The sequence below is a fragment of the Nilaparvata lugens genome, chromosome 5 (genome assembly GCF_014356525.2).
Source record: "Nilaparvata lugens isolate BPH chromosome 5, ASM1435652v1, whole genome shotgun sequence".
In the NCBI taxonomy this organism is placed as follows: domain Eukaryota; kingdom Metazoa; phylum Arthropoda; class Insecta; order Hemiptera; family Delphacidae; genus Nilaparvata; species Nilaparvata lugens.
This window is the reverse complement of record NC_052508.1, coordinates 26,357,643-26,636,789: the sequence shown is the minus strand read 5'-3', so window position 1 is coordinate 26,636,789 and position 279,147 is coordinate 26,357,643. Positions and strand designations below refer to the sequence as shown.

General features: G+C 33.9%; 12 protein-coding genes across 23 annotated transcripts; 5 read left to right on the top strand and 7 right to left on the bottom strand.

The window, feature by feature from the left end:
• Positions 1-48,277: 48,277 nt before the first annotated feature.
• On the bottom strand, positions 48,278-57,340 carry LOC111060023 (thioredoxin, mitochondrial). The gene is made up of 3 exons (XM_022347659.2): positions 56,855-57,340; positions 54,729-54,852; positions 48,278-48,636 (listed from the first exon to the last, which is right to left on the bottom strand). Exons 1-3 carry the CDS (start codon positions 57,046-57,048, stop codon positions 48,517-48,519), a joined length of 438 nt encoding a protein of 145 aa, XP_022203351.2. The 5' UTR covers positions 57,049-57,340; the 3' UTR covers positions 48,278-48,516.
• A 68-nt stretch (positions 57,341-57,408) lies between these two features.
• Positions 57,409-77,202, top strand: LOC111059915 (ethanolamine-phosphate cytidylyltransferase). Of its 2 annotated transcripts, XM_022347543.2 has the most exons (9): positions 57,420-57,658; positions 58,877-59,014; positions 64,394-64,506; positions 68,623-68,689; positions 70,898-71,123; positions 72,053-72,148; positions 73,165-73,365; positions 74,466-74,686; positions 75,506-77,202. In XM_022347543.2, exons 1-9 carry the CDS (start codon positions 57,615-57,617, stop codon positions 75,597-75,599), a joined length of 1,200 nt encoding a protein of 399 aa, XP_022203235.1. In that variant the 5' UTR covers positions 57,420-57,614; the 3' UTR covers positions 75,600-77,202. The 2 variants fall into 2 exon arrangements, with proteins under 2 accessions (XP_022203242.1, XP_022203235.1); XM_022347550.2 differs by lacking the exon at positions 72,053-72,148 and having other exon boundaries at positions 57,409-57,658.
• A 3,944-nt stretch (positions 77,203-81,146) lies between these two features.
• Positions 81,147-103,030, bottom strand: LOC111059929 (malate dehydrogenase, cytoplasmic). Its single transcript, XM_022347557.2, has 6 exons — positions 102,871-103,030; positions 102,477-102,672; positions 97,051-97,187; positions 93,603-93,941; positions 83,517-83,741; positions 81,147-82,246 (listed from the first exon to the last, which is right to left on the bottom strand). The coding sequence occupies exons 1-6, from the start codon at positions 102,871-102,873 to the stop codon at positions 82,148-82,150; spliced, it is 999 nt and encodes a 332-aa protein (XP_022203249.2). The 5' UTR covers positions 102,874-103,030; the 3' UTR covers positions 81,147-82,147.
• On the top strand, positions 100,767-167,928 carry LOC111059918. Of its 7 annotated transcripts, none has more exons than XR_005571300.1 (9): positions 100,767-100,802; positions 115,243-115,290; positions 132,730-133,358; positions 141,985-142,137; positions 154,135-154,318; positions 157,271-157,437; positions 159,742-159,925; positions 162,953-163,839; positions 166,365-167,928. XR_005571300.1 is itself a non-coding variant. In XM_039428052.1 (9 exons), exons 3-8 carry the CDS (start codon positions 116,766-116,768, stop codon positions 159,913-159,915), a joined length of 1,344 nt encoding a protein of 447 aa, XP_039283986.1. In that variant the 5' UTR covers positions 112,196-112,215; positions 115,243-115,290; positions 116,707-116,765; the 3' UTR covers positions 159,916-159,925; positions 162,953-164,151. The 7 variants fall into 7 exon arrangements, 6 of the variants coding, with proteins under 6 accessions (XP_039283988.1, XP_039283990.1, XP_039283986.1 ...); XM_039428052.1 differs by lacking the exons at positions 100,767-100,802; positions 166,365-167,928 and adding exons at positions 112,196-112,215; positions 116,707-116,802 and having other exon boundaries at positions 162,953-164,151; XM_039428051.1 differs by lacking the exons at positions 100,767-100,802; positions 166,365-167,928 and adding exons at positions 112,207-112,775; positions 116,707-116,802 and having other exon boundaries at positions 162,953-164,151.
• On the bottom strand, positions 144,173-173,968 carry LOC111059919. Its single transcript, XM_039428050.1, has 3 exons — positions 173,779-173,968; positions 155,135-155,277; positions 144,173-146,412 (listed from the first exon to the last, which is right to left on the bottom strand). The coding sequence occupies exon 3, from the start codon at positions 146,388-146,390 to the stop codon at positions 144,801-144,803; it is 1,590 nt and encodes a 529-aa protein (XP_039283984.1). The 5' UTR covers positions 146,391-146,412; positions 155,135-155,277; positions 173,779-173,968; the 3' UTR covers positions 144,173-144,800.
• On the top strand, positions 169,468-181,513 carry LOC111059908 (acylphosphatase-2). The gene is made up of 3 exons (XM_022347535.2): positions 169,468-169,664; positions 176,364-176,490; positions 179,058-181,513. The coding sequence occupies exons 1-3, from the start codon at positions 169,571-169,573 to the stop codon at positions 179,170-179,172; spliced, it is 336 nt and encodes a 111-aa protein (XP_022203227.1). The 5' UTR covers positions 169,468-169,570; the 3' UTR covers positions 179,173-181,513.
• Positions 181,514-183,402: 1,889 nt separating this feature from the next.
• Positions 183,403-184,793, bottom strand: LOC111059955 (nardilysin-like). Its single transcript, XM_039429432.1, is given in 3 exon segments — positions 183,403-184,180; positions 184,331-184,372; positions 184,375-184,793. Coding segments are annotated over 3 exon segments (438 nt in total). The 5' UTR covers positions 184,589-184,793; the 3' UTR covers positions 183,403-183,998.
• Positions 184,794-185,695: 902 nt separating this feature from the next.
• Positions 185,696-219,600, bottom strand: LOC111059880 (menin). Its single transcript, XM_039428048.1, has 6 exons — positions 218,958-219,600; positions 215,973-216,125; positions 211,193-211,435; positions 207,451-207,658; positions 203,055-203,310; positions 185,696-189,098 (listed from the first exon to the last, which is right to left on the bottom strand). The coding sequence occupies exons 1-6, from the start codon at positions 219,379-219,381 to the stop codon at positions 188,604-188,606; spliced, it is 1,779 nt and encodes a 592-aa protein (XP_039283982.1). The 5' UTR covers positions 219,382-219,600; the 3' UTR covers positions 185,696-188,603.
• Positions 219,601-219,912: 312 nt separating this feature from the next.
• LOC111049664 (serine/threonine-protein kinase RIO1) lies at positions 219,913-234,592 on the top strand. Its single transcript, XM_022335797.2, has 10 exons — positions 219,913-220,165; positions 225,327-225,493; positions 226,233-226,443; positions 227,910-228,167; positions 228,591-228,777; positions 229,178-229,296; positions 231,046-231,149; positions 231,604-231,809; positions 233,379-233,612; positions 234,428-234,592. The coding sequence occupies exons 1-10, from the start codon at positions 220,125-220,127 to the stop codon at positions 234,530-234,532; spliced, it is 1,632 nt and encodes a 543-aa protein (XP_022191489.2). The 5' UTR covers positions 219,913-220,124; the 3' UTR covers positions 234,533-234,592.
• On the bottom strand, positions 234,536-252,852 carry LOC111049660 (dynein regulatory complex protein 11). Its single transcript, XM_039428040.1, has 8 exons — positions 251,519-252,852; positions 242,455-242,585; positions 241,715-241,916; positions 240,399-240,646; positions 239,687-240,013; positions 238,347-238,585; positions 236,322-236,463; positions 234,536-235,519 (listed from the first exon to the last, which is right to left on the bottom strand). The coding sequence occupies exons 1-8, from the start codon at positions 252,228-252,230 to the stop codon at positions 235,064-235,066; spliced, it is 2,457 nt and encodes an 818-aa protein (XP_039283974.1). The 5' UTR covers positions 252,231-252,852; the 3' UTR covers positions 234,536-235,063.
• Positions 245,322-265,129, bottom strand: LOC120348848 (cytosolic Fe-S cluster assembly factor nubp1-like). Of its 3 annotated transcripts, none has more exons than XM_039428047.1 (9): positions 265,049-265,126; positions 264,852-264,956; positions 261,679-261,815; positions 258,978-259,046; positions 258,611-258,643; positions 258,099-258,189; positions 256,976-257,244; positions 247,386-247,572; positions 245,322-245,722 (listed from the first exon to the last, which is right to left on the bottom strand). In XM_039428047.1, the coding sequence occupies exons 1-9, from the start codon at positions 265,077-265,079 to the stop codon at positions 245,691-245,693; spliced, it is 954 nt and encodes a 317-aa protein (XP_039283981.1). In that variant the 5' UTR covers positions 265,080-265,126; the 3' UTR covers positions 245,322-245,690. The 3 variants fall into 3 exon arrangements, with proteins under 3 accessions (XP_039283981.1, XP_039283980.1, XP_039283979.1); XM_039428046.1 differs by lacking the exon at positions 247,386-247,572 and adding an exon at positions 255,153-255,339 and having other exon boundaries at positions 245,568-245,722; XM_039428045.1 differs by lacking the exons at positions 245,322-245,722; positions 247,386-247,572 and adding exons at positions 253,139-253,546; positions 255,153-255,339 and having other exon boundaries at positions 265,049-265,129.
• Positions 261,702-278,088, top strand: LOC111049661 (tektin-3-like). 3 transcript variants are annotated; one of them, XM_039428043.1, is made up of 9 exons: positions 261,702-261,839; positions 266,440-266,594; positions 267,645-267,896; positions 269,946-270,178; positions 272,223-272,332; positions 273,540-273,688; positions 276,188-276,410; positions 277,371-277,525; positions 277,724-278,088. In XM_039428043.1, the coding sequence occupies exons 2-9, from the start codon at positions 266,479-266,481 to the stop codon at positions 277,932-277,934; spliced, it is 1,449 nt and encodes a 482-aa protein (XP_039283977.1). In that variant the 5' UTR covers positions 261,702-261,839; positions 266,440-266,478; the 3' UTR covers positions 277,935-278,088. The 3 variants fall into 3 exon arrangements, with proteins under 3 accessions (XP_039283977.1, XP_039283976.1, XP_039283978.1); XM_039428042.1 differs by lacking the exon at positions 261,702-261,839 and adding an exon at positions 265,182-265,276; XM_039428044.1 differs by lacking the exon at positions 261,702-261,839 and adding an exon at positions 265,213-265,289.
• The last annotated feature ends 1,059 nt before the right edge of the window (positions 278,089-279,147 follow it).

Below are 279,147 nucleotides of genomic sequence, written 5' to 3'. Positions count from 1 at the left end.
GAGTTGAAATTTCATCCACTCGAGGGCATTCATTCTTCCAATAAACAGTATAGTTCTGGGTGGCTGAACGGAATACCCCTAACCACCCCCCACCACCCCATCAGTCCTGCACCATGGTAGAATATCGTCGCCGTCGTTGCGTTGTCCTACCTCCATGTGTAGCATTACCTTCGTCGGTGTAGCATTACAACCACTTACAAGCAGCAAGCAGCTCAACAGTTGGCTTGGCCTGACAACTTTCAAGTGCTGATGCACACGATCCGGCAATCATTCGTGAAGGGTGCAAACCAGCCAACCAGTTCATTCAACAACTGCTTTTCTCTCATTACTAGATTGAATTATAAGGGTTTTTAATTAATTCATTTTGGGAAGAATCCTTAAAAGGAGGGGGCCTCATAGGGATTACACAGCTTATACTCTTGGTCAATTCAATTATGCGATTAGAAGATGCATTAAAAGTGATGGAAATATAGAAATATTGAAATAGGGAAAAGATAGTAGAAACTAGATGAGATAGTTTCACTTTACGGAACATTTCTGTTAGTATTCAAGTGTATTGTAATCGTCTGCTTCTCTGTCATTACTACGAATGCTTGGTCAGTTAAGTCAGTTCAATAATGTGATAAGAAGTTGAACCAATTCTGGTGGAACTAAAATAAAAAGCAAAACTTGAAATCGAGAGAGAATGATTTACAGAGGTGCGATTTGTTAAGGTCAACATTATCATCCTTATAATGTTCTAACAATAATATTTTGACTTTTCTTGAATCGAACTGGAAAGAGAGTGGGAAATGACATGTATACAACAAATCCTCAAACTAACAGATTACCTATCCAGGTATATTGCGGGATATTAAAGAAAGAGCACATGAACATGAGCAGAAGTCAAAGTGGGAGTATGGTTTTAACAGATGAATTAAGTACGAATAAATCTCAGAAAAATGTCATTCATATCATTTCCTAATAATCTAATCCTATTCTTATCATTGCTTCACTGTATACCCTCCTTATCCTCATCTCTATATTCGTTATATATCCTATTCTCACCCTCTTCAGACAAATACTGCAGAATTCTCGTATTTTCTTCAAAGTATCTATTATGTGGGCGATGAAACAATATTCAATTTACAATATTATGATGGGGATGGTCAGGCTCCTCATTTTAATCTAAACTTATAAAATTCTTATCTCACTGATCTGGAAAACTTCTGGATGGATTGCAACAAAACTTGGAATATAGCTTCCTTATGAGTCCTAGGTGCTCACTAAGAAATGTTTTGGCGATATTTCAACTCTAAGGGTGGTTTTTAAGGGTTTAAATTTCGTCTTTTAGCATGTGTATATTCTTATTCTCCCAATCTCTTAATTATTATTGGAATGTCCATAATATCATATGTTACTATAGAACTATAATCTAGAGAGAGTACCTCTTAGAAACAGTTGTTAACTGGCAACTAAATTAATAATTTTATCAGGTTGGCATTAAGTTGAGTTGACTTTATTAGGTTGGCACCAAGTTGAAGAACTAATTAAAATACTTTTATCGAGAACAAATTGAGCTTCAATCAGAGCTAATGTAAGAGCCTGGGAGTAAAGATAATTTCAATTTTTCATAAAACAAACTTTTATGACGGGAGTTGCTTTTATCAATTGATCCTATTCTATTAAGACTAATTTTGTTTGTATATCCGACAGATCGCGAAAACTGCTTAAAAAATTTCGATGAAATTTTAATAATTCAATACGATATATAGAAGGTATTTTTAAAACTTCAGAAGTGTCCGTTGTGGAAAATGTTTGCAAAGAATGAGGAAATTCGGCCAAAATTTAACTTGGGCGAAAGAAAGGGGTTATTTATTAAAGCGGCCAAATAGCTGTTGTTGCTTTTGCTAATGTAAAAATATATTCCATAGAAGTAAGGCGCTTTTCCCATGAATCAATTATTCCCAAACATTGATTGTTTTACCTAAGAAAAAAGAAGGTAGCTTTCGATAAAAATATTGGAGAACATGGATTGCATATTCGTTGATATTCACTTGAAACTGCAGTATTCCTCATTAATAGCATCAATGCTCCCCATTCAAACAATGCTGACACATTGATGTGAGTCTTACTATAATTTGGTTACTTCAGATCAGATGAAGATAATGATGACCCAATGATGATGATCGCTTCAGTTTCAATTTCATGTTTGACATTTTTGCTTTTCATGCCAGCTGTTATCCTATACTATTAAACGAGCAATTTCTGTTAATATGTTTAGATGTTTAAATAAATAAAAATCTCAGTACCCTTTTTTTAAAATATTTTATCACGACATGTTTCGGTCACTTAATGGCATAAATGACCGAAACATGTCGTGATAAAATATTTTAAAAAAAGGGTACTGAGATTTTTATTTATTTTCTTTATATTTATATTACAAGTAGCCCTATACAGGAAAGAGATAAATAAGTTTAGATGTTTGTTTATATGTTTATATATCTGTATGTGACCGGATCTCGAAAACGGCTCTAACGATTCTCACGAAATTTGGAACAAAGTAGGTTTATGATATGAAAATTCGATTGCACTAGGTCTCAACCCTGGGATAACTCGCTGAAGGACATTAAAAAGATAAATACGTCCTTGGAAAAACAGCTGGAAATTTTGTCGTCTGTCGATACCGTAATGGAAGTGAGTGAGCGAGTGCATGGTTATTCCTCAGCTGATCTCACGAGAAAAATAATCCAGCAAGAGAAACTTATTTTTGTTTATTTCTCTTTTTTTTAGAAAACATGTTTACTTCAGAGACCTTATTTTGAAACATTGCAGTATTCATGGAACATCTGGAAGAATAGGTTCAGAAAGTGACCGGATGATAGCAAAAGAAATTTAAAATCGATCTCTCCAAACATATGTTAGTTGAATGTAATGTTCATTGTGAGTTGATAGAAATGCGACTAATTTCTTCAGCTTCTGTTGTATTGGTTCCTCTGTTGCTCTATGTTTGTACGCAGCCATAGCCTTGAGAGAGCCAGTTGCACTGTCTGTTAATTCCTAATCCGGACTAAATACCATGAGAGCCAATCAGAGAAGCCTTCTATTGGAAAAACCCCTTCTCTGATTTATTGTCGTGGAATTTGATCATGATTGAAATTGAACAGGCTTTTGTGCTACTGGGCCTGATATTTTCATGTTTCAAAATCAGCTAAAAACTAAATCGAAATAAAAACATAATATTCCATCAGCTGCTTCTATTTCCTTTCATGATGTCATTACATGACACAAGACAAACCTATTGATATTGATAGATCACAAGTATATACTAAAGTTGTCAATTTTGATAGAAATTAAATTGAGTTACATATTAATTTACATACAAATTCTCATCACTAAGCTTTTGGTTTCAAGCGAAGATCAAAGAAAGAAATCATAGAATGGTAGTCAATAATCGAAGTGATTGAATAAACTCTATTCATATTTCTGCAATTTCACATTAAAATGATCCCACTTTAAAATTTATAATAGTAGGCTAAAGTTTAGGACATGAGAAAACAGCCACAATAAATGTTTTTCTAACTATTATGAATGGACTTTATGGAGGAAAGAATCAGTGGATTGGCTGCTTTGACACTTTTGGATAAGTGAGACGAAAAGTAAGTGATAGGCTATGCCAAAAATTCCAGAATAAGCAAGAGATCCATGGATACCAGAGTCAACTAATTCAGATGAACTCAATTTGGAATTTAATTTTCAATTGCATCAAACGAAAGCAAATATAACCTGATAACTGTCAACGGGAAATATTAATTGCCAATGAATAAAGTCAATGTCGACTCTTGAGCCCCGCCCAATATTCTACAAAATTTGCTTCAATCAGTCTACTATTCTACAGAGCACTTCCTACACATCAATTAATTATTCAAATGATTTGACTTGATAATTTTCATGCCAAGTTGTGGCCTAATCTCAAAAACGATTATAACAATTTTAGTAGAATATTTAGATTATAAATATTTCACAAAAATAATCTTATCTATCAATTCCCGTAGCGAAGCACGGGTGCCCTGCTAGTTAATAAATGTAAATAATAACAGACATTTAAATAATAACTAAATTTACATATTTAAAATTTCAATAGAGTTTACCAATGGTGTTATGAATTGCCGGTAAGTGAAGACTTGCATAGCTGTTGAAGGAGGCCCTCTCCCCAACTAAACTTTCATTACCTTTCCCCTTTATAAAGTGGGTCTCTAGACAAAGGGGTGAGCAACTCGTTTTTGAATCAGCTGACATCGCTTATCGATTTGTTAGTTGTGAGGGTGATAGTAATGATGATGATGATGATGATGATGATGATGGTGTTTTTGTAAATTAGTTTTAGCGTAGCAAAACATGAGAGCGCATTCATTGTTGTGATGCAGGAGCAAAGGAGAGATGCGAGTAGGAACGACCGCGCTATCTAGCGAATGATACAGTAACTAAGTCATCGTCACAGTAGCTTTGAAGTTCCAACGCACAGAATAGCAGCTAAGTAGCTATAGGGAGATTCACTTATGACTGTCAGCATTCCATATCTACATTTGGCAAATTTTCCCACTTGCCCAAATCTGGAATATTGAAGTGAATCTCTCTATAAAACAAATCTATTTCGCTTATCTTTCATCTCTGCTGAAGAATCAATTCCGGAAGTCGGAATGCCTAGAGAGTGTTGAACTACCTGCTGATGAACTAGTTAGTAAATAAAATTGTTTAATCCACTACCTAGTCAATTACAATTTTATCAAATTCATATAAACCCTACTTTAGAAATAATTGATGTTTGATGATAATTGATTTGGAACTAGTACTTTGAAACGGTATTCCTGCGTTGGGATTGCTATCCCTTTTACCGCAATATATTTCTTCCATGCTATCATAATAATAAGACTTTTTTGCAAATGTTGCGTATTTAAAATATTTAATATTCAGAATTTGAGGTTCATAGGAATCTAAATAATTAATACCTTCCATGAAGAAAAGATAGCATAAGAAGATAAATTCAATCTAATAAATGTAGATGGGTCTATTGATATAGGTTCCAAATTTCAACCCGACTTTTGTTGAATCGAGCCGATTAATGTCGACTTACAGTCTATTATCACTGTTTTGGGTGAGAGTGTATAACAGCTTCACAAAACACTATAGGACTATCGGCGTAAGTTGATATTGAAATTTAGAACATGAACGCCCTATACCATGGGATATTATTATCTTCTTACGCTATTTTTTTCTATGTTGATACTATACTAAGTCAAGATGAAAGAATGGAAAATCTGGATTTGAAGGAGATCAAATTGATATTTGGGAAGCTTTCTAACTGCATTCAAGCATTCAAGCCAAACATGTCGCATTAAAAACGCATTCAAACACACCTACTATGAAGTAATGTATTGAATTTGATTACCTTATTTGAGCGCAGTTGTATACGAGGTGGAGGTGGAGGTGTAGAGTGCTCGGTGTATGTTTCCCGAACTGCCTACTGTATGGTATAATAAGATATACTGGCCGGTTTGATTCTTCATCCACTCAATGTTATGTTAAAGAGCCTGCAAAAATGTCCAGTAGTGATTACATTACTACTCATAAATTTTAAATGGCTTATAATGGGGTGGTACAAGAAAAAGATTGACTCAATTTGTGCAGTGTATCTATCCTTCAATTGGATGTTTTGACACATATATTTTAATAAAAAAAAAATAATAAAGAACATTTCAAGTTTAGTCTCATATATTTGAATGAGAAAATCTAAAGTTGTTTCTTGGTTGAATTCTGTCTCGTTTAGTCTATCTATATAATCAATATGCCTTAGTTAAAAGGGAATTATGTTTTCTTGATTGTACCATATTGCCATTGCCTTTCTAGCTCTATCATGAAATACTTTGGTAGAGTTTGAATTCCAATGACAGAACAGTAATCATTCCCTCGTCAATGAATGGCTAGATAGTTGAGAGGATGTACATCTTTTCATATGAAAAAAATATAAAGGTACACATCACATCAAGCTCGAAGTATTTGAGCCTAAGCTTATATGGTTCAATTTCCGTTGAAATTATAAGTTCCCATATTTTGCTATTTTAGGAGTAGATATATATATATGCATATGCATACATAGGCCAAAATTAGCAAAAAAAAAAACATAATTTTAAACTTAATATTTCAAATACTAATAGAATTTAGAACGTTCTGGAGCCACTGACACGCATCTTCTCCAGCATCATGGAGGGCCGACAGCCCTCCATGATAGGAGTATTGTGGACACTCAGATATAAGGTGGTTCATTGATTGGATTTGTCCACATTGGCACAGAGGATCAGATGTGTATCCCCATGCTGTCATCAGCTCAGCACACCTTCCCACCTGCGTCCTGAACCGGTTGAGGCCACACCACTCTCTACGTCTCAGCTGGGTGCCAGGAACAATGTCATTAGGGTCATCCACAAGGCCTTTGTTCCTGACCTCTCCCTGCAACCATCTCAGTCTCCATAACTCCCTTGCACTTCTAATTTCCTCTTGCTCGTCAAGTCTCAAGTATCTTCTTGACTTGAGGCGCCTTGGTGGAGGGTTAGCCAAATCTCTTGAAACTGGGAGATCCTCATGAATGTGTTGTAACTGGGAAATGAACTTGTTCTTCTTCTCCAACCTTCTGAGATCTGGAGGCATGATGTTACTAAGCACAGGCAACCACTCAGTCTCTGTTGGTCTCAATGTCCCACTAATCTTCCTCATAGTTTCATTGAAAACTGTATCAATTTTCTCAACATGTCTGCTGCGAGCCCAGACAGAAGAGCAGTACTCCCCTGTGCTGTACAGAAGTGCAAGACTTGATGTTCGAAGGGCATTCATGTCACAACCCCAGGTTGTTCCCGCAAGTTTGCTGATGATATTTAGCCTTGTCTTCAGTTTATCTCTCAACCCTGCAGATGTTGTCGATATGTGAGGATCTATCAAGTCTGACTCCTAGGTAACGGGGAGCTTCCTGATGAGATATTCTTTTGCCACATAACCTGAGATCAATTGTCTTTTTTGCATGCTGGTTACTGAGATGGAATATTATTGAGACAGTTTTGGACGGGTTTGGCTTCAAGAACCACTGCTGGAAGTATTCTGCCATTAACTCTAAGTCCTCATTCAACACAATTTGGAGCTGATCAAAATTTCGACCTTGAGTAACAAGCCCAATGTCATCGGCATAAATAAACTTGCGTGATTGAGTAACAGGCAGGTCTGCAGTGTAAACATTGAACAAAATTGGTGAAAGAACCGATCCTTGAGGTAAACCATTTTGTAATCTTCTTATAGTGCTGAGTTACCATAAAGAGACACTCTGCATGTACGGTCTCTCAAAATAGCTCCAAAGAGATTGACGGTTGCCTTGCATTTCAGGATCCTTGCTAACTTCAGAAGAAGACCAGATCTCCACACTGTGTCATATGCTGCACTAAGGTCCAGAAATACGGCTCCTGATTTGAGGTTTCTCTCAAACCCATGCTCAATGTAAGTTGTGAGCCCCAATACTTGTTCCTCACAACTCCTACCTTCCCTGAAACCAGCCTGCTCCTCTGGCAAACACTCATCCATTCTGCTCCCTACTCTTGTCAGTAGGACTCGTTCAAAAAGTTTGTACACAACTGACAACAGGGCTATTGGTCTATAGCTTTTTGGGTCTCTTTGATCTTTTCCTGGCTTCAATACTGCTACGACCTTTGTTTGTTTCCAGGATTTGGGGAGCTCAGCTCTAGCCATTACTTCAGAAAAATACTTTGAGAGCCACATTATAGCTTTTGGTCCCAAATTCTTGATAAATTCAGGCAGAACTCCATCAACTCCTGGTGCTCTATTGCCTTTCATCTTTTTAATGGCAGCTATAATCTCTTCAGAACTTACCAACTCAGCCAAAAAGGATTGTTGCATGCAGTTTTTCAGCTCCTTCTGTAGTTTCCGCTTCATTTGAGCTTTCAGCTTTGGGGACACATCTATATCACCATTTTCCTGGAAGATGTCAGCTATTTGATCAGGAGTCACATCCGCTCTTTTTATGGATCTAGTGTTCCCACTCTAGAGTAGATAATAACACAACAATATTGATTTATTATTAATAATTCCGACTCACATTTTGTTCAATATATCTTGCATGTGTTGATACAGTAGATTAGCCTATTGAGATTTCTTTTATATTATTTTCGCTTTAAAATTGTTATACCTGTCTGTTATGTTATTTATTTATGTTTGATTTGTTTGTATATGTTTAACTCCTCTTCGATAAATTAAAATCGCAACTCGAGCGGACGGCGAGGTCCAAGCTTAAGATTTGTATTTTTGTATATCATTGAGTTGTTGAAAAAAAAAAATTATTATTATTATCTATTATAATAATTCGCCCCTTTGAATGCATGCAACCACACGTATTAACTTCGATGATAAGAAAACAATACCTCCAGGAGACTTAAAAAAATCCATAATTTACCATTTGACTAAGGTCTTCTACAGATATTCATCTTACAAATTAACCGAAATCTACAAATATAATGGATAATAAAAATGCATGTGTAGCTCATATTGTGGCATGGGAGTTTGTACTTTGTAGGTTTGAATAACATTGCATTTTTGTGTTCTGACTGAATGCAAGCAAGACTGAGTGATGATTCAGCGTCACCTGCAGCTTTTGTCTGAGCATTACGTGATCACGGGCTGAGTCGTGCTGAACTATATGTGCACCAAGTATGCTGCCTCATAACTCATTTACTCTGGTTGTATACTAGTTTTAGCTATATGTATCGTGTTTTCTAAGTTGACATTCAATCCTCATACTATAAGTTATACTAAAAAACCTATGCTATGAATCCAACTTCACACCCAACTGGGTCCTCTGTTTTTCTAGAATTCTCTAAAATCCCTATTGCTCAAATGCTTTCAAATGAAATTGCAAATAATCACGTGGGATGAAATGAAGATTTGCAGCACTCTAATGCTTTTAATATTTTCCTGGGGATTGAAACTCTTTCAACCGTATTGACATGCTTTGAAAATAACGTTGTAGAAAGTGCGAATTTCCTCTACAAAGTAAAACTACACTTATGAGTCATTATTGTTTTATTAGCCTGATATAAAGTGTTTGAAAGTTCTGCCGAATCATAACCTCTTTTGGACCAATTTTCAAAATTGAAATCAAAATTTGAGAATCGGATAGTAAAGGCTAAAAGCCTGTTTTTTCGTTTCTAATCATTTACGACCATGTGTTTTGTCTTTCTTGGATAATGAATAATAATATAATGATATAATTAATTTTTACTCATCTGGTATTGATCAATGTTACTAATTTTGAAAACTCAACAAATGTCTTGAAAAAAGGTGGCATTAATTAATTATGTATATTATTTGGAGATGATAGCGATCATAACTCTGTATTCCATCGTAGCCAATAATGTCCGAGCGAGAATTTTTTAACGAGTCGCCAACTTCCGAGTGCAAATAATTGGGTAACTGGATACGAAGGAAAGCTGTGGCTTGAATCAATGACTTGATGGGGTCAATTAGTGGCCACCAGCCACCAGCCACCAGCCACCAATAGCATTTGCTCATTCACAGTCACGAATTCAACCCTAATACAACAAACTGATCCTGATTAATATGCGGCTTTCGTCCCCCTGGCCGCCCCTGGCCACCACTAGTCGTCTGCTAATTACAAGTTTAGAAATTGGCTCCAAGGCTACAGTTCATTTGTCATAATGTCCCTTCCCTACCCTCCAATTACATTTACGTTTCATCAGGCTATTTTTCAACGTCACTTTAGCGCCTATCACTCTAGGCCTACTCAGTGAACATTGACAAATACAACAGGCTGCTCTTCTCGATTCCACAACCCCCTCACCGCTAAAGCACCCCCCCCCCCCACAACACCACTTACAGCATTCGACGTAACTTGACACGACCGTTGTAATAATATACTAGGCCTACACACCAATCAGTTGCTACATATTCCTAAATTATTATAGTAACTGGTAACATGGAAACTTTCGAGAATCGCAAAATGGATCACATCATGATTTTTTTACTTCAGAAACTGAATTATTCATTTATTTTATTTATTCACGATACAAATGACACTTCAAATTTAAATTTATTTCAACTAATTTAAAAAAATACAACGGATACAATGTGTGAATTATAAATAAATATCGGGGAACCGAGCTTCGCTCTGGAGTACAAAACCATAGAAAATTTATAACAAATAAGGAAATTATAATATATTTATAGTTTATATTTAGAATGATATACTAAGTTTGCTACAAATTTGTTAATATACTATGCACCATTCTACATTAAATAACATCAAGTTACTATTCTGGACTTTTTAGAGTAAACATGCAGCCCAACATTCACAACTATATATTGTGACGGAATGGTTTTATTTAAGCAGAATTTCAAACTTCTCTGCCGTTTACAATCATTTTGAGCATTTGAATAGTTTGCGCTCACTAGCCTTGTCTGACGTCACAACAATATCTTGCTATTTACCGGTCCAGCTGATTGCCATCTGTACAACTAACCTAAACTTTTAGGTTACTTGAAGAAACAATAATAAAAATAAAAATAAATTAGAAATAAAGTAAGACCAAAAACCATATTTGTATTATTTATTGAAAGTACCTGAGTTCAATTAAATTTAGCCATAAGATTGCTCTCTATCCTATAACATTGTCTTCATCGTTACTTGAAGCCATTGATAACGGTGCAGAAATCGATAGTCCGTGTTATAAATAGAAAGGGTAGATATGAACATTCTTTTCCTCTATTTCAGTGCCTTGGATGTTTGCCTCTTAGATATATGTATGTGTTTAAGGTCCTGTATATGTTCATTGTAATGTCTGGAAACGGTGGTCATACGTTGCTCAGGGATGTTCCCAGCTATCAAACTAGGAGAGTGACAGCTGATTTACTGAGACTTCCCAAATCGTATACCACTTGTTTCCAGAAATCGTTTGTATTTCTTGGCCCCAAGTTTTTTGAAAACATCCCAATTGAAATCAAGAGGGTTCAAAATCAACTTGTTTTCAAAAAAAGAATTCTTAGATGGCTCAGAGGTCTTATGCCTGACCATTTAGAATCCTTATTTAATGTTATTTCGTAGTTTAAATATAATTTTGGTGGCTGGCAATAAGCATTAGTAAGATGAGCTGTTATTGGAAAGTGTGCAAGGTGAGTGAATGTGAGAGTGAATGGTTGCTAGTCTTTTCTTTCTCTTTTCTTTTTCTTTCTCCTTTTATTCATGCATTTAAAATTAGTTGAAGTGATATTCATTCCTGCTTGCAAACGTGGAGTATTGTATACTTCCAGCAGGTAGTAGTTTTTATTCCAATTCACAAATTTACCGTATTTCTAATAAAACATACCAGTATTTATTTTATTAATCTTCCATTATTTATTTTTTATCTTACTGAGTGTTTTGTTTTTCTTATTGATTCTGAATGTGAATATTGTGAGTTTGAATAAATAAAATTTGAATTTGTCCAGGTATTTTTATTTTTTATTCTGATTTGTCTAAATAACCTAAAAGATGATGTTCAATTATGTGGGAGGTTGAGTTTATACTTTTTTATTCTTTCAAATGACAATAAGATGATATTATTTAAAAATGTTTTAATTATTGAATAATGAAAATTTTTTTGATCAGCTGTTTTTTGATCACCTTTCTTAGTTCCATGTTAATGGCTGGAAAGGGTACTCTTTCTGACCTAGGCCGGAAAGAACCCTGTTCTGACGTCAGACGAGAGTCGTCTGCAAACAATGTCCAATTTTGTCCTCTGCGAACTGAAAGCAGCTGTTTTCCAGTCCCTACGTAGATCTGAAAGACCTTGTTTGCAGATGACTCTCTTGTCTGATGTAAAAAAACAGCTTTCTTTTCCGGTCTAGGCCGGAAAGTGTACTCTTTCCAGTCGCTAACATGGAAGTCCATAGTTAATAAGTCATCCACTAGATCGGGCGAGTGTCCACTTTCTTCATCTGAAGTCTCCATTATTTCAGTTCGAATTTCGAATCAAACTAATTCAGCATTCGCTTCGCAACCATTTTTATTCAATTATTTATTGTTGATTAGCGCATTCCAAATTTTAAAAAAATGCTTGTAGATGATGACGCCCGTGATATTCCAAGTAAAATTTTAAAAGAATCTGAAATCCTGACTGCAAATCTTCTACCACTAAAATCAAGAGATAAGTCTGATACCGAGTATTCTTTATTTATTTTGTCAGCAATACCACCTGTAGTGAAAAATATCGTTCGCAATATGGGCAAAAATGTTTTTCCGGCTCTGAATCTTCTCTAGTCCTCTAGGCCTCTAGTCCTCTAGGCCTCGGACTTGAAAACCGATTTCGAGCCGGAAAAATCTAATTTTCTGCTCTAGGTGCGAAATATACTATTATAGTTTATATTTGGAATGATATACTATGTTTGCTACAAATTTGTTAATATACTATGTACCATTCTACATTAATAGTATCAAGTTACTATTCTGGACTTTTTAGAGTAAACATGCAGCCCAACATTCACAACTATATATTGTGACGGAATGGTTTTATTTAAGCAGAATTTCAAGCTCCTCTGCCGTTTACAATCATTTTGAGCATTTGAATAGTTCGCGCTCACTAGCCTTGTCTTACGTCACAACATATTTTGATATTTACCGGTCCAGCTTGTGCCTGTACTTTTTTAAAGATGATAAAGAAGACAATTTTGAATAAAATTTAGAATTTAGAAATAGGCCGACACATCTAGAAAATACCTGAGTCTATACCTAATTCATGCAGGTGAACGGGCTAGAGTCAAGAAAACTTCAATTAATCTTGCCATGCCTGATTTAATAGGTTTATACTATAGAATAACACTACAATTTGAAATAATAGAAAAATACAAACAGCTTCAATAAACATTGGCAGCTAAAATGAACAACAGAAACAACAATATCATGTTACTTGTTGACTTTCTTCATCTGATTCGGGGGCGCATTACTATCCCCGTTTAGATAGCAATACGTCACAAAACCAAACAAGATCATCATAAAATAACCAATCAATTTCAACATGAAATCACTCAAGAAAGAAAAAACCCGTTGAACCCAAATTTCGTCGATAGTAACCCATATAACCCATTTCATAATAATTTTGAATCCCCACTTTTTATTGACATTCTCGAATGAACCTTTGTTTCACTACACTGCACTTTCGTTGGTTTGTACGTTGCTTTATCGTCGGGGTTACAGTACCTTGTTTTTGGCGGTGAGCTTTTACCGGTTGAATTTGGCTTGACGGCGACGTCCTCTTACGTCCCTAGACCTGTCGTCTGAACGGGTGTCTTGAAGCGGTTTTACATAAAGTTGCGGAACCAAAGGGGTGGTAGTACAAGAAGTTGGTTTGGGGACACACATGAACCGCTGTAAATAAATGTATTACAGCATTAATTTCTAACTCTTCCTACAATTCATCAAAAGCTAAAACAGGAGTTTATTTGTTATTCAATTTAGATTTTATCTTGACGTTCTGATTTCATTCTCAAAATTTAACAGATTTAAAACAAATTTACTTGCCAGAGTGTCATTAATATACAAAACAACTTTATGAAAACACTCGTAATAAATTAATATAATGCTTTTAGAAAAATGAATACTTCATTAATTATGATGTAACTTTTATGATATTTTTCGTTTGGTTTGCAAAATCAAATATAATTTTTCATATAGTAGTTCGACTAGTATTATTGGAAACTTGTGCGCTAGCCAACATTTTTAATATTAATTTCATGGAAAAGAAAACTTTCTTCTTTGTCTATTAAGATTTCTATCTTAAAAATTTACTAATTATTCGAAAGCCTTAATGACATAAGAAAACAAAGTCTGAAAAATATAAATTAAAAATGTCATAAACTCAATATGAACAATTCTTAAAAGTTTCATTTCAATTAAAGGCTATCTTCCTGACTTTCAGCATACTCTACGATAATATCTCTCCAGGAACAATAACTCAAACGTAACGTAACTGAAAACTTTCTATACTTCTGTAGAAAAAAATTATAAGTATCTTCCATCACTAATAAAATCAAAAGGATTATTCTCAATCAATATTATTAACTTGAAAATAACAGGCTTTGTTGATAAAATCTTTTGATTGAAGTTTCACTTAATTAATTTCCCTAACTTATATTTTAACCTTAGTTACGTACCTTAGCGGTTATTTGAAGAAACAATTATTCGTACATGATGAAGAAACACAATTAAACCTTTCAGGACATGGCACTACTAGTAATTTAAACATTAATAAAAAATAAAACTAGCTCCTACATTAACTACTGAAATAAACTTATAAACCTGCCCAAAAAGGGGAAACATAGTGACTACATCTTTACTCTCGTAGTGCTCCTAGCAAAGTGTCCTCCGAACGTAATCTGGTCTCTCGACTAGGGAATCCCCACTACTGTATTTAGAAACAGGTCTCCTATTGGGCGAATGGAATCAATTTGACCAATCGTCGCGTGGCTTCTACAGCCTTTGGACCAATAGTAACTGCAAAATCGGTAGTTTGTTATAATTTCAATGCTTGCTGTTTTCCAACTTATCGCATTTTATGTCGCGACAAGAAGGCTAAGTTTTAGAGATAATTCCATAATCTACATTCCTCGACGACTCGGAGCCACAATTTTTAAATATCTATCATGGGAAACTCGAAGTCATGGCCGTTCATAATAGAGAGAGAAAATAATTTATTTCGCTAACTCACTTACAATAATGGCTCTAGTCTATTGCGTATTAAATTTACTATTATAACTTGGGAAAAGGCCTGAATTAAAGACAGTGCCCGGCACAAGCTGACTGCCATCTGTACAACTAATCTAATCTTTGAGGTTAGTTGTAGAAACGATCATGAAAATAAAAACAAATTAGAAATAATGTAAGTAAGACCAAAAACCATTTGTATTATTTATTGAAAGTACCTGAATTCAATTAAATTTAGCCATAAGATTGGCTCTCTATCCAATAACATAGTCTTCATCGTTACTTAGGTTAGCTTATTTATGTGAATTTTTGATACTTGCATCACATAATAAAATGCTATCTAGTCTACATGCTTGCAGCTCATTACTGATAAGGACAACACAAACAAAATTGGTTTTGAGTGATTTCAAGGCCTTGATTAAATATTTCTTATTTTTATGTCAACGTGGTTGGGTGTTTGTGTATTTTTCCCCCGCCATGCAACAGTCAGTCGAGCTGTCGAATTAATTTGAAATATCTCCTGATAATCTCAAGGAGAAAGGAGACCTTCAGCCAATTCTCCCTATTAAATTAAATGTAATTTATGTAGCACAATGTAAAGTTCCTAATTATTATTATTTGAATCTTGAACTCAAGTTCCTATTGTTTTGAACGTTCTACTGAGAGTGTATTGCCTACAATTCTATATTATGATGTCCACCAGCAGCCTCACAGGACGATCACCATACGTACGCGTGAGTGAATAATAATATATTATAAAGTCCTGATCAGGCACAAGTGCCATAATATTGCGCGAAAAGGCCAAAATCAATAGTGCATTATCAAATATTTCGACGATTCATCAAAAATCTATTAAAAATTGTAAAGATCGTTCAAAAATCATCACATGAACTCAAATACTTTTCATGCAGAAATTGCTAATAGTATTAATAATAAAGACTTTATTTCATTATTCCAAATAAATGATCAATATTATCATTAATTTGATTGTGTTTCTTTGCATCATCTTTTCAAGTGTTAATTCATTAATAAAATTCCAATTATTGTTTAAAATCAGTCGTTCTAAATTTCAATTCCTTGCTTGGAACGGTTCTACAGCTTGCAAATCAAGCTTAATTTATTATAATATAAATCACATACGGAGGAACCTGACCTCCCCTATCGCCCTCACAGATCACAGAAAATTCTGGGTTCATGTGAACGAAGGTGGATGTGCTTCTCCTGTTGAGATCCTCTCAAGTCAACAAAAGCTAACATATTCCGGAGCAAGAAAGGGATGGATCATGACAATATGAAGTTTTCACTTGAGAATTACTTCTAATTCTTCTAAGCAAAATTAGGAACACGCTAACGCTCGTTAATAAATCTATGGATGAGATATATATTTCCCAGAGTCCTAGAGATGTTGAAAAATGAGAACATAATACGAGTAATGTCAGTTCTTCTAAATAAAATGCAATAGCATCGAAAAATTTGCGGTAACGGATCGTACTAGGATGTCAATTAGAATTCTCGCTCAATTATCTATAATTAATATAAGAAACAATATCCCCCAAGAAATCATACTAGAATTCTCTCAAACATATTAACCCAATAATACGTCTCATCATACAAGCCAGCCTATGGTAGTTTTATCACCACTTCAATTCGAATAAGGTGTATCCTTTCAAATTATAAACCTTCAACATTATTATTTCTAGCTGTAACCCCAGGCATGATAAACCGAACATCTAATTCGTGATAAGTGTGATGGTATACTCATCTTTTTGTCCCATTATTCTTTTCCATGAGTTTATCTCAGTTATGAGAAAAATGGAGTTTCGTGTTAGGAAGAGGACGCCTCCATTGGAATAAGATGTTTGGCGAAAAATAAATAATAAATAAGTGTGATGTGAGTTATGAGTAAAATAGTCAGTACAGACTGTTCGCTTTAGCATCCTTTGCTCGCAACCGATAATAATCATGTGATTTCTGAGTAATAGGAATAAGAAAGGGAAGGGAGTCTGTCAGACCCCCCTGATTTACGCCCCCTGGACACACGAGCTGCCTCTGCACGCAACCACTGACGGCCAGTTCTCACCTTATTTACCCCACCAAATGACTAAATCCAATTTTTTACCCTCAATTTGTGCTTCGATTTATTGCGCTATTGTCTCACCTCGGAATCACCGGCTACCGCTTGCCGCTCTCCCAATGCTATTACTTCAACACACCCCTCCCTGGCTGCAGACGCCAAGCAAATTGAAGAAAAACACTACAGATGCGGAGCAGTGTCCAGTACCAAGCAATGCCCAAGACTAATATGAAATTCAATGGAAATACAGATTTATATTACATATTCGAAGGTTAAAAAGCAAAATTTGAAAATACAGAATTATTTGCGATGAGATAATCTGGATGTAAATTAATGAATAGGCGAAATTGCACTGAATAGAACGCAATTCACAATAATTCACGAACTCTATGATTCGTACATTGTAGAACAAAACGTTCAAGATATCCAGACTTTTTTTCTGAGGATTATGCACACATGATCTGGCTTCTGCGTGAATAATGAGGCGAATGATAATGAATGATCAATGGAAATTTAGTTTTAGGTGGGTTCCGAACCACCGGGAAGCGATTTTATAACTCACGAATCATATTCAGAGGAGTTGGCTGAAGCGGTCACCCTTCCAACGGCAGTAGCAAGCGCATAATTTAAGTGCACATCGATTAAATTCTATTAAGGGGTAGTGAAACCTTATTGGTCGAAAGCTTTTTCAATCGGAAACTCGAAAGTAGAATTGAGATAAATTCCCCAACCAAGCCTGATCTAGGATATGAAAAGCTCTCAAGAATATTTCCAAGAGAATAGAATAACTTTTTGTTTGATGAAGTGGCGAAGGTTGGACAGTATAATGTCTACTACTTGGCCAAGAAATGAAAATTTCAGGATTAAAGGCACTACATGGAGTTTTAAAACGGAATAAATAGTGCTAATTATGGATGACTAAATATAAAAATGAGTTCAGATCACAATAATTTAGTTGGAGTTAAATCATAAAGAAAAATAAAATGACTAATTTGAAAACTCCACCTTAAAGAACTTCAAGAGTCTTTAATTATAATTATAATAATCATAATTAAAGACTACAGCATTAAATAGGTAGTAGATATTGTAGATCTTTTTTCTATTGTCAATCTTTTATTGATTCATACAATAAGTACATCATCAAAAATGATAAGGAGAGGAAAAAAAGTAAGGTAGCCTTGTGCTATTCCTCTCCAAAATTTAGATAAGGTTACACATATTCCGAAATAGGTTAAGTCTTGTAGTTGTTCACTTCACAAAATTTTCAGTTCTTAATTATTTTAACAAAGTAGATTTTTAAATTTGGATGCTTCAATACCAAACATAGAAGAAAATTTTCACATTATTATCACTAAAATGATAAAAAAAACTCTATTCACCTTCTCCCGTACATTTCCATACATGCTTAAATCACTTTTGAAGATCGAAAAAAATTGATTGAGATTAAGCTGTTCTTTTTGAGCCATGCTGGATCCATGCTCATCTTTACAATGAAAATTTTCCCTCGATTCAAATCCCATTAGGACCGTCTAATCAGTTTAATATTGCTCATACTATGAAGGCTACAGCAATTCATATTTTTCAACAGTGATAATGAACAAACTATATTAACTCATCCAGAGCGGGAACAACCAATTCAACCTAATTAAAATTCACGTGAGGTAGGATTAATGGAATAGTGTTTTGTTGTTCGGAGGTGCTATGACCTACCATGCTTAAATATGATACAGCACTATGTTTAACACTGATAATATAGCACAACAAACATGCAGAATAGTAGTAGAGTAGGCTACATTGATGAGTGGCGACATGATATCGGAAACTGTTTTATCGGAAAAGCATCATGGCAAGCAATAATCAGTCGGGGTTGTCTCATCGGTGTCACCATTCGCCGATGATAATGATGTGTATATTTTTAGTGACACCCTGCCCTGCCCCTGGCCTGCCGATATCAGTTATTATGGTTCTATCAAACGTAACAATCCCATTTTGAAGGCGAACGCATTGTTGGCATCAGCGCGCTATCACCGGCTCGTATAATAGGCTGCACCCATTGTTGGCTGGCCCTCCTATCTATGCAGCCACGGTGCAGTTTTTGGTAATTGACCAACATTAATCAAATATAATTGTTCATAAACAGAGCTGCCGAGCCGGGCATTGTCCTTGCTCCGATCCTATCAGACCAGTCACCACCTGAATCCTGCGCCGCGCGCACATATCGCTAATTATTACACATTTGCAGCCAATATTCCCGGCTGCAACAATGAAATGCAAAAACACCCTTTTTTGCCACCGCTCCGACATGCATTCGATATCTGGCTCAGATCAGAGAATGCGATTTCACATTGTTTATTTCATCGAATGGATTGACTCCCTTTTACTCATACTCTACACACTTATACATATATATAGGACAATCTTTGTGGTGTATTGATCTGTTTTCTCCACACAATATTTTCTGATAATACCTAATCATCAATCATATAACATTCTACCTGTTTGAGACAGTTCATTTGAGAGACCTCATCCTCGACAAAGAACTTTAGTTCTTTAGATAATTAATAGTATTTGTTATTATTATTCCTTCAATACCCACGGAAAGGGTATTTGAATGTGCCGATAATTTAGTCAAATCTAGTCCTATCTCAATTGAATCCGATAACAAAAATACATAAAATATAAACAGAATAGTACTGAGCAACGTATCTCATCTCGTAATGTGTTTTAAATTCATCAATTTAGTATACACAAATACACTTAGAAGTCGCTACTTCATCAATATTCTAAATTTACGTCCTGTATTTTCTCTTGGTAGCTGGTAAATATTGTTGTACAGTCGAATCCCAGTACTCCTCTCACATACATAGTGGTCCTGTGGGTATCATCTCGCAACTCTCCCCTATGTTCCATAATTATTGTGAAAATATGAGATTATCCATCAAATATTTGAATGGAGATTAAGAATATCATTGCGGTTGTGATAACTGATATTGAAAGAGCCAGATATTTCAGGCATAAGTGGAACCTGTCTCATACCTACTCTAGAATGATTCAATAATTAAATATGACTCCTAAGTAATGATTATTCAATCCAAATTCAATGTTTCATTTATTTTTTTAGTCATGTACAATTGTTACACTTATGTGAGAAGGCACAACACTTACGCAAAACACTTGAAAAAAGTATTATCTTCACTATGTGAATCAATACCATACGATGTTGTCACTTTCATATTATGACATTGGGTGATTGACCTAGAACCACTTCAGCTCTATGCGAATGCAAAATCATTGACATCCTTGTGTGGGTGATGTCAAAATCATTGACATCACCCGATCAATGGGTTCAAAATACTAGCCGATATGAGCCAACCCACGCGTAACGGAAAACCATGGTCATTAGCATGCCACTTTTGTAAAATTGTTTGTAACCTGAACGAGTGTCGCTGTGGAAGAGCAGAAAATTTGCAAAAAGGGAGAAGCGAGCTGATATTGTATGGCGCATTCATTTCCATTACCGCTCACAATCATAAAAGCCATAAAATTTGAATAAACTGCGAACCCAATTGTTATTCAACCCGGATGAAAACGGCAACATTCTACCGGAGCCACCAAAGTATGGAAATAGCTGTTTCCATTCAGCACATCAAGCCCATTGCTCCAATTTCGAGTTATCAACTAGGCTGAATCACCCCGATCGCAGTACAATTTCTCCATAAAACATCGCACACCATTCATTGTTGTATAGCATTTAAATAACAGAGAAAAACAGAATTCATAGTGACATATGAAATTATTATGAAACCAGAATAATTCTAGTTTGTAGTCCTCAATGGAAAATGAGACAGAAAGTTCTCTATATTTGAATATTTAAATTGTACATTTCTTCTAGAGGTCTCTTCTTGACACCATTTTTTAATATTAGTAGTCTAATGTTTTTGTGTGTATGATGACCTACAGGTGAGCTCGTCCAGGATCTTGCTTACACTTGGTGTCTGATGAGGTGTAAGCTGTTTTCATAGTGAGAGTTTACGTGTTGATACTCGTACCCTTAACAAACCTCAAATCATGGAGCAAGTGCTTTAACCTGAAGGGTTTACTTGAACTCTTGGTTAATTGGTTCCTTGCAGATCACCTATGCTATTAGAACATACAAGCCTTGAAGGGCAGCATAATTGGTTGCTAAGCTACTTAGGTTAAGATAATGCAGCTTATGGCCATCTAATCCTATAATAATTATCTTATTGCTATTATTCAATTTGGTAAGTCTGTTCAAAGAAATGACTGTTCTCGGTTAGTTGAGTATCTAAGATCCTGGTATTTGTTCCTGGCATAGTTCCTACTATAGTTGGTGTTCTGCTTCTATGATTCTTTAAAATTAGATTTGTGAGCTAACCGACCTGGCCCTATATCAACATAAAAAGCCATAAAAACTAGTGACAGCACAAAATTTCAATCTGATTTTGGTTGAATTTTGATATTCTTTACCACTTAGATTCACTACAACTACAACTGAATTTTATTCAGTTGATCCAAGCCTGCAATCTTAATTAACTAATCTAAATCTAGAATCTGCACAGTTCTTAGTTGTTACAATAAGTTATATTCTTAACATTTCTTGGAGACTAGAACCTAGTTAGTACTATTACAAATTATTGTCAATTGATATAATAAGATTCATGTATACAAAATAAATTTATCAAGATTCAAACTAATTTCACGAGGAATATTACTATTATTTTAATATTTGAAGAGGCATTACAATATTTAGGGATATAATCAAATATTTTGATGATAATCGTTTCGTATTTACATCGAGTTAACTCATGAGAAGAATCTTTCTCTTCAAATTTCACATAATGATAATTTACAAGATCCGTATTTAAACTCTTGAACAATTTTAATTTGATGATGTACGGATGAGAAACTTCTCTGAGTGATATAGACTCAGTCATCCATGAGATCTCAATCACAGTGATCCAATGCATTGGTGCTGCTGCAAAATCCCCACTTTTCTCAAATGGATCAAAAAAATGAAGTGAGGGGGGGGAGTCTTGTGCGAATCACGTCAATCCTTCCGCACTTCGGAAAAGCACAGCACCCTTCTTTCTTCAGTCACATTTACCCTTTTTATTCAGCACTTTCAGCGGAAAGGAACACAGACGCGAAGGGTGGAATGATAATGCGACTAGGAGAGGATAAAGGTAGAAGAAAAGTAGCTGAAGAAGACGAAGAATGCAAGCGAAAAAGAAAGAAGTAAAAGAAGAGAGAGCAAGCTTGATGTGTGAATTAATTTGTGTTATTTTGAACGGGAACGGACCTAACACCGTGGAACAGCTAATGTAGGGGTAGCCAAATAAATCATTCTTTGACAACCCCAGACAAAACCAACTCCTTCATCCATCTTTCTGATATTGCTTTGTCACATAGCAATACCGTATGTAATACAAGCCTGATGCCACTCTCAAAAAAGGGCTTCAAATATCGATTTTTTGAACAACTCTCTCACTCTAATGATTTTCGGCGAAACAGATGTTACACAATGGAGAAGATAATAAGTTGGAGGATAGTGCTTGTGGAATCGAGTCAATAAAAACGGGTATACAGAAGAATATTGCCTTGATATTAAGTAATATTGGTAGAGCTCTCTAGTGGTGATGATGAACGTAGGATATGTGGTTCAACTTATAACTCTACATTATTTGTCAGATGAATAGATTGTTTTTCGCTGCTATTTACTCCAGTTCATATCATTTTGCAGATAAAACAGTTTCCTTCGGAATTGGAGAGCTTTTCTCAATATAATTGAAATACAATTCTCCTAAAATTTTCATTTTGAAAATTCTGATGGATGAATAAGTTAGAATCTATGAATGTAGGAGCAATGACCTACATTGATAGTGAGCTTTCATTGAAAATACGATTTGAAAATGAGCTCCTATAAATATATAATTGGAAATAGTATTTGAATAAAATTGGAATAATTTTATTTGTGATTCAGTAATTGTATTAATCAAAAAGATTTGCTCATCGTCCAATCATAGGATGAATTAATGTGAATCCAGTCTGCAGATGATGTGGAACAATATATTTATGAAAAGCACATCAATATGTATTTAGTGTACAAATGATGGAACAATATATGAGAATCAGAGGAGCTAAGTGCTCAACTTAGCTTCGAATGTAGTAGTTGGTGAAACAACAGAGAAAAGCCAATGGTGCAGTGCATTTTACCCTTGTCCTGCTCCCTCCCACACATTATATTCTTCTCTCTCAGTTTGCTACTTTTCTTCTCCGTCGCAGGGTCGGGAACTTCATTCTTGGGTGACTCAGAATACATCTGTGTCACTTTGATAACATTCTACTCATGAAAAATGGTTGTTTACTTGGAAAAAGAGCGAGGAAAAATCGCAGGACTCTTATGCGCGCGGTCCTATCTTTACATTGTCGGCTTCTTTGTTATTTTTCTCTTTTTATGAACCATTCTTTCTTGTGTGTCACATCACACACGACGTGACAGAGGAGGGCAAACAGTGACCTGTGATGACACCTTCCACTGCCATCACACGTTACTTGCTGACCGCTACTCAACAAACATTAGAATAATGATGAGAATCCATTTCCATCGTTAAATGCAGTTCAGCACAATGCACTGTTTCATGTACGCTTCTTATAAAGGTACAATCTTAATGCAATTTTTATAACTTGTGTATGTTAATGCTCCACATTCATTTACTGAATAAATATTTATATTGTTTTAAATAAGTTCAATAAAATTTGCCAATTCTTATACCTTATGTTAGCTGTATCCGTGAGTGGGTGCACTTCCACAATAAATTCTTAAACAAGGACAATAATTCTGAATAAAATCATAGTAAATCGAAAAGTATTGATTACAATTAGAATAGGAAAAATCCGTTGAGTATAGAACAGTTTACTGTTCCAATCAATGTTTTGATCTGATTTCCAGGACACAACAATAATTATTCTCTTCAAAATATGAAGAAGTTATTTTTCAGGGTGTTTGATAATTATTTTGGATTGTATATTAGATTGTCACTAAAGGTACTGTAATGGTTATCTATTTGTATAATTGTTTTGAGATTCATAGCTATTTCACAATATTAATAGATGTTGTGAATTTGAACAAAAATGTGTTGAGATGTGGCTTGAGAGATGAAAAGACTGGAACCGTATATATATGTATATTCTCAGGATCAATTATACTTTTACCTATAGGAAGAAGTTCTTTTTCAGGGTGTTTGATAATTATTTTGGTTTGTCATATAACGTTTGATTGTATATTAGATTGTCACTAAAGGTAATGTTTATCTATTTGTATAATTGTTTTGAGATTCATAGCACTTTCACAATATTAATAGATGTTGTGAATTTGAACAAAAATGTGTTGAGATGTGGCTTGAGAGATGAAAATACTGGAACCGTATATATATGTATATTCTCAGGATCAATTATACTTTTACCTATAGGACATGAATGGGAGAATCAGAAATGAATGTGATTAATTGGATTTTTATATCTATTTTACCTGAAATTTAACGCTGTCTTGCTTATTTTATGAATTTCAAGGCAATAAATCAGTGTTGAATTTTAAAATGAATTGAAACAGCTAATTCAAAATTGGAAAAGATTGATCGTATTATATTCAGTGCATCGTTATAATAGAAAATTTCAGTTGAGAAAACATGTACTAGTTGGTGGAACCTGGTATGGATACGAAGACCTGCACATTACAGTGGATAATTTCGAATATCGGTTTCAACTGTGTGTATGAGGCGTGCTGGCATATATGAAAGAGAACCTGTCAACTGAGATATTGCTTCATATTGGATGCCATGTCAGATTTTGCTCGTTCTCTGAATTGATCAATCTTTTCCTTTCAAGCGTCAATCGTTCGCTCCTCAAACTTCTCCGGCACTTATTTTATCAATCATCTCTCTCTACATTCATCTTCACACAACTCAGATGTTTGGCATGTCTGCCTTCCTTGTACTAGTGTGCCCCTCTGTACCACAGCTTTTCATTGATAGAACGAAATTTTTGAGCCACTTTCCACTCAGGGAGCATTCTCAATCACATAAAGATGAGTTGTCCTATTTTTAAATACTATACAGAGCATATCACTGTTCAACACCCTCCTCTTACCACTGTGTCGTTACTACTTGATAATTCAGGGATGCTTCATTCGTGATTTTGTAGAAGAAATATGGGCTTGTTGAATTTTATTTGCGGTATCATGGTGGATCTAGAATCCGTTTTTTGGCAAATATAGGTATCACGGAAGATGATTTTCCTATCATATTCTAGTCGAGTGGAATTATTATACAGTATTATCATCATTCCTATTTACTCGATACTTTCTTCTTCAATTAATTTTACCCAACATCATCATATCAATAGAGCATTATTATTTTCTTAAACTGATACGATACTGTACGATGTAGTAGTATCTTACATGCATACATACAAACTCGTACTTGGAATCTGGAATCGCAATTATTGCGGCAATAATCGTTAGTTTAGACCGTGCCGCTGCTCCATCCAATTGTTATGTGGTTGTTACACGAGTAGATCCTCCCTCCCTCCATCACTCATTACGATTATAGTTATAACACAAAGAATGTAAACACCGTAGTACAGGATTATAGGGGTTATTATTATAATCATAAGTATCAATAACATTGTATTGTGCCCAGAATAATAATTATAACAGGAAAATTATTGTTTGGATGAAGAAAATTGCGGCATGTTACCAACCAGATCGCTGAGAGAGATCCAGTAATATAAAAATATGATAAGCAAGTTGAAATCGTGTAACATTACTTTTACAACTGTTCTATTCATGATTCATCGTCCATTCAAGTCAAATGCTCGAGCGTTATCGGAATAATTCCCAAGATGGTTCAGAAAACTTATCTTTATCCAGAACATGGTTGAATGTTTGAACCAATCATGTTGCATGTAATCATCAGAATCGTTAATGATAATGCGAATCAATTTTCTCGATTTAGGTTCCATGATATGAATAAAACCTCAATCATAACTATGATGGAAGATAATTTTGTTTATTTACAAGATATATTCCATGATCAGGTAACTTTCCCCAATTAGAATTATTCAACATTGATGGTAATTCGACTTGTTTTACCGATGTATTCCTGATCCCATGCCAATCATCACATAAATTTGATAATATTCATAGTGTACCAAAATGAATGACCCAATTTCCATTGGATTCATTTATTCATCATGAAAGAAGATGATTTAACATCAACAAATCATCGGATCAATTACTAAAAAGAATACTAAAGTTCATGAAAACGCAACATAAATTTATTTACTCCATTGCTCCATCGGGTAAACAGACGAAATCTTGCAATTCATCCTAAAATGTGTCAAAGATAATCAAAGTACAAGTGAATGTGATAAAAGTATCTGCTCAATCTATCTATCTCCTTTATTTATCTATCAACCTGCCTTGGTATCTGCTGTCAAAGAAACTACATTCACAGAAGCTGATATTCTGTTTTCAATGTCACTTGGAAAGGGAGGATCATGAACATCATTCAATTTTGCTCCCTTCATTCTTTAAGAGATATTAAAAAACATATATCAGTTGTGATATCTTATAACTTGTAACTGCTGACACTTAATCAACAAAGCATTGTAGCAAGAAATCTTCAAGTGAAGTGACAACAATTACTGAATAATTTATATGATAGTATGGAAGTGTAATTTGATCAATTATCAATATATTTTTAATGCTCATCAATTATTATTCAAATTGAATACTCTCGGAATGATAAAGCGAATTAGAAACTATCATATAAACGTCTCTAGCAAAAATGGTAGAATATTCAACTCGAGTGAGACATGTTGAAAAAAGTCAAGTGACGTCAGCGAAAGAAGATGGCACACGTCTTGAGCGGCACGAACGCGTTTTTGTATCTCATTTCCGGATTTTGTGAGCACACCGCGATGCGACTCTGTGACGTGGCCTATCATCGTCATCGTCTCCAAAAGAGATCGGCCTACTATTAATCTTTGATGTCAAATAAAGATCATCGTCTGCTCTCTGCTTCGATACTTCACACTTCTTCGTGACCCCCACCCAACACGGCGAGAAAGAAACTGAACGATCCCCCACCTACTTTCCTGCAATGGATTTTAGGGTTTGGAAAAATCACAAGTCCCTTTGTCATTTTTATGAGTTTAAACCGCTATCTGGGGTGACAAACGAAACCGATAACTGGCTTCTTTTTAACAGTTTTATGGAAATGAAAGCTACAGACCCCACATGTCCTATAAGCCGTCGTTTCATCATTTCGACCATTTCAAGCTGTCCCATTCCGTGGGCACGATAAGCGAGCTCCCTCTCCCTCTTCCACCACCGTGACGAATCCCCGCTCAAGTCTCTCTCAATATTACCTTTCCTATTCTTCTTTCAATTCGCTTCCACACCCCCATCCTCGTTCCTGATCAAATATTGTTTTTTATCCCAATCCGATGCGGTAATGATTGAGCTTATCGTCTAACACACCCTCTACATCTTCTCAGTTTTTGTGCCTTTTCACACCCACATCTCTCCCCACAATCTCCCTCAACGAAACTAATCGTTCTGATAGTAATCTATAACAAACACTATTAGAATTATCCCCACAAAAAGACCTTTATTGCTCCTCGATCCACTAACTAAATCAATGAGTGACTTTCCGTCACATGCTCATCAACACACAACATGGAAATAGAGAATATTGATTGAGTGAATTGAAGAACTACAAGACTTAACCTACTTCGGACTATGTGGTATCTAAATTTGGGAGAGGAATAGTACAAGGTTACCTTATTTTTCCTCTCCCTATTATTTTGATAATGTACTTAATGTATAAATGAATATTTCAGCCTATTTGTAAGAATAGAGATGAGAAGTTTCTAATGAATTTTATAAAGTGGAGAAAACAAACCCTGTTTTCTGGACTTTTTTAATGAATTGAAATTAGGAGGAGGAACAGTTTTGGGCTGTGCCTGTTGATCCTCCACCAAATTATTTAAAAAATAATTGTGTATCTTCAAATGATGAAAATCATTAAATCAATGATTGTTTGAAGGAATAGGTTTAAAGATTTCAGTACATGTAATGAAGAGAATATCTTTTATACTAAAAAATAAGGATTCTGAAATAGCTATTTTATTTTATTTAGTTCAAAAAACACACGTCAGTGAGGAACTACTCATGAAGTTTTGCTCGTTGTTAACTAATTTGATAGTGGCAAATACAGCAGTGTATACATTGCTTTTTAATTAATCATAATCTCCAATTTGATAAAATTAAAAATATATATTATATATTTTTTATTAAGTTTTGTAGATGAAACTTGATATATACTGTAACTTCGGGTATTGCTTCTCTAGTAATATTTAATTTCAATCACAATTTCAAGGCAAGGAAAGAGTGGAAGCTTTTGGGAAGTGCGGGTTTTGGCGGAATAAATTCTTTACATGAAAATGAATGAGGGGAAGATGAGAAGCATCTTAGTCAATCAGGAAAAATGACCAATTTTTCAAATATTATCACATCAAAATAACTTTCATCATTATTCTGTTCATACACTTACACTTTGACTATTTTATAATATTATAGGCTTTAATTTGTATGAGAGGAAATCTCTACAAAAAATATGTGATGATAAAAGTGAAACAGACTTGTTTGTTTCCAATCTGATGACACAAGAAAATCGTCGAGAGCTCTACTGGTGAAGGACGATATTAATAACAATAACCACAGCCGCAGCCGCAGCCAAATAATTTGATGTTGTGTCATGCAAAATGTTACCCCTCGGTTACAACCCCTCCCCCCACACTGTTTGGGGGATGCCTTTCATCCCCTCTCACCATCCCATAAGACACATCCATCATATCTGTCAACGCCTTTCTCTTACCCTTCTCTTCCTTATCGTCCTTCTTCGTCGATCGTCCTTGCCCTAGGAAATCCATCCGCATTACGTCATTGCTAATTAAACAAAACCGCACTGAAAAACATCGTTGCCAACATTCGGCCCAAGAACTCATCCCCATTTCGATGTCACGTTCGTCTTTTCGAAAAATCTTTCGCGCAAAAAGCAGTCGACAGCCTCTTGCCTTTTCTTCATCCCTTGTGTGGACAGAGAGTCACACAAGTTGGAGATTAGCATCCGAAGGGTAGCATAAGTTTCTAACGTTTCTTATTGGATCCTTATTATTTTGTAACTGTAATTCACATTTAATGAGCAGCACAGCTTTTGAGATGATGACAAAATGATATATCTGGATGATGACATGCGTTATGTATCCAATCCAGTTCCAGATCGTATAATCATACATAGTTCCAGATTATTGTAAGTACAATACATGATATCCAAGTGTAGTTTGTTCCGCTTTTTGAAATTCAAATATCCTCATTGCAAAATCGATCATACAGAATAAGGACTTCACAGTCTTCAATGTAAATTTGATGAAATAAGCCATTACAAAAAAATTAAAGAGAATACTTCAATTTGCTCAATGCTATTGTGCTCGAACGAAGTAGTTTCTATAACTCTTGTTGAATCATCCTCAGTCTAGCCAACTTTATTTTCTTAATATGATGTGACCACGCAGTAGTCACGAGTTAGTCATAATGAACAGTTCAAATCATGACTTATCGAAATTATAGTTGTCAAGTCATCGTGATTCCAACAAACATAACTATTTCATAAGTATTTCACTGAAAAAAAAAACAATCTCATTATAAAAATAAGATATTAGAAATATGGTTCCAGCTCAAGTAATAAGTACAGAGCAAGAAAGTGCCCAAACTAATTCAATTAATGTTCTCCCCAGGGAATAATGCAGATCAATATAACCTTTCTTAGTATTTGGGCAAACTTGATATAGATGCCCTAGGTTACACAAGAATACAAGATCTTTATTTGCCATCAAATGAAACAAGTACACAATTGGCATCGTTAATTACAGAATATGATTAACTCAAATCAAATCAAAGTATATTCATCAAAACAAATAACAATACAAATTTAGATACTATAACATTTAATACAAATAAAACAAGGAAGTTTTATGCATCGAATAATTTCTTAATAGGCATTGATAATTTAATGAATTATACACCCCACTAAATAAAAATTATATGTATGATATGTGTTGTGTCATATGTGATATATAATGTATAATCTCAGGTTTGTAGTGGTTTGCAAGAAAGCAAGAAATTGTTCAAATCAATTCAATTACTGTTCTCCCCAGCGAATAATGCAGATCAACATACCCTTCCTTAGTATTTGGGCAAACTTGACATAGCTGCCTCAGGTTACAATGTATAATCTGAGGTTTGTGGTGGTTCACAGAGAGTGTGTGTGGTAGGTGAGAGGAGGGGGGGCCGGTCCCCGTAAATATATACAAACGGTTTAGTCTTGTTGTTGAAGTCTGATTAGTTGCTAATTAAAGGTAACATAGCCACAGCGATGCACCGAACAATGCAACGCCTCGTATGGGGCAACATGCCGCCAGCCAAGTCAATATAATGACAATGGGCCACCCTCACACAAACCAACTGCATTCTGCATTCAGATGGAATGGCCGGCCATTCGATCGCATCTAGAAATAACAGCGCAATCGAACAATACGCACGTGTGCACTGCACTGCTCTCCCATTACCCATTACCTCTCATTTAATTGAGTCATCGTCATTTCAATGCAAGCCCATAAGCTGATCAACAGTAATTGAACTTGTGGTGGTGATCTGGTGATGCACAGCAGAGAGCAGACCTCTGATTTCTCCCGCTTGTTGGTCGACATTCGCCACAAACATTCGACTGGCCATTATAATTTCCAGCTTACAATTCCAAACTCTATTAACAGCAACGAACCTCGCTCTACTTCTGATTTATTCTATTGAATGTATTTATGAATTTTGCCTCTGTATCCTATGAAACGTCAAGGTAATTTGTTTCAAAATTTGTTCATAAAATTACTTCCAAATTGTAGCGGGGTAAAGAAACTATATAGAATATTGTTTTGGTGGTTATAAGATAGAACAAAAGGTGAACAATCTACTATATTATAATTTAATAAATCTTTAACATAATTATATTTACATTTAAACAATCAAGATTACTTTATTTTAAGAAAACAATATTAAAATGAAATTAATGGGGAAGCTATTTGCTTGCTGCTGAAGATACAATCTTTGCAGTTATGAAAAATTAAAAAAGAAAACTAAAAAAGGATAACACCTACCTTTTGAAGATGGCTTTTCCCTTTACATTCACTGTTTGAACCACGACGTTAATTATTAGTTAAAAATCAGAATAACTGATCTAGTGGAATGGGTTCAGATCCCGTCTTAATCAATAATACAATATTTAAACTGCCCGAACTACGACAGGAAAACTGTATTATAAAACCAGAGCAAAATCTATCCTTTTCACCAGAACAGCCGGACTCTACTCACAGTCCTAACGAACGAACTCTGCCCCAAAAGCTAAATTTGGGTATTAATATAAACTCAGTCAATGCCAAAAATGAAAGCCATGTCAAGTACATATTTCTATCTGTCGCACAAGCGCACGTTTGTTATTAAAAACAGAGAGAAGCTATCGTTAATATTGACAACAAAATAAACAATCTTTCTGTCGATGACAAAAGATTGTTCAAAGACAAAATACTGTTCATTGAACTTTAAATTTAAAAACTCTAAAATCCTGATCAATATGAGATAAATATATGTTTCATATTATGTATGTCCCATATAACCAGGTGACAACATTTTCTAGAACCACAAACGACGTCATTGAAGCTAATCCATTTATCATGTCGGATGATTGAAGTTCAAACTTTTTCTACTTTCTATCAACTCTAATGAGAAATTCTCTATAGACAAAACGTTGTCATACTGTTGAAAAGATTCTACAGTGTGTAAATTTCACTCAAGTGCTAGCTGAAAGTTGTTTGATGTATTATGGCTTGGACTGAATTATCAGTTAGCCTCTACAATCTTTGTGAATTTGATGTCTATCTACACACACACACACATACACACACACACACACACACACACACACACACACACACACACACACACACACACACACACACACACACACACACACACACACACACACACACACACTTTGGCTTTGTGGCTTTGAAATAGTTTCCAAAGTGATGAGAGTTTGATGGAAGGAGACTCATGTTTCATTGGATGACAAAATTCTTGCGACGTTTTCAATGGAGAAATGATGAGAGCATTTTCATCGCAGCTCCAGACTAAATTGACTTTTCTTTCAGTTAGTTCTAGCCAAGCCATATAATAACGACGTGATCAAAAGATGCAGAAGCAAACAGTGGTAGAAGCAAAACAATGACTAGATTGGTGTCTATTGTGTTGTTTGCTGGCCGGAATGTAAAGGCACCTTTCAGAAGAGGATGGATATAAGAAGAAGTTTGACATATAATTCAGGCGGCTTTGTAATCGCGCCAGTTTTACATGGAAATGGAACTGAGCAATCTAGCACGTTGTCGGCTGGGCGCTCGAGCAAAGAAAAGATGGAGCTCGGGTATGAGCGTGCATATTTCAATACAGAATAGAAGCGCTAACGGTGTAGTAAAGAGTGCGCGCCGCATTCACTGATGCCAAACTTTTCTTCTATAGCGGCAACGCCTCAGGGCTCAAGACAAAAACTCGAAAATGATCGATTGAATTTCGAGAAGAAAGCGAGCGCAGCGCTGGAATTGGGTGATTTCCTAGTGGCAAGCTGGCTCAATAACTGGATTATACAGCATCAATAACTCAGAGATTCATAAATTCCAACCCAACAAATTTGAAAATAATGAGGAATGAAGATACGTAACTATTTGAGAGAATTATTAGACCTGAATACTATTTTCACCAATACTGTAGTTACGTACCTTCAGCCCACATCTAAATAAGCGATTATTATTGTTTGAGGAAAAAGAAAATTGAATGTTGAAAATTCACAGCATATAGGCCTGTTTCTAGAACGTGATATTGATCGGATGGGATTATACACGGTGTTTGATCTACTACACTTGAAAAAAATTATGTAATCTTTCACGGATTTCAGTGCTCTACATGATTTTCTAATTTTGAGCCTAAATTTACTGATACGAATTTTGTTTGGAAATACAGTGGAATTTGGATTCTGAAATACAATCAATTACTGTTTAGTATTGAGAAAAAATGTGAGGTTCATTGTATCTTTCAAAATTTTAAAGAGCCACATGAATCGTACACTCGTACTAAAGAGATTCAGCATACAGAAACATACTGCAGAGATACAGACATACTCAAGAAAAAGTAGGCTATGAATCTATGGCTCAGCACTTTAGAAGGTGGCAACACAGAGGATTTGCATAATGAAGAAGAAAGCGAATATGATGATAAGCTGAACTGGAAAGAAGTGGGTGGAATGGAATGGATAAATATACAAGTGGGGACGACCTACTGTACACAGAATAGGGGTTGAAATCGAAGAGTGTGAAATAGACTGAACCCGTGTGCCATACAAAGAAGAAGCCGTGTGTGACAATACATGCATATGCTGGAGAGTGAAGGGGGGGTGGCATGACAATCGGTGGAATATCATTGGCAGCCACGTTATCTTGGCCGTGCACGCTTCAAGGAAGCATCCAGGTGGATGGCTATGCAATAACGCCAGTTGCATTGCTATTTCCCCTCTTGGACACCACATTTACTCCGTCAACTAGTTTTCCGCTATAAAAAATGCGTTCACGCAAGAATGCTGCTTGCAGTAATCGAATTGCACCTGAAAGCTCTCTGTGCAACTCAACTGGATTGCAGTTTCTCTTCTATTCAGGGGTGGAAATTATCAGAGAGGAAACTTCTCCTTTGTTTATTTCTTAGGAGATATTGATGTGCAACATAAAATTAATAGAAGTTTCCAGTACGATATGCATTGCTCATACTTTACTCTACAGCTTATACGATTTCTTGAAGTTCTATATTTCAAGTGAAAATGACACACAGATAAAAAAATCTGGTGTGGCGCAATCACACAGCTTTTCTTGCCATTATGAAGGTTTCCATTATACTCGAAGGTATTTTATAATAATAATAATATATTATTATAATAATGATCTGTGAAATTCTCATGAACGTTCAAATTCAGTACCTATGAATTGCCTGGAATATAACATGATAAACAGTAATCAGAAAATAACATTCCATCAGTGGTCTCCAGCGCAAGAGTCGAGTTTTCGGAAATATAATTTAAAACTGATCAGCTAACGAGACCAATTCTGCTATCTCTTCCAGTGAATGATTTAATAGAAATTTGTGAAACTTTTTTACTTTCCTTGCCCTATTACCATAGGTGAGGAAAGTATTGCTTTCCGAAAAAAATTAAGGTACCCCAATTTCTAAATCTCTATAAGTTTCGAGGTCCCCTGAGTCCAAAAAAGTGGTTTTTGGGTATTGTTCTGTATGTGGGTGTGTGTGTTTATGAGTGTATGTGTGTCTGTGTACACAATATCTCATCTTGAAATTCACGGAATGACTTGAAATTTGGAACTTAAGGTCCTTCCCCTTTAAGGATCTGACACGAACAATTTCGATCAAATGCAATTCAAGATACCCCTGTGGGCCGGGGAGCTTTGAGTTGAACATCGGACTCAATAATTTGTTAAACACCAGAATAAACCCACAGTATCCCTGCTTGTCGTAGGAGGCGACTAAAAGGGACCCCCTATTCCAAAGCCCTTCTCCCAAAATCCCTCTTCTTCTTCTTATGCTTTGGTACTTTTCATTTCTAGAATGGCACTTTTTCGATTGACTCAGCTATGTGCCATTCTTTTTTTCTCTGCTATCTTTCGGCCTCCCTTGGCCATTTTCTTAAGCCGGTTGCATGCGCGTTGATTTTGGGCATTCGATTTTTTGCCGTACTTGTGGATTCGGTCGGGTTGGACGGAGCTCGACAAACAGCATCTGTTGGTCCGGTGGAGTTTATGGGGGCGGCGGGGGGTCGTGTGTCCGGGGATCTGCGTGTGTGTAGGCGGCTTTACTTCTTCTTTCTAATTTCTTTTTTCACTTGTGAAATCTGATTTCAAAAACGGTTGTTAGGACCCCATGAGGAGGCGGCCCCTCCACCTAACTAGTTCATGGAGGGCTAATAACCCACATTGAATGAGCAAAATTTAATGAGAGTCAAATAAGAAAGAGAAACGGACCGGAACTCAGGAAAGCAACTTGGGGAAGCATGGAGCTGAGTCGGTTTTGAACGGCAGTGGCAAGAGAATGCTGCAATTTTGTGTAGACAATGATCTTCTGGTTGGCAATTCCTTCTACCCTCACAGAAATATTCACGAAATCACATTTGAGTCACACAGCAGAGGAGTCAAGAGTGCTATAGATTACTTTGTATATACAAGGCATTTTAGATATGCAGTGACTGATGTTAGAAGTGCCAAACTTAGTACAGAGCACAAACTTGTTATCATGGGAACAAGAATAAAATCCCCAAAGAAGTGTAAGTCACCGAAGTATAGGAAAATCAAAGTGATGGAGTTGAGGAAGACAGAGAAAAGAAGAGAATATCAAAGAGCAATAACGGAGGAGCTTAGAAGGAAGGAAGAGCAAATTCATGGAGAATCAGAAGAGAATATTGAAAGAAGATGGTACCTATTAAAGAATACATTGTTAAAAGTGGCAGAAAATGTTTGTGGAATGACAATGGTCGGAGAACATGTTAAAAGAACCAAGTGGTGGAATGATTCTGTGAAAGAGAAGATTAGGCTGAAAAAAGAAGCTTGGAAAAAGTTTATAATAATAATAATAATAAAGTTTATTCCTTTAAGTATACAGAATATACAATTGGAAACGTAGAAGCAAGAGTGCAGAGGATTGGAATGAATATGTACAGAAACGGAATGAGTCCAAACAAGAGTTGAGAAAGGCCAAGTTGAAGTCATGGGAAGAATTTGAAAAGGAAATTGAGGAAAATTATCAAACAAGGAGTAATAAGTTTTGGCATACAGTTCGAGCTCTACGAGGAAAGTATGGAAAGCGAGTGAGAAGTGTAGTTGACGAAGAAGGAAGGATAAAATCTGATTTGAATTAGGTGCTACAAGTATGGAGGAGTTTCTATGAGAAGACATTCAAGGAAGAGGAAAGACCCACTGAGAGTGATAATGATCATAATGAGGAAGAACAACAACAAAATGAGGTGCAGATATCCCTCCAGGAAGTTCAAAGCGCGATTTCTGGTCTGAAATTAGGTAAGGCAGCTGGATATGATGATGTTACCCCAGAACTAATAAAATTTGGTGGACAGGATGTGGCTAAATGGATATGGCATCTTTGTAATGATATCTGGCACTATGCAAAAATTCCCTCAGAATGGGAGAAGAACGTTATTATCCCCATACACAAGAAAGGAAGCACAGTAAAATGTGAAAATTACAGAGCCATCTGCCTGTCTTCAGTATTGCTTAAAATCTACTCTAGAATTCTAGAAAGAAGACTGAGAGTGGAGGTGGAGGAAGGGCTGGAAGAGGAACAGGAAACCTTTAGAAGGGATCATCAGAATAGTGATCATATGTTTACAATAAGACAAGTCATGGATAAGAGATTGAGCCGAGCTGGTCAAACATATATTGCCTTCTTAGATTTGAAAACAGCTTTCGACACCGTATCTAGACAGTGCCTTTGGGATGCCCTCAGTGAAGCAGGTGTGTCACCTGAACTTACCAAAAGAATTAAAAGCCTATACAGTAATGTCAGAGGGGTTGTGAGAATAGGAGGTGCTGCATCTAGAGAATTCAAAATAGATAAAGGTGTCAAACAAGGAGACAGTCTAAGCCCACTTCTATTCATAGTACTGATGGATCGAATAATAAAAATGTGCAAGAGAAGAACAACTCGAAGCAAGATTGGAAACCGCAACCTCCGCCCAGTATACATTCAAGCACTGATATATGCAGACGATATTCTGCTAATAGCTAATACTCAAAGAGATCTACAAAATGCTGTAACAGAATGGTGTAGTGTGATAAGAGATAAGGGAATGATTGTCAACATTGAGAAGAGTAAAGTGATGATAGTATCAAAGAATCAAGAGAATGTGGAGTTGGATATAACATGGGATGGTGAAATATTGGAAAGGGTGAACAACTATGAATATCTTGGAACATTAATCTCTGCAGATGGAAAAGTTGATGAAGAGATAAACAACAGAGTAAGGAAAGCCAACCAAGTGTATTACCAGCTTAGCAGAACCATCCTGGGTAAAAGAGAAATAAGCCAGGGAACTAAAATAAGGATATTCGAGTCAATATTTAAGCCAGTTCTACTCTATGGAACAGAATGCCTCACAATGATAGAAAAGCACAAGAGTAGAATTACCTCCTCAGAAATGAGATACCTGAGGAGGGTGGTTGGAAAAACCAAAAGAGACAGAGTGAGAAATAGTGTGATCAGAGAACCATTAAAACAGAAGGAACTGATTACCACTGTTCAGCGAAAAACCCTTGGATGGTATGGCCATGTTGCTCGGATGAGTGATGAACGAAAGGCAAGGCTGGTTATGGAGGCAAGACCAGAAGGAAAACGAGGCAGGGGACGACCACCACTGCAATGGAATCAGTATGTAGAGAGTATAGCTGCTGGAAGAGGTAAGACATTGGATGAAGTAAAGAGAATGGCACAGGATCGTATAAAGTTTAGAGAATAGTTGAAGGAGCCCGACGCTTAACGGCAAAAGGGTAGAAAAAAGAAGAAGAAGAAGCGATTCAAGATGGCGGCTGAAATGTTTTAAAAAAACCGGGTTTTTCGCGATTTTCTCGAAAACGGCTCCAACGATTTCGATCAAACTTATACCTAGAACTGGCATTGATAAGCTCTATCAACTGCCACAAGTCCCATATCTGTAAAAATTTCAAGAGCTCCACCCCATGTATGCAAAGTTTGATTTTAGATTCCCAATTATCAGGGTTCAGATACAAATTAAATAAAGAAATTCAAATGGAAACGATTGAGCATGAAAATCTCTACAATTGATCAGTTCAGTAACATTTTCAGCTAAAATTGAAAATTGAAAAATTGAAAATAAGATCGAAATTTAAGAAAATGTGATTATTCAATTGCAAACTGTTCGCAACTGTTGATTCTATTAAATCATTCAGTATTAAGAGATATCAGACCTCGTGTGTCTCCAGCGTTATTGTCCTGTCACCATCTGGCTCAGATCTTTGACTAGTAGACTTGACATGCGTCAAACTAGCGTCAGGTGATGAATTTTCATAACGGCAAGGAAAGTTGTGTGAGTGCGCCACACCAGATTTTTGACTCAGAGGACATTGAAACGTATTGAAATATTTAGATATTCGGGTTCCTTAATTTTTTTGGATAGCAATACTTTCCTTACCTATGGTAATAGAGGGTAAGAAAAGTAAAAAATCTGGTGTGGCACACTCATACAACTTTCCTTGCAGTTATCCATTATAATTTGAAATCAATCAGCTAACGAGATCGATTATGCTATCGAATTTCGAGCTTATTTTCAATATTAGTTGAAAATGTTACTGGACATCAATAGTAGAGATTTCCATGCTCAATCTTTTCCACTTGAAACTTTTCGTTTAAATTGAATCTGAAGCCTGATAATCGGAAAATCTAAAATCAAACTTTGCATAGATCGGGCGGAGCTCCTGAAATTTTCACAGACTTGTAGCAGTTTATAGAGCTTATCAATGACTATTCTAGGTATCAATTTGATCAAAATCGTTGGAGCCGTTTTTGAGAAAATCGCGAAAACCCCTGTTTTTGACATCATTTTTGCAATTTTAGCCGCCATCTTGAATTGCATTTGATCGAAATTGCTCGTGTCAGATCCTTATAGTGTAAGGACCTCAAGTTTCAAATTTCAATACACCAATACCAAAAAAAAAAACACTTTTTTGGACTCAGGGACTTCGAAGCGTATAGAAATTTAGAAATTTGGATACCTTAATCTTTTTCGGAAAGCAATACTTTCCTTATCTATGGTATTAGGGCAAGGAATGTAGAATTATTGGGAATAGGTTAGTGCCCATTCATACCAGCAGCCTTCATACACTAATTAAGAAAAATATAGACTATATTAATATACTGAAAGAATTATATTTTGGCATCCAGCCCCTATATTACATGGGTGATTCATTACCAAATCAAATAACCAACTCATAGGCCACTATTTCTATATCAAGATAAAAAGTGTCCAGTGCTTTAATGATGTCCAAATTCTTGATCACATCACCCCACCCCTCACCACAAATAGCCATGAAAATCTATCACTTTCCGCAACTAATGGCCAGTGCTACTTTATCAATACACATTGACTCCCCATCGCTAGATAGTGTCACACTATCGGTGTACTTTTGTCAACATTGGCTAAAAAAGAAGACAAGCACATCCCCACCCCCAAGCTGATGCGTAATACACGAGGGACAGCAAAGAGCATCGAGGGAATTGGTTGTATTTTACCCCAAAACGCTCTCGCTTTCTTATTATTTCAGGCAAGGTTTTAGCAAATGTTTTTCGTATTTTAGGGAAAGAGAAAGAAGCGCACATGCAGAGCTCTCAGCGCGATAAGGCATTACGCGCAATCTATCCATCCTCCATCGGACATTCCTATAAAAAGTGTTCGGCCCCCTCTGTTATCCATCCCCTGCTCCGTTCCGCGTCTCCGATAATTCGCAAGTCGTGTCGCCAGAAAGACTGGCCGTATTTTCTCTATAAAATTCCATAAAGATTCGACACTAGGTCCAACCCCAACTGAATATACATACGGGATCCATTATTTCTCACATAAATCGCTGTAGCAACACGTTTTTCTCTTTGCTTCACCCCGTTCAAACTCTATAAAACCTTGGAAGGGTAAATGAAGAAAATGGAATGATGGCCTCTCTCACAAAATATTATGTTTCTTCGGTAATTCTTCCTATCCAGGAATCAGTTTCAAAACGATTATGAAAAGTTTCTAGTTTTGAAAATAAACTTACGTGTATTCTCGCATTCAGCAAAAACTGTACGGTTAATTTACTAATACGTTACAGATACGTTGAGAATTTTTTAGATCCGGAAACATCCAAAAAAATGAAATGGGCCAACATTCAAATATTGTATAGATATTTATGGCAGGTTGAAAAAATATTTCGAAGGGATGATACATAGTTATAAATCTGTTTCATTTGCAACATCTTAGTCAATAGAAATAATAGAGCCTCTATACGTAGCACATGTTCGCCTCATCCTCAACAAATTGGATGTGTACCAAAATATCAATCACCTCAGTTACAACGAAGAAAGTGAGCTTTCCACTTTCAGCTCAAACTGTGACCCGCAAATTGTATTGTGATAAGGCGACAGAGTTTGGCAGCAGCAATGAATAATATTGGCTGAGAATGCGATGTACGGAGGAATCGAAGGCGGTTAGTGCAATGCTTAGCGAGCTATAAACCGTTTGTTTACGAACAGAGAGTAGTTGCGACTCTGGCCTTATCTCAGTCACACACGCCGCGTATTAAAAAGGCATTAAGTTTTCTCCAGAAACCAAATGTTATGTGAAAGAATGATACCGACGCCGACGCCGCCGCCGCCGCAATAAGCAGACAGCAAACTGACAGTATTAGTTGAATGGGAAACATCGATAATATCTACAAGTAATGCTGACAATATGAATAAGGTGGATCTCACTAAATCGCGTTGTTTGCCTTTCTGGTTGCGTTCCACCCCTCACCCTGCACCGCCCCTCACCCTGCACCAACCCTCACCCTGCACCAACCCTCTCCAAGTTGACACAACCAACAAGATCTATCCATACTTTTATCAATTCAACTAGAAATCATAACTTCATATTCTCATGTTGCTACAAGAAGAACCCGCTCAAATAAAATGCAAAGCCATACTACAGTAGTAGAATATTAAATTTCAAAAAAGGAAAAATGTAGAATAATTGTTTTTGTGTATATCAATTAATTAAATACCGGTATATAAGATGTTGCAAAAAGATATGGTGTGCAGTAGAGTAAGGGGTGCACTTCTCAAGCTAGTACAATAGTATCAGACATAATATTCTGCTATTGTATTTAAGGAGAAAAAGTTGATCGTAAACACTATCCTGTAAACAGAGTGTTTCCGAACTCCCTACCAATATTCTAGGGCAATGTTCCTGGGTACGAAACATACCTTAATATCATTTTCAAACTAGATAATCGTATAATATTCACTTGTTAGATTTATTTATATTTTATCAATAAAAATTTAATTTTTATTTAGAAAAGTTGATCGATTTCAAACCATGTAAATTGTAAAATTTAAAATGTTATTAGACTGTTCTAACAAAAGGCTACCGTATTGTAATTCATTCCAGAGCTCATAGATTCAACTGAGTATACCGTAAATGTTTCTGTAAACTATCATGTATTGAAAGGATGAAACACACAGATCAACAGATGCAGCTGAAACTATATAAGGGAGTTATCTAGGCCACCAAAAGATGCTCGAAGTAGGCGAGTCACCATTTTTGTAATAAGGAACTGTTTATTCGCACGCCAAAGCCCCAACACACCACTAAATATTGATAATTGAATGAGAACCACTGCTTGTTGCATAGTGGACGCAAGTGAGATGGTATCAATTGCCGCGCTTTCGAATTAATGGACTTTTGGCGAGAGCAGAGGTCGTTTTTCAAGAGCCGAACCACGTGACCTGATCTCCAAAACGAAGCTTTCATCACATCAATCAAGTCCAGACACAGTTTTCTAACAACATATAATACCCACCTGGAATTTCGGATTTTCTCTTTGAACAAGAGACGTCAGCTATGAGTAAACCCACTGATATCTCATCGCTGTTATCTAAATACAACAGTAGAGGAAATCCGGCTAGATATGGATTTAACACAAATAAACCTACGGAGTTTTCAAAGACATGATCCCCTACTTCACATAAGAACATGATACAATAATTATTATAATCTGGCAATAAATTAAAATCACGTAATTAATATAAACTTTGTTTTCATCTCCTATTATTATTATTTAATCCACTTCATTTCAGCTCCGGAAATAGGAGTAGAAGGTGAGAATAGCCTAAGTACCTTTCTAAGCTTTTGAAACAAGAAAAATTAAGCCTTATAGGAATAATACACATAGAAAAATAAACTGTCCTACACTAGAGATCTCTGCGTTGAATAACTCGCTCATGAACTGTTGTATTCATCTCTGAGATCCGCAACTTGTAATTATAGAGTAGGTGAGAATTATTATGGAAACAGCTAAATACATATTTACAAGTATGATATTACAATAGTTGGCCGAGCGAAGTGAGGTCTAAGATTCAAGTCGACGGTTTGGCATTTCTCTTTATGTTTAAATGTTAGAATGTATATATGTTGCGCATTTACAGCGAAACGCGGTAATAGATTTTCATGAAATTTGACAGGTATGTTCCTTTTTTAATTGCGCGTCGACGTATATACAAGGTTTTTGGAAATTTTGCATTTCAAGGATAATATAAAAGGAAAAAGGAGCCTCCTTCATACGCCAATATGAGAGTGAAAATCAGACTATAGAATTATTCATCATAAATCAGCTGACAAGTGATTACACAGATGTGTGGAGAAGCCAGTCTATTGCTGTATTTCCATAAGGTCTATAGTTTCAATCAGGTACTTGTGGATGAAAATACTGCGTGAGGTCTACTGTTCACAGAACTACTATAAGGTTCCATGGGAATCCTATTCCAAATGAGAAAAAACTTTTGTCTGCCATCTTGGATCCGTCATATGGATCCAACTACATTTTGAATCCAACTTCATTTTTTTCAAATGGGAAGGTGGTCATGTGATACATGATTTCGATACAGAATTTCAAAGGACAATTAATGATGAAACCCACACATCGATATCTCAAACCGTTTCAATGATATCAACATTTGAAGGTAATAATAAATTATACAAAAATGAAATGAATGAGTACGGTACCTGTACATTGAATAATCAAGTGTTGGTGAACACTAATAGAAGCTTCTACTCACATTTTACTTTCCTTGCCCTATTACCGTAGGTAAGGAAAGTATTGCTTTCTGAAAAAAAATAAGGTACCCCAATTTCCAAATTCCTATACGTTTTAAGGTCCCCTGAGTCCAAAAAAGTGGTTTTTGGATATTGGTCTGTAGGGTATGTGTGTGTATAAGTGTATGTGCGTCTGTGTACACGATATCTCATCTCCCAATTAACGGAATGACTTGAAATCTGGAACTAAAGGTCCTTCCCCCTTAAGGATCCGACACGAACAATTTTGATCAAATGCAATTCAAGATGGCGGTTAAAATGGCGAAAATGTTGTCAAAAGCAGGGTTTTTCACGATTTTCTCGAAAACGGCTTCAACGATTTTGATCAAATTGATACTTAAAAAAGTCATTGATAAGCTCTAACAACTGCCACAAGTCCCATATCTGGTAAAATTTCAGAAGCTCCGCCCCATCTATGTAAAATTTGATTCTAGATTCCCAATTATCAAGCTTCAGGAACAAATTAAACAGAAAATTTAAAGTGGAAAAGATTGAGCATGAAAATCTCTACAATTAATGTTCAGTAAGATTTCCACCTAAAATTGAAAATAAGCTCGAAGTTTGAGAAAATAAGATTATTCAATTTGCAAACTGTTGGCAAGTGTTGATTCTATTAAATCATTCACTATGAAGACTTCATGTGTCTGCAGCGTTGTTGTCCTGTCACCAGCTGGCTTAGTTCTTTGAATAGTAGACTCGAGATGCGCGTTATCACTAGCGTCAGTTGATCAATTTTCATAACGGCAAGGAGAGTTGTGTGAGTGCGCCACACCAGATTTTAACACTTTGAACAAAGTAAAATTGTCATAGCAACTGCTATCACAAGTAGTATTAATTACGTGTTTACGTGTATGTTAAGACAGGCAGACAGACGTTATCGGAAGCGAGCTAATATTATAGAACTTATAAATTAATGTTGTGTATTATTCAGCTGAAATCATGTTTCGGCGCATAAAGTCTGTCTGTCTGTCAGTCTCTGTGACAACTGCCAAATAATAACATCAGCTTCTTTATATTAAATGGAAAAATCACAGAAATAGCATGCAAATAATTCCAGTTGACTGATAAATCAAAACAATTTTTTTCTCACACACTTTCAATGTTTTTTTATACCCTGAAAAATGAGTGAGTCAATTTTGTTGTCCAACGAACTTGACCAGTAAAAAGGTTCAAAAGAATTCGGGGTCAAAATTTGAAGCTGATTGATCAAGTCTCTCCAAAGTTCTTGTCGAACATACAGACAGAAAACGACTTTGGGCTCTAGTAAGTTTAAAGTGAGAACTTCGCTAACGCTCGTTCAATTATTTATAGGAGAAAATCTAAGTTTGTAATTTTTTTATTAGATGGAAGATATTGGTGAAAAATTATGACGTAGAACCGTAGATCTACATAATTTTATGAATTGGTATAAATTATCATTTTTTTACTACTTGACAGACACGGACAACTGAGTACCGTCAAACCGGCTAACTTGAGACAGTAGTCTAACTTTTGGGACAGTTTAACCCCTACCCTCCAATTCCAACTTACCAGCTGTCTGTGCAATTCATTCCGAGTTCTGGCATTGTGGATTTGTTGGAACACATCATTGAAAATATTATTTAATAACGTTTTGAACATCTAATTAACAGCCAAGATACTTTTTTAACAGTCATAACAATCTACTATCACTAACCTAGAAATTGAACCTTTAATAACTTCAATTGTGAACACTCAATTATTTTATCTATTATTCAATTATTTTACAGTTAAAGTATTGTTATTATGAATATGAATATCAAAATCTAATGTCACAAGTTAGCCTTCAACCACTCAATTGTCTTATTTCAGGCAAATTATATTGGTGTCCGAAGTTACCCAACTTCTGCGTATGACTTGGGACACCATTTTTTTTTTTAAACAGGTTGGAATAATAATGAAATTAAATGTATATATTTGAAGTATTATTAAAGACCTAAGTTTTGAGCACAAGAGAAATAAACTATTAAAATAATAATGGAACTGAATTTCAAGTCAAAGTTGAAAACTCTCCCAAGTTAGCCGGTTTGACGGTAATAACATTTATGCTCTTGATATAAATTTTAACGTTCCCAGCCACATCACTTTAGGTTAGAAAGAATATTGCTGTATATAAAATTCGATGCAAAGGTATCCCTATATTTGTGAATAGAAATAGGATACCGGTACCTTTAAATTTATATTTTTACCCAAAACATCAATAAATCATTTTTGTACAAAGTTACACAAGAAATATTATGCGCTTAAAAAGCCTTTAACTAGAATTACTAAATAATTGGAATGTAGACTGCTATTGATAACATTAATACCAAACGACAATAGCATTATCAACATTATCCTTACCACCAGTTCATGAGCTCAATTCAAGCTCCAGCGATATCAGCTCAATTCAAATCAGTCCGTTGTCAGTCGATCAAACTGGAATCAATGATAAATATTGATAAATTAAATGCTAATGTGAATTGCTAATTATGTACTGTACCAGTTTGTTTGTGAATTAATATTGAACTTTGTCTGTGTTGATTTTGTATGAAATTTGAGTTGATATAGATTTCGAGATTATGGTATGTATCATATTCTCAGTGATGAAACTACAAAAATCTCAAGCTCTTGATCATCAGAAAATGTATAGATGTGGTTTAATAAGAAGATCCCTAGTTTTTCAGTGCGGGGCGGGCGGAAGATGACATAAGCCAACTGCGCATGCTGCTGCATTCATCATTTAGAATAATTACGGCATGATAGGTTGTTGTCACAAACAGCTGTCAAATCTCAGCTGGTTGATCAAATGTTATTGCTATGCATATTAGCGTATTGATGCTGTGGAAGGAGAAATCGGTCCAGGGATCAAGTTGTGAGACCATGACTGCGTGGTCATGAAGTTAAGGGAAAGAAGTGAATCATACCGATCGGGGCAAAAGTTTTTGACCACAGCACAACCACATAGATACTGCCACCTCGTCTTTCGGAGTAGATGATAACCCGTCGGTCACGTCTACCTAAAAAGTAGTCATCTCTCATCATCATCCGCCCTCTCACTCATTACCCATGCACAAGCCTAAGAGCTTATGTGGGCATCACTCTCAGTATTATTATATACCAGGAATATTGTACCTTCACCAAACAGACTTTGAAAATTAAAGTTTATTCATCCATAGTAATTATTCGAAATGGGCAATGGGCTCAAGTGTTCCGTTAAATAATAATATCAAAGCCCATCAAAAGCAATAATTACCGTACGAGATCTCAGAGTCGACATCCCTCGCAGAATCCTATTAGTCCAGTCAAGGAAAGGTTATAGAGGGAAAAGTTGGGAAGACAATTTTTGACCCCACAGTTCTGTTAAGGGTAGTAAGGAGGTAAACATATCACAATTCCCCACCCCTACCCCCTGTGCTAAGCGGGTGGGGGTGGTTTTAAGGTACCATTTTTTTGTTTCTCGCATGAAACTTGAAAACTATGTATCCTAAGGACTTGAATGTAATATAACAAATTGAAGCTTACAAAATTTCCTACTATATCTACAACTTTATATCTCCTCTAGTTTTCGAGATATCTGCTCTTGAAAGTGTGACATTTTTGAAAAAGACACGTTTGACATCAATTGTTTTTTATTTTTGCTATCATAACTTTTTGAAAATCGATGGGAAAAATCAATGTTGATTGTGAGCTTATAGAGCATTAAATTCTCTTCAATTTGATGTGTTATTTCACACTTTTATAAATTCCCTACACCTTTTGCAGCAGCTTTAGTGTTGAGTGTGAAATATCCATTATTGCAACAATAGACCAATATTGACAAAGGAATTTGGAGTGGATGTTTTAAAAAAAAATTTTGACTTTGCAGCTTTGTTGAGACTAGTTAGGAGGAGAACATATCAAAAGTCCCCATTCCTAACTCATGTGCTAAGTGGATGAGGGTGGTTTATAAGTTGCATTTTTCAGCGTTTTACTTCGACGCTCATATCTTGAGAACAATGCGTTCAACCGACTGAAATAACTATTCAAAAATGAAGCTTGATAGATTCTCTACACTTTTTGTCCAGTGGAATTTTGTGATATTCCCAACAGTTCCTGAGATATTCGCTCATGAAGGTGTGTAATTGTTAAAATAACAGGTTTTTATCCAATGCTTTGCTCTTTCAGGGCTTATACCTCTCCAACAATGCATCATGAAAACTGATGCTTATCGTAGGTTTGTCGAGCATTGAATTCTCTTTGAAATGATGTATTATTTTACTATTCCAAGTTTTCCTCTCATTGTTATAGCAGCTTCAATGTAGAGGGTTCCACACCTTCAATAGAGGGGATGAAGATGCGCATTTCTGCTATGTTTACCTGCTAACTAGTCCAAATCAAGCTGCAAAGCCAAAAATTGGCTCACAGACACCCCCTTCAAATGTCATTGTCATTGTTAAGCATCAGTTTTCATAGTTTTTTAGTTTTATGCGAGAAACCAAAAATTTGACTTGGAATAGTAAAATAATACATCATTTCAAAGAGAATTCAATGCTCGACAGACCTACGTTAAGCATCAGTTTTCATAGTTTTTTAGTTTTATGCGACAAACCAAAAAAATGTACCTTTAAACCACCCCCACCCCCTTAGCACAGGGGGTAGGGATGGGGACTTTTGATATGTTTATCTCCTTACTACCCTTAACAGAACTGTGGGGTCAAAAATTGTCTTCCAAACATTTCCCTCTATACCCTTTTTTGAGCATTCATTGCCTGGTCTATAAAAGGAAATTTTTCCTAGTGATTCAACTACCGTAGAAACGACTCCTCGAATTTTCTTAAGAGCTGAGCTGGAGTTATCGAATGTTAGGCAAACTTTTTCAATAACCTTAACTTAACGTTAAGGTTAACTTAACTTAACTTAACCTTAACTTAACTTAACATCAAATAAACTTAACGTTTATTATTGATCGTCTGAAGAGTTTCACTTTCACTTAAAAAAATTTCGTTCATTTGCTTATAACTGTCTATGAGTAATTTCTTCCCATAGTTTCAATCCAATTTTATAAAATCAGTTCACATGACAAGCAAACAAAATTGACTCTTCTACCAAAAACGTTTGTATCAACTCTCTTGTCGCATAAAGCTTGATACAAAATACAATTATTCTGAGCAGATCCAATACTAACTGAGCAAGACATTTTACAAATAAGAACCATAGTTTAAATTGATTTTCTCTGACTGGTTTGGATCCATAACAATAACAAGATGGTTTTGTAGGATGGAAAGCACTAACACGTTGAGTTAGAGATTTTTTCAACTATATACACAACAACATTTTTGCATTACATCATACCCAACATGGCGAATATACAGAATGGTACTTGGAATTTTAAATATAATTTTGAAAGCCAAATTAGTAATAATATTACATTGCAGATTTCTTATATTCTTGTATGTTATTATATTTCTATCAATTCAAGGCCTGTGATCACAATAATAATTATAATTGAAAATACTAATCATAATTGGATTGTTCTAGTTTGCAGCCACAGCCTTATCAATGAACTTTCGGAGTTTGTCGGTGTCCTGAAGACCCACAAGTCGTTCCTCGACTTTGCCATTGCGTATTACAAGTAGGACAGGTACAGAGCCAACCTGTGGAAATAATTCACTTTTATAATCCGAAAATCTTCCATCGATTGAAGCGCATACATGAAATAAATAGCCACCAAAAAGCCTATGACTAACAAATAGAATGAGATCCTATACTTTGATTTTTACTGATGATGATTCCCACTGAAGCCCTAGGCTTGTACCTGTGTACTGGGAAGTATGATGGTGATACATGCAGACTTGGGTGGATTCCAAACAACAAAAACGTGAGTTTGTAACCCATAACTGACTATTAGCTAAGATGGCCCCAAGCAGACATCGTTCCAACGGCGCTTATCTCAATCTGTGAGATAAAACGGAACACTCCCCCCCCTTCTCCCACTTGCTTTTGAAATTGAAATATATTAAAATAACCATTTTCAGTATAAATAAAAGAAATTAATAGATTATAAAATACAAAATTATACAAGTACAAAATACAGTAAATAGAAACATACATATACACACAAAACTAGCAACCTAACTTTCCTTCTGCACTGCCAACTTAAGAAACACCTTGTATGTTGGCAGTGGGTCAAAAGATGACACTTTCTTCTCACAATATGAACCATGGTTTCAAAATATAAATAACAACAAAAAGAAGATAACTTGAAAAATAAAATAACACGGATCAATGATAAAAAATCAGAAAGCAGCAAAGGGGATGTTTTAATTTCTTATGAAATGAATTTCATATATAAAAAAATAATTTATTCAATTGAAATAAATTGTTTTTTTTGGAAATAACAATTTTGATACTCTTTAACAAGTGGATTATTCAAGGATCTACCTATTGCACTACTTGTGAGACTGTAGAAAAAGCACTTTTTTATCACAGATTCCTCTGAAATATCCATGCAACCTCAACACTAAATTTTTCAAGCAGTGGTTTCACAAAGTCATTCATATACCTTAAAGCTAGAGGCAAACGTGATTATTCTGACGCTTGGCTCTGTCAAAAATATAATAATAATGAAGGGAAAACTACAATGTTGGGTTTCATATTATTGAATTAAGATTTATTTCTACAGAGTATATTTTAATAGCCTATTACTGTGAATTGGTTGGGATCTCCTGTAGCAACAAATTCAAAATTCAAACAATTAAAGAGAACCTGTCGTCAAGTTTGTGCATTAGGCTTTTGGAAACTTTTTTAATGTTTTTTTTCACTGAATATTTGGATACTATTAAGTGAACAAAATGGAACAAATTTCTAAGAAAAAAACTTTTTTATCACTTTCATTTTATGAGTATGAGCGCCTGAAGTCGAAATCATTAGGGTGAGTAATTTCAGTTCTGTTAGCAAATGAATTCATGAAAATCGGATTGGAGGATACATTCTCCAATATATTGCTTGTCGTATGACATACTTGATTCCCTAGAATATTATTTCTAGGATTTTTTTCCATTTTGGAGAGAAAACCCCAAATTGAGTTACTTATATTATTTAAAACTAGAATAAATTCTTCAGATTAATAATGATAGGCCTAATTAATAATTCAAGAAAATTAATAAATAATTGATATACAGAGTGATTCATAATCATAGTAAAATAATTTAATACGTGATAGTAGAGATAAAAATAAGAAAAAAGTTCTTATAAACATATATCCATAAACGCTTCATTAGCGAGCTATACAGGTGAAAGATTTCGCCCGGAATTCGGTTCCTCTGGTGAAATACACCGATGCTGAATTGTTTGGGGACTAGTTTTTGTAAAACTTATGCTGGATTCCTATGGGAAAATATCTCAAAAATTTAATAAAACTAGTCTGGAAGCTGTAGTGTAAGTAGTTTTTGAGAAAAAAGTTGAAATATGCAAAAAATCTGAGTAGAAAAACACAGACTTCTACGTTTGATGCCCAATAACTTTCTTTAATCACCAGTAAACAAATAATTTTTCGCAATAAAAATTGTAGAAAATTCAACTCATAGGTTGTAGCTAATTGCAAATAAGCAATCAGCTACAACCTATGAGTTATTAGTTCTTCATAAAACAGCAATTTTTTGTGGTGTAATGTACAACATAAAGCTGCGTACACATATACGCGCTTCCAACCCGCACCGAGCACGCTCCGCCCTCATACCGCCCTCGTTCCTCCATCGAACCACAGTCGCTCCGCCCACGCACCCATCATGAACGTTACGGAAGATGTTAGATCTTCTCGCGTTCCCCGGTCGAACCACTGTTGCTCCCCGGTCGATCAACAATCGCTCTGCTGGAGTAACGTTCGGTTGCGGAGCAGCGCGAAAGTCTGTATGCACCTTTAGAATACATTTTATTCAACTTTCATTTAAATTTAGTTTACACAGCTTACATGATTCTTTTCAGAATTGAATTCTCCACAATTTTTATTGCGAAAAATTATTTGTTTACTGGTGATTAGAGAAAGTTATTGGGCATCAAACGTAGAAGTCTGTGTTTTTCTACTTGAATTTTTTGCATATTTAAACTTTTTTCTCAAAAACTACTCACACTACAGCTTTCAGACTAGTTTTATTCAATTTTTGAGATATTTTTCCATAGGAATCCAGCATAAGTTTTTCAAAAACTAGTCCCCAAACAATTCAGCATCGGTGTATTTCACCAGAGGAACTGAATTCCGGACGAAAACTTTCACTCTGTATAGCTCGCTAATAAAGCGTTTATGGATATATGTTTATAAGATTTTTTTCTTATTTTCACCTCTACTATCACGTATTAAATTATTTTACTATAATTTAGAATCACCCTGTATATTAAAATAAATTATTCAATTCAAAAAATCTTCATTGACATCAAAAACAAAATAAATATAATCACTTGATGCATTTTCTACAGCAATCTGCTAGGAGTTGACTACTATTACAAAATTTGTGGTAGTATTCATTATTTGTGGTTTAATAATGATTAATGAAATAAAGTTAAGAGAAAAATGCATTATTTAAACCAGTTCATGAAAACCACAAAGATTCCTAGACACATTTACTCTAAGTGTTGAACATCTCAATCAGCTGAGATCGGTCAAGGATAGTGTATAGCAGGTTGCCTCGATCGCGTTAACATACGCGCATGAACTGGCATGAGCCTACGTCAAACTCCGACCTCACGGCCGGCAAACGCCGGCTTCCCATAAGAATTACATACAAAACACTGCGTCAAATATCAATTCCTCACATAAAAACCGCTGTATTGATAAAAAATATGAATATGTGATTCAATTCAGAAAGAAACAAGCTTCACATCAATGTGCATTTTAAAAAGTGTAGAAAGTCCTTGAATCTATCACTTTATTCAATCGGTAAAACCGATTCATATTTGTGAAAAGGCTGGTAACTTATTTGTTTTTGACTTATTTTAAACAATAATATAACAAAATAAAGCGATCATATTTAATTTTATGCTGATCGACCAATTATATTTAAAGATTATTGTTTCTTATTTGACAATCTTTTGTGAAAATTGATAGTATCGTCGCCCGGAATGCTAGTTACAAGCATTTGTATTTATGACTATTTGTTTAAGACTTTATTAATTGACAAATACCTAGAACCAATTTAGCGAATTCATGGAACTGTTCACCATGATTACAAGTTATTCTCAGAACGTTGAACTGTCTGGTTACTAATAATTATTTCAGTTGTCTACTGGAAAGCGTAGTGCCAACAAGTTGCTCTTGTATTGTGTTTTAGTTTCTGCTCAGTGCAGTATTATTATTATTGACGATTATTAGTATATTCTATTGATTATTTTCATGTATGTTATTTTTTATTTCAATGTGTCCATGGGATACTTATGAATGCAAAGAACACTTGTGTAAAGCAAGAATAGATCTTAATTATAATTTAAATACTTCAACTAATTATAACTTTAAATAATATAACATTAATTATTCATGAAATGTTTCAACTACCTTACAGTACAGTAGTGTGATGCGCTTTATTTATTGATAAAATAACAGCATTAAAGTCACTAAAAGTCGTGATTATCTATTTTTGTATCATAATTAGGATAAATAAAAATCTTTATAATAATTGAATGATGTTCATACATTCTTAGGGCTTATCTAGACTGTTTATTTTTGTGATAAAGCTGGGCAACCGTTGATGGGTTCGCATTTTTTCAGGAGTTGTTGATAGAATGACGTTAATATCCTGAAATTCCTGAAGAAGCTGTTAGTTCTTTCCATAGACCTTCATAAGGATAAAATGTCTGAATGAGAATAGAATCTGTTTAAGAGAAAGAACTAAAACGATGCAGAAAAAACTAAGAGAAAGTACAAAAACGTATTTGAAATGGTATTATCAAATCAAATCGTGTGATCAAACGATTTGTTTTAGACTCACCAGTATCATTTATAGGATTTTTACTGAAAATTGGTTTTGATATTGTTTCATAGGGGATATAAAATGCTGAACATTTTGACGTCAATCACTTCTATGTAGTGTTGATGGTTAATTTATTTAAAATTGTTTGTTTTATTCTAATTTATATTTTAAATTGTGATTTGGTGTAGAAATTTGAATGAACATAACCGATAATATTTGGACAATTTAAAACTAAATTAGGAAATTGAAGAAGTTTTAGGCAATAGCCTGTTTTTCCTTTTCCGATTCTTGTATTTTTTTGCTAACCTTATAAATAAATAAATAAATAAATTTGCTATGAGGGCTCAAAGTTTGGTATTTTTACATTTGAATTCATGTTAAGCCGGGCCGAGAGGTCGCAGCATGACGTCACACCATAGCAGGCTGCGTTCTCCACGCGTCTTATGTAATCAAGGCAACCTACTATATACTATTCTTGGAGATCGGTACCTCCAGGCTATTCTACAGTAACAATATTACCCACAGTATGGCCATTGGAATTTTTTCCCCGCCTTGATGACAACTTGATGAATTTAATAAAAATGTAAGCAATTGAAAAATAACACACATACCATTATTGTTTATATTTATTGATATTTCTAATCTGCTAAAAAACCACTGCTCGTTGTAATGCAACTCGAAATTCATATGAATTTTCGACCTAGGTCCTTAGGTACTTAAGCTATTGACCAATTGAACATGTTATTGGTAGGGTACTCAGTACTGAAGAGAATCAATCAGAGAAGTCAAGACGTCTTCAATCAGCACTTAATCATGGTTAAATATTTCATAAAATATTATATTCAATTGAGTCACAAAAAATATTTTGAAATTGGATTATTTGAAGTTCGATCATTTGAAATTGGATGAGGAAATACACAAAATTGAAATTTATCTTTCTGCATATTTATATACATCACTGGTTCCCAATAAAGCTGCGTTTACACCAAAGTTATTAACAAAATGTTAACTTAATCATTATAGATTCTATTAGATTGAACGGAACTTGACAAACACATATGTTCATCATATGTATGATAAATTATGTTTAATCTAATATAATCTGTAAGGATTAAGTTATTAACATTTTGCTAATAGCGTTGGTGTAAACGCAGCTTAAGTTGTCCGCGAAAGCTCTAGAAGTGGTCTGCGAGGAGTCCGAGGGAAGGAAAATTGATGTTTTAAGCTTTATTAGGTTTTTTAAAGTAACCTTTTTTGTCTATATTAAAGTATAATAAATTTCTCTTCAAAAATGATAAATGAAACTCATCTTAAGTTCATAATATGCTTCCAATCGGTAAAATAAGTGATAAGTTCCAAATGTCTAATGCTATAATATAGGAAAGTTTGCTTGGAATCTTAATGGCGGATTTGTATCATGTGACCGAGTTAACCAATCAGAAACTTGATGCCATGTCATGCTTGTAGTCAATAGCTATACTGTGGGTAATATAGTTACTGTAGGTTATTCTAATGAATCTTATCAATTTCTCCTAGCTCTCTCCGTTCAATATATCAATAGCCTGTCGCTAGTTTAGCTATCGCACTCCCCAGATACTAAATCTGAATTTTGTTAAATAAAATTTAACACTTTCCAAAGAAATTAAAGAGATCTTCATTTTGCCCGCTTTTGCACATCGAGCATAGTATAATTCCTCTGATTATTAAGATAATTTACATCATTAAACAATTGATTTATTATAAAAAGCCATTTCGTCTACTACATTCAAAAGAAAAGTTATACTTACGTCATAATCAAGAGCCAGGTCTGAATGCTCGTCGATATCAACTTTGGCTAGATCTACCTTTCCATTCGTTTCAGCAATCACACTCTCCAAACGAGGGGCAAGTGCTTTACAAGGATTACACCACCTTCAAACAAGAAACATTAACGGTTTTAGAAACTAAAGATTAAAATAAATACATTTTAATCATAATTTCAATGTAAAACCTGATGAAGCCTCAGAAACAGTAGCTGACACGGGTAAGTCGCGCTCAACCTCGACTGCATCAAAGAGGCTTATTATAGAGCCACAGGTGTAGCCGCAATTTGCGAGTTCTGGTTAATCGGAAAATCGTAGTCATATTTGTGGTACTGTATAATAATGCTTGGCCTCTTAGAGCCTTAGGCCCTATACAGAGCCATCGGAAACCGCGTGGCCCAATAATTATAAAGAGTAGCCGACTAATTAAAAAATTAGCTCTAGACGCGTACTAGTGCTACTGATCGTACACACAAGCGAGGCAAGCGGATCATTGTTCCTTAGGCCGGTTGCAGACGAACCACTATCGCATGTGGAATGTGGGAGCGATTATTTTCCAACTGTGGTATCACAAATGCAGTGCATATGGAATACATTGGCAGGCATGGCAGTGGCATTGATGCCACACATCCACATGGCGTTGCGCGCTGTAGTATGAGATTATTTTCCTTGCGATTGTAGTACCACTGGTTTGAGCACTACGCTTCCCCTAGCTTGGCATTCTTCGTTTTCTCGAATGTAGTGTGAAAGTCTCTCTGCGTTAGTCGTATTATTCTGTGGTATATCAGTCCCACATCCCATATGCGATAGTGATTCGTCTGCAATCGGCATAATGCAGAGAGTCTTTCATACTACATTCGAGAAAACGCGCATTAGTGCAACAGTTTTGAAATGTTTGTAATTGTATCATACTCGGGTGTTTTAACATAGCGACTGCGATTGTGGTACAGAAGCTAGGGGAAGCATAGTGCTCACACCAGTGGTACGACAATCGCTACCACAGCGCGCAACATCATGTGGAAGTATCAGTGTCACTGCCATGCCTGCCAATGCATTCCGTATGCGCTGCGTTTGTGGTACCACAGAAGGAAAATACTAGCTCCCACATCTCAATGCAATTGTGGTTCATATGCAACCGGCCTTCTGGTGCTTATACAGCTGAGCCACCGGCCACAGACGACTCTTCTCTTATCGCTCATCAACTGTAATTAGACGATAGCTGTTCTCGTCTTTTCTGACGTTAGAATTTTGCATGAATTGATAAGATTCCACAGAATACTCAGAGTCTCTTCATCCGCCATTCCAAAACAGGTGGTAATCAATAATTTATTATCAATAGCCTATTTGCTGTTACCTACTTCAGTACGTTATCGATTGTTTTTAAACTTGGATAAAATGCTCATATAGGCTATAATCATATATAAATAAATGTATTAACTCATGAATTCAGTTTAAACATAGAGAATTGTCAATAAAAACATTAATTACATCTTGTTAGGCATAGAACAGTATCAATCAATTCATTATTTTCTGTAGTCCTTAGTTATTGTTTACTTAATTTCAGTTCAGTCTTTCAGTTTTAGAAACAAAAATGACTCATTAGGATCAATACTAAATCATTATGATGATTGTAGCGACAGTAAATAATATATTAATGATTTTTAATCAGACTGTCTTGAGTGCAGCCTAATGCAAACATTATTAATTTTGTATTGTTGAATTTCTTATACTAATAGAAAAATCTTTCAAGATTCAAAATTATTTAATCTTTATTATTAATTTAAATACAATAAGTAGCCTACATCAACAAAATGAAGGGAGAAAAGAGATAAGGTAACCTTGTGCTATTCCTCTTCCAAATTTAGATAAAGTTACGGCATTTAGTCCGAAATAGTTGTTCACTTTATTCTTAAATAAAGTTTTGATTTAACCTCTTCAATAAATAGTAGGTATCATTAGGCCATCAATGTAGTTTAACTTACTTCTGTAGTTGTTGCATAACTACACAATTTGAGAGGTTAGGTAATAAACACTACAAAAACACTTAAAAGCCCTAGAGTAAAATTTCAAACACATAATAAAGCTAGGAATGAAATTTTATTCAGTCTTACGTTGCAAAAAAATCCACGACCACGGGCTTCTTGCTGTTTTTTACTCTCTGGTTGAAGTCATCAGCGTCTTGAACCTGAAATGAATCCTTCAAAGAATGTGTGGTTGAAATACATCTTTTAAAATGAGATACTTTGGATCTGCTTGTAACTTTTTTTAAAATATTGACGCCGGAAACCACCCTTGCAGCTTGCATTTTGTGAATTTTGACAAAACTTTTACCGATTAGATTACACAATTTCTATGTAAAGTTAGCAGACGAGATACAACTTGTTTTTCGTTGACCCTCGCTAGCAAATTCACGGCCATACTGATTTTTGACTTGTCGTCTTTCTTCTGTTTGTTAAATAAATCAAAGTCTTTTGGATTCATCTGTATATTATAAAGCAAGAACCTGAAATCAAAATGGATTTTTCGAATTTTTTTATTTACTTAGGTAGTTGTTTATTCTATTCAGCATTACTATAATTAAAAATGGTATCATTAATATCAGAGAAAAATCCTTTCGTGATTACAATTTTTACAGTTGTAAGCACTGCACGGCAGCAAGCACCTACAGCTGATCGACTGGCCTGTGATTGCTGTGAATGGAGAGGGTTAGAAAAGTTGAAATAAACTCTTGAATGCTCAATTTTTGTTCAGTTATCAGTATCATAAGATTGGTGTGGGTTATTGTGGTTTTGAACAATTCGCTTTGATTTACTGAGATAAACTGTTGTTTATTAAATGATCAGTGATAAATTTTGAAGTATTGGATCAGAAATGTCTAACAATCATAACGAGATACGAGTTTGGTGTGATGGATGGTAACTATGATACAAAAGCAATTTTAGTTGTTTTATTTTAGCCGCTTATTCAAAATTAAATTAACAAATACGGTGTTTTTAAATGAATACATCAAATCCTATTTGGTATCTTCAAATCTTCTTCAAGCTTGTCCTAGCTTGACGCATTCTCTATTTTAGCTTTTCTTGAGAGTATTTATTATAAGCTTATCTGTTTTTATTGATTTTGCAAGTTGACTAATATCATTGACTATAACCCCGCAAATCGGTTTGGTTTAACGGTGTTGTTATACATTTCTCAGTAATTTATTACTTTTATAGAGCTCGCAATCACTTCTCGATAATTTTTTGTAGCTTACCGGTAGTTCAATCTAAATTTTTATATCATTTATTTGTTAATCTAAAATTAACTTTTGTAGTTTAAAATTTTTAAATGGTTACTAAAGCGTTGTTAGTAGGTACTGTATTTTTCTGGGAGTCCTAATTCAATCATTGTTACTTTTTGATTGTACAATTTTACTTGAAAACTTTGCAGGTTTTTTGTAAAATGAATGTTCTTCCTGGCTGGGGTTGCATTGCTCTTGAATCCTTTTACTCATTTTAGTACATTAAGTACAATGAATATTGATTTTTAATAATATTCAGCATAAATATTCATTGCTTAAGTTTATTGATATTTTTTAATTTAAAAATACCGTAAAGTCTATTTTTATTAATATTTGGACTGGATCTACCTAGGCTATATTTTTTTTCTACCTATAATCTGAATATTTTTAGAGACTTTGACGGGCTTCATTTATTGATGTTAATAATAATAATAATGGTTTTTGTTCATAGCACAGACATGCCACCAGGGCATGTCCATAAGGGAACACGTCTTTCATGTTTTCTTTCCAAGTTACAATTCTTCTCATATTCATCCTTGAATACGTTATTTTATTGATTATAAATTAGCCTATTACTAATTAGATAAAGTGATGTAAAATATTTCTACACAAACACCTATTACAGCATCCTAAAGACTGTACCTATATGTTCTTCATGAATAATAAATATAACTTACTCAGACTTACGGTACTGTTAATTAACTAGATACTGTCTGGTTTCATTAAGGCTATTATTTTTGTATAGAAAATACTTGTATAGAACTGTATATGAAGGGTTTTGTTTCTTTCAATATTTCACATATTTATTTAAATAAAAACATTTTGATGTTTTCAATTGATTATATTTTTACAGTTACGATATGGTTCATTTTGGTCACGCCAACTCTTTAAGGCAAGCTAAAGCCCTTGGCGACTATCTGATCGTTGGAATTCATACAGATGAAGAAATTACAAGGCACAAGGGACCTCCAGTTTTTACTGAACAGGAAAGGTGAGTGAGGATTTCATGTTTCTTAGTTAAAAACGAACATTTTCAGTCACACGACTGTTCATCTAAAGACCGCTCCTTGTAATTATTGACAATATACTCTGTCTTAGTCTAACCGTTTCTTCTAATAAAAATTTAAAAATTACAAAGACCTGATCAATGCACACTTTTGAAACTTTTTTATATATTTAATAACTCATATTAATTAATAATTTTATTACTTATTAAACTCTTATATCTGTAGATGACTTGAATAATTAACACACTTTTTTCTATTTATTTCACACGACATGCTGTCAAATATTTAAGTAAATAATCAAAATCTTTTACTACAGTCACTAAGTAAGTGACTAAGTACTACCTACAGTCAGTAAGTAAAAGGTTTTGATTACTTACTTAAATATTTGACTGCATTTCGTGTGAACTGTGTTGATACATCGCAGCTCGGAATGGATCAAGAAACAATCACCCTTAAATTATAACCTTTTTTGTTAGGGATACTCTTAAATATCAAGAAATAAAAACTCAATTACCTTTTTTCAATTTTTTAAAACTTTTTTACTTATGACATCATTTATGTCATTATCAAGTGAGTCACTTGATAATGACATACGGTAAATTAATGTCGAAACGTTTCGTGAGTAATAAATTTAAACAAAGGGTACTTGAATTTTTATTTCTTGAAACTTGAATTATATATAAAAGTATTTTTAATGAATGAAATTTTCTAATATTAAATTTACAAATTATTTTCAAATTGCTTGCTCCATTCACTTGAGTTAATATAAGTTTGTTAACAAGCGGTCCTTCTATGTGTAGCGCAAACAAAATTCAATCTGGGACCAGTGTAACATGCCATAGTCAATTTTAGGACTACAAAGGTGCAGTTTCTTTTGATTTTCCAAATATCAACTTTTGTTCTGCCCTATGCTTTTCCTTGGAATCTACTCATATCTGGAAATGAATTATACTTCATTGATAAAGTCTCAAAACTTTTTGATTTTTAAGTTTTAACTAATAAATTAACATAGTTTTTTAATAATGGCAAAATAGATCAATTTTCAATTTAATTTTTATGATATAGCATAATAACAAAATTAACTAAACTTTGAACTTTGTTGAATAATTATTAAATTCAATATTAGAAACGTACATTTTTCAACTTCCTGGGACTTGAATGCTGAAATCTAAAAGCTGATTCATGAGGTAACTACTTATTCCGCTTTTAAGCTCCACTACAAACATATAAAATTTCATCATATCTTCATACATACAATTTAAAAAAATGTTTTTCCATGCTTTGGTTTCAAATTATTAATTTAATCACAGCAAATTAGACATTCTGCTTTTCGAATGTACCGATTATTTCGGGAAGGAACTGCGTATTACCAAACGGTTCTTATTGCGATCAAATCCTTGTCGTCCTTGAAAGACCTGTAGCGCATTCCAATTAGCAGCTAGAGGAAGAGGATTCTGCCTTTCCTACCATATCATTTGGTTATAACACACCAAAACAAGTTGTATAAATAATATGTAATATCTTCTAGCTGTAATTCACTGTCGGCTAGCGATTATTCTCTATTCTTCCATTAATTTACATAATCCAACTCTTATAGCAAACAGTCCAAAATAACTATTTATGAGCAATTCAGCATGGAAAGAAGAGAAAGAGTTGAGTGTTTGTGATGGCATTTGGCCAATGCTTTGATATTTTTCGCTCAGTTTTATTTTATTGAAGAAACTTGAAAACAGGTTAAGATTTTACAATAATCATCCATTCGTGTCAGACTGATACCAATCCTTAAAGTTAGGCCTTAAAGACTGATATCTAGCCATTTCCAGAGATAAAATATTGTAAACATGAGAATAAATTTTTCGTCATCATAATTGAGTTAAACTGTACCATTTGGTTTGAATGTGCATTAGAAGAAAACAATAGGCCTACACTTGAGAGATAATTGAAGTTGCTCCGCTCTTATTGCACTGCCTATAGAATTTGAGGTACCTATTTAGTTTTTATGTGACCTTGTAATTTTTTAAACATGTCTATATGGCTTCCATATGACGTAACACTACAGTAATATCCTACTTGGTTTTAAACGTATTCAAATTTAATAACAAAACAAAAATACTCATTCACACATGTTATTTCTCAGTTCACACAATTAGATAATTTCATTGTATTTTACTTATTCATTCATCATTATGAGGTGATTTTAGTTTGGCAATTATTGTAGAAATATATATCCAACTAGCTTGCCCGGCGAACCTCGTACCGCCAAAAAGTCAATGTATCTCATGTCACACTCAACTTTATTTTGTGAATCATGAAATTTATCTGACAATCAATATTATCACTTTCATCTCAATACGGACTTCCTATGTGCTTAGTCATGCAGCATTTATTATTCCGAAAACATATTTTTCTCAATCAGTTGGTAGTAATATTTATCAGTAAAGTGTTGAATTGAAAAAAAATAGGTTAAATCAGTATTTCAAAGATGAATTTAATGCGTTTATAGTCGTTGATTGTCAATAGATGGTCCAGGAAATATGCGACATACGATGAATCACACAGAATTCCATATTCTTTCCATCTTCCATTTTAGGATGAATATAAGCTAAATTAAAAAAAAATGTAAATTATTCTATCATTCTTCAGTAATTAATGAATGCAATATGTACAACTCTCTTTCATGAGGTGAATAATTTTTTCATCATTTTCCAGTTTCTCAATGATTTGAGAGTGATAATTATTTGTATAGGTATTCTAACTAATCATTATCTGTAGCTAGTACCAATCAACTAAACTTCAACTCCAAACTACCCAAGGTAACTAGAATAGAATAGGTATTCTAGGTACATTGTTAATACCAGTACACAATTTATCTGTTTATTACAGCTGGTAACTTTTTGTTGCTAAATCACAACATGATCATGAATCATTATCATCTTCCCGTTCTTCGGTAGCCCTCGGCCGACAATTTCGAAAACATAGGTCTGTAAAATGGATTAATAATATTAATAATTATTAGTCCCCTATTAAAATTTCTGGTCAGAAACTATCTTCAATATTCACACAAAATATCTTCAAAATTTCATGCTGTTCTGTCCAGTAGTTTTTAAGTCTATAGGGAACAAACAAACTAACTAAATAACAAACTAACACACAAACAGACATTCATTTTTATATTATAGAAAGATAATTCACTAAAAATCAATCAAGACAGCACAATTATTCGAAACAAAGCAATGTATTTAGTAAAATGTCAAAGTAAGTCTTCAAGGCTGTTCGGTACACTTTTTTCATTATTCAAATTTGATAATCTTTTTTAATATAATTGTTAAGATCATTATAAGAGTGAGAAAAAGTGGCAACTGAAATTTTTAAGTGATCTAATAAGCGAGTTATGGGTTGTTGAAGTGCTAATTTTCCAGATTCCGTTTTCTTTCCAGATTATAAACGGTTTCGACTATATTAACAGATCTTAAAAATTAAAAAAATGTATCTTTCCAAACTAAAACATTTTTCCCCTTATCGTTCATAAATAAAAAAGTAACATTTTTTGTAAATTCGATAACTTGTTTATTTTGGCATAAATCGCGAAAAAACGCATATTAGAACAAAGCCAATGATATTCTGAATGTATTAAAAAAACTCCAATGGAAAATTCGAAACCGTTTATGATCTGGAAAGAAAACGCAGTTCAACACTTCAACAACCCATAACTCGCTTATTAGACCATTTAAAAGTTTCAGTTGTTACTTTTTCTCACTCTTATAATGATCTTAACAATTGTATTGAAAAGTATTATCAAATTTAAATAATGAAAAAAGTGTATTTAACAGCCTTGACCTGAGGCCACACTGCTGGATGGTTACACACAGAACAGTCATTTGGTTTTTAGTCGGGGCGTTTAGGATGAAATGCATGGGCGGTTATGGAGCAGCACACACTCTTGTCTACTATCTACCGACGGCTGTTGGATGACGCAATGATTAGATTATAACAGCTGATTTTTATTTCTGTGTGTGGCCAGCTCACAATCTTCTCACATAAGGATTACATGTAAACCTTGAAGGACCGTAGGAAAGAGTCTTAAAGTCGGATTCTAAATTTGATAGGCCATAATCCTGGTCCCGAGCATAACGAACACAACTAAAAAAATTATCAAATTCGGTGCACAAATAAAAAAGTTATTGAATGTCAAAATTTGAGGCTCGCGTTTTTTATTTATATAGATACTACTTTTTGGATCAGTTCCTATTACTTTCAAGTAGTGTAACAATCTCCTGTAGATTCTTATTGCAGAATCACAAGTAAAAAAAGAGCTGATAATGTATTCGTTGATACAAAAACTTCGTTAATAAGAATATATTTTCAGAGCTGCGCTCTATATGCAGGCAATCTACAGGCGAACACATGCATGTTCGATTAAAATTGTAAATTTCTTTCAATAAGGAATTTATTAGATCTTTAATAAATCCAGTATCTTGATTATTGTAAGAGTTATGAAATGGTATTCCATTTTCAAATGTTGGATTTTTTGTATTTTTCTGATGTGGCTTTACATTTTGACATAATCAGACTGAGCCCAGATTGCTATAAATACTTTTACAGTACTACATTTTTCACATTTCTCCTTGTAGAACTTAAATTCAAATGAATATTTCAGGTACTTCTTGCTTACAATCACTTGAATGGTTATCAATGTAAAACTCAACGTTTAAACGCGTAGTGTTCAATGCTATAGTAGTTTCAAGCTCTATCTAATCAATTCCAAAAATGTTTCCATCTCTAGGTCACCAACTTACTTGGATTTATTTAGGGTCACAGATTATTTTATCCGGATGCAAACGACTCAGTTCGATGAGTTCAATAGCCTTCCATGGCTAACTTTCAGAAATTGTTTTCGTATTGAAATAACAATGTAAATAAATATAAAAATCTGAGTACCCTTTTAAATTATTTAGCACGACATGCTTAGGCTACTAATGCCCTGGCACTAAACCCTGGCAGTAATCATGACACACAAAGCATTATAACAAGCATCTGTCACAGAGCAGGATTATTGTAAACACATCATTGCAACTGGCAATATAGTAATTGTAAAAATTATTATATTATTATTATTTTAAAAGTAGCCCTTAAGAAAAAACACAATGAAATAACAATGTTTCAGTGATCATGCTAAAACCTCATCTAACGAAAATATTTTTATAATAATATTGTCAACAATTGGAAACTTTTAAGAGAGAAAATTTTATTAGTTTAAATTGCTTACAAAATTGTTTCCAGTTGATATTCAGACATGTTTGTATAATATTATATGCTTAATGCTAACTAATTGAATTATGATCTGAACATTGATCATTTTTCAGGTACAAAATGGTGAGAGGAATCAAATGGGTTGACGAAGTAGTGGAGGGAGCACCTTATATCACTACCTTGGAGACATTGGATGAATATAATTGTGATTTTTGTGTTCATGGAGGTGAGAATCGCCTAAAGCTATTTCCAATTTTAATATTTTCTTGAATGCTATTATAGCCTACCTTCTTAAAATACCACTAGGTTTTTGCTGCAAAACTAAATCAAGTCGATTTTGAAAGACTATTTCTATTTACAAGCTAAAAATTAACTGTCGTTTTAAGATACTTGAGATCAATTACATTTTTCCAGTTAGATTGTTTCTCAATGACAAAATTACTTGATTGAATTGAGAATAAAGTGCCACTGAAGCTCACAATAGGATTCTCAGAAAAATTCAATTACTGTATTTTAATCCAGTCAATTTTTAAAATTATTTTCAAATATTCCAGCTCATTATCAGACTATTAGATTCAGTTTTTTATTATTATTCCCTAATATACTTACTTAAGTATAATCTGTTATTTGAAGAGAGTTTTCAATGGTAAAAGTGTGATCTAATTTAAACACTCTACTTGAGTGGTTCATGAAAAAATAGCTGTAGTTTACTTATTAGTAGAAGATGATAGAACTCATTCGTCGACCAAAATCTCACTTATCGAAAGTTTGGTTTCAAAGTTTAATTGTTTGGATGGCATCCAATTTGTTATTCCCACACTTGTTTTAATAGTTTAAGCTATCAGTTGTATTTGCTCGTTGAACTGATTGATGCTCTCTTAACACTTTCGCTAAGATTCTTAGTCTTGGAAAATTAAAAGAAATTCCAAATATAATTGGAGCCGTCTCTGAGGTCTAAAGGTTATTCCCCATTATTATTCATGTTTGACCTTTCTTGTGACAAACAGAGTTCATTGACAATACATTCTCCAACTCATATTTTCCATTCTAATGTAATTTTTATCAAATAGAAACTATTGACAATCACTCCCACTGTCAACCGCCTACTATTATTAATTTATCTCATTCATTAATTAACTCGAGTGATTCCAAATTGAAATAGTCGAACGAAGCTTTTTACTGGTAGACAATGTATTGACCCACATCGCTAATTGAACTGTAACATTTGATCCACAAGTTGACCTCACATACTACGTTTAGGTGGAGTGAGAGTGACAAAGTACGATTTCCGAGGGAATTTCCTATTAATAATGAAATAATTCGTTTGTATCACTATTTACGCTACTATAAAATAGAATTGTTTTATTTATTCAATCACGCATTTGAATAGATTGAATCCATTGTTATTTCCGTTAATATGGAATTAGGCTACAAATTGACACATTCGTTATCAAAATACAAAACTATAGTCAACCACTCAACCTAGTATCATAGAAAATCATATAGGAGTGTTTATGCTTGTGTATGCTTCGTCTATGGTAGTAACAGCTACTTCGAATGGTTTTAAGTATGCTGTCGTTAAATTTTAGTTCAATTCATGATTTTTGAAGTTTAACTCTCAGTCATATTTTCAAATATCATTTTTGTAAGAGGCTCTGAGATTCTCGAATCGGAGATTGGAGAAATTTCTAGTTATAATACTAAATTTGACAGTTTTCAATAATAAAGTTGTCAAATATTCAGCAGCAAGATTGAGTTGAATAAAACTGAGGACATATTCAAATTATTTTTTATCAAATTAACGAGTTACTAGAATCGGTTGTCATGTCATTATCAAGCTGTACCTGGGTAGGACGATAGGACGATATTAATTATTATTCATTTTAATCTAGTGAGGTCCACGTTACAATGGCAGTGGAGAAAGATAGGAGAACAGCATTGCCGATTCTCTGCCTTCTACAAAATGCAGCTGATAAGTTACCGGTATCTGAAAGAATATGTATCAATTGTTTATTCTTGTTGAAAATGATCAATTATATTTTATTCGTCTAGTAAATATATTTTTCAATGTTTCAATAATAAATTTTCGTAATTGTGATAGAATATTTTTTAATAAATATTATATTTCTACATTGTTGAAAAACGATTTTTGCAGAGAAAGAAAAGGATAGTGCTATCTGTTTTGTCGAATAAGAGACGAGGATAGCAACACCAATGTTAATCAATACTGTCTTTTAACGTGGACATCACTATAGGAATCGATAATGGTTTATTACTAATTTCTTGTTCCTTTCAAGTATTTGCGACAACTTCATGTTTTCTTGTTCAATATGGATATCCAACACAATATCACTTCAACTAACTTAACAGCTAGCAACAAGAATAGGTCGTGATCTTATTATATGGTACTCACATACAGGGTGGATGAAAAGTCCGAGAACGGCTTAATATCTCATACACAAAGGTAATTTGACGGTGGGTGTGATTGGGGATCCTACTCAATTTGAAAATATTACTTTACTATTACTAAAAATCTGATCCGCCATTTTGAATGCAATTTTTTTTTTAATAGGAAGGTGGTCATGCAATACATGATTTCGATACGGAATTTTAAGAAAAAATGAATGGCTAAAACCGCATATCGATATTTCATTCAGTTTCTAGGATATTCATTATTGATTAATATGTTTTTTTTGAAGCATCTAAATTTAAAAATCTACTTTGTGAAAATAATTAATGACTGAAAATTTCTTTTAAGTGAACAACTACAAGGCTTAACCTATTTCGGACTATGTGTAACCTTATCCAAATTTGGGAGAGGAATAGCACAATGTTACCTTATTCTTCCTCTCCCTATCATTTTGATGATGTATTTATTGTATGAATCAATAAAGAATACTATTCAAAGCAGTAAGGAAAGATAAAAGTATGAGAACGGCTTAGTATTTCATAAAAAATTGTGATTTCAAGGTGGTTGTGTTTGGGGATCCTACTCAAATTCAAAATACTACTTTACTATGACTTTAAAAATCTGGTCCACCATTTTGAATGCAACTTTATTTTTTAAAATAGGAAGGTTGTCATGCGTTACATCATTATTTCAATACAGAATTTCAAGACAAAATGGATGGCAAAAGCCGCACTTCAATATCTCAAACCGTTTCGAAGATATTCATATTATTAATCAATACCACTTATTCATTTCATTTCTGATTTGCATGTTATTGATCAATTATGTAAATATCTTCCAAACGGTTTGAGATGTGCAGTTTTTGCCATCCACTTTTTTCTTGAAATTCCGTATCGAAATCATGTAATCGCATGACCACCTCCCTATTTAAAAGAATAAAGTTGCATTCCAAATGGAGGACCAGATTTTCAAAGTCATAGTAAAGTAGTATTTTCAATTTGATTAGGATCCCCAATCACACCCACCGTCAAATTACCTTTGTGTATGATATATTAAACCGTTCTCGGACTTTTCACCCACTCTGTATGTATAATCTTCAAACAAGTCCAATAAGGTTGGTTGATCTCTTGTTTAAAACATCTTTTATCTCTTGTTTAAATCGTATTCCCTTACAATGTGAGCTATCGGATGTTCTGTTTAATAGTTCAAAACATCGATATTCCATTATTTGCATAATGCCTCCCATATGCATAACGCATAACTTGAATACATTGAATTAATATACTATTTGCTATGCATGTATTGTTTCCATTCATTAGTTTATATTTACGTGGATTTTTTTAGTTTAGACTAGGATTAAGTTTCCGTTTAGATAATTGTTGACGCAATAATTCGTTTTCGATTTCTTCTGAAGTTTTCAACCTAATAATTCAATATGTGAAAGTTTCCATCTTTATATTTTGTTGCACAATATTATTTGATTTACAAATAAGGATATGAATGTCATGTCTTGATAGGACAACGTTCGAATCATTCAATGAAATTATTATGTCATGAGATTAATTTTATGATTTATAAATTGAAAAGCATTTGATACCGTCAACCTAGATTGAATATTTATTATTCACTTCATATGTATTCATATCAAATCACACTGCTTCATACTTTCTAGCTTCTTATTAATTTCATATCAAGTCACGTTTACATAATTCGTTCTCATTTCTTATAAATTTCATCACTCCTAAAAATGAAGTTCAGAATTTGCTGCTAATGTTCTAATTTCTTGAGATGAATTTATGTACCTACTGTATTAGAATTTTCTATAGAATAAATAATTCTTCGAAACTATTATTCTTTCTTCGCTATTATCCGGCTCAATGTTCTTTCTATGTTATTTTTATTGTAATTATAATCAATTATTCAAATTTCCAGATGATATCACCATGACGGCGGACGGGGTTGATACGTACCATTTAGTGAAAGCAGCGGGACGATATAAGTGAGTTTTGCAATAATAATGTATCGTAGATTGTAATCACATACCGTATACATGTACTATGTAATGATTGTAAGGACATGTACTAAGATTTTTTGATTGCTGATGATACTTACATAATCTTTTCACCTGTGCGTGGTGATCGATGAGATGATCGAACGTTCATACCTAGCGGCGGGATTTGAACCCATGACCTGGCAGTGCTAGCAGGTGGTAGGTTGTAACCTCTCAGACCACTAGGCCAACCATACCACTAGGCCAACCTGGCCGGCGAATAAAATTAACAGAGAGACAATTTAGAAGTAGGACTATAATGCATCCATTATAGAAGTAGGTCAGAACCAGCCATTACACCGCATTACATAGGTAAATCGCTTTCTTAAGGCTGTGCAAAGGCTAGAAATAAGCTTTTTACTCGTGATATTTTTCAAAGTTTTTTGATTTGTATATTATCATAAAGCTATCAAAATGAAAAAGTTTTCTCAGAAAAACCTTTTTTTTCTGATCATTACTTTTTGAGATATGAGCGACTGAAGTTTGAATTTTTGGGACAGAACATTTCAAATTTGGTAAGAGATAAACCCATGCGATTCAGAGGATAGATTCGTCATGGTATTGTTGATCTTGTAAAACATAAATTTTCTGAAAATATCAAAATTTAAAGAAAGTTATTCAATTTACTAAAAATAACTTTTAGTTGAGTTATTTTTGGTAAATTAAATAACTTTTCCCAAAATTGATATTTTCAGAAAATATTTGTGTTACTAGATCAACAATACCATGAAGAATCCATCCTCTAAATCTCATGGATTTATATAGTAATGAATTTGAAATGTTCTGTCCCAAAAATTCAAACTTCAGTCGCTCATATCTCAAAAAGTAATGAGTGGAAAAAAAATGATTTCCTGAGAACACTTTTTCATTTTGATGCTTGATATCTCAAAAAGTATACAAATCGAAAAACTCAGAAAAATATTACGAGTAGAAAGTTTATTTTTAGCCTTTGCACAGCCTTAATATAAAAGGATTATCATTACACTGTCTGTGAGCGATTCTTCTTCTTCTCAGCCTTTTCTCAACATGTCCGTACCATTGAAGTCTTTCTTCTTGTATTTTCATTGATATTTCAGTATCCTTCATTCTGTTTGTTATTGTTTCATTTCGGATTGTATCCCTTCTAGTTAGGCCGCAACTCCACCTCAGCTTCTTCATTTCAGTGACCTCCAGTCTGGGTTCATGGCCTTTTTTAGCTGCCCAGGTCTCCGCTGCGTATTTCAAAGCGGCCCGCACTACTGTTTTATAGACTTTTTCCTTTAGTTATTCATTCATTTTTCTGTCACAAAGTATTCCACTCATTTTCCTCCAATTCATCCAGGCTGTATTTACGCGATTTATGTGAGCGATTGTAGATTACTATTCCAATGCTAAAGCATGGAAGCACCTGTTTGACGACTAGATGTGGCATAAATTAGGATGCTAATTTTTTGCAATGTGCCTGGGTTTGACGATTTCAGTAGACGCTCCAGTTACTGGCGTCAGGGCAGGGTACTGGATGAATTATCCTTTTAATCTCGTTGAGCGAGTTTTCCCAAGGATGAGACCTATTGCAATCGAATTTTTATATCATAAACCTACTATGTTCCAAATTTCGTGAAAATCGTTGAAGCCGTTTTCGAGATCCGTTGAACATAAATATATACCCATATAACCAGATAACCACATAACCATATAAATATAAATATATAGGTTCCTATAATATATATAAATTATAGGTTCCAAATCGAAATACTTTGAGAGTATTGAGACTAGAACGTCTTCCGGAATCATGAGAAGGCTGGCCACTAACGTTAGAACATGCATGATACACATGACTTCATCGTTGCGTCATCACAGAAAAGGGCTTCAAGCAAAAAAATTTTGAGGTTCGGTTTTTGCATCTCCGATTTTGTTGTTGTTATTTTTCTTCGCTACTCTATTGGCGGTTGAATTATTTTTCTATCATTATAGTTTGTAATTTTCTAGTGATTTATTTATTGTTATTGGTTGTTTATTTTGTTAGATTTCTCTCGCTGATGATAAAACATTATGCATTATGAACATGTGTATGTGATAAAATTGCATGTACATGTACTTGCATGTTTCACCGTTAGTGGTCAGCCTTAGGATACATTTTGATCCAGGTTGACTTATAAGTGTTGTTTTTTGCTTGAGGGAGGTGAAACGGACGGCAGGCGTGTCGACGACGGACGTGGTGGGTCGCATGCTGCTGATGACACGTCAGCACTTCCGCCGCGGCCCCTGGGAGTATGAGGTGGAGCGGGAGGGCAGCTCAGCCCTCGGCCAGGATTCGGCCGCTCGCTCCCCATGGACCGGCTGCTCTCAGTTCCTGCCCACCACTCAGAAGATCATTCAGTTCAGCGAGGGCAAGGAACCCAAGGTAACCATCACCTCCACTAGAATCACATCATATCACTTATTCAACGAAATTATGTTCCCATGTTATAGGTTAATGCACATAAGGATCTTCTGTAGATTATAGATTTGAAATTTGAACCATTTAATAATTCACATTCGAAAATGAATTATGTGCATAATAGACTTTGAAGATAGAATTGAATGAATTTTTTATTTGTTGACATGGCGAAGTTTGGACAGTAAAGTCCACTCTACCACTCAACCACGAGAAGTAAAGATGACGAAATTGATAATAAGATGGTTATCATCGTGAATCAATTAAACAAACATCGTGAAACAATCTAATCTACATATATTGGAGTGGCCGTAGTTGAGTGTTTTAGACGCTGGCTTTGTAAACAAAAGATCCCGAGTTCGGCCGGGCGAGATATTTTTCTCAGGTTACTCCCGTGTTTCAGATGGACGTGTTGAGGCCTTAAATCTATGAAACCAGACCGATACAGCTAACCGAAGCAATCAAAACACTATTCACAGTCAATATTTTTATTTTAAGACTGAAAATTTAAATGAATTTTTAGAAGTGAAAACATATAATCCTTTTAGAGCATGTTATTTATGAAAACTTGGGAGTGGGAGTGTTTTGGGCTGAACCTGTAGTTCTCTAACAATCGTTTCTTGATTTATTTCTGTACCAATAAATACATAAAAATAAAAACTGATTAAAAGGTCTCAACTTCTGGACTTAATTTTAGGATAGATTGGTAGCCATATTTTTAGTTGAACATCAAATACAATAGTTACGGCTATTGCATTATAGTTTTTTTTTAATTATTGTAACTCATGAAAAATTGTAATTTTGTTGACTGAAGAGATAATGGAAAAAATTCTGCATGTTTCCATGTTCATGATACTTTCATATTTCTTGATCTCATAGATCCTTTCATCTCACAGGTCAGTCATAGACATGAAGCAAATGTAAATAGAAATTCATTTATTGACATAAACGCATTTTACAATGTATCGTCAACGACAGGACTATACTATTCTGTAAGTGTTGTATGAAAAACTTCAATATATTATTACTGTAACTAAGCATTATACCATGTAACATCTACATTTAGCCTTTCAGATCTTCAGAAGAGTCAAATATTTCAGCTTTCGACAATCATTCACTCTAAAGAAATATTTTTGTATAGTTTACCAAATTGAATTGAACTCCATATGAGAAACTAAAACTTGTTCAAGGCTGGGTTATGTGGAATGACAACTTCAAATAGGTATAGGAAATTATTAGTTACTGTATTTTATTTATTTTTTGTGGAGTTTGCGTCGTTGGCTTTTAGAAATGTTTTACTACGAAAGAGATTTGTGTCGAATATCATCCACATAGGTCTTGATGAAGGATAGATTATAATTATTGCCTTCTGAAATTGAAGTCAAACTATTTTTAAATTGCTAAGGATTTTCTACTATAATCAACACTCAGATTCACAAGAAGTTTAATAGAAGGCTGATGTGTAATAAATCTAGCTTTCGTTCTGCACAATTATTGGAATAAGGGTTTTTATTATTAGTATATAATTATTACAATTTAAAAATATCAAGATTTGCAATTAAATTGGAATGTAGCATTTTTTTTTAACTTTTGAACAATGAGACCGATTCACTATTTTAAGCTGTTCAAATATTTTCTTATTGTAACTGCTGCTTGTACCTCAACGATAATTTTTTTCGAGTATAAAACGATTTTTCCGTTTCCCTTATTTTCTTTCTCATCTTCACAATAACATAAGAATTAATTTTTTGAAGTTTGGTCAATCCTTATTATTTTGTTCTGTTTATTTTGAATTTTCTCATTCACCTTTTACTAGAAATATTTTTTGTTTTCAGGGTCATATTATTATTTTCATTAAATTTATTTATCTGTCTTGTCTCCAGAATCTGTTTTGTAACCGGGCACCCGCCGTAAAACCTTTGGGTTTGATAGATGTGGCAATGTTTTGAAATTTTCAATACAAAGTTTTATTCGATTTTTAATATGAATGTTGTGTTTTATTTTGCAGCCTGGTGACAGAGTGGTGTACGTGGCAGGTGCTTTTGATGTATTCCATGTCGGACACCTTGATTTCCTTGAAAAGGCTAGAAAACAAGGCGACTTTCTCATTGTTGGGCTACATACTGATCCAGTGGTCAATAGATACAAGGGAAGCAACTACCCAATCATGAATTTACATGAAAGAGTCCTCAGCGTTCTTGCATGCAAGGTAAGTTTTTCCTTTTTCCTTCACTTGTGATTTAAAATATTGAGAATCATAATTAGATTTCAATTTTCGTATAATAAGGAGAGCATCAAGAAGAGTGGGTGTTGCTTGGGAGAGTTTTTGATGATTGAGTCTCAATAAGAGGCTTCGGAAACCTGATCAAATTTGTCAACTATTTTCTAATTTGTCTTATTTTGCTCAAAACGTTGCACAAAGCAAGCATACGAAACGATGATTAATCTATGAATATTTCCATCTCTGAATTGATTCATTCACTAATCGCCTGTAAATTAATCTGTTAAATAATACGTTTTCAGTTGATTTATTTATCTTTCTTTTGCTGAGGGTGATGCCCACATGAGCTCTAGGCTTGTGCGTGGGTAATGAGGCGTATGATAATGAGAGATTATTGGACCTACAGTATTAGGTGAGTTCCGAACCACCGGGAAGCGATTTTACAACTCATGAATCATATTCAGAGTAGTTGGCTCAAGCGGTCATTCTTTGAAAGGGAGCAGCAGGCGCATGATTCTCCAAGCGATAGCTTGATTCTATCAAGTTTTTAGGCTTTTATCTAAATCATGTGGTTGTTATGAAAATATTTCACTATTTTCTAAAGTAAAATATTCTGAATAAATAAAGAATTACACCAACGCATTGTAGAATTCAACGACTCAATTTTAATACTTCATTAATATTATATCTACTTAATACTTTAACCCAATACCATATGAAATTAATTGTGTATATGTAGTGAGATTTGGTGATATGGTGAGGCAGAACATCCGAAACGATCTCTCCACCAATAGAAGCTATATAATAACAATAAATAAATACCATTTTTTTTTTTCGTAAATATAGTGTCATAAGTAAGTTTTTGTAAATCGCATGAATTATTCTTAGTTTTATTTGTTCCAATTGAGGAAATTTAGGTGGTTTGAGAATCGTAATTTAGGGATTTCAAGAAGAAAGATTCATGAATGAGTGCCTAAAAGTGTCCCTGCTTATCAATTGAGGAATTTAATACAATGTTGTTATTTCAGATTGATGTATAATATTGTGCTACTTGTACTTCAGTGATTAATAGCGTTATTGCTGATCAGTATGTTTCAGAAGTAGTGATTGGTGCGCCTTACTCAGTGACGGAAGACTTGATGTCCCATTTCCACGTGGATGTGGTGTGCCACGGCCAAACACCAATCATGCCCGACACTGATGGCTCTGATCCCTACTCTATACCAAAGATGTTGAAAAAGTTCAAACTTGTCGATTCCTTCAATTCAATGACTACTGAGAAAATTGTCGATAGAATCATCAGGCATAGGTGAATTCCTATTTATAAACATTAGAATAGCCTACTCATAACTTACAGTATTAAAACATTGAATTTCAGTATAAATTGTCGATCGTTAGGAAGAACAAAAATATTCGTTTTTGTAATTAATCAGATTTTTCCCATGCAATATTCACTTATTGATTTATTATTAGTTGCTATGTGGTAGAGATTTCCATATAAACTATTTTGAAATTAAAAAAAAAATTGAGGATATCTAAGTGATCCCGAAATACTCAACCTAGATTTGGACAGATATTGATGTTTAGTAAATTACCTAGGCTAGGCTGCAGGACATATAATTTTCGTTTGATCAAGTATGGTGATTATAATTGTAAGAAAGTTGTACAAGTTGCAGTCTCATCATTTTTTAACTCTCTGATAATTATAAAATGCTTCATTCATCATGAGGATAAAATGAAAAAAATTATCACTTTAGAACTATTACTTCAAACAAGAGAATCCCTTTGCAAATATTCTAGATTGGATTTCAGATTTGTTTCCATGTAAATGGAATTCGCCAAGAACAAACCATTATAGTGATTGAATAATATTATTACCAACCTAAAAAGTCGTGTCGTATGCATTTATGTGAAAAAATATTCTCATACCCAACTATAGAAATTTTCTGAAAGTCGTGTTATGGTGAAGGTTTCTATCTGTAGGCTATAGTTTTCATATTTCGTTCACCATTGGATATAACATAACCAATATCATGCTGACTTTCACAACTTGGAATACTATTTTAGCTTAATATTAGGAATTTCAATATTTTGTTTTAGTAACTTTTCTTAAATCTATTCTGTTTAGGTTGGAATTCGAAGCACGTAACTTGAAAAAGGAGGAGAAGGAGCTAGCTATTCATGAAGCAATGAAGAAATGCAAACTTACAGCCGAGTCCTAGTGAGTGCTGAATCGTTCCGCTATCCGCTTCACCCCACATTCCATTGTTCTAGCTACGCTTCATTGCTTGGACGTTGGACGCCAGTCGCCGGTCGCCGCTACCTATTTATTACACAACATCTATCTCACTAGTCTCCGATTCAAAGGCTATGTATGCATAGGACAACATGTCGTCAGGTGAATAACATCCGAGGATCATGATGTCACAGACTTTAAATGTTCACCCATGCAACGGGGCTACTATATATTCCATGCCCCATATTCATGTCACGCGCGACATTCATAAAACTATTTATTATAGAATCTAGGCTATTTCGCAGTCAAGCCATGCTTCATCATACTCAAATAATTAGTCAATAATATTCGGCTCAAATTAAATTGTTTGTAGATATTTACAATGCAGTACAGTATGTTAGGTGTTTTTATGTATCCATAACAATATTATTGGTAAAATAGAATATAAAATTGAAACAATATTCATATCGAGTGCAATATTGCATATAGTTTTAGATAAAAGAGGATTAAATAATTTGGAGTGCAAATTGCTTGCATGTTTCGGTTATATAATGTTAATATCTATTATAATGCAATCATTGAATTATTTTTAATGGAAGAATGACACCAAATTTTATACACATCACATGGAAAATTATTTACACATCACGATTTTGAGGAGATTTAAATCTCAAACTTATGTTATCTAGATAATGAAATTAATTTCAAGCAGGTGCTTGGGAATGAATGTTGATAAACACCATTGAATTATTCAACTGTTACTAATCTATTAATGATTTACAATTAATAACATTGATGAAAACAGAAATTCAATATGCTTTATTCTTCGCTTTGTTCATAAAAAAATTGTAATTATCATGGATAGGAATCATATATCATTACTATTTAATATTTTGGTCAAAAAGCACCATTTCTATATAACTACAGTAAAAATCCCTAACTAATAGACCGGATATTATAATCAACAGTCACTGTACTTTGAAATAGCCTATGTGATTATTGGATCAAGCACCAATGTCGCCGTAAGAAAGATATTATTTATGAGTTAGTTTTAGTTGAATTTACATATTATTTCTAGGCTAGAGGTGTACATCGAATTTGATTTTAATAGCTGTTATTTTAGTGTGTGCTAATTGTACAATGTATTCCGTTTTCAATTTATTATGAAATTCTCTTGTTATCATGTTACCAATGTTATTATTTCTGCGTTGTCAATTGAAAATTGTAGTTTATCATCAAAGTATGAAGCCATAGTCGATTGGATTGATTTTTATTGAGTTGATACCAAAGTAATTTGAAAATATTATCTTTTGAGTGCAGCCTATATATTATAACGATAGTTGGTCAGCTAGAGATTTCTTTTGTAGTATTTGAAATAGTTATTTCCACCCAAAAATTAAGTTCTAGGTTAGTTTTGGATTGAATATCATATTTTTGTATCTATTTATTATCGTGGATTAGCAAAAAATTATTCAATCAAAACGTCTAAATTTTCAATATACAAAAATCAAATGTGAGAATTTATACTTTAAATGTTCTAAATTATTATTGTATTGTTATGTTTGATTATATATTTGTTTTCCTTTAAACATCTTTGTTTATTGAACCTGATTTCTTGAAACCTTGTTTGAAAACTCATTATTTGGTTCAACTGTAATCGTCTTTCTGTAATGTCTGAAGGACATTGAAAGGATAATTCATCCTTGGCTGAAACAGCTGAGACTTTTGTCGTCTGTGGATAGTAAAAAAGTGAGTGAGCGAATGAGTCTGTGGAAAATCAAAATATCGCATCCCCGAAATTCATAAGCTGACGTATAGCCAGCTGTAAAATATAAACACGATCATTTTAGAGAATTAATATCATTGGAAATAAATATTTCCCGTTGACAGTTATCAAATTAGCAGTGATCATGTTATTTTTGTTTTTGCTTGATGCAATTGAAGATTAAATTCCAAATTAAGTTGATTCGGAATTTGATGACTCTGGTATCCATTAATCTCTTGCTTATTCTGGAATTTTTGGCATAGCCTGTCGCTTACTTTTCGTTTCACTCATCCAAAAGTGTAAAAGCTGCCAATCCACTGATTCTTTCTTCCATGGAAGTCCATTCATAATAGCTAGTATAACTATTGTGGCTGATTTCTCATGTCCTAAACTTTACTAATCATAAATATTGAAGTGGGATCATTTGAATGTGAATTTGCATAGATGAATAGAGTTCATTCACTTTGATTATTGACTACCATTATATGATTTCTTTCTGATCTTAGCTTGAAACCAAAAGCTTAGGGATGCAGGGGTGCCCATCCCCCCAATGGTCCATGTCGCAAAATTCTCAAAATGTGGTATCCATTTAGGTACTTAAAAACTGTATTGAAAAATCCACCCATTTTCCCTAGGTTTTTCCAAAAATTCAGCCTCATGTCGCAACTTGCGACATCAAAACATGCTGTGGGCACCCCTGTAGGGATAAAAATTTGGATGTAAACTAACATTTAAATTAATTTTATTTCTATCCAAATTGACAACTTAAGTATTTACTTGTGATCTAACAATATCAATAGGCTTGTCTTGTGTCATGTAATGACATCATGAAGGGAAATGGGAGCAGCTGATGGAATATTATGTTTTTTTTCGATTTAGTTTTCAGCTGATTTTGAAACATGAAAATATCAGGCCCCGTAGCACAAAACCATGTTCAATTTCAATCAGGATTAAATTTCATGAGAATTGATCAGAGCAGGGCTTTTTTTATAGATGGCTTCTCTCATTGGTTCTCGTGGTATTTAGTCCAGAATAGGAATTAACAGTGCAACTGGCTCTCTCAAGGCCATGGCTGCGTACAAACATAGACATAGGAACCAATATAAAACAGAAGCTGAAGAAATTAGTCGCATTTCTATCACCCCACAATGAACATTACATTCATCTACCATATGTTTGGAGAGATCGATTATAAATTTATTTTGCTATCATCCTGTCACTTTCTGAACCTATTATACCAAATGTTCCAAGAATAGTGCAATGTTTTAAAATAAGGTCGCCAAATTTGGTAACTCAACTACAGCTATTATAATCTTTTTCATTTGCTCACACTCTCTTACGTTTTCAACAGACTATGGAAAACTTTTTTCTGATCAGCTGCTACTTTAGGGACCAATAATCCTTTCTCAAAGAACTCCAGCGAGTTTTCCCAGAGTTGAGACCTGTTCCAAAAAAATGTTTTTTTTCTGCAAACCCACTATATTCCTGATTTAATCAAAATCCTTAGAGCCGTTTTCGAGATCCGTCCGACATACATACATACATAGTATCCACAAATTCAAACAGAAAGTGCTTACTAAGTATAATTGACTTCAATACTGGGCATTGGACAGAATATCGTTTTCAGACAGATATTCATTTAAATTTGTGAGTAAATATCTTTCAAATATTTTTTCTGGTGTAGACAGTTTCGAAATTGGTCTGTAATTATCTAGATTGTCTCTTTTCCCCGATTTAAAAATTGGATTGATAATTGAGATTTTCAAGGAGTCAGGAGATATACCCTTAGAAATAGACAAATTGATCATACGACACAGTGGAGCGCACAAATGATCTTTCAAGAGTTGTAGCTCCAGTACTCCAATACCTGGCGATTTATTTTTGTACATATTGTCAACTATTTTTTCTATATCATGAACCCTTCTATTTTCTTTTGAACCCTTCTAGCTACCTTCTATTTTCTTTGGTAAAACAATCAATGTTTGAGAATAATATTGATGCATGGGGAAAGCGCCGTACTTCTATGAAAGATATTAATTTCTACATTAGGAAAAGGAACAACATCAGCTATTTGGCCGTTTTAATAAATAACCACTTTCTTTCGCCCAAGTCAAATTTTGGCCGAATTTCCTCTTTATTTGCAAACAGATTCCACAACGGACACTTCTGAAGTTTTAAAAATACCCTCCATATATCATACTGAATTATTAAAATTTCATCGAAATTGTTTAAGCAGTTATCGCGATCGGATATACAAACAAAATTTAATTAGTCTTGATAGAATAGGATCAATTGATAGAAGCAACTCCCGTCATAAAAGTTTGTTTTATGAAAAATAAAAACTATCTATACTCCCAGGAATAGCTCCGATTGAAGCAGCAGTGCCCAATCAATTTGTTCCCGATAAATGCATTTTGATTAGTTCTTCAACTTGGTGCCAACCTAATGAAGTCATCTCAACTTAATGCTAACCTGTTAAAATTATTAATTTAGTTGCCAGTTAACAATTACTGTTTCGAAGAGGTACTCTCTCTAAATTATAAATCTATAATAAAATATGATATGGACATTTCTATTATAATTAAGAGATTGGGAGAAGAAGAATATACATGCTAAAAGACGAAATTTAATCCCTTAAAAACCACCCTTAGAGTTGAAATATCGCCAAAATATTTCTTAGTGAGCACCTAGGACGTTTAAGGAAGCTATATTCCAAGTTTTGTTGCAATCCATCCAGTAGTTTTCCAGAAATCGTGATCAGTGAGATAAGAATTTTATAAGTATAGATTAATCACTCTGTCCAATTCTTGGCAATTACTTAATCCGCTGAAGTTCCATAATAATTTCTGTAATTATAATGATTGTGTAGTGATGTGTTGCAAACACAGTCCATGAAATATTTATGTGTAGTAGTGGATGAGAAACTCACCTGGTCTCACCATAGGCCTATTTCCAATCTTAGAAATTATTCAAGTATTATTTTGAAAAATTATATTATCCAATTTTTCGGGTAACTAGGAAAAATCATTAAAATTTCGAAATCTTCAGTAATCATAGTTATAATTCAAAGTATCTATCCAAAGTAGGCTACCTATCACATACGTTGGAAAAGTATTTTTTTTTAAATCTGGTGTGGCACACTCACATAACTTTCCTTGCCATTATGAAGATTTCCATTATACTCGAAGGTACATTATTATAATATATTATCTGTGAAATTCTCATGAACGTTCATATTCAGTACCTAAGAATTGCCTGGAATATAAAAGAAACACTATACACAGTAATCAGGAAATAGCATTTCATAAGTGGTCTCCAGCGCAAGAGTCGAGTTTTCGGAAATATAATTTAAAACTGATCAGCTGACGAGACCAATATTCTGCTATCTCTGTGAATGATTTAATAGAATCAACAATTGCCTCTCTCATTAAGTTTGCATTTGAAAAATCACTTTTTCTCGAACTTCGAGCTTATTTTCAATTTTAGGTGAAATTTTATTGGACATTAATTGTCATGCTCAATCTTCTCCACTTGAAATTTTTCGTTTAAATTGTATCTGAAGCCTGATAATTGGAAATCTAAAATCAAACTTTGCAAAGAGTTCCTGAAATTTTCACAGATTTGGGACTTGTGGCAGTTGATAAAGCATATCAATAACTATTTTAGGTATAAATTTAATCAAAATCGTTGGAGCCGTTTTTGAGAAAATCGTGAAAACCCCTGTTTTTTAACATAACATTATTCGCAAGGATTATAAAATCTACAAAATTTGGTTGAACAAATTTTATTATTCCCATCATACAACATTATAATATATAAGTAACAAAAATATCTCCAATGTATAAAATATAAAATTTCCAACTACGAACATTTTTCTTGCACATTTTAATAAAAGCATCAAAACCTTTAAATTACAACGCTACTTAACCAAACCAAAACACTTCCATATACCTCACTTATATACAGTAAACACCATTACCTTCACTACTCTTGAGTCGCGCCACTGAGTGTTAACTAACATTCAAATATTTAAATACAATTAAAATTATTGATCACACAATAAGATCTAAAAGTTCAAAAATGTATAGAAAAATCTAATGCTGTACTCTAACTGTGACGTTTTGAAAGAAAACTGAAAATCTCAGTTCAATGGATATATTAGTAGGTTATGAGAATAGAGAGAAGGAAAAAAGAGGGAGAAAAAGTTCAGTAAAAGATTTATAGGGGAGCAAGAATTATATCCATATTATAAAAAAATGAAATGCTTATATAAATACAAGTTTTAATGGGAATAGCGAAAGAAGAAGAAGCACAATCGAATAAAAGTTAAGAGAAGGGAAAGGGAAAATATAAATTAATATTTAGAAAATTTTAAAAGAAATTATAAAACTATTACTTGATGTTAACGTTGGATCTATGATATGAATAACAATCCTTTTAGGGTATAATATTTATTATGCATAAAACGAATTGTCTTCAATTTTTTTATGAACACAACTACAGGATATAAACTTTAGACAACTTTCAAAAAGCTTGAAATCCTAGTAAATTCTACTCTATTTTAGTGAGGAGTAGATATAGTTTACTTGTTCTAGTGTTCTAGTTCTAGAGAAGTTGTGATAATTGCAGTGATGTTTGTTGAGTTGTTCTCAGCTTGAGTGACGATGTGTGCCCCTAGCCTCAGTCGCATGAATCTGCCAAACCTGGTAGTCATTACTTTACAGTTTAGAAGCGTTGGCTAAAGCCGAGGTTGCGTGGGGCACATCCCGTCAATCCTGGCACACGGACAGCGCCTCTTCCTTCTCCTCGGTCAGTTCCTTCCCTGTGATGGCCATTTTAGCCTTGGCGAAGTCGTCGACTGGAAGATTCTGAAAATAAGAAGTACAGAGCTGTTCAGAACTGAAATGGTAAGACCAATAAAACTGGGCATCTATAACGAATATTTTTTTCAATTGTGTATTGAAAACTAAAACGTATATTTAAAAGATATTTCTAACCGATTTCTAAAGAAAATTGCTACTGCTAGAATAATTCTAAGAATATTGTATTATATATATAGGGTCTCTCAGTGAAACGAGAATATTTTTGGTCCTGTTCAAAAACAAAATAAAACTCAGTTTTCATTCATTAATTTAAATATGTTTTAGAGATCAGAACTTGAACATACAGTACGGAGTACAAAGGGTTAGTAACAGCTTCTCAGCTAATGAATTACAAAATACCTAAAGGAGCTCCTGAGTCCTGACAAAAAAACATCATTTTATTCGCATATACATTATATTTCTAATAGGTTGAAAATTTACATTGATTGGTTAGGGAGTAATTCACATTGATTAGGAGTAATTTTTTTTTAGTGTAAGAGACTCAAAGACAACTATGACTTGACGCACATCTAATAAGGTACTAATTTCAGTTTAGATACAATACTTTGGTCGTAGGGTGCATTTCACGGCTAAATAAAATAACTCTGAACACAGCCACATTCTATAACATCTTTGAAGCTTGCCTGCAGCTTTGCCAAAACTATCAGCTAAGTAACTTCAACTTTAGGGGTAAAATTTTAATCGTGATTCATTTCACGAGGCTTTCGTGCAACCTGCACTAAGTCATCACTAAGTCGATTTTTAGACGTACGATTTTTCGTCGTCCTTAAAAATTCTATTAAACATAATTTGGCAAACAGATGTGTTCATGAATTTTGCCAAGTTCCATTCAATCTGATAGATTTAATAAGGATGGCAAAAAATCGTTGTCTATGTGACTGACTCAAGAGATGTTGAAACTCAGCTTCAACATATGGAACAAATTTTGATTAAATTATTCACAAACATGAATAACTCAACTATTCCAGTTTAGAATGCAAGTGTGCCAAGATATGGCAACATTGCTTAGCAATCCTATCTTATCACGAATCACGCTGACCAGAGCTCTTCGCCCATGAAATTCAAGTTCACATTCATTAATTCCTCTTCAATGATACAAACATGTTTGAGTAATAGAAACAAAAATACAGAGAAAGAATATTCTTCACATGGGCTATGGTGCTTGATTCAATATGGTTTCTAAGCAAATCAAAGTCAGTCAAGATCTTTCACAAATTTAGTTACTATCTATAAAATCGATTCAGAGATAACTCACGGGCACAATCTTCCAGACTCTGTCCTTGACTGTGCAAGGAAAGGAGAACATGACGTCCTTGGGTGCGCCGTAAGATCCGTCGGAGATGACTCCGAGGGACACGAACTTGCCGGGAGGGGTTCCCTGCCATAGGGCCCGCATGTGGTCGCCAGCTGCCTTGGCTGCTGACATCGCAGACGACATCTTCCTCGCCGCAATCACCGCTGCTCCTCTGTTCTGAACTCTCTGTCAACCGCACAAAACAACCATTCAAGCAAACTGATTCAACTCACATAGAGATATGAAATATAGAGATAGTAAAAAGATATGAAGTACAGTATCGTAAAGTAAGTAAAGTATCGGATTTAGAATTAATAAACATACGCACGTAAACAACTGTTTTGTCATACTTACTCAATTGCAGCTGTTTTCCATGCATTAAATCAAGCCGGTAAACAGCTGTTTGCAAAACAAGAAAACATATGATTTTCATTACAGCATACTATACTGTAAAGAGATCATATGTTCTCTTTACAGTCGAGTATGTTAGGACTCTACTGAGTCCTAATAACATCTGAGTAATATTAATATATCAACTCAAATAATTAAAGAACTCATTTAAGGAGTTTCAAGTTATAAGAATTCATCTGAAATCTTATAATTTAGGCCTTTATATTTTATTTGAGCTTGAAGGGTCTGTCTGTTATGAAGTAGGCGCTACGGGCTAGGTCATGTTTATAGAATGCAGTAGCTCGAGCAGCAGCAGGTAATGGTTTCTGTTTCTCAGAAATATTATTCTTTCTCAGATAAGTATTTAACAAAAAATATTGTACATAACTTGTACGGTAACGTATTTACCGCATTCGTATAATAATTCTGCCCTCAACTACGTTTCGGGCAGAAACAATCATACTTATGCGGTAAATTATCGTTACCGGACTTGTTACGTAAAGTACTATTAACGCTGAATTCCACAGTATCAGTGAACGAGGCCGGTGTATTGATTTTTTTTGTCATAGTCATTCAATTTCAGCTGTTTTACATGCATGAAATCAAGCCGGTAAATAGCTGATTGTATAACAAATAAACATATGATTCTTATTACAGCATACAATCAGGACTTCCTATATAGTACCGGACCTGAGCCTAGAAAAAAATGGCCCCGTATGTGGTGGTCTTTTAGGAATTCCTACTGAGAAAAAATCGCTGTTAGAGAGCGTCTCAGTTTGTCTAGTTCCCGTTTAAAATATCTATGCCGGCCACCACATACGGCGGCCATTTTTTTTTGTAGGTAGTTTACCGCATAAGTATGATTGTTTCTGCCCGAAACGTAGTTGAGGGCAGAATTATCATACACAAGCGGTAAATACGTTACCGTACAAGTTACGTACAATATTTTTTGTCATACTTTTCTCAGAAATAATAATATTGCTGAGAAACAGTAACCATTACCTACTGCTGCTCGAGTTACTGCATTCTATAAACATGACCTAGCCCGTAGCGCCTAGTTCATAACAGACCCATTGATCTCAAATAGAATAATAAAGGCCAATGTTGAAAAATGTCAGATGAGTACTTATAACTTGAAACTTATTAGATGAGTTCTAATAATATTTGAGATATTCTATTGGTTACTTAGATATTATTAACTCAGTGGACAGTGCCTCCGAGAGCTATTTTCTACGAGGCAGAATGAGGCAGACACTGTTAGGAATTTGAATCTGGAACAATTTGATTAGGATAAGAAACGTATTCAGATGTTTTCTTATTGTAAAGTCATAAGGTTTTCTTCACGTAGCTACGCTAAGCTGAAATACATCTTCAGAACACGTAGCCGTCCTATCTACTAATAATGGTAATCATACTCGACTGTAAAGGAAAACATATGATCTCTTTACAGTATAGTATGCTGTAATGAAAATCACATGTTTTCTTGTTCTGGAAACAGCTGTTTACCGGCTTGATTTGAAGAAAAACTTTTTTTATTAGGAGTCAGATTTATTTTATTGAAATGAAGAAATTTCTGTGAGATTTAAATGTGAATTTAAACATATTTTGGTTTTATAAAATTAGTTATGCTACAACTATTCTAACACAGAACAATTAAGGAAGGTTATGAAATTTTGAGTATTTAATCAATTTTAAAAATTTAAAATAAACTTTGTTGCCAATGATTTTACAAAACGTTAGACAGAAATGTGTTGGACAGATTATTGTGTTTTTTATTTAAACAAGTTATATGACAGTTTAAAAAGCATTATTCATTTTTAATTAATTTGGAATTTCTAAAATCAAAACAATATTGAAAAATAAATTGAATGAGGAACGATACCGTTATACTGTTGATGTCCATCCTAACTTGCCATGGTCTGAATGGAGAACCAGGGGATGTCCATCCACGGGTCAGCTCGGTCTGTCTCAGGAGGTAGGCGATGAAAAAGTGTGTGTGAAATTATTCAGAAGAAAAGTGGAAAGCTTTTCCCACTAGCTGGCTGGAGGGGAGACTAGAATGCTAGCCCCACTTCTACCTCTCCTCAGCGTTTTTAGTCTGTCAGCCAAAACTGTCTGATCAGCTTTTAGTTTTTAAAGTTGAAAAAATTATTTCTCTTCTTAAAGAAGGAACTGATGTTTGGGGGTATGTCAAACCTTGTGGTTCATGACAATATGGTTGTATTTCTCATAATGTATTTCATTCGGGGTTTAAGCAAACAGCTGGCATTTCTCCGTTTAAACCGAGTATCTGCATACGGGCCAGTAAAGTATATAAAGCGTGGCCATTCAGTGACAATAGAACGTTATTTGACAGATGTTTTTTAACCCTATATTATTTATATTGTGCCTTGATGACAAAACTTCCAAGGACATTCTATTTAAATTATTTCAATTGTCTTCATGTCGGTAATTAATATAACAAAATAGTGTGTTAACATTTTTTCTCCTCCAACAAAACAAAATACAACAAAACAGTGAGTTGATAAATCGCAATTCGGAATGGATCAAGAAGCCATCATCTTTGACATGTTTTTCTAAATCCACGTTCTGAACAACTAGTGTTTCTACCAGGAATAACACATTTATTCACTTGAAGATTGTCTATCAAAATATTAATAGTGGATTAGATCTTCATTTCGATTGATCTTTACCATTGATAATTATGATTTTATTATTATTGTAGACAATAATTGACTTAATAGTGTAACAGTGAGATTTGGAGCAAAGGCGCCCTATACCATAACATATCTTGTTATGCTAACTTTTGTCTATGGTTGAACGTGGATGTGGCCTTACCGGCACAAACTCGTTGTGAAGCCAGGTGTCGTTGTTGATGAGCTTAGGAACAGAAAGCAGGCCGCTGTCAGTGTGCACCTGGGCGTGGGATGCATCAGGCAGCATGGTGGGCGAGTGGTTGCCCCAGATGATGACGTTGCTCACCTGCCCCACAGGCACACCCAGCCTCTGCGCCAACAGCGCCTGCGCCCTGTTCTGGTCCAGGTGCGTCATCGCCGAGAAGCTCGTCTTGGGGATGGATGGCGCATACTTGGCGCAGATGTATGCGTTCGTGTTGGCAGGGTTGCCCACCACCACTACCAGCACCGACTTCTTCGCGTACTTGTCCAGTGCTTGGCCCTAAAAACAATCAACCAAACTCTTCATCAACATCGCAAACTCACATAATACACAGCTGTAGTAGTTATAGTAGTTATGGTGAACGTGATATTTTCGGGCGCAAAACGCAAATTCACAGTCAACACATAATTCACAGCTATAAGTTAGTTAAGGAGAACGTGGTACTTTCGAGTTCAAAATGTATGTGTTTTTAATAATGAATTAATAAATCCTGAATTGAGAAATCGGATTAAAGCACATGTTGCTACAATTACTCAAGACACACTTAACAACGTTTGGGAAGAGCTCGGCTATAGGATGGATGTGAGCCGTCTGAGGCACATTCAACCATTAAAACTGTTTGAGTTACTCTTTCATATGACATATCATTTATAACTGTAAGTTTAATGAAACAAATTTTATAAAGAGTTAGAACCCCGACAATCATTAGTAAACACTCTGTACCTATATTCTGTGAATTGGAGGTTTGTTTTCTGTTTTTCAAAAGTTTTATTATCAACCTATCTAAATTTGAAATGGTTTGCTTTATTTTCATTTGTAATTTCAAGATTGATGTTTTGGTTTGGAAATTTATATGGACATAACCTACACAATATTTGGACGATTTGAGACAAAATTATTAAAAAGGTAGCATAAATTTGCAAAAAAAAAACCTGTTTTTTCCTTTTCTGACTATTGTATTGCTTGCTCTATTCAATAAATAAATGGACACATAAAAACAACCGCTATTTGAGGTGGAAACCACTTGAATATGGTTAAACCCACAAAGCACTTGTCCAGTACTTGGCCCTAAAAAACCAATCAGGAATTAGAACGTCAACACAGAAACCTACAAACAAGCACTGACTTCCTATTTACTCCAGTCTATATAGACATGAAATAGGGGGTGTGCTTGCAAAAATGTATTGTAAATGAATCTCAAGTTGAGGTTTATATTGGTTTTTATAAAAATTTGAATTATCTACTGTATTTTTACTTGAAATTTAATTATGATAAAGCTTCAATCACGTCAAATTTCTATCATCTAATTGCTGATTTTCTGAAACAAATTTGTATATTTGTAAATGTTTGGCCATCAAAAAATAAGTTGTAGAGAATGTAAACATAGAAACTTACAAACAAGCACTGACTTCCTATTTGACCTATTCGCAAGAATTGACGAATTTATAGCTTACCAAGTATTTTTATGTGAAAAATATGTAAAACTTCTGAAAATAATAGTTTACTCATTTCTATATCTCTATGTTGGTTTGTTGTTTCATTTCTAATTCATTGGGCTACTATTCAAACTGTTATAATTAAATCAACGCACTTTTTAAATTACCGGAGAACTTTATTACAATGCGTGTGTCCTCAAGGAACAGAGATTAAAGTGTAATCCCAACATAATTAAATAATGTACAATGTTGAAAGTACCTATCGTATTTACTGTACAGTCTCATCAAGGAGGAAACATTGCTTTTTCAAGCAGGTATTTAATCTACAGAATCTTTCCATAGCAATAATAATTTGTTTTTCTGATTTGTATTTCTGATTATAATAAACTACAAGCTAATTCTATGAAGGATTACTTGTGATTCAATAAGGAATTCTTAGGATTTACTTAGGAGTAGTACTTGAGAATTCTTAGGATTACTTGGGATTCAAAAAGGAAACTACAAGTTCAATTAAGAATTCAAACATTCAAACACGGGGGGAGGGGGGTCAAATTTACGAAAAACTTCAAGTCCACAACGTCCACTGGAGAGTGTGTAATTCAAACTCTTTCTTGTGAGACAACACACTGATAAAATACAAATTAGTGTTAATTGACGTGCTATGTGAATCATTCTTGATGGATCTTTTGTTGATCATGTGTATTAGGAGTGAGCGGTAGAAGAGAGATTTACTTAACAATACAAGAATCAATTTATAACCAGAGCAATAGTTTTAGAATTCTCTACAGTTCAATGTAAGCGGAGCAACCTTCCAAACACAAACAAATAGACCGTTAAAGCTGCATTACACAGGAATTCAAAATACAGGGGATTGCGGTGAGAGAATTTCATTAATCATTCAATTGACTAAATAGATTTTCACTTCAAAGACAGGATTTTATGTCATACTTTTCTCAGAAATAATAATATTGCTGAGAAACAGTAACCATTACCTACTGCTGCTCGAGTTACTGCATTCTATAAACATGACCTAGCCCGTAGCGCCTAGTTCATAACAGACCCATTGATCTCAAATAGAATAATAAAGGCCAATGTTGAAAAATGTCAGATGAGTACTTATAACTTGAAACTTATTAGATGAGTTCTAATAATATTTTAGATATTCTATTGGTTACTTAGATATTATTAACTCAGTGGACAGTGCCTCCGAGAGCTATTTTCTACGAGGCAGAATGAGGCAGACACTGTTAGGAATTTGAATCTGGAACAATTTGATTAGAATAAGAAACGTATTCAGATGTTTTCTTATTGTAAAGTCATAAGGTTTTCTTCACGTAGCTACGCTAAGCTGAAATACATCTTCAGAACACGTAGCCGTCCTATCTACTAATAATGGTAATCATACTCGACTGTAAAGGAAAACATATGATCTCTTTACAGTATAGTATGCTGTAATGAAAATCACATGTTTTCTTGTTCTGGAAACAGCTGTTTACCGGCTTGATTTGATGCATGGAAAACAGCTGCAATTGAGTAAGTATGACAAAAAATGCTATACTGTCCCGGACACGTGAAAATAATGGCCAAACCACATAAAGGTTTTTTTTCAGGAGTTTTTGCACGGGCGGCGGACGAGTCGGCAGAGTAGGAAGCTCTCCGATTGGCTGTTTATCAGCTGTCTGGGTTGGCGTTCGGGAATCAGCTTCCTGCCCTGAAGGCTCGTCCGCCGCCAGTGCAAAAATGCCTGAAAAACGCTTCGTGTAGCTTGGCCCTGATACTGAGATGTGGGAACCCAGATCAAGAAGATTTAAGCGTATTGTACGGTTCTAGTGATAGAAAATGTTTTCGTATTTTTATATGGTTGACATAGGTTAATATGGTGAACAATATAGTTAGTTTTGATAATGAAACCGATATTAGGGCTAACACTACGTTAAACACTCATACATACATAAATAATGTATACATACATACTTGAATAAAATAAAATATCACCAGCAAAAAGAAAATCTTTGCCCGCTGGTGAGAGTTGAAAAACAGTAAAAGAAAAACATATATTTCGAAATAATGCAGAAAATTTAGGTTAAACTTAACTAATAACCACACTAAACCACGTTTGCTTGTAGATATTGTAACATTAAATTGATTGAACTGTGATATCCATCATTTGTAATAAATGATTGGTGACCTGTTTGTAAAGTAATAAAAGGGGGCGATCCACCAGTTCCCAGATGGGAACACTGTAAATTGTTGTTGCGTAGCATTTGATGGTAGAGCAACTAGATGTTTTTTGGAATTTGAAAGAAAAACTTTTTTTTATTAGGAGTCAGATTTATTTTATTGAAATGAAGAAATTTCTGTGAGATTTAAATGTGAATTTAAACATATTTTGGTTTTATAAAATTAGTTATGCTACAACTATTCTAACACAGAACAATTAAGGAAGGTTATGAAATTTTGAGTATTTAATCAATTTTAAAAATTTAAAATAAACTTTGTTGCCAATGATTTTACAAAACGTTAGACAGAAATGTGTTGGACAGATTATTGTGTTTTTTATTTAAACAAGTTATATGACAGTTTAAAAAGCATTATTCATTTTTAATTAATTTGGAATTTCTAAAATCAAAACAATATTGAAAAATAAATTGAATGAGGAACGATACCGTTATACTGTTGATGTCCATCCTAACTTGCCATGGTCTGAATGGAGAACCATGGGATGTCCATCCACGGGTCAGCTCGGTCTGTCTCAGGAGGTAGGCGATGAAAAAGTGTGTGAAATTATTCAGAAGAAAAGTGGAAAGCTTTTTCCACTAGCTGGCTGGAGGGGAGACTAGAATGCTAGCCCCACTTCTACCTCTCCTCAGCGTTTTTAGTCTGTCAGCCAAAACTGTCTGATCAGCTTTTAGTTTTTAAAGTTGAAAAAATTATTTCTCTTCTTAAAGAAGGAACTGATGTTTGGGGGTATGTCAAACCTTGTGGTTCATGACAATATGGTTGTATTTCTCATAATGTATTTCATACGGGGTTTAAGCAAACAGCTGGCATTTCTCCGTTTAAACCGAGTATCTGCATACGGGCCAGTAAAGTATATAAAGCGTGGTCATTCAGTGACAATAGAACGTTATTTGACAGATGTTTTTTAACCCTATATTATTTATATTGTGCCTTGATGACAAAACTTCCAAGGACATTCTATTTAAATTATTTCAATTGTCTTCATGTCGGTAATTAATATAACAAAATAGTGTGTCAACATTTTTTCTCCTCCAATAAGTGACTGTACGTCGGTGATTAATACAACAAAACAGTGAGTTGATAAATCGCAATTCGGAATGGATCAAGAAGCCATCATCTTTGACATGTTTTTCTAAATCCACGTTCTGAACAACTAGTGTTTCTACCAGGAATAACACATTTATTCACTTGAAGATTGTCTATCAAAATATTAATAGTGGATTAGATCTTCATTTCGATTGATCTTTACCATTGATAATTATGATTTTATTATTATTGTAGACAATAATTGACTTAATAGTGTAACAGTGAGATTTGGAGCAAAGGCGCCCTATACCATAACATATCTTCTTATGCTAACTTTTGTCTATGGTTGAACGTGGATGTGGCCTTACCGGCACAAACTCGTTGTGAAGCCAGGTGTCGTTGTTGATGAGCTTGGGAACAGAGAGCAGGCCGCTGTCAGTCTGCACCTGAGCGTGGGATGCATCAGGCAGCATGGTGGGCGAGTGGTTGCCCCAGATGATGACGTTGCTCACCTGCCCCACAGGCACGCCCAGCCTCTGCGCCAACAGCGCCTGCGCCCTGTTCTGGTCCAGGTGCGTCATCGCCGAGAAGCTCGTCTTGGGGATGGATGGCGCATACTTGGCGCAGATGTATGCGTTCGTGTTGGCAGGGTTGCCCACCACCACTACCAGCACCGACTTCTTCGCGTACTTGTCCAGTGCTTGGCCCTAAAAACAATCAAACAAACTCTTCATCAACATCGCAAACTCACATAATACACAGCTGTAGTAGTTATAGTAGTTATGGTGAACGTGATATTTTCGGGCGCAAAACGCAAATTCACAGCACATAATTCACAGCTATAAGTTAGTTAAGGAGAACGTGGTACTTTCGAGTTCAAAATGTATGTGTTTTTAATCAATTTTAAAAATTTAAAATAAACTTTGTTGCCAATGATTTTACAAAACGTTAGACAGAAATGTGTTGGACAGATTATTGTGTTTTTTATTTAAACAAGTTATATGACAGTTTAAAAAGCATTATTCATTTTTAATTAATTTGGAATTTCTAAAATCAAAACAATATTGAAAAATAAATTGAATGAGGAACGATACCGTTATACTGTTGATGTCCATCCTAACTTGCCATGGTCTGAATGGAGAACCAGGGGATGTCCATCCACGGGTCAGCTCGGTCTGTCTCAGGAGGTAGGCGATGAAAAAGTGTGTGAAATTATTCAGAAGAAAAGTGGAAAGCTTTTCCCACTAGCTGGCTGGAGGGGAGACTAGAATGCTAGCCCCACTTCTACCTCTCCTCAGCGTTTTTAGTCTGTCAGCCAAAACTGTCTGATCAGCTTTTAGTTTTTAAAGTTGAAAAAATTATTTCTCTTCTTAAAGAAGGAACTGATGTTTGGGGGTATGTCAAACCTTGTGGTTCATGACAATATGGTTGTATTTCTCATAATGTATTTCATACGGGGTTTAAGCAAACAGCTGGCATTTCTCCGTTTAAACCGAGTATCTGCATACGGGCCAGTAAAGTATATAAAGCGTGGCCATTAAGTGACAATAGAACGTTATTTGACAGATGTTTTTTAACCCTATATTATTTATATTGTGCCTTGATGACAAAACTTCCAAGGACATTCTATTTAAATTATTTCAATTGTCTTCATGTCGGTAATTAATATAACAAAATAGTGTGTTAACATTTTTTCTCCTCCAATAAGTGACTGTACGTCGGTGATTAATACAACAAAACAGTGAGTTGATAAATCGCAATTCGGAATGGATCAAGAAGCCATCATCTTTGACATGTTTTTCTAAATCCACGTTCTGAACTAGTGTTTCTACCAGGAATAACACATTTATTCACTTGAAGATTGTCTATCAAAATATTAATAGAGGATTAGATCTTCATTTCGATTGATCTATACCATTGATAATTATGATTTTATTATTATTATTGTAAACAATAATTGACTGTAACAGTGAGATTTGGAGCAAAGGCGCCCTATACCATAACATATCTTCTTATGCTAACTTTTGTCTATGGTTGAACGTGGATGTGGCCTTACCGGCACAAACTCGTTGTGAAGCCAGGTGTTGTTGTTGATGAGCTTGGGAACAGAGAGCAGGCCGCTGTCAGTGTGCACCTGGGCGTGGGATGCATCAGGCAGCATGGTGGGCGAGTGGTTGCCCCAGATGATGACGTTGCTCACCTGCCCCACAGGCACACCCAGCCTCTGCGCCAACAGCGCCTGCGCCCTGTTCTGGTCCAGGTGCGTCATCGCCGAGAAGCTCGTCTTGGGGATGGATGGCGCATACTTGGCGCAGATGTATGCGTTCGTGTTGGCAGGGTTGCCCACCACCACTACCAGCACCGACTTCTTCGCGTACTTGTCCAGTGCTTGGCCCTAAAAACAATCAAACAAACTCTTCATCAACATCGCAAACTCACATAATACACAGCTGTAGTAGTTATAGTAGTTATGGTGAACGTGATATTTTCGGGCGCAAAACGCAAATTCACAGCACATAATTCACAGCTATAAGTTAGTTAAGGAGAGCGTGGTACTTTCGAGTTCAAAATGTATGTGTTTTTAATAATGAATTAATAAATCCTGAATTGAGAAATCGGATTAAAGCACATGTTGCTACAATTACTCAAGACACACTTAACAACGTTTGGGAAGAGCTCGGCTATAGGATGGATGTGAGCCGCCTGAGGCACATTCAACCACTAAAACTGTTTGAGTTACTCTTTCATATGACATATCATTTATAACTGTAAGTTTAATGAAATAAATTTTATAAAGAGTTAGAACCCCGACAATCATTAGTAAACACTCTGTACCTATATTCTGTGAATTGGAGGTTTGTTTTCTGTTTTTCAAAAGTTTTATTATCAACCTATCTAAATTTGAAATTGTTTGCTTTATTTTCATTTGTAATTTCAAGATTGATGTTTTGGTTTGGAAATTTATATGGACATAACCTACACAATATTTGGACGATTTGAGATAAAATTATTAAAAAGGTAGCATAAGTTTTGCAAAAAAACCTGTTTTTTTCCTTTTCTGACTATTGTATTGCTTGCTCTATTCAATAAATAAATGGACACATACAAACAACCGCTGTTTGAGGTGGAAACCACTTGAATATGGTTAAACCCACAAAGCACTTGTCCAGTACTTGGCCCTAAAAAACCAATCAGGAATTAGAACGTCAACACAGAAACCTACAAACAAGCACTGACTTCCTATTTACTCCAGTCTATATGGACATGAAATAGGGGGTGTGCTTGCAAAAATGTATTGTAAATGAATCTCAAGTTGAGGTTTATATTGGTTTTTAAAAAAATTGGAATTATCTATTGTATTTTTACTTGAAATTTAATTATGATAAAGCTTCAATCACGTCGATTTTCTATCATCTAATTGTTGATTTTCTGAAACAAATTTGTATATTTGTAAATGTTTGGCCATCAAAAAATAAGTTGTAGAGAATGTAAACATGGAAACTTACAAACAAGCACTGACTTCCTATTTGACCTATTCGCAAGAGTTGACGAATTTATAGCTTACCAAGTATTTTTATGTGAAAAATATGTAAAACTTCTGAAAATAATAGTTTACTCATTTCTATATCTCTATGTTGGTTTGTTGTTTCATTTCTAATTCATTAGGCTACTATTCAAACTATTATAATTAAATCAACGCACTTTTTAAATTACCGGAGAACTTTATTACAATGCGTGTGTCCTCAAGGAACAGAGATTAAAGTGTAATCCCAACATAATTAAATAATGTACAATGTTGAAAGTATCGTATTTACTGTACAGTTTCATCAAGGAGGAAATATTGCTTTTTCAAGCAGGTATTTAATCTACAGAATCTTTCCATAGCAATAATAATTTGTTTTTCTGATTTGTATTTCTGATTATAATAAACTACAAGCTAATTCTATGAAGGATTACTTGTGATTCAATAAGGAATTCTTAGGATTTACTTAGGAGTAATACTTGAGAATTCTTAGGATTACTTGGGATTCAAAAAGGAAACTACAAGTTCAATTAAGAATTCAAACACGGGGGGAGGGGGGTCAAATTTACGAAAAACTTCAAGTCCACAACGTCCACTGGAGAGTGTGTAATTCAAACTCTTTCTTGTGAGACAACACACTGATAAAATACAAATTAGTGTTAATTGACGTGCTATGTGAATCATTCTTGATGGATCTTTTGTTGATCATGTGTATTAGGAGTGAGCGGTAGAAGAGAGATTTACTTAACAATACAAGAATCAATTTATAACCAGAGCAATAGTTTTAGAATTCTCTACAGTTCAATGTAAGCGGAGCTACCTTCCAAACACAAACTCATAGACCGTTAAAGCTGCATTACACAGGAATTCAAAATACAGGGAATTGCGGTGAGAGAATTTCATTAATCATTCAATTGACTAAATAGATTTTCACTTCAAAGACAGGATTTTATGTAAATCACTCACTCTTTAAAGATTGGATACACGAAATCTGAGAATCACAGATAAAAGCATTTTATAGAATATGCAGATATTGATTCTCCCAACTGATTTTATCCTTTCCAAAAATGATTGTACAATTATTTATAAAAAAACAGTGTTTGTTTAGTAAATTTTAAAAATCTTATAAACCTAATAGGTGATAAGTATCTAGTAAATAGTATTGTATGGATCTTAACGATGAATATCAAGTCATTTTTTGGTAGGCCTAATTTCTTTGTTGATTGTTTTTCTTAAGAGGAGGAATCAGATTCTGGAACATTCTCTTACATCAACTTCTACAAATAGCACATGAAACATAACATTTTCAATAACACAGGAAATGTCAATTAGAATTATATAATCAGGAAGAGCAAATGAATGTGTACCGTAAACACTTCAAATGAGTTATTTAACGGAAGCCATATAGGCTATCCTATCAAAATAGAAACATTCGATTCGAAACTATTAGTGAACTGATAGCTAAGAGGAGAAATTTTGGGATGGGAATACTGTCGTTGACATAGATAACAAGCGTAATTGAAGGCTATTCCCTACCCATATTTCTCCTATCTACACATAATGATGAATTTTAGATGCTTGTTGAAATTTCCAAAGTTCAATAGTAAATAAGCATATCTATAATTATTTTTAAATTGAATAAACAAGTAGGCACCCTTTTTGAGGTTCATCCAATTAGAAAACTCAAGGAGCCCTACAAAAATAATAAAACACTTGAAAAATGAAAGTCACTTTCTAATTAATACTCAAAATTACGGATGGTTTTGGAAACGTTGCAAGGGAAAACTAATCTCAAGTTGAAGTTTATATTGTATTATTTTTCTTTAAAAAAATATTTCGAAATTATCAATTTCACTATCGCTTGAAATTTAATTATGATAAAGCTTCGATTTTCTATCATTCAATAAGTGATAAAATATTGTTTTCTACTTGACTGTATCAAGGTAATGTGAACAGTGCCAAATAATGGATGTTAATTTACCTGATCCTTGAAGATCTTGACATTGGCTGATAGAAGGTCCTTCCTCTCCATGCCCTGCTTCCTTGGCATGGCTCCCACCATGAATGCAGCGTCCACGTCATTGAAACCCACCGACACATCAGCCGTTGGAACAACCCCTGTTAACAAATACATTACAAACATTCAGAATCCGATCGACAGTGAATAACATTAATTAGACGATTGAAGGTGTTAACCAAGTTGGTAAAAATAATGCAATGATTGAAGCACTGATCAATTTAACATTGAAATCCGAGAGAAGATTAGTGTAATGAAATAATGATTTTATTCATCATAAAAACTCATAGTACAATTTTTGTAATGAATACAATACACAAACAAACAATTAAAAATTAATATTAATGAATCCTTCTGATTAAATTACACATATGCAAAGCTTATGCAAAGCAATCACTTCTTATCAGAAATCCACAGCTAAAACTATAGAAGAATTATAGAATTATATTATACATACTTTCTACATCTTCTCCACTCAAATTTAACAGGAAAGTCTTCAAATTACGTTTAAACATATGTGGTGAGTCACTATGCAAAATGGATGAGGGCAGTCTATTACAGAATTTTCCTTCTAAGAATAGAATCGATTTCCTAAAAAAAGTTAAATTGGGTCTTGTAATCTAGAGAGTATTATATAGATAGTTTGACAGCGCCATTTTTAATCACATTAGTTAGCCAATTGGAGGCTGGATCAAGTTAGTTAGGAAAAGTCATGTAATGACTGAATTTTTAGCATTGCTCAATGATTGAATGATTGATTGAGTCATGTAATGAAAATTTGATTTTTAGCAAGATTGACATCACAGATTACAGCGAATAGTAATTCAATATGGTAATTTATCTTACAGTCAGATTCACTACAAGCAGTCAGCATTCTCTACAGTCGCCATTAATATTTAGTCGCATACTTACAGTTGCTATTGTTTCCTTCAATACAATCAATGCTGACATTTGCAGGTGGATCTCACTAAAGTAGTCTAGACCTAGACTACAGAATATCACAATTTGTAATCAATCAATTAATTAATTGATCTTTTTATATCATTAAGATAATAATCTATTAGATTGAATTTGGGAATACAGGAAGTCTTTGGCTAGCACCTGTTTCTTTTTTCATTCCATTTTTTGTCGTAATGCTTGTAATTCAATAAAATAAATGAATTTGATTTGGTTTCATCAACAGTAATTATTGAGCAGGTTAATTTTGTTTAATAAATTGTTAGATAAACTTGCTTTGATTTACAATCTATCAGAATCAATTTTTGAGGTTGCTAACTTACGATATTATCAAATTAAACATTACTGCAATTGAAGAGTATGGTCAATGAAGGTGTTAAAATAATTAAAGCCAATAGTGAAGGAGACAAAGAAAAATCAATTTATTGGTAAATTTGTCTATGAAAAACTTGAAGAATCAGACCTCAAAATTAGACAAATTTATTTATTTAGCGTATGGCAAATACACAACACTCATGAGTCTCGAATGCCTACATATACACTGTATATTTCAAAATTCTTCGAGATGTTGTGTAGTTTTCGGTCAGGAGAACATAAGTTTGTCTGACCGCCATTATTTGCTAGTCCATTTAGCGTTACCCAATGTACACCATGGATGCGAACTAGCGTTACACATATTTAAGTAAAAAACTGATTGCTGGAAGAATTTTGACAAATAATTAGAAGAACGGGAAGATGGAGACAAATTAGGCAAGATAGAATCATAGTTCAGGGAGTTACCTACGTTGAGAAACTACAGGATTTGTTAATAGTATTTGTTTTGCATTACAACAATCCTACTCAAAATTTTGAATAGGTAGTCATTTAGGTATGCAATTTTCTGAGTTCATAGATGTTCCATTCTATATAATATGATTTTTTGAACATGATCGATGTTATCGGAAGTGCTCAGAAAATTTAATTGAAAAACATGTTAACAAGCATAAGTACCATGACGTTTAATCTTATCTCGGCTATTAGTAGATTCAATACGTCTCTGTTTCATATCAGATGATATTGGAAGCAAGTTTGAGTTTCCAACATGAATTGAATCATTCTTGCAGGGATTGCGAATAGAAAGAGACACTTTCGTTTTGTAATGTGAATCATTTCATTTGAATAGATCGTGGTAAAATCAACCTGATGAAGAACTGAGAAAGAACGAATGAAGAACTGAGTGATGACGCTGAAGACTTACTCACTATATAAAAGGAAAATTACAGTAACAACTTTTCAGTTCAGTTACATTGAAAATGAAAAATTGAACATTTTAAATAAAATAAATGGACTGAGACTCTCACAGCCGATGGAATTTTATTTTTTGAATTTTTGCTACATATTTTTCTACAGAGATATGTCTCCTTTGCAAGACGAGACCGGTTAGAGGTCAATACTTTGAGAACTACTGTCGACGCAAAACATTGTGTGCGTTTGGAGGTCCAAAAAACCAGCGTATCATAAATTGAAAAATATATTTTAGAAAAATCTAGCAGTTTCTAAATTAAAATATGCAAAAGAAACAAAGATACAACAAACTAAGAATAGATTACACGTTTTAGGACGAACAATAGCAAGACAGTTGGAGAAAAGAAGTTAATCCGATAAGCAGAGTATAGTATATTAATTTGAGAGCTCAAACATTCGGCAACAATTTTCCCATAGGAATGTGTGATAATTTAAAATTGAACTTGTGTAATGGCACTTTATCAGATTGATGACCTTCAGACCATTCGAATCTTATCGAATTAGCAGTTAATGACATATAAAATAAGAAATGGATTCATGGTTCACGAAATTGATTGTAGTATATCAGAAAGAAGGTTCACTTGGCGGGATAGATGATAAAGAATGGAGGCAAAATTATAAATCAAACTAAATGAACTTCAACGAAACAAGGAATAGTTCATAATTAATTTCATCAACTAAGATGGTAAAAAAATATAAATTATATTATAATAAATATTTAATAATAAATTATTAATATGATACAGAACAGAGAGCAGCATAATACTGAAATTTATGAACACAAAAGTAGAATAATAATAATAATAAGACATCTTTTTAATTAATTTTAATAAATGTAACTCAATTCTTTTTTCCTTTTGTCTACAAGTTCAACATGTTTTATTCAGCTATTGCCACTAGACAAGGAATTTGGAGCTTCCAGAGAAACTGAAATAAGGCCAGTTTCAATTTAATGTCTAAAAAGCTCATCATTTGTACCGGTACGTCTATAGGTAATTCCCAGAAAATGACAATTAAGTTACATAAATTTTAAGATTAGTTTAGAAATTATATAAATCATTTTATAAAGGCAAATAATTTCCCGGATAGCCTTGAATTACATATGTAACAGTACATACTTTGCAAGTTTGAGAGCGGGCAGTAATAGACTGTAGGAAAATTATAGTCATGAAATTGATGGTTGAACAAAACATTAGACTATAATAGTGGGAGAGTTTATTATTATTATTGAGCCAGGGAAACCTGTTTCTCATTTTTTGTTCAACTAGACAATGTAACAAGTTTAATTCATGCAGCGGCTTGTAAAGACAACTACTAGTGCAGACCCTGGATTTGCCCAATAGGCTATGTTTAAATGAGTTTCAAGACTAATGTGTATCCAAATTCGATACAGCTCAAAGTTCAAAAGATAAGGCCGGAATAGTTTTATCAGTATATAATAGTGTGATGTTACACAGTGATATCAATATTTGACGGTGAGTAAAAATAACTGTTATTCACTTACTATTGAAATGTGGAGAATTTTCCATAACATAATCTCTGTTTATCATCTTAGATGATAAGAGAACTCAAACTCCAATCGGTATTATTAACAATCTCTCATTTCACAATGTTTGAGAATAGAAGTAAATTGAAATAATAATTCTCTCAAGGAAGAAATCTCTTCTATTGTTTTGACATGCTACCTTCACACAATCGTGAAACATTAACAAGACACTAGAAATAGAAATAATTGGAAATATACCAATGTACTAAAGCAAGTACTACAATAAGGTTTTATTATTCCAAATCGATATCATGAAACCAAGAAATTTATATCTGAAGTTTATCTTCTTTATATTTTCTAATTTTTATTTTTTATTTTACATTTTACAATAATAACATTAGGCTATTTAGTATTTTTTTAAATGAGACCAATGACAGAAATTGAAGTATCGGTAATTACTGTCGACATACAACAAATATTGAAATGAGTGACCAAACCAGTTTGTTGCAGGAAAAATTAAGTTAGAGAGAATGGCATGCATAACAAATCTTACTAGGCATTAGTCAATGGAATAAAATTAACATTGTACAGTTTTTAATGAGTCAGCAGTGTACATTCATGTAAAGAATATGAGGAAACATGAAGAAATAAAAAAACGAGACCAAGATTAGGTTTACAAATGGAAATTGCATTAGTTCAAATGCTAATATGAATAATTATTATGAAACTATTACATTAATAATTATAATTATCATTATTATTTGTGATAGCAGAAGTCTTTTGGGTGATTTACAGAGTTTAATAATTGGAATTTTCGTTTAATAATAAATTATACAAGATTAGGTTTATTTCAAAGGGTTATAGAACAAGATATAAATATTGAGGTTTCAATTTAAACAGTAAGTTACTAGGCTATCAACTGTCAAATAAAGTTTGGTCAAAAAAATTTGATTATTAAATTCAACTTAGAATTTAAGTTGAAACATTCAGGATCATTCATGTTTATTAATTTATTTATTTATGTTGTGGATGATTTTTTACAAATTTAGCATAAACCAAAACACAAGGGTATAAAGTCATGTTTAAAAACTCATTAGGACTTCTAGAACTAAGTACTATGTCTATACAGTGCGTCTAGTAGTAACCCAAGGTATGTTAATATTAGGCCTGCTAATCTGACTGCAATAGCTCAGTAAAATAAAAAACTATCATCCTTTGGCACAATAGACTTTAGATTATATTATCATTATTTCATTAAAATCATTCAAAGTAAAATAGAATACCGGTAATTTCACTTAGCCTAGTATGTGGGCAAAATTCAGTTATCATGTTTTTAATCACAACTTTCCAATCAATCTAACTTTAATATGATACAATCACGTTGAGCCCAGTGGTGTTCTAGGGAGGGGTGTCCTAGGGGGCACCCTACCTTGGATGTATCATTTTTAATAGATTGAATGGTAGCCTACTTTTTAACAAAAATTTTTATGTTTAATCTGAACCCCTAAACACTCTCAAACACAATCGTAGATCCGCCACTAGTTAATAATTAATTATATAGTTTATTTGCACCGTATCAAGCAAGTACCTATCATTAAAAAATGCCAGCGACTAAATTTCTAAAAATCAAGAAAATTTTGTATTTTTCTTCAATTGTGCTTACCTCTGACAAGCGGCAGTGCCAAATCTTCGATTTCCATGACAACACCTTCGAGGACTCCCATCATGGGGGGAATATCCAACAGGTGTAGGATGACAGGTTGATCGGCACCAAAAACATCTCCATGTGCAATGTGATAGATGAGAGAGTAAGCAATCTGCCCGGCGGCACCGGTTACAACAACCTTGATTGGTTGGGCCTGCAAATAATATACTTAGATAAAAACAAAACCCCTGGATGACCTGCCTGTGAAGGTCATTTTGATGAGAGGCAAATTGATGCATCCTTCTTAGCCAATAAGTTTGAATTGATTTGATATGTCATCGGACGGTTTGTTACCTTGTGTGTTAGTGAAGTTTAGTTATAATAAAAAGTGGAATAATAAGTAATAACTTACCATTTTATAGTTTTAGTAAAGGTCACCCGGTGCTCTTTCAGGTTCGTCTTCTAAACAAAGTGAATGACTTGTGGAATAAATGATAAGAAACTAACCAATATACACTCTCACAAGAAGGTCATGCCGACATAACAGACATGTTAGCCAACATTACAATAACACAAAACACAAATACATCTGAACTGCACAGTAAGATACTTACTTTGAATTAAATTCATAACATTGATAGAAAATACGTTGATAAAATTCCATATAACACTCAAAGTAATGCAAAAATTATATTCTCTTCATTTTTCGAATAAAGATCAGTGATGCAGAATTTACAGCCGTTTGGAGGCGCCATCTGGTTGCCACTCAGTAAGTTACAAACCGTGTTTGGCGGCTATTTCAAACGCAAGGCACATGTAAACTAACATTTTTTACGAAAAAGTTTAATTCAATTGTTTGTTTTTAATATCTTCCCAGAGACTCTTAACATAGTATGAGAATTGTCAAAAAAATGCTTGAAAACATTACTTTCAATAAGAAAGAATACACATGACACATACTCATATACATACATACACATACATATAAACATATTAACACACAAAGGGCCCCTCCCTACACATATATTCCTGTGTGGTGTATATGTACAGAATCCTCAAACACTCCTGCAAACATTTGGAATAATTTTATTTAGCAGAAAAAATATAGTGATATGAATCATTCCATTATGGAAAACATTATCTCAAGTTGCCTTTGCTATATAACTACAGTTACAGTAGAATAGTGACGATAAGAATATTGTACTTTGCACTCCAATTAAATTGATCTATTCATAAAAACCTTTATCAGAATCTTCTTGAGATTTTTTAATTGAGACACTTTCAGAGTAAGATACAGTAGCTATCGTCGTTTCAGTCTGTCATGTGACATACGGTGTGTTGGAAGCATCATTATCTTATTGAAATGCTCTTTGGTAGATAATGGTATGCGTGTTGATCATCATTCACTATCCACTATTGAATGAATGATTGATACCACGCGATTAAGGGATTGATTCGGTACGGTACTGTTCGTGCGCATCTACTCTGAATTGATTATTATTGAAGTACGGTTTACTTCATTTATTTACTTTTGAAGTTAATTTGTAACAGCAAAACTGGGGAAAATAGTGATGGAAGAGTGCGGCACCTTTGCCGAAAAATGGCTCTGCAATGATTTTGTATTGACTTGGATGGATGTGTTGCTATCGACTTTGGTTGTAGGGCCATGTGTAGTTGGATTTTGGCGAGGGACATGGGAATACATGATACATTTTGAAAATCAGTTTCCTGTTTGGTGGTGTCTTTATGTGAGTACTGCTCTTCATTTGACATTCACCCTAATAAGAGGCGGTCTGATAGAGCGCTTTAAAAAGGGAGGAACTTTATACTCGGTGGTGTCAAGGTGTTACATTTATGTTTTCGCGGTGTGTTGTGCTATGCAGTGGAGAAGCACATGGCAAATTCTTGAGTACCACATTGGATTTGATGTTAGGCTTGTGTTGGTATTTACTGTACCCAGTCTCATTCTACTCCTCGTCTTTAGAATTTTTGGAAATACACTGGCACCTCCCTACGTTATCGCAACCGATTTCAAAGCTGAGGATGTCTTCGACTTCCCTACAATGTTCAAAGTGCCGGTAAGTTATTGAACTCATTCAAAACTGTACTGCATGTCCATTTTTTTGTCAATATGTTTTCTATAAACATTGAATATTCTAATCAAAGCTGTATATTCCTAGCCAATATGGATTTCAAGTTGAATTATAATACCGTATACAGTACCGTAGGGTGAACAATATAAAGAAATTTTATATCAGTCTCAGGGCGGCTGGCTCTACAACCAATTTAATATTCGCTGCCACACTGGGCTTCTGACTACCACTATATACATCCTTTTGTGGTTTCCCAACTACTTTGTACAGCTCACGAGTGAAGTAAAGTTAAGATATATATTTTGTAATAATTATGATAGTCTTTTAGAATTTGTTATTGATCTTATGAAAATGAAGGGCTATTTATTCGTAGCATTAATCGCAACATGAAGTACCTATCATTTTCCTGTGCATTCAATTGTGAAGTGCTTTAGAAGTGATCATGTTTGAAAAAAGATCCATGACAAGTGCATCGCTACCGTAGCCTATTTGATAGCTTTCCATTATTATGACTCGATAACTGTAACAATGCTTATTATTGGATTTGGTACTTTTTACTTTGAAGAATCAATTTATTTCAAGTTGATATTTAACCACTGTCCAATATCTGTAGTAAAGTTTGGATAGATGAATGAAACAAGATAGCAAGTTGTTGGAATTCAATAGAAGTAGAGACAGTAGGTCTACCGTACATAATCTTGCTTCTATCCGTGATATGCGACTATCATACATGAGATCCACAAATCAATATTCCTCATAATAAATTAGTCTGGCCAAAATACCAATAATAATTTATTAAAGGATTTTCTCGTATTGACGAGTTACTAGGGAGTTTCAGAATAGTCCGGGCGCAAATGTCATTCTATGGTCATTTTTGGTTAACAGCCGTGGAAGATGTCTCAATCTCTTCCTTAGGTTTAGCATAATAAGAATAGTGATGATGATAAGTCGAAATCACAGGCAAACACCTCGGAAAAAAGATGTCGGCCAAAATTTTTAGGGTTTTGCTATATCGCTAGTATTTCAAAAACGTTCAAAATATTAAAAAACGAATTCATCCGACTCAGAAACTTATTACAGTCAACCATTAAACGAGCCAAACATAATTATTATAAGAATAAAATTGATGAGGTTTCATATAATCCTCAATAGTTTTGGACCGTAGTGAAAGAGATTGCTGGTAAATCAAAATGCTATCAATCATTCCCATTCAATTTATTTTCTAAAAATGGAGACTCCACCCAAACCCAAAATATCAAAGATATCTGCAACAATTTCAATCACTATTTCACGTCCGTTGGATCTTCCCTATCCCAATCGTTGAACCCTGTTGGAGAACCAGAAATTAATGATTCTGAGTATGGAGTTGATGCAGTATTTGAGTTTAAAGAGGTCACAAAAGATGAACTAATGAAAGTGATACATAGTCTTAAAGGTGGGAGTGCTCCGGGGTACAATCTCATTCCAACTAAATTAATCAAAAAAAATCTTGAGTCATCAATTAATCCTATCCATCATTTAATAAATTTAAGCGTTCGTAAAGGACAGTTTCCCGAAAATCTAAAAATAGCGAAAATCATCCCAATCTACAAATCAGGACCTAAAAATCAATTCTCAAACTACAGACCCATATCTCTTCTAACAAAATTGTCTAAAATTATTGAAAAATGCGTTAAATTACAGTTAACAGAATATTTGACAAATAATAACATACTTGCAAAAACCCAATATGGATTTCAAAAATCAAAAAATACTAAGTTAATGATGCTCTATTTGATGTAACCAAATATATACTTGAGTCAGTTAAATTGAAAAATAAAGTTTTAATGACGTTCCTGGACCTGGCCAAGGCTCTTCAAGAAGCTTGAATCTATTGGAATTAAAAATACTGCCTTGCAGTGGTGCAGAAGTTACTTCTATGAGCGCCTTCAGTTTGTTCAAATTGATGGTAAATGTGGTGAGAGGGACAGTGTTGACTATGGGGTGATTCGGGGATGCACCCTGGGTCCAATATTGTTCCTTATAATATAAGGATATATCAATAACATTTCAAAGCTCAACACGACAAGCAAGATATTTCTATTTGCTGATGACACGGTTGTTGTTTCTGTTGGCAAGGATTGGGAAGATGTATATAAAAATACCACTATAGACCTTTCAAAAATAAAAAACTGGTTCGACCATAACAGCTTAGCAGTAAATATAACTAAAACAAAGTATTTTTGCCGATTGTAACAAGGAACCAATCAGATCCAGGCTCAAGACAGGTGAAAATGCATACATGTACAGATTTAGAATCGTCAGTCTGTACATGTGGATCAATCATGAGAGTTGACCATTACAAATATCTTGGGGTTATTTTTGACCATCACTTGAGTTGGGTTCCCCATATTCAATGTGTCAAACAGAGGCTTAGAAGGATGTTGTATGGACTCTCTCAGCTCAGCCAGGTACTAGACATTAGATTGTGTAGGAGGATCGACCATGCATATGCCCAATCAATATTGCGGTATGGAATAATAGTTTGGGGAGGTGTTTCATCTGCTTGCCTGGAGCCGCTGGCCGTCACTCAACGCACAATAATGAAAACTATCCTGAAAAAGAATCCAGGTACCCCACGTTGCTGCTGTTATCGGACTTCCCTGTGCTCAAACTAAGACAGTTATTTATAAAAACAATTCTCACATATAAAAGGAAAAATAAAATAAACCTATTTGCTAATATACAACACAATTATCAAACACGTCTCAGGAACAACCATGGATATTCAACACCTAGATTAATGCATGGAATAGAACTCAAATCTCCATACTGCCTAGCTCAAATTATCTATAGGAATTTGCCGGACGTCATCAGGGAGGATGAGGATTGCAGCGACGTGGTGTATAAAAGTAGGTTGGTCGAGTGGCTTTCTGGTATAGGCTGGATTGGAACTAAGGAACTGCTCCATTCACCGTACATCTAGTATAACTTACCAGCTCAATTTTAGTAAAATATAACTTTTTCGCTTCATTACTGGTCTTAGGTTCCCTTGCTCTCCCACTTGTAAATTTATAATCAACTCTGCTCTGCTATTGATCACGTATTTTTTTGAATAAACTATAAACAGCAGTTACATTTATTTATATAGGTTGTATAAAACATAAAGTTAATAGTTCATAGCACAGATAAAGATAAATGTTACTCTATTTTCATGCAAGAACTCTCCCCCATTCACAGACGTATAGTCTTCTTGGGGGAATTCCACGCCATCTATATACTAGCATTAATGTAATATCATTTTCTATTTCAATTGATGTATTCTATTTATAATTGAATTCATGAAATTTTAAATTTTTTTGTAATGCAATGTGGGAAATAAATTGATTTGATTTGATTCAACCGTTTTTTGAGATTGATACCATTTCCAAGCGTGTACCTTCAAGGAGTCATCAGAGTTACTCAGTTTTCTGATTGTTAGGTTTGGCATTATGGTGGAAAAAGGGTGTTTTCAATAGCAAACAGTACTTTTCACTCTTTTTCCGATGACGCTCTAGCCGTAAAATATGGACTTACAGCCTTCAATTAGTTGCCATATTGAAGCTTTGGAAATATTCTACAACACTGTGCCAATAATACTAGTGTATGTCTACTGTGAATACATATACAGAGTTGAAAGTGAAATACTTTCCCCAAAAAATGTATATTTCAAGTTTTTGAAGTTACATTAATCACGAAAAAATTAGTCCAAATGAGACGATTCTATCGTATATTTTAGACTGGTTAATTCTAAACACTTTGGTGGTAAAACCAATCCGATATTTCTCACAATAACTGAATAGCAAGCGATATAAAAATTTCTGTCAATAATGACCACCATCTTGAATTTTTTAATGATGTAGAATACTTTCGATGTTTCTATCATCAATATTCTTATTCGGCTTGTTGTAACGAAGAGATTGAGGCCATTTGCAAGTCTCTATCTTGAAGTAGTAATGAAAAATCGATTTTATAGTTCTATGGCTCCAGAAATCATGCAGGGTTTTCTTTGGAGGGCGCTTGAGAATACATTTCTTGACGTACAGCGCATGAAGATAAAATATCGTTTCAAAGCTTAAGATCCTAAGCTAACTATCTGAATTTCATAGATTTAAAATTTATCTGTAATGCAATGTGGGAAATAAATTGATTTGATTTGATTCAACCGTTTTTTGAGATCGATACCGTCATTTCCAAGCGTGTACCTTCAAGGAGTCATCAGAGTTACTCAGTTTTCTGATTGTTAGGTTTGGCATTATGGTGGAAAAAGGGTGTTTTCAATAGCAAACAGTACTTTTCACTCTTTTTCCGATGACGCTCTAGCCGTAAAATATGGACTTACAGCCTTCAATTAGTTGCCATATTGAAGCTTTGGAAATATTCTACAACACTGTGCCAATAATACTAGTGTATGTCTACTGTGAATACATATACAGAGTTGAAAGTGAAATATTTTCCCCAAAAAATGTATATTTCAAGTTTTTGAAGTTACATTAATCACGAAAAAATTAGTCCAAATGAGACGATTCTATCGTATATTTTAGACTGGTTAATTCTAAACACTTTGGTGGTAAAACCAATCCGATATTTCTCACAATAACTGAATAGCAAGCGATATAAAAATTTCTGTCAATAATGACCACCATCTTGAATTTTTTAATGATGTAGAATACTTTCGATGTTTCTATCATCAATATTCTTATTCGGCTTGTTGTAACGAAGAGATTGAGGCCATTTGCAAGTCTCTATCTTGAAGTAGTAATGAAAAATCGATTTTATAGTTCTATGGCTCCAGAAATCATGCAGGGTTTTCTTTGGAGGGCGCTTGAGAATACATTTCTTGACGTACAGCGCATGAAGATAAAATATCGTTTCAAAGCTTAAGATCCTAAGCTAACTATCTGAATTTCATAGATTTAAAATTTATCTGTATTTCTTGCACAAAAAAAGTTATAATGGAAAGAAATTAGAAAAACCCGTTTTTTGGAGTTTTTGAAGGTTATAACTAATAAAGTATGTTTGAGAGGGTAATTTTATAGAACAAAATTTGCAGAGGAAGATTTTAAAAATAGTTTTGTTCAAAAAACGGTTGAATATTTTGAACGGTTATTGAAATACAAGCGATATAGCAAACCCCTAAAAATTTTGGCGGCCATCTTGTTTCCGAGATGTTTGCCTGTGATTTCGACTTATCATCATCACGATCCTTATTATGCTAGACCTAACGAAGAAATTGAGACATCTTCCACGGCTGTTACCCTAAAATGACCACGGAGTGCCTTTTTCGTGACAATTGCGCCCGGACTAGAAGTTTACAATATCTAAGAATACACAACTTAAAACAAAAATGGTAATCGGCAGTAGATTGAAGACAATTAATTATTTTTGTTCATAATTTCAATAATGAATGTTTAATGAGAACTTCCATTGTATGCTTGCACAAAAATAGAATGCATTTTTCCAAATAGTAAGTAAAAATTCGGAATGCCAATATTATTTATGTTTCGGTATTATAATGTGTGTTTAGATAATCAAGCAACTAATATTATGATTATGAGATTTCTCTCTTGGCTTGAATATCAATCGGAGTGTTATTATTATCTTTACGGATAAATTCAAATTCCTCCAATCCAGGGTATTTTCTTATATTTTGACAATCAGGACGTTTCTGGATAAGCTTGCTGGAGTCATTTAAACAAATCTTCTATTTATAAGGTTGAACTTACTATAATGGAATACTTTTAACTGAAATGACCAAAGACCAGTGATTTGAATATATTTTAAGACCCTGAAAATTGTTGGCAACCAGTCCCTATAACTATACCATACTGAGTTCATAATCAGCATTTATTTTTAAAAAGTTATAAGAGCAAATAAGCTTATAGCAAGAATTGCTATAGGTAAACGTGTTTTTTCAAAAATGTCACACCTTCAAGAGCGGATATTTCGAAAACTATAAGTGATAGGAAAATTTGGGGGATCAAAATTGTAGAACATTATTAAATAAGCTTTAATTTTGTATAGAATAGCTCTGTCCGTAACATATGCATAGTTTTCGAAATATACAGAGTGGGTGAAATGTCCAAGAACGGTATCACATGACCACCTTCCTATTTAAAATAATAAAGTTACATTCAAAATGGCGGATCCAAGATGGCGGACCAGATTTTCAAAGTCATCGTAAAGTAGTATTTTCAATTTGAGTAGGATCCCGAATCACAGGTCAAATTACCTTTGTATATGAGATATTGAGCTATTCTCAGACATTTCACCCACTCCGTATATGAGAAACTGAAAAATGGTACCTTTGATCCACCTCCACCCCCTTTAGAACAGTGGTTAGGGGTTAGGGGAGACTTTCGATATGTTTCTCTTATCCTTACTAGTTACTACCCTAAACAAAACTGCGGGGTCAAAAATTGTCTTCCAAAACTTTTCCTTCTTCACCCTTTTTTGAGAATTTATTGCATGGATGAAAAAAAATATTTCATTATAAGAATAATGTATAAAAATATTTCTTATATTCTCAACAAAAATGTTATTCCGCAAAAGATGTAGATGGTATAAACTTCAAATAAAATGCCAGACTTGAAAATGACTTTAGTAGCCGAAACATGTGGTGCTAAAATAATTTAAAAGGTTACTCAGATTAATATTTGTATTTATATTAAAAGTAGCCCTAAAGAAAAAATACAACTTCAAATATGCCTTCAAATAAAATACGAAGACCTCCAGGACAAAGGGAGTACAGAGAAGATGTTTCTATGCATTCAACTCAATTATCATTATGAAGTGGATAGAATAGATTAAAAATCAACGTTTACTAATGACACGAAAATAAAACAGAGGATCCTTGATAGTAGATCAGCTCTGGTCTCATTGTAAAAATCAGGGGTTTGAAGACGAAAATTATGATTGAACATAACTGTAATTTTCAATAAATCAACTCACTCTCTGGTAATAAAATTTTGATTACATTTTTGAAATGATTTCCTGATAGATTCATAGTTCAAAAGTTAGAATCAGGATGTCCTGGGTTGAATGAGGGGAGAACTGTTGAATATGCAGCTTAAAAATATTGAGATTGTTTAATTATGTAACTTGATAGTTGGAACTATTTTTTATCAGCTTCATTGGTCATGTTCTTGCTGTAAAATTTGAATCGTCACACTCAATTCAATTTATTAAATTTCAATAAAAGGAATTGAGTACTAACCAATGAATACCCACCTATAAATGAATGCCTACCGTACCTATTTTATTTAATAAAATAGGTAGGTATTCATTTTTCACGAGTTTTATAAGATTACGGTTGATATTATTGCAGGAGAGTTGAATGACCATATACCGGCGTAATCATGAATGATCTTAACCCAATTCAAGTTTTCAAATCTTAACCCACTCGTCGCAGTCTTCTAACTTGCAAGCAGTTGCAAAAGAGAGTGAGAGAGTTTGTCTTAGTTACTAGATAACTTTCTGTTTCTCTCTTGTCTATTAGACCTGAGAGAATGTTAGCCCAAAAATATTATTACACCACAGTTGATGAGATTATCCCAGAATGATACTCTGCTGAGGAAAACTTTCACTTGCAATAAAACCTGCTCGACATTTTGATATCATTCAGTTGGCACAATGACAGTCTCCTGGTGAGTGATACGGATCTGCTAGTTAAGTTCCTCCTTACTTAGATAAGCCTTGCATTCTAACATTACTATAATTCCAATAGTCTATATTACAGTTGAAAGTATTAAATTATCAATATTTTATAGAAAACTTTATTTCATTATCAACTAATTTTGATGGGAAATGTAAATAGTCTTGATTCAAAAGAAAATCCAAGAAGTAGCAAAATTATTCATCTTAAGGTGCATTAGTGAGTTGAGAATAATTTTGAAGGTTTTGCCTCCAATAAAGTATAGAAAAAATCTCTATGGAGTTAATTCGATAGATAAAGTAGTATAAATTGCTTGAACTCAAATACAAGTGCCAAGATTTTACATTCTCTGAACGGCACTGAACTCATAGAGGGGGAAATCAACTATAACTTCATAGACTGTCTGCATAAGTAGATTAGCTGAACAAGTTGTCCTACTACTGGATCCACAAACTATCTAACCAATTCTTTGTTAAACTTTTATCCTTCCATTTATTCAAACATTTATTCAAAATAATAGTGATTGTTTCCAGAAATTGGCTTTCTATTGAGGTTTGTTTTTTTATCTCTTATGATTATAGTTTTTGTAGAATCAATTGAGATTGATTTAACTTTACTGTATTAATGTCAAATTTGATTCACTCGAACTACATAAAAGTGCGACCTATAAGTAAAGCAGGTTTTGAGCTACAGACATATTTGTTGTTTTAGACGCTGTCTAGGTGCTCTCGAGTAAGAAACTTTTGTACCATACGTCAACAATTTTTGAACTTTCAACAAAAACATGAAAACATTTAACAGCAGTGGAGAATATTATTGTGTGTGATATAGGCTACATTCCAGAGGGTATGAGACACAAAATAATAATCTCTACAGAGCATATTAGTTTTATTAGTTATTAAGGAGTATTGGAGTTGAACATTCTGTTTTTGGGTTCAACAATAGAACACATTCCTGTTATAGATGACTCTAGAGAGTCAGACACTTATAACCAGGATTTCATTTCAAGAAGTTGAATACCATTCCCACTTTTATATTTATTATTGGAACATGTGTTGCCAGAATATATTGTGTAACAGAACAATTATTGGGTTTGCATAAAAACTGTCAATGTTGAATTTATTTTAAACTTCTTATTTCTTTTAATCATATGTCTAGTTGAATTTGGAAAAAATGAAAATACAAATTAATCACTGTAATACGTATATCACTCATCAGAAAAATCAATTGCAGACATTGATAATAAATTAATACATTTTCCATAGGTAATTTATGGAAAATAAAATATTGTTTATGGATTCAATAAAATAAATCCATATTAAATATATTGTTCCACAAGTTCTATTATAGCAAACTGTCTAACCAAAGACAATTCTATTCTTTTATGAACAAACCAATTCCTTTGAGTTAAACTTTGTACATACGGTTGTAAAGTGTGCTATTTATAGTGTCAAGCTTTTCCTCTAAATAATAAACTATAATTCGTTCATTTCCTCCCCCAAATTTGCAAATCAGTGATTTCAATATTATAATAATATTCCAATTACTCTAATCCCTATAACCGAATAAAACCAAGATTCTCGTCTATTTCATATCATTCTCATTAATTATAATTTGAGTGCAATACATGCTGCTAACAAAATAGAAACAGTTCTCCACTTCAATGGTGCAGAACGATTGTCGATAAGTCTGATTTAAAGGGAACATTTAATGTTATTAAGACAATAATGATGATTTTGTAGATCAGTTAAGTTGACTCAATAATACAATCTCAATCACATTACAAGGAAATATATTTCATCTTCTAGAATTTGATCGTTTGAGCTTATAAACTCTTGAGGTATGTTTACTTGTAAGAAATGAGTTGTTATGGATTGTGTCATAAATAATTCACATTAGAAAGAAAAATAAAAATCTTAGTACCCTTTTTGAAATATTTAATTTAGGTGATTAAATATTTCAAAAAGGGTACTAAGATTTTTATTTTTCTTTCTATTTCTATAAAAGTAGCCCTATACAGAAAAGAGATAATTCACATTAATTATAATCTTTACTACTTTTTGACAAATCATATGTTCAAAATATTTACTATAAACCCCAAATGTTATTTTCGCCTCATACCCAAGAGGTAATTCATTATTCAATGTAGTCTATGGGGGAAAACAGAGAAAAACATAGATCTGCTTTTACTCAATAATAAGATTATTCATTACTGCCAAAATGAAATAAATGCTCGTTTAAAATTATTGAATCTGATTTTAATGCGAGAAAAGTAGGCTATTTAGTCAATTATTCCAAACTGATATTTTCCTATCATTTTCATTCGTCAATGAATCTTCATTTATGAACCAAAAGCGCCACCCTTTGATTTATTCACATGTAGGCTACCTAGTTGATAATTCAATTTAAGGATGATTTTCTCGATTAGTAGAGTTTACTTGAAAATACAATCTCTACAAGGAAATATAAATCTTCTAGAATTCAATCGTATTCGTTCAATAATTTGACACTTTTTTGCTCTAATTTGAATATCACATAAAAATAATGTAAGTCGCTCTGTAACAAAAATCAATAAATTAATTTTCGAACTCTTGGAACAATGACTTAACTCTTTAAAAATCCAACCCTAAATATGAAAAGTATCTGTGAAATTGATTATCAATTACAATAAACCATTGGTAGTTTGGTAGTAAAATATTCACATTCCCGCTTAATATAGCCTATTTATGCACAAGCAAGATTAATTATTATCATTCTAATTATTAACGAACTCAATTAGTTGAAATGAATGACTTTGTAAGAGCAGAGAACAGCTCAATAATGAAAATCGACAAGAATAGATTGAATATATATATATAGGAATTTTAAAAGACAATACCACTAAGAACACTGCAAATAGAACAACAGAGAAATCGAAAAATCATCATTCCAACATAGTTAATTACAATAGAGAATCTTTCATAAAACAGATTAAAAATAAATCAATTATTATAATAGAATACATCTTTTTGTTCGACAGGCATCCTATGCGGTTCTCCCAAAATATGATCAGGAACCGAAAAAATCAGTAAGTAATCATTGAGATTAAAAAAAAATCTAAAGCCACTAACATTTAGCGGGTAGAGAAGCTTCACTAGTAAATAATCTAGCCAATATTCATATTATCGATAATATACATTCCATATTAAATATTATAGTATTGTATTACGGTCCAGACCTAAGCATACGGTACCTAGCTACTATTTTTCCTTAGGATGATACAGGTAGGTATTCAAGTTTTTTTGTAGCTTGTTTCAGGTATGATCTTGATTTCTATTCCATGCTGAGCTTCTACAGAAAGTGAATTGCATCCACATCTACAAGCTAATTAACAATATGAATAATGGATGTAATTAATGTTCTTGCCTGGTGAATGGGAATTTGCTTTGTGCGAACTGTTTGAGCGATTGATATGCTTTGAAATCATGCCTGAAATTAATTTGTAGAGTGCTTTTTCGTAATATTTTTTTTTTCTAAGCAAAACAATGAAGTTTAATGAAATTTATTTACTCCAACCTTGAGAGTTTCATCAACCTATTTCAAACGTTTACGTTTCAGCAATGGATATTTCATCACTGTCATCTCTTCTCAATAACTTTTCAATACTCAATCAACATTTACATGAAAGAAGCCGATAGGACTATTATACTCAGTGGGATATTTATATGTTGTTACATTTCGTATTTCGGTTAGGGATGTAGAATCATATTTGGAAATATTTTATTCTCAATGCATGTGATGATTTAACTGAGACTATCAGAATCATAGACTGAATTCTATTAATTTGAAAAAGATTATATCTCATATAGGCCTACTCGTATGTTGTACTAGATGTAGCCTATTTAGTACAAAATACTATATTATTTTTTTTATCAAATCTTGTTCCCTATTATTTTTATTCAAAACGAAATAGAGCTCTCCATAAAACTAGGAAATGCTCAACTTAGGGTCGAATAGTGAGATTCATTCAATAAAAATAATGAAAAATCTAAATTGATTTATGTTTTTGAACTACTTCACTGATTGAGAAATTCTACTTAAATAACTTCTAAACCAATTATAAAAATAATTATGATTATTTTAATGAGTGCTTGCGAGTAGCTTTTTAAGAGAGACCTAATAAAACACATATTTTTAAAATCACTTGAAATAAATTCAAATACATGCAAATAACAAAATTACAGGGACGGTAATATTCTTGCAGCCCTGAATCATTCTATTCTATTATTAAAAACAATACACTTTACTTTCAATGAGCAAAATAAGAGTTATACAGTAAGTCATTCCCCATACACTAATGATGTTTAAAATTCAGATAGAAAAGTCATTCTCCATACACTAATGAATGGATTTGACTAAATTATACTTCAAACAAATTGAACAATTTTTTATATATTAAAAAAATTGTGTTCGACTTTGTTCAACCCAATATTGGTGTCAACAGATTGCTCTCCACCTGCTGATGGTTTGCTGATAACAAATTGCATCATCACAAACATCACAATGAAGATAAAACATATCTTCACTATTCAAATTCCAAGTAAGATGAATGCAAATCATTAATTCATTATCAACTAATTTTTAAGCGGTTGTGGGTTTGGGTTTTGAAGTGATTTTTCAAATTTCAACAAGAATTCAAGTACTCTTTTAATTTGACAATATTCAGTAAACAGGTACCTGTACTTGAAAAAATCGTCTCAATTTTGTCTCATATCTGAGACTATATTAGTAATATAATAATAGATATTATATTATTATAGATTATTATTATAATAATCTTAATAATAGATTTATGATAATAATAAATATATTATATAATAAACTAGCATAAATAATATCACATAATAAATATATTATCACAACATGATATTGAATCATGATGATCTTCCCGTTCTACGTTAGGCGCTCGGCCGACAATTTCGAAAACATAGGTCTGTAAAATGGATTGATATATACTTTATTATTATTAGACCCCCTATTAAAATGTCTGGTCAGAAGCCATCCCCAATATTCACACAACATATTCCCAAAGTTTCATGCCGTTCTGTCAAGTAGTTTTCGAGTCTATAGGGAACAAACAAACAAACTAACACACAAACAGACATTCATTTTCATATATAGAGATATATAAACTGCTCATTATGATTAGCAGGTTATTATAATGAGCCTGCTATGATCAGTCCATCCGAAGTATGACTCCGAATTCTTATCATTTCCTCAGATTATTTTTCTCAATTGAGAAAATGTTTATACTATTCCCTCTATTCATGTAAATTTCGAGTAGTTGATAATCATGATTGTAATCTATAAGTTCAAAGTAGCCTGATATGAAGTTGGAGACACTTAAAGAATCATAAATAATTTTCAACCTATAAAAGGAATTGAATTTTCAATATACTCGGTCCAAAAATGTACAAGAGTTGAAAGTTTATCCACAGAAATAAACATTTCTGACGCCTGACTTGTAAATAAGTTACATAATAATAATTACAGTAAATAACTTACATAAGCGAAATAATTTATCACACATTTAGATTATTGCATCGCACTAATTCAAGCTGAATTAGGAATCACTTTTCAGAGCTCAAAGCTCTCAAAAGAAAGTCCTCAGGCTGATGCTTGAAAGACCAGTGCGATTTCCATGAGTAGTTCTCTTTTCATGTCAGCTAAACTGTCCCCAATTTTTGTATTTACCATATATTATACTTTTTGCCTTGAATTCAAGTGAAAATTTGGTAACTGGTTTAGCTGCGTATATACTCACACCATAATATTATATTATGTTTGTGGTTAAGTGGTAGAGAGGATATTGCTGTTTAAACTTACCTACCTTATCAAATGAAATAGTCATTCCATTTATTCTATTTAGAACTCTGATCAGGGTTGAGAATATTGTTATGAAATCAAATCAAATTTTATTTCGCCACAACAAAAATAATACAAAAAAAATAATAATCCTCAATACAAAGTGGAAAAAAAACATATTGATCAATATTTAAATATACACGAAAAACAACTTTGTCAAAACAAAATAACATGTTTGGCGCTGCCTGCAAAACCGAAGTTTGAGTGCTGGCAGCGAGTATCGATATTTATTTTCAATATAAAAAATTTAAATGAAGAAATGAATAGATGAAACAAGAATGAATATACATATGAAAGGAAATATAAATAAACATAGTATAAATAAAAAGCAAAAGTAAATTTAAAAGTGTAATTTGAAGCACTAAAATATATAAGTAGCCTAATTACTGAATGATGAATTCCATTATGTGGCTTAGAAGATAAATATTACAATATTATTATATTGTATTGTGAAATGAACCCTAATCATGCAATTATGGAAAGAGTTTCAACTTACAGTCTAATAATGTAAATGATGCCTCTTCTTCGAATGTATTCGAGATATAGTTAAAACTATCATTGGGAATTTTCATTTAGAATTGTTTTAATAGCTTGCAGAGCCTATTGAAGTAAATTTATTGTTCCCTTATTATATATTATTGAGGGTTAAGGAGAAAGTTCACTGTGATCACTTGTTATTAGATTGTAATTAATAGTTTTCATCAATTGAAATTATAATCCTAGATGGTGATATATTTACCATCAAATTACCTTTGTGTATGAGATATTAAGCCGTTCTCGGACTTTTCACCCACCTGTATGATAATTATGCAAACTTTAATACAATTCACTAATCAATGCTTGCATGCAAAGTATATTAATTTTTGGTTGTAACTATCATAATTTTTTATCTGTAGCTTATTTATATTTATATTGTACTTCAATTCCATGATAATTGTTGATGTGGCGGATTGAGCCACCTATGACAATATAGTGACGAATAATATTTATTTATACACGGTAACTTCTTTATTAATAGAGATAACAATCTGTTAATTATTAAATTTAAGATGTCAATTTCTATTTTATTTGATTAATACATTTTAATAAGAGTGAGCTTTCTCACCAAATTTCAGTTATCTTTCAATAATGTAATTATCAGAATAATTCGGGAAGATATTATTGCAGTTTATATTTTCCATTTTACATTAGCAACGAAACGTGTCAATTCATCACAGTTTGAGATGTGAGTTGAAGAGCATTACGGTAACTCTTTTTGAATTAGGTACGAATATAAAAATTTATTTGGTGAAATTTACTTTTGTTCTTTACAAATCTTTTTTTTCAAGTCAAGGATTTTCTCCAAACTTTATCAATGGAAGTCCATTGAAGGTTCTACAATAGTGCATTTCAATTATTCCTGATTTTATAGAAAAAATTATTATTCACATAATAACTAGCCGACAGGCTCGCTTCGCTCGTCCGCATTCTCCCTCTCAGGTCGCTATGTATAGCGCAGGGTTAAAAAACAAAAACATTCACCTTGATCAGAATAACCAAAAATATATATGGTGATTTCTCACGTGGAAAAATGATTAATATACATGTATCATGAGAATGATTGTATTTCAGTCCAGTTGACTAGTTTGAAATTTGAGAAATAGGCCTAAATGATGTAGAGAGCTTGCAAAGCTTACATATCTAACCCTTTCAAGTTTCAATTTATTTGTAAATTAGAAAACACTATTAAAAACGCAATAAAAAACTAAGAAAAAAATGTCAGGCTTATTTTTGGCGTAATTTTGAATCACAACATTATTTCTACACCCAAGATGAACCTTTTGAGTATTTTAAAAATACTGAGAAAACGCAGAGAGATACTGTATCTTTAATGTTATTCCGAAAACCTCGTAATAAAACATTCTCACACCGTAGCTGAACTCCTCTGTCGTAATATTCAACATTTGTTAGTTCATTTGTTCGAAAAAGTTGAGAGAACTCAAAAAAATAAAAAATAAAAACCGCTTATTTTGGGCGTATCCTATCTTTGGTTTTATTCAAAAGTCTTTTTAATGAAAAATAACATTTTCTATTCATTTGTTCTCTGATAAGCCTAGAAGACGCAGAAAAATCCTGGAAAACAGTGAAGAATCGCTGAAAATCCACTTATTTTTAACGAGTCCTTCTAATACAATAGTTTAACCCCTACAGTAACTTCTGTACCAAATTTGCAAATGTTTGTCAAAGCACAGATTTTTGGCGTATCTTAGGACATTTTTTGAAATCTTAGGGTGCAAATTTTACGGACAAATTTTGTTCCAGTAGATTTTCAGTTCTCTTGGTGAGTGAGTGTATTTTTTCTTTTATAGATAACTCCGACAAAAAAGGAAGTAGCATCCCATTAATTTCTCAAATGCTTGAAATAAAGTTCATAAATAACTTTATATACTATTGTATATTGCAAAAAAAGAGTTAAGACGTGTACTTTTACTAGTGGCAAATACTTTAATAAATCGAGAGGTCGGAGTGCAGGAGAGACAAAACGGTAGTAATTTAAGTGGAAATACTGGGAAATCAGCTATCATTACTGAGATAGGCCTCTGAACTTATTCAAATCGCCGTTCAGATCACCCGTCGTCAATCAAGGTTCATTGATTGAGTCAATAACAGTAATCGGATTGTAATCTAAAAAAACAACATTTCTTCATTTTTTCAATTCAGCAGGAAACGCAATAAATTAATTATTGTAATCCTCAACAGTTATTTCAATATTTTCATGACCATGATATTTTTTGTAATACTTTTCATTTGGCAAAATATTATTTTAGTCACTATTCACTGTATATGTTCAACGTGCTAGTGTCTTAAAAAGGTTTTTTGTTATTCATATGGGGACAGTATTAATTATAATATATTGAGTTTGTAAAGGTATTCAATATTTTAATTATAAAGATAACAACATAGATGCCGTACTATGAATACACAGATTTTAGCTAAATTTGACAATAATTTTCATCAATGTTTTGTTCAATTTCACTTCTATCACAGAACAATTTAGAAGTTGAAGCCTATTTTTCTTTAAAATTAAATTAGCCTGAGTTTTTAGTTGATTAGGCTCACTTGAAGATTGAAAGAGAAATATACTGTAACGTATAACGGAGGGTTAATGATTGCATATTTGAATAAATCTGGTAAATTTATTGGGCAAATATACGAATTCCTTAGGCTTTGAACAATATTCTTTCATGAATTTGGATTTTATTGTTTCAATATTTGGAGTATTATGTTTATGTTTTGAAGGGACGGATTCAAAGATCCAAAGGTTCGAAGAACCTCACACGTCAACCGAAGCTTATTGTGTGTCCCAAAAGTATGTTAGTTGGGCAAACCAACTCCCGTGTCCTTTACAAGATCCAGGAGTTTCTTCCCTATACCAACATCCCATTCCTCACCTGGTTGCTTACCGCCAAACAGAGCACATCTTCTTGCTCCAAGACTTCTGCGATCCAGTATGATATGCTTAGCAGTCTCTTCAGACTGATTTCAAAACCTACACATCTGGCTTTCATTTCTGAGTCCAATTGTGTGGAGATGTTTCCTGAAGTGGCCATGTCCAGTTATCAGGGCAATTACCTGCTTGACCTGACCTCTACCCAGACTCACCAGCCACCTGGTGAAGCGAGGGCTTGTGTCTGCCAGCAGTCTTTTGCCAAGTGCTTGACCAGGGTGACCCTGCCATTGTTGGTGGTGTAAGTCCCTGGACCATTTATTTATTGAGTGGAAGGCAGTTGTCTTACTTATGCCACAGCCCGGCTCTGGGCCAAGGAATGGCATACTAGAACCCCGCTTAGCAAGCTCATCTACACGCTCATTACCTCCTAAGCCTGCATGGCCAGGTACCCAACCAAGATGCACAGAGTTGAGCGTTGCAAGCCTGCTGAGCGTTTTGTGGCACTCCCACACCAATTTTGACTTGATTTCGTTGTAGTCAAGAGCCTTGAGGGCTGCCTGACAGGATTACTATATGCTTATTGCAGTAGCGCCTGGTTTGGAGTATTAGGATTTATACAATAGAATTTCAATTGAGAAAAGCAATGTTCATAAATTAAATATAATTTAGGTATTAAAACGAATATTATGGGTAGAAATGTGATGTCTAATAATTTTATTTATTGATTTAAGTTACAAAATTATTCATTTAAATAATTGGGGGAGCACCAACAATAAAAGATGATAATAGGTACGTACGGAAAAAAAAATCCAGAGCTTACTACGCCAATCTCAACAATAATTTCAGGATTAGTAGTTATATCCACATAATCGTAGCTAACTATACTGACGTTTGAAACAACCCTCTAATTTTTCAGATTTCTCTGAATATGGAGATACTAGAATAATGTTCCTTTCAAACCAAGATTAGGTTTTATATTTACTTGGTGTTGATATTATGTAAACTTATTGTTAATTATGTAAAATTATTGACCTGTCTTGTCTTATAATCCATAACTGGAGTCCTTTGGACGTAATCTTTAAAGAAAATTAATTCTCAGATATTTTTCCAGTATAATGGAGAAACAGGAATGATGTGGAAAACTAAACAAACATATAAATATATCTAACTATCTTAACTATGAATTGATATTGAGATGAATTGAATATGTTAGAATTTTTCTATGCCTTCATCTCTCCACTTCATATCGAATTGCCAATTTCATTTTCCTCTAATGTTGATATCTTGATAAAGCAGTTGAATGCAAGCTGTATGTATTGGTTGAATTTATAACGATGATTATACAGAGTGAGTCATATGTATGGGAACCCTTCAATAAATTGGAGACTGTTGTAGATATAATACTGTAACATTCAGGATAAGTTATTAGTCAAATACTCTACCTTTTGACGTACAACTGAATTTTAATTCCTCTAAAGAGAGTGACTTAGGGGTTTTAACTCGAATATTTCACAAGATATGCAGCTTTGAATATAGAAATTGACCATTTTTTGTGCATTGGAATATGGGCTTGAGTACACTCAACAATAAATTTTCCGTTTTTCGACCGAATTTGACTCATGATGCATGATTTTGGACCGCCTTAACGAGCCGAGAAGAATGAAGAGTGTAGTACGATGAAATCTGAGCATTGTGTCAAAAGTTATAAGTGTTTGTTTGAAATTTTGATCCTTGAGGTGTCCCTATGCACGCCTCTCCACTAGGAAATACTGAAATGAAGTGCATCTAACGGGTGATCCTCATAGAACATATTCTCAAGAACTTATATCATTCTGTGAAATATCAATGTGAGGGCAACGTAGTTGGTGAAGATGGTTGAAGCTGAAAATTAGGTGTTTTTCACAATACAAGGAGCATGTCAGGTGTACCTGGAAATCTATAATTATGATATAGAGCGCTCTACCTGATCTCAGATTGTAGAGCACAAAAATACGCCCAGAGGGATGTTGAATTATACAGCTAAATGGTAACAATCGGAAGATATTGTTGATAAAAAACTAAAAATCATCAGAAATTGATTTTTTAGAAAATTTTACTCATTTTCGAGAAATCATATCATTGGGGATAGAGAGTTCCGAATGATCTCATTTTATTCAGAATTTTCCAATCTAAACAAAAGGCAAGAGCAAATTTTTCTGTCCGAGTAAGTACTAGATTTGACAGAAATAGCTGAATACTTAAAATGAACCAAAAATACGAGGTTTTTGGGCCACTCTGTATCTAGCACAAGGAAATTTTGCATGAAGAAATTGGTTCTGGACTTCTCTAATGTATCTGAATAATATAATAAAGAATCAGAACTACAATAAAAATTGCAAGCACATCCCCTTTTTATGTCTATACTAGCTGGCCTGGCGAATTTCGTACGCTAAATAGTTAATGCATCTCATGACAAACTTTAGCTGGATGCACACCTGAGGAGGCGCGATGCAGCTTTTTGCATCCAGGTGCTTCTTGCTTATTGGTTTGAATGGAAGCACTCACATACATCGAATTGGGCATGGCGTGGAACGGTGTGATAAGGCGATCTCCTTAAGATCAACACTTTGTGTTACCAAGCCAAAAACAATCCGGGTGCTTCATTTTTATACTTATATGCCCCACAGTACTGGCACACAATGTTAATTGTGCCAATAGCAACAATTGACAGTGAACTGTACTCGATTGCCGAGTTATAGTTGAATGCAGCTTGCTGGGAATTGTATGGTATATCTCCTTGCTGCTGATGATTTTCCCGTGAATATTCTAAATTTCCAGCATTTCGAGTTCTAGGACCCAAGTTTGGACGTCGTTCGTACCGCGGCATTATTAAGAATTGGAATTTTGTGAAACAGTAGAAAGAAAATTGAAAAACAGATCGATTAATAATAAGTCTGAATAAGTAACTGAATACAGGTATATTGTGATTAATAACTAGATAATATGTAATAACTGTAACAATTATATTTAACTGAATGAGTAGCTGATATTTGAATAAGTAACTGTCTTCGGGGGATGTTAACTTCTGCCAACCAAATAATTTTTTTAGTGAAATTGTTCATTATAGATTCAATATTAATATAATACATATATTTCTACATTGTACCCTGCTATCATGTCATGTATTTAGATTTTATTTATTCAAATATTTCATTTTATTTTGTATTTTGTAATAAATTGAATTGATTTGAATTACTCTCACACATTCACAACTTTTACAACTTTTGAGAAGCACTGTCCAATATTTTCCATACCAATATGTAAGCCTACTGAACTTCAAACATTCTATCAATTGAATCAAATGGTTTTATTAACTCCTAATTTTTGTATTTTTAAGCATATATGATGAAAACACTACCATAATGTTTAGCTTAGTGTACAGCTGATAACTTCAGATGCTAATTGCTATTATTCATATTATTCCGATTATTAATTTTAATGGATTTTATTTTTATAGATAATTTTCCAACTGCAAAATAAATAATTTACTAAAAATCAATTAATTCTAAATACAGAAGACAATTATTCGAAAAAAGCAATGTCTTTAGAGTATGCAAGTCTTTAAACAGAGGCCGCACTGCTGGATGGTTACACACAGAACAGTCATTTTGTTTTTAGTCGGGGCGTTTAGAATAAAATACATGGGCGGTTATGATGCAGCACACACTCTTGTCTACTATCTACCGACGGCAGTTGGATGACGCAATGATTATAACAGCTGATTTTTATTTCTGTGTGACCAGCTCACAAATCGTCTCCCATAAGGATTACATGTAAACTTTGAAGGACCGTAGGAAAGAGTCCTGAAGTCCGATTATAAATTTGATAGGCCATAAATTTGGTCCTGAACATAACGAACAAAACTACAAAAAAAGGTCAAACTCGGTGCACACATAAAAAAGTGATTGAATGTCAAAATTTGAGGCTCGATTTTTATTTATATAGATAAATTGACTGGACTCGTAATCAAGGACGTTTATGGAAATAGTACAGCACGAAAGGTACCGTATATCAGACTCACCAGGAGAATTATTCAGCATGCAGAAGGGTGTGAAACAGGGAGACCCACTCACGCCGTCTCTCTTCAATGCTGCTCCACAAAAATGTTTTAGTAATCTCAAGTGGGATGGATATGGTTTGCGTATCCAAGGAAATTACCTGAATCACTCACGTTTTGCGGATAATATTGTTCTTATTGCTAAATCTCCATCAGAATTAAAAAATATGATAACCAGCTGCTGAAAATGATAAAGCGGGGCTGATTATCAATCCAGGGAAAACTCATATTATAACAAATAGGGAAACAGTAGAGCAGTACTACTCGATGGTTGCTCATTGGGTTGATCAAGAGAGATTATTTATCTGGGACAATTGATTGCTTTCACCGACAGAACCGATAAAGAAGTGAAACGTAGGTGTGTAATTGCATGGAGAAAATATTGGTCATTAAAAAGTATTCTCAAGAATAGAGAGATTATTGCTGGAAAGAAAATAAAAATACTGAAGTCCTGTGTTTTTCCCGTGTTTATTTACGGTTCGCAAACTTGGGCGTTGAAGAGAGCAGTACTACAGGAAATAGCAACAACTCAAATGGCGATGGCGAGGAGCATACTGAACATAAGAAGGCTGTATACAGTTACAAATACATCCATCAAGGCCCTATTGTTACTATAGGCTTTATTTATTATCATTATTATCATTATTATCATTATTATCATTATTATCATTATTATCATTATTATCATTATTATCATTATTATCATTATTATCATTATTATCATTATTATCATTATCGGTGAACACTGGCAAAACACGTCGACACGCTATTTTAATTTCCCTCTTGTTTTTAAGCGTTTTCTCTTTTGGGATGTTCTGCTCCCTCTCTTGTCGCGTCTCTTTAGGAGATATTCCCTCTCTTTCTTGTCTCCCTGTGACTTGTATTGATTTTTGTATCGTCTCAACATATTCAGCTGGTGAGATGGTGCTGGGGATTTCAGAATCAATAAAATTCTGAAGATCCTCTAGGAGATTAACCTCTTCTGTCGGAAGGGCCAACTGTACAAAAAAGAAAAAATATGTAAGATTTAATACACGAGTTAATGTTGGTTTTGGTTTGTGCATAAATGACATTTATTAAAACCTTTTTTAAAAAGAAAAAGAAAATACAATATTACATAAGAAAATCAATACAATTTAACCAGAAACAGTGAATGCCCTAAACGTATCCCTTTATTGGGCATACACTACATATATTAAAGCGAAATGGCACTGATTCATTCAATCATTCACTCACTCATTCATAATCAACAGAACTAAAAATCTACTGGACCAAATACTAATATTAATGAATAAGGTATCCTTGTAATGTTGATCAAATTTGCCAACTTTTTTGTCTCTTGTAAATTTTCTGTAAAGTGAACATTTTTCGAAAAAATTGCCATCAAAAATTTAAAATGGCCGCCATTTTGAAAATTCACATAGAAAATTTTTACTTTTATTTTTCAAAGTTGAGTCTTCATAGCGTGAATATTCATGCCAAATTTTAGATCAATACAACATTTCGTTCTAGAGATAAAAATTCCTAAGTGAAAAAAAAAAATGGCAGCTATAAGGATAACTGCTGAGTTTTGAACATAGTAGTTCTTATTAAAATACTTCAGTTGTTTGGAATGATTCCTTCAAAATTGGTAGATCAATGAAATCCTGGTGGGAAACTTACAGAAAATTCAATAGAATCACAATAGATCGTGTACGGTACCATTAATTATTGATAGATTCGTAAGAAAAGCATGTATCCAATTCGAACTAATTAAGAAAAATAAGTTAATGAGATGATCATGTTGAAACTTGAAAAAGCTAGAGTAGTCTTCAGTAAAGGACAACAATTGAATTTTTCAAAACAAAGAAATTTAATAATTGTAGGCTAAATTGATTGATTAGTTTTAAACAAACAGTTTTTGTTCACCACAAAAGATAAGGAATCACAACCAATAGCATATTTTTACTTGTTATTAATAGGTACTTCATGATCTCGACTCTCAAGTCGAGATACTAAGAAGCATAAAGCACTTCACTCAAAAGCCCACCTACTGGGAAACAAGCAGTTTTTATCTTGAAAATTTGGAGTATTCTTTAAATATTTTATTTCCTTGCAAAACAAAATCCATTATCATTAATCCATACCTGACAAATGAATAATCATTTATAAAACGTTGCACGGTTAAACTTGTGTTAGGGCAGGTCCATAATATTCATTCTTAAAGAACCAGTCAAACATTCGTCCTTTAATAGCTGATAATAGCTTATTTGCTTGATGAGATATGAATTCAAGCATCTAAATTCAATTATAAAGAATAGCGCGGTCCACTACTCCTATTCCATGGTTGCATTTGGATTTGCAATATAACTAACGTCACTAATTTTTATCAAAAAGAGAGATTCAGGTAACTTATTGAACACTAATTCAACACTATCAAGATAAATAAGAAATGCGAACGTTGTCAATAAATATCATTCTTGTGATGGCCTAGTTGCGACGGTGAAATTGCTACCGTATAGAGTTATCCATACTGAATGAAAAGTCTAAAGAGTGTCAACCACAAATAATTATAAAGATATCGAGATTTTGATAAATTTATGATTTTAAATTGTAATGAATCTGTGGTTTGACTCTAAGTATTTTTATCCAATAAATTATGAACGATTAAATCAGAACAAGAAGGAGAACATAAGAACCGAAGAATGTTTTTGAAATTGAATAGTATAGCAATAAGTTGCATGAACGTGACACATGAGTCGTAGGCCTATCACATATTTATTATTATGCTTATCATCGTCGTCTTCTTTACAAGGATTAGGTTCACAGATACCTTTTCCTGTTCTAAACATTCTATTCTCATATTTTTTATCCTGGCTTCCAAGTCAACACTGTTCTTTTTTATTAGGCTTATGCTATGCATCATAATATCTAAAGATTTATTAGGAGCGTAAGAAATTGCTTCCCGGTGGTTCGGAATCTACCTAAAGATGAAAGTCCACCCATCACTCTCATCATCATAATCATCCTTCCCATAATCCATCCACAAGCCTGAAGTTTAAGCCCACTTGGTATCATACTAAAATTGGGAAAATAAATAAAGATTTTAAAATGTTATTGAATAGGTTCAGTAAGGTAACAATCGTCATACAAATACGGGGTTTTCACATGATCGACTAATGAGGAAGCTTACAAGGAAATTTTCTTCATCTGCACAAACCTTGAAAAATTTGAAACAGAAAATTACTCAGAAAAATATAATTGACTCTTCGAATAGTATTTCGTTTTTCAGTTTGATCATATATGACAAGCATGTTGTATGAGCGGCCACTAGTAAGCCGGTGTTTCCCGATAAGAGGCCTGATGCGATGCTATTTAATGGGGCAACCAACGTCCATTGAGCAGATAATGTTCTGCAATTAGATGGGGCGGCAATAACTGTAAAATTTTAGTGATCGATTGAGTTATCTGCGGTGAGTGAAGGACAACGGACAAGGGTCATTTTGCGAGAGTAGCCCGGTGAGTGAGGACTGGATGCAGCAGCGGCTGCCGCCAAATTTCGAGAGGAATTTCGTGCAGCTTGGAGCTATGGTGAGTGGCGCCCTAGCCAACTGCGTCACCCTGCTGCGAATACGCCGCACCTCCCTCACCATATCCGAGATCCTCACCATCGAGTGTCATGACACAGTCAGCTGACAGTCACTCATTCTCATGCTAAGCTTCTATTCAAAATCATACAGAATCTGAGTAGCACATTGTTCTAAAACCCGACTCGGCAACCTCACTCCAAAATTCTTAGCCAGCCCGTCGACTTCATGATTTACTGGGGGTTATCTTATCTCATTAAAGGTGAGCACAATAATTGACAACAGTACTAGACTAGCTTTCCCTTAATTATTTGTTTGTAAACTTCATCAAGTATGTGTCCTAAAAGCCACAGAAAGATAATTGAGAAGAAAAAATAATTTTGTGACAATAGAGTCGAATTTGAACTATCATTTTTTGCATTAACCTTTCATATTAGAAAATTGACAATTTTAAACCACATAATTTCTGTATCGTAAAACAATAAATTAACAAGTACAATGGAACACGAATTACAACTGACTGAGGAAAAAACAAAAAGTCAATATTCACGAAAGGGAATCCTTTCATTTCATTTAGAGTGGGATATTGTATGTTAAATGTTAATTAAAATTTCTCAATATAATTAATGAAATTCTTGCCTTTGTATTTCACCAATATCACAAATGTCAAATAATCTATTCCTAAAATAATAACACATAACAAGCCCTAGATTGATTAAATGTACTCCAATAAGAAGTTTATACGTAGAAATTAGATTTTTTTCACTTTTCCTGAATAATATTACAATGGATGAAAGCTAAATTCTTAATGCAACGTCGTTATAAACAGGAGCAACACAAACTGCTGTTAGTTTTCAACTGCTTTTTTCCTGACTGACCAACATGAGTGCTGCAACTTGCTTAAGCAGTTTTTAAAACCCCGTTAGATAACACCAGCTTCATTTCAAGTTTATTCTCCATGTTTTTATAATTGAAAGCAATTCATCAATAAATCTTGCACATACTACAGTCCTGAACATTTCTAAATGACTACTAAGCGAATGTAAATTGGTCCAGTACATTAACAGCGACTGTCATTAGTTTTGCAAATGTTTTTAATACTAATCTATTTAATTTGTAGTCTTTTCATAATTACATTAGAATCGGGTTAAATCGAGTCTTAAATCAGGAAAGAATCAGGATCTTGAGAGAATGTTATGATTGATTCATTTTTTAATTCCAAGTATAGTTGAAATGAGCTGGCAGAAAATGCAAAATAACATTGTGATAAAAACTGCTCTGAATCTGATGATCGAATTCGTTGAATGATAAAAATTATAAAATGTAATGTATTTTGTAATAAATAGCTGAAGATATACCATCACAAGAGTCACACCATATCACTGTTTGTGAGCGTAGCCATTCATACTCAAGTGTGGAACTCATTTGGCCAAGATATCTCCTCTGTGAATAAATTCCGATATAAAACAAATAATGAAAGACCATTACACCAATTTGGATTCGAAATATGTCAGGCAAGTTGCTTGATAGTTGACAGTCCGAAATTTCACACAAATTTCCAACGTTCCACTTCAACAGTCAACACACACGAAACACACTTTGGTGATTTGCTTCGAGAAATATTTCAGACACACATACTCACGCACGAATGAAAAATATGCGATTCAGTTGAAGGAAGATTCTATTTTGGAATACGGGATTCTATATTTGTTGACCGATTTCGATAAGTAGTGTCCAATACAACATAGCTTCTGTTACAGTATAAGAGATGACCAAGGACAGCATTTTTTGCAGCATTCTGGAAATGAATCTAAGAATGATATATTTCACCACTTATAACTTATAAAAACTATTGATTTGGGATGAAAGCAATAATATTTTGAGAGATAAATAGAAAACATGATCGGTAGAAGAATAATATAAATTTAGGCTAGTAACCTTGGAACAGATAGTTTAGCTGGTATCATACATTTTTGACATCGGCATTGTTAGGAGAGACGAGTAACTATGTGATTTAAATTCAATCTCTTCCTCTCAAGACATTAGACATTTCAAGGTGGGAGGCATTATATATTTCAAAGTATAGGAAATCCTCAGTATAATCTGGACCAAGATAAATTTTTAAATCCGGTTTTATTCTTTTCAACCCACGCTTATTTTTATTGTTGAAGTCGGTAACAAAAATACTGAAACATAACATAATGCTACGGTACTAAAAAAAATGCAGAGAACAATAATTAAGATAAACACTCAATTCTATGAACGTTCGATTATTGATTGTTATCCCATTTAAAATGCATTTAATTTTGTCATTATAAGTGGTGATGATAAACTCACAGAAAATTATAATATTCACTTGTATTTCAATTGAAACCACTTTATAAACAGAGTGAAGACCAATTTTAGATTGATGAAAAAATTGATTCAATATAATTAGCTTGTTCATTACTAGTTCAAACATTCGCAATGGTATTAAAAGAAAAATTGAATTGAATGTAAATAATGTTGTTTAAACAAGCATGAATACTTTTTTGAGAAAGTGCTTTTTTGATTCTCTCAAAATTGACTTGCTTTTGGGCGTGAAGGAATAATGTAAATGGAATGAATATAAATAATTTACACAAATACAGCCAATATTATTGTACGAGTGAATTTGATTAATTTATTGTGGTCATACATCAATACATTTGAAATACATAAAGTAGAGTTTTCTAATAGATTCCTTCCTATCTCATAGAAAAACAAATTCATCATGGATCAATACATTTTGAATACACAATGAAGAGTTTTGTCAATAGTCTCTTTCTACCTCATATATACCAGCATTCATCAAAAATAAATGATAAATCAAAAACAATTATTATTATAATTAATTATCAATCCATTTGAAATACACATTGCAGAATTTTAATGAACTTCCTTTCTACCTCAAAGAAAACTAAACCTATCGAAAATACATTATCATCACAAACAATTAATTTTGATTATAAATTTAACCATTTGAAATGCATATAGTAGAATTTCTGAATGAACTTTCTTTCTTTAAAACTCATAGAAATTGAAAATTAAGAAATTAATTTACATCACAATATTTATTTATTGATTTATTGTGATTTTGGCAGTGAAAAGATTCCTTACATTTTAAATGCATACAAACAATTTATGTTATAAATAATTAACTATCCATTTAAAATACACATTGCAGAATTTTAATGGACTTCCTTTCTACATCAAAGAGAACTAAATCTATCGAAAATAAATCATCAAAGAGAAATTATTAAAAAGTGATTATAATTTTAATTTTATACTTTTTTAATCGATTCCCTTTTCATCTCATAGAGAACTATGAAAATGAAATGATCTTCACAATCAACTGTGATTATGACTTGATCCATTTGAAATGCGTATTGTAGCATTAGTGAATAGTGGGAGTGTGCTTGACCTGACGCGCTAATTGAAGCGTTAGCGGGGGCAGGTTGAGTGATGTTGGTGGTGGTGGTGGGGTTTCAGCGCTCGCCGGCCGAGGGGAAGGAGGTGACCAGGCGAAGGCGAGTGGCGAACGCTGGAGTTTCGGCGAGTGGTGCAGAGCCAGCGCTGAGGAGATGAGAGGCAGCACAGCGGGCATTTCCGACGGACTCCGCGGCACGTCGCGGCTGCACTATGCCGTCCTCACGGCGCTCGACATGCTCATCTCCTCGGTGCTCATCTCGCCGTTGGTGGTCAGCTACTGGCGGGGCACCTGGTGTCTCATGGACCACTACGTGTTCCCCGAGCGCGACGACTACTCCAGCTACGTGTCACTGTGCGTCGGCTTCTCAGGACTACTACTGTTCACCCTGCTGCAGCGACCCCTGGCCACCTACCTCGACCCCGAGAAGCACCGGCTCTTCTACTACATCTCGTCGCGCCTCTACACGGCCATCTTCGGCTTCTGCTGCGTGAACTCGTGGCGTGGAGCCTGGAAGTTCCTGGACGTGTACACGGGTGACAGCTTGGACGCCTTGCTTGCGTCGACGCTCGGCTCGGCGCTGCTGCTCACTTGCCTCAGGACGCTGCGAAACATCTCTGCTGCGCCCTTCGCCATCGTCACCGACCGCAGTGACGGCTACTTCTTGGTACCCACCATGTTCAGGGTGTCTGTAAGTAGACCAACGATCCTATCTAACCAACGCACGTCTGCTAGATGCACACTTTGGGACGCTATCACCTCATTAAATTCTCTTCCTATCATTTTCAACGATGGATAATCCTGAAAGGCACGATTATAATATCTAACCAACGCACGGCGTCATATAACATCTCCTTATTTAATCCTCTACCTATCATTTTCGACGGTGGATACTCCTGAACGGCATGCCTCTATCTAACTAATAAGATGCTGCTGGATCCACAGTCTGGGACACTTATTATCTAACACCTCGTTTAATTCTTTGGCTATCAGTTGCTATAGTGTGAACGCTGATGTACTTACATACTTAGGGCTATATTCTATACATTTCATTATATATTCTATTACATCTGCTCGCGCCTCTACATGGCCATCTTCGGCTTCTGCTGCGTCAACTCATGGCTATATTCTATACTTTTGCTTTATACTCAAACATTCTAGCTTCATCGTTGATCTAGGATTACAAGTACTTATAAAAATGCAGGTTATAGCAACTCGAGTTTAAACTAACAGATGATCTGACTCCGTTTAAACTGAGATGGTGAATAAGGCCGTTGGTGCAATAATAATTTGAGATCCTTACTTTTGGTGAGGATGAGCTCTACACTTGTAAATTAGTAATGGAAGGGATGATAATTTATGAGGAGGTGTGATTGGATGTAGATTTGGCCCAGGCCCAGGCCTAGGCAGGTTCCGAAAGATCAGTGTGATCTTGACGCTCAAAACTGTTAACGGAGCTGGCCTTGAGAACACGGCGCTTTTCTATTTGGTGTGATTGATTATGATTCCGTGAAGGAGTAGCTGCATGGAGGAATTGCCAGTAGCATATCTATTTACTTGCAGGCGAAACAGGCTTGCAACTGAATTAGCTTTTACAATAATTTAGAAGAAAAAAAACAATTCATTTTTTTAACAGACTAGTGGAATGGAGTAAATTTACGTGATTTTCAGATGTGAAGACTGTTTCTTGTAATATTACTCTCCTATTTTTTGAAAAAGTGAATAGTATTGAATAGTTTTCAAGACAATCATCCTGCTTTGATTTCATAAATTATTTAGCACACCTACATCATACAGTGTAGAATTTTTGACAACAAACCTATAAATATTCTGTAGGTGAAATTCATTCACGGTAACAATTGTTGGCTTTATGTAGTTTTGATAGGAATACAAATTGCAACTATTAAACAATGCTACTTGATCAGAGTTGAATTCACCTCAACAGTAGACCTACGACAATGAAACTTTGAAGATTGAAGTTTAGCATTACATCTGATTTTATGTGTGGAAGTGGAAAGGGAAAATGGTTTGGAGGGGCTTTTGAAATACAGTAGGCCTACAATCAGTCACAACATAGTGTCTATGAGTATTTGGATTTATCAGATTTGCTACCAACATTGAATCAATCCTGCTGTCTTGCATGCATTACATGTCATGAGCATGGAGGAACTGCATGTTTCTATTATATATATATTTATATAATATATGACAGCTTATGATAATCGATTTCTTCGATTGAATATTGTACATATCATAAATTAGACATCATAAAGAATGTGGCACCTTGAACCATTTCTTTTGAAACTTTGCCAAGACTCTGTCAGGGCGAAGATCAGAGTTAATGAAACTGGAAATATGAATGAATGGGTTTGATTTATGTTGAAAAGTGTCTAAGATATCGCGTTGACCCTCATATTCTTGAATTTATTTTGAAGAGAAATAACAGCTCTGGATTAAGAGTTATGTATGTAATTTCTAAATATTTATGTAGGAGCCTATAATTTTGTGTAGAGAGATGGTTGCACAGCAGTATTCTCTGTGAACATGTAAATCATACCAAAAAGAAGCATTAGATATTCATATAATTAAATCTATATTTTAAATGACTACTATTGCTAATAATAGTTTATTATTTAGCTTTTCTATCAATTTAACAACATTCAAAATCAGAATTATATAGTGTATTCCAGTTATTTATTTTTTGAGTCAAGTAAAATTTTTTGTGATGTGAACGTAATTCTAGTTTGGACATTTTATTGAACTAAATTCAATTTCCTGAATTTTAGGAACAGAAGAAGATTGGATTAAAACCTGATTTTTTATTTCTACATTGTAATTGTTATCCAATGAATAAATAAATAAATATAGAAAGGAGTATCAGTAATTGATCAACTATTTTATCAATATAATATAATAAAAACGCCTTAAAAATAGTTACGGAAAAAGCGACATATTATTTATGATCAAGAAGAGATGGAATTATGGACATGTCGTGGATAAAATCATGCCACCAAATTGTGTGCCTGTTATAGGCTGGCCACTTACACACACACACACACATTCATCATGCATATTTTGTCATCAGCAAGAGCACTACCTTCGTAAACAAAGCAGTAGTGCATTCGTGTGACGTCAGCACATGTAGGGCTCCTACACCAATTAAAATTCGTTAATTTCAGCTGATCCATATCAGCTAGTGTTTTTATTAGTGTAGGAGCCCTACCTGTGCTGACGTCACTCGAATGCACTACGGCTTTGTTTACGGAGCACACGAATGCACTACGGCTTTGTTTACGGAGCACACGAATGCACTACGGCTTTGTTTACGGAGGTAGTGGCAAGAGGCTTCTAACATAGAATAAACAACCAATAACAATAGATAAACCACTGAAAAATTACAAATTATAATGATACAAAACTAATTTAACCTTAAATAGAGCAGGGAGGAAAAAATAAACAAAAAATCGAAGACACAAAAGCCTAGCCTCCAAAAATTATGCTCGAAGCCTTTTGCTGTGACAACAATGTATGATGACATGAATACATTTTTAGAGGTTTTTGTATCATGTCTTTGTTTTATTTTTCTATTTGAGGTTGAATTATTTTTCTCTAATTATAATTTGTGATTATTCAGTGATCTATCTATTGTTATTGGTTGTTTGATTTATGTTAGAAGCCTCTATGACAAAACATGCATGATAAACTGATAAACATGCATCTACATGCAAGTTTATCATGCATGTACTACCGTTAGTGGCCAGCCTTATACACTTCAGATTCATATTAATGAGACTCAACTCTAAATTCATGCGTCAATCAGGCAAAATTTCTGATCGAACTTTCAATGGAATGAAGCCTAATAACTTTTTATAGAATGCTTAATAAAATTACAATTTCCTGTAATATTGTTTCAAAAACTAATAAATTAATGATAATTTTAAAAAAGTTGAAATAAAGATGAATTATCAAATTTATTATCATTCGATCAATAATCTTCCAGGCTCCTTCATCCCTTCATATCTTCTACAATCAAATTTCAAATACGGTAATTTACCATCCAGTTTTCAACCGTAGCCTACAGTCAAAGTAGCCTCAGAGTAAAAAAACATTTCGACTAAATTGGCAATATTTAATGGAACAAATAGAATAATGGGCAATCCTACACTAGCAAATACAATGCTCTACTTAAATTTATTGTTCTTCAAAATTGAGTTATTTGGAGATGGGTGTAGCGGTCGTGTGGGCCTGATGAATGTTCCGGTTACAAAACGGTTTAATAAAAGACGAACAAGCAAAAACGGCTCAAAAAGAAGTACGAGTTGAAATAAATTTATTACTATAATAATTCATATAGTATACTGTACTTTGTATATTGCAATTATATATTTTTTGAAAGTTTGTGTAATTCTGAATAATTTAAAAGGGGAATTCTTTATCTAAATAATCTTTAGAAACCTGATATTGAACTCTTAAAATAATAAAAATCAAATTCAACATGAAATTGGTCTACGTTGATTACAACATATGAATGTTGGAATTGAATGAGCATCTATGAATAATTTTCGTTTATTTTGATTCGTAACTCTCTTTTTTCAATGAGTACTGAATTATAACTTTTCAGAAATGAGCAAAATTTTACGACTTCCTCCAAATTTTACCAACTTTATTGTCCTCACATTGAGATTTTGCACAATGATATAAGTTGATGATGTACTATGAGAATCATCCGTTGGATACATACAGTATTTGCTAGTCGGGAGGCGCGCATAGGGACACATCAAGGATCAAAATTTCAAACACTTATAACTTTTGACACAATGATCGGATCTCCTCGTACTACAGCTCACTCTTCATCTTACTAGATTTTGAAATTGTATCTGAAGTATTTCACAAGATACGCAGCTCCGAATACAGAAATTGGTCATTTTTTTGTTTATTAAAATCTTTTCTTTTTCTTTTCTTTATCCGGCGCTACAGCCCTAGGTGAGCTCTGGCCTCCTTCACAACACACCTCCATACTTCCCTGTTCATGGCTCTTTCCTTCCATCCTCTTACCCCCATCTTTCTCAGGTCATCCATCACTTGGTCAACCCACCTGTTCCTTGACCTACCTTTCTTTCTTCTGCTGTGCAACTTGCTATTAAAAACTATTTTCGGCATTCTAGCCTCACTCATCTTCATCACATGCCCCAACCACCTATTATTTGGGCTTTAATGAAGCGTACTATATTTTCTCCTTTTATTAATGCTTCTATTTCCTCATTTTTCTTATTCGCCATTGCTGCTCATTAACCTGAACGGGACCGTAAATTCTTCTTATGTTTATTAAAATACCGGAGTAGAAAGATTTTTTAATCAACATTGTCTTTATAGTAGTTTTTAACATCTTCAGATTGTTTGTTTTACGGATGATCTCTGGTAATCTTTTATACAATCTTATTCCTGAATAAGGACTTCATATTATGTGACATGAATCGGGAATGATAGCAGGCACTGATTACGTGTAGAATAATCTTGTCTGGCTGTGCAGAATTGAAATTTATGAATATTCCCCCTTTAAAAAGTAAAATTTTATGAATTTAGTGGCAGGGTTCAGAGTATCCTGAAAACCCGAATCGCATGAACGAATCTCTCGCTCTCTTTTGGTCTTTTTTCAAATATGTTATTCCTGTTTCTCGAATAGATGAGAATATAAATGGGCGTACGGTAATATACTGTAATAATTGTATTTCTATATACTTGGAGATCATATTTTTTTACCTTATTATGTACCTACGAGGGTCATTTTTTTCAACCTCCGATAACATATAAGACAAGGTGGTAGAGTAAGGAGGCGATTTTCACAAAGCTGACTTGTTCGGTTAACTTGAGACCAATTGCTAAACAATCCAAGATCTAATAACTGTTCAGTAAACTCGGATAATAGTTATGTAAATTGGTAGCCCATCGTTCACAATAACCGATTTTATACTTGGTTAATAACGCTTTAAAATTGTCTGTGCTCATTAGCTCATACAATAGTAACGATATTTCAAAAAAGATTTCAGGGAGTACCTATAAAAAAGCCCAAGGTACAAACAAGTTGATGGTGATGTCTTTGACGAAGGAATTCGTTCCGGCAATCACAGGTGCTTAGGTCTGAAATACGTAATAGATCTATCTTGTTAGGATTCTCAAAGTGATTGATCCTTCCACAATTCCTTTACAATTCATCGACCTTCACCATTCAAACAACAGATATATTGCATATTTTCTCATGATATATTTGCTACACCAATAAATAATATATAATTCGCTGAATTTTTGTTTCCCAAATTCTAGAATGCCACAAATTTCACTGACAAAAACCAAAATGTAATATCCAAATTAAAATTTGATAGTTTTTTAAATCTCCTAATTGGATTTTCGAACCAGTAACATGATAATATTGATATTCAATTTATGTCATTATTTTCCAATATCACTGGATAGAATTTGTATATTCGTAAGTTGAATTTATTTTGAAAGTTAAATAATTTTCTGGAATCGATTCCACTTATAGAGAGGAGATTCGTCCTCTCACTAGATTATGAAATTTGAAGAAAAGGTTTTCATGATTGAATTTTGTGAAGTTATATAATTTCGAATTTTGTCAAGTTTCACAATGGAAAACTTTATACAGTTTTTGAATTGAATCACTTTTTCCTATCGCATGTTTCAAAGGAGAAAGCATGAGGTGTTGGCTATGGAGGATGACAGTTGCATGGTTGAATTCCATAGACTGTCTTGATGGGGTTTGTAGTAATTTGTTTGTTTTATTAGCTTCATTCAAATTTGACCCTCATATTGCACTTTCAATTCTGTATAGCCTCATTCATATCTACAAAGGCTTTCCTTAGGTAGTTATCATTACTTTTCAAAAACTTACAATAAACCTAAAAACAAACTTATTTTCTACTACCTACTGTACTTTGTGTCAATGACCTACCCACCTATATCGAATTTATTTATCTAGAATGTATATACTGTAATGTAGTCCTATAACCGGGAAAATATATCAGTCTCAACTAGTGATATTGAATCACTGATCAACTTTCTTGAATATCATATCAGTACCTACAGAGTTGCAAGGAAGCTGTCTTGCACCAATTTGATATGGTAGCAGACTAATTTAGCCTTACAGCTATTATTATTATCTAAACTTGCACTCTCGAGAAACTAGCAGAAGGTTTCAAAGCTTTCAAGTAGGATATTGTATTAGGAGTCAGCGAGTTCTCCCATTAAATCAAATTTAGTAGGCCTACGGAATTACACTAGCAAAACTCAACAATCGGCAAATCTAGCATAAAACTAGGAAATGTCACCTATCGGCAACGCGGTTAGAACAAGCATAAAAACACTAAAATCTTACAAGTAATCTGTAAGATGTTATTTATCGAAATTTGGAAGATCAGTTTTGGGCTGAGCCTGATGCTCTCCCCCGATCATCATTCCATGTATTATGAATGCATGTTTCGATCATCACTTTCGTATGTTTTGCCACGGTTTATGGAATAAATAGAAAACTAATTTAATCTGTGTATAATAAGTAGGATTACTGGCAAGTAAAATCACACCCACAAACTCAACTCAACCTTGAATCGAGAAAGTGTATAAACATTGGCTACCGATACGAAAGCTAACAATATTAACTCATCAACTCAAATCGAGCCAAAATTTTAAAACTTTGGCGTTCAGTATTGTTGAATGTTGAAAGGTTACTGATAGTTGATCATAATTGGTTTGCTGGAAGGTATCCCGTAGTGAAATTAATACATGACACACGATGCGATGCGATGCGATAGGCCAAGTCACTTCTATTCGGGATGAATGTGCCAGATGATTATGAATGGACCTAGGCTAAATTTAACTCGGTAAATGCCCTGTTTCTTTATAATATTATAGAAGATAACATCTTATCAAAGGTACAGTAATAGGATCCCTTATTTCTGAATACCCACAATCTTATTTTAGTTTTTAGCGAATGAGGTGGCACGAAAAATTAAATTTGAAAAATGACTTTCAACAGACAGCCTCTCCAGGAAGCACCACAATATTCCTAGACCATACCAAGTTTATACGGACAAGGCAGACAAAATGATCACTTTAACCTACAGATTCAAAATTCAGCGAGTTTTATCTACTAAACTTCAAATGAATACGGTACGCTTTTTATCAGTTGTGTTGCTGGTGTTGCCTACCGGCAATTCAACAAAACTTGGAAATTGGACAGTCCTTGAACTTGAAAATAGCTCTACAAGTGTTATGCTAATTTCAAGACTGAATGAGCCTGACAATTATTCAATCTGAGATCAGTTTGACAATTTTCTTGAAATGCAAGATCAGTCTCCAGTATTCCGCTCTGGTCAAGCTTATCCGCATTTTTACAGACTGAATGAAATTTAGCGGCTATGTAGGCGTCTGTCTAGAATTTCGACATTGTAGAAACATTCCTTTTCCGAAGATAAACATAAATCAAAATCACAGTAGCATTGAAAGAATAAGACGTTGATATTGTCAATACTACTTCAATTTATTCGAAAATTAATTCGTATTACAGAACCAGGTTTCATGGTAATACCTACCACATCTTCAGCTGAACTAATATGTTTGTTGTTGTTGTTGTATGTTTGTTGCATATAAAAAGGAACAACAAACATATTAGTTCAGCTGAAGATATGGTAGGTATTACCATGAAACCTGGTTCTGTAATATGAATTAATTTTCGAATAAATAAAAGTGGTATTGACAATATCAACGTCTTATTCTTTCACAGTAGCAGTTCGAAAATCGAGTCTAAGTGCTATAAGAAGATTCATAGCGCGCAAATTCAATGGAATCGTCATATCTTTATTTATTTGATAGATAATTTATTTATTATTTAGATATTTATTGGATATAATTGACAGTAATAGTTCTAAAGTATTTACATTGAGCTATTGAATTCCAGGTCGAATCCGTTTATGAGTCAATAGTGAAAAATGAACAAAACCATTTTATGATGCCTTGAAAAAACAGAGAATTGAATTTTACGCCTTTCCCTTTAAGTGTCCAAATCTGCAAATTCACTCATCTACGAATTTACACTTAGACCTGTAAGCTCAATAGCAGTTTAAAACAAATTAAAATTAATCCAGGATTAGATCAAGTTGTGGAAATGAAACTCTGTTTAGTTATTTCTGGAATCAAAATTCAAAAGGGGAACATTCTTTTCTTATTGTCTTGGGATCTTTGATGTCCGAATTGTTTTAGATCTGGATATAATAATTCAAAAGTGGTTTTTATATGTTTTGTTGCAGGATACTCGAGATACGTGGTTGTACGTGTTGGATTGCTTCTTCAGTGTGTTCGTGATCGGCACTCTGGTTGTGTTCGTGTGGAGAGGATGCTGGTGCCTCCTCGATATGTACCTCTTCCCCGACAGAGAGGACCTATCTGCATGGGGATCATTGGTCAGTACAACTCATTCAATATCTAAATCCCTCGGATATTGTAGACTACTTGAAATAATAGAAATTTGATAAATTATTGTTGACGAATATGAACACTTAGTCCCGGTTTCTTGGGTACTTATTAAATCTAATTGATCATAAAAGCTGTAAGTTCAATATTAATGAAACGTTAAATTTAATCAGTGTCATAGAAACTGTACCTTAATATGATTGACAAACATTTGTAATGAGGGCAGAGCAGCTATGAATATACATCTTCCCTAAGGTACTCTATTACTAAACAGAAAGTATGCACACACTTTTCAGAATGAATTCTCCTAATTACTCAGTTATCAAAAAGGCATTTCACTCGATTTACTAATCTATATTAATTCTCTACAGCGTTGTGAACAGACTAAACGTTGAAAGTCTATAGCACAAGTAAAGACTAAAACCAATATTTTTCTACCGATTCTTGGATGATCGTTTGAAATTCAGAGCTAAGATTGTTAGATGTGACATGATTCATTGACAAATGAGAGGGTTAAACTATAGTAGACGGTTGAGAGGATAAATGAAAGAGATTGAAAATGTTACTTAAAATTATCTATATATTGAAATTACATTTCACTTTCAAGCAAAAATGTTTCATTTCTGTCAAAACTAGGTACTTAAAGAAAATAAGTGCAAATAGGTCAATTTGAAATTATAATTGAATTTTTAACAAACGTTCATAGCTTATTAGAGCCAATAAAATAATCTTTTCACTAATTCAAGAAACATATTATTAGTGAATATATATGTCACTACATTTCAATATGGTGTAAACGAGTGTAAACGACAAAACCATCTCTCAATTTCCGTTCGAAAGCTTGCCATCGATAATAATTAAGAATTTTTTATTCAAAAGAGTACCTATATTCTAATAGGGCTACTTGAATTGGTTATCATAGAAATTATGCCTACTAGTACCCTATTATATAAAACTAGTGTTTATACAAAAAAGTATAAAGAAGCTACTAGTAATTTCTATCAATAATTATCCATAGAGTAAGCTACCGTACATACAGATTTAGTCATATGTATGGGAACCCTTTAATAAATTGGAGGCTGTTGTAGATATAATATTGTAACATTCAGGATAGGTTATTGGTCAAATACGTCAAAATTTTGACGTAAAACTGAATTTCAACCCCTCATAAGGGGGTGACTTAGGGGTTGTAACTCGAATATTTTAGTAAATACCCATCTTGTGGTACATCATTTTAAAGGCCTTTCTGAAACAAGAAAGATGGCATCAATAAAACTGTTCTATGATACTTGTATCCAAAATGGCGTTTTGAAAAGGCCTTTAAAATGATGTATCACACAATGGGTGTTTACATTTAAAATATTCGAGTTACAACCCCTACCGTAAGTCATCCCCTTATGAGGAGTTGAAATTTAGTTTTACGACCAGTAACTTATCCTGAAAGTTACAATATTATATCTACAAGAGTCTCCAATTTATTAAAGTGTTCCCATACATATGACTCACTCTGTATATTCTGAAAGAGTATACTTTTGAGGCTGCAAATGTATGTTGCAGATTATATTTGGTCAAGTCATCATTCATTGGTGGAAGAGGATAATGTGAAAAGGAACTCTGATTTTACTAGCAGAAATTTATTGAAATAAATTGCAAGTTTTCAAAAATACCAAATTCTTCAACTACGTATAAGGTATACCCAGGAGAACTTGCCTATTTGAGGAAATATACGATAGAAAAGGATATCTAACTGCCTAAGATCGGAATTCAAACTTCGAATCAAATACTGAAATCAGTTTGGTCCGCACTAGAGACATGTAGGCCTACATTCAGAAATGTTGCGCTAAAGTGGGGTATTCCTGCAGTGTAATTGTACGTTGTTCTTAACTGGAGCCTATTAATCTATTAGGAAACTTTGACGTCGGTCAACGAAGAGTGGTTTAAGTAGCAGAATTTAGATAATGCTGGCTAGGCCTCGGATTAGAACATTTGAGATCGTGTGTTTGTGTGAGATTGTGTGTTTTGTGATTGTCAGGAAAGGAAGGGCAGTTGAGAGAAATGATGGGACGAAAGAGATGGAGAGAGAGAGAGAGTGGGGGGGAGTGACCAGGAGGAAAGAGGAGAGAATCTAATGACCTCTCCTGGCGCCCACAATTTCCGTTGGAATTGGAAAGAGAATGCACCAGTGAATTTTTGACTTATCGCCAGAGGATTCATAGCAAGAGTTCATTAACTAAAGTTCGATCTTATTAGATAGAGGCTTCGAACGATACAAAATCTAGTACTAAGAACAAGTAAATAAGCAAAATAAACCCCTGGAACGCTAAAAGGATGATTCTTGATTGAATTTTTACACTCCATAAATAACTTAGGATCATTTTATTAGAAAATATGAATAGCAAATTGATATGTTGCAATTTTTTTTAAAGATTAATGATAATAAATCGCTAAATTAATGATAAATATTCAAGTGATAATCCAAGTTTATATGCACTAATAAATTAGTATCTAAACAATAATAAATTCTATCCCTAGAAAACGTTTTCAAGACAAAATTAACTGCATTTTGATAAACTCAACTCTTAATAATTGTTGAACTCATTACTCTTAACTCTGATTTTGATTAAAAAGGGGAATTCGAAGGAAATAAATTTTCTCAAATTTTACCAATGTAGAGTATGATTTTTTCATATTTCTCGATAATGAACCACTTATTAGTGCATATATTAATTTGCCTCGACCGAGTACCAATATCTGTTTCAATCGTGTGACAAATAGCATTCTTCCTCCAGTTCCATATCTCTAATGATTCAATAGTCTGAATTACAGCAAGATTCTCCAGGAGGAGAGAAAAGTGACACAATAGTTGCTTTCCAGGAAGCTTACGTTCAAGGAATACTTTTGTTGGGATGTTGAAACATGAAAATGAAAAACGACTGCGATCATACATCATTAAATCTTGTAAGCCAACTTCACAAAAATAAAATGGACTAGTAACGTTATGAAAAGATCTCGAGACCTCTAAGCTGTGAAGTTCGAGTACAAGAGAATAGGGTGGCCCCTCCAAACAGCCAGCACTAGCCTTAATCACAATTGAGTTTGCACAGCATTCCATATCTGCAACAAAATAGCCTGTATCCATATCCAGCGCTCGTTTCATCTGAAGTTCACCCTCAACTTTATCATCAATGATTTTGAATACTTCTATAACAGACACGTTCGTACCTGGCTCATTGTGGCATAGAATCATACATTCATCTTTAAAGCAAGTTACCAGACGCGGGAATTTGTACCGAATACCAGAATCAAGTAGATTACAAGTGAATTTCAAAATCAGTGTTTTTTTGCACCACACATACGATGAAAGACCAATTGAGACAGCTAAGTAATCATTGTCAATAGTGATGTAGCTATGGTATTTGGACTTATCATGATGCCATGTCTTCAGAGTTATCACTTTGTTGCAATGTGAAGCACAGCTGTCCGGTTCGCCACATTTCTTGGTAGACGTGTCTTGTTTTGTCACCGAAAGATATTCCACTTTGTTCGTGGTCAACCACAACACATCATTTCTCATCACACACATACGTTTAACACACTCATATGACTTTTTCGAAGAGGCGAATATCGATAGAATACACACGATTTTTGGATCCTCCTTAATTTCAATCAATAGCAACGCCTTTTCCTTGTCATAACGTTCTCCTAAAATTGGGTAGTATAGACAGTCCTGCGGGGCTTTTGACGGGTAATTTAAATCACGCAAGCGGTAAAAGTCTGTGAGACCATATTTCTTTGGCTCCAAGACATATTTGTTGTATACACCACTAGTCCAGTTGTGTACCAGCGAAGCTCTTTGTAGAAAAATGTTTTTGTAGGGGTTGAGGGATGAAAGCAATCGTGTATTATTATTTGATCCCACACTAGCAGATGATAACAAAGGTGTACTATCATTATTATCATCATCATCATCATTATGAGACTGCACATTGAGATCGAGCACTGGATCAAAATAACCAGTGACGGAGAACGAAGTTTTTTCTTCTTGACTTTCAATGTGTGGAAGCCAACCTTTACCAATATTTTCAATCACTAATGCTCTCCATAGCTTTTTGTTATCGGCTACTCTGTTCCAAACCAAACACACCTCACTACAGGCTAGTAGATCCTTCATGGCAAGATAGGAGAATATTTTCTCCAAAATCTCTGGAGGCACAATCAGCGAAACAGTTTCGTTTGAGTCCATCGTTACGAAATACCTCGAATCTCTGAAATAAATATAATAAAACATAATAACAATCTTCAAATAGAGCTATCAGGATACTGGGAAGCAACTAACTTAAAACTTACAGCCCTACTGTGTTACTGAGCCTTTGTGAAGTCCATGTTATAATAGCAGTATAGAAAGATAGGAGAACAGCGATGCCAATGCTCTGTCTTGCCACTGCCTTGTGTAGAGGATAGCTGATACCAGTATAATTGATGAAATAACTGTCAATTCTTGTTTAAAATGATCAATTATATTCAACTAGCCAGCAGGCTCACTTCGCTTGCCTTATCCATCTGGCCAGGAGGCTCCGCCTCCTGGACCCTCGGCTGGATCATCCAGAAATAGGATCTGCAGGCTCGTTTCGCTTGCCTGTTTTTTCTATTCGATTTTTCTTCCTTCCGTCAGAAAGTTAAAAGAGACTTCCAGGCTCGATTCAATCACCAGTTTTCTTTGAATTATTTAGTGCAGGGTTGCAAAAATCTTTATTTTTATCAGAATTTATATTCAGTTAATTCTCAAATGAAGATGTGGTTAAGATATTATAAAAATTATTGTATTTCAATCTTATTGTTCTTTGAAATTTCAAACAGGAATAATATGCAGAGCTTAACAAACATCAATATCTAACCCTAATAAATCTGAATTTACTTGAGAAATGTAGAAAAATGGTTTAAAAATTCAATGAAAAACTTGAGAAAGAAAACTCTATAAAAAACGCTGTGAAAGCGCCTACATTGGGCGTAACTTTAGCGTAATTTTGAAGTCCTCTCAAGACAGAATTTATAGACCCTAGCTGAACGTCTGTACCAAGTTTAAACGTTTTCTCTCAATTGATTATTGAAACATGTGAAAAAACACTAGCGAACGCAAGGAAAACGCACTAAAACCGCCCAACTTGAGCGTATCTTTGGCGTAATTCTGAAGTCCTCTCAAGACAAAATGTCTAGACCCTTGCTGAACTTCTGTACCAAATCTAAACATGATCTGTCAATTATTTCTTGAGAATGTATAGAAAACGCAGGAAAACGCTCAAAAACCGCGGAGCTTGGGCTCTATTCCAAGATTCTCCCAATACAACATTTTAATACCCCAGATAAGCCTGTGTACCAAATTTCTCTCCATTAGGTCTTGCAAAATATGTGAAAACGCTAGGGAACGCTGGGGAAAAGCAGTCTATCCGTCTATCTTGTGCGTATATTTGGCTTAATTGTGAGTCCTCTTAAGTATAAATTCCTAGACCCTTGCTGAACTTCTGTACGACATTTGAACATTATGTCAATTAGTTCTTGAGAAGCCCTAGAAAACGCAGGAAAAACGCTCAAAAACCGCCGATCTTGGGAGGAACTTAGGCGTCTTGACTAAGGACTTAGGCGGATCTTAACTTCCAATACAACATTTTTATATTCTACCTCAGCTGTTCTTGAAAAGCTGAGAAAACGCAGAAAACGCAGATTTTGGACATATCTTTGTATTTTTTTCAAATCCTTCTTAGTGCGCCTCTAGATGGCCAACTGAACAAACCTGCCAAATTTGAACGTATTTAGTTCAGCAGATTTTTAGTTCTGTTGATTATGAATGAGTGAATGATCAGTACCATTTCGTTTTTGCGTTTATAGATTGATCAAGGAAATATATTTTTCAATTATTAAATAATAGACTGTTATAATTAAGAATAGATTTTTGTTATATTTAATTATATTTCTATATTGTTAAAAACGATCTGGCAACGTTTTGGACCTAGAAAAGTATAGCCAATGTAGATAGATAGAAGCTATAACGATGTCGCAGCTTTTAATGGTCAATTTAAGTTGCGTGACATCAAATTTTTCCGGTTTCAAAATCGTATAAATGTTTTCTTATGGTAGCAGATTCAGCTTCAAATTCAAGATGGCTAAGATGAATAGCTAAATTGTTGAGTGCTAGCATTATGAAGGCTGAAAATGATCTCTCTCGAATAGGACAATATTTTATCAGACCTGGAGCTGAATTTGTGCAAACTTAGGGTGGATATCTTATTGGTGGATGATGATTATGATGGTACATGATTTTCATCTGTATGAATAAATAAGATGTCTCTATCCTATGAGTTCAATCTTTTTTATAATACTGTATTATGAACTATGAACAATGCTTCAACCAATTGGCTTCAACCTACTTTGCAGAAAAGTAGGCAAAGAAAGTAGAAAATTTCAAAAAAAAGGTTTGTTACACGTCATATCGGTTAGTGAAACGTTTGGGTGGGAAATGCATTGCATTGGTGTCTAGTGTAGGCCTATCGACCTTCCTGTCGGCCGGCCGGCCAAGTCCATCCAAACAGACCAAGACCTCAAATTTCCATTTACAATACGGACGGACTATTGTGATGATGTAATTGGCATCAGCATATCAATGGAAATGGACGATAACACCATAGGCGACCCGAACCTATCCCTGAACGTCGACATTTGGCTATTTCTATACTACTTATACTATCAGATTGTATTTTTTAAATAAGATATAGAACAGGAGAGACAGTATGTGTTTACTGATACCAATAGTACATGTATACATAGAATCACTCATTTGTGTTTTGTAGGTTTTACTCAATGTATTAATTATTTATAAGTGAACAATCAAAAGGTTACTTTTTATATTTCGTTCAATTCAATTCTTATAGAAAACACTCTCAATTGCAAAATACTGACCTATATAGATTGACCTATATGAGCTATAAAGATTATTCCAATAATTATTCATTCAAAATAGCATAAGCAAAATTCAACTCACTGATTGTTCACCGCTCACTCTACCTAATAACGTTAGGAATTATATCATTAGGATTATGGAAAATAGCATTGTTGTCAGTTAAAACAGGCTAATATCATACTACAAACTCTTAAAAAGAATACAATAGGGCAAGAATTGTTGCTGCATTCGTGTCACTAGAACTATGTAATAGCGGTGATTTTATTATTGACTAAATTATGTGTTTCACTAAACTGCTCATTTGTAATTACTACACATTTAAAAAAGAAACAACATTTTAAAAATATTCATCCCTACAGATTAAAATTCGATTCAAATTTTAGTGAATGCAAGATGTAAAATGATTCCATTAAGACTATTCTAGAACCCTATTCAAAGAAAATGTACAACACACATTAAAAACGTCATATACGGTAATTTATGGGTTTTCCGATTTGCAGTTCATTACCATTGGAGGAAACTCATAAATTAATCAGAGGTCATCAGCTATTTGGCATATGAATAGTCTGATCAGCTATTGTAACAAGAAATAAGATAATTTATTATAAGGTCATAACAATTTTAGAGTATTGACAATTGTTGCAAAGGGCTTAATCTATTAATAGTCTTATTTTCTGTCTTACCAATATTAATTTGCTTGGTTTGCCATACATTTTTCACGTGTAGACTATTCACAAGCATCAATTCCTTTTTCCCAGCTAATATCAGTTTATCAACACAGCATGAGGACAAACAACAAAATTTATTGCATTCACATACAAGGACTTTTTGAGTTATATTCTGGTTTTAAAGTGAATAATCATGAATGATCAAGATAGAAATATTTCTGCACAAATGATTTAGTTTTATACTATACATATATGATAAATTTATTGAATCTATTACATCAGATCAGGCACAAAAATCTCCTCTGATCTCCAAAAAATCACAACTCTCAAATTAAATTTTCTGTCAACAATTTTTTATTCCAATTACGTTTTGGTTGATGATGCCCAAGTTTTCCAATACAATACAAATAAAAATTTCAAACGATATATTGTTAGTTTTACACAGATAATAAATTACAAAAACAACAATTGCTGATTCCAAATACTGATGTCACGAGCAATTTAAAACGTTTTATGAAGTCTGCCGAACCTTTCACCTTCACCAACAATAACAGTTTAATCGATTCCATCTTACTGCGGTTTAGTTTGGAGCACGTCCAGATAACTAAGCTTGAAATCATTTGCAGTCAATCGGATTACGTAATGAGTCCATAAAGTGGACTCATTCACCCAGTAAATCATCAATTATGAGTTCAAAGAATACGAGGTTTCGAGGCAGAGGATGTTCTCGATTGATGGAGTATCAAATTGTTTGACCGGAAGTGAATAATTAGAAAAATATAGTTGATTAATTATAGAGAGTGATTATTCCTATTACTGACTGCACATTTCTTCAATGAATGATTTCTTACTAATGTATTTCAACTATTCTTGATTTCAGCAGGAAACTGGTTGGGAGCAGAATACTAGAAAAATATACTATTATTAAAAACTGGAATTAGAAAAATGTTTGGACAGCAATAGACACTATTTTAAATTGATCAGTCACAACGGAAATGAACTGAGGATGTTCGAAATTGTCTGAATCTTATGTGCTTATACTCTTATCATGCTAATTGAATGATATGAAGCATTTATAAGAGAAATTTATAATGAAAATACACAAATTAAGAATCAAGAATGGAAAGTTTTAATACTTTTCTACACAAAAAGTATAGTATTACGTTAAACATTTTCTGAAGAAGCGATTCACTGAATAATCAGGATGCAATTAGATAAATTCAAATGAAAGTGAGCATAACAATAGATAATCTTGGTAATTAATCATAAGCTAATTGAGCAATTCAAAATAATAATGAGACTTCAACTGAACTAATTGTTGGCTTTGAAAATAATTGTCTGGCTAGTTTATTCTTTTATCTTTAAACTCGTCGCATTTTTTATAATTCTACTGATTTTTCAAATTAATGTTTTTTGGCATTGGGTGCTGTTATTTGTGAGTGAAGTGTAAATTTAAAATCCAAGTTCAGACGTACCGTACATTAATAAGATAAATCAGTATTACAAATACTCAAACTACCGACATTCATTTAGAATTTCTTATTATAGACTACTAAATGATCACATTCAATGACTATGTAAGTTTTTAATTGATCGTGCTCTTTCCCAAAAATTTTTATGTAGAATGAGTATTATATAAATGAACCATCATTATGATATCCAAGACCAAGAGTACTCCATATCCATTCAAAGAATATATAGCCTTGTTTTTTACTAATTGTATTTAGCAAGTTTATATACCTACCTTCAATAATAAAATTCAAGATTCGGTCCAGGAGTTATTTTTTCTAGAGAAACTATAAAAGAGTACCGGTATCTTTCTACCCAGCATAAAATTTAAAACAGTTAACCACTAGATGACTTTTGATTTCTATACGATTATAAGCAAAAAATATTTTCAACATTGACATTTCAACAGATCTCTTTCTCTTGTTTTTTTTTCTATTCACGTTATACTGTTTTAGTAGCATGAAGTTTTCAAGTCATAATATATGGTTAATAAGGTAAATACTGTTTTAATTTGAACTATGAATTACATGAAACTCTGCCTTAACATACGGTAACGCTTCACACTTACATTATAAATATCCTACCAAGAGAGATGTGATACATTTCAAAATAGAACATAAAAAAGAAGAGAGCCAATTGCAAAGTTGTAAATTGCATTTATAGGTTTCGAGAAACATTCAGTAATAATAAAGAATTTTTTGTTTTTCATGACCTGTAATTTTCTCTCGCTTGCTGTAGGCCTACTAGAAGGAAATCAAAGTCAAGTTACGATACAAATGTGATTGTTTGATGGGGGAAAATGATGTCAAATCGTAAATGCTATCTAAATTGATTCCTCCTTCAAATGAAACGATTCAGTAACGATTTGACGACAAGATTTTCTTGATTGCTATTGCTAGGAAATTCTTGGCTAGACTCCAGTTCTTGAAGAATCAACTTTTGAAATTTCACTTTGAACTTTGATTTACCAGTAATTTCACTCATGGATTATTTTAATATCAATGAAAGGATTTGTGAGAAACAGCAGAATTCCTGCTAGTAAGAATTTCAGGAAGTGATTTAGGTTCAAAAATTTAAATTTATTTCAAAAGGAAATTAGCTTGATATCGAAAGGGATGGAGGGAGGTATGTAGTTGATATTAGTGAACATAAAATGATCATGTCGCTAAATGTAATTTTCATGAGTCTTGAACATAATGAGATAACAAACTACTCGGCGATTTCACGAATAGAATTTCTATCGCTGCCTATATAAATATATCGAATAAATTTCTGCATTTAGAGATCTTGAGTCATCATATCACTTTGGAAAATCTACACTAATAAATATAAATTTTCCGTTTTTGTACTGTCAAACATATCCACAAACCTATGTCTTCTAAATGAAATTATTATCTGCATTATATTTGATGTTTCCAGAGTCAATCACTTCATTTATTGAGTATTTATAAATGAAAACTACACTTTCAGTTGACAATTTTTTCCTATGATTCCAATACAAGTATTATCTTCAAGCCTCAAGCAAATACAAATATGATCTTCAAGCCTTAAACAAATACAAATATGTTCTTCAAGCCTTGAAATAATACAAATATGATCTTCAAGACTTAAACAAGTACAAACTGTAAAAATGTTAATGTTTTTTTTTAATAATTCCACAGCAATCATTCTTGAGCAATCAAACATTATAAAGAGATGATTAACGAAGTTTTCTTGCATAAAGCATCCAAAATATAAATAAAAGTAGAAATCCAAGTATCCTTTCATTTTTTATTTATATTCAAGAGTAGCCCTAAAGAAAAAAAAGACAGCATCGAAAATAGTTTGCAGAAATGAGGAACTGCAAAAGTGGACATTCAGCTAGCAGTTGGTGGGCGATACGAGACACATAACAGTGCATAGCATAGCATAGATGGGATGGGATGGGATAGGACAGGAGTCGTGGCGCGGACACATACTTCCGTCTTGTCGAGGGACAGAGCAGAGCAGAGCAGAGCAAAGCAGACCACAATTGGCAGCCTTTTGTGGCCAAATTGGCCCATTGTTGGGCAAATTGGTGCAACCCCTTAGCCTGTTCCGCTAACCTATAATAATTATTACGGCCATTCATGATTTCATTCACGTAGGCTATCTGTTTACACACATCGTATGATTCTCTCAAAGACAGATAATTATTGAGTTAATGCTGAGAAAGTTCTATTATTAATTGACGATTGGAAATAATTAAATACCTTTTTTGTATTAAGGCGCAGAATGCATTTACGCACAGATATGAACAAATTCCTAATGATTTCTTAGCTTTAAATACCTAGGAAATAGCTTAATGTTACATGGCAGGGTGAGTTAAAAGAAAAAATGAAAAAAAAAATTAGAAAGTGTGCAAAATGATCATCACAAACGTGAAAAATTCAATGTTGTGACTTGAATGTTCTAACAGTAAAATATTACTTTCCTGAATTTTATTATTAATAAAATTCAATTATTATTATTATCAATGAAAATTCCCAGAGAGAAATTTTGAGGAAATGTTATACAAATTATCCAATTTGAAAGTGATTCTCGAAATTTCAATGAGATTTTTCATTAGTGGAAAGCTTTCGTCTCAATAGAATCCAACTTGTATAAATAGATCATCATTGCATGAATAATAATTGTAATTCCAGTTATTTATTGCAAAAATACGTGACAGCTTTTGAAGGAATAGGAGATTCTTTGAAGAGTGCTTAGCCCTTGATACTAATACTATGTTAGCACTTTTAGTTGTGCATCCATAAATAATTCTATTTAATTCTGAAGTTTAATGTGATACTAAACAAATATATTTGTATGAGTTTTGAAAAATGAAAAATTCGTTTCAGATAATGGGATACATCCTAGTGTTCTCAACCTTCGCCACCCAGCCGTTAGTGAAGAGCATTGTCTCGCGAATATCGGGTCTTCTGAGGTTGATCACAGTCGATATCTATCTGATACTATCATTCTGTGGCACGGTCAATGTATGGAGAGGAGTGTGGAATCTGCTCAATATCTACTTTCTTCCAGGTGATCAATTGGTTCATAATATTTACACCAGTAAATTACAATCTTAGGTTCAAGTCAATATTCGTTTTACAAAATGTTACAATATTAAACTCACGTTCAGAGAATTTTAACTGCTAGTGATGTGTCTAGATTGAGTTTAATCACTCTAAAGTAAGATTTTAAAATAAAGTAATACAATAACATTACATATTAGTAGGCCTATATGTAATTTTCATTAAAACAAAAAAATGAAATGAGAAAAGTTGGATGAGAAATAATTATCATATTGTATTATAGTGTATATTATAGTTTCCAGAGTAAGATTTTATAAAAAGTTTGTAATTCGAAAATGACTGATTAAGGGAAATTCAGCAACAAGATTGGAAAAATCTTTATAAAGAATGATAAAAAAGAGGAAGAGTCTTTAAAAGGCTTTTAAGAGGATTGCTTCTTGGATATCCAGGAATAGGGGAAAAAGAACGTTTCTACTGCTTCTTTGTAAAAAAATTACATAAATCTCACTCAATAATTTGTGAAAAAAATATTTTTACAAATTATTCTATAAAATATCAAAAATATATAGGTAGGTCTATTATATGAATATATTTTTTTAATTATCCTATTACTTTCTATAGATTATTTATGAAAACATATTTATTATGAATTCTTCTCAAATCCTTTCAACTTGGCCATTTCGTTTAGCAACATGTGAAATTGATCATATTATTCAAAGTTCAATGTCTTCATATCTAACTAAATATAGCGAAAATATAGCTATCTTGAATAGGGCTATTCCATTTCGAAAAATATTTATTGAAACATAATTTTTATACTCACATTTGTCCAGCATAAACTATTCGTTGTATTTTACGACTTGAATATTTCTGTAAATTGGTGAATCATAATGAAGAGTTAATTCAGTCAAGAAGTTCTTCAAACTTCAATTACCGGTATATAAGCTCCAATTTGCCAAATGGTTTCTGTAAGATACAAAACAGGTTTCAAAAATGATGCACAGTAGCTGAAAAATACTTTAATCGCAATCCACGGGTTTATGTGGTTTATGACAGAGAATGGCACTTGGCATGGTCGATTATCTTTGATTTCCATAGTATGAATATTATAATAAAGGCTATAATAAACTGCACTGTCCAGTCTTCATGATAGAAATAAGATATTGATTAATTTAACTGGGAAATTGATTGAAAATAGGAATATCAACTAAAAATTTAGTAATTTGAGGTAACTAAATTATAAGTTATAATTTATTCCCCAATAATGAAAACACTCATTATTGAAACTTTTGTTAAACTAATAAGTAGACGTTTTTCTAAAACAATTTCAATCTATTTCACAAAACTTCAAGTGGTTTTGAAAAACATCAGAATAATAATATTAAAAAAATTCCATTGCATAATTATTCTAAAATAAGAATTTAATGGTATATAACTTTATATGAATGGAACAAAACTACATTTTATTGCATAAAATAGAATATCGGTAAGTAACATTTGCAAATTACAATTTCATTCATAACTACACGTATGAATGAAACTAGATGCTTTTGATATTGATCAATCAATTGATACTAAATTGTAAAATAAGTTGATAAACGATAGCTATATCAAATGGAAGACACTATTATTTAGGAGTATGTTTGTTTGCAGTAAGTTTACAACCCCAAAGTAGGCCTACTTATTTCCTTGCATTTGAATCAATTGTAAAATTTCAGACGGAGAAAGTTAAGTAAGATATATTGGTTTTAATTATTATTAAGATTTATATTAGTTTCAATCATAATTAATAATACTTTGATCTTTAATGCTCTAGGGAGATAAGCCATTTACTTACTATTGGCGAAAAAAAGCCTAGAAAGGAATACACATGTTTTATCACGTGTGATGTTTGACCCCAAATAATTATTATAACTTTCATCTAAAATTCAAGCCTTTCTTTCCACTTTGAACCAATTATTTCTGGTTTGAAGCCAATGAACTTTTTATTATCCAATGTATAACTTTTCTACAGTTTCATAACACTATTTCCGTTGTTTCAATACTTCAGTATTGCATCTATTAAATAAGTATAGAATCTAGCAATCAGAAGGAATTATGCAGCTTATTAGAATATTTTCTCTAATTATCTCCTCTCACTGAATTATCTAAGTAAAAGTCCTACACTCATCAATTTTTTATCATGCTTGAATTCTACTTGGAGTTTTCTTAGATTCATAGCATAATTCCAGCTTATTTTCAAGTTTTACCCAGTGAATTTTAATTGAATTCCCATTGATGAATAATCATTACTTGAAGGCATGATTTCTTAATAAGCCTACATAATTGCTTCAATCTGGGATTGTAATACGCGGTGGAAAACCATTCAAAAAGACACTTACTTCCTGGTAGCGAAGCATGTGGGTAGTGTGGCATTCTTACCTCACTAGAAAACAAAACCCTATTGTGCATCTATATTTTCCAGATTGAAAACCGCTTGTTGAGCATTATTTCAATCTGCGATTGCAATGGAGTCTCATATATTGAAAATAGAATTCTACTAATCTTGTTGTCTTTCGAATACCGCAGAGGTTTTATGTGTTTAGAAGTTCTCTTAAATTTTAAAGCTCAACCATTTGATTGACTGTGATTCAGTCCAAATATTCCAACATTGAGAGCAATACAGACTCAAGACGCATCCGAAATTAGTGGAATTTGCATTATTTATTTTTACTCGCATGGTGACATGAATCACAATGTTGACTGAAAAATATTACTACATAAAGTTAGCTCGAAAATTTTGTTTGGAATAATTTTATGTTGAAAATTAAAGGAAAATTCGAATTTTTTAAATGAGTATTTTATCTATGACGATTACTGGAGCTTACAACTAGAAACATTGGTTTCAAAGCCCTTTTCAATTGCACCGCTTTTAAGGGTGATTCAACTCAAAATAGACAATATTTTTGTTATATTTCAGATAATAAGGTGATGAGCTACTGGGTGACTCACGTGGCGTGTTTTCTTTTCTTGATACTCATCAACTCAAGCAATTCGATTCTGGTGCGAGGAGTCTACATTGATGCAGAAGAGGAGGGAGCACAATGTGTCGACTTCCCTTGCTACTACCTAAGGCTATTCTTCCAGGTAACAAGTGGTCCACTTCTCATTATAATGCCATTAAACTCAAGTCATGCCAGGAATAAATATGAAACCCTGACAAACACAAAGAGTAGAATAAACGAAACTTATTGTTGAGGAATAAGTTAAAGAACATTTCGTACCTACCTACCTACACTCCGAACAAAATAACTTTTGACTTGGACGAATATGCGGCGCAGAGAAATGGAGGGAGTTCAGCCAATTGCTATGATGGATAAAGTCATAGGTAGAAGTGCAATTATTGCCAATTTGTCGATTAGAGTCAGTCGACTGAAGGCTTTCAGAGAGGAAACTCTGTAAGTTCAGCATGAGCGCTTGAATTCTCACTAGAAATTAGAGAATGCTGGCCGGTTCAGAACGGTAACATCACCGCCCTACCTCTATATGCCTTTTCTGCTGCACATGTCCCTCCAAAAGTAAGAAGTAATTTTGTACATAATTATTATTTAACGAAAATCCTAAATAAATGCTGTAAATCACCCGAAGACTTCTGCTACTGCAGACATTGACAACAGGGTTAACAGCTAGATGGAAATTCGATGAGAACTACTATCCAAAAATTAGTTGCCAGCCCGGGAATCGAACCCGGTACCTCCCAATTGCCAGTCAGGAATGCTTACCCTTACACCAAACTGACAATCTCTGGATAGCAGCGCTCATTTTATACGAAGCCATAGCGGCCAACCAGTTACAGATGGAATTAAATAGATGGATTTTCGTTAAATAATAATTATATATTAATTAGCATTTGAATAAATGCATTCTCTATTTAATTCCATCTGTAATTTTGTACAGATTATAATTTGACCTTCAAGCATAATGGGGAAGGCAGATGGCAGATGGATCGCAACCTTCTTCTAAAATGTTCTGAATCATCAATTTGCTATTTGTGTATACCGTAATAAAATAAATCAATTGGAATTGATATTTATATGCATATTTAAATTAATTATTCACCTGTTGTCCCTATAAATGGAGAAATAATAATTGTTGGACCGCAAAGATTTCCAATATGTGATGCAGGACTCTTTATAAATCATCAAACAGGTTTTCCCATCCTGCATACACTAATTGAACAGATTTGGAATTCTATAACTAGACCTTCTATTGAATTAGTATCGAAATTATTGTGCAACTCATGATAATTGGAAACACATTTTCCATTATCTAAAAATATATTGTTTTTTCTATAAATATAACTATGAGACTGTCCAAGCCATCAACAAGAAATTTCCACTCTGAGCTTACCAATTTCATTATATTAAAATGCTCAAACTGCTAATTTCATCAACTTTGTAGCAAAACTATTGTGAATAATATGACTCATTTGCAAACACTTCTCCCCGTTGATCCCTTGAAGAGGACAGAGTGAACTACCCTTTTCTATTCATAATATATAAATATTATACGGCAGTCGATAGATGAATAATTATAGACCAAATAGATACTCAATTTATATTGTATGGTAGTCGATAGGTGAATAACTAGTAGTTCTGTGAACAGTAGACCTCGCGCAGTTATAACGACGTCCCAAACCATAAGCACATCCACGCTGAAACACTAACTATTTATTTGATCAGATCATGCTTACACAAGATTTAATTATCATATAACGCTCTCCGGAATTTAGCGCGAGAAAACCAGAAGACATCTAGGCGCCCAGACGAGCTATTATAAGTTCTTTGCATCCTATTTAATAGTGCATAAAAATTGCATTCAATGAGGCATGCAATTTATAGTCTACACAGCTGTTAATTTTTTTACCAAGTTACATTGAGATATTGAATTGCATGCGTCATGGCAACTCGACAGCTGATTTATGATGAATAATTCTATAGTCTGATTTTCACTCTAATATTGACGTATGAAAGAGGCTCCTTTTTCCTTTTATATTATCCTTGAAATGCAAAATTTCCAAAAACCTTGTATATACGTCGACGCGCAATTTAAAAAGGAACATACCTGTCAAATTTCATGAATATCTATTACCGCGTTTCGCCGTAAATGCGCAACATATAAACAAATAAACATTTAAACATTCAAACATTTAAACATTAAGAGAAATGCCAAACCGTCGACTTGAATCTTAGACCTCACTTCGCTCGGTCAATTATATAATTACAGACCAAATAGATACTCAATTTATATATTGTACGGTAGTCGATAGGTGAATAATTATATAATTATAGACCAAATAGATACTCAATTTATATATTTTACGGTAGTCGATAGGTGAATAATTATATAATTTCAAACCTAATAGATGCTCAATTTTCGTTCTAATTTCAGACGAGAAGGAGAAAAAAGTTACTTAGACAGATGCAGAAGCGACAAGTAGCGGCGCTGGTGAGACGGAAAAGTGAAGGAGACGGCCTGCCCGCACCGCAAGAGGGGCCTACCAACTACCAGTCCCGGCCGAGGCCTTCACTACACATACCAGCCGATCCGGCCAATGTCGTCTAAAACCCACCAGGTACCTACAAAAAACAATACCTGGTTCCTATTAAAACCTCTCACAATATTTATATCTATCTCATATATCGCTTGCAAGTTTGATTCGATTCATAACATGATTTAATTACAATACCCGCTCAATTATACGATGATCGCTCGAGAAACGCCTTTAGACTACAACCACATAGGACAGCTTTTCATTAAAAAACCCAATTCATATGAGCAAGAAAATTCTAAACACCACATATCTCCACATATCATAGTTATCTATGGTCAATAGAAACAACTTAAGAAAAGAATTGACTGGTTAATGAACATGTGCTTTAATAGTTTATGTGAGTTCTTCGATAGTGGATAAATAAAGTTATGGTAGATGACTGACTGATTGATTTCAACTGTATATTATGAACTGTTAAATAATTTCAATGTTAATTTAATGTTTTTATCTTCATTCGATATACTGTATTTGTATTCAATTTTTATTTGTTTTTTCTGTATTGGCTATTGTCAAACAATATGATATATTGTTTTGTACAATGCATACTTTGTTCAATTGTTTAATGTATATACTAGCAGGGCCGGCGAACTTTGTACCGCCAAATAGTTAATGCATCTCATGAAAAACTTTAGCTGGATGCACACCTGAGAAGGCGCGATGCGGCATTTTGCATCCAGGTGCTTCTTGCTTATTGGTTTGAATAAGGACTCATAAACAATGAATAGGACATGGCGTGGAACGGTGTGATAAGGCAATCTCCATAAAATCAACACTTTGTATCACCAAGCCACGCCTCCTGCGTGTTTAGCCTTAGCTTAATCTGATGCAAAATTGAAAAATCTGGTGTGGCACACTCACACAACATTCCTTGCCGTTATGAAAATTGATCACCAGACACTAGTGTTCCCGCGCATCACAAGTCTACTAATTGAAAGATCTGAGCCAGCTGGTGACAGGACAATAACACTGGTGACACACGAAGTCTGCTATCTCTTCATAGTGAATGATTTAATAGAATCAACAGTTGCCAATTATTTTAGGTGAAAATGTTATTGAACATTAATTGTAGAGATTCTCATGCTCAATCTTTACCACTCATTTTTTTTTTGTTTGAATTGTATCTGAAGCCTGATAATTGGGAATCTAAAATCAAACTTTGCATGGATGGGGCGGAGCTCCTGAAATTTTTACAGATATTAGACTTGTGGCAATTCATAGAGCTTATCAATGACTATTATAGGTGTGAGGGGCCGAAGCCCAAAATTCCCGGATACAGGAGCCGACTCCTGTATCCACCTTCCACCCCTGCAGTATACAGGCCTGAAGGCCTCTCCTGCAGAACTTGCAACTCTCCCGCGCGTGCGAGCTGCTTCTGAAAACTCAGGCCGCAGTGATAGTATGATCAGCACTGAGTTAGCGTGGCACTATGATATAAGTATCATAGCACCACTCACTGTCCTCGGCCTGTCACCAGCATTGTTTCCAGTGCCAGGGGCAGACCGAAATTTTCCGCCTAGTGTTAGTCCTCCTACTTCGGTCTACTGGTGCTACGAGGGCACCACTTCTAAGGGTTACTGTGGCTATTTATGAATAAAAATTTTATTACGATATCTAGTCTTGTTCTTCCTCAATTCTTTAGTCAATTTAGCCCCAGATGCATAAGCATCAACAATAAGTCAGTCAGTCAGTCAATTAGAGATTTTGATTTTGTAGTTTTTCTCACTATTATAGGTATAAATTTGATCAAAATCGTTGGAGCCGTTTTCGAGAAAATCACGAAAAACCCGGTTTTTGACAACATTTTCGCCATTTCAGCCGCCATCTTGAATTCCATTTGATCGAAATTGTTCGTGCCGGATCCTTATATTGTAAGGACCTTAAGTTCCAAATTTCAAGTTATTCCGTTAATTGAGAGATGAGATATCGTACACACACACACACACACACACACGCACACGCACACGCACATACAGACCAATACCCAAAAACCACTTTTTGGACTCAGGGAACCTTGAAACGTATAGAAATTAAGAAATTGGGGTACCTTAATTTTTTTCGGAAAGCAATACTTTCCTTACCTATGGTAATAGGGCAAGGAAAGTAAAAACAGATATACCGACGGCTGTAGGATGACGCAATGCTTATAACAGCTGATTTTTATTTCTGTGTGTGGCCAGCTCACAAATCTTCTCTCATAAGGATTACATGGAAACTTTGAAGGATCGTAGGAAAGAGTCCTGAAGTCGGATTATAAATTTGATAAGCCATAAACCTGGTCCTGAACATAACGAGCAAAACTAAAAAAAATATCAAATTCGGTACACACGTGAAAAAGTTATTGAATGTCAAAATTTGAGGCTCGATTTTCATTTATATAGGCCTAGATTATTAAATATTATTGTAATAATAAAATAAAGATCCTAGAGCACTTTAATTAAATGAAGATCCTGGAGCTCCTTAGCTGAGGATTGCAACTTTTAGAATACGAAAGTTTTGTTTATCACTACTACTGTTTTATTCAATACTGATTTTGTTATCATTCCATCCAATTAGGTATCAACACTCCCCACTACCTAGTAGGTGTCAAGAAGTACAGAATGTGGATTTTTTATGAATAACACTATTATTTCAAAAAGTTAATGAATACATTGCTAATTAGTGTAGATGGGATTGAACTCATTGAGAGTAACTTTTTAATTTGAAAAATTTAGATTTAAATTATTATTTTTCATGAATACTCATTACTGGACCACAGAACATCTGGAAAATGATACTATACATGTATTGTTAAAATAGAATAGCTAAGTAGCTAGCATAAACTATTTTGCGATAAACTAAAATACTTTTATTGCAATCAACAAAAATTCGATACCTTACTATATTGTGGTTTGTCTAGTTACTTAATTATCAACATTCAATAAGAAAATAAGTAGGCCTATCTGTAAGTTATATATAATACGAAAATTAAAAAAATTATTTTTGAATAAAGTAAGTATTGATCATGAGAATGACCGAATTAGCCATTAATAGTATCATTATTGTTTTCAGATGCGCTGAAAGTGGCTCAAGTGACAACTGGCGGGACGCTCAAGTTCCCTCCAGTCTTCCACTGGATTTGCGTCATCAGCTGGAGTTCAAAAGTTCAACGCATCTCCTCACCGACACAAACTGAGCAATTCCAAGTTTCAAAACAAAATAAAGGGTTCAAGCGGAGACCCAAGTATTAACTGTGATCCGGTGATTTAAAAAACTCACCAAATACATTAATAACTAATATTACCATGGAAAGGTTCTATGTACCTAGTGTAAATGAAGGTTTAGTGATGTTTATTGATTTATTATGCTTTAAGATTGAACACTACTAGTCATTGCTAATACAATGGCTAACAAATCAATAGGTAGAAGAGTCAATCGAATCAAAATTAAAATTAATTTAGTATTATTAATGTTATCACCCTAGACAGCAGTCAAATAAAGAGGCCTTCATTTCATAAAAGACAAAATTAGTTCAAAATATACATAATTAAAAAAAATAGTCCTATGAATAGAAACATTAGATTACGTCACCATTCATGTTGTTTATTATAATTTTGGGATGAATCATGTTTCAGCCAATTAAACCTTCAATGAAGTTAATTCAATACATGCCTAATTAATCTCAGTTATATGATATGTCATTCCTGAGATTCACCAATGAATTGTTGAAATTTCAACAATTTCCTGACCTCCCAAGATGACTTCAAATAACCTAATGGAAAGAATCGATCCCTATCATATCACGATTAACATATATTCTACCAATTCCAGTTCAAAACTCTTAGAGACCACCCGAAATATTTCAAAGGAGAATGTTAACATTTATATTAAACAAATTGAGAACATAAGATGACATATTCGTCCTTTTTGGCAGAATAGACATTTCAAATCGGATTTAGGTATAAGGAAGTGCTGAAAATGTCACTTGCTGACAGTTCAAGATTTATAAGCAAGAGTTTTCAAAACATAGATTTTATACTCTGGTAATCGCAAATATTCTATTAAACGATATCGCAAATATTTTCTTGTAATGGCGAATACATGAATTATTTTTCCCTTTCTTGGCATAAAAAGATTGAACGCGAATTTCAGTCATTCGCAGACGCGTAGTTTGTGAAAAGTTAGATGCAGCTGTTTATTTATGCTTGTAGTCAACAGCTCTGAAGCCAACTACAGAAATAGAACGCGATATGTCACAACCTATCGAAGGCAAAATCTGTTGAAGATTCCATTGAACACTATTTAATGCTACAATAGAGTAGGGGAAGACAGGGAGGGTTGACCCAGTTTTCATTAATTCTCAATTTTCTTCGTACAAAATAGTATTATTACTCTTATCAGGCATGGAAAATATACCTTAGTACTTAAGGTATGATATAGCATGGTCATACTTACTTTCCAAAACTTCAATTTACTAAGAATAGATATGATTGAGAGCTGTGTTTTATGGGTCAACGCTCCCCACATTAGGGAGGTTTGACCCACCATATGGGAGGTTTGACCCAATTATGGGAGGCTTGACCCAGGGCAATAATTATTCACATTATATGGAAGAACAGATGGATTTTTGTATAAATCAAAACAATAATGTATTTTTCAATAATTGAGATTATAATATGTACATATATTTACAAAAAAATCAAAATGAAATTAAAATCAACTAGCATTTCTCTATTTATATTTCAAAAGATTTCAGCGCAAATTCATTTTAGAAAAGTCCAAATTGAAATGTATTTTTGAAGATAGTCTTTCAGAACCCTTCACTGCTACTGGATCTGGAAGTTTAATCACATCTTGGAAATGAATAAAACTCTCATCTACAACATTGGGGAATACAAAATAATACGAATTAGCTCTGTAGCGCCGCATGAATCTAATTTTGCACTCCATCTCATCCTCATTAACTTCTAAAACTCTACCTATATAATGGAGGAGAGTGGTTTTTGTTGCAAACCTAACTATTACAAAGTCATCTTTATTGATGGTGGCCACTCCCCAGGATTCAAAATTGAAACTGCGTTGCACTTCATTAGGTTCTTCTTCAATGGATTCCTCTTCAATTTGTTGCACTGTTGTCATAGTTTCACTTCTTTTTTGTTTTTTTGCCGCACTGAAAATGTTTTTTTTAACCATTCTCCTCTTTTGCCGCTCTTCATATTCGTTGGTGATTGACTCTTTTACCGGTGTGCTAGTCAAAATTCGACTTTTTACTCTTTGTCGACCTAGAGCTCTTTTTCGTTCCTGGGCTTTTGGAAAAGGGCGAACATCTTCTGGCGAGATGCCAGCACATTTAGGGATGCTGAGGACTGCGGATGACTGTCTGGTGGTAGAGGCAGATGGAGCTGGAGGGGACTGTCTTGTGCTCAATAGAGAGTTTGCAGAAGATGAGGGTTGATTGATGCTGAGGACTGCAGATGACTGTCTGGGGGTAGAGGCAGATGGAGCTGGAGGGGACTGTCTTGTGCTTAATAGAGAGTTTGCTGAAGATGAGGGTTGATTGATTTCTGGATTTGGACGGTCAGTTACAAAAGATGAAAGAAATTCACTAGAATCAAATATTTTTGAGTCAAAAGGCCATATGCCAGTGCACCTGAATCCACTAGAAATGTTGGTAGGTATGAATGCTCTTGGGAAGGCAGCACCAACTAGATTTGGAATTGTATATATGTCTATGGTTTTTCCCGGATTAGTTGTCATAAAATCCTCAGCTGCACGATTGTAGGCAGCCTTGAAAGGACCAAACACAGACCGGTCAAGCGGTTGCAACTTGTGGCTGGTGTGTGGAGGCAATGAAACCAGTGTTATTCCATTGTCTTTACATTTTTGCAATCCAATGGGACTTATATGGGACTCGTGGTTGTCTAGGACTACAAGCACTGGATTTGTAGGTGAGCACTTCACATTTTTTATGAAGTGATCCAGATAATGATTGAATGAATCTTATCACCCTAGACAGCAGTCAAATAAAGAGGCCTTCATTTCATAAAAGACAAAATTAGTTCAAAATATACATAATTAAAAAAAATAGTCCTATGAATAGAAACATTAGATTACGTCACCATTCATGTTGTTTATTATAATTTTGGGAATCATGTTTCAGCCAATTAAACCTTCAATGAAGTTAATTCAATACATGCCTAATTAATCTAAGTTATATGATATGTCATTCCTGAGATTCACCAATGAATTGTTGAAATTTCAACAATTTCCTGACTTCCCAAGATGACATCAAATAACCTAATGGAAAGAATCGATCCCTATCATATCACGATTAACATATATTCTACCAATTCCAGTTCAAAACTCTTAGAGACCACCCGAAATATTTCAAAGGAGAATGTTAACATTTATATTAAACAAATTGAGAACATAAGATGACATATTCGTCCTTTTTGGCAGAATAGACATTTCAAATCGGATTTAGGTATAAGGAAGTGCTGAAAATGTCACTTGCTGACAGTTCAAGATTTATAAGCAAGAGTTTTTCAAAACATAGATTTTATACTCTGGTAATCGCAAATATTCTATTAAACGATATCGCAAATATTTTCTTGTAATGGCGAATACATGAATTATTTTTCCCTTTCTTGGCATAAAAAGATTGAACGCGAATTTCAGTCATTCGCAGACGCGTAGTTTGTGAAAAGTTAAGATGCAGCTGTTTATTTATGCTTGTAGTCAACAGCTCTGAAGCCAACTACAGAAATAGAACGCGATATGTCACAACCTATCGAAGGCAAAATCTGTTGAAGATTCCATTGAACACTATTTAATGCTACAATAGAGTACTGTATAAAATGAGCTCTTGAGATGCGATCCAAGTAACCGCCAAATAAAGTTTAAATTTCATTCACTTTCCCCTTTAAAAACAAACACTCTCATCAACAAGACTGAGAAGTTCACATTATTTTATCGATGAATTGACAAGAGGCTTGTCACAGCACTAAACCAATAAACCTGAAGTCATTGGAAAAATATGATAAAATTATTAGGCTACTATCAATCCTGAATATTATTAGAAATCCAAGTCGGGTTGGGATGGATAGATTGATTGATTGAGTGCTTCATTTATGCAGATTACAATATATACTGGCTTATACACGTATATAAAATAGCTTACAATACAGTTTTAGATTAAATTTACATAATAAATATAAACTTCCAAATAATGAAATAATATTATTGAACTGTACATGATGAGAAAAAATGCAATTTCAAATTCCTTCAAGATAATATTGTTTTGTAACTACATAAATTGGCGGAGCTTTAGACATATCAATGTCCATTCTTTGGACAGAATATTAAGAGCATCCTTCCCAGTAACTCTTTAACAGATAGATGGATAGATGTTGGTAGAAATTAGTTGCTTATTGAAGTCGAGTTGAAGGTTGTCTCCACATTACATTAACATTACTTTTTATAAAAACCTACTCACATTGGCAACAATTACAATTTTTAATTAATATAAGAATAACAACAATTGTTTGAAAACTCTCATTTGGAATTACAATTTAATTGTCAATCTATCAGGTCTTCATGAAAATGAGAGCGAGAAAAATTATTGTTGGACCAATGACTTATTTGCGTCAGATATTTCTCAGAATATCCCAGTGTTTCATCATCAAATATTAATTGGTTGCTAGGAATCATGTACTAACTTTAACATTCCTTTCTTAGTGTGATATTCACATAGCTTATGAGCATTCCTTAACTTGATTTTGGACAATTATTTTAGAATTTATAATGAGATCAGAAAATATCAATGAGTTTCTATACTGATTACACCAAGCATTTACTTTTTACTGTAGGCTGGAAGAGATAGATAATTCGATCAAGTATTAAAATGATTTGTTATGTAATATAATTTCAATAAAATCATTGAACTTTACTCTTCACTATATAATAAACTATGTTTATTTATATTGTTGCAATGTAGATATTGTTGTGCCAATTATTGTAAATAATAAAGTATCACTATTTAATATTTATTTGTGCTCATTACACTTTTCTTCAAGTATATTTTAGACTATTTGTATATCAATTGAATTAGAGAAATAAGATATTACCAAATTTAAATGCGTCAAGTTATTGATACCAGACATTTTACAACTCTTCTTTTGTAGGCGCCATGTTATTACCCCACTTATGTGTATAATATGGGGACAATGATGAATTAAAGGTAAGGTATAAAAAGTTCATAAAAGAAAACTATGCTCGATAATTCGAGCATACTCTATTCGCTATTCAATAACTGACAAAGTTAAGACACAAGTTATATAGAGTATATTATTTTTAAGACCAGGAATTGATATGAATGTGAAATACATTGTCATTCTCAATTTTCCCGAACTAAAGTTCAAGTCGTCATCACCTCAGATTCCCTTTTTTCTACATAAAAGTTGAATGTTTAAAGGGGAGTAATGATTTCAAAACAGAGAGTAATCCGTGGGCTAGTGGATTTTATAAAGCTCGCGTAGCAGTCAAGAGGTTCCGGGCTCAAACCCGGATACGAACAAAGGTTTTCAGCCACACTCCCGTGTTATCGGATGGCACGTTAAATTGTCGTTCCCGCTAATATATAACAGTCTTGAGGCCCAATGACGGCTCAAGTTATTTACTCAGGCGAGGAGTTATTTATATGACAATAAATGTCACATGAATGTTATTATTTACTTCAAAACATAAAAAATCAATAGTAATATTATTTATCTATCTATTATATTATTGGGAGGAAATGTCTCGAATATTGATGTTTTATTTATTATATGTGACCCAATTCAACACAGTTAAATTTAGATTGGATTCATACATAAAAGTGAGTAGCAAGCACATTTTCAAATTATTACCATTTGCAGCAAACAATCCCAACCAGTATTAATTAGATATAAAAAGAAATAATGGAATTCAAGTGAATTTACAGTTTGAACCTCAATTTAAAACACTTATGAAGTGAGAAATGCACTTACTATTATGAAAAGAAATAAATGAATTAAAATGAATTTATAGTTGAGACTTGTATTTAAAACACGTATTAAGTGAAAAATGCACTTACTATTAGTTGAATATATGAAGCGGTCCCTGAACATTCAATATTATTGTATAATATCAGTACCTACATATAACATCACACACCTATAATAAGCACGTCAAAGATTGTGTGGCCTGATGTTATAAGTACTGTAGGTTCTGTATTATACAATGATATTGACCGTCTAGGGACCGCTTTTAAAATGTCGATTTGTACAATGATCCTACAATATTATTAATCTTCTAAAAACCAAGACATGATTGGATTGACAAATGAAGTGAGTGATGACAGATCGGTCCCAAGAAAGAAACCATAAGTTTTTTGCCGATTTTGAATATACTAATTATATTAAATTCCCACAAATAATTTTCCAAAAACACAATTTGATTGGATTGATGAATGAATTGAGTGATCACAAATTGGACTCAAGACAGAAGCCAGATATCGTTCCCAGGTTTACTAGTGTATGTGTGCCACTTTTTCTTTTCACGCTAGTTGGGATGAATAATTTTTTCGCGCTCGAGCCAGCTGAAGCGCGCGATTTCGAGCCGGAAATAGCTGGCGCAGTGTCTGGGTGACCATCGCACCGCAGTACAGCCGAGATGGGTGTCGGAGAAACATCGAGCAATATCGCTCTTCAAAATAGCACTCCTCCGGTCGTCACCGTTGAGTTCGAGGTCTACGGCATCGTGCAAGGTGAGGTTCTTGCCCTCGTCTCATTTCTAAATAGTGACAATAAACTGATCAGTTGACCACAAAATGTGAAAGTAATCAAATGTGTACAAGTGAAACTAGGCGCGCTATTCGGATATACAAGCAGAATAAGAATTACTGTCAGAGCTTCAATTTCAAGGGGTTTCAGCAACACATTGAACCTTCTGTTTGTGTTTCAACATACCAGACTTTAAAATTTTGTTAATAAATTGGCATCGACAATTGAAAAAAAAATTAATTGAACGAAATAGGCTACAAATACCATGATCATTTCGCAGCCCTGGTTTCTATTTGGATTTTGAGTCAATCAATCATAATGAACTTGATAGCAATAATTGATATACCATTGACAATCTACTATGATTCTCAATTTTTCAAACAGTTGCAAATCATGATATGAGTATGATGAGGCGTAGCCTTAAACCATTCACCCAAATTTTTCTGAAAGTCCATGTTTCCAAAAAGTGGGTAATCTTCCCATTATCTAGGAGAGGAAAAGCTCTTAAATTGAATTTTACAGATATAAAGATACGGTATTAAATTTATATAAGGCGCGAGGCAGCGTTCTATTGGAAGTACAAGATTCAAGATTAGTACAGAGTATTAAGAACTCCCTACCAATACTCTAGGGTGGGGCGTTGTTCCTGGCTAAAAACATATCTAAATTGTCCGGAAGTCTTCAGTTACTCATACAGCGGCCATTTTGATTTTTTCACTTATTTTTTCCTAAATAATGGTTAAACATAAGAAATTGAATCGTAGCAAAATCATCAATAACAACTAGACAACGCTACAAAAAAATTATGATAATTTTTCAAATCCATAAAACAAAATGGCGGCCATTCAAAATGTTGTTTCTTAAATAACTCAGAAACCGTTGGTTTTACAAAAACTTCACAAGAATAACTTTTTTCAGTAAATTTGATTGCCTATCGATTAGTACCAGATTTTTTAAGATTAGGAGAATATTAACTGAGATATGGCAGCTTTAGTGATTGGTGACCCACCTTTAGAGCGTTATGTAACGTTATTTTTTGTTTGAAATGACGTAAAATCGCTTACTATTAGCTTGTAATGCAAATAGAGATTGTTGCATCATTGAGGCGGCTCTGTCAGCATGCCTTGGTTTGCACTGCAACAAACTTTCAGTGGTCACCTACCACTAAGGCTGCCATATCTCAGTTAATATTGGCACAATCTTAAAAAATCTGGTACTAATCGATAGGCATTCAAATTTACTAAAAAAAGTTATTCTTGTGAAAGTTTTGTAAAACTAACGGTTTCTGAGTTATTGAAGAAACAAAAGTTTAAATGACCACCATTTTGTTTTATGAATTTGAAAAATTATTATAATTTTTTGTAGCTTTGTCTAGTTGTTATAGATGATTGTGCAACTTTTCAATTTCGTATGTTTAACCATTATTCAGAAAAAAATAATAAGTGAAAAAAGCAAAATGGCCGCTGTATGAGTACCGGTAACTGAAGACTTCCGGACTATGATATTAATTTAGATTATGTTTTTTTTACCCAGGAACAACGCCCTAGATTATTGGTAGGGAGCTCGTAAACACTCTTTATGAGAGAGAAGAGAAGCTCTGTCCTGTACAGATGAATCCACAACAAAATTAAATACCCAAATTAAATGTTTTTTATTACACGGAAAATTCAGGGCAAGCCCATTGCGGTAGGTAGTTTCTAAACAAGATATTGCTTTTACTGTTTCTCAATATTCTGTTCAGCAATTTTTAACGTGTCGATCTGGCAAAAAACCAAGTCAAATAATTAGTAAAAAAACAATACCTGTATGCAAAGATATTATTAAAGATTTTGTCATGATAAGCCATTGCCATTCATCAATGTTGAATAGCATTATTCGATGTTGAGCCAGGGGACTTACTCTATTCAAACTTTCTTTCTTATTTGTTAGTTTTATGTTCCTTTCATTTTTATTCTGACAAATCCTTTATGAGGCTGCATATTTGTGTGCATGCATATCTAATTATTGACCTTTAAACCACTGCGAAACCATACGCTTATATAACTTACAGGGTGGGTGAAAAGTCCGAGAACGGCTTAATATCTCATATACAAAGGTAATTTGATGATGGATGTGATTGGGGATCCTACTCAATTTTAAAATACTACTTTAGTATTTACCTACCTATTTGCTTGCATTGTTGCTGGACATTACATTATTTATTGTGGGTGCCGTTCACCCGATGGTAAATTATTTACCAATGGAATATTGGTAGTTTAATAGAATTATTGAGAGAGCATAAGGCTCTCTGATGATGAACAAGTGTATGTCATAGTCATGCATGTTTAACATGTAGCGAGGCTTCTAAAATATATAATAAACAATAACAATAAAAATCCACTGGAAAATTAGAAATTATTATGATAGAAAAATAATTTAATCTATATAAAAATAAATCGAGTCTCAAATTTTGACATTCAATAAATTTTTTATGTGTGCACCGAGTTTGATGACTTTTTAGTTGTGTTCGTTATGTTCAGGACCAGGTTTATGGTAGCCTATATCAAATTATGGTCCAACTTCAGGACTCTTTCCTACGGTCCTTCAAAGTTTACATGTAATCCTTATGGGAAAATATTTATGAGCTGGTCACACATACAAAATAAAAATCAGCTGTAATCATTGCGTCATCCAACCGTCGGTAGATAGTGGACAAGAGGGTGTGCTGATCCATAACCGCCCATGTATTTCATTCTAAAGCCTGGACTGAAAATAAGATGACTGTTCTGTGAGTAACCATCCAGCAGTGCGGCCTCAGGTTAAAGACTTACATGCTGTGAAGACATTGCTTTGTTTCGAAAAATTGTGCTGTCTTCGGTTTTTAGAATTAATTGTGTTTTAGTAATAAATTACTGGGTAGACATCGATAATATAATAAGTTATATCACGTGTTTTGATTATAATTTTTCATTGAATTTTATTCAATATTCTGTACTTTATATTCTGTATTCAATTTTGTACTGGTTTTAATACGTTAGTTTGGAGTTGAAGAGTATTTGATTGGTACCAGCTATAGATAATGGTTCCTTATAGAAGACCTATACAAATTAAATTATCAGTCCTCTATCATTGAGAAACTGGAAAATGTTGGAGAAAAATGATTCTCCTCATGAAAGAGAGTTGTTCATATTGCATCATTAATTACTGAAGAATGACAGAATAATTTACAATATTTTTTAAATTTGGCTCAGCTAAACTGTTGATATTCAACCTAAAATGGAAGATGGGAAAAATATGAAATTCTGTGTGATTCATCGTATATCACATATTTCCTGGATGATCTATTGACAAAGCAACAACTATGAATGCATTAAATTCATCTTTGAAACACTGATTTAACCTACCGTATTTATTTTTTTTTAATTAAACACTTCAATCATAGGATATTACTACTAATGTACTAATTATTGATGTTTTCGGAATAATAAATGCTGCATGACTAAGCACATAGGAAGTCCATATTGAGATGTAAATGAGTAGTACGAAGTTAGCCGGGCCAGCTAGTCTTAAATAACAGCGAAGAAAAATAAGCAAAAATATGAGAGATACAGAAACCTAACATCGAAAAATTTTGCTGTGATGACTCAACAATAATGTATTTGACAACTGTGTATCATGCATGTTCTACCGTTACTGGCCAGCCTAAAAGTGTAGGCCACGGTATGATAGAGCCATAGAGCATAATATAATAATTATAGGCAAGTGGCTAATTATAGGATACCAACTACCACATTGTTATAAATGATTTAACTTAAATGTAATCTCTCTGCTGCTAAAGTATCAGCCAATCAATTCCTGAATTCTAACCCCCAAGCATAAAGCAGCATTATTTTTTACATTGCCGTAAACTTTTGCACACACTGCTTGAAGCTAGCACGATGTGAAGAAAATTAAATTATTTCATTCAAATTTTAAGTAAGGAAGTCCCCTCGACCTGATATGAATTATATCTTGGTAATCTAATCTCACCGCTACGGTGCCTTTTAAGTTTCTACAATGGATTTTCTAATAATTATTGAAAAAATAAAAGAATAGCATTATCACTAAAGTAATACTTACAACAAACATTTATCAAAATCAGCTCATATAATAGAAATTATAACTGTTTGAGAAATATGAATTTATAAGGACACTTCAAGTTTAAGATACAATCAAATGAAAAATAATTTGAAAGACAAACCACTCACGGTGTCACGGTCACAAATCAGAAGTACGCGTTCGTTTCTGTTTCTGACCTTTCTGTAGTTCTGCTGGAGACCAGACGACGCAACAAGCGTCAGACCTACACAGCTGATTCTTGACTTGGCGTTCAGCAAAGGCCCGCCAAATATTTGAAAAGACGGCAAAGGAGTTACATATTCAAAATAGTATTATTTATTCGGTTGAATTATAACAGAATAACATATTTTGGTGAATATATACTTTATTCGTAAATCGTGATGTATCGTAGATATTTTTACGTTTGACCAGCAAATGGGTGTTTTTTTGTCATCTTAGTGACGGTTGCATAATAGCCGGTTAAATTTTAACCAAGATTGATTCCACGAGAACCAATCAGACAAGTCGTCTTTTTAAAAAAGCCTTCTCTGATTGGTTCTCGTAAAATTAATCACAATTGAAATTTAACTGGCTTTTGTGATAGACGTTTAGACCTAGAGAAATGCTTAATTATTATTAGGAAACTTTAAAAACTAATCAGGAGACGAACCATTAACAACCATCACAAGCAAATCAGCGCTGCCCCTGCTTAGGCCTACCTACAGTAACTATATTACCCAATAATAGGGTACTATATAATATATATTACCCAATAATAGTGTAGTATATAATATTTCCCAATAATAGGGTAGTATGTAATATTTCCCAATAATAGGGTAATATAGTTACTGTAAGCCTACCTATTAATAGCATACCAGCAAATTGTTTTCAAAACTATTCAAAAATTTTCCTCTTTCTAATAAGAATTAACTAAGATTTAATTTTAAATATTAGCCTAATCATCAACTTTATTATGGAGAATGATCAATTTCAGATTTCATAGCTGACAAATCAAATAACGTAATTCTCATGTTTATAGCCTGTAACCATTATCAGATCAAGAACTGGCAAAGAATTGGGTGTAAGTGCACGTCCAGTTCAAACATCAAATTTTTGGTTGGGATCGATTTAGTATGTTATTTTGAGCACAAAATTACAAAAATTAAACGGCGGTCACTATTGTTTTTAAAATAAACTAAGTTCAAAGTAGCACAATTTTACATGCATTTAACCTATGAGTAGCAGCCATTTTGATTATTGAAATCATCAAATTATGATATTCCTAATCTGAGTTTTCCTAACCGAAGCTTTCCTAACCTAATAAAGTTTTTCCTAACCTAAAGCTTTTCCTAACCTTAGCTACTTATGGTTGCTACTTATAGGTTAAATGCATGTAAAGTTGTGCTACTTTGAACTTAGTTTATTTTAAAAATAAAAGTGACCGCCGTTTAATTTTTGTGATTTTGTACTCAAAATAACATACTAAATCGATCCCAACCAAAAATTTTATGACAGGTATGTTGGCACTGGACGTGCACTTTACCCAAGAATTGAATGAAATTAGTTTCAATCAATTGCAATTCGTTCAACCGTTTTATTGTTATTATCTCAAGTGCTTAACTCAATTGGTTTGTATTGTATTAGATTGATTATTTAGTTGCGAACAAAATTGTTTTTAAAATATTATATTTGTTATCAAGTCACAATATTCATAAGATAATATTCACATCAAGGAGCTCGCAAACATTGTGAAGATAAAAATAAGTTTTTTTTTTGTTTGCCGAGAACTGTACAACAACAAGCTTTTGCTTGATCTCCTGCCAAATTTGATGTCGACAACGATAAAAGAACTCGACTCAATTCCAAAGCCAAAATTTCGATGGCAACCAATGTTATTAAAATATAATATAAGAGAGTTAGAGTTATTTTCTGAAAAATAAAAATTTTATTTTAGTATTTTCAAGTATCACTTGAATAATTCAATAACTGAGGAGATAAAATGCATCCCCATTAACATATTGTGGATTTTATTTAAACTGAAATCATTAAAATTCAAATAGAGAACTGTATTTTCCATTTTGCATTGATTACCGTCCTTACAGTTCTCCTATCATTGAAAATAAGTATTCACACCATTCGCAAATACAAATAATACTGGATATCTCAAATAAATTCTATTATTGTGAGCATACTGACTGCTAATATTATTACTGTATAACACTTCCTACCATGTACAAACATGAGAAATCATGAAACAACAGAAGTTTTTACTGTATTTGAAACATCTCAGTGAAGCCTCACAGCTTTAGGTATGCCTATTTTTTGTGCAATATTTTCCAATCGTTCATAAAAAATATCACTATTTGGGTATCATTGTAGATTGTAGAAAATAAACTTACCAGAAGTTAAGTGTAGCTGTACCTGTACTGAGAAATGAGTGCGGCAATAGAATAATGGTACTTGGGGAGTGGAGTTCTAAAAGCCTTTTAATTAAATGGTGACCGATAAGAAGATAAAATTCAATTGATTTGAAGAAATTAACTTCAATTTTTCAAATAAAACATGAGTTTTCAGAAAATAACTCAAAACATTTTTTTATTTTCTAGGGGTCTATTTCACAAAGTACTGCAAAGATCGAGCTAATGAACTATGTCTTGGAGGCTGGGTGAAAAATAGTAAGAGAGGAACGATAGTTGGAAAACTGAATGGACCCAAACCGTTTGTTGAAGAAATGTGAGTATTTGTTATCTTTCCACATAAGGATTATTAATAAAAATAGGTATACATATTAAAATTGAGTCCTGCAATTCATTGAAGCTTATTAATAGTATTATTTAAATTTGAACATTCAACAGAACTCGTCAAAATATATACTATCAGAACTAGGATAATTAATATCTAATGATAGAAACATACAAGCATATATTGTAGCCTACTCAATGTCACATAAATATTTTTCATATTTATAAAAAACTATTGGAAAGATGAAAATCCATTCCTTCTAATTTATATACTGCTATAATATACTACTTATATTGCAAATACTGTAATGTTACTGTATTTCAAAAATAATGTTGTCCGTGGAAACATCGGATACAAAATAGAGTACTGTATAATGCACTCCTTGTTTATAAAACAAATAATTTAAAATAAGTTCTGTGTAATTTACCAAACTTCCTACTTCTCATGTCCACATTAGGCCTATAACATTGATAATTTTGAAGATGAGGAATTGTTTCATAATTGAATAAAAACATTAATTTTTGTCTTTAGACTGTACTTGATTAGATTCTCATACAAAATTTCAATTGTAGGTAACTTCAGAATATTGTTCGTCATTAATGTTAGTGATTATTATGGTGAATGATACGTAAGTATTGTTATTTATAAAGGAATACCTATATTAAATAATTTAAGGAATTCATAATTGTTTTTACAATAAAGATAATACGAACTCAAGTTGTATCAGTTTAAGCAATGTATCTAGAATGTATTCTAGGTACCTTGAGTTTAAGTGTATTTTGGTTTATGATAAATTTTCAAAGGGAAGAAGTGAGATTCAGTTGAATTGATGAGTTTCATGAAGCTCGTTTTGTGGAAAACGTATTTCTGGACAAGAATGTCTCCATGTTAGTGTGTCATTGTGGTGCCAAGAGTCAGTGTTCGAGTTATCTTCAAAACAGAAGATTAGGCAAAAGCGAAATAAATTTAGAGATTCGGCTAGACAATTAGACACGCACTCTTCCAGTGGAGACAAGAGACACACTTGCTCATTGGCCGAGTGCCCGGCTCATTATTGCCACACTAACTGACGACTGACTGACAAAACAAGTCAAATCAAGATCACTGCAACAACCTCCTAAAGGAGATTGACATTCGATCCAAACCAATGCCTACATTCCTGCACTTGACCGATCAACCAATTTAGATCTAAGTGCACGTATATTTAGATTAGACTCAGTGCAGGCTGTTCAAAAATAAAAAAAACTTGCTCTGAAGCAATATATACAATAGGCTACTGTAGCGCATTTCCAACCTGAACCATCAAGATATAATACATCTAACGATTCAGTGACAATATAAATATATTTTTTATCTCAACGATCTTCGGGTCTCTCTATCAACAAAAGCCATGTGATCAATATAGTGACTAAATAGTAAAGTAATAAATTCTTATTGATTGGTCTGGATCAGTCTAGTTTCGGTCTCATATCCCCATACTGTAATTATTGGTAGGATGGAATACCTCTATAATAAATGTTATGAGATAAAAAAAGAGTTCCTGGAAAAGTTAAAGAAATACTTTTCTAGATATGAGGGAATACATTTGATTCATCTCTAAACTCCTATTTTTTTTCTTGACTTGAAAATTACACAATTCAAACTAACACGATACCAGAAAAATAATAAGATGGGATTTAATATAATTTTTGACTTAAAAATGAAACAATTTTAACTTCAATATGATACCAGAAAAATAATTTTGAAAAGTTCTGTGTTGATCTTTTCTACACTGATCTAACAGTTACTAGATTGATTGATTTGGCAATCTGAAAGTGTTTCTTTGGCAATAAGATTTGAATTCTTTACTAAAATATCACAAGGATCTCGAAAGTGTTATTTGTGAATAATGTGGACTGAATGAATCTATTCAGTTGGAAAATAGTTTTTTCAATATACTGGCGTACGGAGGTCGGATACTTAAAACGAGTTCTACTCATTTTTCTAACATTTTGGAGCCTAATGTTTCGGGAAGCGATTTCTCTTCATACTGTATTGCGGATGATGCTCACATGATATTTTAGCTTGTGCGTGGGTGATTTTATGAAATAATCATATTTGAACCCACGACCAGGTAGCACTAGCAGACTGAAGGGTGCAACGCCTTAGTTGTCTTGGCTATCCTGACGGCTGATTTTGTTTCGTGGTCGCGCTGATAAGTTATCGATAAGATAAGTTAAGCTCCATGTGTCTGCTACTCCCGTTGTAAGGGTGACCACTTCAAGAGCCGAACTCCTCTAGATAACCCGCCATTTATGAGTTTAAAAATAGCTTTACAGTGGTTCGGAACCAATCCAAAGCTGTTGGGCTATACTCATCTCTCATCATCACCCATCTCATTCACCACGCACAAGCCTAGGTAGAGCTCATTGTGGGCATTATTCTCAGCAAAAAAAATTGGTCGTCAATTTGACTTGTAGTCCTTCTAGTCTGACAAAAATGTGATTATTTATTTTTCAACACTCACAGTTTTTATCAAATTGGACTTTCAAATTGAAATTTTTTTATTCGATTTTCAGGGTAACCTGGTTGACTCGAGTTGGTTCCCCCGGGAGTAAGATTGAGAGATGTGAGCTAACAAATTTCGAGTATCTCGCGCGACAAGAATTCAAAAACTTCAGCATTAGATTCTAAAGCTGAGAGTTGCAATATTCACGGAGTAATGGAAGTATCAACCATGCACGTTTCAAGATTGGAGAAGTCTTAACATTTTAAGAGAGGATTCTCTTTTACACCAGATCCCACCTTTTATACATATCAATAGGAATAATTAATATTCCAGAAATCATCAATATTACTTTGAACGGGAGATTTTTTTAAACTTGTTAATACTTTTATTTATGTATGAATGTTTTATATTATTCTATTAATGGAGATTCTTAGCTGTAAGAAGAAGAGTATTTTCAAAGTTATAATTATTTCTATGTATAAGTTTTTCGATGTAAATTCGAGAAAATGTTGATTTGAGTTAATGTGAGAAATAAATCTATTTCTCTCAGATGTTGATTTTCTCCTTTTAATAAATCTACAACGGTCAAATTATGATCTGGAGACACAAACATATATATTATTTAAAAGGTTTATAAAGAGTATCAAGTATTTCATCACTTTATTTCTGGACTAAAAATTGAAATACATGAACAAAAACAACGATGCTCTTCTCTATATAAAAATAGGAATTATAAAACCTCAATATGTTTTCATAAAATGGTTTTTTGTTGAGTGAGACGCCTACATAAACTCATAGCTCGAGCATTTCTAATGGGAAGGATAACAAAAATAAGGAGCAATAAGCTTGATTAGACTTCAGGATACAGGTTATTACTAGTCAAATTCACTTCGCAGTACTGTAAGTACTATCCTGAGGAAGTTAATTTATTGTAAAATTTTAAAAGTTATTACAGTAGAAACCATGGATGACAACAAATTAATAATCAAACACATAACTTATAAAATATATATTTAATTTATTTGGATATCAATTTAACAATAATCACGTACTGGAAAAATATCGAAGGTTTTACAAATGGTTTAGAATCTAAACGGAATCTAATGATGAAAAAAGGAACTTGGCCATCAAGTACACAAGCGTAAACAACAATGGAAAAGTATTACTAATTAGTATTATTAAATGGATTATTCTGACAAATCATCAGGAATAGCTGAAATTCTGCACGATTAAGTATTCAATGATTTCTAAGGGTGAAAAGATAACTGGAATTGTGCAAGCAGTATCCAACTGTTTGATGGATACCAATAATATTACGTATTACATTAGACATGAGAAAGTATTACTTCTGACATTATAATACGTAAATTGAAATTATCTACAAATACGTATGAATTCCAACTGTCAATCCATTGAAACTATTGCATTTTATAAGCATAACATCAAACTAGTATTTTCGCGTTGGAAAAATCTTCATATTTGTGAGCATCAAAATAATTTTATTGATACAGGTTGGAATAATATTTATGAATAACTATTCTCATTCTGCAATGAGAATATATTGGAACATATAGTTTATGTATTATAAAATGAGTAAAACCTTACTCACTTAATATCAGAAAGAATAGAGTGCATGTCCCTCCATCTTTTCTCTATGATAATACCTTGTATATTATAAATATGTATTAATGTCTAGATACTTTTAACGCTGTGAAACAATATCTCAGATAAATAAAAATTAATGAATTCCAAAGATAGGTGATAGAATGAGTCAACAGTTTTTCAATGAAAGCTAATGTGAAATTTCACAAAATAAATCAATGGAATTCAGAACTCAGTGTAGAATAAAGTATGACTCCATTATTCCTTACATTAGTATTTTTTACACACTGTTCACAATAGTAAGCAAAGAATGTAATAGAAACTGCAATGTATATATTCTCTTGAGAATATAGAACAGAGTTCTCAAAAATCTGATAATGTCCATATAATTTAATCTTTGTCAATTTCAGAGTTTCAAGTTCCAAACCTTGAACTTTTTTGATGAGTAAACTAGAGAAATTTACAATGAATTAGACTTATAAAAAATACACCCATTCAACAATAATTTAATAACATTGATATAATGTGAAAATTCAATAATTGTATTGTTATTTGTCTTGTAAGATTTATTTCAAATGAGATAGACACTAATTGATTATTCTCAACGTTAACTATTATATTTATGTGAACATGATTCTTAATCTATACTATATTCACTACAATAATGAAATCAGTAAAACTGTAGACTAAATCTATTCATACAACCATTAACCAGCACCATTAACTCTTAGAATACTAAGCTGTACATTCTCCGTTCTTCCATACAATATTATTCAATAATCCGAAATTATTTTTTCTTTCAAAACAATTAAAACACTGGGAAATAGTTGAACTTTTTTTAATGCAAATAATTTACTGATTTAGCCTAACCTACTATAAAATGAGTTGATAAATTTTTCCAATAAAAAATATAATGAAGTTGAATTACCAATGGTTTTTATCGCTATAAAAAAATTAACAAAACACATTTGAAACCTTATAATCAAATTTTCGAAATACCACTTTAAGTATCATTAACCAGTCTCATATTAATCCTCTCAATACGCATGTACAACAGCAACAGCAACAGCCAAGCCTCATCATCTCATTCTATCAAGATTCTCAACTACAACAGTTAAATATCATTTCACAACAACAAATACGGTACCATATAGTTAATATTTTACCATGACAATATACTATTAACTAATTCAATACCTAACAACATGTTATAATTTTAATGAGATACAGTAGTACTGTATAAATTTTGATTGTTTAGCACATCTATTACTCAAAGTTACAAAGTTTTACAAATAAGTAACCTAGAAGTATTCTAGGTTACACTCAATCTTCAGATTAGTCCAATCTGCATGCAAGATAAACTGTAATGAATTTGAATATTCAATATGAATCGAGGATTAAATATTGATTAAAATTATCAATAAAGCAAAAACAATAGAGAAAATAATTTCATAAAAACGAGTCAACCAAGTAACAGAATCTATTATTAATGAATAATATTGAGAACATAATAATAAAAAATGATATATAATATTATTGTCTTGGATAAAATCTGAGTTCTGAAGTTCAAATAAGCTTAGGCGATGTCAATGTTTATAACTCATTCCAGAAAAGTTGGAAAGAATAAAGTATGCATTTGAATTCAAATTGGTATAGAAATTATGTAAACATTAGAATACTGACAATTAGTATAATATCCAGAACGATAAGTAATAAACGATAATATCTTAAGATTACATACTATTGCCTCTCCATTAATAATAATGCGACGAAATGCTGATGTAGCCAACAAGAGTCACAGCCTCGGTAGCTCAAACCTTCCTCTAAAATTATCCTCGTAACGGTAAATAGAGCAATTTTTGTCATGATTATGAAAATAGTAATCAACTTGGAAAATATCGGTGGGACTAGCAAGCCTCAGAAACATAATTGTAGGTTAAAGTTTTTTAAAGAGTTGTGAAAGGTTGAGAGGGAGTCTAGATTTTATGTATAGATTGAACAGCTAGACAACTACGGAAGCAACTGGATAGCTCTGGATTGAAATTGACGGGAGGAATTTATGAATTCGCAGTAGCGGGTTGGCTGCATCTATCCTACAAGTGAAACCATCATCAAACAAGCCACTGCTTGTAGATAATTAATACATTGCGAACCATGACCTAAGAAAATTAATTACCTTGCATATGCAATAACACACCAAAAATATAATTCATTAAATTATATAAAATGCAGTACAAATAAAATCATGTTAAATACTTGGAAAGTTCGGATTGAAACAGAAAACCATTAAAGCTATAGTAATGTCGTCATGGCACAAAATCATCCTCATTCCTTTCTTCTTTCAGCATCTCAAGATTTTTCCTCAGTCTTCAAACAATTTATTTTATCTTATAAATTCCTAATTATTAATTACTTTTCAATATCACAAGAACTATTCAACATTTTTATACTTCCACTCTTTACAAAATAGTTATTTTCAGCCATAATCACTCAACTTTCCAATCGTTTCCTTACTACGCTTAGAACTAATAAGTAGTAATAGACAAGTTGGACAATCAATCACTAATAACAAAAACTATAACAATAACAAAGCTGGACGTCAATGGAATATACATTACATTTTATGGAACATTCAGTATAATATTAAAGAAGACAATAAGTTCTGGAGTCAGAAAATTGGCTTTCCGAAACGGGGCGTAGTCACAGCCCACGTTTAAATAAAATATCGAAAAACAAGAAAATTGAACACAAAATAGAATAAAGAGAAAATAGTGTAACGTTTCAGCTATTTTGATTTATTTGGGAATGTTTCATTTCGTCAAGGAAAAACGTTTCCAATTATATATTTCCAAATGAGAAATACGCCCCGTTTCAAAAAGCAAATTTTCTGACTCCAGAAAATTGCTGTTAAAAGTCTAGAACTTAGCTAAATCCCGAGCTCGGAAACCGGCCCTAAATGTAGATGTGATCTAGCTAACTAAAGTTCATTAGAAATAAACCTTAGTTCTCAAGGCAAAATATCGGTTATAATTCAAATGCACGTACTGATTTAGTATCAAAATGGAAGAATTTACAGAAAAAACTGTTATACGGATATTACATTTTAAAACATTATCCTTTACAGTTATTTCATCATTTAATTCAGTTATCTTGATAACAATAAATTTGTTGTTACTTACGTTTCGTACAAAACATAATTCGAAACGTACACTTATAATTAGCAATAGTTAATAAATAATGCTAGGAGAACTGACTTCTAAACTGTGGGTTCCTCCAAGTCTTCATTTGCATCTGCATCTTATTGATCGTCATAAGATTGATGTTGATTGGCCACTGCTTCAATTTCAATAGATAATTTACGCATGCTTTGGGACTCAGCTTCACCTTTTATACAGTTTTCCAGGAAGTTTTAGATACCTTCCGTTGTAAACTTCTCGATGAGTTCTATTTCGCGTTTGGCTCTGTCAAACAAGTTCCAGCTGTCTGGATTAATTTCGTCCCAGTTTCTCTTTACCTCGTTGTCGTCGACGTTCCGCTTTAGTATGACAAGCGAACTCCTCGAGAGTCCAAAAATTCTTCTTCGGGCATCTCATTCAATATGTCCATGAATGAGTTGAGGAAACCCGAAATGCGATTCTCAAGTGTTGGACACTGTGGTTGTGAATCTGAAACCTTACGCTCACTGTGAAGTCGTGTATTCCCCATGTATCTTTGTGAGCACAGTGCTCTGTGCATCCTAACCCAATTGTTCTTTAGTTCTGACAGTATCAAAAAGTGGTTCTCCATGATCATCATAAGTGACTGAAGTTTGCATTGCTCTTTTAAATCTATCATCCCGATTTGGTAGTCGTTGATTACTTCGCAATTGTTGTCCTTCTTATTGAACGCCTCACTGCAACATATCTCTTCACTGATAGGAATCTGACAAACTCTGATTTCTGGTAGAGAACTCTGTAGAGCAGGAGTGAATTTCAAAATCTTCCTAGAATTTTCAATCATTTCAATCGCTTTTGCTTTGGAATTTCCTTGTACCAGTGAGTGCAAAGAATTTGTCCTTGATTATTTCAGGATACTCAGTTAGATCTTCTGGTAGAGGAAGCAAGTCGAAGTTGTCAGTAAAGGTAGGCGTACACAGATCATCATCAGACGGACGGCACGCATCGGACGATTAGATTTGATGCATTGTTTTCAATTGGAGTGCGCATACCTATACGATGCGGAATTGAATAATAGTCGTTGGGATTTAATACTTTCCATCAGTGAGCCATGATTCGGGAATTGGACGCCTGTTGTACTTACTCAAAAAATAAATCATCAGCAGTGATGTATTCTTCTGGTTCATGGAATTGCATCTCTTCACATAGACTTTCATAATCTGAAGTTCTTCTTCTTAAAATCTGAATTTATTCTCAGCTATTGATTGGAGCTCAGTGGAAATGCGTTCTTCTAGGCCAGTTAGCTACAACATATTCAAGTAAAAGAAACTTAGTTTGAATACTTCATATATATATTTTAGTCCTTCTTCGGTTAGACTCACTGACAACATGAATATTGAGTAAATTGTATTGCTTTCAAGGCCAGTACCTTGATTACTTGCATAAACATTCAACGCCCATAGTAGTTTTTCCGCAATTAAGAAATGAGGGAGCCCTTTCCTAATATGTACACAATATATTCCATTGGCTTGGACCTGTAGAGATGCAGGACTAGTGGAAATGCACAGAAAATATATATTTTGTTGACATCCTTGATTGGTCTGAAAGTAAAACAATTACTGATTTCGTCATGCTTGAATGTTGGATCAATATAAGGAAAAACATGAGGTGGGAGATTATTGCAGGGCACATCAGAAAAACACTCAACAACCCAATCTTCCATCACCTTGAGTGGGAGCCGCCCTTGAATCACCAGTGTCATTCTATGAACTGAATAATGCCGTTTTCGAAATTCCCGCAGTTCATTGTATAAATTGTCATCTGCTACATTATCCCTCTATGTTACCAAATTACCCCAAGCAAACTTGTAGGCTGGATTAGTTGCTATCACTGTACTATGTATCAGTTGTTCCGTGCGGCTATCATCTGAAGGTAGAGCCATTTGAAACTCAGAGTCAACAGCTTCTCGTTCCCTTGTCATAGCGTCTTTCAGAAGAAGTGAAGAAGTTAGCAAACTTTTCCATGGCTGTTCGTAATGCATTTCATGACAATTTAAATGGAACGTTGTGTACTCACATTCTGAGGAAGCGTTATCGGATCCTCCTCGTTTCGAGATGAATGTATAAAATCGTTTTCAGTTTGATACTTTCACTCACAATGAATATCATATGCTCAAGAAAATAAGCCAGCCCTAATACTGTTTCCGGATCGCTAAAACTACCTTCACCTACAGACTGCTTGTTTTTATTCAGCATTCTTATTACCAAATGGATTTGCTATTACTTCATCTGAATTGGTACTCACTGAACCTCCTTCATCATCGGAAATCGCATTTCTCTTCTTCCTCATCGCCAGAACCGAAATTTGTGACATTAGAAATCAATAGTGCAGTTAATAATCCATTACTCAATCGTATCACAGAATACTCCTTTTTATCATTGGGTGACTAAGTTACTTTTTTAGTTTTCATCTTCATCCGCTTTGTTATCCATTCTTTTCACTGTGCAGGCTTGGTTAGTAACGACAAATTGACTGCAATAGAATCGAGTTATTGCTTGTGTATTATAATAATCACTCCTAGGTAGTCTGCAATTGCAATTGAAGCAATTGAAGAACAAAAATCAATTGGAAGTTCTTTGGAATAATGTTTTAAAAAATTAAGAAGTGTGTTTTAACAAAATTCATTCACTTGAAGAAAACGTGAACCTAAACTTGAACCTTTACTGATTTCAGTCAATGGAAGTTCATACAATTATGTTATATGAACAAGAATTGACTAAAGTACCGGTATTCGAAGATTGTATAAATAGACATGTGTATAATTGTATAAGACAAAATGAATTTGTCCACATAATTATTCAAAGTTTATACATCACAACGAAAGTTCATCACATAACCAACAATATTTAAATGTATATGTTCTGCTATCTTAACGTATTAACTCAATCACCTTTTGGATTCCTTCAACTATGTAAGTAAAAATTATAACCACAAATTGAAACTCTGACAACACAACAGACAGCACTTATAAACTGAGAAGAACTGATAAAAATAAATAACAGTTCAGATAAATAGAAAATACAATCCATCAGCTTCTTAAGCAATATTCGATCTCTTTGAGATGAACATTTATACGAATAATTCAATAAATAGCTGAATATATTAATTTTTAAACAACAAAACAAATTTCATTTTTTATAATAAACATTAAAACTATTGGAAACGACTAGTGTGATGTCAACGGAGCAGTTATCACAACTATGATTTTTTCAATTGAGACATAGGATTAATGCATAGGATACAGAATCTTACTGATTATCTGAAATACTTTATAATACTGAGAATCATTCTGATCATAATTTTCAGAAAACTATGATAGCTTATACCAGGAATATCTTAATTACATTCAAAACTATAATAAAGTGGTTATTTTAATGCAAATACTGATGAAAACTGAACATTAATGCAATAACTTGACCAATTAACTAGCCAATACAAAAGTATGCATTAAAATGAACCAATAATAACACTGCATCAAGTTCATTTCATATATAGAACAAAAATTCACATCATTATTAGAATGCACCGAATAACAGTAGCTATTAGCTGCTGAAGATAGCTATGCTATAGCTTCAGCATTCCAAAGAGCCTCATTAGCATGCAGTGATCTCAAACTGACAATCAACAGGGACAAAACTGTAAAGAAGACAGGGGACAACATGAGCACAGCATGCACTACAAAGTTTCTTGGGGTGATAATCGACCAGAACCTGAACTTAGGACAGGAGCACACGAACCATTTATGCAACAGGCTATCATCATCCCTGTACGTGATAAGAAGAATTCGAAACATTGCAGATGAGAAAGCAGCATTGGTTGTATGTTATGTCCTGTTTGTCTCTTTGCTGAGATATGGAATTGTATGCACAGAATACTTTGCTGTCAAAAAAAGGCATTGAGGATCATCGTGAGGCAGAATTTCAGGGAACATTGCAAACCACTATTTATTCAAAATAAAATACTCACTGTGGTCTCACTTTATCTTATGGAAATAATAATACTTGCTAGTGTACAGAACCCTGCACTCCGTTGTCATCGACATAATTGTAACACCAGAGGCCGAACCAATATTCACTTTCCTCAATATAGGCAGCAGAAATTCAAGCACACCCATAAATGCTGGCTCGCGCTATTTCAACATCCACACTTCCTTAAGGAGCTGAAACGGTACTTCTTGAGGAGACCATAATCATACCGTGGACGAAAACATATTCCAACATCGGAGGACTTGATCGAGGCCACCTGAAAATTTTGACGATTCCCCGATCCAAGGACCGTGTCGAAGACACCGGAAGTAAGAAGTACAAAGTTGGATGTGAGTATTTTGCTAATTTATATTCTGATCAACAAACTAAAATTCAATAACATGATAATTACTCTAAAGACTTCTGCGAATGAAAATAATGACAACAGGGAGAACAGCTAAAGGAAAATTCAAATAACGCTACCTTACAAAAATTATTTGCCCGCTTCATTGTATTATTGTTTGTTTCCTGTAATTGATACTAGTCAGGCATACTGTCTTACTGTTTCTACTAGGTTCTCCGCTAGGAGCTGAATGACTTCCATTGCACCAAGTAAGGACACGTAATAAGTAAGTTGAATACAAATAAATAGAATGCCACCAAGACTTCTAAAAAACAAAATATAAATGTAAAAAGATAAGTCCAACAAGACTAGCCATTTGATGGCTACGACTAACAACAATTTTATCATTGTGATAAAAATAAGAGAGCAATGATAGATGTTGAGTATAAGCTATCACAGTATAAAATAATAGTATAATGATGGAAGGGCGTCTACTCCCTTCGGGCACGTTTAGGCCTGGTGCCGAGGCCATGATGATCCTCCCTCACCTTCTTGCCAACCTGTACCTGCGACTGAGCAGTGAGCTGCAGCGAAATGGCATGCGTGTTGAGTTTCTCGGCCAGCAGCAGTTCTTTGAGGCCGCGCATCTTCTGACTGTGCAAGATGAGTTTGGGCGGCAGTTTGGTTTCGATGTTGACGACTTCGGTGCCAGCTGACGTGCCCGCGCACTCGGCAGGCGTGCCAACAAACGGCTCGCCGCCACCCTGTAGCAAAAAGTCCCTGTTGAGGATGCGCTCACTGCAGGCAGCCGTCAGTGCCTCGATGCTCGGATGCAGACTCGCTTGGCTCGCCTCCCGCACACGCGACTCCAGACTCGAGATCAGGTCACCCTCGCGCGTCTTGCAGCAGTCGTTGTTGTTGTTCAGCGAGTCGCCCTCTTTGCCGTCTCCCAACAGCTGACCCAGAATCACCACCTGACTCCGTACCTGTCCACAAAACCAATTAGTAAAGATGCCTGTCATTATTAAACAAAGATGTGGTGAACATGGCAGAGTCTAGGTAGCAGTTACCTAGTAAATTATTTGATTGAATTGATTTTCAGTGAAAAATTACTATCAAAATTGAATCTATAGGTAAAGCACTAGGAAATAGTTTCTGGCTGCCATTTGAAACAAAGCCAGAGACCATCTCTTATTGCTTTAACTATATCAAAAGCTTTGCTAATTTAGTTTTACCTCTGAATAAATGGACCTTCACTCAATATATAATTATATGCAAGTGATTTATAATCCAACAATTTAAATTGATTCATAATTTATTTGTAATAGTGTCAACACTTTGAAATTGAGTTTATGGTAACATAAGATCAAAATTAAATCTATCAGAGATTTATTTGCTATTTTATTTTTATTGGTAAAATACTAATGCAGGCTAGCCCTACATGGATACTTATGATGTGAACACAGTCGCCAAATTGATTGTTCTGGAAACAAACTGTTTATGAAAAGATAACAAGAGTTTTATGAGATACGTTTAAAGATGATGTTTTATTTTTATCTTGTTCAAAATGTAAACTTTTAATGAATAAAGTGTTAATTACAAAAGCACATTTACAACATTGGTGTCAGAAGTGGGATAGAATCATAAAAAAAATAATTGTGCTAGAAGTTTGTTACACAAAAAAAAGTTTTGCATGAAAACAAGAGCAAGATCAAAAATGGTGAAGGAAGCACTCAACGAGTGGGTAAATTCGAGTGGGTAGATTCGGGTTGGTAGCGCTGGCTACCCGTTATGGTGTATTGGAAGAGTGCTCCGTAAAATTATGTGATTTTCGAGTAATTAATCTTTAATCTTCGTGAAATAAGTTCTTATAGTGTGTCTTATTATTGTGTTAGGTACCTGAATCACGTATCCAAGGTGTGCGAACTGGTGAGTTTAATGTATAACTCAAATGAAACACAACACACAGTGCTTGGTTAGCTTTGAAGCTCCATTTTTAGTTCTGGTTTTCACTTGCTAACTTTACGTGAAGTCAACAGATTGATGGCATAGATTGATCTGTATTGTTATCAATGTCTTGTTATCAACCTGTACAACAGAGCTGAAGTGCCGGTGCAATCAGCTGATATTTCTGGCGCGCGTCTTTCTGTTACCATAGCAACCAGACACTGAGAAACATTCAAGCTCTCTCACTGCATTTAACCTTGGAAGTATATGAGCATGCGCACAATGACTGTTATCTGTTATCCTTCTGTTTTTGGCCCACAACTGCGAAAGTAAAACTGATCTGCGTAAACAATATCAATTCAATGACTAATAATATGAAGGGACTTTGAGCGTGCATTTCAAAAAATTTCAGTTATTATTACGAGAAATATTAAACAGCCTACTATTGTTTCCTCTCATTTGCTTGGATTCTTAACAATATTGTTCCTTCTCATCCATTTCCATTCAGGAGCTTCCTTATACCTCGCCTTGATTGCTCTCTTGGCTATTTTTATAACTATCCTGCTCATTTTTTTCCTCCACTCAAACAATAGGGATTTATTTAGGGATAGGGATTGCTGTCTGTCTAATCAACTCTTTGAATATAAAGAACATCTTTTAACTTTAAAACAGCCTTCTGCTCTAGATTGTTTCTTTGATCAACAAAGTCATCTACATTATGCATTCTGCAATAAGGAAATTTAAAACACAGAGAAGAAATGTCGCTATAGATGTTGATGGTTCCAGTTTTAGGAAGGATCGAATTATGGTGGATGGAAGAGTCTCGTGGAGATGTCTCAAAAATGGATGTTCAGTGACGTTGTAGACCAATGCTGAGATGGATAAAGTATTGGAAACAAATGGGGCGCACAATCACCCTGAGCCAGATTTGAATACCATGAACGAGGATGGTCTAAATGATGTGTCTGCTTGCAAACAGTCATCTTATGCTGCGGTTGTCTCTTCTCCAGCTCTTTCCTCTCCAGCTACTCCCTCTCCAGCTAGGTGTGATATGGGAGTGAATACGCCTACTGCTAGAACTGTGAAGCCAGACGCTGCACTAAACATTCGTGAACTGGAACTGTTGCAACAAAGAGACGATCTTATAGACTTCTCGATGGATTTGAAAGGCGAAATAGAGCAATTAAAGGTTGAAAATCAGAATCAGAGCGCTGAGCTTAATGAAAGATTGAGAGCACTTCAAGATGAGAATAAGGTCTTGTCAGAGAGAGTTATGCTAATGTCTACATCGATTGAGGCGCTAGAGGCAGACAACAGGACTCTGAGACATGGACATGAGAAAATTACAGATGGCAAGGACATTGATAAATGGAGGGCATCACATTATTTATAAAATTGACGGCACTATCCAATGACCAATCTAAGGTTTCAAGAGAAAAAAACTAATACGTCTCCTAGGAGGCGATCTGAGCTCCCCGATGATAGAAGTGAGGCTCGCAGAAGTGGTCACGATGCAGGAGAGTGTGAATCCGACCAATCCCCTCTCAATATCTTCGAGAACTCGAAGGCCCCTACGAATGAGTCGAAATTAGTTACAAGCAGAGTCTCCTCAATTCGTAATAAGTCTAGTAGAATAGCAATATTTGCAGACAGTCATGGGAAAAAAATTGTTAATCTTGTCTCTAAAAAAGTGAACTGCAAGGTGTCTGATATGATAAAGCCAGGAGCTGGATTCGAAGAAGTGACTGCTGGATGCATTAAGGAGAGTGAAAATATGACGGAGCGTGACCTGGTTGTTTTAATCGGAGGAACAAATGACATGAACAATTTTAATTCAAATAAACTACTTAGTTCCATAAAAAAACTTCTTCCAAACTTGACGCATGTGAATATTATAACTACGAATATTCCTAAAAGATATGACTTACCGTTCAGCTCCAATATTCAATACCAGATTGAGAGGACTAACATCGAAATTGCTGAAGTTTGTAGACGTTTCAAGAATGTCAAACTGCTGGATGTGAATAGCCTGGGAAGGCGATTTCATAAACCGCATGGACTTCACCTCAACTTGATAGGAAAGCGCTACATCTCGGACTTCATTGGAAAATGGGTCGTGGAGACAGACAGAGAACCTGGACCTCCGATTGCAGTTGATAATAGTGGATGTGAGGCTGAGGAGGAAATTCCAGTTATAACAACGCAACGACCTTTTTTAGAAAGCGCTCAGCCTATAGAAGAAGCTCATATCTAGCTCATATCAACGTGGAACAACAAAGTACCTCACATGTTACACAACGAAATCCTGTGTCAGCCAACTCTAGTGCAGCTCTTCCAGTGAACCCTGGTGTCAAAATTAACTTATTTCTGTGGAATTGGCAGGGTTTGGGCAATAAGTTTGAACTAATTGAAACCCTGGCTCAAGAAAATAATTTTGACATAATTTGTCTCACTGAGCACTGGCTGCTAAGAGAGGAACTTGAACTCATAAAACTGCATGGCTATACACTAAGTAGTTCCTATTGTAGGCCGACGACGAACCGTGGAGGTTCGGCTATTTTCATTAACAATAAGTTGTCCTGGGAAATAGCCTCCAGAATTTGTAATTTATCTGTGATAAATGTATTTGAAGTTTGTGCTATAGTTCTAGATAAGATAAGAACTACTGTTGTATTGTTGTATATCTTTACCGAGTACCTGACCCCAGTAACACTGTTACGTTTCTGGAAAAATTTAACGAGATGCTTCATGTTTTGTCTGAAATGAAGTATGAAGTATTGATTTGTGCAGACTTTAATTTGAACTTTAACGATAATCAGAATCCAATAACTACCGATTTTATGAATTTGCTTGCTTGTTATGGTATGCATACCATGATTCTCAATGAAATTACTAGGCCTAATAATAATAGTGAACCCGGCACTTGTATTGACAATGTCATCACATCAATTCACCCCTCCAGATGGAATGCAGCAGTCTTACCGCAGACTGCCTCTGACCACCACGCAGTGACGGCTTCAATTAATCTAGACACAGTCTTGGAACGTGAACAAAGCTCACGACAAATTTCCATTAGAGTTATTAATTATGAAGGTGTTGGTCAGTTTAATGATCTCATGCAATCCATTGATTGGCGAAATGTGTATAGCTATGATAACCCTAATGATAAGTTTTCTTTATTTTCTATAAGTTTTTGTTGCATGTTAACTGTTTATTTCCTGTGAAAACAATTAAGCCTAATAAACAGCGCTCCCCTGTTAAAGATTGGTACACTGATGAACTCACTGCTATGAAGGAAACCTGTTTATATTTTTATGAGTTAATAAAACAATTTAATATAGATATACACAAGGAAATTTATAAGAATATGAAGTGTCTGTACAATAAGAAAGTGAAACAAGCAAAATTGAAATTCCATAATAATCTAGTCAATAGTGCATGTAATAAACCCAAAATAATTTAATATGGAAGATAATTACAGACAACCTATCATTGAATAGTAAATCTGCTTCACGCCAAAAAAATGTGGACCTGAGTTCTGAGAACTTCAACGTTTATTATGTTGACAGCATAAATGAGGTTCTGGCTGCAATACCAAATAGCTTAAATACTGTCTCCCACTATTTAAATAAAGTGAAAAAAGAGGTCCATCTTTCTCATTCCGTCATGTAGCCGTAGAAGAAGTGTTTCTTGCATTGAACTCTCTAAGTAATAGTAGCTGTTTGGATATTTTTCATTTGAATTCATTCATATGTAAAGCTAGCAGTCAGCATATTTGTGAAGTTCTTTTCATATCTTTAATCAAGGACTCCAGTACCTTTCCTGATATGCTCAAGCTGTCTACAGTGGTTCCGATTTTTAAAAAAGGTGACGTCAACCTATGTAGCAACTATAGGCCAATATCTATAGTATCAGTTTTTCCAAAGTTTTTGAATTTTTAATAGCTCAGCAGATGGTTGATTTCATTGAGAAAAATAATTTGCTATCTTGCAGGCAATTTGGCTTCAGGAAAAACCACACTACATGTCAGGCAGTTATGTCTTTCATTCAGGAAATATTAAATGGTATGGAAGGTAAAAAATCTGTGAACGCAAGACTATTTGATATGTCAAGAGCATTTGACACTGTCTCTCATGACATTCTACTTTCTAAACTTGAAAGTTTTGGTTTTAATTGTAGATCTGTAGCACTTATAAAGTCATATTTAATGGACAGATTTCAGGCAGTGTATTTTAATCAAGATATGTCTGGTTACAAGCCTGTTGTTAATGGAGTGCCCCAAGGTTCAATTCTAGGACCATTACTGTTTATTATCTATATGAATGATCTGCCAGGCAATAATGAGGATGAGAGCACAACTTGTTATATGTATGCAGATGATGTGTGCCTGAATATCGTAACCGACCTCAACAGAAGAGAAACCTTATTAAATGAAAAATTAGAACTGATGTCTGATTGATGTAATGCTAATAAACTTGCTCTGAATTTGAACATAACGCAAAACTTATCTGTATCTTATAATAACTTGAATTCAGGGCATTCTGTCAAATTTCTAGGCATCAATATACAAAATAATATGAAATGGAAGTGTCATATTGACTGTACTATCCCCAAGGTAGCAAGAGGTGTTTTTATGTTGAGAAGATTAAAGGAAATAGTGTCTCAAAAATTTTTAGTAAATGTCTACTATAGTTATGTGCATTCACATCTTTTGTATGGAGCTATATTATGGGCCAATTGTAGTGATTCCCATTCACTTTTTGTGTTACAAAAAAGATCAATAAGAACCATGTGTAATGTTCCTCCCCTTATGCACTGCAAACCTCTATTTGTTAGATTGAGAATTATGTGTTTGCCGTGTATTTTTATTTTTAAATGTTTATTATTTGTAAAGACTAACTTGCTCTCATTCTCTAGTCATTTTGATGTTCATTCGCATAACACAAGAAATAGGTTGAACCTTAGAAACGAATATTGTCGGTATCTAGTCATATTAGTTTTAGGGCTTGTGCAATTAGGTTTTATAATCAGTTACCGTTACATATAAGAGGCTTACCAGTGAGTGAATATAAACTTAAAATTAAGGGTTTTCTTATAAGAAACTGTTTTTATACCAATGATGAATATTTTGCCTTCAATATGGAGAATTTTTAAGACGTTGATGTGATGATTTCTTGTTGTTTTTGTGTGGTATGATTATTGTCATGATTTATGTAATTTTCTCATGACGTGGCCTATACAAAATGTAATTTGTCTTTGGCAATAAAAAGATTTTGATTTGATTTGATAAAAGAAGGTATGCTAGAATCTATAACTAATATGGAACAAAAATTGCAACAGGAAATCGATGAAAATTTTTAAACCATTTGAGATTGTTTATGTTAGTGTTGATGGGGAAAAAGAAAAGATGCTGGATGACTTTTATAAGAATCATGGCCATTGGGTTGCTCTTGACTTTGACAAGCCTATTAGGTTGGCTCTGAGATATATGTATAACATTGTTAGTGTGCCACAAGTTAAAGTGATTTACTCACAGGGGAATCTGATCACGTGGAAAGAGGCTTACAAGAGATTCAGGCGATAGGAGTCAATGTTCTTGTAACCTGGTCTTACTGATTTAAACATTTTATGACTTTTAAACAAGATTTTATCAATTTGAATTTCTTTGTCTGATTAATGAAGAATGATTTCAATCAAATAGAAAAACTGGGAATTTATGACATGTCACACATAGGGTGTGGGCACAGGTTACGACATGCATTAGGGTATGCATAAGTGAGAAAATCAGGAGCAACACCTGGGTATCAATCACCCACCTCTGAACGTACTCAGGGTGTACGTGATACATTGGATTGATAACGGTATAGCAACCGAAACTGGAATCCCAGTTTTATGATAAGTGGTTGTGATAATTGAAAGGCGTATTATTGAAAATGGATAGTATCCATATCTACCAAAATACTACGAGTACTTTCCCCGAAACAAAAAATTGAAATATAGAAGGTGGACAGTCAAACGGCACTCTTTTAGGTACTCTATTAAAATTCACAGAAATATTATCAAGTTATATATTCCAACAAATCGTGAGAGCATAAATGGAAATTTTGGTTTTATACAGAAAAATTGTTAATTTTCGAATATTACTGCAGTAAAGTGGCGACCATCATTTTGCACACATTGTTCAAGGCTTACACAGAAATTCTCAATAACACGTGAATAGACAAAATCTTCGGTATTGGGGTGTCTACTATTCAAGTCTACTATTCAAAGATTTGAGCCAGCTGGTGACAGGGCAATAACGCTGGAGACACACGAGGTCTGCTATCTCTTCATAGTGAATCATTTAATAGAATCAACAGTTGCCAACAGTTTGCAATAATTCTATAATCACATTTTCTCGAATTTCGAGCTTATTTTTAATTTTAGGTGAATATGTTACTGAACATTAATTGTAGAGATTATCATGCTCAATCTTTTCCACTCGAAATTTTTTGTTTAAATTGTATCTGAAGCCTGATAATTGAGAATTTAAAATCAAACTTTGCATAGATGGGGCGGAGCTCCTGAAATTTTTACAGATATGGAACTTGTGGCAGTTGATAGAGCTTATCGATGACTATTCTAGGTATAACTTTAATCAAAATCGTTGGAGCCGTTTTCGAGAAAATCACGAAAACCCCTGTTTTTGACAACATTTTCGCCATTTTAGCCGCCATCTTGAATCGCATTTGATCGAAATTGTTTGTGTCGGATCCTTATAGTGTAAGGACCTTAAGTTCCAAATTTCAAGTCATTCCGCTAATTGGGAGATGAGATATCGTGTACAGACGCACATACACTCATATATATATATATACACACACACACACACACACACACACACACACACACACACACACACATACAGACCAATACCAAAAAACCACTTTTTTGGACTCAGGGGACCTTGAAACGTATAGAAATTTAGAAATTGGGGTACCTTAATTTTTTTCGGAAAGCAATACTTTCCTTACCTATGGTAATAGGGCAAGGAAAGTAAAAATGGCCAATTTCTATATTCATAACTGCATATATTGTGAACTACTTCAGATAAAATTCCCAAATCTAGTGAGGATGTGAAAGTGTTTTCCCTTTTCCCACTCCGATGAATAATAATTTCAATTCCAATACTATTAGAACGTTGCAGAAGATTTTAACAATGGCGATGTCAGTTTTTCGTGATTCTACTGTTAATCAAGAGTTTCTAGAAAGAGTATGATGCTTCATAGAAACTCACAATTGAATCCAAATTGTAGATAATTTCATCCTCTACAAGCTCAGTTACCTATAATTCATCTTTAATAACTTTTTCCTAGCATAGAACTGCCAAGACAGGGTGTCCACTGAATCAGGCACAGAAAATTCCCGTAAAATTCCCGTACATTTCCCGTATATTTTCCTCGCTGGTTAAAACACATGATTAATATGTAAAAAATATAGGTTGGAGGGGGGGGGTTATGGGGTTACTCAGAAGGGGGGCAGTTTGGAAAAATATAATATTCATAAATAACAATTTCAAAAGTGCACAAGTATGTTCTTCATCAAAATGTAGCACCATTATACGATTATAACTGTACACTGTATTTCGAATAATATAAAAAAGCAATTTAGAAGAAAAACAGAACTCCCTAACCTTTAAAACAGTTTTTTTCTTGATTTTCTTCACAGTAACAATATTTTTCCAATAATGAAAAAACTTTGCCATTTTATAAACTATCGAATGAGTATAAATTTCCCAGAAAAATTTCAAAACTAGAGTGTTAAAAAATGAAAATTTTCAAGAGAGCACCCTAAAGACATCTTTTCGTTGTTATAAATTCATACCATTGAGATTCAATTGAGTGAAAAGGAAAAATCAATCTGTTCATTAATCAACTGCTCTGATAGAATAGAAAGTTTTTCTAATGCTCACCCAACAATAGAGACAATTCTCGCAGTCATTGTATAAAAAGTAACGTGCTTCCAGTCGGTCGATAATGATGTCTTTCCAGTCAATAGTCAAGTTTCTCAGTTCGTTCGTTTGTGTTCCTGAGTTATTAAGTCTAGTTTTTTCATGAGTGTTTGATTTTCTAATTCACTATTTCAGTTTTGTTGTGATGAACATGAAATCTCCACAATTGAGTATACAGACATGCTTTTGGTATATGCAGAATGTGCATACAACTCAAAAGAGGCGGAGAGACTTTACAGAAGACGCTTCCCTCATCGACAACATCCTTCTTTGAACTCCTCCTCCTCGACTTTGAACTTTTTTCTACTTGTATCTCAATAACAATTGCAGATACGAACTTCTAACCAGTTTCATTGAATTTCTCAGCCAAATTTCCTATAGAAAAAGTATTTTTACGCCCTCAATCACTCGACACAAAGCTATCAAATTGTAGACAATTATTTACACTCAAACAAGATAAGTCTCGTTTTTAATTAAAAAATCGAATTTAAACTGAAATTCTGATTCGAGGATTTGAGCTAGACACCTGTTTTTGTCTCATTCGAAAGATAATCAAAAAGGAAGTTTTTGCGCTATAAAAATTATTTCGTACCCTTGAAAAAAAATCGAGAAAAATGTGTCAGAAGTTTTCAAAAAAACTTCAAAAATCACTCTTTTTCAACTTTGACCGCTAAAAAATACTACTCAATAATCGACTTTGGCATGTTTTATACCTCAAATCAATGTGAAATTTTGTCTTCTTTTCTACGATGTCCTTAAAATTCACTTAAGACCAATGGTTCTTGAGATATTGACGATTTAATGACTGGAAGTACGTCTACTTGAGAAATATCGAAAAATCGATATATCTCGAAAACGAAGGTCGATAGGAGAAAATTTTACTGAACATTTTTTGTTGCAAATTGCATGTAGAATCTATGGTAGACGGGGTTTACACCTTATCTGGGACACCCTGTATATTGCAGTTCTGATTTTTCAATATTGTTTATATACATACACATTAGAGAAGTCTAGAACCAATTTTGCATGCAAAATTTCCAATATCTTCCGACTGTCACAATTTTTATGTATAATTCTCCCTCTGGGCGTAATTTTGAGCTCTTCAACCTGAGATTAGAGAGCGCACAAAATCACGCCCAGAGGGATTTTGAATTATACTTTTGAATTGTGGCAATCAGAAGATATTTTTGATCGAAAACTAAAATTCATTAAAATTGATAATCGAAAATAGAAATTTTACTCGTTTTTGTAACTCAGTACACATTAGATAGCTCCAGATGATTTCATTTTATTCAGAGCAAATTTTACTGTCCGATAACTCGATTTGGCGGAAATAGCTGTAAACTAGAAAATGGATCGAAAGTACGAGGTGTTTGGGCCATTCTGTACCTAGAACAAGGAAATTTTACATGCAAAAATTGGTTCTGGACTTCTCTTATGTATCCAAACAATATATTGAAAAATCAAAAGTACAATATTTATACTGCAAGCACACCTCCTTTTATGGCCGTGATACACATAACCGCACCTAGCCCGCGCTGCAGTACGGCCGAGTGTCGGAGGTACTACGGCGAGTGAGAAATCAAATGCTTTCAAACGTGTAGGGGCACATACTACCGTACCGCGTCAGCACCGTCACCGTGTTTATTGCCCGAGCCGTGCCCGTGCCGTGACCGACTAGTTCAGTTTACTTTTTGACGGTGACGGTGCGGGCTCGTTTAACATAGAGAATGAAAAACTTATTGAAGAGATACGAAATTTTCCAGTTTTGTATACGGTAATGAAAGTGATGAGAAATATGGTTGAACGGAAAAATAAGTTAAACCAAAAGTAAAAGTAGAGCCAAATAAGTTAAGACAAAGGTATAATAGACATAATATAATAAAATAAACAACAAAAAGTATTAAAGAAGGAACCCGTGACTGTGTCTTAAATTTTAAAGTAATTACGTTTAGATACATAAGGCAGAAAATAAAAATTTTATTGATAATATATATTTCCGATACATAACTGAATGTGGTATTGTTATGCACCGAAATATATACCAGCACTATGATTCTCATCTTCTGTGTCTACAGGTAATTAGTTTAAAATTGAAAAATATAAATTTAAATAGGATGTAAGAAGCTTTAATAGTGTTATATATTATTAACAATAGTTTAACACATTCAGAAATCAGACCACAGTAGCACTACAGAACTGAGACACTGCTGCCGTTCGGCTGTCGCACGGATATGTGTATTCTCCTACCACCATCACCGTGTCACGGGCTTAGCTCGGTCGTACGTCGGCGCGGGCTCGGTGCGGTTATGTGTGTCCCGTCCTTTAGACTGTACGTCTATATTGACTGGACTATTATAAACAGAACATTTCAGGTTTTGAAAAACATATTATGTGTGATTTGATTTACTATCAATAATTTCAATATCGATAATACCTACACCAGATACGGAACTATACATCAAATGGATATAAAGGTATTTCCACACATGCCGAACTGAACCTCGAACAGCGTAGCGAATCTCACAATCCGCCGTGCATTAGCCAGTATGTTTTATAATGTTAACAATCAGCTGTTAACCAACCGCCGCGCAGTTCCCCGAACCGTTCGTCGTCCCACTAGCCGCTCAATTTTGACTATCCATCACAAGTGGAAAACATGCGAATACTTTCGCGAACATTAATACAGTACAGGCCTCTTCTAATAATCTATAGTTTGAACAGTTCATTGTCATGAATAATACATTATTTATAAGAATCGATAAATATTGTTCAATGCAAATAGAATAATTTCTGAAAAATTGATGATTGGATAAATTTCAATATTAAAATAATATTGACCAAGAACTCAGGATCATGACAATTATTTCCTTTTTAAATTATAATAATTTTGTTATTTTCAAACTAATAATTAATTTTACCAACTAACCTTGAGTTGACTGGAATAGATTCTGTCATTTCCATATCCTACGTATTTTAATAAATACCACAAAAGTGACACATTTATAAATATTTTCCACTTGCCATCGATTTTGGTTGGTAAGAACATTGATCATTGTTATTTCACGAAAAAGTAGGTACTGTTGAATAATTTCTCCCAAAAGGTGTCTGGTTTGGTCTGCGTTTTTGCAACCCAAAAAAACCTACTTAGGTGGATAGGACCTTTTAAGGTTCACCAATCTATAATATAATAAAGTAAAGAACTGGCTTATACATGTACGGGATGGGAAAATTATGTTAGGTCTAGGAAATTAACGAATGACGCATCATCACGTCTGAACTACTGGATTGATTAACTTGAAATTTTGCATATAGATTCTTAATCAAGCGAGGATGTTTATACCCCTATTTTAAATTCTTCAAAATTTCATTACGTCAAGTTTTCAGTTTGTAAAGTTTTAAAATGGACCCTTGCGGAGCACGGGTTACCTGCTAGTCAATAATAAACTCTTGATCAAGGAATAAGGGAGTGTTATTTTAATCGATTTGCAACATTCAGAACAGTACTGAACTGTACTCTGCACGACACTACACAGCGTTTTCGGCCGACTGAAAAGTGCGTCAGTCAGTCAATCAGTGACTTGAATGAAAAAGGGACTGAAAAAATTATAATTGAATAAAAAAATCATAGAGATTCACAATTTATTTATATAAACACATAAAAGAATGCGTTTTCGCATTGCGGGTACATAATTAAAAACAAAAACAGAATAAAACAGTTTATCCAATATGTTGCTTATTTGAAATGATCCTGATCAAAACCGGAGCAAGGTAGATGATATTAATTTTTCGTGATAAGTTATTATAACTTCTCAAAATACTTTTGTTACCGAATATATTATAATCCTAAAGCCTGTTTAATTGAATACTCCAATTGGTTTTAATTTATTTATAGTACCCATCGATTCAAAATGGATGATCAATTATTGATTCACAAGAAAGTATGATAAGAGAATCCAAATCAAATAATATTCTAAACATGTTTAGAAAAAAATCAGTGATTGGAACATATATTATTATGTCTTGAAATTATTTCAGGTATCATTGACACTACGAAAACTGATGATTTGAAGCCGAACTTAGTAAAATAAATCAACATAAGTAAATCAACTTAGTAAAATAAATCAACAGAACAGATCCACTATTAAAATTGAAAAATATTCACCACGTGACAGCATATTATTGTTTGAAATCGCTGAGCGGTTCGCTGCACGGCGCGCTGCCGAGGTTCGGTTCGGTTCGGTTCGGCATGTGTGGACATACCTTAATAGTGAATATCGAAGGAAAATCTACTCGTTCCGATAGAACCTATCGATACACGGCACCGATAAAACGTCGTATCGATAAAAGATATTTATAAAACGCCACATCAATACACCATCACCCATCACTAATACACCAATCATCCACTGACTAGATTTCAACTCTCTCCTTAATATAAAATTAGCTATTGACGGAAGTGTCAAAAAATTCCCATATCTCGACAAAATTCCCGTACATTTCCCGCCCAAATGAAATTCACGTACAATTCCCGGATTTCCCGGTTTTCCCGCCACGTGGACACCCTGCAAGACCGTTAATATGAAGGAAATGTCTTCAATTTCCGGATTTTTTTTCAACAATCGAATCTCACTCTACGTACATTCTTTTTCATGAATTGTTTACAGCAAATGGAAGAGAAGATTCTAATGTACATTTCAAGATCAAGTAATGTTCTGAGATTAATAATAAAGTTAATAATAGAGATGTTAGTGAGAATTTCAGAGTGAGACTAAAACAATGTGTGCAAAATAATGATCGCCACCTTACTGGAGTAATATTCAAAGCTAACAGTTCTTCTGAATAAAACTGAAATTTGAATTTCTGTTCTCATGATTTGTTGGAATATAATATGACTTGAAAATATTTTCTGTGAATTTTAATTTAATACCTAAACTAGTGCCGTTTGACTTCCCCACCTTGTAGAACTGAGCGACTATAATTGTATGATTGATCTATCTATTACCTTAGCATCGAATTTGGAAATAGTGTTGACAAGTGGCTTGGCCCAGCCAATGTGGAGCACGGGCGTCTGACTGCCCTCCTCCCATTGGCAGATGCCGTCGTAGAACCGCAGCAGGTGCGCGAAGCACTCAGAATCCTTGAGGATGGAGCGCGCGCTGTGGCCTGAGCTCACCACCTTCATGATGTGCGGAATCAGTTCGTTGGCAATTTCCATCAGCTCTTTATAGATTTCCTCGTCATCCCTCGAATAGTTGTATCTGGAAACAGATTCATCATACAGGGTGGGTGAAAAGTCTGATAACGGCTTAATATCTCATACACAAAGGTAATTTGACGGTGGGTGTGATTGGGGATCCTACTCAAATTGAAAATACTACTTTAGAATGACTTTAAAAATCTGGTCCGCCATCTTGGATCCGCCATATTGAATGAAACTTCATTTTTTTAAATAGGAAAGTGGTCATGTGATACATGATTTTGATACGGAATTTCAAGGAAAAATGAATGGCGAAAGCCGCACATCGATATCTCAAACCGTTTAGAAGATATTCCCATTATTAATCAATACCACTCATGTATTTCATTTCTGATTTGCATGGTACTGATTGATAATGTGAATATCTTCTGAACGGTTTGCGATATCGATGTGCGGTTTTCGCCATTCATTTTTCCTTGAAATTCCGTATCAAAATCATGTATCACATGACCACCTTCCTACTTAAAAAAATGAAGTTGCTTTCAAAATGGCGGATCCAAGATGGCGGACCAGATTTTTAAAGTCATAGTAAAGTAGTATTTTCAATTCGAGTAACATCCCCAATCACACCCACCTTGGAATCACTTCTTTTTATGAGATACTAAGCCGTTCTCAGATTTTTTCTCTCTTTTCTGCTTTGAATAGTATTGATTAATAATGTGAATATTTCCGAAACGGTTTGAGATATCGATATGCTGTTTACGCCATTCATTTTTTCTTGAAATTCCCTATCGAAATCATGTATCGCATGACCACCTTCCTATTAAAAAAAATTAAGTTGCATTAAATATGGCGGATCCAAGATGGCGGACCAAATTTTTAAAGTCATTGTAAAGTAGTTCTCCCAATTTGAATAGAATCCCCAATCACACCCACCGTCAAATTATCTTTGTGTATGAGATATTAAGCCGTTCTCGGACTTTTCACCCACTCTGTATACGTGATCACAAATTATTTTTTACAGAAAAGACCAAAACTAATACTACTCATAACATTATTGTAATGTTTGTGAATTAATATTTTTGTCATAGAAAGTGTAAATTGTTCATTACCTCACAGTATGCTCAGTCTTATCAAGTTGTGAATAAGTTAGCGGTCAAATGGAAAAATATAACAGAGTGATTAATTCCCCATCCACGTTTATGTTTATTGTCGAAAATAGCCTTGAATTATCAAAATTCAAGAAAGGATTATATATCACTTAGTTATCACTCAGTACGCACTCGAAAATCACTCATACATGAAAATTACGCAAAAATTTTATGAATATTATCATAATAAAAAAAAATTAGATATTTTTAGATATTATAATTAGATACACTTAGTTATCATATTACGAAGGTATTCACAAAGTTGTTCTAACAAGCTGAATGCTCAACTATTTTATTTTGTTTAATAATATTAATTTTTATTGCCAAAATTAATACATCTTACGATTCATACTTAGTAGATATAGTATAAAATCATTCTATTAATTCCTTAGAAAAATTCAATAATAGAAATCAAATTTGAAAAAAGTTTGAGCAAAAAATTTAAATACACTATTTGCACCACACAGCAGAGGAAAAATCCTGTCCGCTGAGTGCGAGCACCAATTCAAAACGAAATCAAGCTAACATGGAACAAAAAGAAAACAAAGGAGTTAATAGTGAAAAAATGAATTACGATATTTTAAACTTGAATTAATAAAAAAACACTTTTGGAGTGAAATGCACTTACTTTTGTAGTGACAATCGTTTCGACCTGTTGTTGGTCATCATCAGACTGCGGGAATTTACTCAGATGCCAAGGTTATGTGTGGTGAGGGATGAAGGTGGAGGAATAGGTTGTGGTGGGGGTTGGTGGATACTTAGTGGGGCGGTAATTTTGAACTGTGGACTATTTTGTCAAAGAGTGTGTGGGAAGAGAAATTTATTTGATCGTTTAGGAGACTGTTGGGAGCCTGTTTTGTGTGGTTGTAAATTTCGTATTGTTCCAATACATTGAGTTTTCTGCTTTTTTGTGAGATATGGAGGATTTCAAGATTGGTGGATGTCAGTGTATGTGTGGTCTGTTGATATAATATGGTCTGCAAAGTTTGAGTGGCTGTGTAGTTTATTAATAGCTCTGATGTGCTCTTTATATCTTGTTTGAAAGTCGCGTGCAGTTTGTCCAATATACAGTTTATTACAATCATTACATTTCAATTTGTAGATGCCTGGTTGTTCAAATCTCTGTTTGTTTGGTAATTTTTGAAATGTTTTTTCAGTGAATTTGTTGTTTTAAAGGCAATTTTGTATTTGAGTTTTTTGAAAGATGAGGCTATATTCTGTGATTTTTTGTTGTAGTATGTGAGTGTGATGAATTTTTGGTCATTTTCCATATTATTCTTGGTTGATGATTTTGTTCTTATTTTGTGGAGTAGGTTGTCGACTAGAGTGGATGAGTATCCATTTTGTTGGACAATGAACAATGTTGGGCTATTAATAAACAACACAGCCACTCAAACTTTGCAGACCCTATTATATCAACAGACCACACATACACTGACATAGCCACCAATCTTGAAATCCTCCATATCTCACAAAAAAGCAGAAAACTCAATTTATTGGAACAATACGAAATTTACAACCACACAAAACAGTTTCCCAACAGTCTCCTAAATGATCAAATAAATTTCTCTTCCCACACACTCTTTGACAAAATAGTCCACAGTTCAAAATTACCGCCCCACTAAGTATCCACCAACCCCCACCACAACCTATTCCTCCACCTTCATCCCTCACCACACATAACCTTGGCATCTGAGCAAATTCCCACAGTCTGATGATGACCAACAACAGGTCGAAACGATCGTCACTACAAAAGTAAGTGCATTTCACTACAAAAGTGTTTTTTTTTTTTAAATTCAAGTTTAATTTTAACAGTGAAAAAGTATGAATATGCAACAGAGTACAATATTTTACTGATGTCAAAGAAAAAGTTTTCAACGATACAGTCTATGACTTCCGTTGCCATCCTTGGCCTGCCCACGGGCAAAAAATATCAATTGTGTTACCGGGGATGAGATTTATTAGTTTAGTGCTAACATAACTCAATTGTCTGCCTACTATTGTCAGATTAGTGTAATTGATGCTAAATGTGTTATGTGAACTCAATCTGAAGTTATACAAAGCAGTATTATCTCTCAATGTGAACTCGTTTTTGTTTACTGTAACATTTTCTGTATATATAGTTAGCGACAATTATTTGCTAAGTTAGGATAGACCGAAGGATTGATTGATTTCTATTTTGTGCTAGGTCTAGAAAGATCCATTGCACATCAAAACATAGTAAAGCAAAGTTACGTAATATACAAAATGAATAATAATACTAATAAAGACCGATATAGTAAATAATAACACCAATAACTACTTATGGACACCACAAAGCATATCAATAACGATTCATTATCATAATTAAAGTTTCTACAAACTAATCTATTCAAATTGTTAAGACATATTTTAACAAAGCTTCAATTCTATAATCTACAAAGTATCTTCAAGTTTTGTTTTCTAGTGTTTCTGCATTTTAATAGTTTTTTTAAGAGATTGAACGGTATAGAGAATTCTGCATGTTTATAGTTTCTTGTAGAAATAATCGTTCATAAAGAAATAAACGGCGGAACGTCAATGTAATCTTTGTTTACTATGTCGGTCTTTCGATTGGTCGGTCGGTCTGTTCGTACCCATCCTATATGAGGTAAGGTACGATTAAAAAAAATTGAAATAATGAATTCAACCAAAAGAGGTACAGCGATTGCAAATTGAAGTTGCGACGCTCAAGACTATTTTGCTACATTGATCGTCAAAAGTTACCAACTTGCTCTGAAGATATCTATTTCATGATCTTCACATACACCGAAACATGAAGATGTGGCAAAGAGAGTTTGCGAGCTGCCAGACCAAAAACGGCAACAAATGTAAACTGACAATTTGTATTTTTATATAAATGTATATTTGGATTTCATGTTCAAATCAAATGAAATAATCAAAAATCTTGCATTTAGAGCCATTGATTCAAGAGTGTCGATTACTACTAATTTCTACGAGGTTTAGGGAATAAATAATTGATTATTGTGTTGATCATACACATGAAAGTTGTTTCAATGGTGAATACTTACTGCCTGATGACATCGCTTGCATTGGCCCAAGTCTCGAACGCTTCCTTGTACATATTATGCCTGTAGAAGTAGCCGGCCTGATACGTATATGGGTAAACATGCTGATTGTTATACAGCTTCCTGGCACAGAGAATAGCTTCTTGGAATAAAGTGGAGCAAGCAGGTCGTCCCTCTTGTGGAATCATCTCTTCCAGATCGGCCAAGTTGCCTACAAATCAAACACAAATGTTTACATTTTGTTGAGGAACCAACTTACATCCAGATCAATGTAAAATACCACTTGATAATCCATAAAATGGTTCAATGACAACTATTTTGGAGGGGGAAAGTGACCCGATTTGAGAAGAGGGGGTGGGGTTCTGGAAGATTGCATAAGCTTACTATATTTTGGAAATTTATACCTTGAAAAGAACAGTTTATAGTCATTATAAAGTGGAATACTTGCTAAATAATAATATTAGATTTTCTAAATTCTATACAAAATGACCATAGCTCATATCAATATCTCTAACAAGTAAAATACAAAGAGTGATATTGGTGATAAATCTATGATACTGTTCTGAAAGGCATAGTGCTACATGGTTTCTTACTTTTGCAACCCATTACTGATCTTAATAGTATATACAGAGTGTCTGATAAGTCACTCCCTATTTTTATACAGCTATAATTACTTTATTTATGAACCAATTTTGTTAGAACTACATTTGTTAGATAGAGCACTCCTTGAGGTTGTGTTAGGTTGTGTAAATAGCAGCTCGTTATGAAGTTTTAGGATCTGTGGTGCGAGTACAAAGATGGTGGAGGGCTGAACGAGGGATCCATGCAACACTGGATACAAAAACTGTTGAAAATTTCCATTCCAAACTATTAAGAACAGGGAGTGTCGCAGATAAAAGACGATCAGGAAGACCATCAACGTCAAGGAAAGCAGAGAATGTTGGCAGATTTCGTGAAATGTTCATGAGGAGCCCTAAGAAATCACTGCGTCAAGGATCTCGCTAAAGTGGTCTTTCACGTTACTCTGTTGCAACGATTTTTAAGAAAGACTGCAAATGTTTGTAAATATTTTTGAATCCAGTGTAGCATGGATCTTTCGTTCAGCCCTCCACCACCTTTGTACTCGCACCACAGATCATCCCCCAGAACTCATAAAGAGCTGCTATTTCGGCTCGTTCATCCACAGTCAAGAGAGGGAGCATTTTTAAACTGAAACAAATGAAAATTTGTGTTAAACACAACCTAAAGGAGTGCTCTATCTAACGAATGTAGTTCTAACAAAATTGGTTCATAGATATAGAATAAATTATAGATGTATAAAAATTCGGAGTGACTTATCAGACACCCTGTAGAAACTGCATTTATATTTGACATCGTTTAGAAAAAAGGAATTTGATCAATTTAAATATTTTGCCAAACAATCACATAATTAACATTTTCAACTTGATTGAAGAAAGTATTAGCTACAAAATTATGCTTGTGCACCTCTAAACCTCCCATCAAACATCAACCATCAATCTAGAAAATAAATTTTTGATCCTCAGATTTCCTTGTTAGCTCCTGTTTAATAGAACTTTCATTAAAATTGACTATATCATCAATAATGGTTCGCAGACGTGGACAATGACAGAAAAAGCGTAAAATTTATGGCCCACTACGACAAGGGTTGGAATGGCAAATCCGTTCCAACAAGGAATTGAAAGACTTGAGGAGAGGACAGACCGATGTATGAAGGCTCAAAGATCCAGGAGGTTGTCTCTCCCAGTCCCCAAGCTATACGATTTCTAATTATACTGTATAAATAGATTGATGAATAGATAAATACATTGAATACATCAGCTAGCACGTAAGGTGAATGGAGACGAGCTATATGATTTGTAATTGTATTAATAAAGTAATGTTGAATAGATGAATTGAATTATATTATGCAGAAGCTCTCTGAGGCAAGCCTCTGAGTCTTTCAGGATAAATTCAGGAGTACGACAGGTTGATGGGCTCTCGCCAATTCTCTTCAATATAGCCATCGAAGAAGCACTCCAAAAAATTGCAAACAGGGATGAAGACATAAAAATTGGATCTGGAATCAACACACTAGCGTTTGCTGATGACGTGGTAATTTTCGCAGAAAAAATAGATGACCTAAGTCAGTTAGCAAAAGTGTTCTTATTTTTCTTGACCCAAGAAGGTTAAGATGAATATTGAAATAAAATTATTACTGGATTTTTAAAAATATATAAATATTGGATCAAAATCATTATTGAAATAATATAAAAGTATTGATATTGAAATAAAATGAAGATGTTAAGGTAGATCCTTTCTGAGATGAGATGAGAATGTATTGATGACTGACCAATCGCCATAGGGTACTTGGAGAGGTGGCCGAGATCGTAGAGCAACCATAGCAGGTGCTGCTGCAGGCTGGCCACCTCAACGGCGTCACTGGTCATGTTGAGTGACGGGTTGACGGCTGACACCAGTGCTGCCACCTCCATGTGCCGAGTGCACACCACAGGGCAGCCGTTCATGTACAGCCACGACCGAGAGTGCACCCCGCTATTCACCTCCTGGCCCCGCTTATCCTCGTTGCCTTTCCCTACAAACAACAAATCCGCCATTCACCAATGCTACAAATAGATGCAATTTGTGAATAGAAAATATAATTTCGTAGGTATCTGAGGAGAAAAAAAAACAAATTTATAATAAAATGAGAATATAATATCAGAAATGTTATTCATACATTCCACTGGAATTCATTCATAGATACCAAAACCTATAGTGAGATTCACGTTGTAAAATCAATGGAACCACTATAGTGACGTCCACGTTGTAATAGCAGTATCTTTGTCTATTATTCGAAAGGAGATAGAGCTATCCTTTTCTAGCTCCGCAAAGTTGCCAGATCATTTATTGATAATGTAGAAAATAAATTTTTGATCCTCAGATTTCCTTGTTAGCTACTGTTTAATAGAACTTTCATTAAAATTGACTATATCATCAATAATGGTTCGCAGACGTGGACAATGACAGAAAAAGCGTAAAATTTATGGCCCACTACGACAAGGGTTGGAATGGCAAATCCGTTCCAACAAGGAATTGAAAGACTTGAGGAGAGGACAGACCGATGTATGAAGGCTCAAAGATCCAGGAGGTTGTCTCTCCCAGTCCCCAAGCTATACGATTTCTAATTATACTGTATAAATAGATTGATGAATAGATAAATACATTGAATACATCAGCTAGCACGTAAGGTGAATGGAGACGAGCTATATGATTTGTAATTGTATTAATAAAGTAATGTTGATAGATGAATTGAATTATATTATGCAGAAGCTCTCTGAGGCAAGCCTCTGAGTCTTTCAGGATAATTCAGGAGTACGACAGGTTGATGGGCTCTCGCCAATTCTCTTCAATATAGCCATCGAAGAAGCACTCCAAAAAATTGCAAATAGGGATGAAGACATAAAAATTGGATCTGGAATCAACACACTAGCGTTTGATGATGACGTGGTAATTTTCGCAGAAAAAATAGATGACCTAAGTCAGTTAGCAAAAGTGTTCTTATTTTTCTTGACCCAAGAAGGTTAAGATGAATATTGAAATAAAATTATTACTGGATTTTTAAAAATATATAAATATTGGATCAAAATCATTATTGAAATAATATAAAAGTATTGATATTGAAATAAAATGAAGATGTTAAGGTAGATCCTTTCTGAGATGAGATGAGAATGTATTGATGACTGACCAATCGCCATAGGGTACTTGGAGAGGTGGCCGAGATCGTAGAGCAACCATAGCAGGTGCTGCTGCAGGCTGGCCACCTCAACGGCGTCACTGGTCATGTTGAGTGACGGGTTGACGGCTGACACCAGTGCTGCCACCTCCATGTGCCGAGTGCACACCACAGGGCAGCCGTTCATGTACAGCCACGACCGAGAGTGCACCCCGCTATTCACCTCCTGGCCCCGCTTATCCTCGTTGCCTTTCCCTACAAACAACACATCCGCCATTCACCAATGCTACAAATAGATGCAATTTGTGAATAGAAAATATAATTTCCTAGGTATCTGAGGAGAAAAAAAAACAAATTTATAATAAAATGAGAATATAATATCAGAAATGTTATTCATACATTCCACTGGAATTCATTCATAGATACCAAAACCTATAGTGAGATTCACGTTGTAAAATCAATGGAACCACTATAGTGACGTCCACGTTGTAATAGCAGTATCTTTGTCTATTATTCGAAAGGAGATAGAGCTATCCTTTTCTAGCTCCGCAAAGTTGCCAGATCATTTATTGATAATGTAGAAATATAATTAATCAACGAAATATTTATTATTTTGTTATTTAACCAATGAAAAGTATATTTTCTTGAATATAATATAATTTATTAGTTCTATTGATTATGAATGAGTGAGTGAGAGATGGAGTGAATCAGAGCCATTTCGCATTGATATATTAATTTATTCTTTTAAACAAGAATGAACAGGTAATATTACATCAGATATACAGGTATCAGCTATTTTTCATAGAAGGCAGTGGCAAGGCAGAGAATTGACAACTTTGTTCTATCATTCTCCACTGTCATTATAACGTGGACCTCACTATACATAATTATATTATATCTCAGCCGTATTCTTCAATTCAGTTCTTAAAGAAAGCTAGAAATTACAAGAATAGATGCGAAATGTAACCAAACAAGCCCCTATATAGCATAATCTCTTTGAAACATTTATTTTTTAGACGTGAGTTCCGGCTGATAAAGAACAGTCACAGTAATGTCAAATAATGCTCTAAAAATGAATCAGGTGCAATCTGAGAACTTTTAACAGCAAAACTAAGCCAGGTAGGGCTCTCGATATTCGTACCTATATTTTTCTGAATATCAATACTGTGATTGTGGTTAGTGTTTGCATGTATTCACTTACTAATTTACTTGGTTATTTGTGAATTAATTTAGAAAGTAGTTTTATTTTCGTTAGAAAGTCAGCACCTGATTGACATTAGTTTGCTTTTTGCTATCCTTGTCTGTCATAAAACAAAGCAGATGGCACTATCCTTTTCTAACCCTGCACAGTTGGCAAATAGTTTGTAGGCTATGAACAAATATAATAAACTACCAGAATATTTAATCTGAGTTATGAAACTTTATTATTGAATCATGAATAGATATATATTATTTTCTAGTTGAATAGATTTTTTGAGATATAATTAATCATCATTTTATGATCAATAATCAACAATTAATTATTTTATATCAGATATGACAATATGACTTGAATCACAGCAATTCACTATAGGGGACTGTGATCAATAGGAAAGTTGGCAACTAAAAAGTCCTATCCTTCTCACTGACTTTATAACGTTAATCTCACTCAACATTGAACCTCTTCTTTCTGAGGAAAACAATTATCGCTTGAGCAAAGTGCAGGTAGGGGTAATAATTTCTAATATAAAATATATACAATTATATCAAGCGGAGTTGTCTCGAGTGATAAACTAACGCTACTGCGATTATAATAACAACTTGTTAAAATTTCGAGTACTTGTACTCAATACGGTTATCTATCATAATAGCATTTCACTACAACACAGAAAGTCAGCACCTTACCATGCCAAGTAACTTCAGCTGTATGTTCTCCATGCTCTCCAAAAACCACCCAGGCGTGGTCCTCTGATAATGCCAGGTGTACATCACCGAAGCCAAGCACTTGGCAACCGGCTACCACTGCTACCGCTACGCCGAAGCAGTCCAATTTGTTACCTGTAACCGAAAAGAAAAGATTAGTGACTTCTTTGGTCCTCCCAACATTCTGTTGTCCGGGAAGAAGTCCTAGTGAATGAGTGGGCGACTGGGTTACTGCTAGCTTACGGCTGCTGAATTATTATATTTTTGAATAAACCCTGACTTCACAGAGGAGATCTGAATTCCCAACATCAGACCTCGACCATCCACAGCACGGACTGGAAACATTGGGTTCGTTCTGGGAGCACGGTAAGTGGTAAATTATTTCAGTTTCAGTGGTAAATTGTTCCAGTTCCAGTGGTAAATTGTTCCAGGTCACGTGACTACCTATCAGGTGGCTGGTGCAAAACTACTTGTTCCCTTGGAAGGCCTAAATCTATGGCTTAAGATTTTGTACTTTTGAAGTTGATTACCACCAAAGTTTGTGGTTTACTTACTGCGTACATGAATAAAGGCTGCTTTACAAACTTACCTTTTAGAGAAGAGTGCCACTTTATCACTCTCAAATATTCTTTAAAAAATAGATTATTTAACGAATGGTTATCAAACTAATAATTTTGTTGGTTATGAATTCTGTGGCTTTGCTAAGGTAGACCAACAAGCTATCTGGTTCATCCTATTCACGAATGACAGTTCTTCGATTGTACTACATTGTAAATACAGCACGGTCAGAGTTCGAGGCAGGATTCATTTACCAGTAACTGGATTTTGGATTATGAAATTCCCTTGGAATTGGGGGTACAAAGATACTGTGAGCTTTAGGAAATCCTTGAAGACCCATTTACTTAGAAAGAATTATTATTCCATGAAGAAGTTCTGGGAGGACGTCTGACATCCAGATAGAACAGAATAAAATGACGACCACGGCTGTAAAGGCTTCCAGTGGGAACACTACAAGTAAGTAAGTATAACTTTCAATTATACAGAGTGGTTAGGAATTATGGAAACAGCTAAATATTTTTTTTACAAGTATAATTTGACAGTAGGTTTTATTGGGGATCCTATACAAAATGAAAAATTTTCTTTTTATGAGGAGGTAATGTGATGCATGCAAGGACAGAAGGTCCTTGAAAATGTTTAAATATTACTATTCTTAAATAGTTTTTATATGTTTGACTAAGTTTATAAACGTAAATAAGTGTTTATTACGTACATAGTTATATGTCAACTCTACGACAAGGACCAAGTCAGGTCTACTTTCTGACACAGTCAATCCAGTTATCTGGTCATGACTAAGGAGAGAAGTATGAAGTATGAAGTAAGTATGATTTTGATACAGAGTTCCAAGATAAAGTAAATGGCAAAAACCGCACATTGATATCTCAACCCGTATCAGTTTGTTGTTGTAAATTATGTTGTTACCTATTAACCAGCTGAAATCACGTGTCAGCGCATGAAGGTCTGTGTGAAACCTCCCAAATAGCTTCAACTGATGTTATGAACGAATTAATGGGAAAAAACTTAGTAACTGCAATCAATGAATTCTTCAGCTGACTAAATCACAACAAGTTTTTCCTTATGGACTTTCAATGATATTTTTATATCCTGAAAAAGGAGGAAGGAGTGAGTCATTTTGTTGTCCAACGAACTTGACTTGTACAAATGCTCGAAGAATACTTGTTCGAAATTTGAAGCTGATTGATCAATTCTCTCTAAAGTTACTGTCGAAGATACAAACAGACGAACAACGACTTAGGCCTTCAGTAAGTCGAAAGTAAGAACTCGCTAACGCTCGTTCAAAAATACAAAGAGGCTCAAGCAACATTTATGAATAGTCTGAAAAAGTAACTAGTGCCCAGACCATATTATGCAACGCGAGAATTTGTGAAGAAATTTGGGCACATACAAGACCAGCAAAACTCCTTAGTAGAAGGCTCCTCAATTATTGTAGATGACATCAGCACAGTGATCTCCAGGGCTTCTTCTGTGGAAAAGGTGCAGATCAGATTTCCTTGGTTTCCTCAGGTTTCCAGGCATCCTTGTATGTTCATTGAAGAGGTGAACCGATCAAACTGCTTGGCTTCTGTTTTGATTGAAGACTGTCCTAGAACCATCACATACATCATGTGTGCCTTAAGATGTCAAGGGTTAAATCACGGAGTAAAGAACACTAAACACTGGTTTCCTTATTCCGTGGTTAAATATACCTTCTGAGGCTGAGACACGAGTCGACCGAAACAACTGCCTTGTGATTGCACACTATGCACTCTTCCAAAACATGATATCTGGAATACTCCTTTTGGGGCATGTTCCTATCGTTCAGGATATTGCTTACATGCAGAAGAGAGCAATGAGGTTGATGAATTTCGAGGGCTACAGGGAGCACTGCCATCCACTTTCCAAGAGAGTTGGCATTCTCACTGTCCTACATCCAGTACATACTGTGCTCATTGTTGCATTTCAAGAGGACTGAAGAGCTGCTGCCAAAAATGAGTGTCGTACACAATCACAACACTCGTCATGCTGCTAGACTGAAGATGCTTTGATGAAGACTGGCGGGGACCCAAACTTTCCAAATTGGGCCATAAGATATTTATACATTCTTCTGCCAAGATAAGTGAAAAACATGTAGTACACAGATCAACACTGGGGAAGACATTTATAACATGTTAATCACCTTGTTGATGTGATAGGCTTACACAAAAATTGTGACACTATCTATCTTGCACTCCCAGTCTTTGATAACAAGTACCGTATCAGACTTATTTTCAATTGGAATTACTGTTGACGTTGAAAGATATTGTGAATACTACACAGAAACTCAGCACCTTACCATGCCAAGTAACTTCAGCTGTATGTTCTCCATGCTCTCCAAAAACCACCCAGGCGTGGTCCTCTGATAATGCCAGGTGTACATCACCGAAGCCAAGCACTTGGCAACCGGCTACCACTGCTACCGCTACGCCGAAGCAGTCCAATTTGTTACCTGTAACCGAAAAGAAAAGATTAGTGACTTCTTTGGTCCTCCCAACATTCTGTTGTCCGGGAAGAAGTCCTAGTGAATGAGTGGGCGACTGGGTTACTGCTAGCTTACGGCTGCTGAATTATTATATTTTTGAATAAACCCTGACTTCACAGAGGAGATCTGAATTCCCAACATCAGACCTCGACCATCCACAACACGGACTGGAAACATTGGGTTCGTTCTGAGAGCACAGTAAGTGCTAAATTATTTCAGTTTCAGTGGTATATTGTTCCAGGTCACGTGACTACCTATCAGGTGGCTGGTGCAAAACTACTTGTTCCCTTGGAAGGCCTAAATCTAAGGTTCAAGATTTTGTACTTTTGAAGTTGATTTCCACCAAAGTGTGTGGTTTACTTACTGCGTACATGAATAAAGGCTGCTTTACAAACTTACCTTCTAGAGAAGAGTGCCACTTTATCACTCTCAAATATTCTTTAAAAATAAATTATTTAACGAATGGTTATCAAACTGATAATTTTGTTGGCTATGAATTCTGTGGCTTTGCTAAGGTGGACCAACAAGCTATCTGGATCATCCTATTCACGAATGACAGTTCTTCGATTGTACTACATTGTAAATACAGCACGGTCAGAGTTCGAGGCAGGATTCATTTACCAGTAACTGGATTTTGGATTATGAAATTCCCTTGGAATTGGGGGTACAAAGATACTGTGAGCTTTAGGAAATCCTTGAAGACCCATTTACTTAGAAAGAATTATTATTCCATGAAGAAGTTCTGGGAGGACGTCTGACATCCAGATAGAACAGAATAAAATGACGACCACGGCTGTAAAGGCTTCCAGTGGGAACACTACAAGTAAGTAAGTATAACTTTCAATTATACAGAGTAGGAATTATGGAAACAGCTAAATATTTTTTTTACAAGTATAATTTGACAGTAGGTTTTATTGGGGATCCTATACAAAATGAAAAATTACTCTGTCGCTTCAACATCTTTGACCCTCATATGAATCCAAATTCATCTTCTTTTTATGAGGAGGTCATGTGATGCATGCAAGGACAGAAGGTCCTTGAAAAAGTTTAAATATTACTATTCTTAAATGTTGTTTATATGTTTGACTAAGTTTATAAACGTAAATAAGTGTTTATTACGGACATAGTTATATGTCAACTCTACGACAAGGACCAAGTCAGGTCTACTTTCTGACACAGTCAATCCAGTTATCTGGTCATGACTAAGGAGAGAAGTATGAAGTATGAAGTAAGTATGATTTTGATACAGAGTTCCAAGATAAAGTAAATGGCAAAAACCGCACATTGATATCTCAACCCGTATCAGTTTGTTGTTGTAAATTATGTTGTTACCTATTAACCAGCTGAAATCACGTGTCAGCGCATGAAGGTCTGTGTGAAACCTCCCAAATAGCTTCAACTGATGTTATGAACGAATTAATGGGAAAAAACTTTAGTAACTGCAATCAATGAATTCTTCAGCTGACTAAATCACAACAAGTTTTTCCTTATGGACTTTCAATGATATTTTTATATCCTGAAAAAGGAGGAAGGAGTGAGTCAATTTTGTTGTCCAACGAACTTGACTTGTACAAATGCTCGAAGAATACTTGTTCGAAATTTGAAGCTGATTGATCAATTCTCTCTAAAGTTACTGTCGAAGATACAAACAGACGAACAACGACTTAGGCCTTCAGTAAGTCGAAAGTAAGAACTCGCTAACGCTCGTTCAAAAATACAAAGAGGCTCAAGCAACATTTATGAATAGTCTGAAAAAGTAACTAGTGCCCAGACCATATTATGCAACGCGAGAATTTGTGAAGAAATTTGGGCACATACAAGACCAGCAAAACTCCTTAGTAGAAGGCTCCTCAATTATTGTAGATGACATCAGCACAGTGATCTCCAGGGCTTCTTCTGTGGAAAAGGTGCAGATCAGGTTTCCTTGGTTTCCAGGCATCCTTGTATGTTCATTGAAGAGGTGAACCGATCAAACTGCTTGGCTTCTGTTTTGATTGAAGACTGTCCTAGAACCATCACATACATCATGTGTGCCTTAAGATGTCAAGGGTTAAATCACGGAGTAAAGAACACTAACCACTGGTTTCCTTATTCCGTGGTTAAATATACCTTCTGAGGCTGAGACACGAGTCGACCGAAACAACTGCCTTGTGATTGCACACTATGCACTCTTCCAAAACATGATATCTGGAATACTCCTTTTGGGGCATGTTCCTATCGTTCAGGATATATTGCTTACATGCAGAAGAGAGCAATGAGGTTGATGAATTTCGAGGGCTACAGGGAGCACTGCCATCCACTTTCCAAGAGAGTTGGCATTCTCACTGTCCTACATCCAGTACATACAGTGCTCATTGTTGCATTTCAAGAGGACTGAAGAGCTGCTGCCAAAAATGAGTGTCGTACACAATCACAACACTCGTCATGCTGCTAGACTGAAGATGCTTTGATGAAGACTGGCGGGGACCCAAACTTTCCAAATTGGGCCAAAAGATATTTATACATTCTTCTGCCAAGATAAGTGAAAAACATGTAGTACACAGATCAACACTGGGGAAGACATTTATAACATGTTAATCACCTTGTTGATGTGATAGGCTTACACAAAAATTGTGACACTATCTATCTTGCACTCCCAGTCTTTGATAACAAGTACCGTATCAGACTTATTTTCAATTGGAATTACTGTTGACGGTGAAAGATATTGTGAATACTATCAGCAACATAGCCTTTTAGTACAGAAAATATGAGTTTTGTTCAAAAATATCAAATTTGCTTTGTACTTTAGATTTTACTCACCGGTTAGGTAGCTGTATAAACTTTGTAGATGGGCTCTGTCTTTGTAGTAACTTCTTGTCAGCGAATTCCAAATGACATCAGATACTCTTTTGACGAGCTCTCTTGTTGCAAATTTTAATTCACCATAGATAGTAAGATCAATTGACCCTTTTATGATAGCATGGAATTTTGAGTACAATGCCTCAACTATATCATACTCAAGAGAAGGAATTCTTGGTTCTCCCAAAACATCACTGTCATCAGCATCGTTTGGCAATATAATTCTGTTGCACGTGAGTGAGTTTTCAACAGCTCCAACAATTATTGATAGTAAGGTTAAGTCTGGATCCTGTTTACCTACCAATTCTTTTCTGAACAACTGAACAACAGAAGTAATATCTTGAAGCGGGAAAATCCGCCGATCAACTTGGCGAAACCCCGCCATTAGCGTAACTACTGTTTAGAACAGACGCAATAACAATTTTGAACAGATTACATGTTCATAGAAACACATAAAACCACGGCAGGAGATCTGCTTTTATTTACAGTAATATTTATCAATAAAAAGACGTTTACAATAGCAATAAATAGATTTTATTTTGAGATTTGAGAGTGGTGACGCCACTTCTTGAAAGCCTATTCAACAATCAAACAGCTGGACAGTTGAAAATGTTGAAATCACTATTAAATAGAAACAGCTGTTTCAAAAAACTAATTATTCACGATGGCCAACTGCAAATTTGACAACAATCAACAAAACTATAAATAAATCATAATACCAATACCACATCATATTATATGTTTATAATTTCATCATAATATTCATGTAATTTAGGAATGTATTGTTCTGATATGAGAAGGTGATATTTATCGCCATTTCCGTAGTACCTACCTAATATATCGATTTGTCAAATATCGATAACCGATATATTTTGTAAGAAAACTATCGATATTTGGTCCGGTATATCGATACCCATCCCCAATAACACTATAACCTCAATTACACGAAGGTTCAAGAAAATAAAAAGCTTTCACGTGTTACGAATTGTCATTCTTTTAAAGCAACTGTTGACTGAGAAGAAGTGTAAAGACAAAAGAGCTGGAACTCATTTTCATAGTATTACATTGTAATTATTTTCAAAGTCATTTAAATTGAAATTTAATCGTAGAATAATTTGTGACATTGCGATGGAAGTTGAAGGCCAGTTTAGCGATGCGGAGGGTGACAGGTAAGATGCAGTTATGATTTAATTTTATACAGTCTTATACCTCCTTCTTCATCCATTAACCACACTTGTGGGATCGATGGCGTCATTTCACAATAAAAGTTAAAAACAATAATTTATCAAGATGGCAGCAATCAAGATAAAGCACACTTAATTAACATCTAAGACCTTGCTCTTTGACTTATTGGGAAGTTAGCCAGATAGTATTTGAGACAGGTCATCGTTTAAAAATTCCTGTACATCATAATGAGCCCTGGCTCTCAAAAAACCGGTCACAACCCTCTCGAACTTGCTGGTATCCAACTGCTTTACTCCTGCAGTTAGCCTGTTGAAGTAGCGGAGAGCTGCACTCCAGTAGTATACCCGCGATCTCTGGAGGCGCACCCTGGGTGTGTCAAACAGCACTCGATGCCTGGTGTTATGGTGATGCACATCGGTCCGAGTCCACAAATTTTGTTGATTCTTCTTGATATACATGAGGCAGAGAAGAAGGAAGTGACTGACTACTGTTAGGATACATAGCCTAACAAAAATGGGCTTGCAATATGCATGATGTTCGCTTGCAGTTATAATCCTAGCAGCCCGTTTTTGCAGCTTCAGTATGTCCACAACCTTGGCTGAATGACCCCACATGAGTAGACCATAGGAGCAGTATGAGGAGACCATAAGGCAGTGGAAAAGTGCATAATACACCATTACCAGGTATGCCTCTGTCACCTGTCCCCTCAGCTTGAGCAACAGAAAACAGATCCTAGGCACCTGTTGGATGTGGCTAGCCCAGCTGAGTTTCGAATCCAATACAAAGCCCAAAAACTTCACTGGCTCCTGATCTTGAGACAGAATTCGCGACAAGCTGCAGATAATGTTTTGCATCTTGCTCTCGTTTAGTTGAAAACGATTGACCTGGAACCATGAAGTTGGAAACCACAGATGCTCCGCTGATATCCTAACACCTGCTGAAGGTCAATGCCAGATGACAGCAATGATGTATCATCAGTGGAGAGAAGAGATGAGCCATTGCTGTCCAGGTCATTGATCATTTAATAATAATAAACAGGATTGGCCCCAGTATTGAACCCTGAGGTACCCCAAAATTCACAGGGAGTGGACAGGAAGCCCTGTCCAGCTTCTTATCAAATATGGATTTACATTCATAAGCCTGCACTTCAGTATTTGGGCCGCGGAATCCAGCATTGAGACCTACATAAATCAGTAGAGGAGGTCAAGACGAGTTCAACCATGTATCACATTGATGTCGGTTTCCAAGGATTAGCTGAACAAATATGGTGGAAAGTTGAATTTTTTTATGGCTAAAATAAGATTTAAAATGGTGCAATCTTATGTAAAATTTGAGGAATACAATGAAACCGGTTTCAGGTTCATAACTTCAGTAGGTTTTGAGATATTGCAGAAAAGTGCAGTTTTTTATTTTTAAAGAGAATAACTTATTTCCATGATGATTGATAGGTATATAAAACTTTTGGATTTTGTAGAATTATAAATTCTAAAGAGAATATGTTTAGTCATTTGATAACCTAAACTCAAATTTTTTCGAGATATTTTAAAGAATAAAAAAATTTGTGCACTCCATACTTTTCAACAATTTTTATTCTTTATTATTTTCCTACTATTTCCAGTGACTACTAAAATAGCTAAATGTCATCAAGTTTTTCGAAGAGAATCAACCCAACCTGACATAACCTAAACAAAACATAACCAGACCCATTAAAAATTCACCTAACCTAACAGAATCCAATCAAACCTGACCTAACAGTGTTCAACTTTACTAGATTCAACTTCAAAACCAACCCAACCTAACAACACACAACTTGACCTAAACTAGTCAAATACAGCCAACCTAACATGACCCAACCAAGCATAACCTAATAATACCAACCATGATCTTATCAAACTCAACTCTACCTGACCTATACTAGACCAATCCAATCCGACCTAATCAAGTCGAACCTAATCTAACCCTAAAAGAGCTCAAACTAATCTGAACCAGACAAGCCTAACCTTATTCTAACCATAACCAAACCTAATTCAGCTTAAACCAACCCCCTATACAAGTTTAATCAAGTTCGACCTAACCAAACTTAACATGACCTAACCAAACTTAACTTGAATCAAACTAAACCTCCCCAATGTAGATCAATTTAATAGGGTTGGTATTATTAGGTTATGCTTGGTTAGGTCATGTTAGGTTTGGCTGTATTTGACTAGTTTAGGTCAAGTTGTGTGTTGTTAGGTTAGGCTGGTTTTGAAGTTGAATCTAGTAAAGTTGAACACTGTTAGGTCAGGTTTGATTGGATTCTGTTAGGTTAGGTGAATTTTTAATGGGTCTGGTTATGTTTTGTTTGTTTAGTTTAGGTTATGTCAGGTTGGGTTGATTCTCTCTTCAAAAAACTTGATGAGATTTAGCCATTTTAGTAGTTACTGGGAATAGTAGAAAAATGATTAAGAATAAAAATTGAAAAGTATGGAGTGCACACATTTTTTTATTATCTAAGATATCTTGAAAAAATTGAGTTTGGGTTATCAAATGACTAAACATATTCTCTTCAGAATTTATCATTCTACAACATCCAATAGTTGAAAATAGTCATCAATCACCATGGAAACAAGTAGTTATCCTCTTTTAAAATGAAAAAAACGGCACTTTCTAGCAATATTTCAAAACCTACTGACGTTACGAACCTGGAACCGGTTTCATTGGATTCCTCGACAAATTTTACATAAGGTTGCACCATTTTAAAATTTATTATAGCCATAAAAAAATGAAAATCGATAAAAAAATCTCATCTTTTTGCCATGTTTGTTCAGCTAATCCTTGGAAATCGACAACAATGTGATACATGGTTGAACTCGCCTTGACCTCCCCTATTGATTTATGTAGGTCTCAATGCTGGATTTCGCGGCCATTATACTAAAATGCCCCCACTTGAGCACCTTAAAAGAGGTAGTAAAACTCCCAAATTCACATGAAATGGAATGATAATTTGCAAACCATCATAATTAATGTTTAAATGTCCATTTTCTAATTAAATTTGAGCTTCAAGGTCTTATTTATTTGGCCTCTTTCATTAAAAAAAATTGTTGAGATCCAAAAATCAAATCCAAAAATAGCTGAGATACAGAGTTTGTTCGTGCGGTAAAATTCTGCCTTCCTCCTCTCAGCGTGCTCATTGTTCCAAAATAAGAACCATTCTCGAGTCCTCTAGCTTCTACTCCAGTAGGACCAGTGATCTCTGCAATGAATTGGTACCCTGTGAAAATCGAACAGCTCTCGATGCCTGGTATAGTAGTGATATAAATCTGTCCAGTTCAATACTGTAAGCTCTCTAAAATGTAATTATTATTAACTTGATAGACTATAGATAGATAGATAAAGAAATTATTTTTCCTCAATACAAGATACAAATCAAATAAACAAATGTTTACAGAAAACATTCCATTCATTTATAATATTCTAATCATATTGTTAAAATTTTAAAAATTCTATAGGCATAGCCGAAGCCGTCAGCCAGAGTTGATAGCTTAACTCCTTTCGCTTCCCACTCTAATCTTAGTGAAGTAACCTACTAGTAAACATTTTCCTTAACAGATAACAATGGAACCTGCGATTAACAAAAGTGACAAATGAAATCATAAATAAACCAGCCTTCTTGATTATTTTGGTACGGTATTCTACTATCGCTGCTAATCTGTATTTCCACCTAAAATAATAGGTACAACTATAGTCTTCATAACTTGATTCTTATTGGTTTCAACACTCTAAACGGACACAACATGATAAAATTCGCTACTAAGTTTCTCGGATCATCTGCCAAGCAATCGTAACAACATATTGGTCTTTATGAAAAGTTTCTAATAATCACTGCTCTACAATATTTAAAAAAGGAAAAAAATCACATCTAAAAAATAGAGAAACAGAAGGATCATTATTAAAGCTTTCAAGTTAATAATTGAATTCTCTACGAGAATATTCCTATATCTTAATGCTTCTATACACAACCAGCTAGGTATTTCCAATTTTTTCCGTTTAAATAGTTGAGCACCGTCTCTTCAACCATCATCGGGCTCCCAAACCATTTGACACGGAATTCAGATAGGACCTTACATTTCCCAATAAAATGATAAATGTCTTCAACTCCCCTTTCATTGCACAGAGAGCACACATAGCTGCTCTCCCACCGTCTACCCTGAAATTTAGTGGCAGGAGTGATCCTCTTGCTTTGAAAATTGCGCCCATAAAGCTTCTCTTATTCATATCACTGATATAATCTCGCTTTACTTGATCACCTATTTTCAGACTGTAGTACATGCGGTGGAATTGAGAGTTCGCGGCCCTCGTCAACCACTCTATCTGAATCTTACGCCGAAATTTATTTACAACTTCATTGCATTTCACACCTCACAAATTCGTTCTAAATATCGGATCCACCCACTCTTCCCCACATTGATTAAATAAATCGTTCCACTCTCTCCACCATCCACTCTTCCTTTGTGCCATTAGGATAGTGTTATCTTTCTAGGGAATCTCGAATCCTCTATCCTCATTCTCAAGTCCTCTAGCTTCTACTCCAGTAGGACCAGTGATCTCTGCAATGAATTGGTATCCTGTGAAAATCGAACAGCTCTCGATGCCTGGTATAGTAGTGATATACATCTGTCCAGTTCAATACTGTAAGCTCTCTAAAACGTAATTAGTATTAACTTGATAGACTATATAATATACCCTAATACTTGGAAAATGTATTATTTCATCCTAAGTCAAGCCAAAGTACAGATCATTGACAACCCCAGATTTTTTTTAATATGCAATAAGCTACTTGCGTCACATGTTACACATTCAGCGTTCAGGTTACACACCTATAGCCTAGTCATCAAAACATTTATTAGACGAAAAGAATTCAATTTTAGATCTTGACTGAAAGCGGTAGAGTAATTCTTTCAATATATGTATTTGCTTACAATATTGTAATATGTTATTAACACCTTGCTAATAGCAACACTCATGCAGTACTTTATATTGAAACATTAATTAGCCTTATAGGTAAAAAGTATAATATATACTTGTATGTTATTGACATCAGATTTTCCCATAACAGTACCGATTATGGTTTACAGTACTTAGAATGGTTTCTCCTCCTTGTTTCAGAATTGACGTGTCTTCAGCTCCGTACCAAACTATTAAGTTGTCAAACATTGAAAAATTGAAAGATTTGTCATTAACTGCTAATGAAGAAGGAGAAGATGATCTTGGCTATGAGGACTCGTATTCCAGCTCAGGAGAAGATTACGAATTCAATCGCTATGAAAACAGAGGCAAGATCACATTGCATCTTTTTACATAAGTAAAACTTTGTTATCACGATTATTAAAACCTTTTATTTTCAACTTGAAAACTTCTAAAACTTATTAATTTTTCTCATAATATTGCCGATGGCATGTTTTCCTAGCTTCAATAAATTATGCTAATCACTGCATTGAGCGGTACAAAAGTTATTGATTAGGAAGAATAGAAAAAAATCTAATAACAATGTAATGAAGCCAATTCTGGCTTTAGATCTGGTATAAAGTTATTGTAAGTAAGATCAGCTTACACTTCGTATTAGTGGTAAAAAACTACTGTTGAATGAAGGTGTTTCCAAGAAAATGGGAATAATTAGAAATACTAAATTAAATAAATATCAAATACTAAATTAATGTACTTCTAAGCTAGAATTTCAGTTTTCCTTGTAGATTTCAAAAATACATAAGAAAAATGGTAAGTGATGAAGTGTTTTTGAATGAAGAGAAAGATAAAAATTTGAAATGATAAGTTGAAAGGAAATTATAATAATAAATATACAGAAATCAATAATTCTAGTAATAATATTGATAATAACTCTTCCTATTTGGTATTTATCTGATATTTATCCATGTTGTATTCAGTTTTAAAGCACTAACACTCACTAATTATCATAAGTAACACTATTATTGGCACATCCTTTACAAAATTTCTACAAAACTTCATAAATCGAATTATGATTATATTGAATTTCATTATTTGTGTTCTTTGTAGATTGCTCTTATCAAAAAAGCAAGAATTTGGTACGAACTCAAGGACGTAATAAGCAAGTGACAAGTGAGAAGGTATCGAACTATCAGCCGTCCGATAAGCTTTTCAAGAAATATGTGCACAAAATCAATGTGGAAAAGTATGAGGGACCAGTTCTTCCACATAAAGCTGCCAACTACCTCATGGAAAGCAGCAAAAGGGCAGAAGCGGACAGGTAAGCTCTTTTAAATCTACAAAATAATTTCCATTTTAACCCCCAATAAATTTGAAAGATGATTCTTCAAATTTGTATTGTACACAGTTTTAGATGCTTCCATTATCATGTTTCTGACAGAGAAAGTACTTTATCTTTGGTAAAACTTGCTATAAAAATCTTGATTGAACGGAAACGAATAAAGTAATATGAGAGTGCCTAGTTAGTCTAATTACTAGTAATTTTAAGATCTATTGTCTTCTAATAATAAATTACTCGAATGAGTTTGTTCAATAATATCGTCTAACTCCCCTAGCTTTGGTAGGTGATCAGATTTTTCAGTGGTGCATATTAAAGCTTGACTAGGAGGCAATTATTCAGGATTAAAATAAAAAATAAATTTATCGATCGACTCTATTGTTTTTCAACTTTTCATACTAAGGGTGTGATCACATTGAATACGTATATGTGCAAGTGCACGCTTGGTTATGCATGACCAAGTGCGCAGATGAAAAACAAATAATGGAAAGAGCAGCAGGAACTCACATTGAACGCATGAACGTACTGATTACGTTCAGTGTGAGCAGCTGCATGCAAGTCACAACGTGTTTGAATGGCACTTCCCAGATTTTTATTTTCGGCTAAAGCATGATCTGACGTGCACTTGCACACGCATTCAGTGTGATCACACCCTAATCTTCAATTATTACATTATTCAACCATTTAATGAATAATCTTAAAAGAAGAAATATAAATTACTGTGAAATTGGAAGCTGTTATTAATGTATGTTGTACAGACTTCGTAGTAATGCAATACTTTGTTGTCAGAATCTCATCGCAGTAGGTAGTGCTGCCCCTGCCATGAGCAATCCCTACCTATCAATTATTGATCAAATCAAGTGGAACTCACATTTTTCATAGAAAATCCCGCAATTGGATTGTACGACTTGATTGACTTGTATAAATTCAACTGAAAAATATTTAATACCCTGAAGTGACTGGTGTTTGCTTTCGAATCGTTTGGGATCCATCGTCAAAAGTGGCAATGTCAACTTGACATTGACGACACATGTTGACATTCTTAACTTTCATAGTACTACATACTTTTGCATAAATCAAAGTCTGTAGGTCGTCAATAAATGTTTAAAGCATGATGTATTTCTAATTCTCATGAATAATTTTTGTCTTGTTCAAAGACTAGAAATGAGGAAAAATGTGAGAAAAATTAAAAAATGTATCTTTAAGTTTGTTGAGTGAATATTGATGTTGTGGAACTTTTCCATAATTGAAGAGACCTGAGATATTGTCAAGTAACGTACAGCTGATGATGTGTGAGCACACACCGAAAGCATGCTCCTGTGAAATAATAATCTTTATTCAAATAAAGTGGATTTTTTGACAATATCTCAAGTCTCTTCAATTTAGAAATGTGAGAACAGAGATCAAATGTGTAAGGAATATGATGTAATTTTTTATTTATTTTGTAGAATAAGAACGAAGGACAAATGTGACCGAGCCACAGCTGAGCAGGTGATGGACCCTAGGACTAGGATGATTCTCTTCAAGCTGCTCAATCGAGGAACAATCGAGTGTGTGAACGGCTGCATCTCAACTGGCAAAGAAGCAAATGTCTATCACGCCACTGCCTTGAAAGATAATGAGGTTAAGCATTTGGCAATCAAAATCTACAAGACATCCATCCTCATATTCAAGGACAGGGATAAATATGTTTCAGGAGAATTCAGGTAATTATGTTGATTATTCCATATTATAAACAAATTACTTTCATTTGAAATTCAACTGTACTTACAATATGGCGTTTCAAGTGATGTGTATTGTTAATCTTGAATTAATTTGGTCTGTTTAGATCTCCATGTTATCATGTTACTCTTCTCGTTCCATAATATTTTATTCAGTTTTCAAACATAGGCCTAGTGTTTCTGTACAAGAATATTCAATAAGCTACTTCAAGAAATCATGTCAATCAAGTCTTATCCAATAAAGTGAAAACATAATCAAGTGATATTCGATTGGAGTAATAAATTCATGGTGGAATTTATTTTATTATCTATATTCATTTATCATATAATTATCTACTTACATCAGTAGATCATCCAACATATTATTATCCAAACAATTCCAGTAATTAATTTTCTCATTGATTTCAGATTCAGACATGGTTATTGCCGACATAACCCGAGAAAAATGGTTAGGACATGGGCTGAAAAAGAGATGAGGAACTTGGTGAGGTTGCATACCAATGGATTGCCCGTTCCTGAGCCATTGCTGTTGAGATCACATGTTTTGTTGATGGAATTTCTGGGAGAAAATGGTTGGCCCTCTCCTAAATTGAAGGTGAGTTATAGATATTCCACTTACATTATATTCTTGTCTTTTCATGAATCCGTCAAAATGTTTGGTTCCAGTTTTGTAAATTGACCAACTCAGTTTACAATTTCATGACATAATAGGAAAACTGAGGGGTCATATCTTTGATTAATTTTCTTTTAAATCCTGAAGGGATTAAATTTGTTGTATACGTCTCACCTCAATAAAACTGTTTAGTTCCATATCACAAGGAGAACTGATCTTTGAAGTAGGAAGGGCATACTCTCCACTTTATGAGTAACTATATTCCAAGATTGTTTGAGTGTTCTTGCAATATTATCTAAGGCTTTTTTATAGTATGATGATTTACTTGATGATTTACTAATAGACTTTTAGTTATAAAGAAATAACCTATTCATTTTTTCAGGATGTTGAACTCTCCACGTCAACCGCTTGTCAACTTTACAGAGATATTGTGATAATGATGTGGAAAATGTTCAACAAATGCAAGCTGGTGCATGCAGATCTCAGCGAGTACAATATGCTGTAAGTCTAGCATTTTGAAATCAAGATTCCACGTAATTTGTTCGTCTTTTGTTATTCAAATTTATTGGGTTAAAAAAAACTTTACATATTCCTCACACTTATCACACTTTATTATTTTTTGTACTGATGAAATAGTTATTTGTGCAACTTGTGCACAAATTGACACTTTGCTGCATCAAAGGGACGTTTACGCACGAGTCAAGGCAAGTGCTGAATGGTTCCTAGAGTGTAGCAAAGGAACTTTCCGCACGTATTTCACATTAAATGTTACCTACAGTTACCATTGAATATGAAAAGTGAGTAATTATGAGTAGAATGTCCTGAAATCCATCAAAAATGTTTGTCTGTATTGTTTTGTAATCAATAACAAATTTTATCAATTTTAAAATTGATAATTCAATATAAAATTGTTTTATTTCTAAATATTAAAATTTTTAAATTTTAGAATTTTTTAACTTTAAATATTTTTTTAGTTTCAAAGTTTTAAATTTTTAAATGTTTCAATTTTTAAATATTTCAAATTTTTAATTTGAATAATTTATTAATCAGTTTAAAATATTTATTTTGGCAAAATTACATGAATAATTTTCATTGAAGTTGAAAATTCTCAGCCAAAAAAAGAAACTGTGAATGGATTTGAATCCCCTACCTCATCATCATTGTCAATGTTTTATTTACCAGTCCAGTATGCTCTTAACTGAGCTACTGAGCCACTCTCAGATGATTTAATACTTGAAGGGGGTTTATCTTATGTAAGCATTGAAATGACTACCACAGTCAGTGTTACCAACTTAATTTCGATTTTCCCGCACTGGTCCTCTATATAACCTAATAACTACTTTGCGTTGTCATGCTGCAAATCTGGAGTACGCAAAGTACTTACTTTGCGCACTAGTGCGGAAAAGTGATTCTTTGCGGCCTGCAATCAGTGCAGAAATGGTCATTTTTCAAGGTATCTGTAGGAAAATGTATTTCTCCGTTTTTGGAATGGAAAATGAATTACCCCGCTACTTCTTACCAATCAGTAAGATATTTACGATTTTGTAATAGCTTAAGTTTTTCAGATGAGAGATGACTATATTGTGAAGTTAGAATTCATCAAGTTAACTGTGTTTTGCTCCCCAACAATTGTTTTGTCCCCATGGTTACTCAATCATTTTTCTTGTCTCAGATCTTATCGGGAAAATAAAACGATAATTATTCAATAACTTGAAAAGTTATTAACAACACAAATTGAAAACCCCACCCCCACCCGGGCTGGCTCAGTTCTGGTGTCAGAATTTTCAGGTCGTACTGGTCAATTATGCATGAGTACAATTGTGGATTTAAGTGAAATTTGTATTATTCTTTGCGATTGAGAAGGAAGATTTTTGTATGGATTCGTATTTTGAAATTAATTAATCTGATGAATTTAAAATTGTAGTAGATACATTTTTTTGAACTCAAAATATAGTGTGCGATTTATCATTTTTACATAACCGCTAGAATGTGTATTCCAAATTAAGGTTTAGAGCAGTTTTGGGCAAATGCCTGTTGCTTTTAACTGGATTGTATTTGTATATGAATGAATAATAAATAAATTTCAGGGCCTCTGGAATTACTTACCTTTAGATGACCTGGATTGAACTCTGAATTACAAAGCTAGCTTTCCGCATAATCTAATGCTCTCGGCTAAGGCTCCATATCATTGTATTATTCCCTAATAATAATAATTGTACTAGATTTCTAAATAATTATTTTTCTGTGTAGGTATCACAATGGGGAAGCTTACATCATTGATGTATCTCAGTCTGTGGAACACGATCATCCTATGGCTCTGGAGTTTTTGAGAAAAGACTGCACCAATATTTCAGGTAAATTGAGATGAAAAATTGGTTTTAGATGATTTGAATATTATTTTTGTACAGCATCCGATTGTTTTTGAACTGAAAAGTTTCGATTTGTTCATCCGTTTTAACATGTTATGTACAGATTAAAAAATAAATCTGTTTCCTCTGATCGGAATTATTAATAATTTTATTTAAACATAAGTTAACTCTTCTACCTTTCAACATTCTATAGCAATTAGTCACAATTACAGTGACCCTCTTTTTCAACGTGCACAACGGTATTGTCAAAGTCATCCCAATTCTCTATCATTTGTTGATAATTTCATATCAATATAGAACCAAAAATGAAACAAATTAAAATAATTCGCTTGAAAATCATGTTTACGTATGGATTGCTATTCTATTTTAATCATTATATTTATTTCAATTTCGTTAATTTATTCGTATAGTAATGCCATGAACTTGTTATTTCTTGCAGACTTTTTCAAGCGCAAGGAAGTTGCAACAATGACAGTGAAGGAACTTTTTGATTTCATTACTGATCCGACAATAGATGAAAACACAATGGATGAACACTTGGAGAAGATGTCAGAACAGGCTTCAAAGTCTGAACCCCTCAGCAATCAACAGCAGGTTGAGGAAGAGGTCTTCAAAAATGTTTACATCCCACAAACATTGTCTGAGGTTGGTTCAAATCAATTTATTTCTGAATTATTTTTGGTTCTGTTTAAATAATCCAAACTTTGACTGTTTTCTAAAATAGTTATTTAATGCCTTCTGGTAAATTACTGATAAACTAAGAATTTTTTACCATTTTTCAAAAAAATATGAGCTATAGCCTATATTATTTGTACAAGTTATACTTCAGCAAATAGGCTCTATGAAAATGCACTAACCTATGTAGAATAGAACTTCTTCTATGAATTTATGTAAATACCGGTAGTAATTGATATCATATCTATATTAATTTGTAAAACAGCGAGTAGTTACAAGAACGATTATTTTTTGCTATTATTATGAAAGTACAAGGTGCGCCAGAGAAATTTACTTATTTGAAAAATCCTGCGCGGGGAATTTGTCGCTTAGAGGGGAGGAAGGGGCGCATCTAGAAGGGAGTTCTCAAGTTAATCCTCCCTCAAGTAAGTTGCCATCATGCTCTGGTCTAGAGAGCAGCGGGCCTTCGCATTGAGAGCTTCTTTTCTAATGGTCGATCACCATGGTCGATCTTGTTGTTGCTACACAACGTGCCTTCCGCGCTCGATTTGAAATTCCTCCTCACAGACTCGTTCCTGGCCGTAATTTGATTCTGTCGTGGGTTAACTGATTTCAGGAGTGTGTAAGTGTCGCTGAACCCAGAAATGGACTTCAACAACACACCATCAGAGCTCCAGAAAATATAGAAAGAGTGAGGCAGTCAGTTGTTCGTTCTCCCCGGCGTTCGGCTCGCAAACACGCAGCTGCTAAAGCAATTTCTGACTCAACTGTTCGACGAATTTTCCATGAAGACCTTCAATTTCATCCCTATAAATTGGCTGTTGTTCAAGAATTGACTGAACACGATTTAGTTGCCCGTCCGTTAAAATGCATGTGATATGCTGATTGACAACCTGCCTGAAGACGTGGTCATTTTTTTCAGTGACAACGCTCATTTCCACATTCGTTTCCTCAATGCGATTTTTTTATGGGTTTATTTGAAATTCCTGGTTTATGTCGATCGACCACGGACCATAGCACACCTCAAGAACAACATTCGCGACGCCATTGGCAGCATACCGATTAATATACTGCAACGAGTGATGGATACAAATTTCAAAAACGACTTCATCAGTGTATGCGCAATAGGGGTCGCCATTGATCTGATGCCATTTTCAAGACTGCATGAAAAAAATTGAGATATTGTATTCTCATATAAAAAAGATAAATACAATAACTAAAGTACTTTTGTTTTTATTGACCTTTCAAATAAGTAAGTTTTTTTGGCGCACCTTGTAGTTTTAAAATTGAAAACGTAACAAGTAAGAATTTGATTTCCATTCCGATGATGTATAGTACGTGAATTTAAGTCCATAAATAACGGTGCTATACGTTCCAAAAATTAAATTAATCTTGTGGGATATCAATTCAATATGGTCGACTGCTACCACGCACTCTCAATAGAATGAGGAAACTGTTATTGACTGCGCAATCAAGATTTCATTAATTGCATTAACATCAGATATCTTATTGCATTACTCTTATTTTTATTTTTCCCAGGTTATCGATTTCGAAAGAGATATAAATAAAATAAAGGCTGGTGAAGATACTTCAGATCTTACATACCGTACGTTGTCTGGCTTCACAACTGATCTTGCTGTGAAAAACGCTTCAAAAAACAACAAAAGTGGCAGCGAGAGCTCTGATAGTGACAGTGAATCGGAAGAAGGCGAAAACGAGTCAAAGTTTGTCAATTCATCTAGACCGAGAGATGAATCGCCTACAAGCAAAAAGGTCAGTCAACATTAATTACTTCAAAGATATTTATCGTAATTTTGATAGACCTACTATCTACAATTTTTTTTTTCATTTTCTAATGTCCAGAAATTGTTTTATTCCAAGTTGATCTCCAACCCTATAAAGTGAAAATACTCTATAGTGAGTGTATGCATTTTCAATCGTTATGAATATTTATTTTCACATTCAGTTTTTGAGATGCAGGAAATTCCTATTAAAAATCTCATTATTCTTACCTTTTTTGTTTGGGCTACTCTTAATAATCAAGAAATTAAAATCTAAGTCCCCTTTTTGAAATTTTTTTACTGACATGTTTAACAGTAATGTCATATTTAAGTGAGTGACAATAAATTATTTATTTTATTCACTCACTTGAAAATGACACTACTGTTGAAACATGTGAGTAAAAAAATGTTTTTAAAAAGGGGACTTAAATTTTAATTTCTTGATTATTAAGAGTAGCCCAAACAAAAAAGGTAAGAATAATGAAATTTTTAACAGGAATTTCCTGCATCAACCGGCTGACTCTCAAAAACTGAATGTGAGAATAAATATTCATAGCGATTGAAAATGCATACATTTTGAGTGAAAAAATTTTAAAAAGGGTACTTAAATTTTTTATTTCTTGACTCTTTATTCTATTATTCAAATATCTTATCGTCCTTCTTTTGTTCCCATTTCAATGGGATTTTTGAAAATCTTATTAGAAAGAACCAGTAATATTATTATTAGCATTTTTATAACAACAGATAAAATTTTACTATAACAGAACCATTAAAAATTGGTAACAGAACCATTCCCTTATTTTCTAGGCAAGGAAGAAAGCTGTCAAGGATGAAAATGCAGAAAAAAGAAAAACAAAGGTGAAGAAACACGTGAAGAAAAGGAAAGAGAAAGCAACTAAAGCTAAGAAATAACACTTATTTTCACAGATTTTATTATTGTAAATATTCCTTTGAATACATTTTAAAAACTCATTTCGTGATGTCATTTCATTGAAAAATATTTCTGTACCTATCTATACTAGACCATTTAATGGAACAATAATTAATGTGACTTATCATTCACATTAATACGATTACTAGTATAAATTTCCAATCGTGCAACCGAGTCCCTGAATAGTTGTGTATATTATTGACAGACAGAAATTGATAGACAGTTAAAATTAGGTCATTCAGTGCTGTTTGCACAGTATCACAGTTTAAACTAAATTTCTTTTTAAACTGGACTAGATCCATATCAAGTCTCGTTTGTTATAATGTAGTTCATTTTGAGTTTAAGCCACCAGCTGATTAAATTCCGTTTAAGCTTTGACTGTGCAAACGGCTCTTAATGGAATAGTCACTCAGTCAACTTCAGGTTTCAGTTTCTAGTAGCCTACCAAAGCTCTATTCAAACCCACTCAGAATTATTCATCTATCTCCTATTATGCATGCTGCTCTCTTCTATTACTTTTTCTTTTTGACCTGTTGATCCTTGGACATCTGCTGCTTTTCAGCTTCAATCTCAAGAGCCCGCGCTTTCCGTCGACCGATCGGAGTTTTCGAGTAAAATTGCATGAACGCTTCTTCCTCTTCCTTGTAGATTGGCTCATAACGACTGAGGACATTGATGATTTCGGCATGTGTCAGCGGCTGAATACGAAGTTGAAGAACACGCTTGCAAGTCATAACTTCTTTGACAACGTTCAGTATTGTACCTAGCGTGTAGCCATCCGATAACTTTGTTAGGGCGCCTATGTCGAACTGTCTGCTAATTCCACTGTATTGAAATAGCAGTTCTGTCCAAATAAAGTTGAGACTGGCGTAGTCAGGCTTTGGAATCATTATTATTTTCTGGTAGGCCTGAGTTAATGATTTCTGATCGCATTCCCATGGACAGTGTGATACACCCAACATCAATACCTGGCAATTATGAAAAAGTGATATTAGTTTTTATAAAATATTATTCATCAATTTACAACTAAGTTAATTATTCAAAAAGATACATTGTTTTTTTAATATAAATTATTTTTTATAACTTAGAATTACCTGTTGAGAATGAATACACTTGAAACATAGTAACACACAAACACATTTACTGTATTAAACTTCACAAGTTCTTAAAATTACAACTTTAAAAAATTATTTCTCAACATTTTAAAGATCTTTGAACATAACTTGTAATTGAGTAGAACACTTTCTCGGAATGCCTCCAAATATCAATTTTGATGTAATAAACATTGGCTACAGAAGTAAAGATGGGCGATTCAACACGAAAGTTGCAATCAAAGTCGATCAAGTCGACGTTTTGAGTCGGCCTCAGAAGGCGGCTTTTTATTTGTTTTTTTTATATCAGACTACTTCACAGCTTTTAATTTGGATGAATCGTAGAACTGCAAGTCAACTATCAAGTTGAGAATGGCAAGCATCATACAACTCTTTGATGCAAGTTAATACAATGGCGTTTTATTTCAACTTTTGCAACTCTCCAGTTCTTGTTTTTCTTGAAATAGCTTCTATTATGAGATCGACATAGCTATGACGTAATGATAATTACATGTACCGCAACAATTTTTTTATGTTTTATAATATAATGACAGGACACTATCCGTCGAGGTGATGTTAGCTGTCTCCAATAAAAAGATGTTCGCCTGTTTTCAATTTATTGGAAAGGTTAGAGCACAAACAAAATAAAATCGTATTTCATAAAAATGTAACTATTCACCTGATCATCAAGACTTATACTTTTCAAAAGCTTGGGTAGATCTTTTTTCAGTCTTTTCGGATCTGTTTTGTCAGTCTTTGGAACTTTTTTCAAGAAAGGCTTCTCAGCTCCATCCATGTAGATCACTGATGGCTGAAGAAGCCTGCAAAATAAAAACATTCATTCATTGATGAGGTTTTAAGTCTATTCAATCATTGATGAGGTAGTCGTCCGTACACTACTTTTTTATGATTATTTATTCCTACATATTAAATCATTTTTAACATGACAGTGATTTAAAGAAAGAGAACCGGCTCAATGTTTTTAAAATAAGGAAGGAAGCCACTAGAAACAGACTTTCAATGTAGTTATCATAATTTTATCAATAGTAATGTTGTAAGTTACCAAAAAGTTTGGGTCCTTTTTCAATAATTGAAATAATTTCAATACAATGCAAAGAATGAATCACAAACTGATCTATCAGTCATTTATTTTTATTTGAATTTCAATCTAATAAACACTGCGACCAAACAAATTTCGATCGGGCAGTGATTGGTTTGTTATGCACAATTATTGCTTAAATTCTCATCTATAATACAGAGTGACTCAGAATAACAGGAGCTTTTAAAAACGCCATAAAACATTAGTGGGAAGTGCAAAAATGATTCTATTCAAACTAATGTAAAGTTCAAGACTTGGCGTTTGAGAATTATTAATAACATCTATCACTTTTTGACAATTACTTCTTTAAGATGGCTCCTCCTGAACGAATACACTCTTGAAATCTGTGTTGACGATTCCTCATTGATCGCTGCAACATCTCATCTGGGATATTGCGGATTTCATTCTAAATTCTGTTTTAATTAATTCAAAATTATTGATGAAATTGTGAGCGAAATCCGCTGTGCACGGCATTAAATGGCAACTGTGCGAGTGAGTATTGTTTGGTAACCGTGTAATTTCACGATTAGGTTGCGTTTCCTGGTCCCATGATCTGTCCACCTGCGACTTTCTGTTTGTGGAGCTATCTCAAATCAAACGTTTTCACAACTTGACCAATAACTGTGGTTGAATCATAACAGATAATTCAAAATGAAATTAACAATATCCCAGCTGAAATGTTGCAGCAATCGTTCAGGAATCTCAACACAGATTTCAAGAGTGTATTCCTGCAGGAGGAAGCCACCTTGAAGAAGTAACTGTCAAAAAGTGATAGATGTTATTGACAATTCTCAAATGGCAAGTCTTGAACTTTACATTAGTTTGAATAAAATCATTTTTGCCCTTCCCACTAATGTTTAATGGCGTTTTCAAATGTTTCCGTTATTCTGGGTCACCCGGTATAATAAAGAAAAGAATTGGCTTTTACACGTTCGGGATAGAAAATATACGAATGACGTATCATCACGTCTGAACTACTAGACTGATTAACTTGAAATTCTGCATAAAGATCCTTAATTTACAAAGGATGGTTATAGGCCTATTTCAAATCCTTCAAAATTTCATTAGGTAGAGTTTTCAGTCTGTCAAGTTTTAAATAAGGCCCTTGTAGAGCACGGGCTACCTGCTAGTAAGTTATAAATGAATCTAACTTAAATATCATTTCTATATAGACGAAATCCATATTGAATGAAAACGACTTTATATATTTTATTATCTAACCACTAATTTTTTAAAACTACTTGAGATTGATAATGGTGTAACAGCCGGAACGCGGTGTAACACCAGTATCTCAAATTGTTTTAATAAATCAGTGTTTTTGACAATTATTATCAAGTCGTTTCCATTCAACAGCAAGCCTACATTGTAAGTAAACATGTGCTAGAAGTATGTGGAGAAACAATATATAGGTATGTGGGATATCTTATATTTCAAAATAAGACTCTCTCAACTCACTTTATAAACTTCTGTTTATTTTCGTTTTACAACTTTCATTTTCGCACAACATAATTCTTTGAGCTCATTTCAATGACTAAATGTTTATTTTGGTGAGTGTGTTACTTTAATTAATAACATTTTAAACACAAATAGCAGTTTGCCTCTCACCTGGATACCTTACTGACGAGATGCACGAGCATGATGAGGCCCGACTTGCCGGGGTACTTGCCGACAATGTTGGCAGCAGTGAGGTCGAATAGGACGGCGCCCGCCTCGGTGCAGACAGCATGCACCAGCATGTCCTTGCCGCTGCCCCGAGGCCCCACCACCAGCACCGACCGCACCAGAGGTGCCGACTGGTGCACCAGCTTCGAGCCCAGTGGCAAAATGCAGTACTCCAGTATCACCTGACACACCGATTAACATGCATTCTACACACCATTTCACATGTATCATTTCATTTATACAGTAGAACTTGGTTGACCAAACACAACTCAGATTTTCTTTCGTCTGTCTTTATGTATGTAACGCATTTACGGCCAAACGTGTTGATAGAATTCTATTAGATTTGGCAGGAATATTCCTCTTTTAACTGCGCGTCGATGTATACACAAGGTTTTTTTGAAAATTTGCATTTTAAGGATAATACGAAAGGAAAAGGAATTCCCTCCATACTCCGATATCACTATATATATAATCATCTACTCTGAAGATAGGATTAATCAGACTATAGAATTATTCATAATCAATCAGCTGACAAGTGGATTATTCATTGCATGCATTACACAGATGTCTGGAGAAGCCGGTGAACAGGTGACATCAGAATGATACTAGGCACTAGACCTCACGCAGTTTTCTCATCCACAAGTATCAGGTGTCGCCTGTTCACCGGCTTCTCCAGACATCTGTGTAATGCATGCAATGAATAATCCACTTGTCAGCTGATTGATTATGAATAATTCTATAGTCTGATTAATCCTATCTTCAGAGTAGATGATTATATATAGTGATATCAGAGTATGGAGGAAATTCCTTTTCCTTTTATATTATACTTAAAATGCAAAATTTCAAAAAATCGTGTATATACATCGACGCGCAGAGTTAAAAGAGGAATATTCCTGCCAAATTTCATAGAATTCTATCAACGCATTTGGCCATAAATGCGTTACATACATACATACAGACAGACAGACGAAAGAAAATCCGAGTTAAAACATAGAACTCACTGCGCTCGGTCAACTAGTTATAGTCTCATTTAAGGGACTACACGTTCAAATGACGTTATATATCAGTGAAACTATAGAAGAGGTTTCAAAATCTTAATCTTGAGCCGAGGAAAAATATAGTTTTTATGTGGAAAATTCACTTTCAATTTAGAAAAGACATACTTCAACATATACAGTATAATGTATAACTGAATCTTATCTAAAAACTAAAGTATAAAAATCAAAATAAAGTATACATAAACAAACATAGGCCCTATAATAATGTCTAAGATCGAACAGTACCTGTCTTATATCACCCAATGCTGGCTGCGGGTCCTTCCCTTGCAATCTCAAGTCATAAGCGGCGTACGATGTTTCACCTTTGAAAGCAGATAAAGGTGTTTCTGGATACTTCTTTATTATTCCGTTTGTGATGAGCTCTTCAAACAATGATTCAAGAGTACGATCAGGTGTGAGATCTTTCTCTTTCTTCTTCTTTCCTTTCTTTCCACTTCTTCTTCCTTTTTTCTTCTTGGCGCCTTTCTTGCTTTTCTTCCCTTTTTTGGCTCGATCTCTATCCAGAGCCGCTTGAAGCAGTTCCAGCTCAACTCTCAGTTGATCGTCAACTATCTAGAACATATTAATATAGTACATTATTTGTAACACATGATGATCTAAGGTGGGGTCTCGTTTATGCTAAATGATTCGACGACTACAGAAGAATAGTTCAGGCTCTTATGAGAGTTTTCACACGTTCCCAGTCTGAAATAGTGTCAACTATTTGAACCATAAGCCCTAAAAATATTCATCCATAGTCGTGAAATCATTACGCAAAAACGAAATCCTACTTTTATAGCTACTGTGTGACTGTTTGGCATATTTAACAAGTGAAGTAATAATAATAGTCATTATTAAAAAAGGGTACAAGTTATCAGCATTCAACTTTTGATTTTCGTTTAATAGTTATTTTTTTTAACAATTAGCGTAAAGCTCGATTTCGATTTGATGTAATCACCTTTCTTAGTTCAGCTTCTATCTCCAAAGTCTTCTGAGCTTGTATCATGTTAACATAATGCTTCTGGGCGGGATTATTGGATTCATCTTTGAATCGCCAAACCTCTTCGTATTCTGTGCTGGCAACCATTAGATCGGCAAGGAAATTTGAAGGACCCATTTTAAAGCCAGGGTCTTCATCCTCTTCCGACTTCTTCTTTTTAGCATCATCCTTATCTTTGGATCCTTTTTTACCCTTCTTTTCTTTACCTTGAAAAAAAATAAGATATTATACAACCTGGTGAAATAATACTAAAGCGAAATAAATCCATGCATTTCTTGAAATATTTTTAGTTGAAAGCCAAATTTCAAATTTTGTAGCATTCAAATTGGTCAATAGGTAGTGTCAATACTTCGACAATTTAGAAATGAAAATCTTAAGCTTTCAATTATTCATTAGTTCAAGTAGGTAACTTCAATTTGCATAAATTAAATGACCCACAGAATACTTATGGAACATTCTTATATAAGGGTTCAAAGAAGACTCATGAAATATTCATGGAGATGCGCATTTAATTTTCTATTCATATCGGATTTTCCAATTAAACCTTGAGTCTTGAATTTTAATAAAAATTATTAACCAGACTGGACGAAATAAAACGAATAGCGTAAGAAAATTTCTTTAATGGAGACTTGGAGTAATCAGATTTGAAATCCCAATTATCTTTACCTATACAGAATGCTTGCTAGAGCACTAGGTACCTCCGTAAACAGAGGTGATGTTAGAGCTAAAGATAGTTGTAATGTATAGGAGAGTACTGATGTTGGGGGCATAAGTTTTACTTACTCCCTCACCCGTGCTCTTTCTCTTTCTCTTTCTTTTCAGAGAGAGAATGGATTACAATTGCGTAGGTGGATTTTCCTCCACTCTGCCCACCTCTTAATAATTCGTAGTCAAATTATTTGATGTATTCTTCTATCAGCTGTGTTTTGCATACACTCGGACCTGTTTTGCATACACTCGGGTCATGCCCTTTCTTTCGTCTCGAGATATTGTACCATCATGTTTCTGTCAACCAAAGGTTACTCACATAATAGCATTTACAAAAAGTCTCTTCCTTCCATTATAATTTTATTAAACTCCTTACATCTTGAAACCATACATTCCGAAGCCTGGGCCATTACATAGTGAGCGCATTAATTCTGAACACACGATATCATACAGGGAATTCATTTCATACCGTGAATTCGATGGAAATCATACCAATAAATTATGTTACTATTAATGAATCGCTTGGATATTTTAGTATTGATCAATGTATTAATGTAAACTCTTACCTTTACTCTCCTTGGATGAGGGAGCAGTTGATTTACTGATTTCGCTTTCAGTGACTGTTCGGCTGAAAATGAGAGCTGAGCCACCAGCCTCTTCAGATGGAAAATCGGGAAACTTTCCCGTTTGGTTTTTGTACGACATGAACCAATTTCTAACCTCATCACGGATGTCTTCTGTCATTTGTCCACCTTTGTGTTTTCTGATCTGTTTTGAAAAATTAAAATAATAGCCTATGAATTTTCCATAAACATAAATTTCGAATTTAAAATAATATTCATTTAGGCTTCTCCACCCGTTTTATCAAGAATCTTTAAACTTGTCGATAGTTGCAATGAAATTTATTCCCTGTAATATTAATTATACCCTAATAAATAGCAGAATCAGCAATTAAACCTACCCAACATTTAATGCATAGCTGATGTTGATTGATAACTCAATGTTGATAATATTTTTCAAACATATAGGTACAGTAATACAATTTATAAGTGATTTAATTATTCTTCTTTAATAATTTTCTCTCTCATCAAATGTTTTCCAAGAAAACAATAATTTCTCAAGAAATCAACAAGTGTCTCAACAAGAAATATTGTAAAATAAATTATTGAAAAATGTATGTCGACTGTATCTGATGGCCTCAGCACTTGGCACTTTCAAAAGTATGAACAACCGAAGCCGAAGTATTCTGCACGAAATAAAATTTAAAATGTACATTGGGTGGCTATACGAAAAAGATAAGAAATACCGCGTCTTTCTCCTCCACTAATGCTTTCTCGAATTCATTCTGATATTCAATTTGCTGCTTCCTTCTCAATTCCTTGACTTCTTCGGCTCTCTTTGTCTCTTCTAATGATTGAGAAATTGGTGGGAGCATACCTTGAAATGAGAAAAAATACCTTAAATGAATAGGAAATTTCATGTTAATTTAAATACATCATTCACATCACTATAGTAATCGTTTGAATTTGGAGTTCTTCAGCTTAGGCTACTCTGATTCTCTTCCATAAGAAATCATCTCTCTAAATGAACAATTGATTTGTGAGTAATTCATATTACTATTGTGATGAATTTTTCAAATAGATCTCATGAAAAGAGAGAAAAATTGTGATTACCTTTTAAAATGAAAGAATTTGCTAAAGGAATAGTTAGCGACCGAGCGATAAAGCTTACTTATCAATAACTGTATATTAGATAAGAGTACCGTTCTGTACTGAATATTTTTCTAGGAAAATTATTCAATAAAATTATAATTATTTTGCGAATAAAGCACAAATTATTTATGAATCGCTCACCGATTTTGAGGTTACACTTGTTTACTATCGATCAGATGTTTTTAAAACAGTTCGAACGCAGCTGACTGATTCAAAGCATTGTCAAATATCATACCGGTTCTCATGCAAGGTAAAATATCATTCCTAAAAATTATAAAACTATCAATAAAGGATCAAGAATTTCAAAATAAAAAATAAAATGTATGTATTATTGTTGAAATTATTTATTATTTAAGAAATTGTATTATGCGTCGGGTCTTATTGTAACTAAATAGGTCATAGCATGAAATTCTATTATTGATAAAATGGCAGAAATTAATTATAATAATCTCAAACCTAATAAAAATTGTACAAGAATATTAATTTATTAATAATTTAATTCAACTGAACCACATGGTAATTAAATCTCTTTGGTAGGTCTAAACCAATCACAGTGCATAGAAATAGCACCAAGACGGTGATCGTTTGAAAGCAACACATGTTAATCTATTATCAGACACCAACCCTGCCTTATCAGTTACACTAGCACGTGTACATTGTATGAGAGGAACTATGTCTAGAAGATTAAGCAGTTTTAAGAATTACATAAATTAAATTATTATTGTAATTAAAGGAATTGTATTCTACTGCTTGCCACTGACGTCATGTTTACGTCACAAGCGTTCTACCAATGGCAAATTTTTATGCAAATTATTACATTGAGATTCCGAGAAGCAAGGTCTAGCCTAAAAGCTTAGAGAAAACAGCAGCACTTCCCTTTTGAAATCCTTACCGTGTAGATCTCTTTCATAGTTACCAAAGACCTATTTGTAAAATTTCTTGTTCGATTTTTAAATGTTCTATTTGTGAGCCGATATTTTAGGCCAATCTATTTGTTATTTATAAATTTCTGTTTTCATCAATCGATAAATTTAAAAGCTTAAAGTAAACTATCCCTTAATTAATTCGGTGAAGGAGATATTTAAATTAAAATTCCCCACGTGCTGAAACCGAAGCCTGGATTGCCGCCGATCAAACGATTTTTGATCTAAAGAAGAAAACCACGACCGCCAAGGAATTTCACGTGAGTTATAAGTTATAAGGGGCCCCAATCTACGCTTCGAAAATATTTCAGTGCAGAAAAACATAAAATTTTCTTCGTTAAATTATTGGCCACGCCGACAAGCGCTTTAGCATTTAAGAGCCTAGAATTTATTCATATTAATTTATAAGAATTTGTAGTTGATTAACTATCCTCCGCTGCCTGAACCACGACCCCGAACATTTTAAAATATTTTCTATAATTCATTTTTCACTATTTTTTCAAACTGTTAGATTTTATCAATTGTAAAATTCTGTTGAATCACGCATGGTATCATGCAAGCACAAGAACATTTTTAACTATTCTGTTAATGCTAAATTATTATCAACCTGTAAATCAAATTCTGAATCTGCACTGTATGATTACATATTTTATTGTAATATATTTCAGTTTTGTTAATTCGCTTTCTGAGTTCGATTATTTCTTAAGCCTGTCAATTATTGTGTCTGATACGTTCTATATCATCAAGAACCGATCGAATACGATCATTGGAATAATTGAATCAAGCTGGATATTGGAACAGGTCTAAGTGGATGTAGCGAGTGGGGTCAGATCGAGATATTTATTCTTTGTCCTTACCTGCTCATATATCAGCTTTTATCTGTTACCTACCTCGACTTAGGAGCGAATGCATCAATTGTACAGCAGAGGCAGCCATAGATCATATAAATTCCTACAATAGAGCTTAAAACCCGACAAGACTCTGTTCTCGAAGTATATTCTGAACGATATTTGGTTCAAATACCGTATTTTAATCCTTCAGAACTTATTAGAGACGCAGTCCCGTAAATTATCTACATCGGGATTTTTGCTCGACCTGTATGATTTTGTATGCTCATTCTTCACAGGTAATAATTTTAAGGTATCCGTCTTCAGTGTTTAGCGATCGCTACACTACTTATAAAAATTTCATCACTATACAATTTGTCATTAGAAGAATCAAGGGTGAGCGAGCGTTTAGGCCTCCCGCGATTCCGACAATTGTATTGAATCTTGTAGTGAATCAATCAGTCTGGTGTACATTCAGCGTCCACGCACGCAATTACAAAATTTATAGCCGCTACACCATTGACTCAGTACAAGATTCACTCTACATGTGTGAAGCCTTAAAAACGCACCACATGATTTGCCGGCCCAACGTGAGGCATTTAAATACAGCATTACATCACCCTACGTGTGTTGTCCTATCCTTGGAGGTGAGAGTGACTCCCCCAGGAATAAAAAGGGAAGGCAGGGTAGACAAATGAAAAATTTTGAGGCTTCAAAATAGCTAAAATATTTTATTACTCAAGTACACTAGACATTCATATACCATAATATGAACGGATAACAAAGACATGCAAAATTTGAGTATTGATTTGACCAATCACAGTCTTTTTAAGAGTGTGTGCTAGTATGGTAGAGCAAAAGCCTACACAGTCTCCAGGTATAACACAGAGAAAACTGGATTGATATAGTCATTGATGAAGATTGCTTTCTCTCACTTGTTGTTGTTTCTCACTTTGCCCCATGTTTACTTGTATCGTTGATCTCACACTCAATTTTCATTTTGTGATTTCGTATTGTCTGTGTTTTATGTGGGCCTACACCTCTGGGAGGACGCATTTCTTGATTCGCATTTTTGGATTGTTACAGGTCTTCTTCACATGCCTTTACTATTTCTGAAAAGAAAATATATTATATTGATAATTTGAAAAAATAATCTACTGTAAGCCTACTTGAGATATAGTACAATTTAAAAGTACACGGTAATAACAGTGATCAATTTTCAAAATCATAAATAATTTAATAACAAATTTACGTCAATGAAAATGTAATATAACAGAAGATGTAGCCTGAAAACACTAGAAACAGTGATAAAAACTTGCACTTGACTTTCCATTATTTCTAAATCGAACCATTTTTCAATTCATTCACATGTTTCAGTAACGATCAATTCAATATTTTAGGAGAGGCCTATGGACGGCTAAAATATAATATATTTAGGCTAGGTGGGATCATCCCGTTAGGCAACCTCACCAAAAGAGGCGTTAAAGGTGGGAAAAAACTTCACCTAAACTCGAATTAATGAAACTTGCGAATTGAAACCGCATAATAAACTTTTCACTTTCCAAACGAAAATTTCATTAGAGTATCAGTATGTTCGTTTAGAAATGAAAAATATGATTGCTGTAGAGATTTCCTCACAGTTATAGCGAGGTCCACTTTATAATGGCGATAAAGAAAGGAGAACAGCAATACCGATTCTCTGCCTTGCCATTGCCTTCTATAGAAGTTAGCTGATACTTATTAACTATTCTCTTCTTGTTAAAAATGATGAATTATATTTTTCAAGATTTAAAAATACATTTTTATAATTGAGATAAAATATTTTGTTAATTAATAATATTTCTTCATTTTTGGAAAACGATCTAGTAACGTTGCGGAGCTGGAAAAGGATTTGCTTTGTCAAATGATAGACAAGGATAGCAACATCCAACGTTAGTAGACAGATACTAACTTTGAGCAACATCGATGTTAATCAAATACTGCCATTATAACGTGGACATCACTATAGCTAATATATGATTAGGAGGAAATATCTATGGAATAATCTTAAGCCGAGTAAGACTTTTGTTGGTTAGTAAAAAGTTGGTACGATTCTAGTAATAGATGACTAGGCTAAACAAGTCCAACCCAAAACAAATCAAAATTTGGGAATGGAATAGATTTGGGCCAAGCCTGTTGTTCCTTCCTAATCATATTTATATGATTTGTGATTCTGTCCACGAATAAATAAATAAATAAACCCAAAACAATTACGACCGAATTCATAAACGATTCTTATGATCTGAGAACAACTCTGTTGCCTAGCAACCTAGAATCGTCCCGATTGATTTAGTTTTCCTTGACTGCGTTTGATCTTAATTATATTTACAAATACAGCTAGCGTTTGAATCGAATAACTGCCTGTTCCAAGACCAATCAATATTGGCCTGTTCAGAAACAGAAAAAACGGAATATTTTCTTTACTATTGAATTTATATGAATTATTATTGTTTCAGCAATTATATTGACAAAAGTGAGTGGAGATCATAGTATTTTCTTGCCAATTAGTATGAAAGTAACAAAACTCTTCGTGAAGATCACGAGTGCGTTATGCAATGTTTGTATTCAAGTGAGAGTTACTATATAACGTCAATTTGAATTTTGATGCCACTTGAATATTGAGAAGCAAAAGAATGAGCCAAGAAGGTAAAACATATTTTGTCAGGCGAATGTTACATTTTTTATAATCATTCCAGTATTCAAAATACAGTAGAACTATTTTCTGTGGATACTTACTGGAGACTATATTTTTGACAGCTGTAACAGTTGGCGAGTTGGGTAGTTCTGTCAAGTAATTACGACCTTCATCACAACATCTGGCTAAAAGTGGGTCTAATGGTACACTTCCAAGAAAGGGTAGCTCAAGTTCATCGGCCATTTTCTTTCCACCACCCGTATTGGCCGGGAATATTTCAGCTTCATTCTACAAAAATGAACACAAATATGGAAATGATCAAGAACTTTACATCATTCTACTACATATTTCAAACATACAAAAAATTAAATGTTTGTTAATTGATAATATTTATAAAATGGAATTATAGTACCCTTCGAAATTTATATGATAAGAATACAAATTATAACTATAATTAATTATTATTCTATTAATTTGAAAGAGTACTATAATTCTATTTTATAAATTCAAGAAAGTAGCCCTGAATTCATACATTTTAATTGATAATAATATGATTATATGACAAGCAAATTCACGTGTGGCCTGTGTGAAGGATCTATTGTTTTTAGTGTTAAGTGTTGAGTTTTCGTAGAAGTAAGGAGATGAAATAGTGTATTCATCACAATATCGGATTTTTCAAATAGTCATTGTTTCGACTCGTCTCCCAATTACCTATTTAAAATATCCTGGGGGCTTTTGTGTGATGAATTTTTCAAATAGATCTCATGAAAAGAGAGAAAAATTGTGATTACCTTTTAAAATGAAAGAATTTGCTAAAGGAATAGTTAGCGACCGAGCGATAAAGCTTACTTATCAATAACTGTATATTAGATAAGAGTACCGTTCTGTACTGAATATTTTTCTAGGAAAATTATTCAATAAAATTATAATTATTTTGCGAATAAAGCACAAATTATTTATGAATCGCTCACTGATTTTGAGGTTACACTTGTTTACTATCGATCAGATGTTTTTAAAACAGTTCGAACGCAGCTGACTGATTCAAAGCATTGTCAAATATCATACCGGTTCTCATGCAAGGTAAAATATCATTCCTAAAAATTATAAAACTATCAATAAAGGATCAAGAATTTCAAAATAAAAAATAAAATGTATGTATTATTGTTGAAATTATTTATTATTTAAGAAATTGTATTATGCGTCAGGTCTTATTGTAACTAAATAGGTCATAGCATGAAATTCTATTATTGATAAAATGGCAGAAATTAATTATAATAATCTCAAACCTAATAAAAATTGTACAAGAATATTAATTTATTAATAATTTAATTCAACTGAACCACATGGTAATTAAATCTCTTTGGTAGGTCTAAACCAATCACAGTGCATAGAAATAGCACCAAGACGGTGATCGTTTGAAAGCAACACATGTTAATCTATTATCAGACACCAACCCTGCCTTATCAGTTACACTAGCACGTGTACATTGTATGAGAGGAACTATGTCTAGAAGATTAAGCAGTTTTAAGAATTACATAAATTAAATTATTATTGTAATTAAAGGAATTGTATTCTACTGCTTGCCACTGACGTCATGTTTACGTCACAAGCGTTCTACCAATGGCAAATTTTTATGCAAATTATTACATTGAGATTCCGAGAAGCAAGGTCTAGCCTAAAAGCTTAGAGAAAACAGCAGCACTTCCCTTTTGAAATCCTTACCGTGTAGATCTCTTTCATAGTTACCAAAGACCTATTTGTAAAATTTCTTGTTCGATTTTTAAATGTTCTATTTGTGAGCCGATATTTTAGGCCAATCTATTTGTTATTTATAAATTTCTGTTTTCATCAATCGATAAATTTAAAAGCTTAAAGTAAACTATCCCTTAATTAATTCGGTAAAGGAAATATTAAATTAAAATTCCCCACGTGCTGAAACTGAAGCCTGGATTGCCGCCGATCAAAAATTTTTGATCTAAAGAAGAAAACCACGACCGCCAAGGAATTTCACGTGAGTTATAAGTTATAAGGGGCCCCAATCTACGCTTCGAAAATATTTCAGTGCAGAAAAACATAAATTTTTCTTCGTTAAATTATTGGCCACGCCGACAAGCGCTTTAGCATTTAAGAGCCTAGAATTTATTCATATTGAATTTATAAGAATTTGTAGTTGATTAGCTATCCTCCGCTGCCTGAACCACGACCCCGAACATTTTAAAATATTTTCTATAATTCATTTTTCACTATTTTTTCAAACTGTTAGATTTTATCAATTGTAAAATTCTGTCGAATCACGCATGGTATCATGCAAGCACAAGAACATTTTTAACTCCGTCTGTTAATGCTAAATTATTATCAACCTGTAAATCAAATTCTGAATCTGCACTGTATGATTACATATTTTATTATAATATATTTCAGTTTTGTTAATTCGCTTTCTGAGTTCGATTATTTCTTAAGCCTGTCAATTATTGTGTCTGATACATTCTATATCATCAAGAACCGATCAAATACGATCATTGGAATAATTGAATCAAGCTGGATATTGGAACAGGTCTAAGTGGATGTAGCGAGTGGGGTCAGATCGAGATATTTATTCTTTGTCCTTACCTGCTCATATATCAGCTTTTATCTGTTACCTACCTCGACTTAGGAGCGAATGCATCAATTGTACAGCAGAGGCAGCCATAGATCATATAAATTCCTACAATAGAGCTTAAAACCCGACAAGACTCTGTTCTCGAAGTATATTCTGAACGATATTTGGTTCAAATACCGTATTTTAATCCTTCAGAACTTATTAGAGACGCAGTCCCGTAAATTATCTACATCGGGATTTTTGCTCGACCTGTATGATTTTGTATGCTCATTCTTCACAGGTAATAATTTTAAGGTATCCGTATTCAGTGTTTAGCGATCGCTACACTGCTTATAAAAATTTCATCACTATACAATTTGTCATTAGAAGAATCAAGGGTGAGCGAGCGTTTAGGCCTCCCGCGATTCCGACAATTATATTGAATCTTGTAGTGAATCAATCAGTCTGGTGTACACTCAGCGTCCACGCACGCAATTACAAAATTTATAGCCGCTACACCATTGACTCAGTACAAGATTCACTCTACATGTGTGAAGCCGTTAAAAAACGCACCACATGATTTGCCGGCCCAACGTGAGGCATTTAAATACAGCATTACATCACCCTACGTGTGTTGTCCTATCCTTGGAGGTGAGAGTGACTCCCCCAGGAAGAGCACCACACTATATAATATATCTAATGTAACTATACAGATATCCAATCCTTTATTATTTGAATGGAATGAATTTGATTAAAAAATGGAATTTCGTTTCTTTTCAAAACGGAAACTTATGATGGTGTACAAAACGCATAGGACACTTCATTTCAAATGATTAGATTCAGTGACAACTAATAATTATTATTAATGAACAAGGCGATTCGAATTTTTTGGACGTTCAATATAGGGTTTAAAGCTATCCATAATCATCATATTGCCACATTAAATATCTAAATCACCATATATGAAGGATTATCAATATTTACCAATGTAGATAGATGTATCTTTCTACCAAGAAGAATTGGTTAGGCCTTTATTTCGATTGAATAAACTGAAGTTTCATTACCGTACAATTCATGAGTAATTAGTTTTTTCTGAAATGTAATTTTTTATAGTATTAAAAATGAAAAAATAAATAGATGCAAAGAAGAAGTATTTTAGACGTGTCATATAATGTAGGCCTATATAAAGTTCCAGAGTAGAAAGGCAACTTCCATTTCAACGACGGTATCAATTGTTACATAGCAAATAGCAACTAAAACAAGTGCCGTACATAAAATAAGCTATCAACATCTACTAAAATAATTCTGTGATTACAGAGAATTTATTTTTGTTTATTGTCATTGAAACTATATTCTCAGAGCCAAAACCATTAATTTCATTCCACTATATAAATCTTACACTATATGAAAAACTATAAAACTCATCAGCAAAGTTCATCCATTGATGACCCGAGTAGTTCTGAGATTATGAGAGCAGTAAAAATGATATAGTTTACATACAATATCACAATTGATTATAAACTAGTTCAAAAGGCTTCATTCTCTTCAGCCTCCTGGAAAGATAAACTTATTATAGAGGAATGAATAGAACATATTTTGTTAACTGAAATAAATGGAATTTGACTTACATTAGAAACAAGAAAAGCTCTAACTCACCGATCAATAGCATCTCATCAATGACTCTTTTCCTTATTTTTCTTCTAGTTATATATCCTCTCCATATTTTCTGTATTTTCATGGCTGCCTGTCGCCCTCCTTCGCCCTCTTTATCAGCTGTCGATGGCTCGATCTTTTTCTCTTTGAGCAGTCGAATCTCCTTCATGAACTGCGACCTCAACCTGCCCTGCCTCGCGCGCTCGTGGGTCTGTATGAGCCGTATCGCCTGATATTCGGTCATAACAATGCCCACATCTTCTTGCTCGAAAAACCCCAGCTTCTTCAGGACATCATCCATGAACTTCTTCCGTTTCTGCAGTTCTTCCTCCCGTTCTCTCTTGTAGTAGGTGGGCACTTTCACTTCAGCTTCCATCGGCAGGATTTTCTGCTCTGTCAACGCGTTATCGCAATAACAAAACTCTGACAGTTCCAAGTTGACAAGTTCGTGTTTCAACTCTAGAAATCTCCCAATACTGGTATCCAGCAGTTTCCTGATCAGCATTCTTTTCTGCGGCTGGACGATTTGATCGTAGCATTGATCTAATCGATTAACTGCTGTTACATACTTCACGTACAGATCACTCACGATGTAATGAGCTAGTTTCTTATCTTTAGTTGGTTTCGCTGATTGCTGATCTACATCAATACGAGTGGCATCATCCAAAGTAACTTGCACTTCTGACCAAAGTCTGTTATAAGTTCCGTGGGACATAATTCAACTCTAAAAGATTTATGAAGCTTTACTAAATTAACTTAAGCACCAAATATTTTGAGTTTATGTAAACAGCCTAAGCATAAACTTCAAAGTGCTTCTCACTGGCATGAGTTGACAATAAAACAATAAATTATTCAATTTATCATAATCCTTTTGCTACAAAATATATCAGTTTATTTTATTGAAGTCAGCCTACATTAGTAATTCTACTTTTTATTCATAATCTGTAATTAAACAATTTTGTACTGGATATAACAACACTCCCGATGCTTTTCACGCTAAATTGAGGTGCAAACGTTGAAACAATTCAACTTTGAATGTAGCAAAACTTATTTGGTAACCATGGAGATTAGTTACCATAGGAACTGGATTTCAATGTAGAAGATTGTTAACAACAATACTGACTCATCTCTGTTACTAGGCAACAGTCAATAAGAGCTTTTAAACTACATCAGTATTATTGATTTATCCTGTTCCGTACTGCATCAACATGTAGCTCCAATTTTAGTCTGACAACTATCTCAATAATAATAATTATTATTATTTCATGAAAGCCAGGTATTCACTTAGTTACAATAACCTGTAAATTGCATCGACCGCTGAAATTAGGAGGCTACATTTTGTCAACAAGTTTTTAAAACCCTCATATTTCACTGGTAAATTGCACCGCTGATTGTAATAAACCATCATGAATGTTTTTTTCTTCTGATAATAACCAACGAATTGAAGGAGTGATGGAAATGTAAAAAATAATACGGTGCAACACAACAAATATTGAAAAATTGCTGTTCATGAAAGTGAATGATATAGGTACTCGAAAAGTATTCGCTCTTATTTCTAGTATTGACGAGAGGTAAATATCGTCTAGTATATAAATAGGGAAGGCAGGGTAGACAAATGAAAAATTTTGAGGCTTCAAAATGGCTAAATATTTTTTACTCAAGTACTCTAGACATTCATTGACAATAATATGAACGGATAACAAAGACATGCCACATTCGAGTATTGCTTTGACCAATCACAGTCTTTTTTAGAGTGTGCGCTAGAATGGTAGAGCAAAAGCCTACACAGTCTCCAGGTATAACACAGAGAAAACTGGATTGATACAGTCATTGATGAAGATTGCTTTCTCTCACTTGATGTTGTTTCTCACTTTTCCCCATGTTTACTTGTATCGTTGATCTCACACACAATTTTCATATTGTGATTCCGTATTGTCTGTGTTTTATGTGGGCCTACACCTCTGGGAGGACGCATTTCTTGATTCGCATTTTTGGATTGTTACAAGTCTTCTTCACATGCCTTTACTATTTCTGAAAAGAAAATACATTATATTGATAATTTGAAAAAATAATCTACTGTAAGCCTACTTCGAGATATAGTACAATTTTAAAGTACACGGTAATAATAGTGATCAATTTTCAAAATCATAAATTTAATAACAAATTTACGTCGATGAAAATGTAATATAACAGAAGATGTAGCCTGAAAACAGTGATAAAAACTTGCACTTGACTTTCCATTATTTCTAAATCGAACCATTTTTCAATTCATTCACATGTTTCAGTAACGATCAATTCAATATTTTAGGAGAGGTCTATGGACGGCTAAAATATAATATATTCAGGCTAGGTGGGATCATCCCGTTAGGCAACCTCACCAAAAGAGGCGTTAAAGGTGGGAACAAACTTCACCTAAACTCGGATTAATGAAACTTGCGAATTGAAACCGCATAATAAACTTTTCACTTTTCAAACGAAAATTTCATTAGATTATCAGTATGTTCGTTTAGAAATGAAAAATATGATTGCTGTAGAGATTTCCTCACAGCTATAGCGAGGTCCACGTTATAATGGCCTGCCTTCTATAGAAGTTAGCTGATACTTATAAACTACTTTATTCTTGTTAAAAATTATGAATTATCTTTTTCAAGATTTAAAAATACATTTTTATAATTAAGATAAAATATTTTTTAATTAATAATATTTCTTCATTTTTGTAAAACGATCTAGTAACGTTTCGGAGCTGGAAAAGGATTTGCTTTGTCAATGATAGACAAGGATAGCAACATCCAACGTTAGTAGACAGATACTAACTTTGAGCAACATCGATGTTAAGCAAATACTGCCATTATAACGTGGACATCACTATAGCTAATAAATGATTAGGAGGCAATATCTATCAAATAATCTTAAGCCGATTTAGACTTTTGTTGGTTAGTAAAAAGTTGGTACGATTCTAGTAATTGATGACTAGGCTAAACAAGTCCAATCCAAAACAAATCAAAATTTGGGAATGGAATAGACTTGGGCCGTGCCTGTTGTTCCTTCCTAATCATATTTATATGATTTGTGATTCTGTCCACGAATAAATAAATAAATAAACCCAAAAACAATTACGACCGAATTCATAAACGATTCTTATGATCTGAGAACAACTCTGTTGCCTAGCAACCTAGAATCGTCCCGATTGATTTAGTTTTCCTTGACTGCGTTTGATCTTAATTATATTTACAAATACAGCTTGCGTTTGAATCGAATAACTGCCTGTTCCAAGACCAATCAATATTGGCCTGTTCAGAAACAGAAAAAACGGAATATTTTCTTTACTATTGAATTCATATGAATTATTATTGTTTCAGCAATTATATTAACAAAAGTGAGTGGAGATCATAGTATTTTCTTGCCAATTAGTATGAAAGTAACAAAACTTCGTGAAGATCATGAGTGCGTTATGCAATGTTTGTATTCAAGTGAGAGTTACTATATAACGTCAATTTGAATTTTGATGCCACTTGAATATTGAGAAGCAAGAGGATGAGCCAAGAAGGTAGAAAATATTTTGTCAGGCGAATGTTACATTTTTTATAATCATTCCAGCATTCAAAATACATAAGAAGTATTTTCTGTGGATACTTACTGGAGACTATATTTTCGACAGCTGTAACAGTTGGCGAGTTGGGTAGTTCTGTCAAGTAATTACGACCCTCATCACAACATCTGGCTAAAAGTGGGTCTAATGGTAGACTTCCAAGGAAGGGTAGCTCAAGTTCATCGGCCATTTTCTTTCCACCACCCGTATTGGCCGGGAATATTTCAGCTTCATTCTACAAAAATGAACACAAATATGGAAATGATCAAGAACTTTACATCATTCTACTACATATTTCAAACATACACAAAATTAAATGTTTGTTAATTAATTGATAATATTTATAAAATGGAATTATAGTACCCTTTGAAATTAATATAATAAGAATACAAATTATAACTATAATTAATTATTATTTTATTAATTAAAAAGAGTACTATAATTATTCTATTTTATAAATACAAGAAAGTAGCCCTGAATTCATACATTTTAATTGATAATAATATGATTATATGACAAGCAAATTCAACGTGTGGCCTGTGTGAAGGATTTAGGTGTCACATTTGATAGTAAGCTACTATTCACCGCGCATATTGATGATATAGTAGCTAAAGCGAGAAGGCAGCTTGGTGTAATAAGGTGGATTGGCAGAAACTTTTAAAATCCTCAAACATTGAAGACCCTCTACTGTTCCATCGTTCGATGCCACTTGGAGTACGCCTCTATCGTTTGGAATAGAGACAGAATATGCAACAAAGAAAATAGAATCTGTGCAAAAAAGATTTGTACGTCTGGTGTTGAAAAGGATCATGACAAATTTGGAGCAGCTCCCTTATAAACAGTTCTGCAATAAGGTGAAAATTGAATTTTTTGAATGGCGAAGAATGAAGTTTGATGCAATTTTTTTGCATGACTGTCTTTATGGACGTATGGAAGTGGCGACCGAGGACTTGGTGTCGTTGTACCGGCGAGAAACTTGAGACAGTGCCACCAATTTCATGCCGTTCTTAGAAGCTGCACTGCTCCGTTAGAAAGATACGTTGCAGTTGGTAATAAACTGTCAAATCAAATAGATTTTTTTGAAGTGTCGAGAATTTTTAAGAGAAGAATAAGATCCTTGGAGGAACCTATCTAACAGTTATGAGTTCTAAAACACATTTTTTATGACAGTTGCAATAAATAAAGGCCACTTGTGCCGTTCTATTGCACGCAAATTGCATAAGCATATAATCATAGCAATATTAATAGGATTATTTGTTTGGAATGTGAAGGTAACAATATGTTATTTGAAAAAGTATAATATATTAACATTGAGGAAGGATTATTGCAGTTACCAACTACTGGAATGTTATGATTATGATAATTAATTTTAATATCCAATTAAAGCTATATAAATGGAATGGAACAAAGGACTTCTACTACTGGGAATATTGGCCGAAGAACTATATAGAAGAAAATTCGTTGACGGAAACTGTCCGAAAACTATGCCCAGAGGCCCCAGACCGGGAATCGAACCCGGTAACTCTCGATTGCCGGCTGAGCGGCTTTTCTTTCTTCCACCATGCATTCTCTGAACAGCCTCACTCAATAATTAACATCATAATAATTATGATGGTATCAAATTTTGAAAGGCCGGTCAGGTATTAAAAATTGAAAGATTATTAGAAATTGTAGTCGACTAACTGCTGGAATATTATAATTATATTTATTTATTTATATTATAGTCTAATTATTATATTAACATGAGTTGACTGGACAAAGTTAGTCAGTGCTGGCTGATTCGCTAAAGAAGTTCGAATTTTCATGAAGTAGCACACAGAATCATGCGAATCAAATAAATAATTTCTATAAAAAAAGGATAAATGACTAACCTTGCACTTTGGACAGACGAAAAGAGACATATTCTCAACTATTCCGGCGATTTTGACGCCAACTTTGCGACAAAAGCTGATTTCCTTGCGAACATCAAGCAGAGCAACTTCTTGAGGTGTAGTGAGGATGACAGCCGAAAGCCCACCCAGCTGCTTCAGGTAATTGACGACAGAAAGATGCTCATCTGAGGTTCCGGGTGGAGTGTCCAGCACAAGGAAGTCGACGCTTTCTCCCCAGTCAACTTCGCTCAAGAACTGCTGGATCATACCTTCACAAATAAAAACAATGTGTTCAAAACAATCAGCTCTGACAGATTACGCTAAATAATAGAATTCATTTTTATTCATTCGCAACTTGAATAAGTTATAAGTTCAATCAACCTCAATTTGGAATCATTTTTCTCTGAATATATGAATAGATGAACAGATTTTCTCAATAAATTTTTCTATATGATAGATGAATTGATAGAAGATAGGTCTGTCAAAAACTAAATAATGTAAAAATTTTAGATTTAGTGTGAAATTACCACACAGTATTAAATTACCAGAGGGAGATTAACATTAGAAGAAAACCCTGATTGTTCTTGACCGAAATAACTACTGTATTTCCTAAAATGTTTGTTCAAGTATTTACAATATTATGTTGTGATTTTATATTTTTCACAATCCTGAATAAGTTATTTAATATAAAAATATCTCAAGAGAAGTAATGATATGTTCAGATTTTCTTCTCGTTTCATTTTCCGCTGTTCCTTTCAGCGAATCATAGCATAGGATTGAGAGAATTTCAAACTACTCGTGACATATAATTAAGAAACCTTGTTTACCAAATTGAGAAACTTTGTTTATCATGAAGTATAATTAAGAAATCTTGTTGCAGAACAATACATAGGATTGAGTAATCTTTCATTAGAAAATCACTTATATTTTTCATACAGAAAAGTTGAACTTTTCTCGCTTTAAGACAAAAAAAACATTGAATTTGAATTACAATTCTGGCTATTGGATTATGATATTTTGTTGACCAGATAGCAAGACCAAGATTTGAAAGCAGCACTACTTATAATAAGGAACTCTTTGTAAGATACTGTGAGATCTGTGAGATACTGTGATAATTGACTACCATTTTTCTTTGGACCTCTCCAAATGACAGCATCATCTGGTGATGCGAGAAGAAATCCAATTGACATCAACGCTAAATTATCTTCAACATACTGCAACAAATAGAAATAGACAAGAAGTATTGATTGACAGACACATTATAGAGCCTAACATATTGTATTGAACAGAAAAGAAATTGGTTCATGATAAACCATTCAGATGTACATTGGAGCGGATAATTTCTCTGTTTATCAAAATTTTAATAACTGGAATTGAATCTCAAACGCAATGTTGAGTAATCCTGTTGATTCACATATTAAAAATCACTCATTCAAATTCAATGAACTCCATTGTAAACTGCAAGTAATTAAAAATGCTATCAACATTTTTCTGATGAATCTAACATGATTTAATGAACAATATCTGATGATAATGTTAGATAGTCATCAGTGATATTAGTCTTATTTTTCATATTTCCAGTTAACACACCATTTACTATTTGAAGAGAATCATTATAAAAGCTAATTAACTTACAATTGGAGACCATCCTGATCCACTGTGATGTATCTGAAAATAAATAAATATTTCAGTCTGTTACGCACAAACTTCAAAGAACAAACCAATTCAGGGTGACATTATGAAGCTGGGATGATAAAATGAAATGTTCACAGTGATTACTGATAGAAGAATAGATAACATATATTATAAAATTCAAAACAAAGCAAAAAGTTCACATGAATCTTCAAGAGTTTAAACTGCATGATTATAACTGTAAAAATGAAGAATTCGACTTATCAACTTGTTTTTTCGAATTAATATTGTTGGATATAATTTTATTTTTACAATTTTCCAATTCAAAATATCTCATTACTTAGGTATTTGATTAGGACAATTTAATTACCTGTTCACCTAAGACTCCCATCACTCTTGGCATTGACGGCCCACATAGATCTACATCGACGATAGCAACCTATAACAAACAACATTACAATATACATATTAATGATAACCAAAAATATATTCTTTTTCATACAAACAAGTTAGGGTTATGTAGCAGAGAGGACCTAGAGTCCTAACTCCGTTCTTATTGAAGGCAATCATTATTCAATTCAAGTGAAAAAAAATTATGAGCTTATGAAGAGAAATAATAAAATAAAAGACAATGTACAATTAACTTGGATTTGTAGTCTTATAATAAAATATTCAATATCTATCACTCTCTTTTATCAAAAGTGATTGATAGATTTTTAAAGCGGTAGGAGAAAGTCATCAAATATAAGAATAATTTACTTTATTCATAATCGAGTCTAACAATATCAAGACCAGCCATTATTTTGGGTTGGTCTTCAAATACAGTAGAAATATACGAAATTAATGTGGTTTTCGTACGATGTGGTTCAAGTGTCCAAGAGCACCCAATGCATAGTGATCTAGCATATTACAAAAATAATCATTCATTTATAACAAGGAGGCCTAACTTATAAACTAAACAATAGTTTATTCAATTAGAAGGTGGCTGAACGAAATATGTAAGGTAGTGGGGGGAAAATTATTTGGTGGGTGAAAGAAATGAAGGGTTCAAGAACATGACAATTGAAAAAGTACTTTCCTTCTTGGGTAGTCACACCTTTCATAATAGTCATGACAGGTATACGATAATTATATTCACAAGTGAGGAAGAGGCTAACATGAGGGGCTCAATTATTTCACAAAAACAAAGCAACTTCCAAGCCTCAAAGTGACATCTACATATATTAGGCACGCATAAAATTTTTCAAACACATCAAGAGGGGAAAGTACAAGTAACAATTGCATGGCAAAAGGTCGTTAAAAAACAGTTCAATATGAGGAGTAGTCGAGATTTGATTGCTCGAAATCTAATAGGATAGTGGGCAAATCTTCTCTTCGGTTTTTAGTGAAAAGAGAAAGAGATATTATTGTGAGTGAAGTTGAGATCAATACGCATCTACCATCTCAGGCCCAATGTGCCAGGCACCAGTTCTTCAGGCGACTTTCCCCTCTTCCTTCCGTTGGTTATTCCCCTCCACTACAGGCATGCTAGCACTCAGCCTGTGAGCGAGTTCCCTCACAACAGTGGCAGTAGGGCACTTCCTGTCTGCTCAAAATACATTCAATACCTGCGCCCATTTTTTCAGGTAGGTGTTGCTAATATATTCTAATATTTTTATTCATATTCATTACAAATTTATTATTAGAGTACAATTCATTTTATTGAAGTAAGACACTGAATTTCAAGAAAGTGATTGAAATTTATGAAAAGGTAATTTTTCAAACAATTGTTATGCTTATCGTGAAGGTATTATTATTGAATTTTTAAATTCAACATGAAACCTATCTAAAATTTTCACTGAGTATAAATTTTATTGGGTATTATAAGAACTATCATTGTGGATGTTGGTGAATTCATCACAATATAAGTCACATAACTTTTCACAATTCAATTGTCTAATGTAAGCAACGTAAAATGTTTATAGCTGACATAGACTTATAATAGAACAATCTTATTAGAATGATCACGGGATTCAGAGTTCACGTTTGTAGTAGAACAGGATAACCTACTTCTTTACAGCATTTTACTATTCTTTACTTATAGGATAACTACTGTAGGCTACTATAAATCTGACATATTTACATGAATTGAAACATTATAGAAAAACAAATAATTGAAATATGAGAAATGTTATAACATTGTATTAAATTTTATGATAATTTTATCGATAATAATCGATATGATAATAATAGAATTTTCTCACAAATTTCATTTTTCTAATAAAGATATAGCGGGATATACCATCATAGTCAAGTCATTGTTAAGTTATGAAATTACAAGTTACTATTCTTGATGAGTCATTCATATGTGGCAGTCTATTCACAAAACTTTCTGCTTACTTTGATAATTACAAAGAAAATTTATTATTTTATTTTTATGACATACAGAAACTTTTATCACTTATCAAATATAATTTACTTGAGCCCATTTGCTTTTAAACTTCTGCAATCTGCACACAGGTCGTATGTGCTAAACTCAACCCAGAACTTGAAGAAACTTCATAAACTTCGCTACCACATCAAACGTATACCAAACATCTTTCTACCTATTTTGAAAACCATTCAGTCAATCGATAAATGAATAGAATACACTCATAGAGTAAGTATAGCATAAGAAGATATCCTATGGTAGGTATAGGGCGTTTATGTTCCAAATTTCACTAACTCAAGCCGATACTCATAGTAATTATTATTCGTGAAGTTATGTGACGCAGGTAGTCTCTCATACTTTGCCGTTCTTACAGTCTCACCCGGACAAAACAGTAATAATAGAAAGTAGTCGGCTTGAGTTAACAAAAATTTGGAACAGTATTTGAAAAAGTAGTCTGCTTAAAATTTGGAACATAAAATACCCATATCTTGGGATACCTTCTGCTATCTTTTCTCTATGATACATTGCCAAGAAATAAAACACAAAAATAAAATTGTCAATTTTTTAGCAAGTAATTCTAGCACTCGGAATAAATTAGCAATATTTAGATGAAAAACATAACGTACTATACGTTGAAAGTTATAATTGAAAATGCGCTCACATTGCGATTTGCATCTTGTGCAGCAAGGGTTCTGGCGAGCAGGGAGGTGAATGTACTCTTGCCCACGCCTCCTTTGCCGGACAACACCAGCAGTTTATGCTTGACTGAAGCAAGTCTGCCTTTCACCAGCTCGGCTCCTAAACACCGTCAACATATACAGTGTAAGTACCGGTACACCAAATTACTATATTTTGAAAATAAACAATGTTCTTTTGATAAGATGACGAAAACACCCCATTAATAACAATAATTTTATTCAACGTATAACCATACTTAAATTTAATGAGTTGGGTATAACAAATTCTAACAATGGTTAAATTTTATTAAATGAATCAAATGTTTGGCAATAGATGAAATTGGGGTCGCAGAGTATCTATCGCCAGGCCTTAAAACCATCACAACCAAAAAAATTGGGACGAATTGGGCTATTTCGTCAAACTGGGACGACGACAAACTAGGTCGCTTCACGCACAGGACAAGCTTGGTTTACTCGCGGAAATTCATTTTATTAATTATATTCAACTATCAATTTCGAGTAACTGGTCAAGCAGTCAACGGTTCGGTCAATAGAAATTTTCCATTGAGTAGAGCCAGGATGATGATCATCAATAATAATAAATTAGAATTACTAACCTATAAAATAGATAACCAAAATTTACCACCTTCTCTGATCTGAGCCTATAAATATCTTAGTTTTGTTTCCAATACAGTTAGATACTAGAAGGAGATTTAAGAAAAAATTATATTAACATTATGTTTTCATAAATTTATTGATTCCCTGAATATGATGGAATTCCCCAATTTAAAAATATTACTAAAACTAATGATAACTCCTATAAAACACTTTTAATAGGCTGCCTATTTACTTTTCAGTCTTCTTAATGTTACTACAAACTAAGAGGAATACTGGTTCAGTGCTGCCAAAAAATGATAGATGTAAAATAGGAATAGACCAAGTTTGTCTTTCACTGTTCCACTTTGGAAGCGTCCATAAAAACTGACCATTTTTTTGTGAGTGGCGGCTTTCAGTGCAGGCGGAACTCCGGCGACCCATTAAATTGAGTACAAGTACTATATTAATTTGCACACAACCGTATGAACCATGAAAGTATCTAAATTACAATAAATAAACAATATATCCATAGATTAATTGCGAAATTTTACCATGATAGCATTAAAAGGTAATTATCAAAATCAATACATCATGTATTCAAGTCAACACATTCAAACAATTCCATAAATTCAACAAATTCAAAAGAGTGAATAGGCTAAACTCAACAAATTCAATCATTTCACCAGACTTCACTATCAATAAAATAACCTACTCAATCACACTATTCTTAGCTGTTTTTAAGTTTTTAAATTTTTCACACAAATTTTCATTTCTGGTACCAAATAGGATCATTACCGATTATGTAACCCTAACGATTTCAGAACCCATAGCATCCCTCTTAGCCAGTGTCTTCGTAGTGCATACTGATAAACATGTTCAATTTTCTCAACATTAAAATTGAATAATAAAACCATTCATTTATTAATGTTCTGAAGTTTGGTATAAACACACAATGTACTGAAGTCAAAGGTTTTCATAGATAAGAGGGACAAAAAAGTTGGAAATGTAGAATTGATTCTAAATTTAATTCACGAGCAGGGCATATTTTCTGTGGATCAATCTGATAACTCGTACCTTAAATTTTATTTGGAAATGTTGATTTGCTGATAATCTCAATTGTGTTACGCACCGAATAATTCAAATTGGCAGCTGAAAAGTGAGCTGTTCTCCTAGTACTGAGTCAGTATTGAACAGTCTGTAGAAAGAAACCATTTGAGAATTGCCAGACCTATATCCATCCTCTTCTATTATCCTCCTTGAATACGCTTCCAGTATTCTATTTCTGTTGTTCAGCAATTCTTGATCATCAAATTCATATTCTGTCAATAGATCCCGCAACCGAATAGTTTCCAACTCCTTATTCATATACGACGTCCAATTACATATAAGTGTACCATCGATAATCCATAACACATATAATGGTACCTACTACCTAGACTCAGCCATTTTTACAACCTTGATTAACCATGTCAGGCATCTTTTGAAAGGACATGAAGCTTAAATTTTGGTCTACCAGTTTCAAATCTGACACGACCGGATCTTGGCGTCAACCGGATCAGCAGAAGCAAACGTTTCAAGGAAAAAGCTCAATTGCTACTTCACAACCAACAACCCATACCATATAGAGAGGATGGAATAACAACGGTATCAAATAACTTCATATCAATTTCTGGCTCTAGATAAAACAGTCATCGACACTCTGTTGATTCAGCTCTAGTTGAATTCATCTAAATTCTCAACTATGAAATTTCACCTTTTCAAGTGTGGGTAACACTTTCCCATTTAAAAATATGATAGACCTTCCAATTCAAAAAATATAAAGGTGTATTCAAAATGGCGAAACAAAATTAAGATACAGAGAAGTAGTTTTTTAATTCGAATACGATCCCCAATGAAACCAACTTCAAATTATTCTTGCAAAAAATATCAAGTTTTTTCAATTATTACTCCAATCCTGTATGATTTCTAACTTGGCACATTATTAATAAATAGGAACTGGAGTTTATAGATATTACTAGGGTTGAAGAGAGCAAAAATCATCTCTAAGAGACTTAGGCACCTAATCCATATTTTTGTAAATAAAAAAATTAAACGACCAAGTAGGCCTAATCAAACAGTCAATTGACCTTGTAATTGATAAATCAAAGAAATTAATTAGACTTAGCCTTCAAGCTATTCAAGAAAAGTTAACCAAGCGAATATTATAGTGTTTGTGATCTAGTTTTATGAATGAGGAAAACCATAAGGAAAATATAATTATAAATTTTCTCTTAGCATTTATACGTTGACAAATATGCTTCAAATTATTATGAGAATAAAAGGTAAGCTTTCAAACTTGCTAGGAAAAATGTCTAAAACAGTCTAACTTACTAGATCATCAAAATGATTTATTATGTTACTTTATTGTTTGTTTTATGATAGGCTAAATTTGTAAAAAGGACTGCAAAGTAGTAAATTAATTTTAGTCAAGAACAAAAACGCGTGATAGTGGCAAACGAAAAAGTTTAGTAAATGCTATTCTGTTTCTACTGTAAATATTATCAAACATTATAAAACTAACCTAAATCAGGACCACGAGTAGCACCTGACGAGCACAATCCTTGGTTAGGACATCCTTGACAAGCACTTGCCTTTCCAGCGGTATCGCTCTGAGTTCCTGGACAATCTGGAAAATTCAAAATGTTCCAATAATGATTTTCAATCAAAATCAATTATTTAAGAGAAAATTAACTTTTTAAAAACAATAAATAAACTTACGTGACGGAGCATCCTCCGGCTTGTCTGACATGATTAAAAATTAAAATGGTCACAAAGGAAACAGCTGATCACTGAGCAGACGAAGCATTCGTGAGACTCGTGACGTCATCAGCCATTTGTTGTTACTATGACAACTGGAGTAAACAACTCATAGTAGTTCGGCGTTTTATTCAAATTCTCAGGACTAATTTTATCTCCATAATGGCTGCAAAAACCATAATGTATTCCGTAAGAAATAATTGTAAACACATAATATACAATTTCTAAGAGTTAGTTTTTCTATGTTGTTATATGTTAATCATTTTGATGGAATATTTATATAAAATACCGTAGCCTACAACTACCGGTACTGCATGTTAGATGACTGTGTAGATAACGTACTTGTAGAACGTTAATCCATGTAAAATCCATTTAATTCCTACATAGTAGAGATGAAAACATTCCAAACAGCCGAGTTCATTTCATTAACTTAACATGATGTGAGATGATTTTTAACACATGGACATTTTTAACTTTCTGTTTGTTGGACTAGTAAGTTAATAATTTTGAAACACTTTATGAAAAAATAAATAGGTAATATATTATATCCACTACCTATGGAGAAATACTGTCTTTAGTTTAAGTCAGGAATAATATTTCAACAAAATTAACAACTGTACAAAATTTCATTGATATAATAAATACCTATTGAGATGAGAAAAATGTTTGGTGCACCTCCAAGCCCAAAATATATTTTTCTTTATTGAATTAATTACAAAATTAATGATCTCATTAACTAAAAACAAACACCATTCAAATGAAGGATTCAAAAATTCTTTACTCCTTTGAGTATTTTTCGTTGTTTTATTAAGAGTAGTACAACACCCCAATTGGGCTTATGCCTAGAGGGTTCTCCACTTTTATATATTTCTTTGCTATTTTGTATTATGTTGGTTTGTGAAATGAATAAATTGATTGATTCTTTTTGAAATTTAAATAGTAATTATTTCTCCTGGTATTATAGACGCTGCAAACATACCATACAAGTCCACAAAAAATGTTAAGTATAATGTAGGCTAATGTAAAACAATAATCGAGGATAATTTATTAATTGAAACCAAAAAATTGGAAAATAAAATAAATGGTAATAATTGTAGGATAAGTCTTGCAGAAAAGTAACATAATAGAAAAGAGAGAAGAATAATATGGGAAATGAACAGAAAAAAGATAAAGCTTATAGCCTACAATGCAAAATAAAAAGCGATAAAATGAGAAGAAATTGAATTTCAATAATTGAGAATAAAGTGAAACAATAAAATAAGAATGATGTATGAAAAAAATATATAGAAATAAATTTTATTATTATTTTTATTATTGAAATTGCTATGAATAAAATTATAGTTTTTATATAGCAACTGCAGCCATGGAGCTCTGCAGGGGCACCTCCCTGTATGGAACCCGTGAGTGGGGTGGGAGTCCCACCTCGGCTGGCTTCCTACTACAAGACTCCCCGCCCCCACCCTTGGCGACCCACCCTCGGATACGAAAATGTTGAAGTCACACCACTGTAAGTATGATTGTGTACTGGTATTAATACGGTAGTTTGGAGTTGAAGTTTAGTTGATTGGGTCCAGCTGTAGATAATGGCTCGTTAGAAGACCTATTCGAACAATATTATTCACCTCATGAAAGAGAGTTGCTCATACTGCTTTCATTAATTACTGAAGAATGACAGAATAATTTACAATTTTTCGAATTTAGCTTAGCTTATATTCATCCTAAAATGGAAAGAATGTGGATTCTGTATAATTCATCGTATATCGCATATTCCTGAATTACCTTCCTTTTCACCAATACCAGCAATGCCGGATGGGTTGCGTTCCCTGGACCATCTATTGACAATCAACAACTATGAACGCTATAAATTCATCTTTGAAACACTGATTTATCAGTTTATATATTTTTTTCATTCAACACATTACTGATAGATATTACTACCAATTGATTGAGAAGAATATGTTTTCGGAATAAATGCTGCATGACTTATTAGCACATAGGAAGTCCGTATTGAGATGTGAATGAAAATAGTGATTTTCAGATAAATTTAATGATTCACCAAATAAAGTCAAGTGTGACATGAGATACATTGACTTTTTGGCGGTACTAAGTTCGCCGGGCCAGCTAGGAATTAATATTAGAGTTAGCCTGACTGTGTCAAGTCAGTCTAACTCAATTAAGTCTAATTCAATTGTACATTATATTTAATCAATTCATTGAATTCAGACTGTTATGTCGTATTATTGAGGAATTAAAAAAGTGAACATTAAAAAGCAGTACATAATGGAAAGTGAAATTGAAGAGTGATAAGTAATAAGTTTTTATTTGATGTGGAAATTTCTGTGGTTTCATGCATTTGAATAGTTTGCAGATCACTATTGATCTGTGATCAATAGGCTATGATTTGTAGTCAATATGTTATGTGATCTACTAGATTAATCACTTTGTGATATTAAATAGCGCTTTCCAGTCATGTAAGCGAATGGTTGTGAAATTAAAGTCTTTTGAATTTTGAAATTTAACAAGAAGAACGAGATAATATTATTTTGTGATTTTTCAGGCCAGCTCAACCAATCACCAACGCACTAGTTGAGCCTTGCCCAAATCCAGTGGGAATGTCAACTGAACCTTTGCGCTTTCCAAATCTGGTGACTGGTTTTGAGAGGAATCCGAACCACTCGGCCCGAGCAGCTCTCTACACTCGTTACACACCTTATGAATGGGTCCAGAACTCTCTCAGCCACTACAATGAAGCTGATACAACCAGAAATTTCGCTGAACGATTACGATCTGATGCAGTCAGAGTTATACGGTGAGACCTACACAATTTATCCATCAGGAGTGAATATAGTTTTCTAGGTACCTACTGTAATTATAAGAAAAAAAACAGTTAGTTCCCATTTTCAGGAATAAGATAAGATCGATATGATAAGAAGAGATAAGGAAAGATAATATGATAAGAAGAGATCGGTGGTGGGTCACTGGATACATTTTTAATGTTTTATGAACTTGAATATTCTAAAGCTTCAAGATTTTATCCACTCATTAAATACGATAATAGAAAAGAAATTATAGTTTTGTGAGAAAAGTCTGTCTGTTTTACACAGCGTACGTATTGAGACCATTTTCAAGAAAGGATGATTCCATAACGAAATAGTAGAAATTAAAAGCAAAAATCTGATAGGGAAGACAAATTTATTGAAATATATTCGGTCCATGTAATCTCAACTATTTTGTGTGATATATGAGATATTCCCTGATTAATTTCACTTAGGTAGTAAGTTAGGATAGAAACATTAGCTCATTATTCTTTAGACTAGATGGCTATATTATAGTATTGACAATAGATATTTTACAAAAGAAATATTGACAATTTTTTTTGAATGATATAAGCAGAACAAATTTGTGTTGCTACAATAGTTACAATATTAAGAGAGTGCAAGTAGACTAGGAACTAGCACCTTGTGCGACCACATAGAATAGAAAGAATGTTTTATTATTTAAGTTGACACAATACAATAAATAAAAAACACACATTTACGGCTTGATTAGACAATCGAAAGCCTTGTGCTACCACATATAGCTCACAAATTCACAATTCTATGTTCGCTATATCTTGATCATATTATGACAAAAATAACACATCATTAAGGATACAAATATTGAATAGAAAGCCTTGAAAGTTATTGTGACAACCACTAGGTTCATACAAGTGGATTAAGTTTTTTTTTTAACTCAATGTCTTATCATTCAATTAGGATATCTACTACAGTACACTCTACTTCAATAACACTATGACAGACTAAAATTACGAACTTAGAATTACTACCACACATAATGCTGTAGTTATAATAAACGATGAAGAATAAGAATGACTTTCACCAGAATTGGAATTTGTTTCATTATTGTCATAAGTATTCTGACAAATACGTGGACATATTGAATGAAGCTGAATACACAACAATAAAATATAAAAACAACACACATAACATGACAGAAATAACATATTTCATATATATATATATATATATATATATATATATATATATATATATATATATATATATATATATATATATATAAAAGCGAAATGGCACTCACTCACTCGCAGAACTAAAAATCTACCGAACCAAAAACGTTCTTATTTGGTATGTATGTTCAGTTGGCCCTTTAGAGGCGCACTAAGAACGGATTTGGAAAAATTTCCAAAGATACGCCCAAAATCTGCGTTTTTCCAGCGTTTTCTCAGCTTTATCGAGAACAAAGGAACAGAAAATGTTCAAATTTAGTACAGAAGCTCAGCTAGGGTGTAATAATGTTGTGTTAGAAGGAATTTGCAATAACGTCAAAGATACGCCCAAAAGTAGCGTTTTTCCACCGTTTCTTTGCTTTTTCTCAGATTTATCGAAAACAAATGAACAGAAATTGTTCAAATTTAGTACAGAAGCTAAGCTAGGGTGTAATAATGTTATGTTGTAAGGAATTTGAAAAAATCCCAAAAATACGCCCAAATTCTGCGTTTTTGGCGAGCGGATCGAGCCCGCTGATCTCATTTTTGAACGATCCTGGCTAGACGGATATGGCGAGCGAATCGAGCCTGACGGCTAGTTACGTATAAAACAATGAATAATAGATCACATGCATATCAGCTAAAAATTAACTGTGAAATCCAATCTGCAATAAGCTAATAAATCTAATAGTAAAGCTAATATCACAAACATTTATTGATAAGAAATACTATCCCACCTATAAAAGCATTTCTCCACCAGCCAATATTTAACTCTTGTCTTGAAAAGGCTTAGAGTTCCGGTCTCTCTGATATCATGTTCAGAGATCAATTTATGATATTATGTTTTAACAGAGAAACAGATGAAAGAACAACTGCCGCTCAACGAGATGCTGGGCGAAGAATCGGAGAGCGAATCACAGATGCCACATTCTGGCGCAATGAAATCTCTTCGGAGCTGGAGCGGATGCTGGCTGAGACAAACCTCCTTCAGGACACGCGACGGGCTCTCGAGAAAGCCATCCACGATTGCGAGGCGCCTCTACACATTGCTCAGGAGTGTCTATACCATCGAGAAGGCAGACAAGGTAGTAATTAAATCTATTCATTTATTGAACCTTGTTGATATGCAATGTGATATGATATCAGGGGTAGCCGTCTAGTTGTCACCCCGACTACTTGACACCTGGTCATTTTGGCCATAGGCGACTACTTGTACCCTCAAAAATATATACCACTGCCGTCAAGTTGTCCCCCCGAATACTTGACACCTACTGGACCAAAGGTGCCAACTAGTTATGACCGTAAACGACAACTTGACACCTTGCACCCTTGCGTCAGGGTGTCCCCCCGACTAGTTTTCACCTCCTTGGAAAGGAGACAAGTAGACGGGATGGCTCACGTCTACATGACACCTTGCACGCTGGCGTCAAGGTGTCACCCTGACTACTTGTCACCTACAGAGTTGGCACAACTTACACCCCCGCGGCGTAGGGAGGAGGGATAACACAATTTTTATTACTGGTTATGATGTAGAATTGAATTCTAAGCACTTTTGGTTCAGTAACATTTTCCCGTCAAACGCACGGTTCGGGAGATATTCGCCGTCTTTGCTATTTTTAGTACAAATTTTTTCGAGTTGGTTGAAAACAGAAAAAATGAATAATAAGCCCTTTTGATGACTAAACCAGTTGTAGAACACAATTCTAAACCCTTTTTTCTGTTATATTTTCCCGTCAGACGCACCGTTTACAAGTAAATTGAGCCTAATGCTAGGACAGTCAAATTTTCATCCATCAATGATATGGCAGATGAAGCTATCAGTCTGGTTATCAACTGAGGTATTACATGAAGTCTGGTAATTGATATGAGGATAAATAATTATTTATATAAACTTGTTTCTATACATTCTGTTTCTATACTTATTCTTGATTGCACCATGGTTGAAAAGGCTCACTCACAAAGACATGATGTTGAAAATATCTTATTATATCAAAAGCAGGAATATTAATGCCTTTTCATATAGAACTTGATAGTTAGGCTTCATTTCCCAACTTTCAAATGAAGAGCCAGCTGGAATGGTGATTTCTTGTGGAGTGGAGTCGAGGGGATAGGTTGTCGTGACAGTAGAGGACTGCTTGTACCCTCGTAAAAATATACCATTGCCGTCAAGTTGTCACCCCGACTACTTGACACCTACTGGACCGGAGGTACCAACTAGTGATGACCGTAAACGACAACTTGACACCTAGCACCCTCGCGACTGAGTGTCCCCCCGACTAGTTGTCACCTCTTCAGAAAGGAGACAAGTAGACGGGTATGGCTCACATCTACTTGTCCCCTAAAAACCGGTTTTAAAAGGGGACAAGTGGTCGGGGTGGCACCTACTCGCGTACCCGGTATCAGATATGCAAACTTATATGCAATCAGAACAATAGGAAACAACACACAGACAATAGTTTTTTTCACAATTTGTTTATTTTCATTAAATTCACAAAAATTTCAATCATAGCGATGAAATAATTGAATTAGTCTAGTAATTAATACATTATGAGTCAAACGTATAAAATTTTTATTCTGTTTTTGTTGAGGTAAGGTTCATATTTTGACCATTTATTGAAGAATTGTAAAATTTTTGGCAGCGATTGGTTAAAGATAGTATCAAACTATGACGATTATTTCTGCCGGAAATAATAAATAAATTAATAATGAGTTGATGTGACATTGTTTAGTGTTTTCCAAATCTCATGACAGTAGAATATCATCAATCTGTTTAATAGTTCTATTGCATCATTACCGTGAGCAAATGGCTCTACAAGAAGAAAAAAATATCCCCACATTATAATATAATAATGTCTTACAATTTGAAAAGGTAAGACTTATTGAAATTTTTCATAATAATCTTCATAAAAATTATGTTATCACATTTGATTTCGAATGACTTAAATCTTACAATTCTTTTGTTTATTATAAGCGAGAGTGTTGCATAATATATTGAAGTGGCTCTCTACTATTAATAGTGGTGGAAAATATTATTTAAACATCTTGATATTCCTGTGGTTTGATTGAGATTGAAGGAATATATTATTTATGCTACACTAAATTTAAACATGTGATTCATTTATATTTCAGGAATTGACCTCGTTCACGACCAGCCTGAACAATCTCTTCTGAAAGAAGTAGAAAACTTGAGAAATTGTCAAGAAAGACTCAAAGCTCTTCATCAAAAGGTTCAGGAGCAAGTGAGTACAAAATATATTCTTATTTACTTTCACCATCAATCATACATACGGTATATGAATAATTACATCTTAGTCATATAATAGGTAGATTATAATAATATGTATAATAAGGTGTTTTGGGAATTTTATCGCCTGTCTCAAAAATGATAGATAAGGGATTCATCTCAAGATTTATTTGATAAAATATATTGAAATGAACCTGAAATAATTTATTTTTAATTATAATTCATTAAGAATGTGCTTTAGTTCTGAAGGCATCACATTTTCAGATCCAATATCCTATACTGACTCTCAATAAATAATATAAGTCTATTGGTTAAATAAAGTGTTTAATCACGTTTAAATTTGATAAAAATACGCAACCGAACCGGAGCTGGAGCATGGTCAAATAATGAGGAGAGCCCATCCCTGCCTAAAATTTAAGCTTAAATTTAAGACCCTTCCACCCCCCCCCAAAAAAAAACAGGACCCCCATTAAAAAGGAGCCCCTGCAATAAAATGTCGTCTATAGTGAGGTCCACGTTATACCTAATGACAGTATCTGATTAACATTGGAGTTGCTATCCTTGTCAAAGAGACAAAGAGACAGCGCTATCCTTTTTAGCTCCACAACGTTGGCAGATCGTTTTTAAACAATTAATTCAATCTTAATCATGAATATTTATTATTTAATAATTGAAAAATATTTTTTCTTAACGAAGAAAAAGTAGGCCTAATTGGTTATTCCAAACAAGAACGAACAGTTAATACAGTATAACATCCGGATCAGATATACACTGGTATCAGCTATTTTCTATAGAAGGCATTGGCAGGCAGAGAATCAGCAGCGCTGTTTTCATATGTTTCTTCAATGCCTAAAGATAATATGGATAACGTTCAATACTCATCATTTTCGTTTACGTAGACCTCAGCACTTTAACACCTATTGTTGTGAGGGTGAGGGTGGAGTATCTCTGGCAAAGGCAAAGGTCCGGGACTACGGTACGGGACCTTTATTTGAATTGAAACTTAACAAGACACTCATATTTCAATGACGGATGCAATCTTAACCATACTTAATGAATCACTGAGATCCTGAATGGATAATCTATGATTATGAACCCCTGGATACTTTCCCAGGCAGCATATACACTATTTGTGTGTATTCTGATGAACATTTGAATTGAATTCCACTTTAAAACATGCTTTCGCATTTCCTCTGTTTTAGCTGCGTGTGAATAGAGCAAGCCAACATGAGCTTGAAACTGATGTTAAGAGTAAGGAGTCAGCCATTGGAATTGACAGCATGTGCCATCAACTGAACAATTTTTCAAGAGGGATCAACTATTATGGTGGAATTGAAAAATATGATCCGACGTAAGTAGGCTACGCTGACTATATGTATTATAAATTATACATTTTTTAGTAGTTAATATCAGAATAGATAAAATTAATTATATTATTTCCATTAAATTAGGTGTTAAGTACTCAATAGTACCAGATAAACTTATTCAAAGTATAAAACTGAAATGACTGAATTTTTCTGTTCTTTCTTCTTTAGTATTATTTAGGTCATTTATACAGTATAGCCCTTATCATTTTTATAAAATAATATTAACTGCACAGAACTGTTGGGAAGACAATTTTTAAAAAAAATTCTATACATTTTAAATTAATTTGATAAATTGGATTTTATAAAACCGTTTTTTATTTTACTTGGTTTTTTGTTGTCTGTATTTTGTTACTTTTTCAATTGCTTATGAGGGTTAACGACAGTAGAATATATTAATATATTATTACATACCAGCTTTTTGTTTCTCAGAAATAAGACAATTTTTCTATATTTATACTACAAAATCTATTATTTGTTCATAGTTTTAGTATTTTGTATACCTACAGTGAAATGTAATCGTTTGTATTGAAGAATTATATAATTTTTCCATCCTCACACACTAACAGCACAGATGAAAGATAGTATTATGCTACAATTTCTCTATGCCGACAGTTAGTGACTTGATGTCATGCTCAAATGTCTAGTAAAAACTTCCTAATAGTTACTACTAGACGTTTTTGCTGGACAATTGGATTACAAATAAAATAATGAACAGCTGCGCACACAAAAATAGGACCCCCATTAAAAAGGAGCCCCTGCAATAAAATGTCGTCTATAGTGAGGTCCACGTTATACCTAATGACAGTATCTGATTAACATTGGAGTTGCTATCCTTGTCAAAGAGACAAAGAGACAGCGCTATCCTTTTTAGCTCCACAACGTTGGCAGATCGTTTTTAAACAATTAATTCAATCTTAATCATGAATATTCATTATTTAATAATTGAAAAATATTTTTTCTTAACGAAGAAAAAGTAGGCCTAATTGGTTATTCCAAACAAGAACGAACAGTTAATACAGTATAACATCCGGATCAGATATACACTGGTATCAGCTATTTTCTATAGAAGGCATTGGCAGGCAGAGAATCAGCAGCACTGTTTTCCTATCTTTCTTCAATGCCTAAAGATAATATGGATAACGTTCAATACTCATCATTTTCGTTTACGTAGACCTCAGCACTTTAACACCTATTGTTGTGAGGGTGAGGGTGGAGTATCTCTGGCAAAGGCAAAGGTCCGGGACTACGGTACGGGACCTTTATTTGAATTGAAACTTAACAAGACACTCATATTTCAATGACGGATGCAATCTTAACCATACTTAATGAATCACTGAGATCCTGAATGGATAATCTATGATTATGAACCCCTGGATACTTTCCCAGGCAGCATATACACTATTTGTGTGTATTCTGATGAACATTTGAATTGAATTCCACTTTAAAACATGCTTTCGCATTTCCTCTGTTTTAGCTGCGTGTGAATAGAGCAAGCCAACATGAGCTTGAAACTGATGTTAAGAGTAAGGAGTCAGCCATTGGAATTGACAGCATGTGCCATCAACTGAACAATTTTTCAAGAGGGATCAACTATTATGGTGGAATTGAAAAATATGATCCGACGTAAGTAGGCTACGCTGACTATATGTATTATAAATTATACATTTTTTAGTAGTTAATATCAGAATAGATAAAATTAATTATATTATTTCCATTAAATTAGGTGTTAAGTACTCAATAGTACCAGATAAACTTATTCAAAGTATAAAACTGAAATGACTGAATTTTTCTGTTCTTTCTTCTTTAGTATTATTTAGGTCATTTATACAGTATAGCCCTTATCATTTTTATAAAATAATATTAACTGCACAGAACTGTTGGGAAGACAATTTTTAAAAAAATTCTATACATTTTAAATTAATTTGATAAATTGGATTTTATAAAACCGTTTTTTATTTTACTTGGTTTTTTGTTGTCTGTATTTTGTTACTTTTTCAATTGCTTATGAGGGTTAACGACAGTAGAATATATTAATATATTATTACATACCAGCTTTTTGTTTCTCAGAAATAAGACAATTTTTCTATATTTATACTACAAAATCTATTATTTGTTCATAGTTTTAGTATTTTGTATACCTACAGTGAAATGTAATCGTTTGTATTGAAGAATTATATAATTTTTCCATCCTCACACACTAACAGCACAGATGAAAGATAGTATTATGCTACAATTTCTCTATGCCGACAGTTAGTGACTTGATGTCATGCTCAAATGTCTAGTAAAAACTTCCTAATAGTTACTACTAGACGTTTTTGCTGGACAATTGGATTACAAATAAAATAATGAACAGCTGCGCACACAATCAAATCGATCAAATAAACTCTATTTAGGTGATTTTGGGTTTTTTTTTAATAGGTAGACTATCATTAACAAATTGGAAACTTGTGATCGAATGTCTATTAATAAGTGTGATTTATCAGAACAACAGTTCCTGAATCGTGGAGTGAGCATTCGAACAGAATCAACCAACGTTCGCAGGCCGAGCGAGCCAAATCAGCTCAACTTCGCACGGATGCTGACAATTTGATCAACGCATGTGCAAATGACATCTGGAACTCATGGAATAACACTAACAGTTCACTATCGAGGCGGTCCACGGAGACTTTGGAGGCCAAGAATCGTTTGCAGATGCATCTGCATAAGGTCAACATAATTTATTGTTCAATAACTTCTCCTATCTCGTCATGACTCATGAAAGTAAAAAATTATTAAAATAACGTGTATATTTCTCTGTGAAAACCAAAACAAGGCTTGGACTTGGTTGATAGGAGGGATGAGAAAGAACTATGAATGCAGTAATTCATTGTAAAATGTCTTTGATATTAACGAAAGCAAATAACTTAAATTTAGACGTTCAAGCACTCACCCTTCCAATAATTTTATCAAGTGGTGGTTCGGAAACCACCTAAAACTGTAGGTTCTTTCATCTCTCATTATCATCCTCCTCATTACCCACGCACAAGCCTGATCTAATGTGGGCATCACCCTCAGATGAAAAATAAAAAAGTGCTAGTCACTAAAGTAGCTGTGACAATCATATATGAGCACTGACAATGTTGTAGTTAATGTAAGGTTGTAAGCCATATTTCTTATTTTTATAACTGGCTTTATTGTTATCATATAATACACTCGTATCTCACCTTCCATGTTCTTCAGCACAATAATTTTGAGAATGACAGAAAGTAATTTTTCAAAATGAAGTGAACAGTAAACTCACTAAGATGAGCTAGTTTCTGAGACTATTTTTATAGCTATATGTTATGCTCGACCTATTCCTATTCGCGATGATAATGAGTAATTAATCCACCAAAAACTGAAGCCCTGCTTTCCAATGAGACTGCACTAATGAGCAAAACATTAATATAATCAATTCTTATGGGATTGTCCACAAATTGACAAAATGAAAATGCGTGAACATTATTGTCATAAGAGCCAATGGTATAATTTTTAATTTTTCTTCCTAGAAGATAAGAAATTTATTGGATTCAATCAATTATTTATTGATTGTGAGTATTAAATTATTCTCATCAGCTTTAGTGTAATAGCATATCGGCCTGTTGGAGTGAATTTTTTCAATCAATTTGTATCGAATGAATTTTCCAGGTTCAACAAGAAATATTTGATGTGGAGAAAAGCATTGAACTGTTGCGGAAGGCTATTATGGATAAGAGTAATCCAATGAAAGTGGCCCACACGCGACTAGAGGCTCGCACTCATCGCCGGGATGTGGAACTGTGCAGAGACACTGCCCAAAATAGGTGATTACTAGAACAATAACTTCAATCAATTCATTTCATTAAAACATTTGTTTGTAACATAGACTACTTTGAATTTAAATTATTTAAAATGCAGTATTAATATGAAAAAAAAACTCATAAAGACTACATCATTTACTAGTTAATTTGATTCATAATATGAATAAATTTTGTATGTTATTCTTTGCTTTCAAATTTCAGGCTGGTAAAAGAAGTTCATGAGCTGAATGAAAGTGTAGATCAACTTCATAGAAAGCTGCAAGAGGCAGAGTCTCAACACCAACAACTGCTAAAAACGCGCGCTAGCTTGGAATCAGATCTTCACGTCAAGGTCAATTCACTTTTCATCGATCGGGAAAAGTGCCTAGGCATGAGGAGGAGTTTCCCAGTCTCAGCAACAATCAAATATTGAGATTTCAATTGAAATGAAAAAATATCTCATTCCACAAAAAAATATTGTGTAACGTTTAAAAATTTATTGTTATATTAATTAATTATTATTAATTTGGAAATACTTGTTACCGTACCGTATCGTCTGTGCATCGAAATACAAAACTCAAAGTCAATGCTTGCATTTTCATGAAAATGAGGAATAATAATAATTATGGTAAAAATATTGAGAAGTATCAAAATAAGCCATAGAATGCATAAAATTGATTAGTTCTAGCAATCATTTTAGAAACTTTAGGCCTACAGGCTTTTGAAACTATATTATAAACTTTGTTCCTATCAACTCAAAAAACAGATAAACAACTCTCTGTCAATTGAGTTGAACAGGAAACAAAGAATGAATGAGATTCACATTGTTCATGTATCACACAGAATTGAGTCAATGATAGGCCGCCTACCTATTATTCGATAAGTTGGTAGTCTCTGGCCCCGACTATACGAGCGTTTTTCGCGCGTCTCCAGAAAAAGCATGGTGTCTTATGGGGAGCATCTATTTCGCTTTTATATTTGCCCCCATAAGAGACAAGGCATCCCGAGAACGATCTATAGAATTCAGCGCGGCTGAGACGTTCTTATAGTTGAGGCCTAATGCTGAGAAGCTTCAAATTGAATAACATACCATTAAAAAAATCAAGATTATTCCAATTTTAGCTGAAAACTATTACTTTTTAAAAATCTTTTGCTTTGGACTCAAGTTTTAAAAGAACATTTTTGTTTCATAGCTATATTGAATTACTAATGAATTTAAATTAGAAATCGAAAAAGTTAAGTAATGTCTGTTGTACCTATATTCACATTATACTATTCGTCTAATGGAATAGCTGTAATTGAGACCATGACAGACTTAACTACACTTGCTTCTACTAATCCTAAACTTGCCTTTTGGGATTGGAAACAATCCATTATTGATTGAAACTGTGATGACAAAATGTTTCTTGTCAATTACATTTTTTCAATTGTGAATTTTTTAGTACAATTCTACATTAAATAACTGCAGATTCACTCGAATCATTCAAATAACTATTATATGCTTGGCAAATCTCTTCAAGAGTCCTGTCATCTGTGATTCTACGTGAAATTACACATAAGGCTTCATATTATGACACTGACAAATATCATAATCTTACTATTTCCCATTAAAATTAACTTTCCCGCGTTGAATATAAGATCTCATA

What these genes read in the sequence shown, in the direction of transcription:
- LOC111059908 (XM_022347535.2), top strand. Translation starts at nt 169,571, where the DNA reads ATGGGTGTCGGAGAAACATCGAGCAATATCGCTCTTCAAAATAGCACT. An exon ending in GGTCTACGGCATCGTGCAAG is followed by an intron (nt 169,665 to 176,363) that starts GTGAGGTTCTTG and finishes TTTATTTTCTAG; the next exon opens with GGGTCTATTTCACAAAGTAC. An exon ending in AAACCGTTTGTTGAAGAAAT is followed by an intron (nt 176,491 to 179,057) that starts GTGAGTATTTGT and finishes TTCGATTTTCAG; the next exon opens with GGTAACCTGGTTGACTCGAG.
- LOC111049664 (XM_022335797.2), top strand. Translation starts at nt 220,125, where the DNA reads ATGGAAGTTGAAGGCCAGTTTAGCGATGCGGAGGGTGACAG. An exon ending in AGCGATGCGGAGGGTGACAG is followed by an intron (nt 220,166 to 225,326) that starts GTAAGATGCAGT and finishes TCCTTGTTTCAG; the next exon opens with AATTGACGTGTCTTCAGCTC. An exon ending in TCCCACAAACATTGTCTGAG is followed by an intron (nt 231,810 to 233,378) that starts GTTGGTTCAAAT and finishes TATTTTTCCCAG; the next exon opens with GTTATCGATTTCGAAAGAGA.
- LOC111049660 (XM_039428040.1), bottom strand. Translation starts at nt 252,230, where the DNA reads ATGTCCCACGGAACTTATAACAGACTTTGGTCAGAAGTGCAAGTTACT. An exon ending in TGATGAGATGCTATTGATCG is followed by an intron (nt 242,586 to 251,518) that starts GTGAGTTAGAGC and finishes TCTCATTTCAAG; the next exon opens with GTATGCTCCCACCAATTTCT. An exon ending in TAGAAGCTGAACTAAGAAAG is followed by an intron (nt 240,014 to 240,398) that starts GTGATTACATCA and finishes AATATGTTCTAG; the next exon opens with ATAGTTGACGATCAACTGAG.
- LOC120348848 (XM_039428045.1), bottom strand. Translation starts at nt 265,079, where the DNA reads ATGTCAGACAAGCCGGAGGATGCTCCGTCAC. An exon ending in GCCGGAGGATGCTCCGTCAC is followed by an intron (nt 264,957 to 265,048) that starts GTAAGTTTATTT and finishes TGAATTTTCCAG; the next exon opens with ATTGTCCAGGAACTCAGAGC. An exon ending in CACAAGATGCAAATCGCAAT is followed by an intron (nt 259,047 to 261,678) that starts GTGAGCGCATTT and finishes TGTTTGTTATAG; the next exon opens with GTTGCTATCGTCGATGTAGA.
- LOC111059915 (XM_022347543.2), top strand. Translation starts at nt 57,615, where the DNA reads ATGTCTAACAATCATAACGAGATACGAGTTTGGTGTGATGGATG. An exon ending in CGAGTTTGGTGTGATGGATG is followed by an intron (nt 57,659 to 58,876) that starts GTAACTATGATA and finishes ATATTTTTACAG; the next exon opens with TTACGATATGGTTCATTTTG. An exon ending in GTTTTTACTGAACAGGAAAG is followed by an intron (nt 59,015 to 64,393) that starts GTGAGTGAGGAT and finishes ATCATTTTTCAG; the next exon opens with GTACAAAATGGTGAGAGGAA.
- LOC111059929 (XM_022347557.2), bottom strand. An exon ending in TCAAGATCTTCAAGGATCAG is followed by an intron (nt 93,942 to 97,050) that starts GTAAATTAACAT and finishes GATTGTTTTTAG; the next exon opens with GGCCAAGCACTGGACAAGTA. An exon ending in TTCACAACGAGTTTGTGCCG is followed by an intron (nt 83,742 to 93,602) that starts GTAAGGCCACAT and finishes TGCGGTTGACAG; the next exon opens with AGAGTTCAGAACAGAGGAGC.
- LOC111060023 (XM_022347659.2), bottom strand. Translation starts at nt 57,048, where the DNA reads ATGCAAGCTGCAAGGGTGGTTTCCGGCGTCAATATTTTAAAAAAAGTT. An exon ending in GTCGTGGATTTTTTTGCAAC is followed by an intron (nt 54,853 to 56,854) that starts GTAAGACTGAAT and finishes TCTTGTTTGAAG; the next exon opens with GTGGTGTAATCCTTGTAAAG. An exon ending in ACCTGGCTCTTGATTATGAC is followed by an intron (nt 48,637 to 54,728) that starts GTAAGTATAACT and finishes TTATTTCCACAG; the next exon opens with GTTGGCTCTGTACCTGTCCT.
- LOC111049661 (XM_039428042.1), top strand. Translation starts at nt 265,250, where the DNA reads ATGGCTGCAAAAACCATAATGTATTCC. An exon ending in CAAAAACCATAATGTATTCC is followed by an intron (nt 265,277 to 266,439) that starts GTAAGAAATAAT and finishes GTTTTTATATAG; the next exon opens with CAACTGCAGCCATGGAGCTC. An exon ending in AATGTTGAAGTCACACCACT is followed by an intron (nt 266,595 to 267,644) that starts GTAAGTATGATT and finishes GTGATTTTTCAG; the next exon opens with GCCAGCTCAACCAATCACCA.
- LOC111059919 (XM_039428050.1), bottom strand. Translation starts at nt 146,390, where the DNA reads ATGGACTCAAACGAAACTGTTTCGCTGATTGTGCCTCCAGAGATTTTG.
- LOC111059880 (XM_039428048.1), bottom strand. Translation starts at nt 219,381, where the DNA reads ATGGCGGGGTTTCGCCAAGTTGATCGGCGGATTTTCCCGCTTCAAGAT. An exon ending in AGCTGAAGTTACTTGGCATG is followed by an intron (nt 211,436 to 215,972) that starts GTAAGGTGCTGA and finishes TGTTGTTTGTAG; the next exon opens with GGAAAGGCAACGAGGATAAG. An exon ending in CAAGTACCCTATGGCGATTG is followed by an intron (nt 207,659 to 211,192) that starts GTCAGTCATCAA and finishes TTTGATTTGTAG; the next exon opens with GCAACTTGGCCGATCTGGAA.
- LOC111059918 (XM_039428052.1), top strand. Translation starts at nt 116,766, where the DNA reads ATGAAGATAAAACATATCTTCACTATTCAAATTCCAA. An exon ending in CAATATCTACTTTCTTCCAG is followed by an intron (nt 154,319 to 157,270) that starts GTGATCAATTGG and finishes GTTATATTTCAG; the next exon opens with ATAATAAGGTGATGAGCTAC. An exon ending in ACCTAAGGCTATTCTTCCAG is followed by an intron (nt 157,438 to 159,741) that starts GTAACAAGTGGT and finishes TTCTAATTTCAG; the next exon opens with ACGAGAAGGAGAAAAAAGTT.